The sequence below is a fragment of the Tetranychus urticae genome, chromosome 1 (genome assembly GCF_039701765.1).
Source record: "Tetranychus urticae isolate SD_2017Ah chromosome 1, NJAU_TeUrti_SD_1.0, whole genome shotgun sequence".
In the NCBI taxonomy this organism is placed as follows: Eukaryota; Metazoa; Arthropoda; class Arachnida; order Trombidiformes; family Tetranychidae; genus Tetranychus; species Tetranychus urticae.
The window spans coordinates 10,404,718-10,649,546 of record NC_142958.1 but is presented as its reverse complement, the minus strand read 5'-3'; the positions used below and the strand labels follow the sequence as shown (position 1 = coordinate 10,649,546).

General features: G+C 32.1%; 29 protein-coding genes, 7 long non-coding RNA genes and 2 other non-coding genes across 46 annotated transcripts; 14 read left to right on the top strand and 24 right to left on the bottom strand.

Annotated features, from left to right (window-relative positions):
• The first annotated feature begins 12,427 nt into the window (after positions 1–12,427).
• On the top strand, positions 12,428–15,311 carry LOC107360964 (uncharacterized). Its single transcript, XR_001568422.3, has 4 exons — positions 12,428–12,567; positions 12,708–13,355; positions 13,573–14,199; positions 14,441–15,311. It is a non-coding gene; the product is annotated as an uncharacterized LOC107360964 (long non-coding RNA).
• Positions 15,312–17,529: 2,218 nt separating this feature from the next.
• Positions 17,530–28,660, top strand: AstA (allatostatin A). Its single transcript, XM_089267813.1, has 2 exons — positions 17,530–17,831; positions 27,299–28,660. Exon 2 carries the CDS (start codon positions 27,421–27,423, stop codon positions 28,138–28,140), a length of 720 nt encoding a protein of 239 aa, XP_089123939.1. The 5' UTR covers positions 17,530–17,831; positions 27,299–27,420; the 3' UTR covers positions 28,141–28,660.
• A 301-nt stretch (positions 28,661–28,961) lies between these two features.
• Positions 28,962–34,758, bottom strand: Amph (amphiphysin). 4 transcript variants are annotated; one of them, XM_015928089.3, is made up of 6 exons: positions 34,557–34,758; positions 34,250–34,385; positions 33,840–34,030; positions 31,385–31,934; positions 30,885–30,931; positions 28,962–29,402 (listed from the first exon to the last, which is right to left on the bottom strand). In XM_015928089.3, exons 1-6 carry the CDS (start codon positions 34,623–34,625, stop codon positions 29,211–29,213), a joined length of 1,185 nt encoding a protein of 394 aa, XP_015783575.1. In that variant the 5' UTR covers positions 34,626–34,758; the 3' UTR covers positions 28,962–29,210. The 4 variants fall into 4 exon arrangements, with proteins under 4 accessions (XP_015783575.1, XP_015783576.1, XP_015783577.1 ...); XM_015928090.3 differs by having other exon boundaries at positions 28,962–29,399; XM_015928091.3 differs by having other exon boundaries at positions 31,607–31,934.
• Positions 34,759–35,267: 509 nt separating this feature from the next.
• LOC107361303 (kinesin-like protein KIF28) lies at positions 35,268–43,795 on the bottom strand. Its single transcript, XM_015928097.3, has 14 exons — positions 43,499–43,795; positions 42,792–42,924; positions 42,473–42,676; positions 42,192–42,411; positions 40,100–40,230; positions 39,877–40,008; positions 39,312–39,470; positions 38,788–39,226; positions 38,412–38,715; positions 37,979–38,116; positions 37,467–37,760; positions 36,937–37,311; positions 35,720–35,852; positions 35,268–35,460 (listed from the first exon to the last, which is right to left on the bottom strand). Exons 1-14 carry the CDS (start codon positions 43,664–43,666, stop codon positions 35,408–35,410), a joined length of 2,883 nt encoding a protein of 960 aa, XP_015783583.2. The 5' UTR covers positions 43,667–43,795; the 3' UTR covers positions 35,268–35,407.
• LOC149094563 (uncharacterized) lies at positions 40,361–42,084 on the top strand. The gene has a single exon (XM_089267801.1). The coding sequence runs from the start codon at positions 40,624–40,626 to the stop codon at positions 41,920–41,922; it is 1,299 nt and encodes a 432-aa protein (XP_089123927.1). The 5' UTR covers positions 40,361–40,623; the 3' UTR covers positions 41,923–42,084.
• Positions 43,796–46,682: 2,887 nt separating the features above from the next.
• On the bottom strand, positions 46,683–50,786 carry LOC149094562 (uncharacterized). Its single transcript, XR_016198872.1, has 4 exons — positions 50,473–50,786; positions 49,848–50,053; positions 47,174–47,266; positions 46,683–47,061 (listed from the first exon to the last, which is right to left on the bottom strand). It is a non-coding gene; the product is annotated as an uncharacterized LOC149094562 (long non-coding RNA).
• A 959-nt stretch (positions 50,787–51,745) lies between these two features.
• On the bottom strand, positions 51,746–62,691 carry LOC107361420 (uncharacterized). Of its 2 annotated transcripts, none has more exons than XM_015928250.3 (10): positions 62,161–62,691; positions 60,210–60,357; positions 60,016–60,123; positions 59,835–59,916; positions 57,903–58,058; positions 57,314–57,481; positions 57,016–57,248; positions 53,492–53,696; positions 53,068–53,336; positions 51,746–52,636 (listed from the first exon to the last, which is right to left on the bottom strand). In XM_015928250.3, exons 1-10 carry the CDS (start codon positions 62,221–62,223, stop codon positions 52,527–52,529), a joined length of 1,542 nt encoding a protein of 513 aa, XP_015783736.1. In that variant the 5' UTR covers positions 62,224–62,691; the 3' UTR covers positions 51,746–52,526. The 2 variants fall into 2 exon arrangements, with proteins under 2 accessions (XP_015783736.1, XP_015783737.1); XM_015928251.3 differs by having other exon boundaries at positions 60,210–60,306; positions 62,161–62,367.
• Positions 62,692–67,068: 4,377 nt separating this feature from the next.
• Positions 67,069–68,894, top strand: LOC107361377 (filamin-B). Its single transcript, XM_015928196.3, has 3 exons — positions 67,069–67,318; positions 67,580–68,020; positions 68,116–68,894. Exons 2-3 carry the CDS (start codon positions 68,005–68,007, stop codon positions 68,736–68,738), a joined length of 639 nt encoding a protein of 212 aa, XP_015783682.1. The 5' UTR covers positions 67,069–67,318; positions 67,580–68,004; the 3' UTR covers positions 68,739–68,894.
• A 7,568-nt stretch (positions 68,895–76,462) lies between these two features.
• Positions 76,463–76,966, bottom strand: LOC149094561 (uncharacterized). The gene is made up of 2 exons (XR_016198864.1): positions 76,831–76,966; positions 76,463–76,764 (listed from the first exon to the last, which is right to left on the bottom strand). It is a non-coding gene; the product is annotated as an uncharacterized LOC149094561 (long non-coding RNA).
• A 161-nt stretch (positions 76,967–77,127) lies between these two features.
• On the bottom strand, positions 77,128–86,669 carry LOC107361197 (eukaryotic translation initiation factor 4 gamma 3). 2 transcript variants are annotated; one of them, XM_015927959.3, is made up of 14 exons: positions 86,241–86,669; positions 85,696–86,169; positions 85,160–85,586; positions 81,221–81,807; positions 79,893–81,149; positions 79,581–79,729; positions 79,224–79,519; positions 78,779–79,052; positions 78,479–78,689; positions 78,302–78,409; positions 78,092–78,190; positions 77,930–78,014; positions 77,711–77,860; positions 77,128–77,644 (listed from the first exon to the last, which is right to left on the bottom strand). In XM_015927959.3, the coding sequence occupies exons 1-14, from the start codon at positions 86,475–86,477 to the stop codon at positions 77,472–77,474; spliced, it is 4,527 nt and encodes a 1,508-aa protein (XP_015783445.1). In that variant the 5' UTR covers positions 86,478–86,669; the 3' UTR covers positions 77,128–77,471. The 2 variants fall into 2 exon arrangements, with proteins under 2 accessions (XP_015783445.1, XP_015783446.1); XM_015927960.3 differs by lacking the exons at positions 85,160–85,586; positions 85,696–86,169; positions 86,241–86,669 and adding an exon at positions 84,109–84,819.
• Positions 79,790–79,861, bottom strand: LOC149094560 (small nucleolar RNA R38). Its single transcript, XR_016198216.1, has one exon. It is a non-coding gene; the product is annotated as a small nucleolar RNA R38 (small nucleolar RNA).
• A 1,654-nt stretch (positions 86,670–88,323) lies between the features above and the next one.
• On the top strand, positions 88,324–89,871 carry Arl1 (ADP ribosylation factor-like 1). The gene is made up of 5 exons (XM_015928035.3): positions 88,324–88,546; positions 88,669–88,803; positions 88,880–89,073; positions 89,256–89,434; positions 89,738–89,871. The coding sequence occupies exons 1-5, from the start codon at positions 88,543–88,545 to the stop codon at positions 89,766–89,768; spliced, it is 543 nt and encodes a 180-aa protein (XP_015783521.1). The 5' UTR covers positions 88,324–88,542; the 3' UTR covers positions 89,769–89,871.
• Positions 89,872–90,138: 267 nt separating this feature from the next.
• On the bottom strand, positions 90,139–92,022 carry LOC107361251 (mannose-6-phosphate isomerase). The gene is made up of 4 exons (XM_015928033.3): positions 91,917–92,022; positions 91,595–91,716; positions 90,847–91,528; positions 90,139–90,786 (listed from the first exon to the last, which is right to left on the bottom strand). Coding segments are annotated over exons 1-4 (1,221 nt in total). The 5' UTR covers positions 91,918–92,022; the 3' UTR covers positions 90,139–90,370.
• A 260-nt stretch (positions 92,023–92,282) lies between these two features.
• LOC107361253 (uncharacterized) lies at positions 92,283–92,989 on the top strand. The gene is made up of 3 exons (XR_001568486.3): positions 92,283–92,351; positions 92,530–92,601; positions 92,782–92,989. It is a non-coding gene; the product is annotated as an uncharacterized LOC107361253 (long non-coding RNA).
• On the top strand, positions 92,388–92,461 carry LOC112538758 (small nucleolar RNA snR61/Z1/Z11). Its single transcript, XR_003082104.1, has one exon. It is a non-coding gene; the product is annotated as a small nucleolar RNA snR61/Z1/Z11 (small nucleolar RNA).
• lace (serine palmitoyltransferase long chain base subunit) lies at positions 92,925–96,299 on the bottom strand. Of its 2 annotated transcripts, XM_015928032.3 has the most exons (8): positions 96,163–96,299; positions 95,598–95,996; positions 95,361–95,515; positions 95,104–95,249; positions 94,522–94,740; positions 93,982–94,434; positions 93,707–93,842; positions 92,925–93,547 (listed from the first exon to the last, which is right to left on the bottom strand). In XM_015928032.3, exons 2-8 carry the CDS (start codon positions 95,994–95,996, stop codon positions 93,331–93,333), a joined length of 1,725 nt encoding a protein of 574 aa, XP_015783518.1. In that variant the 5' UTR covers positions 96,163–96,299; the 3' UTR covers positions 92,925–93,330. The 2 variants fall into 2 exon arrangements, with proteins under 2 accessions (XP_015783518.1, XP_089123916.1); XM_089267790.1 differs by lacking the exon at positions 96,163–96,299 and having other exon boundaries at positions 95,598–96,017.
• A 1,062-nt stretch (positions 96,300–97,361) lies between these two features.
• Positions 97,362–100,810, bottom strand: sstn (stepping stone). The gene is made up of 2 exons (XM_015927853.3): positions 100,669–100,810; positions 97,362–100,336 (listed from the first exon to the last, which is right to left on the bottom strand). Exon 2 carries the CDS (start codon positions 100,207–100,209, stop codon positions 97,666–97,668), a length of 2,544 nt encoding a protein of 847 aa, XP_015783339.2. The 5' UTR covers positions 100,210–100,336; positions 100,669–100,810; the 3' UTR covers positions 97,362–97,665.
• A 59-nt stretch (positions 100,811–100,869) lies between these two features.
• Positions 100,870–109,583, top strand: LOC107361105 (uncharacterized). 2 transcript variants are annotated; one of them, XM_015927852.3, is made up of 10 exons: positions 100,870–101,009; positions 102,705–102,765; positions 103,543–103,855; positions 103,960–104,126; positions 104,273–104,457; positions 104,657–104,893; positions 104,964–108,172; positions 108,237–108,421; positions 108,524–108,648; positions 108,721–109,583. In XM_015927852.3, the coding sequence occupies exons 4-10, from the start codon at positions 104,065–104,067 to the stop codon at positions 108,942–108,944; spliced, it is 4,227 nt and encodes a 1,408-aa protein (XP_015783338.1). In that variant the 5' UTR covers positions 100,870–101,009; positions 102,705–102,765; positions 103,543–103,855; positions 103,960–104,064; the 3' UTR covers positions 108,945–109,583. The 2 variants fall into 2 exon arrangements, with proteins under 2 accessions (XP_015783338.1, XP_015783337.1); XM_015927851.3 differs by lacking the exon at positions 100,870–101,009 and adding an exon at positions 101,096–101,759.
• A 371-nt stretch (positions 109,584–109,954) lies between these two features.
• On the top strand, positions 109,955–111,112 carry LOC107360915 (uncharacterized). The gene has a single exon (XM_015927639.2). It carries the CDS (start codon positions 110,124–110,126, stop codon positions 111,000–111,002), a length of 879 nt encoding a protein of 292 aa, XP_015783125.1. The 5' UTR covers positions 109,955–110,123; the 3' UTR covers positions 111,003–111,112.
• On the bottom strand, positions 111,020–113,296 carry LOC107361108 (uncharacterized). The gene is made up of 7 exons (XM_015927854.3): positions 113,010–113,296; positions 112,800–112,936; positions 112,600–112,705; positions 112,442–112,536; positions 112,080–112,176; positions 111,927–112,025; positions 111,020–111,860 (listed from the first exon to the last, which is right to left on the bottom strand). Exons 1-7 carry the CDS (start codon positions 113,059–113,061, stop codon positions 111,559–111,561), a joined length of 888 nt encoding a protein of 295 aa, XP_015783340.1. The 5' UTR covers positions 113,062–113,296; the 3' UTR covers positions 111,020–111,558.
• A 91-nt stretch (positions 113,297–113,387) lies between these two features.
• LOC107361318 (DNA replication ATP-dependent helicase/nuclease DNA2-like) lies at positions 113,388–116,879 on the bottom strand. The gene has a single exon (XM_015928133.3). The coding sequence runs from the start codon at positions 116,877–116,879 to the stop codon at positions 113,841–113,843; it is 3,039 nt and encodes a 1,012-aa protein (XP_015783619.1). The 3' UTR covers positions 113,388–113,840.
• A 281-nt stretch (positions 116,880–117,160) lies between these two features.
• Positions 117,161–126,453, bottom strand: LOC107361319 (arrestin domain-containing protein 2). Of its 2 annotated transcripts, none has more exons than XM_015928134.3 (7): positions 126,185–126,453; positions 125,257–125,379; positions 124,243–124,469; positions 119,120–119,299; positions 118,204–118,401; positions 117,980–118,094; positions 117,161–117,716 (listed from the first exon to the last, which is right to left on the bottom strand). In XM_015928134.3, exons 1-7 carry the CDS (start codon positions 126,294–126,296, stop codon positions 117,493–117,495), a joined length of 1,179 nt encoding a protein of 392 aa, XP_015783620.1. In that variant the 5' UTR covers positions 126,297–126,453; the 3' UTR covers positions 117,161–117,492. The 2 variants fall into 2 exon arrangements, 1 of the variants encoding a protein (XP_015783620.1); XR_016198849.1 differs by having other exon boundaries at positions 117,367–117,716; positions 117,878–118,094; positions 126,185–126,387.
• Positions 126,454–129,347: 2,894 nt separating this feature from the next.
• Positions 129,348–134,168, bottom strand: LOC107361481 (uncharacterized). The gene is made up of 4 exons (XM_015928317.3): positions 133,263–134,168; positions 132,755–133,027; positions 130,891–131,214; positions 129,348–130,605 (listed from the first exon to the last, which is right to left on the bottom strand). Exons 1-4 carry the CDS (start codon positions 133,567–133,569, stop codon positions 130,433–130,435), a joined length of 1,077 nt encoding a protein of 358 aa, XP_015783803.1. The 5' UTR covers positions 133,570–134,168; the 3' UTR covers positions 129,348–130,432.
• A 2,950-nt stretch (positions 134,169–137,118) lies between these two features.
• LOC107361228 (dual specificity protein phosphatase 12) lies at positions 137,119–138,144 on the top strand. Its single transcript, XM_089266299.1, has 2 exons — positions 137,119–137,204; positions 137,397–138,144. The coding sequence occupies exon 2, from the start codon at positions 137,486–137,488 to the stop codon at positions 137,840–137,842; it is 357 nt and encodes a 118-aa protein (XP_089122425.1). The 5' UTR covers positions 137,119–137,204; positions 137,397–137,485; the 3' UTR covers positions 137,843–138,144.
• didum (dilute class unconventional myosin) lies at positions 138,125–146,339 on the bottom strand. The gene is made up of 14 exons (XM_015928001.3): positions 146,125–146,339; positions 145,644–146,007; positions 144,693–145,445; positions 144,442–144,593; positions 144,225–144,366; positions 143,966–144,100; positions 143,652–143,797; positions 143,125–143,443; positions 142,948–143,043; positions 140,737–142,616; positions 140,518–140,647; positions 140,244–140,454; positions 139,699–140,094; positions 138,125–139,604 (listed from the first exon to the last, which is right to left on the bottom strand). Exons 1-14 carry the CDS (start codon positions 146,269–146,271, stop codon positions 139,346–139,348), a joined length of 5,130 nt encoding a protein of 1,709 aa, XP_015783487.1. The 5' UTR covers positions 146,272–146,339; the 3' UTR covers positions 138,125–139,345.
• A 1,991-nt stretch (positions 146,340–148,330) lies between these two features.
• On the bottom strand, positions 148,331–167,892 carry LOC107361471 (rho GTPase-activating protein 45-like). The gene is made up of 7 exons (XM_015928305.3): positions 167,424–167,892; positions 167,111–167,272; positions 156,735–156,938; positions 155,289–155,416; positions 149,244–149,561; positions 148,897–149,162; positions 148,331–148,547 (listed from the first exon to the last, which is right to left on the bottom strand). The coding sequence occupies exons 1-7, from the start codon at positions 167,464–167,466 to the stop codon at positions 148,385–148,387; spliced, it is 1,284 nt and encodes a 427-aa protein (XP_015783791.1). The 5' UTR covers positions 167,467–167,892; the 3' UTR covers positions 148,331–148,384.
• Positions 167,893–171,332: 3,440 nt separating this feature from the next.
• LOC149094559 (uncharacterized) lies at positions 171,333–172,111 on the bottom strand. Its single transcript, XR_016198212.1, has 2 exons — positions 171,804–172,111; positions 171,333–171,719 (listed from the first exon to the last, which is right to left on the bottom strand). It is a non-coding gene; the product is annotated as an uncharacterized LOC149094559 (long non-coding RNA).
• Positions 172,112–173,290: 1,179 nt separating this feature from the next.
• LOC107361366 (uncharacterized) lies at positions 173,291–176,503 on the bottom strand. Its single transcript, XM_015928185.3, has 3 exons — positions 176,134–176,503; positions 175,237–175,524; positions 173,291–174,519 (listed from the first exon to the last, which is right to left on the bottom strand). Exons 1-3 carry the CDS (start codon positions 176,231–176,233, stop codon positions 174,089–174,091), a joined length of 819 nt encoding a protein of 272 aa, XP_015783671.1. The 5' UTR covers positions 176,234–176,503; the 3' UTR covers positions 173,291–174,088.
• A 183-nt stretch (positions 176,504–176,686) lies between these two features.
• Positions 176,687–179,122, bottom strand: LOC149094558 (crustacean hyperglycemic hormones-like). The gene is made up of 3 exons (XM_089266832.1): positions 178,960–179,122; positions 177,130–177,416; positions 176,687–177,044 (listed from the first exon to the last, which is right to left on the bottom strand). The coding sequence occupies exons 2-3, from the start codon at positions 177,342–177,344 to the stop codon at positions 176,933–176,935; spliced, it is 327 nt and encodes a 108-aa protein (XP_089122958.1). The 5' UTR covers positions 177,345–177,416; positions 178,960–179,122; the 3' UTR covers positions 176,687–176,932.
• A 1,645-nt stretch (positions 179,123–180,767) lies between these two features.
• LOC107361109 (uncharacterized) lies at positions 180,768–187,190 on the bottom strand. The gene is made up of 7 exons (XM_015927855.3): positions 187,011–187,190; positions 183,531–186,916; positions 182,631–182,955; positions 182,379–182,545; positions 181,884–182,081; positions 181,658–181,744; positions 180,768–181,547 (listed from the first exon to the last, which is right to left on the bottom strand). Exons 1-7 carry the CDS (start codon positions 187,054–187,056, stop codon positions 181,497–181,499), a joined length of 4,260 nt encoding a protein of 1,419 aa, XP_015783341.1. The 5' UTR covers positions 187,057–187,190; the 3' UTR covers positions 180,768–181,496.
• Positions 187,191–196,268: 9,078 nt separating this feature from the next.
• On the top strand, positions 196,269–197,650 carry LOC107361110 (gem-associated protein 5). The gene is made up of 2 exons (XM_015927857.3): positions 196,269–196,657; positions 196,729–197,650. Exons 1-2 carry the CDS (start codon positions 196,439–196,441, stop codon positions 197,584–197,586), a joined length of 1,077 nt encoding a protein of 358 aa, XP_015783343.1. The 5' UTR covers positions 196,269–196,438; the 3' UTR covers positions 197,587–197,650.
• Positions 197,651–197,908: 258 nt separating this feature from the next.
• On the top strand, positions 197,909–200,147 carry LOC149094557 (uncharacterized). The gene is made up of 3 exons (XR_016198210.1): positions 197,909–198,253; positions 198,769–199,090; positions 199,194–200,147. It is a non-coding gene; the product is annotated as an uncharacterized LOC149094557 (long non-coding RNA).
• Positions 200,148–201,368: 1,221 nt separating this feature from the next.
• Positions 201,369–204,379, bottom strand: LOC107361419 (uncharacterized). Its single transcript, XM_015928249.3, has 2 exons — positions 202,942–204,379; positions 201,369–202,479 (listed from the first exon to the last, which is right to left on the bottom strand). The coding sequence occupies exons 1-2, from the start codon at positions 203,904–203,906 to the stop codon at positions 202,101–202,103; spliced, it is 1,344 nt and encodes a 447-aa protein (XP_015783735.2). The 5' UTR covers positions 203,907–204,379; the 3' UTR covers positions 201,369–202,100.
• Positions 204,380–206,290: 1,911 nt separating this feature from the next.
• On the bottom strand, positions 206,291–207,402 carry LOC149094556 (uncharacterized). Its single transcript, XR_016198211.1, has 3 exons — positions 207,194–207,402; positions 206,562–207,112; positions 206,291–206,471 (listed from the first exon to the last, which is right to left on the bottom strand). It is a non-coding gene; the product is annotated as an uncharacterized LOC149094556 (long non-coding RNA).
• Positions 207,403–208,149: 747 nt separating this feature from the next.
• Positions 208,150–209,197, bottom strand: LOC149094555 (uncharacterized). Its single transcript, XM_089266831.1, has one exon. The coding sequence runs from the start codon at positions 209,119–209,121 to the stop codon at positions 208,204–208,206; it is 918 nt and encodes a 305-aa protein (XP_089122957.1). The 5' UTR covers positions 209,122–209,197; the 3' UTR covers positions 208,150–208,203.
• Positions 209,198–212,239: 3,042 nt separating this feature from the next.
• Positions 212,240–213,810, top strand: LOC107361376 (uncharacterized). The gene is made up of 2 exons (XM_015928194.3): positions 212,240–212,327; positions 212,396–213,810. Exons 1-2 carry the CDS (start codon positions 212,276–212,278, stop codon positions 213,277–213,279), a joined length of 936 nt encoding a protein of 311 aa, XP_015783680.1. The 5' UTR covers positions 212,240–212,275; the 3' UTR covers positions 213,280–213,810.
• A 2,335-nt stretch (positions 213,811–216,145) lies between these two features.
• LOC107361402 (uncharacterized) lies at positions 216,146–219,110 on the top strand. Its single transcript, XM_015928225.3, has 5 exons — positions 216,146–216,469; positions 216,670–217,033; positions 217,245–217,552; positions 217,617–217,866; positions 217,981–219,110. The coding sequence occupies exons 1-5, from the start codon at positions 216,385–216,387 to the stop codon at positions 218,180–218,182; spliced, it is 1,209 nt and encodes a 402-aa protein (XP_015783711.1). The 5' UTR covers positions 216,146–216,384; the 3' UTR covers positions 218,183–219,110.
• A 1,633-nt stretch (positions 219,111–220,743) lies between these two features.
• tyn (trynity) lies at positions 220,744–241,534 on the bottom strand. The gene is made up of 12 exons (XM_015928205.3): positions 241,099–241,534; positions 235,079–235,390; positions 234,426–234,547; positions 230,626–230,773; positions 227,699–227,811; positions 226,578–226,809; positions 225,435–225,805; positions 223,188–223,321; positions 222,832–223,053; positions 222,562–222,706; positions 222,137–222,302; positions 220,744–222,069 (listed from the first exon to the last, which is right to left on the bottom strand). The coding sequence occupies exons 1-12, from the start codon at positions 241,208–241,210 to the stop codon at positions 221,900–221,902; spliced, it is 2,247 nt and encodes a 748-aa protein (XP_015783691.1). The 5' UTR covers positions 241,211–241,534; the 3' UTR covers positions 220,744–221,899.
• Between the last annotated feature and the right edge of the window lie 3,295 nt (positions 241,535–244,829).

Sequence of the window (244,829 nt, the reverse complement as noted above, 5' to 3'; positions counted from 1 at the left end):
CTATCTCTTAGACAACAGTAAACAATCTTATGATGTCATTGTTAGGGATAATTACAAAATTACAAAACCAAAATTTATGTTTTAAACAAAGATAAGCTTACAAGCTAAACAAAATGAAATCAAAGATTAAATGAAAGAATGATTATTATCAAATGATTATGATTGGGATTGATTTTGGGCAACTCTACCCTTCACATCCCCTCCTCGATGATTAAGAACCCAAAATTATTTCCATTCATCATCAGTTGGAATTGCTTGCATAGTTGAATCTGCGAAGGTGACAGTCTTTTTCGAGGCACCAGAAGTTTGAAAACTTTGAATAACTTTTAGATCAGCAGAGTCATTTGGATTCATTGAACCAGTCGAGTTCCTTCTGAAACTTTTAGTTGAATTGGGATTATTATCCTCCTCAGCGATTCTTTTTCTTTCGGCTTTCTTCTTCTCTTCGTATTCTTTATCAGCTTCAGCGATAGTTTCAGCGATAGACTTTCGGGCACTTTTTCTGCAATATTCAATTGCTGCAGCTTGTCGCTTCGCGCGAGCCATTGGTGATTGTGAGGGCAACTTGACAGACTTTTGTCTTTTCAAAACTTCCAAGTTTATCTTGCATAAGTTGGCAGTTTCAACCAACATTCCTTGATCAGGTAAAACACAATTGTCATTGAAAACCGGGATTGGAATCCTCTTTCTTCGATTAGGTTGATTACTCCAATCAACAGGCCAATTGCAAACTCCTTTTTGACAACCTTGATCAAATTCGTATAATAGAGCTGCAGTAACTCGGTTTCCACAAGTATTCTGAACATTTTCATTATGAATACCATTGCAATTATGTGCCATTCGCTCGATTTCATCAAATTGTAAATAATATAATCTTAAGACTGTAGTCGTTTCAACAGCAGGCGAATGAGCAGTAACCGGAAGCGTATATCCAGTGAACCAAAGAAATGCTATCGCATTCAAATGCATAGGATGCTCGATGTAAGGAGAGTAAAAATTGTTTACATCTCTCAATTTAGGATGAAATGAACGAATTTCATCAGCAGTGAACCCAAGATTGTTCAAATGGTTTATCAACCCGTATCCAACAATCTTACTAGCGCAAGCCAAATATTTCAAGACTTGGTCTCGAACAATCCAAAGATTTCGGGCATATTTTAAATCTGCGGGACTTAGTCCATGCCAAGTTGAGTCTATGTACTCAATCTCTCGATACCTTACGAATGTTTCATAGATTACCTCCATGTTTCCATCCATTATTAATACCCAACAAGGTCGAGGTCGCATCCTTCCATTTTCCCAAACAGAAATATTCATTGTTGAAATTGAAAAGATCAAATGCTTATCAGCAACTTTCGCAGAACATTCGTTGATGACTTTGAGTTGGTCATCCAACATCGCAGGAAGATTAGGCTTTGGCCTATTAATAAAACTTTGAGCAAGCATATTTCTTCGCACCTTCGTATGATAAATCGTATTCTCCTTCGTCGAAGTGTTAGGCGCCTTGTAAATAGATCTCGGATTCATACATGAGGGAAAAGCTTCCATCAACCATTCCTGAATTACTTCAGCATCAGCAGGGGCAAGACGTTCGTAAGGATCAATCCTAATAAAAGGCGTTTGAGTATCCTCAACATCAATTGCATACAAAACATTTGAAGAAGTTGTAGACAATGAATCGTCATCCCTTGGCTCAACGTATCGTGACCATCTTTTCCAGTTGAGCGAGTAATCAATTAAATAATTAGGAACTCGAGGACATCGAGTGGTTGGCCATCGTCTTTTGACGTCTGGAATCGGCACTTTGGAGCAGCTTGGAAAGCCAATTGCCAAAGCAAATTGTTCACCCTCATCGATTGGTTCAGTTGGATCCTTCTGTCTAGCGACATTGTTCCAGTAATTGGATTGGAATCCAGCTTGAGCTCTGATTAGCTCTGGGTGAAACTCTTGAGGCTTCAATTTGAAATTCTTAGAAAAGAAAGCATAACCCAATGCTTTTCGATGCCATCGTTGTTCATGAGTTAGAACAGGTTCCTTAATTTTAAGGTGAGCAGGCAAAATGCTTTTCAATGTAACAGCCTTTCGATTCAGTTCTTCACGAACAGGACCAGATACGAAATTTAACTGCAGAGTTTTGTCAAACTCATAGACGATTGGACCTCTCTTGCATCTTGTTAGATGATACAGAATATGATCAACTTTTAACTGGGCTTCACAGAATTGTCTGTGGCATGTAAAGGTGGCTTCAGAGTATAACTTTCTGATTTCTGCATCTTCAACCTCGCCATAGGTTTGGTAACCATTTACTTCGATAGCGATTAAACATCTTGAATTGATACACATAAATTGATTTGCTGCATTGACTTTAGTCAAACCAATATCACCAGGCAAAGATTGGAGCCATCGAATGCATCCAATGCAATAGAGTTTAGTGCAACTCTTACAAATTTTAGGGTTTAGTGCAATCTGTTCACATAACTGACAAGTAACCAATTCTTTCAATCTTGTCAAATCAGGATGAATTACCTGACTAGCTGCAAACCCTTTCCTGAGTGATTCGAAACGTATACCATCCAGATTAGTATCTGCGACGTTGAATTGAATCTTTTCTTTGATAAAAGACTCGAACCAGGCTTTATCGTTTTCAGACTTCTTTATGTCTTCTTCTACCCAATCTTGAGCTTTGATAAAGTAATCAACTCTATTGTAATGAGGTAACTCACTTTCATCAATGGGCTTAGGAGCCGGAAAATTACAATTGAAGCGCATCTGATTAGCATCAGGCGGAGGATATGGACTGTTGTCCTTCGATCTTGTATCAATTGTACAGAGGCCAAATGCAGTAGTTTCAGGAAGTGGATCCTTGATACCTCTTTTATCATAACTGTTACCACCAAAAGTAAAATATGGATGAACTTTCTTAGCACCAGAATCAACATCCATCGGTTCATCTCCCCATCCAGAAGATAACATGGAAAGCAAATGTTTCCTAACATTAGGGTCAGAATTTCGACCATCAGAGGTTGAGGGTTGATTATTATCAACTTTACCATCACTTTTACCATCTTGTTTATCATCAGTTTGATTATCATCATCATTGATTGTAATTACCGGAGCCTTCTTTGGAATGTCCTTAAGTTTTTCAGCATAAATGCGAGACAGAACCTCACTTGAAACAATTGAACCTTCATCACACAAGAAGGAATCATTGGAATTGTCATTACCAGAGTGATCAACAAACTCAGACATGATTATAATCACAAAATTATCACTTCCAAAATTTAAAGTTGAATCAAAGTTAAGTTTATAAACTGGATTGGAAAGAACAGCACAAGTCGACAGACTTACAAAGAGAACACCAAAAAGTTCGATTTCCAAAATTGACCAAAGTTCAAAAAGATGATTACCACAGTTGAATGATTCAACAAAGTTAAACACAATTAGCTTAACAAAGCTTGATGAACAGTTCACAATTAGCTTAAAAAAGCTCGATGAGTCTACAGACTTGATGGGAAATCCAAAATTTCCAAATTCTAAAGAGAATTTACCACTTTGATTATAATCAAAATCACACAAGTTTAAACAATTTGAACTTAATTTAACTGAATTAAGTGGAACTGATGAAGATTCACAAGAATAAATCAAGAAAAATTCAGAATTGAATTGAACTAGTTTATAAACTGAAGAAAAATTTGAAATAGAATTTCCAAAAGACAATTGGACTAATTTGTCAACTGAAGACAATGGAGGCACAATTGGAAGTGAATGTCCTTCTTCCCCAAACAGTAACTCCCTCTCAACTGTATTAACACTTTGAGCGCGAATTAATTGCAAAGACTTATCAGCGCTAATTTTAAAATTTTCAGAGTTTACAAACTCACTTAAGATAATTAAATTCACAGAAATTATCTTTCTTTTTCGAGTTGTTGGACCAACTAAATCAGCATTTTTGCTACTTATAACTTGATTATCCATTATCTCGCGATTAGCAGTCTTGTATTTTCGTCTTTTCTTCTTCTTTTTACTTAATTGTTTAAATTGGCTTAAGTCCACAGACTGATTATCATCAGCAATAGTTGATTTTTCCGATTCTGATTCCACTTCATTTGAATTATCAGCAACATTTGCACTTGTATCGGCTTCATTATCTTGATTATAATCATTTACTTCACTTGAATTGTTCAAATCACTTGAAACTAAACTTAATTGTTCATCAAAGGCAGCACTTAAAGTTTCATTATTGTCATCTGCATCACTCATGACTTTTTCTCGTAAAGTTTTTAAACTCTCAGGGATTATCCCTACATGTGGTTTGGTAAGCTCCAAATTGAAAGTAAATCTCTCTTCGTTTGAAGGATTAAGCAGCAGCAGTGAACCATTCTTTTCACCTAAAACCAAATAAGGTCCATAAAATTTCGGAACTAATTTCTTAGTTGTACCAATTGAAGGAGCACAATTTTTCACATAACAAAGATCACCAATTTGATAGGGATTTCTCTTTGTTACAGACTTTAGTCTTTCTTTATAATAAGTTGATTGCTTTAATAATCGATCTCGAGCAATTTCTCTGCATTTCTCAATTGTTTGATTAATTACCGGAGTTTCTAAACTCAACTGCAAATCTATCGGCTTCATCAGGAATTTACCAAATACCAAATAATAAGGGGAAAACCTATGAATTTTATGCACTGAAGCATTAATAGCTATGATTGCATCTTCCAAAGATTGTTTCAAATCAAGCTTATCAGCTTCACCAATTGAAGTTCGTAATCGTTCAGCAATTGTCCGATTGACTCTTTCAACAGTTCCTTGACTTTGAGGATGATAACTGTTGCTAACTTCATGTTTAATTCCAATAGATTTAAGAAAATCATTAACTTCGCCTGAAAGGAAGTTTCTCCCTCGATCAGTTTGTATAACTGCAGGGAAACCAAACAAACTGAAAAACTCGTTTAAAAACGTAATTACTGTTGAAGCATGTTGATTGCTATAAACTCGAGCGTAAACAAATCTGGTCAGCGAATCAATTAAAACCAAAATTACTTTCTTTGCACCTTGTTTATAAGTAATTGGTCCTTGTGCATCCATCTCAAGTCTTTCAAAAATCATTTTAGGGATAGGCTTACAAGCCGGTTCAGCATAAGTAACATTACTTGATTTACTTACGTAACATTTGTTACAATTTTGACAAAGTTTTTTAACTTCTTCGTAGAGCTTAGGCATCCAAAACCTTCTAGCTATCTGCAAGTATGTCTTCTCGACACCAAAATGTCCACCAATTGAAGAACTGTGTTCTTCCTCGAAAACTTTTTGCAACACTTTGTCATTTATGACAACTCGATTTAAATCATGTCCAATAGTTGGCTTGTGGTACAATAAATTGTTTATAAACAAAAAACTTTCATTTAACTTAGAATCAGGTTTGATTGCTAATTCATCGATGATGTGCTTAATTTCCTTATCAGCTTGTTGAGCTTCCACCAATTTGATCTTCCATTGATCATCCGTTTGATAATGATAACAATGTTCAAAACTTTTCATTAACAATGAATCAATTGCTTTAGCATCGTTGATAAACATTTCACTATTTAAATCACAAAGTTCACTTGAGTTTACAAACTCCACAAAATACAAATTTTCAATGTATTCTTGTTCAGGATCAATTGTCTTTCGGTGGTCCCATTCGTTTTGATAACGTGACAAACAATCAGGGCCATGTTGATCTCCTTTTGTGTAGATAACTTTAAATTTATAACTTGACAAAATAATTGCCCATCGATTCAAACGTTGATTTTTAAATTGAAGCTTAGGTAGCTGACACAGGGCATGGTGATCGGTTTCGACCAAAAATTCATCACCATCCAAATAATGATCAAATTTTTTAACAGCAACCAAAATCGCAAGACACTCTTTCTCGCTTACCGAGTAGCTTAATTGATGCTTCGCCAACTTTTGACTAAAGAAATACAAAGGTTTCCAACACTTAACCTTTTCGATCGGAATTCGTTCCTCACCATCAGGAACTTCTAGATTAGCATCTTCTTGAAGCAGTATTCCTCCAACTGCAACATCACTAGCGTCTACGCTTAATTTCTTTCTTAATTTCGGATTGAAATGAACCAACATTGTAGTTTCAATTAGAGAGTTTTTTAACTCATCCAAAGCTTGATGGTCTTGTCTTAACATCTTAAACTTTCTTTCTTTCGATATCAATCGATACAATGGAGCAGCAAGATTTGAATAATTCTTAATATACCTTGAGAAGTAATTGTAGCACCCTAATTGCGATTGCAATTGTCGAACAGTGTTAGGGTACGGTAATCGCTTTAAAGCGGCAACTTTGTCAGGATCAGGACGTATTCCATCGCCATTAACCAAATGTCCCAACAAGATTAATTCACTGCATCCAAATTTGCATTTATCAGTCTTGATTTTGAGATTCCAATCTCGTAAACGTTCAAGAACTAAACTCGTGTTTATTAACAACTCAGACCATGATTTACCAATAACAGGGATGTCATCAAAATATCCCAAACACTCAGTGTAATTCAATCCTTTTAACACTGTATTCATGAGTCTCTGAAACTCGAAAGGAGCACAGGCTAACCCCATCGGAAGCCTCTTGTATTGGTATTTGCCATCAGGCGTTACAAATACTGTTTTACCTCGCTCACTTGGAGGTATCTCAATCTGGAAATAACCTTGATAAAGGTCGAACATGTTGAAAAACTTAGCACCACGTATTGCTTCTAAGCAATCATCTATTCTCGGCATTGGATGATAAATAACTTTAGTTAGTCTATTGACTGCACGAAGATCGTTTAACAAACGAAAAGTACCATCAGGTTTACCAATTAACATTGCAGGCGAACCTCCCTCGGATTGTGATCCATCTTCAATAATGTCATTCTTTAACAGATCAGCAATAATTTTCTCATATTCTTGACGTTTCTCAATTGTACAAGGATATGGTTTCTGAAAAGGTACATGATTATCTCCAATATCGATTTTAATCGGCCATCTTTCCCAGGGAACTAGTCCTAGGTCTGATTTGCATTGGCTAAATACCTCAGGAAACTGCATTAAAACGCTCAGCAATTCCTCTTTCTTTTCAGCATCCAGATTATCATCCATTCGCTTCATTAGTCTCTCTTCTAGACTTAATTCAGCTTTTTGCTCTTGACAAAACATAACAGGAAAAATGTTGTCAAACTCCTTTGTTTCAGCTAACTCTCGCATAAAATTTTGCCTTTCATCTAATTGCACAGGAATATTTTCCTCTTCTTCGTACGGCGAGTAAGGCATAACAGGAAGAAAGTTATCTGGCGGCTTTGCTTCCTTCGGAATACTAGATATCATAGGCATCTCAGGTTTTCCAATTAAACTCATTGATTCGTCTGCCGTACAAAATCGAAACATTAACTCAGGCGTGAGCCATTCAGCACCAACTTCTTCTCTTAAATTAACTTGGTATCGGCCACCATAATTCACCATTCCGGCAAAATATACATCCGCAAATCGATTTCCAAGAACCATCACAGGTTCCAAATTCCGCATCACTTGAAACTTAATCACTCTTGATTGTTTCATTTTGGGATGTTTGAATACTGCAAAAGCAGCACCTTCAACAGCTTGCACTGTATTAGCAATTATACCTCTAACAGCTACGTTGGATTGCAAAGTAAAAACTTTTAAACTCATTGCCAGATTAAGATCTATGCACGCAGTACAGCATCCCGTATCTAATAAGACGTCGCCAACTTTAATAACTTCTTTATCAGGGTGACAAAATGTCAGTCTCACTGTAGGAAAATTTCTGAATTCGTCATCAATGTTAGTTATTAACTCGACTTTCTCCGTTTCATTGACTTCATTCATCATGAAACAAACGGAACCATTCGGTGCTTTAGATAATTCACCATTAGCTTTCACTGGCTTATTCTCGCCAACAAAATTAGCTGTTTCTTGCTTATTAGCATTCGTATTGGTATTTGCTTGACCTTGACCAAACGTTGGTTGCACATTAGCCATTCTCAAATTAGCAGGTTGAAAACGGTTCGACTGATTACTACCACCACTATGATTAGAATCAGATTTTTCAGCATGAGATTTCCTTGGTTTCCGACAATCTCTCGAAGAATGTCCCAAAATTCCGCAATTATAACACCTGAAAGGAGGCTTTCGTGCAGAAGCACTGAAGGAGTTGGAATTATTATTCCTCTTTTCATCCTTCTTCTCATTATCTTTATTATCTCTACGATTATTATCGTGTCGAAAAGATTCGCGTTTATGCTCTCCTTTTTCATTGCGTTTTCGCATCTCAATGTTGTATTCATTTACTAACGCAGCAGTTAGTTCTTGAATATCATGAACAGACTTTGACCGGATCAAAGTGTCCTTTACCTCAGTAGGCAATCGTATCAAGACATCTTGAATAAACTCGCTAGGTGACGGTTCACCTTTAACTTTGATAACCATAGTTTCTAACTTACGAATGAATTCGTCCGGTTTCATATCGAAGTTCCATTTCAAATTATGGAAATCAGCAGTAGCTTGAGAAATAACAGCAGGATTCCTCAGCTTCTTTTCTAGTGCAGCGATATAAGTTTTGCATGTATGCTTCTCCTTATCCAATTCCTTAGCGTAAGGCAGAAATTCGTATGCCATAGCTTTTTGAAGCACATACAATTTATCATCGTCGTGACATCTCTCCAAGCTCAATATACGCTTAATAGTTTGCAACCACATCCATGAATCGACAGTACCAGGAACATATTCAGGTAACTTCGGGAGTTTAGGCTTGCATCTATTGTAAGCATTGACGGTTGGTTGTCGTCGTTGACTTCTAGGTCTGTTGACCTCTTCATCGCTATCACTTCGATCTCTTGATCTGTCTCTATCAGCATATCTGCTTTCATCTACTTGATCAGCTTGTCTCGAAGTACCAGGCTGATAAGCCAAAGTTTCTCGTTCTTCAAAAACTTCATCTCGGGTACGTTCACTACCAATAAGGTCACTTATGTTGACACCAGGATCAACTGTTGTTTTAATTCCAGCAGAGCTTGTTAGCTCAGTACGTTGCCATCTCTGAAGCATTTCTTCCAAAATGCGTTTAGCAGGAGAACCAATTGACATCTTTTTAATCGTACTGACTGGCGTCATTCTCATTGTTTTAGGTTTATCACCACACTTAAGAATTATCTCCCGTATATCAGCTTCAGAAACAGAGTTTTCACGTAATTCAGTAACCCATGAAGGTATATCAAGGTGTATAATTTGATTAGAATCAGTAGCTTCCATGATTTCTTGAGTAACTTCAGTATCACCATTCAAAGCGAACATAGTTTTAATTGCATCATAAAACTTTCTCTTAATGATAACGTCGTTTTGAACAAATTTAATTTTCCAATTTCGCAATTGACTTCTCATTTGTACCATATCGTAAGCTTTTAAGCTCAGGTCAATATCTCGAGGTTGACTACCTTTATTTCTTTTACCTTTATCTTTATCTTTATTTTTATCTGGTTGATTAACAGGATTATCATCACCGTCCTCAGAATTCACAGAACCAGCCATGAAACAATAGTCATATTTAATAGTTGAATTTAACAGCAATCCTGCCGTGGTCGCCATTTGAAAGGTTATAATTTCAGTTCGTTTGCAAACGCAGAGCACAATTTAAACACAATTAAATTTAATCACAATTAAAGTTGAATTCAAATAGACTCAGAAGATTTATTCAGCCTTTCAAATCCTGAATATCAGGTTCTTTTAGGATCACTGAGTTTTCAAACTCTTAAATAAAACCAAAGTCAAACAAAAGGTACAATTACTAAGCAAGGATTAGTAAAGGGTAAAACCACAACTGGTCAACAGGAATGTCTCTGGACAAGAATTAGAAATAGTCTAAACTGGTTTTGAACAGTAACTCAGCTTATAAGCTTGACCTCTTATCTCGTTGATTAGCTTTAGAAAGCGATGAAACTAGAGTTGAAATGAGTTTCCAAACTCTAACCAAAAGAGACTAAAACACGAGAAGTTGAATTCAATGATTATTATCAGCACTATCAGGAACAGTTCAAGAGCTGTGATTTCGAGCATCACTTGAAGAACTCATTTAGATGAATTAGACTATAGTCTTAGGCACAAATTCAAGAAGATTGGAAGCACAATTTAGAAAACTTAAAGATATTTTATTACACCAAAAGTAAACCCAAATTTTAGAGAAAATTAAGATGAAGATGAAAGTGGTTTATAAACCAATATTTGAAAACACTTATATTTTTTAGATTCAGTTCGATTCTGTTGATTGACAATATTTAAAAGAACTAGGATATTTTCACTGTAGAACATAAAAGAGACTTATTAAAGACATAAATCAAAAGACAATTAAACTCAAATTAGAGAACCCATTATATACGTTAATAAACGGAAGGAAAAGAACAAAAGAAAAAGGAAAAGGAATGATGTTGTAAGCTTAGAAGCTATGGACAACTATCTCTTAGACAACAGTAAACAATCTTATGATGTCATTGTTAGGGATAATTACAAAATTACAAAACCAAAATTTATGTTTTAAACAAAGATAAGCTTACAAGCTAAACAAAATGAAATCAAAGATTAAATGAAAGAATGATTATTATCAAATGATTATGATTGGGATTGATTTTGGGCAACTCTACCCTTCAGCATTCTCAATTAACTTGAAGATATAAATCAAACTCATTGGTTAAGGTTTAATGGAAGAAGCACAATTTTCATTTTGATTTTCCTAAATGATAACTTGGATTCAATATTTGTCTAATAGTTAATTTATCTGAAGCCAAAATCTGATTGAATCTGAATAAATCTTGTAAATCCAAAGTGATCCAAACACTGTCCATTGATTTTTGCATAAACGTTCAGTAATTACTTCAAATAATCAATCCAAATGAATGTACATTTGTAAATAACCTCAAGGGAATTAATCACTCAGTAACAATTAAAAACGTTAAACAATTGAAAAAAGGCAAACAATTGAGAAAATTAATTTCAATTAATAGCGAGATTAAATGAGCTTTTCTAGTTAACCAGCTGAATGAAATACAAATAACCAATGATTGCAGTTAATCACACAATTGGAGGCAGCTTTAGAGCCAGTCTTTCAATTAAACAGATTTACCTTAATTTAGATGAAACTTATCAAATCTCTTTAAATCTCATGAAATCTCATTGAACCAGATTAAATCTTTTACTTCCATTAAACAATTAGAATGATTTTACTCGATAAGCTAATAAAATATCGTTGAAGTCAAACACTTGGAAATCCTGAAAAGTCTATTATCCATTGTCTTGTAATACGTATATTTTTTTGATTTGATTCAACATCATTTTTTTGTTTTCTTACACAATTTAATTTAACCAATTGTCAAACTTAATTTACCCATGTATATAAACATGTTAACTGTCATCTAGGAAGCCAAAGAAAAATCAGAAATGAGAAATAAATTGAATCAAGAAAAATCAATTGAATAAAAGCGAACCTTTTTCAATTTTATTTTATATCTTTTGTTTCCTTATTTTCATGTTATCATCAAATAATATGGCATTTATCAGTGAAAATATTGAAGCCAATCCCAGTTTAAATTGTCGTTAAACCTGTAAATCTTTAGCAAACAAATCATTTTGTATTTACAGATCACTATTCAATCCGACAAAATCTTTATCCTTTCACATTCAATCCAGATTTGTGACATTCAAATAAACACTTGTTTAATAGATAGACTAATAGTTATAGACGATCAACAATTGATGCTTAAGGTTGATCCATTTGATAATCTTAGGTTGATTGTTTTACTTACGTGATAACATTGTTTTGATTAACCTTTTGTTTTTTTTGTTGCTGAGTTTTTGGGTTCATCTTTTCATCTGTCTTTCTGGTTATCATGCAACAAGTTTCAACTACAGATGGTTCAATCTTAATCAGATTCTAATTTAACAGCTTTGGGCTTTTGGATTATTTTTAGCTTAGATTCAAGTCAAAGGTATTCTGATTCAAAATCATTTCATCGTTTTATTTAAAGGTTAACCATGTGTGGCTCAATCTCATCAGAGTGAAGCACTCACAAGTGGGAGTAACTTTGCTGAAATTTCATCACAAGAAAAGCAACAAAAAAACATTGCTTTTCAATGAAGCACAATTGAATCAAGAAAATGAACTGAAAACATGAAAAACAAAATTTTTCATTTATCTTTCTATAAGCCACAAAGGTCAAGCCCAAAAGACCACATTTTAATTAGCCATTGATTCGGTAGTTTAAATTGTGTTCATCAGTTTAATTAAAATTCAGAAACAGATTTTATTTTGTCTCCAACATTTTTCATAAAACGCGCTTCTTGTGTAACTCAGTAACTAAGCTATATTTTCCCTCAATTTTAGTCTTGCAATTGTTGTTCGTTTTCCCATTCCGTCTTAATTTGTGACAATTACTTTAGTCCAATTAATAAGATTGTATGGTGAGTAAACAATTAATTTAACTGATCTATTTGTGCTCACCTGTATTGGGTTTCATTAAATTAACCTTCATGGTAAGTTGTAAATTAACTGTTTCTTAATTGACTAGCTTTATTTGGTAGTGTAAGAATTGACCACGTTTTTTCTCAACATTTTGATTTCTTGTCAACAATAGTGTTAACCTAAATTACTAATTATTTTTTTCTGTTTACAGTTTTTGTTTCCTTCGAACTTATCCATCCTGGTTTGTGCTATCAAGTTTTACACTGTTACTGATGACTCTACTTTTATGTCTGATGGTTACCCTTAAAGAGTTAATCGCCGACAGGAGTAAGCTCACAGATATTTATAACATCTTAACGTGATATATTATGCGGTTGAATTATTGATGATGCTTTAGGCTCATCTACTTTGAAAACGTTTTGCCAAAAACCTTGAGATTGTAATTTGAAATAGACCCAGACGAAGATGGAAACGAGAAATGATGAATTGTTACTGGTGCTCATTAAAGATTGCTATTTCAAGTGATTTAAAGGTCAACATAAATTAGCTTGAGTTTGACAAAATATTCAATTCTCATAAATGGTAATCCAATGTAAAAGTTTCTGAAAATGTCATTCAAAAACCTAATGATACTTGGAGTTGCGATGATCTCTCTAAAGAAAAATTGAAGCAAACTAACTTAATAACTTTTATTAGATTATCTTTCAACAATTCCTTTTATTGACTTTATTTATGAAAGGAACATGATTGAAACATAATTTGATAACAGGGTTACAATGAAACAAAAACCTAATGACATCAATGAAACATTGAAAATGCTCAGCAACACACAATATCATGTAAATAATAAGTAAAATAGGTAAGAAAGCAAAATACCAAATTCTTTGTATATTATATCCGGTGAAACCTTTCTTCTTGGCTTTTCCAGTTTTTCCTTTTGTGTTACCTTTCAACATGATGATAAAATGAACAAATAGGCCACTTCAGAATCATTCAACTTTTCCAGAATCAGTTGACCCAAGAAAAGCTCAAAAAATGAAATTTCTCATAATTTTCTTCTCTTTTCCTTCCTACAGATCAGAACCACCTACAGGTCATCAGCAATATTGTAACGAAATTTGTAACCATATTTCCAGACAGAAAGTAACAAAAAAAATGACAGACAAATTGAATCTGTCATCTACAAGACAAGCTTTGATGACTGTCTATCAACGGATCTTGGCCAACTTTTGGACATTAAATTCAAAGAGGCGAAACAAGAAATGAAGGAAATGGCAACAAAAGGAATAAAATTCCAAGAGAAAACTTTTCAACCTGAATAATGAAAACCTGTGTTGATTATCTTTATGAACAATTGGAAAGTTGGTAAAGGAAATAGTTTCAATAATGTTACCTGTTGAAAAAAACATTTCTCGTTTTCTTCTTCTTTCCCTGATAATGATCGATTCTGACCAATTTCCAGGATAACTTGTTGAAATAATAAGAATGAAAGTTCACAACTTCAAAGAAGAAAAATAAACCACAAATAAACAGTAAAGTCTCTAAAGGAAGGAAAGTTGAAAAAAGCAATTCTCATCTGGGAGTTTTTCCATCCATTTCAAGTAAAAGGTGAAAAATAAGGCAAAATTGAATTGAATTTGATGGAGAGGAGAAACAGAAGAGTTAAAGTGAAAACGAAAGTTTCATGATGAACCATGATAATTGTAAGTTGTTTTTGGTAAGCATTATTTAAATTGCATTCCAATGGATATTTAAATGACTGAATAGTTCTGTAAACATGATGATTATTGGGATTGAAGAAATGATTTCCAAGAAATCTTTCTTTCTCCTTTTCTTCTCCTAAATTGTTTCAATCTGTTTAAGAGCAACTGAGACATGAAATGAGGTTGATAAAACTCAGAATAGAACAAAAAACTGATATATTTTCTTTCTATTTCTTTCCAGGTTAATTTGGTACAATTAGTGGATGAACAAAAAACAGAAACCTTTGGAAGTTGATCTTGGATGTTAATGCAGAATCGCAAAGTTTATATTGATTTCTCATTCTACTCTGAATAATCTTTCAACTATATTGAAGCTTTCCTGTTTTTTTACATGATAATTAGTTTTCTTCTAATAACACTTCTTGGAATGGTAAAGTTGGTGAACAATGTCAAATTGGAAGAGCTTTTGAAAATCATTTCCTGATGTAAATTACACTTGACTGTCTGAATTTCACCATTTTCATGTTGAAAACTTGAGCTTTTAAAATGATTTAACTCCAGTCAATCATAGGAATTGTTTTCAAACTGAAAAGTCTATTCAAGTTTACCAATTTTGATTTATTCATTTAAATGTTTGAAATAATTCAACTGTTTCTTGTTGTTATTGTATTGAGATGAATTCTTGTTTTTATTCAGGTAAATTCATTAGCCATGAAACGTATAATGAAATTTATTTAAAAAGCTTTCACCAAAACCTTCTTTTATTAACAAACTTTCCAATCTTTTGCTTCTTCATAACACAAGGATATGCATGAAATTGATGAAGGAAGTCAAGTTTAATCAAATTAATAACTCACCATTGACGTAAATTGATATTGAAAAAGTTGATTTGAAATTATTTGATAACGATTCAAATAATCTTGAATAACTTGAAGTTTAAACTTGAACAACATTTCTATCAATTTGATTAAAACTGGAAATTTGTGTCTGAAAATCATGTCTGATATAGAAAAGGTTTGAAATTTTGGAAAATTTGGAAAATACATTTTCCATTTTCTATATTATTTGAAAGTAACATTTTTAAAATAAAATTGATCATTTTGTTCATTCAATTTTCATCTCATCAAGTTTATTCCTAAGTTGATCTAATCCATCAGATCAGGATGAGATGACACTGAATTGGAGAAAAGAAATGAGAAAATATTGAAGAGCAAAAATGATATTGAAAGACAATTCTTTAAATTATCAACATTCAACAGGAAAACTAATAATGAAAGTAAGCGAGTTTATTATATTGAAATGGATTCAGGCCATTTCCATGTTACATGTAAACACTAACAATCTCATCACGTCAAGCATCACTCAAAATTTGTCTCATGTTCAATTGTAAGAATGTCAGGATTACATAAAAAGTAACAAAAAAAGTTCTCAAAAATATGAGATAAAATTCAACATATTTTGATGAGAAATTGCATGAAAAATTTGGTCAAAAAATTGAAAGGATTTTTTCTGGAAAAGAATTTTCAACAATGAAAATTTAGTTCGATTCTAATGAACATGAATGGGAAAATTAGATTGAAAGTTCAAAGAGGATTGTGAAAGTTTTATATAAAAAGAGGAAAAAAAGTTTCAAAATGTTCATTCAAAAGAATAGTTGGAAAATCAAAAAGAAAATTAATGAAAATTAAACACGAATCGCCTGAAAAGTTCGCAGAAGAAATGATGAGTTTGCTCCAAAAGTTCATTCAATGAAAAATGGAAATGGAAATTTGCAAATTCGAGCTTTAATCTTTGCTCAAAAGATAAAAGTTCACAAATGTTTCATTGAAAATCTTCAAAAGCTCACAAAAGATGGGATTTTTTAACAAAAGAAATGCAAGAACTTTGACTTTCGATTTGGAGACTTGAGTTAGTAGCGAAAGTTCATTCGAATAAAGAAAATTCAAAATCGATAGTTTTAGCTAAAATCGAGTTCAAAGCTCTAACATTCGATGGCTCTTAGTACAGTTATAGGATTTTCCACAGACTTTTTTCTTCGAACTGATTCTTTAATGCAACTCTAACTCTAACTGAAGATAAACTCACTTCGAGGAATAAAACATTCTGTTGCTGTACTACAGCTTCGATTCTCGGTTAAAACTCTTTTTTCGAGCGACGGTAACAGCTATTAGGGTGGCTCACGCTATCGCGGATGATTTTTATTTTGAATAACTTCTTTATTTCTGAGCGGATTTTCTTCAAATGTCATAAATCGAAATTATTCTCCTTCAGAATTAATATAACGTTGCCAGCGATTCGGTAGATCGGCAATTCCGTGTATTAGACCATCATCGTATTTTGCCCTGCGGCAATTTTCCAGACTCAAGCTATTTTCTCCCCTCGTTATGAATTTTTTCTCAATTTTCGGTTCAATTTGGCAAACATTTGAAGTTACGAGGACTCAGGTCAGTCGAAAAAAGTCAGCGTTACACTGGTAGACCACTTTTCACCAATGCTGCAAATTTGAGAAATGGTTTTTTTCTTGCTCTCTGATAGATTAAATCGGACCCTGAAATTTTGCCATGGTTGGATTTATCAGAGAATGATTTCATGCAATTTTTGCTTCTCTAAGCTACAAAACAAGCCTAAATATGTCACTTTTTTTCGACTAGAAGAAAAGTTATTAAGCTAAAAAGTTATCCACGATAGCGTGAGCCAACCTAATAAATAGTTGAATTAATTCAACTGGGGAACATCAACGATCGAACAATACTTTAAATCCATCTCACAAGGAAAGTGTTCCGAGTCATCCAAATCCTCTGTTAAAATTGGAATTTTGTCGAACATTTAAAGGTCACTTTCCGAAATCGCAAACTTCTGTTTTCTAGTTGTTGCTGTTTCCAATTCGCTAACACTTACTGTTGCGAAAAGCCGATTTCCTCATCAACGAAAAATGTCTATAACTTTTATACGTGAGCGAATATTATAAATTAAATTGAAACTCGGAAGCAAATTTGTAACGATAATTGATATCGTTTCATAGTTTCTTGAAATTCTAACGAAAAAAACTCCCAGTCTAATGCTTATCGCCTACGAATTGAATGTCATGAAATAATGATTATGTTAATAATTTTTATGACAATATTGATGATACATTTGAATGTTATTTTGGTTAATAGTAGGTTGGCTTTGAGGTATTTTACCTCGAAATGTGTACTTTTATATTTTGTGATGAAAATGGGTTGGATCTAGTTGAGTGTGACTAAAGGAGTTTTGGGTGTAAAAGGAGGAGTCTTCAGTTTCGTTTTTTTGGACAGTTCAGTTTTTTGTTTCAACTTATCAGAATATTTTATTTGCAACTAGAAGAAGAAGAAAACTTTTTTACTCAATTATTACAGGTAAAAACTGGAGTGTTAATTGGTTGAACCCACAGTTTAAAAACAAAGCTTATTATAAAGTTTATTTTACATTCAACATTTCATCGTTAACCATTAGTAAAACTATTATTATTGTTATCAACTGTTCAACTCCCAGTGATTGTTGTGTTTCCAGTTTGCATTTGGTTTAACTTTAATTGTGATATTGAATTGGAATCTTTATTTTCATGAAAAACCTTCAAATGTTTTCTTGATTCTACATCAGTCACATTTCAGGTAAGCCTTCATCTAATGTTTAAAAGCATTTTCATCTTAAAATTGAAGTTTCCAATTTTGTTTAATTTGCTAATTTACTAATCATAAATAATCATCAATTTCACTCCAACTCTGAATCTCAGTTTATTCTTGATTTTCTAGACTTTCATTTACATTTGGCATTTGTATATCGATTGACCTTTAAAAGTTTATATTAATCAAGATTATGAAAGTTGATTTGAATCTAGAAATGAATTCATTTGTAACTTGAAAAGATTGAGTAAAGTCCGAAGGTGATCATCGATTTATTGTTGCATTGTAAATGTATAACATTATGATTGATGTTGGAAAGGTAAATATATAATTGTGAGAATGTTGAATCTTGATTAAGTTCAACTTGAAAAATATTGATTGGGTTCTGTTGGTGTTTTAGTTGATTTGATTGTGATAAACATTTCTCTTGGTTGAACCTTATTCAACGGTCATTCAATATTGCTCAGTTGAAGGTGTGACAAGATGTTGAGGAAGTAAAATGTCGACATTTTGACATTTTTAATCAAGTTAAATTTGATCATTTAATTTGTTTCAACTTTTTAGGTCAACAGTGGCATCAATAGTCACAAATTGTTGTCCCAGTTAATCTTGTTAACTGTGTTACTCAATGTATGGATAAATGTCTCAAAGTAGATTAACAGTTATTCCGTGTTTTAATCAACAGAACAGTTCATTGAAATTGTCAAATAGCTAATTATAAACTGTATTATTTCCGATTACATTTACACTAATCTCATTATTCCAATGGTTTTATAACAGAATCAGGCAAATCTTATTAAATGTTACTCAAGTCTAACCAGACAGTATTTCATAGTTGAAGGCAGTTTTGCAAAGCAAACAAACTTTGAGTTTCCCTTGATTAACAACAATATCAAGTTTAAACTGTATCAATTTACCAATTTTAAACTCGATTTAAAGCGATCGTTTTCAACACTTGTTTGCTGATTTGTTCAAAAATCAGTTAATTTTTGGTGAATTCAGATCAATCATTGATTGCATTATAAAGTATTTTTCAGTTTAAAAGTTGAAAGAAAAGTTGATTTATCATTCCAAATGTAACTTTATTACCTTTACCGATAGTCTGGATATTGAAGGTGTTTTCCTGTTTCATCTTGATTCTTGTTCTTATTCACCTAAGATTGTTATCCAATGTGAGCCTGTTAAGCTGTAAGTGAAACAATCTGATTAATTCTGAAATGAACTGAAAAACTGAATAATCTAATAATAAAGACGATAAAGGCCAAATAGGTAACTTAACCATATTTTAAACTTAAATTTGTGGGTTTATATCATGAATCCCTTGAGCCATTAAACTGTATCACCTTTAATGGTTCATTTAAATTCATAAATTGAAATAAATCTTAATCTTATTTCGTGTGTTTCATGGAATCCTAAAATCTGTTGATTTCACAAGGAAAAGGAATAATTTTGGAAACTAAACCATTGAATTTATTGGTCTCAATTGGTCAATTTTCACTTAAAACTGCCCACATTTTGTTTAAAATGTCATTAAATGCATTTTTAAATAGAGAAAAATAAATTATGAAATTTTTCAGGTAACTCTGAATTGATTTAAGATACTCCATGTTCCAGCAGAAGTATAATTGAATGCTTATAAAGTTCCATCTTTTTTGTCCTTAAATCATGAATAATGACGTTAATGTTAAAAACAACACTAAATGTCGACATATTTTATGGCAGCAAAATGTGCAACAAAATATGATTAGTAAATGTTGGAACACAACTTTTGACTTAAATCACGAAACGAATGAAGGTGAAAGGTTCGAGTTTACATTTGATGATAAAAAGCATTTCCTAGTTTCTTATTGACAAACCCTTCATTTAAATGCAACCGACTTTTCAATCAGTTCATTCCAATTACATTAGCATAACATTTGGTAGAAACACCATAAACATTAGCCATTTAATTGAATTTTTTGGTCTAACTAAAATTTCTTTCAACTTGTTTACAATCTTCAGTAAATGTTGCCAATGAAGTAACCTTTGAAAGTAGAAAGGTCTATCCAAAGTCGACATGATTCAATGCGACTGCGAAAGAATCGTAGGTTCATTCCAGTTTTCATTGATGTCATCATTCAAAAAGATAAAACTCGAAAAAATCAATGTCCATATTCAATCAATTGACCTTTATTCGTTTCCAGTTTCTGCTTCAGACAAAACTGGAAATTTTTGAGTTTATCTGGAAATCGGATTAAAATTTAGTCGCAAATAAAAACATTTATTAATGATAAATTTTGTTTCTCTGTTTGCATTTAAAGGTTGAGCAAAAACTCGAATGCAATTGAAACAAAGAATTTCTAATTTTATTCAATTCCAAAAGTAGTTCCCTGAAGCCGAACTCTGAATTTCCAATTTCGATCTCATTTTAAGTTATCTTCCTTCATAAAGATAATTAACTCTGAAGTAGAAAATTGCTGCTTCGAAAAATGACATTCAATTCCTGCAAGAATTTGATATTTACATGAATTTGCTTTTTCAACTGTTTTCGCATGTTAATCGTGCTTGAATGAAGTCACCTCTGACTTATCGAGCTGAATGCAAAGTCTATTAATATCAATATCAAACTCAGCACGTGAGCTACTTGGTGATCTTTAAATAGATTGATCAGCAATTAAGAATAACTGAGTTACATTGTAATTGATAACTTAATTACAAAGTTTTTGGTTGTTTACTTATTATAATTGTCATCTTCTTGTTATCGTATTATAATATAAATGAAAGCATTTGAAAGTTATTAGATTATTTGATATAATGAAACAAATCTCTTGAGTTATTATCTTCTTAACGTTGATTAACCTGATCTAATGATTATTATTATGACTATTAGATGAGATGAAACTAAATATTTAACTGTTATCAACACGAAAAATGTGTAAACATTATTATTCATTAATAATTAAAGTTATCACATTTTTTTCACTCCAACATCACTATTTAATGATATTAATGATCGTTTTAATACCGTTATAGATAAAGTAAGTTGAAAGTTTATCCAGTCGAGTTTAACTTTTCCAATTGTCTATCAACTATCAACAGTCAGATCACATTTTTCAATCATTTTAATCATCATTTGTTTTCATTTTCAACTTAACCTTAAAGCTCAAGTACAACATGTGAATATTAATTGGTTTAAATTCAATTGAATTATAAACATTCCATGCAATTTATCCTCAAGAAACAATATTTAAACTTCAACTTCAAAAAAACTATTAAACTTGAATCGATTTCGAAATTATTCAGTTCGTAACAAACAATCAATAGTTATCGATTGCAAGTACAAATTGAAAGTTAATGCTTTTTAATTGTTCTGAAGCAACAGATACGTATGAAAAGATGAATGAGACTGTCGTTATAAATCCATTTAAGTTCGAGTAATGCAACAAATAAAAGTTGAGGTAAAATCATCATCTTTTGGTTTCTTATTTTAAATCGTACATTTGAGGTTTTTCAGAATGTATTCAATAACGAATGGAACTTGAAATTTTGCTTCTTGGCGTCAACCGCTTTATACCGATTTCTTGTATCAATTCGCGGTCCCACACACTCCGCTTTGCACAAGCAGAGCTCAATACATATACTGCAAGATATGAGCTCTGATAGTATTACAAGTTGTAAAGCTCAACTCTCATAGATATTGTCAATCGTACCAAGGAAGACCTTAGGTCTTGCAGGTTAGACATTTGATTAAACCAAACAATCGCTAAGAAAGTTAGTTGTTTCAGTAAGCTAATAACTTTTAGTCCAATTAGAAGCGAAAGAATCGACCTTACGATGTTAGAAAATCGAATATCACATTTCTTTTGATCTGAACTCTTTTGAAATTCAAGACAATTGAGACTCTTGGTGCATATTGTAATTCACATTTAAATTTCAAGAAATTTTACATCAAATCTTTCAGCTTCATCAATCAATTTGTTGACTTTGTAAGCGATTCTCTATTCCTTACAGTTTTAAGATACATTTTAAATTCGTCTCCACATTCACTTATCACTCACCGATCGTGCTTAAACTTACATAATAAATACATTTTCATGAGTGTTTCTCAATTGTTCATTATTTATTAAACTCTCTATTAAACTGGATTGTAAAATGTAAAGCATTTTGATCATCCAATTGACCTTTCAACTTGAATGTATTACTTTTCACCCGTTAATCTAATAAAAGAATCACATTGCATTATAAAATTTTGATCATTTCATGATAACAAGACAAACATGAAAATATCAAAATTAAGTAACATCGCGTTTCTCGTCAACTATTATAATTATTTGGTAATGGATGAAAAAATTGATGAAAGAAAACGATAATAAAAGTTTTCAACAAATCAATCAATCTGATTTTTCACGTCAAAATTTGTCACAAAATTTTTTGCTTGACATTTTCAAGAAAATCGTAAACTTTAAATGAAATTGCAAGGTGTTCATGTCAAACTGAAAATTGTCACCAAAAATCATTAGATTTCCTTTCAAACTGAATGGAAGTAAAAGGACTGATTAAAATACAAATAATGATATTGTCCAGTGGGAGTTGATTCCTTTATTTGTTTCTCCCATCCATTCATCTTTCATTTGCTTTGCCTCTTCAAAACCCATTAACCTCAACTTGCATAATTAGACTGATTAGACTAATCAAACGAAATTACTTTTAACCAAAGTTCCATTGAAAATCACGTTTTCCTTCATTTCCCTTCCCTTCAACTATTCAAATACTTTTACCCTAAAATCGGATATTACATGATACTTTTGAAACAATCAAAGATGAACCTTTTGATCGATAAACACATTTCCTCCTGAAATCTCATTTACTACTTGCATTACTTGAAGAGACAAAAATTATTCAAATTATTACCTGAAGGTAATTAAATAGATAATAACTATTGAAAGCATTTTCTAATTGAAAATGAACTGATTAATAAATAATGATTATTAATTGCATTGGAATAATGCTGTTACTCTGATTAGTCGACACTTGAGTTATGCTTTTTATTCAAACATCATTCTTCTGTCAACATTAGTCTTTAAACATTTTACCCTTTTCCTGATTGTTCAAGTTTCCATCTTTTTTCATCGTTTTATTGCTCAGAATTGAAAACTATTTTCTCTTATTATCTTCATTTTGCACTTTATTATATTATTCTTGTTCAATTCCTTATCCTTTTATCCTTTCATGAATATCAATAAGAATTTACTGTTTTTCCTTTTCTTTTCTTTTATCTAAATTCTGATAATTTTGAGGAAACTTTCTTCCATGGAAATTGTGATTTCAGGTTTGCATGTTCATTGGGATGAAACAACAATATCAGGTTTCAGTGTTGCTTCAGGTTAAAGATGATACAAGACTAAGAATTGATTCTGTTTAATAAATGATGTTCACTGAAACAAATTGACTGGAAATTTTGGTGAAAGATTAGCAAATAGAAAATACATTTTTTCTTATTTTTGTTCATTTTTTATTTCAGTTAAATTTCATTCTTTCATGACTATTGAATGTCAAATAATTTCATTGATCAGTATCGCTTTTACCTTCGCTATTATAGTGTCAGTTCCATGAGAACAATAGTTAACTCGATTTACTGGTTTATTCAGGGAGGCAAAGATTCCCTGAACATTTTCATTCTCTCTTTCATCTCTCAAAAATTCCAAATGAAATTATCTTATTAATCATTTATCCATTCAGTACACAACATTAGTGTTACAGTTTCAGCATTTATCCAATTGTTTGTCCAACAATTAGTTGAATAAGCCATCCAATTATCGCTTAAAAAGAAGCTCATCTGATCAACATTTCAACTTCAAATATTTGGCGATGATTTTTTCATGATATTTCCATGTCAACCTTTACTTGATGAACTGCTTTAAACCAAGTTCTGTATTGATTCTTGAAAGTTTGAAATTCTGTGAGCAAAAGAGTTTTCTTTCAACTGAAAAACATTGAAATCTAATCAAATCAATTAAAGCGTTAATTATATTGTCATGAACATGATTCTTCCATCAGTTTACACCTTAAAAGGAAAGTGTCTCAAGCTAAGGATATTCAATCATTTCTTGGATAATCTACAAAATCAGTTCAGTTCTGATTTTAAATCATAAATTGTCATTCATTTACATTTGATCGATAAAACCTAAACATTGTAACTCTTCACGATCAGCAACTTGTCTCAATTTGATACATTAAAATGACTTTTCTTGTTCAGTTGACATTCAACTTTATTTACCTTTGAATATAAAAATAAATTTGCATATTAATTGGAGGAAAGCAGACAATTGAAGGAATCGTAATTGCAATTGAAACTTTTAAAACAGTTAACTTAATGGGCATAAAAGGTTGAGATTTTAATCAGTCAACCAGTTGTTATGGATCATTTAATCAACCAAAGTAAACATTTAATGTTTTTGTATATCATCATTGATTAAGGTTAAATGTTTGTTTGAGAATCGAAAACCGATAATCGATTTGAATGGAAGTTGAAAGTTTTAAAGGAATAACTGTTCGATAATAATACATGTTATCATTATCTGAAATGGACTTTAAAACAGGAAGAAAAATATTATTTTCTTGCTTCTTCTCAATTCTCTGGTGGATCGGGTGAAACAAGTTTCTTTATTCATTCACTTCATTGAATGAAAACTGAAAATTTTCATCCAACTTTACCTTTAGCTGAATCTTGTTCAATTCAATTGTTAACTTACTTGGCAGTCTAATGCATTTGCTAAATGAAATTTTGCCTCTCAAATATTATTACTCTGGTTATACTTTGCTCTGCCATTTCTGTCTTTTATCAATCTCTGATTCTTTCAATTTTCAAGAACAAATTATTCTACTCAATTCAATCTGACCAAAAATACATTTTCACAGCTTTAACGGCTTTTCAACATTGTATATTTAATATATAGATCAACCTGTTGCAATGAGAAAATGTTGTAAATATTGAAAGATTCAATTCAATAATGATAATAGATTTCATCTCTTGCTTTCATTTTTATTGAAAAACAAAACCAGAAAATGCTTTACAATCTCAATCAATTTAATAATGAAAATTTTTAATCTTCTAATCATTTAAATGCAACCATTCGAAGTGAATCAGTGATCGAAGTAGTTGATGGCTAGTAACTTGGGTTCAGTGCTGTTCTGCTAAGAATCGCGAATCTAATAAAACATTTGTAAGATTAAACTTTAAGAATTATTTATTCGTTCTGTTAGGGAAAAGTTATTCATAATTCAGTAAGGACTAAGGAAACAGACAGAACGAATTGTGTTGATCCTGATTCATAACTTATTGTTTGAACAAGTATTGTTACGTCTTCACTTCCATGAAAATTACATTGTAATATAACTGCTCTTATGGAAAACGCTTTTTAAATATTTGCTGTTTGTTCACGAAACAGAAGTAAATAAGATTTCAGCTTTCCAATGAAATCCTGAAAAACATTTTCTCCACAAATCAATCGATACTGGTTGATTGATAGGAAAAAGTATTAAATGATGATAACGATAATCAAAGTTAATAACAAAAGACGCTGGAGACTATCCTTTGCATTTCGAGTACTTTAAATGTCAATTGAACCGTTTCTCATCTTGTTCTCAGGATCAATATGCAAAGACTCTATTACTAATCCTGATAGTTTGAAATACTTCTCTGAATTTCAAGTTCATCCGTTCATTTATTTGAAAATTAAAAACATTTTGCATTCAAATTCATCCATCAAGGATAACTATTTGTACTGCGAGCTTCATGTTGAAAGCGTGACTTCAAACTTCAAATTATAAAGATCATTGAAATAGCAATAATTATGTCACATTGTACTTCGAAGACTGACGAACAACTTCAACGAAAAAGTCATTTGGATTCCCATTTAGATTTAGGATGACAAAAAAGTTCACATTTCCCAATCACAATAAGATATAAAAGCTTTCTCTTTTCATTTGAATTTATTGTTTCATTGCTACACAAAGATGCAATATTGATTACATTTCCAGTTAATTTTGGCAAAAATCTTGTTGGAACAATTCGATCGAATCAGGAGAACTATTTATTAAATGTTCAGATTCTCAATAAACATGCTAAATTAATTCAGGAAATAGGAATGACGATATGAAAATCGAAGAAAACAAGAAATGTAGCTAAAAATAATGTTCAAATAACAATTGGTCAAGAAGCAAAAATAAGACACAATTCCCCCAAAATTTGCATATTATCACAAATTTAATAGTTCAATTAAATCGACTTCGTTGTGTAACCTTTAATTTGACTCGTGTTACTGTCATGAGCAAACCCAAAGCTGAAAATCTTTTGGCACAAAGCAATTTGCTTTGAAAGGGCCGAGTTAATTAGCTGATAAACCATGAAACGGTTTCTTATTACATTGTCATATTTTCATAGTTTTTTAAGCTGATGAACAGAGATGAAGACATAAAACCCAAAACCTTTTAACTATGAAAGCAACACAAGAAAATAATGACTGAGAAAAAAGTTTGTCTTGTCATCAATTTATAACATAATAGCAACTGATAATGATATTCATCATCACTTTTTTCATCCCTTAATCATTTCTATGATAATCCAGAAAATAAATTGTCATTTCTGACAAAATTAACTCAACCAAATGCATAGATAAATGATAAACAGTTGTTTGATTGTTTGGTGAACAAAAAAAGCGCATTATTCAACTTAAAGTTGACAGTTTGATTCAGCTTTAAAAAACCATTAATACCTATCAACAGTCGACTTTGAAAATATGGAAATAATAAGTTGAAACTGTCATCAATCCATAATTCACCAGAAAAAAAACTGTTGCTTCGTTCAACATTAAACAATCATCAAATCTAATTTAAATGTCTTGATTGAAAAACATTGATTTACTTATTGTCAACATTAATTTCACTTGTGACTTACAATACAAAGAAAGCAGACTTTGGGTAAAACTTATTGTTTTGTCCCTACAAAATGAAGACCAATCAAGTTTACAATTAAGATTACCATTAAAGCATCATTAACCTTTTCTAATCGCAATCAATAATTCAATAACTGTTTCTTAACCATTTAATTTCTTGTTATCCAATTAATGAGAGACTAAATTGATTGACAAGAAAAGTTCATTTTTTTCAGTTTAATTTCAAAGTTGAAATTGATTGACAAATCAAATCGATTAATTGATTTTTGCCTTTCATCGCTAAATTGTCTAAATGTAGTTCTTGTTTGATGATGATTATAATGATTGCGGTGTTGCTTTCATTTTCCTGGCAAAGAAATAAGAAAATGTAATTTACCATTGATTCAATGATCATTAGAATGCAAATTAATAGTTGATTGTGAGTTACAACAGACATCAGATGATAAATGCTGTTAATCATTGTTTAACCGTCTTTAATCAATTTACTGGTTTCTAATATTGTTTTGCTTCTTTTCATTTCAGTTTTTGATTTGTTGCCGTTACACTGAACATCTGCATTTCTGGTGGTTCCTTGAAATTCATCTTTTTTACTTTTAAGTTTACCATTTCAATTATTGCAACTTTTGGTCAACACCAACAATTCAATGGTTTATCCAAAGATCAGTGAAACCTTTTTAAAACGTTTCACTTCACTTTTAATTTTGGTTAACATTATTTTCACCTCAACATGGTTACAAGTAGCTTCAGCTCATCTGGCTTCAGTCAATCAGGATGAAACATTGTTATTACCTAACACATATCATGGCAATATTAACATTCAATCTTTAGCATCACCATCTAATCGAGTAGAGAAACGATCCCTTCCTTATACAGATGAGGCTTTAACTCGATCCTGGAATATCGTCAATCCTTCGGCTTCCTCTTTTGTTGGACAGACAAGTTTGACAGACACTTCAGCCTCTTCTTCATCGCCCTCATCATCATCTTCATCATTGTTACCTCATTCTTCATCCTTAACTTCATTAAATGACGAATACGAGACTGATTTAGATTCATCCTCTGAACCATTTGTTGGTGACTCTGAATATAAACGAGATGGTTCCCGATACGCTTTCGGTCTGGGCAAACGAGCTTCACCCGAATCAAGATATTCATTCGGAATTGGCAAAAGGTTACCAGAAATGTCTCGTTATCTTGCTGGAAGCAAACGACTTCCAAATAGATTTCAATTTGGTTTGGGTAAAAAGTCAAGATATGCATTTGGTTTGGGCAAACGCGATCTCTATGAGTACATTAAACGAAGGTACAACTTTGGTATTGGTAAACGGGCTCCATCTCAAAGATATACCTTTGGATTGGGATAAGATTTAAATTGATCATTGCCATCATTATATTAATCCGTTAAGAAAAGTTGGAAAAAAAAGATTTTTTTGTTCGTTGAAAACTGAAAACACAAAAACCCAAAATGAAAACTCTTATGTCAAATTATTCAATGCATAATCAATAAAACAACCAAAGGCAAACTCACAAGTTGATGTTGAAACAAATCTAGAGACTAACCATTGAAATTAACAATGGTAATTATTTATTAACAGTGGCTATTGAGCTTAAGTGAGATTGATTGATGGACAGCATAATTGTGATGTGATGTTTTACTGTAAATATGGAAGTGAGTTATTAGTTTACAGTTAAATAATGTTTTTGTTTTTCCTGGTTATTCCTCTTTTCAATTACATTTTGATTGTATCCTGATTTGGCTCTTAAAATTATTTCATTAACTAATTGGTATTACTTAAGAGTATTTCAATTCTAATGTTATACAAATTAATGTTGTTCACAATACAAAACAAAAAACAATAAATATTGTATTTCTCACTCTTTTAATTTAGACTTTTCAAACCATTTTTTGCGCTTTCACTGTAATCTTTTCATTAAATTGATTAGAAATAGAAACATCAAGTTGATCATTTTGATTAAAAAACAACTAAACCGTAATTATGCTTCTAAACAGTTAATCCTTTTCTTTTGCCATTAATACATGACATTATGAAAGGCAAATATATTTTGTAAATTCAGCTTTGATTCAAATCAATTAATCATGGCGAGTTAATACTTTTGTTTTCTGCTTGTTTTTCCGTCAGTTTACTTTAACTGTGATATAAATTGAATGAATAAAAAACACAAATTAAAAGACAGAAATTTATCAATGTCTGTATAATTGTATAATTTTACACATACAACAGAGTCTAACAGGAATAAAAGAGGAGACTTTTATTGTTGCTGTTGCTGTTTTGTCAACAATCGATTAATAAAACGTGATCATCATCACCATCAGCAGCAGCAGTAGAAGTGAAGATTGTTCATTCTGGTGATTGTTGAAGAAGTTGTTCTTTACTGATTGCTTTGTGAATTAACATAAATATCTTTAATAATATTAGATGGGTTTGGTGAAATTGGCAGGAAACAATCCTTTCTCTCCGGTCGATTCTTTTACTCCAACTAGCCAGCCTTCTTCTTGCTCTTCTGGATCTTCGTATTCAACAACTCGAATTATTTCTCCGGCTTCAAACGATAATTCATCTGAATCTTCAGCGACATATTTGTAAGTGGCACGCACCTTTAACTGCTGAAAAGAGGGAGAAACAAACAAATTAGTAAAATTGATTCAACAGAAAAATTTATAAATTTAAAGTCGATGGCCTACACATGTTGATGATAATCAACAAATTGTTCACAATATTTGTGATTGTTCCTGTTGCCTTTTTTTATTAACCTAAACATCATGTTCACAATATTTGGGCTTTCAACCTGTATTTCAAATCTTATTACTTGTACCTGAATCTACCTTGCACACATAGACTGGTTTGCATAATCAGCATACCTGAGAACAGGTTTAATCTTTGCTTTGTCAAAACAAAATGAAAGTTATTAATATTTTAAACTATTGATAAATATATATTAGATGAGGATGAAAACTGATTGAGACTTATTTAAATGGTAAGGACAATTAGCATTGATGATGACTACATTATTAATGGACAAAGACGAACAGATTAGCCGAAAAGTGAACAAGGTTGAATACATTAGAGGAAGTAGGATTGAAGCATCTGAAATTAATTGTCCAACAATTGATTGCTCAAATAATGGTTAATCTTTCAAGTGATGATGCTGTGAACTTTGCTATTAGGAAATGAAAACCGGATTTAATCAAGAAACGATGAATCAATTCATTATAATTTAATGTGACCTTAACATGATTAAAGAAACTGATAATTCAATGGAGACTGGAATGGGTAGAAAACCCGATGAAAGGTAAATATTAAAAGCTTAACCCTTTTCCAAGTTTTCAAGATAAATAAAAATGTAACAATAATATGAGGATTAAATGAAGAAGAGGTTTAACCAAGTTGATGATGAAGAGCATAAAATTGGTTGAAAAGCTTAATTCACTGGTTAAAATCAAAGGTGACTAATAATTGCTAAAGACAATCACGATCTAATTAAGTGGAAACAAAAGCAACAAAATATAATAACAAGGTTGAAAGATTGATTGAAAGGTTAAGAAAGGTAAGAAAATATAAGCAAATATTAATTTGACTCATTACTTAAGGCCTAACAAATTGGGAAGAGATTTTGTCAAGGTCATCAGGTTAATTCGCTTTTACCTGATTAAGATTATCTAAGAGCTAAAAAAATGACTAAGACTTTACTTGTTATTTGGTTTGTTGTGAGTTAAATTAATAACAACATGAGATAATGACAGTTGAACAGAATTGAAAACAAGTTTTTTGGTTAATAACCCGCAATACTTGGTGAATAGCATTAACAACAAGATATTAAGATAACATGTTGGCTATTTTTCAAGCTGGTCAAGCATGTTGTTAATTTTTATCAGAATAAGGATGGAGGCTAACGATGATCATCAGTTGATATGATATACTAAGACAAAATGGTGTTTATAACTGTTAAAGTGGAAAATAGTTGCTAACCAAGATGTAATTTGAAGTGCTATAAAAAACTATGACAAAATGATATGAAAAATCTATAAAAAAAATGAAACACAATACAATTAACAATATTCTGTCAAATTAAAGCTGTTTTTACTTACCGTATTCAAACCATCAGATATAACTTCACTCTTTTCTTGTGTTAATCCTGTTAAATGGCAAGGTTATAAGAACATGAAAAAGAGTAAAAATGGGAGTTAATTGTTAGTCCAATAATAATAAAATAAAACATAATTGAGAACCATATCATCATCTCAGTCCGTTGATATAAAATTATTACCATAATTACGATCAGACAAGTGGGACAAACCACTTTGTAATTCACTATCTAGACTAATGAGAATCAAAATTGCTTATTTTGATAATTTGTAGCAAACTGAAAATAACATTATAATAGCTTTTGACAATCTTAAGATGATTAGTCATTTATTGCTTAGCTATATAATGTATCCTGAATTTACTATTAATTCAGGATGCAGCTATTTTCCGGGGAAGAGGGGGTAAATGGAAGAAGAAAGAGTAAAAAGTATGATCAGTTATCAGCAGTTTATCAGCGGACATTAAAGAAGATGATGAAGTGGAAACTCCTATTCTAACTAACCATCACCGACAGGATGATGAGTTGAATCACCATTTGACTGGTTGTTGGTTGTAACTACACTTTTGGTCACCGACATATTAGATTTTTGCCTTTCTAAGCTCTTATTTTTATATTCAATTTCTTCATAAGGCCTGGAAATATTGGTTTCCGATTTATTGTGTCCGGTTATTGTATTACCGGGTGAAGGAAAATTAACATGTCGGGCACTAGTGTGATATGAACCTTTCTGGGCTTCCATGGCGAAACAATCAATGATTTCTCTGAGTTGAGCATGAGTCTTGGAATACTCAGAGTGAAAAGTGGTCTCCGCTTCGAATAGGGTTTGCAAGGTTGATATAAGGAAGGGAATCCGACTATCATAGAGGGCAGGTAATTCATCGTGAAGCTCTCGGTTTAACACCTCGTACAATCTTTTTGCTTCCTCCATTTGTTCCCTAGCCTTTGCAATCTTAATTTCGTCCTTTTTACCGGCTCCACGCGCAAATGATTCCATTGTGTGTCGAGTACAATCATAGTCAACCAGTTTTCGTCCCCGTTTATCAATTTTAGCCTGATGACACAGTGAGAAAGTAGAGAGAAAAACAAGAATTAATAAAAGAGAAATTAATTGTGTGATATAAATAAGGGGAAAATAGACAAAGAGCAAGGCCAAATCATAGAGAGATGACAAAAGAAATTTTCAGATTCAATTTTACAACAGCGAAAAAATCAATCAGAATGATTAAAGACATGGAAACTTCATATTTCTCTTTCTACCTGTGAGAGAGGGCCAGTGAAAATAATGAGAGAGCAAGAAGGAGGATGAAGATTAGACACAGCTTTCCCTGTTCTCCTTGATCTATTTTGTATTTCATGAGACAAACAACTAACTCCACCTTTTGTTGTAAGATATACTGAAACTGAAAAATATATGCATGATTCACCTGTCAAGTAAGTTATTTAGCATCCTCAAATGATGCATTTTTGTTTTTGTTACAAAAATACATTATGAGGACGTAAAATGTAACATATGATAACAAGAACGAAATCACTTTTGAAGGCTAATGAAAACTACTTTAAAAGTTGTGTACTTTAAAAAAGATGGATAAATTGAGAAAACCTCAACTACTTAATGTTTATGAATCTATCTGATGCATTAAGTTTAAATGGCTGAGTTAATTTAATGCAAAATAAAGCTTGGTCAACGGTTGATGTGAATCGTTGGCTGTCAAATAGCATTTTGCCAAGGGCAAATAACTGCAAAGAGTTGACTTCTTCTCACTATTAGGGCCACAAGACTGCGTTGCTTGGGTTAGTTTTAACAGGTTTTTGGATATATTAACAAAATTAAAGGTATTCAAAGCTAACATTAATTTAAGTTCATTTCTCAGCGGATTGAAAGGTTGAGATTCAACTTTTTTGCTACTCTTCTCTCTCTCTCTTACATACACCGGATTTGGTCAGCAACTCTTTTTTTGGTGGTATCGTTACGATAGGTCACGAGTAGTAATCCAAAACAAATTGTTAATTGCTCTGATCTTTTCATCTTCAACTATAAGTCTTTTAAGATGGCAACAGGTACTCATGAATGTAAGCAAAGATTATGAGCAATATATGTTAGGCGATGCACCAAAATCACGAAATTGTTTACTTTGAACAATATTGATGATAAACTGGAATGAAGTGGTGATGGCAAACAAGAGATAGCTTTTCATTAAAAGGGAATAAGAACTATTCTTCTAATGAAGACAGCTATTATAATATCAACTTTCTGTCTCTGTCTTTTTTCTCATCCTTTGATGAAATTTTTGTCTCTCTGTAGGCTGAAAGTACAATTGTGCCAAATTTTTGAGCTATTTAGATTAATTCGTTGGCTTCCAAGTCTCGGATTAAATTTGGAAGAGGCTCACAAAATTTTACTGTGGCTTCCTTAAAGTTATTCTCATGTTATTCCTTTTCTCTTGACAAACTCAATAAATATCGATGCCAAAAACTTGTTCCATGCATTTCACATAATCATTCTTCCAAAGGAGCAGGAAGAGAGGAAAAAGGAAGAATTTGATTGAGCACATTATACTATGAGGATGGACAAAAAGTCCTTGCAAATTACACTCAGGGATCAATAATCCGATTGATAGTGGTTTCGATGCGGCAAGTAAGATGATGATGATCTTGAAGAGAAACATGCACATACGATTGGGTGAATCAAATTATTGTTTAATCCAATTGGAGCATTAGTGATGTTGGTTTTATATCCGATGCAGTAGTAGCAATAAAAGTTGAATCCAATAAATTTGGAACTAGGTTGCTTGGTGCTGATTTATCGTAAAGTCATTTTACAATGTAACACTCTTGAGAATATTCTCAATTGAAAATATCCAAGCACAAAGAGAAATATAGCGAGATAACGAAGGTATAGAAAAAAGTAAGGTGGAAATACTCCAAGTCTATCTAGTTCATGATTAAAAATACCTACCCTAATCTCTGAAAATTGACTCAGATATGTGCTCAAAGGTATAGTGACTTGATCATTTAATTTGTGGCATAAATCCTCCCAAAGTAAATCCATAGTTGCTGCTTTGACAGGTATTTGCTCCTGGTCAGGCCATTCAGGTTCATATATCTCTGTCAAACAATCCATGAGACCTTTGTTTGCTGCTTGTAATGCTGAGTTTTCAATATCAAAAGCGTCACAGAAATAATTGAGGCAGTAAACGAATGAGAAAGAAGACGATGAAGTAGAGAAGAAAGGAGAAAGGGAAGAAGTTATTAGAAAAAGGTATAAATTGATGGATAGGAAATTGAAATTTTTCAATAGGCAAAGGAGAAGAAAAGTGATTGCAGAGGAGCATGAAAGTCAACAAAAGATTATAAACATTGACTTACCTCTGATGCATGTTATGTAATTTTTAATCTCCTTTTGTAGCCTTGTTGCTGAATTTTGTTGCCGGTTGAAGTTGACTTGAGAAGACTCGAAAAGTTCATCGGTTGTCCTATCAGCTTTACCCAAGTTTTGTAAAAACTGTAGAGTTCAAGAGAAACAGAAATACCGAAAAAGATTAGATGGAAATACCGAAAGAAGAGAGAGTACAGGCAAACAAAATTAACAGAGAAGAAAAAGGAAAAAATAAGATGAATGATGAATCACACAGAGACAATTAAAGTTGTGAAGTGAACAAAAAGTCAAACTTACCCGTTCCTTGGCCCTGCCAGCTTTTTTCCGGACAACTTTTGCGAAAGAATCAGTTTTAATATCGGCCATAATCCGTCTTAATTTAATTTTACTTTTCTCACACGAAAGCCTAAAATGTTTTTATTAAGGAACACCATTCAAAAAATTCAGAAAACTGTTCAACATTTGACAGAGTTTTCACAAAACCTAATGTAAGGCTTTTGCTTTTCAGGTTTCAGACAGCCCCACAGGTGTGGCTTAAGGAATATACGTTACGCCATCTTGTTGACTTGATCAAAGCTATTATATTTTCAGTTTTTGAAAAATTTTCAGAACCCAATTCAATGTTGGAATAATTTATATCAACCTAAACCAGATTTTATTTCATTGATTATCAATAAAATCTTGAGTTATATTTTCAATATTTGATTTGAGAAGATTTTGGTCGTAAACGAATCTTTGTCTACAAATATCAAAGAAAACGAGAATAAAAATTTGGCAGCTTTCGATAATCAGTTTAATTGAGTTGAAATATTAATAGAAATGAAGTGAATAAATATAATCAGTGGTTTCTATTATTTTTAGAAATACAAATTCATGAAAATCACTCGTGATTTGAACTTGGATTTTATTGTATTTGAAACTAACTTGATCTGATAAATAATTGCAAATGCATGTAATCTTTACCCTTTTAGTTATCATATTTTAGGTTCAATAAACGAGGCAATGAAATATAAAACACAGATACCGAATAATCAGTATTTTAATTTGTCAAAGGAATGCTGATTAAAATAAATGGCACAATTTAAGATTACAATGTTACAGCGTTAACAATGGATTTTAACGTTAATATCAACAAATGTAAATTATCGCTATAAAATCGTACAAGTAGTTGATCGAGGTGTCTCTTCTCCATAATCAATATCTGAATTTACAGTGAAATCATCCCATGATACGGTGTTTGAAAAGTAATCAGAATATGTAAAAAAATAAGAAAAGATTAAACAATTAATAACGAGTTAAACTGTTAAAAGTGGGTTCATGAGCAAAGTGTAAATTATTTTAACACTGTTGATTAAGACTAGACAGATTAGAGTCTTATACAGTTGGCATGAGAACAGATCATAAGTATTAATTGCTTGTTTAATCCACTGGCCTGGATTGAACAATTGAATCTTACATACCTAAGCCAACTTTGGTGATTATATGCTGAGCTGAGTCTGTTGTTGTGGCTGAGATCAATTCCTTAACCAGTTGAACCGGGATTTTGGGTCGACCATAACGTTCATATATTTCAACCAATTTGTGAATGTTTTCCTGTTTTTTGAATAACAATATATTTAATAATAAAAATTAACTGACAATAGTAATAATAATAGTATAATGATGAGAAGAAAAATCATAACAACAATATAAACGTGATAGTAATCAATTCCCACTCACAACAAAAGTGAAACTTCATTTTTCTCTATTCCTTTTATCAACCTACTTTGATTTTATTCACAATTAATCGAAATTAAGTTATCCGTTTTTGTATAAATTTGAATTAAGACCGGTTAATAAAATTGAATTTAAGTTACCATAATATAATAAAGCAAATAAAAAAGAGTAAACATGAAAAAAAGGAAAACCTCAAATTTTGGAAAGAAGCTTGAAGTAGAAAAAATTGAACCATATTAAACTTGGCGTGAGTAGATTGAAATAAGGAAACAGAAGAGCATGATGATGCTGATGTTGATCAAGGCAGATCAAATAATTCATCTAATGAAAATTTTCTTTCCATTTCCTAGTTCATCTTCAACATGGGACTAAAATAGCGAGTAAAAATGTTCCCATTAAATTCACAAATCTGTGTCAATGCTCATTCAGATAGACTTTGGTGAAGACAAAAAGACAGAAGAAAGAATAAAGAAATCAGATTTTGCTGAAACCAAAATATCAATTTAATAGTGATGACACAATGAACTAATGGCAATTTGGTGACTCTTTGTTCGTTGTATTAACATGTTCAATATCAAACGTTCGCTAGTCTTCTATCAATTCATCAAAATGAGTGGACTTTAAAGTATTTCAAGAGTTACTGAATCATCCTCACTAACATACTTGAAACATATTTCAGATGTCAAGAAATCTGAAAATAAAATTGCAAAATTTCAGAATCCAAATTATTTGAAATATTTCAGGTTGTTGCGATAAATAATCAATATCTATTGATAAAGCTCAATGAAACTAGAAAATAAAATATTGACTAGAACTGTTGGACATGGAAGACATCAGGCTGAAACAAATTGAACCAGAAAATTATTCATGGAATAATTAAACCATTCAATTGTAATGTGCATAAAATCGGTGTCAACGTTCATCTCGTTTGGCCAAATTAGCTTTAAATGAGTAAACTCACAATTCTTTGCTGTTGACGAGCTTGTTGTTTTTTCATGAGCAACAATTCAACGATGATACTTTGCTTATTGGGATCAACATTTCGTCCATTCATTTTAAATCCTTGCATCAGATTATTTGCTTGATTGAGTAAATCATCTTGCATCATTTGTTTGGTTAAGCGACCTGATTGATTACTAACTGATCGTTTAACCATTTGGCGACCCCAAATTTGAATAAGTACAAAGCCTTCCTTTAGATAATCAATAAGTGCTTTGGTTGCTGGTTGATAGGTAAACATTTTACGATGATTAAAGTCTGGATTAGAAGTATCTGAGATAATCTCGGTTGTTGAATCCTCTTCATCGAGAAAAATTCTGTATCTACAATAAATATCCTGTTGAGAAGAAGAGAAGAAATAATAAGACAACAAAAATAAGAACAAAATCAAACAATTGAGTGAATGGATGAATAATGGATTGAGAGAGTAATAGAAGTAGAAAAAAAATGTAGTAAAATGAGGTGTAGTTTAGGTTAACTTATTGTTATTACCGTGAATCGAGGAGGAAGACCGCGACAACCATGAATCTTGAAGACAAAGCAAACATCTTTACCAATTAACTCTGATGGAGTATCAACATAAGCATCATCCAATTCACTTAATTCTCGTCCATCTGATGTACAAGGAACAATTTCAATATTAATTATACCAATCTCGGTTCCCTTGTAATCAAGAACTTCCAATTGTTCTTTCAATTCAACCAGAAAAGCTAATGGTTGAAGGTAAACTTGAACAATCCCAATCAAAACTTCCGTTTTCTGGTCTTCCAAAAATGGGTCCTTGTCCTGTTAAAGAAATCACAACAATAATATGAAGAAAAAAATGAATAAAAATATACAATAATAACAGTAATGAGTGAAAAGAGAATGAGAATAATGAAAAATTGATATTCCTTTTCAATGTGTCAAGGTCAATTGGCATGTTGATAAGCTACAATAGAGTCTGATGTTAATGATAATTTATGAGATATTGATACAAAAAAAGTTATTGCCAATAATATTACCGGTGATGGATTCCAGTTTTCATCGCCTTGAGCATAGTTTTGATAAATCTCTTTCATCATGAACAATCGATTTACAAATTTATCTTTTGGCCACAAGAATTCTTGGCCAAATTCATCATTGATTAATTTTACCATCACCTGAATGAGACGGAGTGAAGAGGAAGAAGATGACAAATGTTAAAAGATGCAAGATTAATGATAACAAAAATGTAAAGACATAATGAAGAGAGACATGAGAGGAAGAAAAGGTGACGTGTTGAAGTTATTAAGACATAAAGTTAATCTGGTCAACGTGGGATAACCACTCAACTTTATCAGCCTAATTATGATCAAAATTAAGATTGGCCATTCTTCTTCTTCTCAAATCAGATGGTTCTGGTGTTGGTGTCAATGATGGTGGGTTTGAGTTTTATTAGCTTTAGAATGACCTTACCTCAGTTCGGTCACTGTTTTTGGCAAGGAATGCTGAAGAAACCAGAATTATCTCGAATCGTACATTCTTTCCTAAATCATTGCTAATTGCATTGGCTTCATCAACTTGAGGTAACAATTCAAGTAGATCTTTATTTAATAAAGCAGTCTCCATTGATTGATCATCATTGGACATGTCAAATCCAGCTTTAGATGCAATCTCTTCTTGAGCTAAGTCAAAAGTGACCTCAGAAAATGATAATTTGGATTTCTTTTGTTGACCTGGATGGATAAATACGAATAATTGAGTTGTACCAAAGAGTAACCTAAGAAATGGAAAAAATAAAGTGTGAATTAAAAGAAAAGCTTGACAAAGCTACTTGATTTGATTGTCAAACCTGTCATTATGATTAAGATGAACTTTATTAATCACTGGATCACCATTTAATAAAATACGACAATCATCAGCAACTCTCTCTAGGATTACAACATCGTTGTCTTTTCGGTAAATGCGTCCGTGATGATTTTGAATGCTTGGACCATAGAGAATGATTGAACAATCGTCATTTTTCCCTAAAATATTGACCCCTTTCTTAATTATATGGATAATTTTTCCACATAATTGTTCATCAAAATTAAGATTAGATAAATATGGATTTTCTCGTTTTTCCGTTTCCAATTTTTCCCGGTCAGCATCAACGTACACATTTGCTTCCAAGGCTTGTTTCTCAGCTAATTTGTCCTCGTATGTTTGCTTAATTTCGTTGATTTGTCGTTCATTTTCAGCCATTAAAGCCTTCATTTCTTCTTCATACTTCTGTCTCATCTCGGTCATATCTTCGATAGCAAATAATCGGGATAAAGTTAAGCATTAGTAAAAGCGATTAACTAATGAAATTAACCTTAATGATTCTTTATTTACCTTTTTCAGACAAAGAAGAACCCGTTCCACTTAAATCAACAACACCTCTTTCCATTGCTTTTGTTAGTCGTTCATTTTCATCTTTCAATTGTCGTATTAACTTGTCCGTTGAATTTTCATTGATTGTTGCATGAACTTTGATTCGTTTGGCTCGATCAGCTGGAATAGTGGAAACAATTACATTGAAAAATGAGTATAGATGGATGAGATTTGATGCATTATTAAAAATAAGAATTGAAATATAAATATATTACTCAAATCAAGAGCTAGACAAGTCATTCAATTGTGAGAAATGAGATTTTATCATTTCCTTGTTCCTAATCAAAATTGAGATGAGTTTCAAGTTTCTAAGAACTGATTGATTACTGATTTAGCTGTCAGGATTGATAATATAAATAATGATACAAAAAAGAGTTATCATTGAATTCTATTATGTTCCAATAAACTTGATAAAGTAAATTAATTTAAACAATGTAACATAATGTAGTCTCAATTTACATTGAATGACGTGCTCTTCAATTTTGCTGATTCAATCTAAATTTAACACAGTCTGGTGAAAGCTTACCATAACGAAGAGTGGATAATGTTTCATCGTAACTTATATCAGCTGGACTAATTGTTGCAATCATCACTGTTTTGCTGTTACCCGATAAGACGTTCATCAAAAGACGAGTTAAAACTGAATCTCGATAAGGTACTGATGGAATGAAAAAAAGGATGATTAGTTGTTGACTAATGACAAAAGTTATAATTGCCGCAATTGTGTCAAATGAATCGTAAAGGCTTACCTCTAATGTTTTTTTCAGAGGATTTCTCAGCTAAAGCTGAAATACAATTGCCTAAACATGCTAATGATTGGTTAATTGATACACCTTCTTTCAATCTATCACCGACCGCCATTGTTCCAGATAATCTTTCGCTGTAATGAAAAAAGAAAGAACCGAGAAACGAGAAATTAATCATGCAGAATAGATAAGCTATTATTACAAATGTGTCAAAATCAATTGAAAATCTGATCATCTGCTAGAGACCTTACATCACTTTTCCCCTTCAGCTAAACACCATTGGCTAATGATAATATTCCTTAGAGATAGTTAAAAGTATAAAAGGACAATCAACATTAAAATTAAGACAGTCGTCAGATTAAGTATAAAGTGTTTTGTCTGTAAATGTTTTTCTTCTCTGCATTGTGAAAATTACTCAAACCTGCTTTTAACTGAAGCAGTCAACGTCTTGAAGAGCAAAATAGCTCTGTAATAGGAAATTACCAATTGAAAGGCAATAATTTCACTAGTCAAACCTTCTATGTCCCATGAAACGAATATTGCAAGAGAGGGTTAGAGGAGTCACATGGATACCGCCGTGTCAAATGCCTGATACACAAACTCAAGTTAGGGTGGCCAGTGAGCTCGAAAGAGCAAATGGCAGGACTACTTCTAAAGCCAATGAACCGATCCCATCGACATCAAAACAAAACCAAGACAATTCACCTAAAATAGTATTGGAAGCAATGTCAGATAATGATTCTGAAGATGACTCAGATGAACTAATCATCGATGAAGACCAAGACCAACAAGCTAACCCGGCACAAGCTATTGAGCCACCAAAAAAGAAAACAAAACAAGATAATGAATCAGGATTACCACAGAAAGCTAAAAGAAAAAGAGCGAAAAGGAAACGGAAGAATATACAAAGACAAGAGACGCTTTTACGACCACTAAAGCCAAAAGACGATCTCTTGGCTACTTCAGCACGTACAGATCAAGAAATGATTGGTATTTTTGAAGAAAGAATCTTTAATGCGATAAGGAGTCTGAATCAACAGGGTAAACGTGCTTGTGGTTTTGACATTAAAAAGATTCACATTGAAACCACTGATGGGATAGTGTTTTTACCGTTATGGCTTGCAATTATTGACGGAGTGAATGAACCTCGATTTAATCAGATTATCTGGTATCCGCAAAGTGCAATTGAAAACATTCAAGAGGCTGGATTAACTGTGCAACATATGGAAAAGGCTAGAAAATTTGACGATGTACGAAGAGACGCAATCGACACTCTATTGCAATATGACATGATTTGTGTTGCTAATGGTCTGGATGATTTTAAAGCAATGAGTTTCACCAACCAAGACTGGAAATTGATTCGTCCTCGAATTCGTGATGTCAATTATTATTATAATCCGAGACCAAATCCTTTCTTGCAATTTGATATGAGACTTTCAAGATTTCTATTCTTCCAAAAAATTATTCAAAACAATGTTCATTCAGCTCTAATTGATGCAATGTATAAACTATTCTTGTACCTCATCGACTACGAAAATTTCGAGGCAACTTTCGATGAAATATCAAGCAACCTTAGTGACCCACCCTACGCAATTCATCTTTATCCACAAAATCATCAGATGGCCGGTTTACTAAGAAAAATTATGGATCATATTGGAGGATGGCCTGCAAGCTTAATAATCGAACAAAATCCACTCTGTGTAACACAGCCACAATATTCAAGAGATGAATTTATTCATGCGCCTGATGTCCTTCGTCCTCCCTATGAGAACGTGACACCGATTTTATTTAAAGATTTCATCCATCCACAGATTACTCATCAATAGTGTTTTTAGTTGTCTGGATGTATAAATATAATAAGACTTTTTTGCTACTTTCATCAAAAATATTTCTTTAAAACTTGTCCATTTTTTCCTCTGCTCTCCACGTTTTTAATTAATCCCTACTATTGTAAATCTATAGTCAATTAAAATATTTTAGTAAATGAACTTCATTAATCAAAAAGTAGCCACTGAAATTTAAAGTAAAGAAACAAATCATCAAGGAAAAACCAAAAACCTGAAAAATTAGAATCTAGTGATGATTTAATAAGTACCTTCCAGCTAAATCAACCAAATGAATAATTGATTTTTTAGCAGTCTCTTGGCCAGATGAGGTGCGATTCCGTTGAACAATTTGAATTTGTACTATTGTATGAGCTCGAGAACTTGTTTCATTCATATTTGTTGCGGCAATCGAACGGTTTGTGGTCCCTTCCTCAATTTTATCTTCGATGTCTTTATGCGATGTTACCAAAAAGCTTTTCAATCCTTCAGCTGTGATCAATACAAAAGATTGTAAGTTAACCAAAGTTTTTACTGATTTGGCTTTAATTACCGTAAAATCCTTTTGATGGATGTTCTCTCACTTTAAGTCCTTTCTTTTTTGAATTGTTTGCTAAGCTGGGACCATTCAATAGATCACGAACAATCTCATTATAAATTTCAATCATCGACAGAGTCACTTCAGTTATGGTTCCACTATCATTAGATCTATGAGCAATCGTATCAAACAGTTCTGAGCACAATCTTGGCACAATACCTTAATTGAGAGAGTGAAAATGGAAGTAAGATTTATAAAAAGCAACAAGTAAATATTATTATAATACATGTACATGTACATGGTAAAGTCTTTCGTTTGGTAAAAATAGTCTTACCTTTATTGGCACCATAACCTATTACTGTATATGATTTTCCTGATCCAGTTTGACCATAGGCAAATATGGCTGCATTATAGCCATGCATAGCATTTGTGAGAACCGATCGACCCAATTCATTGTAAACTTTTTCCTAGTTAAACAAAAACAATTAAATTCATTAATTGAGATGCCACAACATTCTATGAATAAGCGATCATAAGACACACATTTTCACAAAATGACACAACCAGAACGTCGCCATCTTACGCAAAAATAAGTTAATTAAAAGAAAGAGTTAGCTTTTCCCTTTCAACTTTAATCTCAACGGTTAAAATGGTGCTGCAAGTCTTTTAGTATCTCTATCAGTAAGTTAACAGTTTAATTTTAGTTAATGATTTCATTGGACCTTTAATAACTCAAACATGGAAAATCCTGTGAATTATCAGAAACAATGGCAAAAAAATTGGTTAAGGTGACCCAAAGATGAGAAATAATGAAAACCAATCAAGCAGGTAAGCCAAATTGAAAATTTGTGTTGTTTACATTTGTTGTATAGTGAGCATACTGGTCTATTTCTGATGTGATTGATATCAATGAACATTTAATGATTCAATTATATTCTATTTCAATTTCAGATGAAAGGGGTTCATAATTTTTGGTACAATTTTGGCCCACGACAAAGGATTGCCTGTTTCCTATTCAACAATACATTTATGCTAATTTACCTGATCTGCGTATTTATGTCCATTGGGGTGTGAAGAATCAGCTCGACTTATGCTTCCATCAATGTCAATGAAACCATCATGAGACCAATAACTGTGATCATATGTAAATTTTTTAGGTGCATCTCGATGATTATTTGGATTATACAGGACGGTTGTATTGGACTCCATATCCACAATACATTTGGCATTTCGTTGTTTCTCTCGTTGATTGTGTAAAAGTGAGTTAAGGAACGTTTGGTTGTAATTTGAATTTCTTAAAACTACTGTTAACTCTTGACATGAACATGCAGTTATAATTAAGGTGTTGCATTTCGATATAACATGGTGCAGTTAGATGATATTGCATGGATATGTGCATAAACAATGGGTGATGTTAAACATAGCTGGCCAAACATTGTAATCAGTAATTGACTGTCAGTAATTTGTTATTGGCGTGAAAAGTAATCAATATATTGAAACTTGGCTACTGGAAAGGGTGAAAACAATCAACCAGGCTGACAACAATCAAGACTCGTTAATAATAACATGTAAAAATAATTAAGTAGATTCCATCAAAAAAGCTTAGGTAATATCTAGCCATAGTTTAAATGATAATACAAATGACAATAAAAAGTAGAAGCAAGAATATGAAAAGCTAATCAGATTAACATGAAACATTAGTGTTTTAAAGATTCTCACGCAATCACGATAGAATCAGAATCATTATGGTTTGCTTGTTATCATGCTGAAATCAATTTATCAACAAAGTTTCACTTTTACTGAATAAAATTTTCAACTACATTAATTCATTTCACAATTGAGAACAGATCTAACATTTTTATTGTCAATGCAAGGTTAAAAACTGACAAAATTTGTATCATTGCCATTATAGTTAGTCATGAAACATCATGAGTTTCCATGAAACAACGAAACTGTTAACATTGAACGTTATAAGAATAAATTCAATGTTATTTACACCATTAAGATGATGTTAAAACAGCTGATCACTATGATAACCAGTTTAGATTGATAGTGTGACGTTGACCTGAGGTTAAATACATGAAATGATTGTTGTTTATTTATCTATGGATTTTAATTGTAATCTGAATAAATTATTTGCAATAAATGTCTTGAGCAATCAGAGCATAACCATTAGTATTAGGATCCATTAATTTTTGGACTCAACAAGCAAACATAACAACTAAACCAGGTTAAATCTGTTTTGTTGATCAATCATTTCCACCTTTAACTGATCAGCTTTGTTTTACCTGAAAAATAAACCATCTAATTAATGAGCTAAATATGTTTCCCAATCAAGATCCTAACTGATGAAATCACATTTAACCATTAAATGATTAACCCATTTCAACTGATCAACAATAAGTTTATTGATATCTTTCGACTTTTATTATTTTAATGATTAATCTTGCTCAACTACAATAATGAACAACTCAGATATTCATATCAAATCCTTGTAAAGATCGTAAATGAAGCTGTTAAAATTAAACTGTTATCGTTAATGTTCATTCATCTAAATGTCAATGTATTCATGAATAATAGACAAACATGGAATTGTGTTGTAGCTAAAGGCAACAAATTGCATCTCAATCAATAAAATTTGATATTTACTATTAAAAATGTCCTCGAAATGATTTCAATTGAAAGTGTGAGAAGCATTGAAAATATTTGTCCATTTACCTATTTTTAAGGCTAACAAAGAGGCTGACCAATATTGATCATCAATTGAATTTGACAGTAATAGAAATCGATCAATCAACATTCTAATTCCAACTCGATTGTATTCCCTTTTCTTACATTTAATAATCACTTTAATCTAGACACTATTATAGCCATTAATAGAGTAACAATTTTAGTATTCACTGGTTGCAGGTTAATCAGAATTGAGTTGATCTGTTGGACGATTCAACCTATTTCATGCGAGTCTAAACTCCGATAGTCAACTGTTGTAGACAAAGATAGATAATTTTAAAGATAGTCGTTAATTTTCAATCAATTAAGAAGCTTTCACTCATCTTCTAATTAGAGATTTCAATGCAATGTTGATGTTCATTTTCAATAATCTAGCATAATATTTCATGATCTTACCTTGATGAAACCTCTTGTCAGCTGGTTGTGTAAGTTGATTGCGTGATTCTTGTTTTGCCTTTTATTTCACTTTTAACATTCCGTTATTTCTGAACCTTGATTAAATTTGGTTTTTCATAATCAATTTGATTACACACACATAAATATATTGATGACAGCCTAAAAATATACACAATCAAATTAAAGAGATGGCAAAGCTGACCGTAGACAACACGATGATGTAAAAATGGAGGGAACCGGCAAGAGGAAGCTCTTGTTTTCGTGATTAATTTAAATCTGATTAACCAGAGATTAGATAGTGAAAATATCCAGGAACCATTAGAGACTAAATGGGTTGAGTAAATTTGGGTTGACGACATTTGAACAAGCATCAATGTAAAGGTTAGAAGCACCAGTAAAAATGTCAACAAATAAAGCTGTAGCTTTGGGCTTTAGGTTTTAGGTTTTAGGTTTTGGGTTGCAACTAATGATTATTTAGGTATTAGATAAATTGAAATGATTGCATGAAAAGGATATGAATGGTCTGACTCGGACGGCCACCACGACATGATCTGATCCAGCGGACATTGTGAGGTTGGTTAGTTGATGGTAAAAAAGTCCAGTGTACGGAAGATATTTGTTGCACTATTAGATTTAGTTTCACTTGATTTGTATAAAATTAGATAATTTAGAGTTTAACAGATGATTTTAAGGTCTGGCAATCCTGTCAACCTTATTAGTTGATTTGGTGGCGAGTACTTGAATCTGGTAAGTATGAGTGAGATTGAGAGTTGGCCATTGTCCAGGCAACCCACAATGAAAACAAAAAAATGGTTTAAGTGTTTATTTTTTGCTGTTGTTTTGTATTTCATGGGTCATTTAATTACGCTCGTTATCATATGGTTTAATCAGCTTGCTACACCAAATTGAAATACAATCACGATTAGATTTTTGAATTGATTCAGACTAAAAAGCTTATTTAAATAATGTGTGTTCATTGGATGCATAAACTGTCCAACATGACAACTTGTATTAGGATTGCTTAAACTTGAATTTGTATATTTATTGGTAATGTTTCAATTTTAATTGCGTTGAAATGGGAATAAAATGATAAAATGTATCACTTTTCAAACATTATTGTGTTTATTACAGTTATAAGTGCCAAATTAAAATTACAGCGAAAATATTGCTCACAAATAAGTACTAAGTGTAACCTAAACACATGACACACATTAAACTGATACAAACATTGCTATATTTCTGGTTTCTTCAGTTCCATTTTTATGATTTTGCTTTTCAAGTTTACATTTGGTTGGATTTACATTAAGATTTTAAATTGTAGCGATTGTTGATGGTAACTTTAATTTTCTTCATTTTAATTGAAGATAGTGATTGCTTTGGAATTTTATTTTTTGATTCTGGTATTTCACCTTTAGGTTTTAGTCCGTGTTCAAGGCATTGTCAGCATGTTTCTCTTTAATTATGAATACCAATCAAACCTGTGAAGATGGGGAAATAAATCAGTGAGTTAACCTAAAACATGTGAATATGGTTTTTAATTTATCAAACTGCAACTACAACTGTAATTTATCTATGATTTCAACCTCTTACCGTCACACGAAAATGTTTGTCCGTCTGAATTCAATTTACATTTGTATTGGAGCTTCCCTGAGATTGAATCGAGTTTATTGTTTAAAATAAAATCTGTAATTAAAAGAAACAAAATTAAAAAATAACTTAAGTAACCCATAAGCAAATATGCGCCATCTTGTGTTAATGAAACTTATCTTTAACCCAAAAAAATTAATCCAAAAAATGAATGAAAGGTTATTTTGACACTCAGAAGATGGCGTAAACTAAACTCTTGAGCTCAATTAATTAATGTCAACAATTTACTGATTGTTTCCTAAGTGCCTGCTTTTAATGGTAGATCTTAAACCATTTAATCAACAGACTATGGCCTTTACTAACCAATGGGAAAATATTAGACAAAATGTTTGTTCGATAACTTCTTTACTAACTTAATTACTTAGTTAGTTAGTTAATCACTTTAGTTTGGATGACATAAAATCTCACAACTAGTCCTTTTTTGGTTCATGATAATCTCTGATCACTAACATCGTTAATTTTGAATTTCTTGCTTTTCTTGGACCTATCAGAATGATTGGAGTACTTCTTGGTTGATTTTTGGACTCGTGTACCACTAAATCATTGATGTCTTTAGCAATCAAATCATTAGCTTTTGGATTCTACTAGTAAATGTTTACAAAAATCTCTCGATTGGTTTAAGGTTAATGATTTGGAGGTTTGGAAGGTTCGATAGCTTGAAAATGAAAGTAATCGAAGTTCATTGAATTAATTGCTGAATAATGGAAATATCAGTTCAAAACGATCCAAGAAACTATTATACTTCGCGTCAAACTTGTTTGCTCATGGAAAAGGTTGAAGGCATTAAGCATTATAAATTATCTGAATCAAAATGGGAAAATTTCATTGTTGGCCATCTTAATATCTGGTTGACGAATCACTTTAGCCAAGGTTAAGCAGACTTTTTTAAGAAATTTTGTGATTATTCATCAAATTTATGAGTTATCTATTCGTCTTCTCGAGAAAACTACATTCACCAAGAACATTTAAACAGCTTTAGTATGAAAATTGTTCACTACTTACTATTATTAATAGAAATTTTCACAAGTTAATTTAAGTAACCAGAAGCCACGATGAATTAAAAATGACTTGAATGTGCTCTACTCTAGAAACTTATACTGACAATAAATTAAAGCTAATCCTCGATTCCTGTGAGATTTCATTGCTCTAATTATCAAATTCTGAGAAAAAAGGATTTATTTGATACATATTCTATTCTCATATAACTTCTGAGTTTTTGTTACAATTTGTTTCTATCATTCCTATCTGACATACTAAAGCCATTTCATTACCGAGTTACATTTTTAGTAAATCTTTAACAAAGTTAGGATTAGGTTAGGTTAGGGTGAGATCATGCATTATTGAAAAGTCAACCATTTTGAACATTATTATCAAATAGAGTTCAGTCAATTTGAAAACTGGAATCAACGGCACATGATATTGATAACAAGTCTAAAAAATGGATCTCAAATGTTAACTGGATTTTAAGTGAACGAATGACTTTAAATGAATTTGTCTGAACTATGGCTGCAAAGAGTGTACCATTTATCATATGGGGATATCACATCAAAACACCTTTCGATCTTTTCAAATCGATTTTCAAACTTGATTTAAACGAGATTAGATTGAATTCATTTTGCATTAGATTATCAATATCATGGTTAAACAATGCCAGACGAGTTCATAGCCCGAGATAAGTTTCACTAGCAATTCACATCCATTATAAATAATACGATATTTGATATTCAATTAATTCATCAACTCTAATTTACGTTCATGAATTTTACTTGAGACAAATCTAAAAAAGACTGATTCCGTTAATTGCCTATCATCTCATGTATCTTTTATTAATAAAATACCTTTAATGAATCTTTTGATTCATCTTAAATGTCCCTTTCAATGGATCAATTCACAGACGTATTTTGTCTCGTCGAATCCCATATCAAATCGTCTTATTAATTACTTATGCAAAATTAATCAATTGTTATGTCATCTATTGAACACCATTTTGAGATATTCCATGTAATCATTTTAATTAGTTCTCACAAAATTTAATATCTGATTCTTTTCTAATTATTGTTCAGGGTATTAATAGTGGTTATTGCAATGGACATTAACTTACAATTTTTTAATGTCTCGATCTTTAGGGCTTATATCGTAGAGGAAGAAAATTTGAGAGACATTTTGGCTTTTGTTTCGCTAGTGGTTAACGATATTCAATAATTTTTAAATAAGGATATTGTATTGTAATCTGTTGCAGTCCTGAAAAGTGATTTACGGTTTTCATTATGAATTGTTTTCACTTTCCTGATTGTTTATGTACTTTTCAGTTACTGCAATACATTACTATCTTTAATTAAAAATAAAGACAAGGTGAGATGATTTAAGACTGAAATCGGCTGTTAAATTAAGAAAATTATGTCTAAACGAAAGATTATTCTAGCCGTTAACGTTTTTTGAGACACAACTTTGAAGCTAAATGCTGATTCTTCAACAGAGAAGAACAAGAGTTTTTCTGAAATTCCTGTCAACATTAAATCTCTGAACTGAAGATGGAAATATAAACACAATGATTTGATGGCAAATCCCACTGTTAATTATAAACAAGTGAATTGATTGCTATAATAAATCAACTTACTTTGTTTTTCTTTCCTCAGAGAGTTTACAAGAAGTCGCCTTACAACTGGATCCGATCTTCCGTATCTTCCATTCATGAAAAACATTCGCTCCTTTGCCTGTGAACTTTCCCAAAGTGTGAATAAAACAACCAACGATAATAACTGAACCAATGCAAATAATTTCCTTTGCAACATTATGCTTCTGATGTAACAGCACCAAGAATGGCTATGGAAGCACAAAAAGATGACCAAAAAAGCTCATGAAATGCAGACAATCCATAAAATTGGTGATAAAATTCATCCTTCAACAACTTCGATCAGTAAAAACATTCCTGAATCTTTTATATCAACAAGTATTGAGTCCTATCAACAGCAAAAAAGCAGCTCAACTCAACAAAATGATCATTAACTTATCCAATCCCATGAAAAAATTAATCCTTCAAATCGCAATGGAATCGACTGATTGACTCAATATTATTTTGAATTAAACTGATTAAAATGAGAAACCACTCGTTGATTAACCTGAATCGATTTCCAGTTTAGAAATAATTTTCTCACAATTAATCCAATTCCACATGAAAAGGGTCAAACAGTTACAATCAAGGATCACATTGAAGTCAAATTTGAGTTTTGTAATTAACTTACCTAAAGTTATCTTAATGCTGAATGATTAGTTCTTTAAACTAGAATTAACAAATTTTGCTGATTTCCAGGTGACACAATTGAAACTAAGAAACTGTTATCAACTTTGGGAATGTTCAAAGGTTATCAGAGAAGTGAATAAGATGTATTTTTTATTCATTTTATTCAAGTCAACACCAAAAGTGATAAAGCAAATGTCATGCGTTATAAGTTATTAGCTCTGAATTTCCTCAAAATTTTCTTCAATAACATGATAATTCTTGTGACATTATTCAGCTAATATAGAAGCAATTGAGTTAATTGGTTGAAACATATAATTGAAAAGATGAAGAGACACTTTAAATTACAAGTGAACATTAAATATTGAAAATAATACAACAATTATGTTACCATTGAGTTGATTAACCAATCCAATTAGACTAATTACTAACTGTCATTAACAATCATTAGTCAACCCGATTGAAAAGAATCGGAAATAAATTAAATTGATTTGATGCCGAGTTTTGTTCAATTAAAGGATTTCAATTCAATTTCATTGTGTAATTACATTCAAACATTGAGCCGACTCTGAGAAATACATTGAAATTTAAAGGAAACTTTGAGGGCGAAAACGTTATTGATTGTTGATATTAAGATTGAGTAAATTTTGAGATTCATTCAGATGAAAGTTAATTTCCGTTTTCATCTCAACTAAATTGTGAACGATTTTCAGTTTTGGTGAAGAGAAGGCATTAAAAATAGCAAATCTAATGCATTTTTTATTAGTTACATTTTGTGAAAATATTTTCACATCTTGATATTAAAATGTTTATCAAGAATCTAAATGATAATTTCACATTTATATTCACAATAATATCATTCATTAAAGAATTTTTTATCGCTCAAAATGCATGGAATGTTCATAACAATTATTGTTAATATCATTAACTGTTTCTTTCTTATTGTGACTTCTAATTGTTTCTACTCGTCTTGTTGACATTTAAATTGTTGTTTTCAAGAAAAATCTGATTCTTCCTTTTCATCTCAGATTTTTTCTTCAGAATTCTTGGTCAAATTATGAAATTTTCATATATTTCAATCAATCATTTCCACACTCTTTTAAGGTAAAAATGCCTGAATCTCTCAGACTGAACATTAATTAGCATTTTCTTGATTAATATTTAGTTTCATTTATTTTTCTTCATTTTGAAAGTAATTCTGAAAAGTTCAATTACTCTTATTGCACCTGAGTTTCACACCTTTCTTATTTGATCTTAAATGAAATTAACTCAATTGATTTAAATTAGATTTACTTTTAATTTGTATTGTTACATTAAGAATTATTATTAGAAAGTCAATGTCTTTTGACTCTCACATCTTGAGCATGTAGTAATACATTTAATTAGAGGATTACTCTTCTCGATTTAAACGTAATCAACTAATTTTACTGTTCAGTATTGGTTAACAGTTTTAAGTGTTTAGTTTGATTACAATTAATCTGTTTGTTTTATTTGCGGATTATTTAAGCGTCTGTTTGTTTGCTTGTTAGTGCAAAAGGGATTGAAAAATGTGAATTAAAATATTGTTAGTAATGGTAAATTAACCATTGAAATTTGCTTCCATTAATCAATCAACATGTTTTAATAACATGAATCAACTGTTTTCCAATAGACTATTTAGTCATAACAAATCACTAATTACAATTAATAAAAGGCAGCTTTGTTAACAGGATGACCAATGTAATGTAAATGATTAAAAATCTAATTGTAACAAGTAAAAAGCAAGCAGCTGACTACAAACAAACAAACAAATGAGTGAATGAATGAAATGAAATTTTGTAGGAACAATTGTATTAACAATCCTTTTGATTGCTTAACAAAATGTCAATCCTGTTAACAGGTCTGTACAACAATTGTCAACTCTTATTAGTGAAATGCAATTGATTAACAAAGGTGTATCCTTGAGTACTCCTCTATTCTTGAGTCTTTAGTAACAATATGTAAACGGATCCATGTACATTCAAGTAATATGTATGCATCCAAGGTGTATCATCAAAGGCCGATATAATTATACTCTAATTAATAATAGTAATAAAGTTCATTGAATTCGATTCCAGTTGCTTTGAAAAATATCCATGAGTGTGCTTCACCATCAACAATTTCACATTGTGATACTTTACCACGATGTCCTAAGGGAAAAGTCAGATAATTAGAATAAAACAATTATTATTAATATTAACATTATTCAACGGTCGTAAGCGCATAAATATTAGATATTTGCTGAGTGGAAACTTCAGAAGTGGAAAGAAATATAGAGAAAGTTGAAGTAAAGTGAAGTATAGCACAAAAACTGTCAAAAGAGGTTAAAAGATGGCCAATTAATTCGTTTTCAACTCATTATTTAATTTCAAATCCTCCGCCAGGTTTGACTTGTCCGATAAATCCGGGTCGACATCATTAAGTGATATCGGTATTTATTTATGTGGTCGTATTGATTGGACTTGAAACAGCGGTTGAAGTCCTTTAAAGGCCATATTTTTACACTTTGATAGTTTTTTTATCTTGACTGTATTAAACCGTTCAATGTACTTATTATGATAAAAAGAGGATTACTACGCACCTTTTATGACAATTATATCGTCGTTAAGCGAAGTTGTTTGAAAGGTTAACAACAATTCGTTTAGGTTACCGCGCTTAATTGCGATAGGCTTCTTGAGCTTAACATGGCAATCCTTATCCTTAGAGATGACAACGTTAATAGAATCATCAATGGTATCAAGTAAAATTGAATCATCAGCTCGAGCGCCCATCGCAGGCTCACTTGCCACTCCAGCCTTGGAACTAAATTTTAATTGACAATCAAGCTTTGGAGTTCGTACAGAATAATAACTAAACCATGATAGAAAACAATAGCCAAAACGATCAATAATTGATGAAGAAATAAAGAAAACCAGAAAACCAGAAAAAACCAGAGACAATGAAAAACAAAAGAAAAATTAACGGTTAGATTGTGAAAGTGTTAACCAATGAGAAGCTATCCTTACCCAGGATCCAAACGAATGGGAATTGAAGCGCCCAATATGAATATATCAGCATTCATTACTTGAAATTTAATTGAAATCATTCGTATTGATTTATTATTACCCGATGCGACCAGACTAGCTGCTGTAGCATAATTAACAGGTTTATAACGTTTAACAATGAAAAACTCTGGTGGTGCGGCTCGAGGTGTAGTTTCATGACATAAACCTAAAAATGAAAAACAAAACCAGTCAAACTGAATTATCTGTGTTATTACTTGAATTTATTGAGCTGCAACCAAACTTGAATACCATTTAAACATAGAATACCTATGATCAAGTATTGTTCAATAAGTGATTAGAGTATAATAATTATTGTCCAACTTGTATTGTAATGTATTGCTCGTACAGTTCAATAATATGGGTTTCAGGGTTGGGTTTGATACAGTATAATAACAATACCAATGAAAAAATAATGAGATTGAAGGAAAAACGGAAAAATAATCATAATAATGATTATATTGTTATATAAGGACAGTAACAAAATGCTTCCTATCATCATTAAATGGAGGCAACAAAAGAGTTGCTTGATTCCTTTACATATTTTAACTGTTACTATTGATAATTGTGATGAACCATTATTACCACAGTACAATACAGATTAACTTTAATCAAGTTAACATATTAACTGTTTACATATCATTAAACTGTTCAACTTGGTCATTAACTTATTCGATGATCAATTTCCGTTCATTCAAGTTTCATTAAACATGCATCTTTAAGATTAATTGTCAAGCTTGATCAAACTTTAAATTTTTCAAGTTATTTTGCTGTCTAAAATAGAGAAGTTGTTACTAAAAAGACACAAATAAACACAATTGTCACATTCATACACAAATTGACACAAATGGGAAAAAAGGCAAAAATTAATTTCTTTAAAATTTAGAATCTGTTGGGTTGTGAGGACATAAGAACTGAGTACATTTTGTGCGATTCAAAAATTTCTAGCATCGCCAGTTCTCGAGAGAATCGCGGTCAAAGTTGAAACTTCGATCGCCTTTTGTACAATTATGGAAGAAGATTTTCTCATGAAACTCATTTTAACGATGTAAATTTTGATGACCAACCATGGTCTTATTTTTTAAATAAAACTTTAAAACTTTAGAACTTATCCTTTAAAATCGATAAGTTCGATTTTCAGTTAAACCGATCGTTTTCTATAACCGTTCGAGTTAGCGAGCTGAAACATATTATTTGCCCATAAAAATTGTTTGTGAACACCATGGAATAAATAATATTTTGGATTTATTAATAGTTCTCTTGATTTTGACCATTACCCTTAAAACTTTAAGTCTTGATATTTCGAGGATGGCATCGCCTACTATCATCATTCTTTAACCAAATATTAGATTTCATCATGGACTATAACATTATAGCACTGAATGCCAAATAAAATCTAAGCTAATTCATGCAAACGTGATTTGTGTTTGAGTAACCGTCTAACTTTATCAACCAAATCTCAATTCTGCAACTTAAGTAACACAATGATTTAACTTTTTTGGCAGAACCTTGGATAATTTAATATTTTGATACATTGTAGCCCACAATGAAAACTAATATTAGGTCAAAGAATGATGATTGCAGGTGATTCCGTTCTCAACATATTTATGTTCAAAGTTTTTAGGTCAATGGTCAAAATCAAGAGAACTATTGATAAATCCAAAAAAGTATTTGAACCATGATGTGCACAAACAATTTTTATGATCAAATAATAAGTTTCAGTTAGCTAACTCGAACGGTTATAGAAAACGATCGGTTTAACTGAAAATCGAACTTATCGGTTTTAAAGGAAACAGAAAATGTTATTTCTTAAAGTAAGACCATTTTATGATTGTTCATCAAAAGATACATCAGCAAAATGAGTTGCACGAGAAAATCTACTTCCATAGCTACACAAAAAGCGATCGAAGTTAAAATTTTGACCTCGATTTTCTCGAGAACTGTTAATCTGATGAATCGTTCAATAGTACCAATAGATCAAGTTTTTTTATGTCTCCACAAATCCACCAAGTCTCAACTTTTTGCTCAAATATTCCAGCCTTTGACATCACTATTTGCATTACATTTGCAAGTTTAACCAGGAAATGGTTTATTTACCTAGATATGCATTGTTATGAGTTTGCTTTGTTGCATAAGTTGTTACTCGTGCATTTAAAGCCCAATTATCATAATTCAAATGCACTAATGGCGATTTAGTAAACTGAATCAGATTTTCAGTTAGTAAAGACTTAAATTGGTTGAAGAATTATGGCTGTAAATGCCACCATTCTCGAAATATCGAAGCTCAAAGTTTTCAGATTAATGGACAAAATCAATAGGACTGTTGTTAAATTGTGTAAAAAATTTAATGCATGGTTTGAAGCAATAATTTTTATGGGCAAATAATAAGTTTGAGGTCTCTAAGTCTAAAGGTAACAAAAAGCGATCGGTTTAATTAAAAATCGAACTAATTTGTTTTACAGAAAAGCGAAAATTTTATTTCACAAAATAAGACCATTTTCTGGTTGTTCATCAAAAGTTATATAAGGAAAATGAGTTTCACGAGAAAATCTGCTTTCATAACTGAACAAAAGCCGATCGAAATTTCAACTTTGACCTCGATTTTCTCGAGAACTGTTCATCGGATAAAATATATAATGGTACCAATGGACTCAGTTTTTGTCTTTCTCTACAAACCCATCAAGTCTCAACTCTTAATTCAAATACTCGAGTCTTTGGGATCACTCTTTGCATTCATTTGTAAGATTAACCAGGAAATTGGTTTATTTACCAAGAAAAGCTGTTTAGATGAGTTTTGTTTGTTAAATAAGTTGTTTTTTGAACATTTAAAGCCCGAAAATCATAATTAAAATGCACTGATGGAAAGTTATTAAATGGAATTGAACTTTTAACTAGTAAAGGATCAAATTGGTGAAAGAATGATGACTGTAGGGGCCACCATTCTCGAAATATCGAGTCTAAAAGTTTTCAAATCAATGGCCAAAATTAAGAAAACTGTTGATAAATTGACAAGAAGTGTTCGCTCATTGATGTGTATCAACAATTTTTATGGACAAATAATAAGTTTTAGCTCGGTAACTCAAACGGTCACAGAATGCAGTCGGTTTAACTGAAAATTCAACTGATCTGTTTTACAGAAAAAGCAAAAGTTTATTTCGCGAAATAAGTACATTCTATGATTGATCCTCAAAACTTCTATCAGTAAAATGAAGTTACATTAAAAAATCTCTTTCCGTAATTGTACAGAAAGCGATCGAAGTTTCAACTTCGACCACGATTTTCACGGACATGGTTCATCAGAGAAACTTTTAAATCACACAAATGGACTCAGTTTTTATTTCTCTGCAGACTACTTGAGTCTAAATTTTCAAGAAATTATTTTTTACCCGTTTTTAACAATTTGTTTTGCAGTATTTGTAAAAATTTGTGCATAAATGTGATGTTTGTGCTAATCGTGTCAACAACCAAATAAAGATGAATAGTCTTACCTTTAGGAACTGGAGTGATTCCTGGAATTGCGAGATTCATGAAGATTGATATCTTCTCTTCTTTACTGAGTATTGAGTTGTTACCATCATTCGATTGATTATTGGATTGATTTGCTTGTTGACCTTCATCATTATCACCAGCAATTGTGTTCGTATTTGAAGTTGTGTGTGCGATTACACGACAAAACTCTTCATTCGACATCGTTAATAGTCGAGCATTTCTCATGATTGTACTTAACATGAATAAGAAAACATTAGAATTAAAAATCATTTAATTGTTGATCAGTTCAATTCTTACCTGTCTTCAAGAACACCTCGAACAATTGTCCAATCATTTGAATTAATTGAACGTCTTTTACATTCAGCTAAGGCCCATTGAATGATTGCATTGAACAATGAATATTCAGAGTATAAATTGAGATATCGACGTCCAACAATGAATTCCAGAGTTGATAGTTGTATTGTACTAAAAGAGTTAAACATGACAAGTTATCGATTTCATTCTTTAATATTTACATTGGAAAATGAAGCGAACAGAAAATGAATTTTTGATTTTTATGGTCAATTTGATGATTGTCAGTATTATTCAGCTGAAATGCTAATTTTGCGATTGTTTAATCGGTAATCAAGAAAATTAACCGATGATCATTATAAATGATTCACTCCAATAACTCTGACCCTAATCAGGTAAATTTATGACATCATCATTATTGACCAAATCTGCCATTGATTAACATCTCAAATTGGTTAAACTAATTAACCTGAAATGGAATCGTTTGAAAAGATTAAAAAATTTCAATGTTTAGTCTGTTCTTTCATTTTCACTCGTTTTCTTGGTTTTTGGGTTTCCATTGCTTTCAACACTTTTGTTGTTGTTGGTGACTTACTTGAAAGATTTGTGAGTTATTACATGGTAAGTTTGCCTGTCAATTATCTGAATTGATTGGAAAATTAATTGCTGTGAATTAAGTACATTTGCAAATTCATAAACAGCACAAGCGCACGATGGAGTTATATTTTTCTCGATGTAAGCCAAGCATTCCCTGTAAGGAAGGGTTAAAAGATAAAAATGTATAAATAAATATCACTTTAGTTTAGGTTGCATGGAAATGAAAGGTTCAATTCATGATAGAATGGAATTATAAAAAGTCCAAATCAAAATGGAATTAAGCCATTTTCTATTCATCTTTTCACCTTTGACTTTTTCTTTCTTTTTTTCTGGTAAATCGAAAAAGAATCCAATAAATGTAATTTAATCGCAGAAACACCGAAAAGAACTAATATTTTTAAAGCAACAATATCGATCGTGATTTATCAAATAATATCAATGTCTGGATTTCACAGTTGGACTGTTATAAGTTTCAACAATCTATTTATCCTACACAATATTAGGTTGTTATACATGAAATGAGACAAATTCAACGACTAAGTCAGACCTTGAGCTTATTGGGAAAGCTCAGTTAATCACATTTGCACAATCGATGAATCAAATGCAGGACAATAAAATTTGATTGAGAACTGTAGGTTAAACTGTACTCTTGATTCTTTGTGGCTTCCATCTAAAAGTCTCTTCATTTATAACGTTAATAGAAGTTCGCTTTGACCATCCATTTGTCTCATTGACTTCTGCCATTTCATATACAGCAACCCGATAGAACATTTAGTCTCTGTATGCATGATTGTAAGATTTTACTGAGAAAAATCTGTCAATAGAATTTTTGACATCAAATAAATGCATTGATATTTCAACGAAACCATCTCAAAATAAGAACAAAATCCGTGCATAATTGTCCTAACCGAAGAGTCTAAAATCATTTCGAAATCCATGATTGGTATACACTGATTCTTCGATTGAGAAATGAAGTTTTGAATGAACTGTACTTTTTGATTAAACAGTATCTAACATGGTTTTGATGGATTGTTCGAGCTTTGAATGGTTGTAATTTTACTAAAGAAATCTTTTCAAGGAAAAATAACTTGCATTGTTTGGTTTAGCTTCGGTTTTGAAATTTGGAAGTAACTATTGTTTCTGAATTGATCAGACAATTTGAGTTTTTGGCTGATTTCCCAGTTAAATTGCCAGGATATTTACATTGAACTATTGTTATGCTAACATGATTAAATGATTATAGCTTATGATTATTAATCTGCAGTCATTATATTATAATATTAATCAAGTACAATGACTTTCTACCCGAAATTGATTTCCAATTCAGAGTCTATTTTTAAGTTGAACACAGTTGATCAAGTTATTGATCACTTTTAGTCTTTAAATCTCAATCAAACTCCAATAAACTAAATTGGATTCTAAAAGTTCTGTTGGCTGTAAAAATGCTGATTCCATTTTAATTGTTTTCCCTTTCAACAATTGAAATTAGTCAAAACACTGTTGACACCATTTTTGTTGTATTTTTAAAGCTAATCTTGACTTAAATGAACCACAAAGTTTCAAAAAATACGCTTATTCAGCTCAATAAATAGATTAATGTTAAGCAAAAGCTAACATCGCCAGTTGAAGCTAATCTGATTCAACGAAAGTTTACTTTCACTTTACTCATTCTATGTCTTAATTTGGTTTCAATTGAAAATCAACAATGATAGATGAAAATGGAAACCAGAAATTAACCAGTAAATGATTTGTTTACCAACGTTCAATCAGTTCTGTTGCTTATGTTTTCACATTCGTTTCTGGTTAACATTAACATTGAACAATTTACAAAATTATGTTCAATTTAGTTGATCGATTTGCCTTTTTCGCTGTTAGTTTAGCATAGTTTACCAATAATGATGATTGAGATGAATGAAAATGAATGGATTACCTTAAAAGATGAGGAAGGAGATATTTTTTAGCTGCATAAGCAGTTAACATTGCATCTTCAACTGAATTCAAGTTCAATGAATCTGAATGGAAGAGAAAAAAGTCAATTAGAATAAACAATTTAAGAATAAACATTTACAAATTACATTAAAAGAGTGAAATAATATGAAGCAAATAGTCACCTGTATAAGCATAACGTAATAAATTTTCAAATCCAATTGGTGCTAAATCAGGAATACGAATCACTTTACTCTTGTCAGCCATATCGCCATAAAACATTGCCTCGAAAACTGTTAACAGAACATTTTTTGGTTACTTTAATGATACCTTTCTGGACAATCGCGTGATCACTTTAATTGCCTTTCTAATTGCTTACCAGGAGAAGTCATTGCCAAAAGAACTCGATGACCAACATATTTTTTTGAATGTTGAGGTGGTCCGACAATGAATGTGACATCGGTAAAAGATTTATTCTGAAGGAGATTTGAAGCTCGTGACACTAAACGATCGGATTCACCATTAATCTGTAAACACACAATTAAAGCGATGAGGATGCAACATGCAGCAATTAACCAGGCAACAGCAATAATTGAATAACATAAATTTAAAATTATAATATGAAATGAAACATCTTTGGAAGAATCAATTCCATTAACAAACCATTACAACTAAAGTCTTCAAAACTACCAGAAAATCCATCAATAAGTGCTATTACATCTTAAGAATCAACAAATTGCTAACTCAATCGACTAAATAAATTGTTTGACCGTCTATACAAAACACATCGAACCAAATGACCGCCAAAAAGACAAATATTCATCGATAAAATCCTGGTAATGCTATTCATTGCTAACAAATTGTCAACTATGGCTGAGAAATGGCTGTGTTTAGAATCTGGTTTATTTTCTGGTTTAATGTTGAAAAGGCTGCTTATGATCATAAATTAATTGTTTTTTGACTGTTGCTGTGCATTTTGATAGTTTATTTGGTCGAGTTTGTTATTGTTACAACTTTTTAGACATTTTGAAAACAGCAAATCGATAATTGTATTATCCGTTTATTAGCTGCAATCAACTAATTGCTTCTCTGTTTTCTGTACGGAATTGTTCCTCTCATTTTGGCTTTGCATGCCAAATTGAAATAAATTTTGGCAAACAATTGATTCCAATGATAATATCAAGTTAGCTCTTGACTTTCATCATCTCTACCTAAAAATATTCAACTTGTATTGTTGGATGGTTTCGCTTGAGACTAACATTTTTCATTTTACATCATCATGATCATCGCCTTCATCTCATCCATCTTAACCAGCCTACTCAAAATGCAGAAAACTAAAGTAAAGGGTTTACTTTGATGTATCCAGACAATTACTTAACCCATTTGATACTTTATTTGCTAATCTGCTCATCATTTTCAAGTATAATCGCACTCCTAACCAACAATGGTAATTAGTTCATTATCACCGTTAAATTAAACTAACCTTCAACAGTTTTTGAGTCGGAAATGAAATTCAATTTTAAGATTTCATCTGATAAAACCTTACGAACTTCACCAAGAAATTGTTGTAGCTTATCACTATCGAAATACTACTCAGGTAATTATAACAAATTATTGGGTTAAAAATGACAATCAAGAATTGTCCTGAATTAGTAAAGTGCAAGTAAAGATGTTTCAAGCAGCAAATGTCATAATGCAAGAAAGCAAAAGCACATTCATAACTAATTAGATCGAGCAATGACTAGTCCGTTTTAAGTATCACACAATCCAAATAAGAGATTTATTGGGATTTTAATTTAAGGATTATTTGAATAAGTTTAAAGAGTCTTTAAATAATAAAAACTTCTATCATAAAGCTACTCCATTTAACTCACAAGGGAAGTTACCCAAGTGTCACTCCTGGATTTTTATGTTTGATAGCTCATTCGATAGGGCTAAGGGCGTAGATAAATACCCTGTTGGGTTTCGTCTGCGAGTTAAGTGGTTCCTAAGATATTTGGGTTTAAAATTTGGGCATTTTCATTAAATCATTTCTAAATGTCAGTCAATGCAGTTGCATATCGAGATGAGCAAAGTTTTAAAATTCCCGATGAATTTGAGCAAAACTAAAGGTTGAGGTTAAATCAAATTCAATCACCTAAAAGACTGTTAGTCAATAAGAATGCATTTTTATGCTAACTAGACTATTAAGAGCTTAACACAATCCTTAACAGTCGGGTTTTCGTTCAGTATTATGAGACTAAATGAACGGACATTTTGCTGAATCTAATGAAAAGCGATTCGCCGTTTAATAACATGCTTTATCAACACTCTTAAATGATTGTACTTACCAGACGCTGAAAATCAACTTCCGATTTAATGAATGAACCTCCGTTTGGCTGATGATTTGACATTACACAAGTAAATCAAAATAAAATGAACGTTTTTGCTTCGCTTTCGTTTATTGGCCAAAACAAATATCCAACTTGATCAATGAAACTCCGAATGCATTAAAGAATCGATTAGAACTTTAAAACGGTGAAAACATGATAGTTTCTAACAAAAGTCGTAATCAATAAAGAATCGCAACTTCTGCGAATCCGATAAACTCAGCAAACAAACAATGAAACCAAGTTAATTGAACAATCACTTGTAACGATATTAATCATATCTAATTAGCTTTGAATGGCGAGAAGCGAGAATCTGATTGAAAGGAAACAAATGCAGATGAAATGGTGAAATGAACTGGACAAAATCTGGGTCAATTAAACAGACAAAAGGCAACAATTAAGTCAGCACTTAAAGGTAAAGGCTGATTCAGCCTGGGAATGAAAGTGAACTCTAAAAGGAGTGGCTTTAAGATATAAAATTTTAACTCCCAATCCCAATGAATAACGAATTATCCTGAATATTGTGAATTATCAAACGGGTGATGATTGAAGAAGAGTGAAAAGTGAAAGAAAAGTCGACAGAGAAGATGATCCAATGTCATGGATCGCTTATTGTTGCCTTAAAAGGTGGGTTTTAACTCCCATTGACCACTAGTCTATAACTTATACCTTTGGTTACTAACAACAAACTTTTAACAGCTTCGATGAACAATGTAAGGCTCCAATTATTGCCTCAATTAACCTTACAGAATCAACCATGAATATCAAGTTTGAGAAGTTTCTTCTTCTCTTCTTCTTTTTTTCTGGTTACATTCAAATGTACTTTTTGGGTTCTGATTGACTGATTTTCAGGTGGTTACATTGAAAGGTAATTCACTAGAATCGGGTTCATCATTATTTTAATTTATTCACAATCCTATTTGATTTAATAACAATAACAAACAGATCGCCCTCTAAACTGACCTCTTTTAACTTTCCATTTAACTATCAAAACTGACCTGATTTAGGCTCAAATCAAAATTACACTCAAATTATCGGGTAAATTATTTAGACTTTTAATGTTCAATGGTTCAGTTACAGTCTTTTAATTACTGGCTTTTCAATCAAACCATTTCATTTGATCTAAATACAATTGAATTTAGCAACAAATCTAACATCTTTTTTTGGTTATCAACATTTCAATGTTGCTCGATTCAGTTTCATCTCATAATTTATATCAATTGAACTCATTTTTCATTATTTTTATTTTCTGTTATCAATAATTTTCATACAAAATATACATTTGTTTGGAGCAAGAAATGAAGGAAATACAAATACTTTTAATGTTATAAATGAAAATGAATTTATTGATAAACTCTGTAAATTGGTGCTTTACATTGAATCCAAATTCTGATATTTTCTTCACGTTTCAGGGTAACTTGTCTCTTCTGTAATATATACTTTTGATGATTCCAATAATGTTCAATGAAGTTTATCAAATCAACAAATTGCGTGATTAAATGACCAAATAACCAGAATCACGTTTCCCTTTACAAGGTTTTCCTATTGATCAACTTTCATCTCTTTGATTTTATCAGCCGAGTTTACGTTAACTCTTTTGATTAATCATTGCAATAACAATTTAGGTTTTTTTAGATTCTTTCCCATTCTCACACTTGACCACAATCTTTGGCCAATTCACTGGTCTAGATGCATGATTAACCTTCTCAATTGCAATTAATAATTGTGGCTTCATTGGGAGAAACAAATTTCCTCATTCAATTCAATGAACTCAAATTGAAACACACTTCAATTATAATGTTAATTAATACTTTTCATTTGACTCGTGATTAGAACTGAGCTTAACAAAAACTAAAAGTAAGCTTCCAACAATTAAATTGATTAACATTTCCCCTGTAAATGATTTATAGTGAATCTCATTGAACATGCAATTCCACCGAGAAAATTATTACATTGAACAATTGAATGAATCAATTGGGCCAATCAATTGAGTCAATTTTAAGCGAAACCCAAAATCACAATTAACATTGGCAATTTATTGTTATAATTAATTATTGAAGGTGAACACTGAATGGGGAAACAGATTTGACGTATAAATTGTTAATAAATTAAGTTGGTTAGCAAAACGTAATTCAAAAGCATCTTGGATTTAAACCAAAAGTTTAAAATTATACTTTTCACGATTTGAACAGTTTATGTACATTTATTGGGTTAATAATGAACTCGTAACTATTTTAACAAACTTAATTTGGCTTTCATTGTTTAATTATTTAAGCTAACCCTAAACTTGAATTTTGTCATCCAAACTAAACCATCTGTAATAGCTTATGATAATGGGTTTCATGAAAACCTAAAAGATGAACCAGATTCTGGTAAAGATAAAATGCTTTTTTCTAGTCAAATTGTCATTCTATTATTAGCATTTTATTATTGTTTTTACATTAAACTAATCGAATTGTGTCTTTTTTGTTGAAGTTTGTCTGTTCAATGATCAGATTGATTATGGAATCAAATGGATGTTTTGGTGATTTGTTTTAATCTAATTTTCATGTCGTTCTTGATTTCACAGGTAGATTGAATTGTCTCTTGATCATAATAAATCTAAATATAAATCTCTTTGTGAACATTTTAAAGTCTTTAAAGGTCGTTTTACGGTTAAAAAATAAAATTCAGTCATTTTTGACAGTCAACAGTTTTGTATTAACATTTGGAAGAAACAATTTTACGCTTTTAAATAATGAAAGACACATTTTCTGCTCTTCTGAGTATCATGGGCCAAGAAATCAAAAAATGAGACTTTTTGGGGACAAAATAACAATGAAAAATGGTTTCTTCAAGTTGTCATGTGAATGTTGAAGCAATGTTTAGTTGTAGGAGTTTAAAGTTGATTTGGTTTTAAAGCCTCAATCAATCAATCTAAATTGTCAACTAAATAAAATGAAGGTTGTTGTGTATGAAGGAGAGATACCAGGAAAAGGGTTATAAGAATATTCATTGGAAAATAAAAGCTAAGAAATTGATCCATTTTTAAGGCTTTTTGCTTGTGCTGGTGTTTTCCCGTACTTTTGGCTGGTAAACATGTCAAGGATGAGACAGGACAGGAGATGAACTGAAAGTAGTTGGTTTAGGATAACTATTAACAGTAATGAGGATTTTGAAAGGAAAGAGTAACAGAGCGTTGAGTTATTACTCAGAGTAAGTTTGATGTTTAATGATTTGATTATGGATAAAATTTGGGATGAACGGACTTGGTTAGGTAAATGTGACTTTTGACTGGTTAAGTTACATTGACTTTAAATGGTGATCCGGTTACATGGAGACCAGTGAACATTATATTTAATGTATAAATACCAGGGATTTTGGTTCGGTAGATTAGGCTTAATGTGTTGTCAGAGTTTTTCATGAATCTCATCTCAGGTTGACCAGGTCCTTCCATTGAGACACTTAATCCTCCAATGACTCCAGCCACTTCGGCAATAGTCACTTCATTGTCTCTATTGACTCGACCGTCAGTTAATCCTCGGCCTGTGCAATGGATTTTCCGTAAATGTCCCCGACCCACTGAAAGTCCACCATCAATTTTACACAGAAACGGGCTTCCTGGAATCTCTTCGCCTAAATAACGAACGAAAACCTTGTAGACTCCGGGTAATGAGGGACACCATGAACACTCAACATGAGTTGGAGATGAACAAAATTTAATATCTGGCTTAGAGGGTCCTTCAAAGGCTACTGAACATGAGGTGGGGGCAAATGTTGCTTTAGAAGGTGCATAAATGCTGAATGAACAAGGTTCACCAACAGTACCTGAAGATAAGCCACTTCCATTGACTGTAACTTGGGCTGCTGAAGCTTCCTTTATTTGTGGTCTCCAGAAAAGCATGATTAACAATTTATCAAGTGAACACAATCAGGTGAACACTAACAGGTGCCGATTGAACCTTTAGTTAAAATTACGTCCAAATTTAGTGTTGAATTGGTTCGTTTATTGCTTATCACAGAATAAAAATAGACTTGTAGTAATTTGACACTTAATCAATTCAAAATAAATTGTCTTTTTTCTCGCACAACAAGCTGTAAGATTGGTGTGATTATTGAAATGGAGTTGTGTGTTATTAAATAGATGTAAATACATTAACAGAGACTAAACAGCAGTGAATTTGGCAGATGAAATAATTAAATCAAGATTGGTCAACAGCTGGAAAACAGCTTGATAGTTGAGGCTACTAATCAAAATATTGGTGTCTTTGTAAAAACCGAAGTTGTTCAATTTTGGCAAGAGTTGAGCTATGTTGTTGTTTTACGATGATTAAGTTGATTAGCGTAAAAGAATGTGTTCAACTTAAATCAACAAAATGGCAACTTGGGGTTGCAAGTTTAGTCCCGTTATTGTTGAAATTTATTTTCACTTTTTTTTACTGGTTGATTTGGTTGGAAGATGAACAAAACAATGATTAAAAGCAGGGAAAAACGATGGAAGCAATGATGGTGTAGACTGATGAAGATAAACTGGGAAGATGGCAGTAAAAAGAACGAACACGAAAAAATAAAGACTGAATAAATCAGCAAAAACTTAAACTTAACAAGATGTTTGTTAACACAAACAGCTACTCTAAGCCTTTCAGGCCAATGAGATCACGTGGTTTTTTTCCAGTTTGAAAATGACGTTGTAAGACAGTTGAAATGATTTTACCGCTGTTATTGCTTTTATAAATATTATTATTAGTGTACTTATCATGATTATTAGATTATTGAAACTACAGTGAAATCTTGAAGATCATTCAACGGTATATTTCAAATGGAATAGGATGAGAACATAAATCCAAACGATCTAAAGATTTAAATTCATCTTTATCTTCTGATCTTCAACGTATCTGTATCTTCTGATTCTTGTTGTTTTTTTGTGTGTGCTTGTGATCATCTCCATCTTAATCAATGTTAATTTTCAGGTTGCCAATGGTAATTGCTATTAACAAATTTACAGTTGATCATCATCTCTCATTGCTAATGTTTGCAAGTTTTGTAACAGCAACAGCAATAAACATATGCAAACAGCTTATTGGAGACGCCTTCAGAAACAGTGAACACACAATTATTTCCTGGCAAGCCCAATATTCCGGTAAAGATTTAGACTTTCTATCTTTAGATTATCTCTTTTTTTCTCATTCTTTCTATCCTTATACTTTTCTCTTCATCAGCATCTTCTCACATTCCTATGAAAGTTACTGAAACAAGTATCATGAGCAAATTTACTGTCAGTTTGTCAGATCTCTTCGTATTCTTTACTTTTCTCTGCTTTTTTGCTCATCATCTACTTTAACTACATCATCTTTTATCAATACTTACTTTTTGTCTTTCTTTCTCTTCCTTTCGTCACCAGTATCATCATTAGCATCATCGTCATCATCACCACAGCCACAATCGAACATCGTCAACTCGAAAACCAAAGGAAACTTTCCATGTTAACTGCCATTGATCTGCCTTATCCTTGAAACTTTTTTGCATTCGACTCACTTATTTTTCGTCTTCATCATCACCATTATTAAAATCTTCCGGCTCTCATTAACAAGTTAATTTGATCAACCTATTCCTGACATCAAGTGCTGTCTTATTCGGTTTGTCAAAACAAAAACAGTTAATTCAGTTGAAATAGTCGCCAATTTTTTGCTAAAAAACATTGATTGATACTAACATATTGATTAATAGCTCAACGATTTTTTCTGCTGATCAAAGTTAGAGCCACTGAAGTTACTGCCAACACTCACGAAAGCATCTGAATTTCATCTGCTATATAAAGTCTTTATAATGGCCTCAAAAGAGGGTAAAGTATAAATCTTTAATTTATATAGAAATATTTTATAATTGATTTCATTGAATTTTAAAACTCCCTGATTTCCTTGACATTTGTTTTTGCAGATGATAAGCTTTCAGCATCCAAGATAACAGCAAGTGGTCCTGGACTTGTCATGGGTGAGACAGGAGGAATATGCCAATTCAACGTTTATACTCATTATATACCTAAATTCAAAGGAGATTTTGATCCTCGAAGTGAACTGGCCTTTTCAATGGATGGACCTTCACTCCCGGTTCCCTTGAAAGTTGATGCTGTGGACGAGACTCGGGGTGTGATGGATGTGACCTACACACCACTCTTACCAGGAAATTATTCAATCAACATTAAATATCATGGTGAACATATCAGTGGAAGTCCGTTTAAGGTTAAGATTGAAGGAGAAAGTATTAAACAGTTCACTCTAACCTCCAAAGTCAAAGTTTACGGACCTAATTTGAAAAATGGCAAAGCTAATGAACTGAACACTGTTTATATTGATATTGATGATCCTTCAATTAAAGGTGGTTTAGCTGCTTCAATGGCTGGTCCTAAAACAGCAAAAGTTAATCTTAAAATGGTCGAAGAAAAGGAAACAGTTTTTAAGGTTACTTATTCACCGACAATTAAGGGAAATTATCTGTTGTATGTTAAAATTGCAGAAACAAATGTTCCAGGGTCACCATTTAGTATTATTGTTTCACCCTAATGGTATTATTGGTCAGATAATCACAATTCAATGTGTCATGTCAATTGTGTGATTGTATTTCTGTCCAACTGATTCAAAATTGTTGCTTTTGGTAATGTTCTAGTCGTTATATTGTTGGTTTGCTCATAATAAAGATATTAAATATTTTGTAAAAGACATACAATACAATTGCCTTTTGTTATATAAACTAAGAATCGGATTAACAAATGAATAATCAAGCCATGATAAGGAATGCAAGGGAATGCTGAATTGCAATTGTAAGAAAGTATATTGCTGTAATTCAAGTTTGTTCCAGACATGTCTTGGTGGTGAACCAGTGCTTTTGAATCTCATTCATTATATAAAGAAACTAGAGATGTTTGTTACTAAAAAACACAGTCCTCAAATTAATGCACAAATTGACACAAATGGGCATAAACGGGTAAAAATCAATTTCTTTCCCATTTATAGACTCCGTTGGTTTGTAGAGGGAAAACTGGATCCATTTGTGCGATTTTAAAAATTTCTCTGATCCACAGTTTTCGAGACAAGCAAGGTCTAAGTTGAAACTTCTATCGGCTTTTGTTCAGCTATGGAAGCAGATTTTCTCAAGAAACTCATTTCACTAAGTTAACTTGTGATGAACAACAAAGAAATGTTGTTATTTTAAGAAATATAACTTTTCTTTTTCTGTAAAACAGATTAGTTCGATTTGGAGAAAAGCCGGTCAGTTTCTTTGACATATAGCGAGCTTGTAAGATTTAGCGAGCTGAAACTTATTGTACTTGCGTAAATAATGTTGGTGCACAACAATGACCGAAAACTTTTCTCAATTTATTGACAATCCTCTTGATTTTGTCCATCGATCTGAAAACTTTGAGCTTCGATATTTCGAGAATGGTGGCCACTACAATCATCATTCTTTAACCAATTTAAGTCTTTACTAACTAATAATCTAATTTCGTTTAATAAATTTCCATTAGTGCATTTGTATTATGAAGTTTGGGCTTTCAATGCACGAGAAACAACTTATTCAACAAACAAAACTCATCTAAATAGCTTTTCTTGGTAAAGAAACCAATTTTCTGGTTAATCTTACAAATGAAATGAAAAGAGTGATCCCAAAGACTCGAATATTTGAATTAAGAGTTGAAACTCGGTTGGTTTCTAACGACAGACAAAAGCTGAGTCCATTGGTACTATTATGTATTTCATCCGATGGACAGTTCTCGAGAAAATCGAGGTCAAAGTTGCAACTTCGATCGACTTTTGTTCAGCTATGGAAGCAGATATTATCGTATATTTACCAAAAAACTTTCTACATAAATATGTCGAGAACGGAATCACCTGCAATCATCATTCTTTGATCTAATATTAGTTTTCATTATGGACTATAACATTATATGACTGAATGCCAAATAAAATCTGAGCTGGTTCATGCAATCGTGATTTGTGTTTGAGTAACCGTCTAACTTTATCAACAAATCTCAATTATGCAACATAAGTAATACAATGCTTTAACTTCTTCGGCAGACTCTTGGATAATTTAATATTTTGATACATTGTAGCCCACAATGAAAACTAATATTAGGTCAAAAAATGATGATTGCAGGTGATTCCGTTCTCGACATATTTATGTTCAAAGTTTTTGAGTCAATCGTGGAAATCAAGAGAACTATTGATAAATCAAAAAAATTATTTATTCCATGATGTGCACAAACAAATTTTATGGACAAATAATAAGTTTTAGCTCGCTAACTTGAACGGTTATAGAAAACGATCAATTTAAATGAAAATCGAACTTATCGGTTTTAAAGGAAACAGAAAATGTTATTTTTCAAAATAAGACCATTTTATGATTGTTGATGAAAAGATACATCAGCAAAATGAGTTTCACGATAATACCTGCTTCCATAGCTGAACAAAAGTCGATCGAAGTTTAAACTTTGACCTCGATTTTCTCGAGAACTGTTCATCGGATGAAATATATAATAGTACCAATGGACTCAGCTTTTGTTTGTCGTTACAAATTCACCAAGTCGCAACTCTTTGCTCGAATGTTCGAGTCTTTGGCATCACTCTTTTCATTTCATTTGTAAGTTTAACCTGAAAATTGGTTTATTTACCAAGAAAAGCTGGTTAGATGAGTTTTGTTTGTTAAATAAGTTGTTTCTCGTACATTTAAAGCCCGAAAATCATAATTCAAATGCACTAATGGAAATTTATTAAATATAATTGATTATTAATTAGTAAAGAATCTAAATGATGAAAGTATGATGACTGTAGGGGCCACCATTCTCGAAATATCGAAGCTAAATGTTTTCAGATCAATGCCCAAAATTAAGAGGACTGTTGTTATATCGTCTAAAGTATTTAATGCATGGTTTGAAGCAGCAATTTTGATGGGGAAATAATAAGTTTGAGGTCTTAAGGTCACGGAAAACGATCGGTTTAATTAAAAATCGAACTAATTTGTTTTACAAAAAAGCGCAAATTTTATACATCGAAATAAGTGCATTTCCTGGTTGCTCATCAAAATTTACATCAGGAAATTGGGTTTCATAAGAAAATCTGCTTCCATAATTGTACAAATGGTGATCGAAATTTCCACTTAGACCTTGATTATCTCGAAAACTGTGGATCAGAGAAATTTTTAAATCGCACAAAGGGCCTCAGTCTTCAGAAAAAGATTTTTACCCGTTTTTATGTTCATTTTTGTCTATTTGTGCATCAATGTGATAATTGTCTCTTTTTAGTAACAACCGCTAGATATGCATAAGCTAAATGAAGATTGATACATTTATTTTCTCATACATTGTGACTCAGATGAGGATAGCTCAAAGCTTGGAGTCGATATTAATGGTCACCTGAGCTTAATAACACATAGATAACACGCAGATAAGACTATCTTGCTAGACACTAGAACCGTAAGACTATGCACTTCATAAACAATGTGAAAATATCGAAATATATGAACGTATGAACGTTGTTATGGATTTCGAGATGAATCCATCCAAACTTAGTGACTAGCAAGAGAAATTTGAAAGCAATTTCAAGCGATTGTAAATGTATTTGATTGCTTCTCATTGATACTTTAGTTGATTGCTAGTCATTTTAGAGTTGCATATCCTTTGGAAGCAAAATATAAACAAATCAATGGTCGGATTAAAAGCAAAAGGTATGCTTAATTTCATTTAATTGGTAGATTGAACAATTAATTTAAAGAAGTTTAATAAATTCAATAATTTTGAACAAAATGAATAAATATTATTTTATTTGGTTATTTCAATTTAGTTATTCAATTTTATTATTTATCAATTGAGTTGATTAATGTTGATGTTGTAGGTCTTTGATCCATTTTTACTTGAAATCAGGAGTAACATCAATGTTGACAGTTCAAGGAGCAACTGTTGAGAAGAAATTTAATTAATATCGAATATTTTGATTAATTTTATTTGACGCACCCGAATCATAAGCATGTAATTGTACTGAAACATGCCATAACAGGTAAAACATTGGTTGTTAATAATATCGTCTAAAATTACGGTTAATCCTAGCTTCATGCCAATGGATAAATCAAGCCTCATTAGTCTGTGCATTGGATGAGATAACCTCTGCAACTGAAAGTAAAATTAAGAAATGATCGTCATTATTATCAACATATTAACTTATATAACAAATAAAATCTGTGATCCTACATCCGTCATCCAACAATCATAATGCGTATAAAATATTTACATTGATTAAATACTCAGCTATTTTCAACATATTCATGCAATCAATTGAGTTAAGTTAATCGAGACGACCAACAAGACTGAGAGCAAGATTAAGCGTATGAGTGTCAACCTAAAGACTGAAAATAAAACATTCCGGATAAACACTTAATTAATTTTACTTTTCTTAATTTGATAAAACCGCCAACAATTTGTGATGAAGTGGCCTTGGAAGTTTTTGATTAAAATTAGCAGGGAAGGATTTTCAAAAACTAACATTTTCTTTACTCTTCCTAATCAAACTGCAAATATACAAGCAATCTGGTTATGCGATTACATCGCTAAATCAAATCAGAGTTTTTTGCGATTGAAAAGCCAACAATTTGAATGAAATGGTTATAATTAGCAAGAATTACTTACATTGTGACGGAAGTTAGCTGGAGCAAGAACGTTAATCAAACAGCCATTAAAGAAAGTACATAAACCAAATATTGTGATTGCAATTGCTGTTGATGGCTCCATATCAACAAAAAAATATAAATAAACAACGAGAACAGATGAAGCTGAACACCCCAAGAATAAGCCAGAAATTGAACGATTCCAAAATTTGGTTGCATGAAGTAAATCATTGTGAAAACAACAATATTCACGAATGATAAATTGGTAAAAATGAAGATGATTAACTGTTGATTGTGAAGTTGCAATCCTTCTGATATTTCTTTTTTCATAATTAACTAAATTTTGTTTGATTAATCGGCACCAAAGGCGATACTGGTTACAAACTAAACTAAATATGATAGAAATCAAACCAACAAAGACTGTTGTAATGTAACAATTGGATAAACTGAGCAACGTTTGAATAAATCCAATGGTAATTAGATACACAAAGCCAAATCTGAGTAAGACCAGTGAAGCCAAGATCATTCCTGAGGTTGTTACAATCAACATGTACCATCCAATCCTACAAATTTTAACCATCTTGGGATAAATTTGAGTGAAAACGTTTTTCTGTAGACTGGACTTGAAGATTCTCGGCGGTGGTTGATTGAAGAGACGGAAAATGGTCAGCCAATATAAGTTGTTTTTCAGGTATGAGCTAACAAAGCAGATCTGGGATGTAATTGTCGATAAAGCCCAAATGGCGAAACATAAGTCACAGTAATCCTTCGCATTGCCAAAGTCAACTGTAATGTCTCCCAACCAATAGACCCAAAAGTCATCGTATCCGACAAACAAGAGAATCATATATTTAACGAGACCAAGAAACTGAATGATGATTGATCCAATGGGCAAAATTAGTCTTTTTGCTGGTTGATTAGGGGTCAATGAAGGAATTATTGTCCAGTAATATAAATGTTCTTCAATATCAAACATATCCAAATCAACTCGTCTGCGGTTTCTGTTTTCTAGAGAGTTGGTGTAATGATTTATTAACTGTTCTTGGATTAATTGCTGCCTTTTCACTTTTTTGGGCATTTTTGATAATTTAATCAATTGTAGGATAAAATTTGAAGGCTGAAAACTGTTAGACTTAGGGAACACTATTCAACGATATTTGTTTTGATGCTTCGAATTTAAGTTTTGCGTAAGATTTCAAGTCAATAAATAAAAATTTGAAAAACATCAGTTTTTGCATGCAAAAACAAATTTCATGAACATGAAACGCATCTTAACAAAAAAAAATTAATATTAAATGCCCAATCTCACAATTTGACTTTCATATTGCACTACAATAGAACCATTTATTGAAATTATCCGAAGTATACTGGAGATATTCAGTCATCAAAAACAAAAACTGGAATTGTTCAAGACACGTAATTTAATTGATTGATAGTTCTGAATAATAAGATAATTTAATTTCGATCGATAAGTTTATAGTCAAAAGTTTAAAGTTCATAATTTCATCCATTTTCGAAGCATATCAAACTTGATTAAAGAGGGTTAATAAGTTATAAATCTTTATCAATTAGATTACATCTGTGAATCTGAAAATGAGCAAAAAACTTTAATGTAACCAATCCCAGTCATTCGCGTCAGTTCGCACAAATTTATGGCCGCTGATCAAGTAACTCGTGATTTCCTCTCCATAAGATTTTTCCTTTTGGATTTCGTCAGTAAATTATCCAGGCTTGTGACAAATGTCCAACGTTTGATTCTTTCGCCATCTAAATACATGTATTATGACATTATACCAGGCTTTTCAACCAATTTAGATCTACCAATCTATTCGTGCTTATATCTTAGGAACCGTTTGAGATAGAGACTTCATATTGCAACTCTGATCTACTCATAACTTAATTATCTTAAATCCCAACTTTCAAGGTAATCTATGAACATTTTCGAACTTCGACCCATTTTGTCCTTTCGAGATTGTTTTTTAATGCAGATATTTTTCATGATTTGAATGCACCATTTGTCACCACACTATCACAATTAGTACTCAAGTTATTCAATCAAAACAGATTTTTGTCATTTTTTTGTAATTCGTTGCTTGGCTGGAATGTCAATAACCATATTGATCTTGAAAAAAATCGGTTTCCATCGTAAGTCAATCCGAATGAAATAAGTTGGTGAGAATTCCCGAAATGCATAAGTTTCCACATGTTAATTATCAGTACGATATCCCGATAGTTGGCTTGACCTTTAAGATTGTCAATTGGCGAAACTTGAGATTAAAAATTTTATCATTGAGTAACAATTTCAGTCTTTTCTTCTGCATATAACTCTGATGACTCGAAGTTCAAAAACGCTTGGCTTCTAATTTCGACTCATTAATTGATGCAGAACGAGTACCACGGATGTTCCACTGTAGATTCGAAAATAAAATGAAATCGCTTTGATCTGGCTAATGCTGTCCATCCAATTTTCAGGTTCATCCAATAATATCTTATTGCTAATTTTAAAGATCGTCAATTCTTCGACAGCCATTCTAAATTAACGCAAATGAGAAAGCAACAAATAAAAGACGAATTAACAAACTATCCAGAGATTGCGAGAGATGTCCAAAGACCAGAAAAACCAGACTTGTTTTTATCCGTTATCCTTAACCAATTAAAATCAGCAGTCGCTCGATTACCCAGAACACAGTTGATCTTCACTCTTACAAGTTTTGATTGTCCTCTGACCAAATAACTTGTCCTTTGTGAGAGGTTGCCCAAAAATTTTGATAACTGATGACAACCCTTCGTGAGAAAAGATCATTTTCATGGATTATTTAAACTTTGGCCGAGAGTATTTGAAAAAGGATAAAAATATAAAAGACTTCAATTCATTGGAATTTGCTGTAAGATGAACAAGAATATTGTTTTAGGGATTTTTACCTAGGCTTGTTGGCTTTTAAGCTCTGACTTGCAATCAATATTAACTAACTAATCCTGAACTAAAAGCACCATAAATTAAATTGATGATTTGAATGAAGTTCAAGAAAATTTGATTATCGTGTCTATTACTCTTGTGCAAGACAATTGACTTGAATAGATATTGTAAGAGCCTATTTACCTTTAAAAAGGTTTTCAAAAACTATAGTAACTTGATGTCAATAGATTGGAAGTTATCACGATAAATATGAATAACTGACTAAATTTTGACCAGTCAATCCTTTAATTTGATTCAGATAAACGCAACTACAGACTATTTCATTCACAGGTTTTATTTCTATTCTCTTCAACTGTGATTACAAATGGCACACAAAAAATTAGTCCCATCTCAATGAATGTCAAACACATGACAATCATATCTGATACTCTATATCAATATTAATGAATCATCAATAAACTTAACTACTGGAAATTGAAAATTGTGTAGTCGAAACAATCATTGATTTTGGTGATTGTTGTTATAGAAGTGATAAAGATTGTTTACTCAAAAGAAGCGAAGAAACATGAAGAGAAACTAAATTACAAAAGCTAACCAAGACAATCATGAGCTTTCAATGAGCACAATGTGTACGAGTAAAATTGAAAGATCAGGATCATCAGGTAACCGTGACAAGAATGATTTGTTTATCAATTGAATAATGGAAGAGTGGAAACCTTGATTGGTATAACTTTGAATATAAATTGACGTAAATTGAAGTAAAAATATCTACACTTCTTAAGTAGTTGTAGTCATACATAAATACTAAACAGGATTAAACTTGCTTCCAAGTGAATAATCATTTCCTGAATAACGGGAATAACGACTTTTCTTGATTTGTTATTGTAAATTCCTGGCATACCAGACTATCTTTGAACGTTTGCAGCATTTTAATCATCAGATATTAATAGGTTACACAACATGTTGCTGTCTGTGATTTGTTGATCAACAGTTAATTGATTAACCTCTACCAAAGCTACCTGGTGAGAAAGGAATGAGAATTAATAAACATAACAACGAATTGAAAAGATTAGATTGAAATTTACCTGTCATAATTAAAATTTGATCCACCGAATGTTCATTACATCAAATTTCTTATACTTATTAACCATAGGATGCTTGAAACAATTGATGATAGCAATAACACACACGAATTATGAGCTAATATTGAATCAAGTCTAGTATTGAATTTAGACTAACCAATTATTGTTTTACTTTAAATTTTAATAAGTTAATGATCAAAGATATGCCATAATCAATTGATACATTTGAAGAGAAAGCCGATTCAATGTACACTTTGAATACTGTTGACAATATCAAAAATAAATCGCAATAAACGTTGGTAATTTTTTTAAATATAAGTTATGTTAATAGTAATCATATAAATTTCACAGAAAAAATATTCCAGTATTTTTTATACAAATCAACCTTCACGTATTCCAATTATCAATTAAAGGGAGGGATGATTGTATTGAGGGATAGGGGGATAGAGGGATAGGTATTGGGGGAAGAAAGTGAAAACGAAGACGGTTAAGCGAAAGAGATGGTGAGGGAGAGAAAAGGATATGAGAGAAAAGAGGGAGAGAGAAAGAAAGATTGAGAAGATGAATTGAAAAAGCATCAACCGTATAACAAGATTTGAAGGAGTAAAGGATCATCAATCATCCTATCGGTCTCAGTTTTGGCTTCAACTGTCTGATCCACTTCCTCCTTCTTTAACTCTTGTTAAGAATTCCTTAACCATGTGAACTGCACTACCCTTATTTTTTACACGAAGTGAGTCGGCTTCCCAATCAATAAATGCCTCGTCGGATATTTTGGCTTTCCTATGGAGACATTCAAATATATCCGTAAGCAATCCTGTGAATAGCAAAAGAAAATATTAGAAATTAAAAAATTCAATTAAAAATGACTTCAAAACAATACCTTTAGGATTTTCATAATCTGATAGAAGCTCTTGAACTGTAAAGATAATTTCTAATTCTAATTTTTTAAGACCATTATGGAATTTGGCCAAAACTGCACAAAATTCACTAAATTTTTTCCCGTTCAATTTATGAGAAACATTATTGGATCCTAGAAAAGAAATAAATATTGCATTATTAATAGGAACACTTTCAAGTAAAGGCGAGATAAAGAAATTACCTGTGACAATGCATTTCATCGCCACTGCTTGGGTCAAGGCACGCAAAAATTTAGGCTCTGTAATTTCTTCGGGTGTGAATTGTTTCTAAATGTCGTAAATAAAAGAATTAATATTGAAGTTCAGCATTTTTGAATAAAACATTGATTGGACAATTTACTTACCAATAAATACTCTCCAAGTTGAGCTGGACTAAATTTATTAACAATATTGCTCATTTGGTCGAGTTTCAATTGTAACTCAAATCGAGGCAAGGTTAAGTTCTGAAATAGATTAAACATTTATTAGGATAAAGAAAAAAATAACCATATTATGTTTCGATTTGGTTATCGAATAAACATAGGATTTACGAAAAATATTACACTTGAGCTTACATGTTTCTTGAAAAACTCATCCGGGCTTTTATTTTTATCTTCAGGAGGCAAAAAGGAAGACCATTCTAGCCCTCCGGTGACCCATGCAGAGGCACAATCATAAGGGAACTGTACAGAAGGAAATTAGAGTTATGGTTAAATATCATAGACTAGATCTTATTGAACGTGGAAACTTACTTTAGAAGTTTTCTTAAAATTTAAAAGATGAAACATAGTTAATGCGGCGCCCTCGCCTTGTTTAATTGGTTCTAAGATTTTATTAAATAATTTTTTCCTAATAGAGTCTTCTATACTGCAAAACAGGGGAACTAAATTGTCAGCTAAATTATTCCAAAGTTTTGGGATATCGATTAGAAGTTCCTCAGAAATTGTGAGAAAACTGTGTAACCTGTTTGAAACGAAATAAGGTTAAGAATTAAAAAGTTGTAAATATCATAACAATCCAACATTCCATTTAATCAGGTTATATCTACTTACCCTTTAACTAATTGTTCTTGTTTGATGACTTTTTCTTTCAAAAAGAAAGCCAAAACCTCACCAGCAGCGAGTTTTTTATCAAGACTAGAGAATTCTAAAGAAATACCGAGCGCAACCTCGACGAACACACCGACATTGGATTCCGTGCAAATAAGAAGAACGTCGTCACGACAGGCATCTTTAAGACCATTCACCAAATACTGATTGAACGCGCCTTGCAGCCTCTCTTCAAGTTTAGAATGATTTATGGCCGGGTCACCCTCAAATTTGATACCTGAAAAAGACAAAAACGTTAATAAATTGCATCCAACAAAGAAATGTGATTCACGAAGATTTTTTCAGCTAAAATACTAGTTTCGTCATAGTTTTATAAGACAGGGATAACTAATTGATTCATCATAAAGATATTGATAAAGATGCAAATTAAATAGCAATGTGTACATACCTGAAACGGCTTCTTTTTTAGGAGATTCACGTGCAACATTACTACTACTACTAGATCTAGACTCCACGAGACGACTCTTTTCCATACTATTGCTACGACTTGAATTATCTCTTTTAACAGAGTCTGAGGAACTAGAAAATGGAGCCACTGTGGATGGCATTCTACTTCCAGTGGAAGCTCTACCGGGATAATCGGAGTGGGATTGTCCTTCCAACGAGGAGAATGGTCGGAAGGAGTGACCAGATGATTGTACACGTCCTTCCATTGAATCCCGTCCCATGGTATTGCCACTAGTCCTAAGGATAAACATAAAATGATTAATATTTGACTGTTGTCAGAAATATTACACGAATTTACCTTGTATTTCTATCTCTTTCATTGAGTGAATTTCGACCGAAAATACTGTCAGAATTTTGTGATCGTTGAGATGATCCAGCTCCTTGGCCCGAAGAAGCTCCTGAGCCCCAAGTTGGTGGGCGAAGAGAAACATTCTCTGTTTGTGGAGCCTAAAATAGAAAAATTGATTAGTTTCATCTGCTTCATGACCCAGATATTGTAAAGAGAGATTTTATATCAGAAATTACATTATCTTCAACAATCTTAAGACAGGGATAACTAAAAATTCATCATTTAAGATATAAATTAGCATTCACAAAGAAATTTACTTACATTGGCAGATACTTTTTTCAACGTTTCAATCATCAGAGCCATGTTAGGGGCATTGGATCTGTTATTTCTTTGACTATTCCATTCCTCTTGTTTTGTAGGAATTTTTCTGGTTTCTCCAGTTTTGATGATGTGTTGCTGGATTTCGTGTTTTTTAGTCTGTTCTTCTTGTTGAATTTCAGCATGTAATTGCTCGATGGTTTTTGGCTTGTTGTCTGCTTGTATTTTTCTTACTTTCCAGCCAGCTTGCTTCATATCCAATACATCTTGAATCATAAAACGGACTCTGGATGATGTTAAACGATTTTGGACGATTCCTTGAAGAACACTGATGCAATATGTGATTTGAGAAACGCCATCTGGCTGTTTGGGTCTTTTAGCATTATCTTGCTCCCATTTAGCACCCACAGTTCTTAATAGAGTACACAAGCATTCAAGTGCCTCGTCATCTTTTTGCTCAATAAGTCGAAGAATACAGCTATCCATGATAACAACGCTGAGCATATTAAACATGTACAATTCACCGATAAATTTGATGATTCCAAGACTACGTTTTCGAGCTTTTCTTTTATCCTCATCGAGTTCAAGTTCAGCTATTCTTTTCTTTTCTGGATCGTTAATTGATGCAATTTCTTTCAGACGACCTTCAATGTCGATGTCCTTGTAAATTCCGCTTTCAAATTCTTTTTGACATCTTGAAAGCAATGCTTGACGAAATTGTTTCTCTTTAACTTTTTCGTCCTTTTCACTAGTATCGTCTTTTTTATCATTAGATTTCTTCGATTTTTCTGCCGTTGAAATATGCTTACACAATTTAGCATAATCTGTACAAAAAGCCGGTTCATCGACAGCTTTATCGAAAATGAGCTCTAAAACCTTAGTAAGCCTATGTTCAGTATCGATAACTAAAGCATCAACCTGTTTAATAAGGTCGTCATATTTTTGGGGTGTCAACTTGTTCAGAATACCTCTGAATCGTTTGACCAATTCAACCGTCTTCTTTTCTTCTTCATCTGCACTATCGGTTGGCTTAAGAGCTGGGATAGCAGGTTTCCATGCATTTTCGACGGTATGTAGAGAAATATCTTGATTAAGTGAAGGAGAGGGAATAATTTTTATTGGTGGCTTGGATGGCCTGAGTTCTCTACTATTTCTACCACCAATACGAGGTGGTAATGAGCGATTATTACGAGACGGCGCCATGTAAGAGGGAAGGAAATCATTGATCCGATTTGTTTGCTTCTCTCTGTGGGGTATTGGCTATAAAAAGTAAAGATATGATTAAGTATGTGATATGCAAACCGAAAGTATTCACCAAAAAATACACTTACCACTTGTTGAACAATGTCGAGATCTGGGAGGTCGGGTTTTTTCAAAGACAATGGGTGACTTTGTAGAGATCGTAAGAATTCGGCCTCATATTCATACTTTCCTTTAGAATTAACTTTAGGATAATCTAAGGCTGGTTTTTCGGTTTCTGAAGCATCACCGGCAACTTCATTTGTTGAAACTGAATCAGCTGAGGCTTCAGATACATCTTTTGGAGAAGAAAGTTCGTCTTGAGGAGAGACCGAGTCTTCTCTAACCATCACAGCTACATGATCAGCGTCGCTCGGGACAATTGATCGAATTTCCTCGGATGGAGTGTCTTTAGCTTCGGATACCGGAGAGGAGTCGACTGATTTTGGAATATCTTTATTAGCGGAAGATATTTGAGTTGGCTCAGCAGCTTTGAGCTCTGGTTTATTCTCAATCACAGTTTTGTTAAAGGGTAGAGTGGTCGAGCCATTAGTGGGTTTAATTGAGTCTTTTTTGGGCTCTGGTAGTACATCAGTGGCAATCGTCACTTGGTCATTATCTATTCGAACATCTAGATTACTAATTTGTTCTTTAACTTTTTTCTCTGGACCAGCTTTGGCTGATAAAATGAAAAAAGAATACATTAAAACAAGTACGAGATAACACAATTAATTATGTATTAAGAGCTAGGGGAAAAGTATACAAGAGTTGATTGAGAGAATTATGTTTCAACGGTAATCGAGCACAACAAAGTAATGAGACAAAAATAAATCATCCTATCAGTATTTTATTTCAAACAAAGTACGCTTCAATTGACATGTATAAAACAAACCAGATTGAGTCTGAAAAATGAAGTCTTGTGGGGCAAGTCTCAATCAAAATAAAAACCATAAAACAAGCTAAGTAAATATCTGGATAGAAAATCTTTTAAATACCATAGAATGATAATTAATTCAGCTAGAGATCATGCACAAAGCAAAACACACATACTATTGATGAATAATTTAAGTTAAATGTGACATTTGAGATTTTAAAGATAATTGGATGTTTACACGTTGACAATAATCAGTGCAATTTCAATGTGGAAGCTGAATTTTGATGGTGCAATAATTAAAGAAAAATAAACAGAGACGCAAAATGAAAAACAATTGATAAACTGAAACCGTTCAACATGAAAAACGATTAGCAGCTCGACATGTGACCCAATTAATGTTCAATTTAATCTCAATTTACTACTTCTATCTTCTACTAAAAATTGTAAGCGCAACTAAATTTCCGGATGATCAACTTCTCTCAAAAATCAGTCTGGAAAATGCATGAAATTTTACATCACTCTATCAAAGATGAATTCAGCATTTAAGTTCATCGGAATAGTTAGATAAAATCATTTATCAACTGTTTCAAAGCATAGTCTAGTATAAATTACCCTTGTAGTTTTGTCTTAGACTTAGAACATTGCTTAATGATGTAACACAAAAATACACTTGGAGCTACCAAAAAAAACGTTGAAAAGATACGGAAATTGCAAGATGAGAGAGATAGGAATAAGGAGATTGCGTGTAAAGAGAAACAAGCGTGAAAGAGAGAGAAACAGTTTTCAATAGGAAAGAAATGAGAAGTAACATGAAATTGAGAACCACCGGTAATCTAAATAACTCAAGCCAAGAATTTCACAGAGTTGTGTCAACCAAAGCCGGTGAGAGTTATTTGCTTTTTAATATTAGAAGTCAAATTCTTAATGACTGTTCGCCAAATTAATCAATAAAGTTAACTGTTTGAGTTTTTATCAAATGAATGAGATTTAAAATGTTGATGTAAAGACAGGCAAAAAGAGGAAATGGAAACAAAACAGACTGTAAAATGTGATGACTCAATCTCTTGGTTGGTGAAAAGGGTATTCAAAGAAATTGGAATCGGAAAATAACCCGGAATCGATCAAAATCAGTGTTCAATACTAAGAACCTAGGAATCATTCTAGAAATTCCATGATTGAACGCTTAATGAACTAGATATGCAACAGTTTAGATGATTAGAAATTAAATACTAAACCATGAAGTGGTCAGCAAATAATTTGAACGTGAAAAGATAAAACTGAAAAGGAACGAGTTAAAATAGCATAAATTCACGGAAATAAGAGTGGAGAACGAGCCTATTAATCGAAACCAGATTGAATGAATTATGAATAAGGAAAATCAGAAGCAAAATATAGCAGTAGCGTTGTTGGCAATAATTAGCTCTGAAGGTTAATAGTTAATTCAAAGAGACTTAGAGGTGAGAGCAAAGGAGATAACAATCAAATAAAAGTAGGAAAGGTAGATTTGCCGAAGAGGTACGAATAGACAGAAATATTTCAATGATAACCTAAAATAATCAATTTGAATTCTCAAAAAATCTGCATTAGGAAACAAATAAACTGATGAAATAAAAAGATCCATGTTGAAGCTTTTAAAAGCCATGTTGCACCTATGACCTTAACTTTGAAGGGCAAGGTTTAAATGAGTATACGATAGTTAGAGATAGTGACTCATGACGATTGATTGATTGTAAGAGATAATACAATGAAAGATGGGTCAAGTAGAAATATGAAGAAGTTGAATAGTTAAGTTGCCTCTCTGAAACCAAGGCGACATTTAAGGAGACATTGCTAAACTATAAATGCATTCAGTGACTTCAGCCAAATACCAAAATAATCAAGACACCAAATATAGAAATGAGGAGTGAAAATAGACGAGTGTGAAAATCTAAAACGGTAAATCTATCAAACATCAAGATATACACAAAACACAGAACTTGAAAATAGAAGAACATGAAATAGAAGATGTAAGGTAAAATCTGAACACAAATAATTGTTAACAATTAATGATGAGGTAAATCGATGCTGATGTAGCTGAACAGTTAAAACACAATTGTAAATACTTACTAGATTGTTTTCTATTCTTTTTTTTCGAGCCCATACTATTATGAGTTAAATCTCCAGATTCTTTGGATTGATGATGATTATAATTAGTACAATTGTATAAATCTCGATGATGAAGAAAACGATTACTGTTATGGTAGACTGTTGAAGATATACGTAAAGTAGTAGTAGAATGAGAAGAAGCACTTTTTAATCTATGTGAGACATTGTTTGATCTACTGATACTATGACCAGTTTCACTGGGCAACAATGTAACAATTGTTTCACGATTCTTAGCCATCTAAAGGAAAAAACTCTTTGCAACAAATTTTATCGATAAAATAATCATAATAGATTACTATTGGATATTTTATCAGTGAGATAAACTTTCAAATTGGTGATAAAAACACAATTATTGGGGAGATAGAAAATGAGTAAATAAAAAATGGTATGAGAAATAATCAAAAGAGAAAAAACGATGGCAAAGACACTCTGAAGTAAAAAAAACTTGTCTCACAACAATCAAGCACAGAAAAAAATGATAGGGAAACAAAAACAAAATTAAACACTGCTAGCATCCATGTAAAAAAGTATCCAAAGGGGACAAGCTAAAGTGTGATTTACAAAAAGGAGGTAATTCAAGTTAGGGGGTTGAAAACCAGAGATAGATAGAGAATATAAAATTGTGATACTGACGAGATGGAGTGAGAACTAGGTGGAGAGAGCGAGTTACATAGGAGGAAATGAAGTTAATACACAGAGTGGAAAAGTGGAAGAGAGCAAGTTAAAGGAGAGTGGAGCCACGTGATTGATACTAGGGCAAAATAATGTAAATTTTTTAAAGATCCAAATTTAGAGCATGCTAACATCACATAACGAGGTGAGTAAGATACAAATAGAGTGTGCAATCTATTATCGTGGCGAAAATACGACTACACCACTGACTGCAATTTTCTTGAAACAATGGCTAGTCTGAAGAAATCTTCAGAGTTACGATTAACCATCAACCAACTCTTATTTTTTGGATATAGAAGATTTGAAGAAGGAATAGCTCTTAGAATGCAATCAGACATACCTGATTCGGTACCAGATGGTTTAGCAGCCTTATCAGCGGTGGATTCACCCGATTTAGTCGGCTTCACAGATTTTTTAGATTCTGAGTTATCTGGAACACTATCATCTTGAGATGATTTAATCGGAACATCTTTTTCTGTGGTAGATTCCTTCTTTTTAGGAATATTTGAATCACTAGACTGCTCCGCTATTTCAATAGATTCTGCACTTTCATCAGAAGTCTCGGTTTGAATAATCAAAGTAGGTTCTTTACTTAATGACTGAGGGTAAGTATCATTTGGGAGCGTAGCTTCTTTTCGATTAGTCTCTGAGGCAGATTTATTAGTTTTATCATAAATATTCGTTTTGTCCTTTAAAAATGTTGCTGTTGCAGCCTTAGTTATACCGTCCATAAACTCCTGTGTCTTTTGAGAACGATCATCCGTTGCCTAAGATTAATTGTAAAAAAAATCGTAAAAAAGAAAATGGAAACTGAGTCAGAAAAGTGCCAGATATACAAAGAAACTGCTTTAAATGAAAATATGCAAACAAACTTACAGATGCTGCATTCTCACGCGTTGTTGATGTGGCATTGCTTGTGGAAGATTTTGAAGGCTTAGTCTCGGGCTTTAAAGGAACTGGTGATCTGAGATCATCATCAGTTAATACTCTATCAGTGTTGGGATCCCGAATCTCTGCTTTCTTACGAGCTTTGGGTTCATTGGTACCCTTAGGAGGCACCACCGGTGCAGCCATGTGTTGCATCCCTGGGTTCACAGAATTCACATCTTGTGCTGGAGGTTGTGTCATATATTGGTCATTATAATATGAAAGATTCTCATTGCTTGTTACCATTCCCTGACCAACATTGTAAGGTTGATTTGATGTTGCTCCCGGTACAGTTCTAGCAATAGCAGCAAATTGAGGACTGTGTAAAAGGGCATGGTTGGGATAGAATATAGTCGGTATTTGCGTCATGTACTGAAAAGGTATTTGTTGATGTTGGTTAGGCGTAGGGTACCTCTGTGGCATCTAATGAAAATATAGAAATTTAAATTAATAAAAGCACAAGGATTTAAAAACCAATAATTCCAATTAAATACCTGAGGCGGCATTTGATGATGCATCAGACCAGGTTGACTGTGACTCATATATTGATGATGAAAAGGTATTCCAGCGTTAGATACGGCTTGAGAGATATTTGCTGAATTAGGTTGCATTATGTGTCTTGTCTGATGGTTCATGGTTTGTGGCCTATTGGCTCCAAAAGTACGCTGTGAATTGTGGTTAGGTTGGACACCACTATGTGAAAACCCACCATTTCCTCCTCTGTTTGACATTTCGTAGTGTATGTGGATACTATATTCACTACACTTTTTTCTATTTTACACTTAATCAGATGTAAGAATAATTAACAGGGGAAACATTAATAATGACAGAGTTAATTAAAAAAAATTAGATTGAGGGACAAAGAGTAAGGAGTTACTTTACTCTTTGGTAAGGGACCTCTTTTGCGATGCTCTTGTCAATGTGTTCAAGCAACACAGCAGCTCCCGGAAGTTCAGCTTAAACTGCACAAAATGGCGACCGGTTGGTTCGTTTGGTTTGTTCCATCCTCACTAGATGGCTCTAATTCGATTCACATTTTTTTCGCCCAAACTGTTTAAAACCCAAAAAACAACACGAAAGTTACCTTTCCCGATACATTCATTGATTCTTAATGGGCAATTAATTGTTAACGAACTCCAAATTTGCACTTTCAATCTCGTCCCATGTTAGTGGCTAGCACTCAGAGCGACCAGACAAACCTTTTGTCATCACCTTAACCATTTCCTTTGAACATCGAGAAGATCCGAAGGCGAAATCACGAAAATCTTAAAATTGATTATCTTCACTAATTTTGTGAGTAAATTCAAAATGGTAAAAATTAAAATTGTTTGGCTTTGTTTTACATGAAGACTGATTCTCGTTCGAGTTATCGATATGCTCGACACTGTAACAAGTTGAAACAGAAACAAGTTGCAAGTAGAAGACACTTGATTAAACTAAACTAAATTAAACTGAAATAAAATGAAATGGAAGCAATAGTTCAATTAGTATTAAGACGATTATTCATAAATCTTTCGACATTAAAAGCAAAATTAGTCAAATTTGTCATCAAACTTCGAGTTAAACTTTTAGCTTGCTTACATTAAAAATATAACTTTCTGATAAACTGAGAACAGAAAGTCCGTTCTTGATTTAAATGAGACTAATTAGTGTCTGGTTAGAAGTAATAAATACAAAATTATGGCAAATTAGTCCCATAATTAACTGAAAGATGTAAATTTGTCATAATTTAATCTTTTAAACAAGCAAAATCAGAAAAACATTAGACCTTAAAACCTTAAGACAATTATTAAATCGATTGATAATCATATTAATTGCTGGTTTAAAAGTGTTGGTCAGATAAAAACAGTTTACTCAATTTGCCAAAATATGTAAATGTCCAGCAAATAGTCAGAGGTTTAGTTATAACTCTCAAATAATTTCTCATCAACTGTGCATAATTGTTCAAAATTTTGTCCTCAATTCGCTTCAATCTTCACAATTGCTGTCAACGTTCAACTGATTTTTTAACTCAAATAACACGTTCTATTTCTCAATCTTGCAACGTTGATCGATCAAATTTCAGGTTACAATCAAGTTTAAGGCAAGTTTATAATTGATTGGTGAAAGTGTTTTATCCTCTTATTAGATGTAAAAACTGAATTTTCAATGAGACTCACCCAGCTTAGATTTTTATTTTTATTGGAAATATTCAATAAAAATTTAAATGGATTATATTTTGATTTGACAATACAATTAAAATTGGAACAAAAATTTTCCAATTTACCTCTCCGTTGCTCGATAAATAAGCAGTGGAAATAAGCTATTTTAAGATATTCACATTTATTGGTTAGTTTGCTTTTAATAACAACAGTTTGGTTTATTAATAAAATATCAAGATTTTAGCTCAGAATTTTTGTTCAAAAAATTGATGTTCCAACAGATAAAGTGGACTTGGTTGCAAAAATCTGATTCATGTTCATTTGGGATTATAATAATAGACATTTATTAATTATTGCTATTGTTTGTTTGGTTTCTAAGCGATACTAGACTGTAAATCAGATTTTTTACTTAAGCTTTTCACTTCTATTCTCAAACATCTGAATCTTTGCTGAGCTGGTTTTAAAAACCTCTACAATTAACACCATGAATTAGATGTTATTTTTTTTTCTTTGTATGCTTATTTAAATTATCGCTGCCTGATTTTTTGACTCGTTGTTTAATGACCTCTATTTGTAAAACTTCACCGTGTTGAAGAAGTTATTCCATTTTTTTTTGTTCAAAGACCAATATTTTTTGCTGCCTCTTCAATCAAATATGGGTGAGTTTTACATTAGAATTGATTGAAAATTGAACTATTTATATTGACTTTAATCGCTGATAGAATGTTAATCCCTGTAAACATGTTCTTACCCATGAATTCTTTATTTTTATCTATTTCAGGGGGCCTTATTAGCTATTTCAAATCTCTCATTGGTTCCCGTGAGATGAGGATTTTGATTCTTGGTTTAGATGGTGCCGGTAAAACAACCATACTTTACAGGTTACAAGTTGGTGAAGTTGTAACAACAATTCCAAGTAATGAAACAATTTTCTTGACCCTTGAATATTATTTTTCGGGATAACTCAATCTATTTTGTTTTTTATTCAACAGCAATTGGTTTTAACGTGGAACAGGTTACTTACAAAAACCTTAAATTTCAAGTGTGGGATCTCGGAGGACAAACTAGCATAAGGCCATATTGGCGATGTTATTATTCAAATACTGATGCAATCATTTATGTGGTTGACAGTTGTGATAGAGATCGTTTGGGTATATCAAAGCAAGAATTAGTTTCCATGTTAGAGGTTGGTTCTATATCTTCAATGTCTTCTGTTCTATGATTTAATTGTGATGTGTCTTTATTTTCTTTCATTATCGCATTCAATTCTATTATATCCTCCATGGCCTTGAATATTTTGCTATCTAAACTTGGATTATCTTGCAATAATCTTGATCGTGGGGCCACCATATGGTTACTATCAATTAGGAAGAAGAATTAAAAAAAGCCGTTCTAATGGTTTTGGCAAATAAACAGGATCTCCCTCAAGCAATGAGTGTAGCTGAGATTCACCAGGCCCTTGGCTTGGATGCCTTAAAGAATAGAACTTTCCAAATTTTCAAGACATCGGCCTTGAAAGGCGAAGGACTCGATGAAGCTATGGAATGGTATGTTGATGTAACTGTCAGTCGAAGTAGATTTGTCTTCGAAATCTCACTGACTATTATGCGTTATTTGAATGTTCAATATTAACTACAAAGTGCAAAAAGATTTTTTCTCAGAGATTAATCAACATCTTATTCATGCAATTCCCGCTTGCATTAATCCAACTCATGTGAAAATCTCCTTGTGTTTTGATATTCAAATAACGCATAGTTTAGTTATGTTGCTTATGTGTTACATGCAATATCTAATTTTTCATCGATACGTGATTTATTTTATCTAATTGTTTTATTTCTCTTCCTTTTTAGGTTATCCAACGCTTTAAGTATGAATAAATAGATTTCGCATACTTTTGTCATCAAATCCATAAAATTATTGAAATTAATAAAATCCTCTTTAAGCCATTTTCTTTTCGCGAGAAGAAAAATTATCTGATTTTCAATCTTAACTTTATAAATTATTTTATGTCTTTTGTAATTCAATGTTAACTTAAACCTTAAAATCTCTTAGAATGATTTAATATTGAAAATACATCTGTGAAAATGGAGTTAGACCTCGATATCTTAATGAGTCTGGGATATTTTTTTGATTGAAATCACTTAAAATGATTTCTAGTCAGCTACAGCCTCTTTCCATATCGAGAACTAAATCAATTGTCTATGAATGGAGTATAAGTAATCAATTGTTTCTTTTAATAAACATATAAAAGCAACTTGCGAAAAAAATTTAATAATTAAAGATGAAATGAAATCTAATCTAACAATACCATTGAATTGTTCACAGAAAATAAACAAAATACAACAAAGATTGCAAGAGATTGAAAGAGATTTTTGAGTAAAATTCATAAAAAATTTATCATTATATATTAGAAAGCTCTGAATGAATCTTGACTTGAAGAAGATAATTTAATTCCAATGCTCTGCGTTGAACTTATTGGGTTTTCATTGTCTAATAAAAGCCCGAAAAGCAAGAAACTTTCCTTCAATTTCCGTCACTACATAATTTAATCCTGGAGGTATAAAGTAAATATTGCTTTTCTTTAATTTAACCGTCGGGTTGATTCTGGCTGATCCACATTCGATTATGATCAATAATGATGCGCTATGTAAGCCTTCGAATCGATATTCCAATGTTTTTGATTGATTTCCATCGATTTCTATTTTTTCGATAGCAAATTCGTCAACAGAAGGGGAATATAAACATGTGAAAGGATCCTTCAAAGTCGGCTTTAAAATAATTTCATCGATAGATTTAGGTTTGTAAGTCATTGTTTCACAAAGCAAATCGACGTCTTTATATTTAGGTGTCAATCCAGCTCTAATTACATTGTCAGAGCAAGCCATTATCTCAACGCAATCTGAGGAGAAATAAAATTGTGATTAAAAAATAATAAAACAATGGATAATTCAAAGCTTACCTCCTGATAAATAACAATGAGGTTGATTGACATCGATAAATAAAGCTTGACCAGGCTCTAGTTTAACGTGATTAAGGAAAAAATAAGCAAAACTTCCAACATCACCAGGGTATTCACTTGCGATCTCGGAGAAGATTTTCAAATCATTGTCACCATTATCATTAGCGGCCATTTCCAGCAAACTTTTGATTTTATCAGCAATTATTTCTTGTGGTTCTTTTAGCAACTTAACAAAACATTTCTTCAAACATTCAGCTCGATCATTTTCATTTGCGCTTTCATACTCGGCAAGCAAATCAATTCCAATCAAGTCTCCTAACTGCTGGTACCGTTTTGCGAAATTGATAATCTCATCATGAGGACGAAAGTAAGCAAGACCCGTGAAAGGAGTCAAGGCAATTGCCATCTCTGGTTTATGATTAGAATCAGGATAATGTTCAGGGCGAGTCTTAAAAAGTTGACCAGCCAAGGATTTATCTGGGTGCACTTGAATGGATAAGGGTTTATTGACAGATAACACTTTGAATAGGAAAGGTAATTGATGACCATATTTTTTGTATATATCCATGTTTCCAATAAATTCAGGAAAAACAGAAAATAAATCAGCTAACGGTCGATTGTCCAGGTCAGGGCCAAGATCACGAATGCATGATGAGCCCGATTTATGCGTGCCCATCCAAAGCTAAAAAGAGTTGTGAGAAATAATGACATTAAATGACTGATCGGTGAAACAAAAATATCTTTTTACCTCTGCATACGGCAAATTTTCATCAATCGGTATCCCTTGATCAATTAATATCTGACCAACAAATGAATTGCTTCCAATTTTTCCCCAATCGTAATTTTTGACTGGACATTTGAGAGAAATCACTGAAATATCAAGATCAAAGTAAGATGAATTGAAATTTTACCATTTATTAGAAAATGAAAGCAAATAGTTAAATTTTAAATCCTAAATTGGTAGAATCTTCCAATTTAATTGTGGATTGTACATTCAACAAGATAAATAAAGACTGAACCACTATTTAATCAGAAACATAAAAATTATATCAAATATTGAATTAACTCACTTTTGTTTGGATTTGATGATTTGTTTTGATGACAATTGTTTCAATTCTCAATGATGAAGATTTGAATTAAACAGTATTTCTGAAGGCCCTAAGCTGCTGAACGACAAAACAAAAATAAAACAAACAGCAGCGAGTAAGCTTATTATGCTCATGATCAAAAGCTTGATTGACTTAAATAGTTCTGACTATAACAGTAACAATAGCAATTCGACTTTTAATTTTACCTCGCTTATTTTGAAAATTCAATTTTCTACAACAGATGGCGATAAAGTACCATTTACATCCATCCAAGATCCATTTCCGTCGGAACTTTCAAAACTGTATTTAAAGCACGAGTGAACCCACATTGTCCCTTGTCCCTTGTCCCACGTTGTTAGTAACTTGACTCTGGTTTGAATTATGCGTATCTCTGGGCCAACGCCATTATTATCCACGGTAAGTCACCATTTCCAATTGTACTCTGATTATTTTAACCAATGATTAAATAATATCCAGTTCTGCTACTGAATTTACACTGAAGACATCTATACCAAACTTTATGAGAATAGAATTGAGTTATCCATATAAATTTATTGGAATACAAGTTACTAATTGGTCTTTTATTTTCTTACAGATACCTTATGGTTTTACATGAATCGAATTGATATTTCAAGCTGTGAAATGGTCTCTTGAACTTTACAATGGGGTAAGTTTTCAATGCTTTCTTTAACTCACCACTACTAGTTCTAAATGATGGAAAACTATGTTTCATTGTATGACACATGATTACACACCCAGCTCTCTGAAAACGTTAATTGGTACAAGCCATTGACCCAATTTCTAAAACTTTTATTAATTAAGGTTTTATTTTTGATTCTTTCAACAGGTTCCATACCCCTTAGCCCTTGAATGGATTCTTCGGGCTTGGTCTTCTTACAAGATCTAATTGCTAACTGCTGATCTTACCACCGAATCTGGTTTTGAAGTGATGTTGGTGAATGATTCAATGAAATTAATCTTGAAAATGTATTGTGAATTTGAATTTACATTTTAATTGAAGAAACTGTTAATAAATAAATAATCTATTGATATAATTGCAGGTGGTAATTTTTTTTCTCGGAAAGAAAACAATTTTTATATTTGTTTGAATAATCTGAATAAACAGGCAAGTTCAGTTTGGGCGGATTTTAATTTTCCCTCCGAGTTTGGCAAATTTTTCAACATCCAAGTTGATTAAATAATGAAAGTTCTCATCGGGTTAGAATGTAAATTGTAGCGAACGTAATCGTTTAGTCATTTTTGATTTTCGAGTTCAAAATCCAGTGAAGGAGTTTGCCCTCAGTTTGATTGTTTTTTTGATTCAAGTTATAAATTTTATAAATTTGTAAAGTAGTTGGTAATGATAGAATAAATTTTCCTAGTTGATAAATAACATTCAATATTCTATATTGCACGTGTTTCGTGTCCGACGTGAGTATTTAAGAGCAAATTTATCTCCAAGGATACTTGTTACTTCAAGAGCTTTGTCAAGCATTTCTTTGGTATGAGAGGCTGAGAGGCAGAATCTAACCCTTGATTCAATTAATGGTGTTGCAGGATAACCTGCTCCAACTGTAGCTACACCTAATTTTTTAGCTCCAGCAACGAAAGCACTGAAAAAAGAGAGAACAAGAGTGATAAACAAAAGATAAATTAAATCTGTTTGATTGGTTGGAAAGGTGATAAGGGTGGAACTGTCAACAAGAAATTAACAAAGACTGAGGATAAAGAAAATTGCATTGAGATGATCAATACTAGGTACTTCAACTTACACAATTTTTCCTGGAAAATAAATTAGTAATGGAACAACTGGTGAGTCATCGTTACCATAAACAATAAAACCCAGTTGTTTAAGTTTCTGGCGAAAATATCGTGAGTTTCTGGCAAGTCTTGATATCCTTCGTTGTCCTAAATTGCATGCAAAGAAGAAAAGATCATGAATAAGTTATAACTCAGGATGATTATACCAAAAAACCTGCTCTATTAAACTGCAACTTTTGTGAATTAATAATGACATTGCATGGAATAAATAAAATAGCTTATTTACCTTCTCCATCACCCACAGTTCCCATTATGGTCTTGAGTACACCTAATATTTGTTGGGCAACTGGAGCTGCCATACTACTAGCATAGCCAAAACTATGAGAATGTAAACGAATGTGATTCATCAATTGTTTTGAACCAGCAATATAACCACCGGCTGAGCCAAAACTTTTAGTGAATGTTCCCATCAAAAGGTCAACATCTTTTGTGTCAAGACCAAAATAATCGCACACTCCTCTTCCGTGTTCTCCAATAGCTCCGATACTATGAGCTTCATCCAAATAAAGATATACTCTATACTTTTTCTTGAGTCTAATTATCTCAGGTAAGTTGACGATTGAACCTTCCATGCTATATACACCTTCAGCAACAATAATAATTTTTTTCCATGGACGAGAAGTTCTTGGTTCACCCTCGACGATAGCTTGACGAAGTTTGGCTTCCAAGTCAGTCATGTCTAAAAGTGCAATAAGAAAACATAAAAGTCATGATAATGTAAGATCCAATGTTCAAAGATAAATATATAAAAGGAGTGAGAGCATACCGTTGTGCTTGAAAACCTTGATTGTTGCACCAGATAATTTACATCCAAGAATGAGAGAAGCATGATTTAATTCATCACTCAAGAGGAGACAACCTTTTCCAGCAAGTGCGGGGATGTTAGTAGAGTTTGTCGCAAAACCCATTCCAAATACAACAGCATCTTCAACTTGCAAAAACTCAGCTAAAAGTTTCTCAAGCTTATGATGAATATCCAATGTACCTAAAAATACATATAAAAATTAGATGAGTAATGCTCACATAGAAATAAGTTTTATAAGTTTTGAGTCATTGATTTGTAGATAAAATTACTTTTCATCTATTGTTAGCAACTTTCGAAACAATTTTTTACAAATAACTGTGAAAAGTAACAAAGTCTCAATAAAATCAAAGAAAAATATCTAACGCTCATGCAGCAATATATTCCAAGTTTCAAGTGTTGCAATATGGTTTGATTCAATCAAAATCAACTGAGAAACAAAATGAAACTCAGAATATGACGTAACAAAAATCGATAAGATCCATATTATATTTAAACTAGAAAGACAATAATCAATTGCAACTCATAACTATGAGTAATACATACCGAATTCATGCCTTGGAGATCCAACATTTGTTCCATATTTTAAAATACTTTCTTGAACTTCATCTGCTCTAGGACCAACATTTTCAGCAAATCCTAAGTAATTATACGATCCCATGTTGATACACTTGCTTGTTGTTCCCGGGAATCTAAAGTTGAGTTTAGAAAGAATGAAAAACACCACTTTAATTATCCAATTTCACAAAATGCTTGTCAGTAAATTTTTTATCATTGAAGTTTTGCTATGAAATAATTCTTACCTGAAAGTCCAATTGTAGTCGTCAGTATCCCGATCCATAATATCAATGGTTGTACCAGGCAAACTACAGATTGGTTGATTCCAACCATGGCAAATACGGCGATAAATATTTCTTGTATAAAAGCTTTCATAATTACTGTATAACGGCACATAACCCTAAAGTAGGGAAAAAGGGAAAAGATGAAATGACAAAAACAAACATCACTGAAAGGTAGGGATTCTAGAGCGCATAACTTACCGGTCGGTTACGTTCAACGGCACATTTGTTCTTCTCTATACCAGTGTTCCGAAGAAAATCACGTAAATGTCCAAAAAAATTCAAAATAACATAGGAAATATAGCAAAGAACGATTATTATGAATGGAGTCGCTTCATATTCTTCAATCAATTTAACCGATGAACTCTCTTCACCAGGAGAAGTCTTTTTCAATCCATTTGACAAACCATTGGAACAGCCATTAGATAAACCTTTGGGTAATCCATTAGCTTTACCATTTGATGAACCATTTGACAAACCATTTGATAAACCATTTGATGAACCATTAGATGTACCATTCGATATACCATTCGATTTACCGGTAATAGAATTACCATTGGCATAGCCGTTAAGCTTACAAACCATTGTTCCGTTTGACATCTAATAGTTGTCACCAGAGCAGAAAATATATGATGAACGGAAAATGGAGAGAGAGAGCGAGAGAGTTGAAATGAGAAGGGGAAGAATCGGTTAAGAGTAAAAAGGAGGAGGAAGAGGAGGGAAGATAGGAATGATAAAGAGTTACAGAGGAATGTTTTGAGTTTACCTCTAAGTACGTCAGACCAACTTATTGGAAACCTAAAATATACAGGTGTACAGTATATGGCTTATAAGGCGCCAGAGCAAGGAATGATGATCAGTTACCAAAGTAACCGGTTATTAAGTTAATAATAATAAATAGTAGATGCTCTTGGAACCGGTTACTTCAAATTTAGTATACGTTACTATTTTTGCTCATCATTGCTATTTGTTTAAAACTTGTTAGTAAATCATCTTAAATTTAATCAAATTTAAACTATTATAGAGATTATGAGCGGTACTTAAAAATTTTGAAACATTCTCAGTATGTTGTGAGACTGATCAAAACTTTGACATAACCTATTTTATGATCTATCAGGCATCAACCAGAAAGTTTCTATCAACTACTAATATATTAATAGCAAAATTTACTGTTAACCTTCTGAAACCAATTAACCGTGAAAAATAATTAATGAGCTAATTTTAATAATACAGTTACAACGAAACATGAAAAATGTTATAGACTGTTGAACAAATTTGTTTTGATTTGTTTCGCCGAAACACATCTACATTATTAATGACAATTTTGTTTAATACACTTTATAAAATTGTTTGATAAAATTATAAGTCTTTCGATTGTTTAACGGTTTCATATTACGCTGTATCATTAATTAATTTGAAGAGTCTTAATGATAATTTAGATTTGAATATAAGATAATACAAATAATGGTGCGATTTACATTTAACTTGAACAAATGTAACTATTTAATCTGAATCAGATTAACATTGGATTGATTCACCGTTGCTCAATGCAATTGAATGAAAGATAATTAAACTGATTGAGTTAAATTATGAAAATCGATATGAATAAGTGAATATATCTGAAGTAAATGATTGATTCATTGGTTTTATACATTAATCAGTTTTCTATTTATTCAGCTGTCAATGAATCTAATTACATTATGATATTATGAATTTACCTTTTTGTTTCTTTATTTGTTTTGAAAGCAAACAAATAATTTTTTAAAATTAACAAACCGATCATTATATTTTAACTAAATACTGTAGTTAATTAGTGTAATTATTTGAGATCGTCATTGCATTGCAATGAAAATAGTCTGTTATTGTCTACAAATAATCTATAATGAAACGTTAAAGGGTTTTACAACCAATTTGATCTTTGAGATCGACATTTAAACTTGAAATAAACCATGATTTAAAAATTAATTGTTGTCTAGAAGAATAGTTTAATAGTCTTTGCATAATATCAAAATATCAAATAGGTAATCGTACATATAAATATGAGATGACAATTAATTTTGTATTCTTTGAAGCAAGATCTTTAACATATCGCTCAATAACGAGTTTCAGTTCAATTTTTAACTAGAGTTCGATAAAGAGTAACAAACGAGAATTGTTGAGGCATAGACATGCGAGATTAGGTTTCACAATAAGAATTAAATAGAAACACAAATTAATTTTAAATTAACATAGAGACCAATAAGACACAATAGGAATCATAAGATAGAAATTAGACGATGGTTGGGTTTTTGATGATATCATTTTCATACCAATTAACATCATCTTTGTAAAGATCCTTTTTGTTAATTGAGCTATCTTTAGTTATTGATTTACTGTTTGAAATGGGTCCATTTGACTTTAATGGGACTTGGTCTCTATAAGGCGTTACATGGCTGGCACTGGAAACTCCTTGAATTTTTGGATTCGAACTGATAAGCTTGTTATTTGAAACTTTCGGTGTTGTTGTGGTTACAGGAATTGAAGATGATGTTTGTTGAGATGCTATTGATGTTGTAGATGTACTATTGGTACTTATTAACGAGCTACGACTATTTCCCGATTCAGTCAAGGTTTTTTTACGATGTTTCGCACTGTACTTAAAGAAATCAGATAGCTCATAAGGTTTGGTTTCTTCCCAATATGGTTGAAAATGGCCCACGCTGACAACGTTAACTTCAACACCATTTGTCGCTGTCGGTATTGTTGGTGATAATGGAATCGACGGTGGTCGAGGAGAAACTTTACATGAACTAGTAGATGAACTACTATACTTGATGTTCCTCATATGTGAATCCATTTGTTCAGAAGGTTCAATATTCTCATAATCATGAGAATTTGCACTGACCACATCAATCTCTGGTGGATCATTGTAATAGATATTATAAGAGCTATCGTACTTTGGATCATGTTTACGTTCAATCTTACTGGGGTGTGAATCTAAATCAGTTTCAGACCAAACCTTAGGAGGAGGCATATTTGAATGACTTTGTTCAAGACTATCAGGGTTAAAGGTTGTTGCTTTAGTCGCAAAGAAAATATTATCATCATTATGAATGGTCGATGCTGAGCTGGGAATGGAGGAAGGTGTTCGTGGTGGTAGATTAGGAGCAGGAGTTGATGGTTGACGGTTATTTATCAATTGAGAAGCATCAGTAGAGCTGGTCGAGATAGTGATTGCAATAGGTGTTCGAATGATAGAGCTTCGAACAGCTTTTGCACTTATATCGAGATGATCATCAGGTATTGATGACCCTTTACTAAATTCACAAACATTTTGATACAATTTAGATTCATCTAATTTAGAATTGTATGAGCAGGAATCAGTATTATGAATTGATGGTGAGGCTCGAGACGAAGATGATGAACAAGAGGGTGATGGAGGTGGTGGTAAGGGTCTCGAAGCCATGTTTATTGACGGAGGAGCAGGTACACATAATGGTTGAGTCTGTCGATGGCCTTTAGTGATCAGCTCGGGTTGTGCGAATTCTTCACAATCTTCTGTTAATACACTATTATTCAAGCAATGATAATGATGCTGAGGTTGATGGTGCAAAGCTCCCGAAATGTGAGGTGATTGAATAGCTGAAACGTAGCTTTTTCTTCTGGTATTTTCAAGACTATCATTCCTGGTCAACAGGTTTAGCTCACTAGAGTTTTGTGCAATATTGGATAGCTTAGGTTCACCAATATTAGCCATACGTTGAGTTGATCCAACAGATTCAACAGTCACTTCTCGTTTGGGTAAACTGTAAAGATGAGATGAAACGGCATCCAAAGACTCACTTGAATTACGCGTCTGTAATAAAGATAAAATATTTCTTCTTTTGGTGTCATTTGTTACTCGGAAAATGCTGCTTTCACAGCTACTAGCACTTCCAAGCGAACATGAATCGTAATCATGAGAAAAATGTTCAGCCGTCTTACATCTTTCGGGTTGGTGGCTGTCAACTTCACATGTACCCTTTTCAAAAGGAAAATGGACAGAGGATGGACGAATATCATATCTGTTTGATCCGGGTGTGATGGTGTTAGGTGGTGAGATGGGCCTTATATGCCTCTCGGGTTCACGAAATTTTGCAGGGGTTGAAGGAGCTGAGGTAGACAGATAACTTTCATTGTGTTCAGCTGATTCTTCATCATCGTCAAACTGATTAATATCTGATACCAAAGCCAGACTACTTTTAGGTCTAATATTAATTGAAGCAGAGTCAGAACTGGAAAAATTAATCTCACTACGGGCACGCTGATTTTCATATTGACTTCCATCTTCCATGTTCTTCTTCATATCTAATAATTTTTTCTCTAACTCTTTCAATTTGAGAACAGCGTCTTGATAACTTTGAAATCTTTTCTTTTTAACATTCTTTTTGAGGTTAACTTCATTGGTTAATTTAAGGTTGGCTTTGACAATTTTCCTTTGAAGTTCCAATTCAAGTTCTAATTTAACCAGATTCTCTTCTTCAAAACACCGGGCCTTGAGAAGCAAATTTTGATTTAAAATAAACTCAGCACCAATTCGTTTACGAATCTGTGGCGCAGGTTCATTTGGATCTAAAGGAGTCTCTGGTGGAAGTTCCCCAATTATGTCTGCTTCTTTAAGACATAAAGATTTCAATTGTTGAAGCTTAAGTTGCAACTTTTCCTCCAAGGCCTGTCTCTTTTTCCTAAGCACTTCATAGGTGTCAGATTCTCTCATCAACAGGTTCCCATCATTATCACAAGGTATAGCTGGCAAACTTTGCGAGCTTACAGTTTTATAAACTGTGGTGGTCATTTTGATGATAAAGGAAAGTTAAAATCAGCCAATAAGATTATCAATATCCAGAATGGATAACTTTGATTGACCAAGATTATTACTGTTGGTAATGATAATGGTTAAAATTTTGATGAAGCCAAGAAGCCTGAACAAGGAATACGTATGAGAAATAAAATAAGAAAAACAAGAAGATAAAGTTAGATGATGATACAATTAGAGGGTGAGTTAAGTAGAAAAGGAAACAATTAGCAAATTACATGATGTAAACAAAACACTAATTAGGGTTATCACAGAAAGAAAACCAAAATGTAAGAGATAAAGAGAGGAAGAGATAAATAGCGAAAGATAGAGTGAGAGAGAGAGAGAGAGGGTCCTAAAAGAAAGTATGTTATAAAGAAAGAGACATAAGCACAATAAAAGAAACTTTGAGGCCCCTTGTCTTTCCTTTTCTGTTGAGTATAACTTAAACTTACTTACCTTTTTTTAAAATAAGTTCACTTAATTTTTGTCACTTGGTAAATGAAAGTTGAATTAATTACATAATAAAATCACAGGTGATATTTATAATAAAGTTGTCATCAAGTTAAACAAGTGGTTTTGGTGAGAAGAAACGTTCAAAAGAAACTTTTGGGATCCGGATATTTTAAAGAAACCACCTTAAAAACATTAATGTTTAGTTTGTCCAACTGATTGTAAAAATTTACCATATTTACTTGACACTGTTCAATTTTGATAAAGTCATCAGACTATGGTTACAATTATCCAACCTTTACCTGGTCCGATAATGCAAATTAATTGGAGATTAAATTTTCAAACAGGTTGGTACTCTTTAACTGAAGTATCTGTTGTTGTTTAAGCGTCGGGATCAAATCAGATGGGATCGATACTTGGTTGCTTGGTTACCTTTAAAATTGTAAACAGTGTTTCAAAAACAACCGATTGTTGCCTTTGTTTAAGCACAATATTTCAATATAAAACTGTTTCCTTATTAATCAAAACATCCCTATGAACACCCCTTGAATCACATATCCTACGACTCGTTAAATCTCTTCCAAATATGGCGCTTCTAACAGTCATAAGTCAACTACTCCCATGTCGTTGACTGATCCTCACTTTTTTTCAGAATAACAAACATTTGCATTTCGCCTGTAAAAGTCATGAGTTTCTGTCGGTGAATTTAACTGAGACCGAATCTCTTACTAAGAAACATTTTAATAACAGTTTTAGTTGCCACTGTCATCAAACTGATTATTAAGTTTCCTGACCATTATGGTTAGACTGATGGCTTAAGCTCCACCTCGCTTAATGTCTGCCAATTTTAACTATTTGAACGAACCACCTTTGATTAAATTCGTTGCCCATCTTAGCTGAATACTCGATCAACATGATGCCCAGGAAGTTGTATGTGAATTCAATTTAGCCTAATCAATCTTAGGAAGAGTGGCTCTTCGCTTTTATTAAGTTATGGTGTTGAATGGACTGACCAACTGCTAACCCAGAAATTGTTTATTTGACATGACAAAACTGTTCTCTCGATTGACCAGCAATAAGTGTTTGGGTAAAATGGTGTAAGATTTTAATTATCTTGTCCAATCCCTTATTGGCTTAGGATTAATCCACACTTTTACAATTGAAAATGAACTTCTGAAAGGTTGACTTCAACTGGCTAGAAATTGAGAGTTGAGAAACAAAGATTGAAAAATTGGAGAAGTCAATTTTCATCTCATCCTCTTTTCAGTTTTTGCTATCCAATAATAATTACTTTTCATATATTGACTGTTTTGTAATGAAAGAAGCTACCATGAAATCCATTTAATGGCACTTTTCAAATGATTACAACCATGAAAGTTTCCATTTCTACGCTTCTATTGTTAAAGGTTAAACAGCAGTTTAACAGTGAAATAGGAGTAAAGAAGAGAGAGAGACCAATGAAAGTGAGAAAAAAGAATGATTTTCTTTTCCATCAAATTAGGTCAAAACAGAATGAAATGATCATTTGAATAAACTTGTAAACACACAAAGTCACACATTTACGCACCTCAAGAACGATATAAAAGCCCAATCAGGCAACGGTTCCTGGTTTGATATTTCAATAGCAATTGATTGACTCTCGAATATTGATTGAACTAAAATTGCCTGAGGAAGAGGGGGCATTCAGAATCTCTCTCCTTCTTCTTCCTCTATATTCATGTTTAGATTCGAACAGGAAACTGAAACATCTTCCAATGCGCAACCTTATTCATCTCCCTCACTCTACCTCATCTAGTACATCACTGAGATTGTCTTCATCATCAACATCATCCTCATAACCATCACCATCTCTCATCATTCTTACCCGAGTCATATCTCATTATTATTATTATTACCAATATTATTATCAATAATATTGTCCCACTAATAATACATTTGTTTTAATGTTAACATTTCCATTAATATTATCGTTATCACTTTAAACTGGATTTGCTGTTGTGAACAAATTAATGGCCAATTAAAACGGGATCAACCAAACTCAGATATTTATACCAATATTGAACACACAACAAACTCCCAGCTGTATAGTCAACTACATTCAAGGTATGTTTTTCATCATCCATCTGATCAATTTACTCACAATACTTAGAATCATTTCCTTACCTTATCTCAATCCACACCTAAAAGCAAGTTAACCTTTCCATGTTTACCGACCTTTTTCCATGAATCGACTTAATATCATTTTACCAGCTTCTATCGTTAATTTGCACCTAGAAACCTCTTCGAATCGCTTACTCCTTCGTATATCCATTTTGTCAGAGCAACAACCAGTCTAATCTCATTTACATTGTTCAATCGTAAGAATATCATTTCAACAAATTAACTCAATTGATTTCTCGAATCAATCATTTACAATATCTTATTGTTGTCACTCAAGTAAACAAATAAATATAATTATGTGAATAAAATGGCAATAATGAGCGGTTCTCAAATGGGATGATCATCTCTTTGAGAGGCTCTCGAAAACAATCTCATCAATTGTAAGCAGTCTAACAAAAAAACTGTAACCTATTAATTATTATCATTATTTCATGATTACCTCAGCTTTATCTCCATTCAATTTAATTATATCATGGTTTTAATTGAAATAATTTTATTAAGTTAACCTTCTTTCATGTATCTGCTGTTTTAAATAATAACTTAGGCATAAGCAAAAAGAAAAATTATCTTCATTGAATTTTCCTTGGAAAACCACCAAAAGCTTCATTTTTAGTTCACATTCTAACCATGATTCTTGATTTATCTTCTTAAATATAACATTCTTAAATATTTATATATTTCAAAATTTTAATTTCATCTTTTCTCTTTCCATTTCCACAGTTAATTGGAATCATCAAAATTTGAATCTTAATTGAGAAAAAATTGGCGCACTCAGGAGTAAACATTACATTTGGCTGGAAAAGGTTTGACCCAAAGATTGCCAATTGTTTATGGTGGATGTTAAATGATTGAAACAATCAACCTGATCGCCATTATAAATAATAATCAAGATTCAAAGTATCCCCGGTCGTTCACGGGAGATAAATTGAGTACAGTGAAAAAGGTGAGAGATAGTGGGAGAGGAAGAGGGAGCTTGGAATAAAAATCCAGTTATTAGAGAGACAATCCGATTTAATTGTTCGCTGAATTCAAGGTAAATTTTATTGCAATATTTTCATAGCCACTTGAGCTATCTTTTCAACTAGACTTTTACTTCCAACCAAAACAAAATCTAATTCTTGTTTTTTCTTCGCTTAGCCACTATTTTCAGGCCTACCATATCTTCCTACTCTCTCCCCCTAACCTCTCTTTCCCTCTCTCTCTCACTCTATCTCTTCTCCCTTCTTATATTTTGCTCTCTTAATGGGAACTAGTTGTAGTTCATTAAAAAAAGAAGATAGACACAAATCATCAGTTGATTCTGGGTAAGTTATTAGAAATAGTCAATTTCTTCATTTTTAGTTTACTTGACCATTCATAGGTAATAAATACTCAAAGCAATCAATGTTCTAATTCAAGTTTCTACAATAGATGAAAAATTTCACTGTTATCTTTCTTCTCTTTCTTACAGGCCTCCAACAATCGAAGAGAGAAGATGCTCAAATAAAATAAGCGAAAACTGTCCAAATAATGGTTACGATCTACTAAAAGAGTCATCAGCAGGATCTTCAAGTAAAGATGATGACAAGAGAGGTCAATCATCATCTGTTGCCTCATCAGAATTGCATCCTGCCAAACAATCTTCTAATTTCAACCGTAAGTAATCTTTTTTGTGTCATCCACTGTTTTGTTTCTATTGATAAACATCTTCATTTCATGTATTGAATCTTCTCTAATACTGATAATTTATTTATACGTATTAAAGAAACGATTTGGCACTTTTCTCATTTTACTGTTTTGTTTATTGTTCATCTTGTACTAATCAAAATTTGGTTTTATTTTTTCCCTCTACCAGATGATAATCATCTTTGCGCTCCATCAGTCACACCATCACCATTACCATCATCTCAAACACCATCTCCTTACACAACTCCATCAGCCAACAAACAATTATCCATAACTTCTTCAGGATTACCGAATTTGGGAATTTTCTCCAATGTAATAAGAAATTTGCTAATCGGACAGAAAGTCACTTCACCAAGACTACCTCTCAACAAACAGCTGACTATTTATCTAGTGACCAATAATCTTGGTAAGTTTCTGCATCATTTAAGCAAATCAAGTTTTAATTTAATTTGATTTTATCTTTCTTGTTTGAACAGATAGATATGATCCAGTTGTCAATAAACTAGTGGAATCGCTTAAAAGCCAACTACTCTTCAAAAGCTATGAAATAAATTATTTCAACTTCAATCTCGATCATCTTAGTATTTACGATGATGAGCACCAATACAAAGAGATCTGTCTCAACAGTTTTAAATACCTCCAGGAAAGAGGTAAATTAATACCTCTAATCATTTTGGATGAGACGCCCGAAAGACGGTTACTTCCAAGGATTATCGACGATTCTTCATATAACCAAATAATCTCGCAGAGCAATGAAGAGGTTAAAAATTTGATAGAGAAATGGTATTTCAAAGATCTAAATCAGGAGCCACCTAGTTATATTCTACACTCAATTAGTGATCATTTACCTTCCTTTAAAAGTCATTCCGCTGACGAAAGGAAAAAATGTCTCGAAACCTGGTATAGTGAATCCAAAACAATAATCGACTTTTTGTTAAATTCAACAAATCAAAAGACATTTGACGATCTCATATCATCAGTACTTAGCGAAGAGGTTAAATTTCTAGCTTCCGACTCAGATGAAATTAATAAAAATACTTTACTGGTTCGTTTAGTACAATTGGAACAATTTTCATCGCATGTACAGAATGCCATTAATTTAATCGAGGAAAAAATAATGACAACAAGAAAGCTGTTAGCTCCAAATGCAAGTGTGGATCTCGATAAAGCCACTGTTGATAAGGAAATTTTCAATTTTTTCAATGAAAATTTCAAAAAATTAGCTGAATTAGCTGTTGAGGAGGAATTTGCTGCTGATTCAATCAAAAAGTACTGTGAAATTGACAATAATTTATTCTGTGAGTTAGTTTATCAAAATTCACACCGCATTTTTTTGGATCAACCTTTCATTGGTAGGGAATCTATTCTTCAGCAAATACAATTTTACATTTGCTCAGCTTCAAGATACCCATTGATTGTCCATGGACCTAGAGGATCAGGGAAATCATCTTTACTTGCCCGAGCATCTTTTGAATGTAGCTATTGGTCTCCCACTACTGTAATTGTCTATCGTTCTGTGGGTTTAACTAGTGAATCTCTTACTATTGAACAAACTCTTCGCAGTATTTGCGAACAATGTTGTACACTTTACGGAGAACACATTAGTTTTGCTTCTTCAATTTCAATAAAGCCCTTGGAAACGCTAGGTAAGCTTTTGAACAAAGCAAATGAGGAAAGACCTCTAACAATAATCATTGACGGTGTTGATCAATTTGCCGATTACAACTGGATTGAGTTTGATGTCTGGCTGCATGAAGAGCTTCCTGCTTTCGTCAAAGTTATCCTTGCCATGACGGATGATGATTGTTTGGATAAATTTAAGTCTATTGGGAAATGTGAATACTTAGATATTAGCAATATCACTTTAAATGAGATGGAACGCATCTTAGACGTCACCTTGCAGAATAAATCAAGGCGAATTACTGACACGCAAAGAGAATTTGTTTGTAAGCAAATGAAAGAGTCACGTACACCTTTTTACGCACAAGTTTTCTCTCTCAAAATGTCAGAGATAGCATCAACTACTCAACCAGAGGAAATAAATGAAACTTGTAACATTGAAACCATCATACTCTCTTTCATAAATCAACTCGGTAACATCATTGAACCAGCTCTGATGGCAGCTATCATAACAGTTCTTTCCTCAACTAAGTACGGTATCTCTGACACCGAAGTAATGGATATAATTTTTAAAAATCAATCGTTACGAGATTTATTTTACATTGCTCATCTATCTAACTTTCCATATTCATTTTGGTCTCTCATTCGTTTTAAATTATCACCTTTTATTGCTACAAAAGCAGATGATTCATTGATTAACTTTAAAACTCATCAAGTTAAAACAATCAGTGTTAAATATACACAAAAATGGAAAGATGTAACGAAATTAAGTCAAGAAGAGATGATTAATTATTTCGATATATCTCCCAAAGACTTGCTGTCTGATCAAATTTTCTCAGGTTCAGAGACTTTAACAAACCAATGGCCTAATCGAAGGAAAGCTCAAGAATTGTGTTATCTGAAAATGAAGCTCACTGATGATTTATCTTCATTTGTTGAACAATATTGTCTCAATTTGAGATGGATTTGTTTCAAGTTGTTGGTATGTGATCCTTTTCAATTTTTGGAAGACTTGGTGCTTGTCAAATCAATCTGGAAAAAAAGATCTCATTTAGTAAAGACAAATAGTGGTGATCAAGAAAGCGAAAAATATTCAAGTGATCTCTCAATTCTCAATTATACCATCATGATCTCAGCTTATCCTCTTCGATACCATGGCTTACAAGTCATCAGTCAAATCTATTCTCGGTTGTACTCATTTCTGGGTCTCTCGATCAACAGTCAACATTCTTCCTTATCACTATCATCATCAACAACCACCTCCGCCGTCTCCTCCATGAAAGTTAATGATTTGGCTAAAAAATATCCAAAAGCTGCCAATATTGTTGCAGAATGTAGAAAACCATTTATACCAAGTTTATTACCCCTAAATACTCAATTTATGTCAGTTAATGGTAATATTTTTGATGAAGGATCTGATGAATCAAACACCTTGACTACTGGACAATCAGGATTAGATTGTGTTGTTATTGAAGAAAATCATTATCAATATGATCAAATATTTCTCATTAAAGGAAACGATGCTCATGTAATCGCCCTTTCAACTGGTCGTGGCGAAATTAGTGTTTGGAACATTGGCAAACAAAAACCTGTTCGTTTATTGAAAGGAATCAACCAACCCAAAGATTTACGAATGATTGATCAATATCGAGCTGTGGTTCTTTGTAATCGTGATTTGCGAATCTACAATTTAGATGAAGGCTCTTTGGTTATGAAATTAAAAGGAGTTATGAATCAAAAGATGCCATTCTTTGGGCTACATAATGAAAATTATCTTGTTGCTCTTTCTCGTAATAGAATGTATGTCAATATGCAAAGCTTGAAAACTGGAGATTTAGAAACAACTTTTAAAGTTGGAGAAGATAGATTCCTTAATAGTCTTCTTGTCAGTGCCAATGGAAATATCTGTGTATGTGGTGATGAAACTCAAAAGCCTTTCCCTCTTCTTGTTTGGGATTTGATTAATCGAAAATTGATTTACGATTTACGTATCCCACACCATGAATTCATCACAAAGTTGTCTGCAATTAGTGATGATGGGCATTATGTTGTCTGTGTTAGCAAAGTAAGACAATTTGCTTCAAAGCTTTCAATTTTGCCAACTTATTAATTGTTTCTCTTCTTCTTAGGAACTTAATTCAACATCTCCCAATTTCATCATAGTCTATGATCTTCAAAGTGGAACATTATTTAAAAAATGGAAACCTGATTGTAATACTGTTAGTATCACTATATCATCCAGTGCTTCTTGTGTAATTAATTGCACAGAAACAGCGCTCATCTTGGTTTGGGATCTTTCAACTGGAGCTAAAAGGTACCAATTTGTTTATTTTCCACACATGCCAATTTAAACAGCTTTTAGATCCCTCATTAATCGAATCATTAATAAACTGATAAATTAAATTCAACTTTTCAGACTCACCCTACATGGACACATTGCTTCTGTGGATATATTACAAGTTGATGAGAGAGGTCAAACCTTACTTTCTTACGACTCTACTGGCAAAGACTTAAGTATTAGACTATGGAATCTTGATAATGGTAGGTTATAAATTTATGAGTTTGACTAACTAAGAATAAATTGACTGACGAAAATTTTTCTTTTTTTATTAGGTTCCTGTCTAGCTGTTTTCACACCAGATCAGCCGTTAAGCTGCTGTCAACTATCTCGTAATGGGAAAAGTGTTGTAGCTTGCCTCACTGATTCACCGCAGCTTCATACCTTAGTTCTTTGTCAAAATTCAACACCTGAAGAGGAAATTTCAGAATTAAAATCATCAATTTATGGCTCTCCTGAGAACGAATTTAAAGAATTTGACTTGTCGAAAGATGTATAGACAGGAAATAATGAAAGCTTTTAATCCATCCCAATATACTTTCAAAACTGTATTATATTCATGCGTTCACTTCAATTAACTTCTCTCAAGAAATCATTTGAACTTTAAACGCACCTTATCTCTCACACACTCAATTATCACAACAATACACACTAACACAAACTCGAGATATTTGCATTTGATAAGAAAACGCGGAGGCATTTGCCAGCTATTTGTTCAGTTCTGATTCTTGACCAACTTCTTCCTCAAAAAGGAGATTAGTTCAGGCTCTAGAATTTCGACCCTCTGTTTCTTCTATTAACTTTGAGCATCTATGTATTCATAATCATTTTCATCCTAATTTAATGACGTGCTTTTCATAGTCTTTTTTGCGCTAAGTGAGTTATCAATGATTGCTTTAAGACAGCATAATCATCATCATCATTTGAAGCTATAAGGGTGATGCTTAACTTTTCACCACAATCATATCCATCAGTTGAATTCCTGGAAAGTAAAACAATAATCATACCGCCATCATGCAACTTACACTTTTAATTTCTTCAATTGTATGTATATTTATATGACTTATAATGTAATATCGCTTAACAAACAAAGCTAAAAATAAAGTGAAAACAAAATTAAAACAATTTAAAACAATCATCATCATCACCATTACCAGTATTGAGTGATTATAATGGTTCAAATTTCAATTTGAAGCTGCTTTTTACAGAAAGTTTATCAAGAATCAAAATCATACTATAATATGATCACACATCAGGAGATTCATTTAAAGACAAGCCCCTCTGAAAGAACTCAACTCATTTATTAGCATTCAAAGGTCAACCAAAGGTGTAACTCCCAGTCGCAAGTTAATTTCAACATTAACTCGTTACTAAGATTACTAGCAGATATGATTAAAGTTAATGGACTAGGACGAGTTTGTGTAATGATCAACGATGACGCAAGTCACAAATTTCACTCAGACTCACTTGGAACAGGATATTTTTTTTATCTCAATCTCACTCTCTTTTACCACCGTTATTGCATCTTCTGATGGACTTTATTCAGTTGAATGATGAAACTTGACCTTATCAGTGAATATAAATAAAAAAGCAATCAGTTTGTAAACAATGTATTTTTGATTCTCACTGTTTGTTCAAATTTCAAACCAAACAGTCTTGCTCTCGTCCTAGCTCGATAATGTTGGTTGTCAGTCAAGAAACCGAGTTGGAACAAGCTTTAAGTGTACATCGACGATTGGGTAAAGTTATTGGTTTGGTGCCAACAATGGGTTCACTTCATGAAGGACACCTAAAGCTGGTTAAAGTCGCCCAAGCTGAATGTGACATTGTTGTCGTTACTATATTTGTGAACCCAACGCAATTTGCTCCAAATGAAGATTTTGATAAATATCCTCGAAATTTCGTTAGTGATTGTGATAAGCTGGAATCTATTGGCGCTGATATACTTTTTGCTCCTAGTGTTGATCTTATCTATCCCAATGGCAAGGACAGTTGCACCAAAGTTATTTTACCCGATTCATATACTAAAATATTGTGTGGACGTTCAAGGCCTCATTTTTTTGATGGAGTAGCTCAAGTTTGTACTATACTGTTCAATATTGTTAAACCTGATATTGCTGTTTTTGGTGAAAAGGATCGTCAACAAATTACCATTGTTCGTAAAATGGTAAAGGATCTTCACATTAACATTGAAATAATTGGTGTACCAACAGTAAGGGAAGCGAATGGACTGGCCATGTCTTCAAGAAATAACTATTTACCTGTTGAAAAATTGTCACTTGCTTCAAATTTGTTTAAAATGATGGAAAAAACTGCTTCTGCCATCAAAACCGGTAACCATGATTATGAGAAACTCTGTTCATCCGCTTGTCAACAATTAACAGCTGATGGTTTTCAAGTTGACTATTTTGAGATCCGCAATCTTCATGACTTATCGTCTAATCTCTCTAATGACATTTGTATTTTCACTGCAGCTTGGTTAGATGGAACTCGTTTAATTGACAATTATCCACTTCCTAGTTTTAATAACCATGAAGGTTGTGGAAATGGCAGTTGAAAATATAAAATATTAAATTTATTGCTTTAGTGATGAATTTATTCTTTTTAAATTTGATTTGAATTACATTTTATAATCGACCAATAAAATTATGAATCAAACTACTTAAACATGCTTCGGTGATAAAAATTAAAGCAAAATGACAGTTATTATTAATGTAATCCTTATAAGTTAATTACAGTCAGTTCAGATTGAAAGCATTCAAACTCAAAATGAAATTATCCAACTTCAAGATGAAAAAATCTCGTGCCACTGATTAGGATTTTTTTTATTACACCATTTAATTATCAATAAGTTCATTCCAGATACAACAGCGAAGTTAAGTTACATGTGATAATTGAAATAATAGTCACTTGATTATTTCATTACCGTCTTCAAAAGCAGAAAATAACAGTCCATCAATACTGGTTCAACACTAACAATTAAGTTACTTTCATTTCTATATTAGTCATTCTAACAAAGTTTTTCAGTGTCATTTGATTTTGAATTTTACCACTTTGAATCTGAATCAACTGTGAGAAACATTAGGTTTCAGTAAAATCACAATCATCCAGGATCAAGGGTGAAAAACACGAAAAACATTACTTATTGGTCGACGGCAAATAGGACAAGCATCTTGTCTTTTGAGCAGTAATTTACCGCAGTTGATACAAGTACACAGATGATGACAAGGATGGAGAACACAATCGCGATCTGTATCCATACAAACGACACACTCTTTCTCCTTGCGAGAGTTCATGGCCTCGGTGGTTGTGTCTTTAAGAGTATCCATATCAATTGAATTTGACTGTAAATCCGGAACAGGCAATGTTAATCTTCTTCCGATTCCTTTTTGTTCATTCATTTGACGGATAAAAGCTGCAGGAAAATGAAAATGAAAATCATTAATTGGCAATAAGTAACAATCATTAGTAAATTTTTTACCATTTTTTCTCGATTCTCTCTGTTCTTCACTCAGAACAATTGGTTCAGGTCCTGAACGAAAGAAAGCAACTCTACCCATTCGTTCGAGAAATTTACGCACTAAAATTAGAAGAATAATATATTAATGGAATCCACGTTAGTTTGAATTGTTACCTTTTTCCAATGTTGAAACTGAAGTATACTTTGTCGTCAAAAGCTCAACTTCTGGAATAAAGTAAACTGGATACAAGAATCTAATACCAAGGCATCGCTGGAACAGAAAATTATCGTAGAAAATTAATGATAAATCAAATTGTAAACTTCATCTGGATAAAAAAGTAAACATCGAAAATCGCCTTCTTCACTTGATGTGAACTGTGCTATTGAGATCAATAGATGAACAAAGAGTGTTTATGAATTCATTTTGTTTATGATTTCTGTCAGCTACCAAGTGGAGCCATATTGTATACTGAGCACTTTTCAATGATTCAGGATAGTTTCAACCTATTCATAATTTCAAACAGATTTTGGTTTACCTCACGGTTTTTGAGATCCTCAAATATTTCATTAACTGGAAGCCTCATGGTCCCAGTTGAAAGGATGGTATCTTCTGAACAAATGGAAATAATCTCTGATAGATAGACAACAATTAGTATATTCTTATATTGTTTTTCTTAAAACAATCAACATTTACTCTTGAAAATGCTTTTCTTTACTTGTAGGTCTTCAGAAACAGATTCAAACACGAACTGGACTCCCCGGACAGTATCTTCCAATGAACTGAAGCAAAATACTTCGCCCTGTAAATATAATAACGAAATTTGAGATCTATTATTATGATGAATTGAATCTAAAATGATTTGATCACAAGTATATATGGATCATTATACAGACCACAAAATCATTCCCCAACAAGAAGCCATCTTCGCGAAGAATCCTCCTGTCTTCGCTCAAGCGCAAGTATACTTTATTCAAGACACTGGCATCATTGTCGTAAACACGCACTTCATGTCCATTATACGCTAATGCACCTAAATCAAGAGATAAACAAATGGGCTTGAAGATTAATAAAATATAATTGAGCTCATATTATAAAGGACTTACCAATGATTTTAATACCAAGTACACCACATCCAATAACAGCAACTCTAACCATACTTGATGTAAAATTGAATCATAATTTACAAAATATTTAACACTCTAATATTGTTTATGACAAGTCATACCAATTCAATCGATTGCATTGATATTTTGTTCTGTTGATATGTTATCTTTTTTTATTCATACGTTTCCTTGGTAATCAATAGCATAATATATAAATTGAAGTTTTAGTCTTCGATCATTCATTCATTTCTCATTAAAATTGGTGTAACTTGAAGCAATCTTTCTTCTTTCTTCTTTTCATCCTGGATTCTTTTATTATTAGTAAAGGTAATATTCTTTCAGGTTTTCCCGAATTAAAAGAAAACTACTTCAATGTTATTTATATTACCAAAACAACACGTTTAATAAACGCAGGCAATATACAAGTTGATATAAAATTTACTACATTCATTGAGATAAAATTATAATATGCAAAGGTAAAAGACCTTTCAATGAGGTAGCATCGAGTGTTGGCAAAACATAGTTCCAGTTAGTTGATGTAACAAATGTAAATGATTTTAAGATGGCAGTGAAACTTATGGCTAGATTACATTTTCCTATCATAAAAATCCGGAAAAAAGTACCAAAAATGTGGACAATGAATTAGCGATGAATAAAGTAAGCTCGATGTAAATTGAAGTTTCTATTGTTTAAAAATCATGCGTTTTCATGCAAAAAACGTAAGTACAACAAATAAAACTACAGTAAAAGTATGAATATGATCTAGAAGGTGAATATGAAATATTTAGCACGATGAAATTGTAACTTGTGCATGAATCGTTCAGACAAACCTTAGACAGCTACCGTGTTTGAATATACTTTGTTAGGCAGGTCGATAATTTGATCTGGTCGAAGTAAACTAAACAATCTTGAGAAAGTTTCATAAAGCTGAAGAGTTGATTTGCTACCAATGAGGATTAGTTTCTTTGATGCTCGGGTAATTGCAACATTAATTCTTCGTTCATCGGATAAGATTTCTTCTTTAGTGACCATCATATTTGGATCTTGACTCTGTTTAACAAATGATACCAAAATACAGTCTTTCTCTTTTCCTTGATATTGGTCAACCGAGTTCACGAAAATATTGCTGGCTCCGAGTTTTTGCTTGATTAGAGAAACTTGTCTCTGATATGGGCTTATAACACCGATTTGATCATGCAGTAAGCCAAGATGTTTTACCAATTGTTGGATAATGAACGAAACTAGATCTGCTTCTACAGAATTTTCAATTAAACCATTGTATTCATTTGTATCTAAATCGATTTGATCAGTGTTAAGGAAAAGAAAAGATTTAGAGATATGACAGCTCAGCACTTGGTCTAACCAAGGTGTTCCGGTATTTATATCCACAGCTCCATTTAAAGTAGCTTGGGCAACTTGCTGATTACCATATTTAAGAGCGTCATCATAGAATAATTTACTTGGAATATTTTGTATTTCGGCATTCATTCGATATTGTATAGAAAGTTGAAGTGAAGAAGATTCTTTGGACAATAGTTGAGAGAATAAACTCATCTCCAATCCTTTTTCCTTTGCGGCTCGACTTCTTACTACTGGTGGTAATTGTTTTTCATCGCCCACCAAAATGAATTTAATGCTAGCAAAAAGTGGTCCAAGTGTAGTAGGTAGAAGAACTTGAGATGCTTCATCGATTAAACAATAATCAAATTTTTTGAATTCAAACAATGGCTCAGAAGCAACACCGAGACAGGTCACAGCAGCCACTTTTACAGAAGAATAAAATTTTTTCAATTCGGCAGGATTATCTATTGTTTTCGTTCGATTAGATATTAAATAATCTTTCAATGCAGGATTTATTTTAAACTCTGAACCAGCACGCACAAAATCAACATTATGTTCCTTTAATTTACACATGATATTATCCACAGCAGCATGAGTATGACTTGTAATTAAAATTGATCTACCCATTGCAATTAACATTCTGACTATCGCAACAATAACAGTTGTTTTACCAGATCCCGGAGTCCCCCGAATTAACAGATAATCTTCGGTATTTATCACTTTCAATACAGCTCTTTGTTGTTGTTCATTCAGTGGTTTAATTATTCTTTTTGCTATTTCGACGATGGATTTACTGAATTTGTTTTTGAATTGAGCCCCAGAACCGTGTATAACCAGATTTCGTAGTCTTATGCTTTGATCATCATCTGTCATCAACCTCAAAATATTATCGTAATTGATTGAATAAATTTGAGAGTATTTTAGTAAATCAACTCGAAGCTGCATGAGATCATCCATCTTATGATTAGGTTGTTCTAAAGAAATTTCAATTTCTTTAATATCCATCCGTAAAACGAAACCAATGCAAATCGCAACTTTTGACGGTACACCTGATTTTACATTTTCATCCAAGCTGATAGCGACCCTCTCGCCTGTCAAATCGCCACAATGGTTCATTAACGAAGTGGGTTCAGTCTTTTGTTTTTGTGAACGACACAAAATAATACTTTTGCCACTCGTATCTAGGATTTGCAAATTACTTAACCCCAAACCTTTGGTTTCACGAAACTCTGAGGGCTCGCTCCAAAAGGCGAAGTCATTTCCTGTTCCTTTATTTCCTTCCAATTCCAATTGGATCAAACTGATCCAATGTTTGAAAAAATCAATGTCTTGTACAGATAAATGAATCAAAGCATTAGGGACTAATTCTTCTTTCATTACTCGGGTGGATGAAAGAAGTTCTGGCTGGAAAGATTTCATCATGAGGCTGCAATCGAGTAGATGTTCACATTTACTACATGAATGAAGAGAATCCTTAGGTTGAGGACCTGAAAGTGGTCGGTTCAAATAAACAGCGAGTTCGTTACGTTTTTGTAATAAAGATGAGCTAACTAATCTCGAAACTTGGTTCAGTTTCATCCTAGGAGAATCTTTGAGATATAATAAAAGACCATCATCGTATTCCTTAAGATCCCGATTAGACATCATCATGGAATATAAACTGATTTGACCAAGATGCTCGAACGAAAAACTTGGGCGACCCGTTTTCAATTCAAGAGGAAGTATACCTTTCCTTATAGATTTTGAGTGAATTTCAACCTCGAGAGTGGTATCGATTTTACCTTTGGTACCTAAGGCTGGACACCATATGTTTTCTTCAATGTCCACTACAGAGACGACTTTGATTTTATGTTGAGGATCGTCCTCTAATGGTCCAGGTCCTTTAAAAATGTATTTTTCAAGCCACTCAACTATGCTAGGAATATAAGCTTGGACATCAGAGATCAGCTGATCAACAGTAATGTTGGACAAAAAACAATCCATAATACAATCATTTTGAGTTGTGATCTGCAAGAGTAAACTATTAAGATCTTCCGCAGTTTTTAGATTTGAACTACATGCTTTTTGAAAAAGAGTATGCACCGTTGTACCAATCAACATATATTTATTGCCGAATCCCCATCCTTTGAACTTTTCGCTTAACCATGTTTTGCGCATACAAAACACAGAACTGGACAGCATAGTTGAGTTTATCATTAAATCTGGATTTACAGTGATGAAACCTTGCTGATTATCAATAAAATAAGTTCCATTTTCAAACTTTTTACTTTGCATGTGCACAATATCGGCAGGGAAAATTTCACTGTGTATCCATTGACCAGACAATGCACAAAAATATTGTTGATTTGTAGCAATATGAGTAAGTTTTAGGTGCAATATTTTTTGTTGTTTTTCCACTGCTAACACTGCAAATCTATGGAAATGATTTAAGTCCAAAGGTTGACAGGGAGATTCACTATAAATTTTATCCAACTCTCTGAAAACTGCATCTGCACTAGTTGACAGCTTTCGTTTTTTTTCGCCCAGCATTTTCTGATGAAGAGATAAATAAAAAAAAAGTATAAAAAACACAAAAATAGGATAAACAACAAACAAATAAAAAACAAAACAACGAAACACGAAAAAATAAACAAACAAGCGAAATGAAAGCAAGAAACGGGATCTGATCTGTGATCTGCAGCAACACCAAACAGCATTGATAATGTAAATTTAATTGGATCTAGTTGATATCTGATATTTACTAGATACTGTTTGCCAAAATTTTCCCGGGCAAGTTTTGGCGCGTAAGGGCGGTTAATATGAATTATGAATAATGATTTGTTACTATTCTTTATTTAGATATTGAGTTAATTTTAATTTGTGTACAAAAGGTTGAAAATGTGAGGTACCTTAATCGGTTAAAATCGATTACTTTTACAGAAAAAATGTCAATTAATGAAAATGAAGGTAACAAGAAAAGTGTGGTAAACTGATGCCGATGAACTTGTTGAACAGGATGGTTTTGAAGATGATTTCATTATTTGTACAAATTACTTTAATATATTTGGACACGATACATACAATAATATAAGTAATCACCAATAAAAGATTTTGTATATTGACCATTAAAAGACAATAAAAGATGAGTAGAGAGATATAAATGTTATGAGGATGTTTCCTTTTTTGACATTGAACCTGAGCCAGAACCAGATTTTTGATCCTCTGAAGATATTTTTGGCGATGATTTATCAGATTTTTTAACGCAAACATAAACAGGTCGGTAAAGTACAATAGATTCTCCTTCACCCAGAGTTCCGTCATAGACTTGACCCAGTTGAAACTCTGGACCAATATATAACCCGCCTTCAACATGATCACAACATGGCTCTGCAACAAAAATACTAAAATGTTAGACGAAACAATAAACTAAAAATGAACAAAAATCGAATAGGTCATGCATGGAAGGGTGAAATTTCACAAGGAATGTCGCAATTTCAAGTGAATATCTCCATAAATCTTTGTGTTGGCCAATTCTTCTGATTCCTTACTAGTTTAGCCATAGACCTTTGATTCAGACTTTTATTTCGTAACTCGAAAAAGGTTTATCTCCAATCATAAAGAAATTTATTAATACCAGTCACCATACTAACCATATTTAATTATTGGCTGCTGAGCTGAATTAGGAATTCGGAACGGACAAGTTGCTATGGTTATGGGAAAATCGATATGTAAATCGTCTCCAGACTTTTCCATTTCAATCCAAATCTGATTAATGATATAAGAAATATAATATTAGATGCAAAAACAGTTTTGGCTTACAGTGGAATGTTGAAAAATATTAATCCAAGAAATGATAATTAATGATTAATCTTACTTTAAGAACATAATAAATTGATAAAAGACGGCAAACTCCATTAAGTGTTGGTGGCATAACAGGAACAATTAAACTCTGCGAACTATCAAATTTAGATTTACTCATGGGTTGGATAGGATCACCATGATATTCAAGAACAACATGATTTGACTCTTTATTCAGACCAAGTACACCTCGTTCAATGAAAAATTCTGTATACTTTAAAAATAAGAGGGCATTGAGAGTTAAACATTTTTATGTAAACTCACATTTTGTTGACAAATTATCACAAATTAAAATAAAGCCAAAATAACAGCTGGACTCTTGAAGTACAGTTTGATATCGATACTTTTTTATCGATACAAGTTGCAATACCATTGATCAAAGACTTGAATTATCTCAAGTTATTATTTATAAGGCATCAAAAGAGTCAATTTAAGTGTTAATATTTAATTTTTCTGATCGATATAAATCGTATTTCCAAGTTTGATTATATCTTGAATGGCTGAACATCAATACTTTTTGAAACTCCTTATTTCTATTGTAGACTACACGAAACTCATAATCTTAAAATTATCTTTGGTGGTGGTTAAGATATAATAAAAATTTATATTAGGCTAATCTAAATGATATTACAGTAAATATCACAGTATTTTCACTAAACTGTTCAAAGCTGTAGCTTAGATGATGCTAAATATTGCATTGCTGAAATAATAACAATTGTATCTTTTATTCAATTAAAGCGATAGTTAGATGATAATATTTTTCGTTGATTAAATCATTTTCTGATTCGCTAATAATGAATACAGAATAATATTTTGCATGCGAAACGTTTTCCTCAATCCATTTAATTAGCCATCATTGACTTGCAATCAATGCACTTTTCTTGTTAATTGACTAATCTAATTATGAATGGTTTATGGCAATTAATACTTACTTGGGTTAATTTTAATCTAAGACGAACATTTTCCTCACTTTGATTGTCAATAATTGCTTTGAATTTGATTGATTCACCACAACAATAAGCTGATCTTTCTAATGATGATTTTAAGTTGACGATTCCTCGTTTACAGCACAAACAACAAATCTGTCGTTTATCTTGGCCAACCAACGGTTTCTGTTAATTAGAAGCAAGATTAAAATTTAAATTGTCCAATTAAACAGTCAGGTTATAATTTACTTTGTAAGTTAATAAAAAATTGACACTAAAATAAGCTTTTCTGAGTCTTTTTATCTGCTCCATCATTTTAATTAAAGTGAGACAAACAACATTGTAATGAATAATTAATGAATAACAGGAAAGTAGACAATTATGTTGATAATTAACCAGATGACAAACTGTTTAATCACTTTAAAATTAGCTTAAATATGAAACCTTAATCTGACGATTACTAATTGACAATTTGAAGGTTTAAGTACAACATTGAACATCACTTGAACCTTTGATGTTTTAAACAAAAGCAAACTGAGATTTGGTGAAGATTAAAATGAGCGACTGAAGAGTTGGGCCAATTAATGTCAATTGTTGGACTAATAGAATGAAAAATGGTGAATCATCAGCTTTGGGATTTGTCAGGGAAGAAATGAAATAAATCCTGAAATTGAAACTTTGAATTCGCTTCATGTCTATATTACAAATTGAGATATAACATGATATCAGCATTTTTATTTGAGCAAAATGTTTGACCAATAAAAAAGATTCACTTGAGATTCAATTGTAATTTTTAGCTTGTTTCATGACCATTTTACCTTAAACTCAATCAAATTGGCAATCAAAATAATGATGAAAAAGAAGGGAAAAAATGTTCATTATCATTATCATCACATTTCTCAGTCTTTTTTGTTTTTATTTTCAATCAAAGGAATGAAGAATAATCTTGAGCAAACTTACATGAGAAGAAAACATTTTCTTGTTATTTTTACATCAATCAACAAATAATACAAAAGACAAATAAAGAGTAGACAAGACTACATCATCATCATCACCATCATCATCATCATTATCATCATCTTCATAATGAAGAGAAAAGAAGAAAAGAAGAAAAAGTGAAAGCTAAATCATGAGAGTAATCAGTTAACAGGGTAAAGTAACAACAGAATGATGTATTGTGAATTAGCTAATTATTTACAAAGGCAGCTTTTTTCATTGTGGAAACTAAACTTAATTACAAATGATAATTATCCCCAAACTGAAACAATGTTTAATCTTGATTTTAATGGTGAAACAAATTCATTTATCACTATTAATAATTCATTTTGTTCAACGTTAAGGTTGTGATTAACGATTGAATTGAAAGAGTTAAATGAAAAATCAGAGTTTTTATTGATTTCACTGTTTAAGTTAATTTGTTTTCATGTTTCTAAATGAAAAAAAAACTTCACTTTCATCTCTTGAGTAACTACAAAATGTTAGACAATATTGCATTGTAAGATTCAATTTAACAATTGATTTAATCCTCATCTTTATGAAACAACTTCAATTGAAGGAGAAGATGAAAAAAAGAGAGAAAAGATTAAAAGTTCAATGAAATCGAATGAACAAGATTCTGATTCTGATTTCCTTCATTTTCTCGTTACTATCAATTTTATCAGTGAAGATGAAGGAAAAATGTTATATCGAAAGAAATCAATCAGATTATTGGTGGTAAATATTAATGATGGACTCACACTGAATAAGAAAGTTGATATTGTCTAAGTAAATACTCGGTGGTTCAGTCAACTATCCACTCTTGAAAGTCTATTGAATGTGATGAAAATCAGGACTTCACAGCATTCGATTAATGTTAAAGATTCGATGGTTTCGTAAAAAAAACTAAATATTCATCTGTGTGGAGACAGGTCATGACCTGTTTCTGGTTGCTGTGTAAACCTGGTGGACATGAGTAGCACAAGCGTTTCAAGATCAGTAGGTTAAGGTGTACCTTTTAGGGCCTTGGATCTTGTTAGAGAGTGTGCAATACAGTTGCAGTTTTGAGCCATTCACTCGAAGATGTGCCATCGTAAAAGGAGTTGACAAAATTATCATTCTTTCACTGCACATAAGCTGATTGGGACTAACTAATAGAATGACGCTTTTTGCAGCTTTTGGTAGATTTGAATGCATTTGCATGAGGAAAGCATCTCAACTCTCGTGCTCAAATTACGACCAATGTGAAGGAGAGTGCAAAACGCTTGTTCAAGTGACAACAGCAAGGTGTACTAAACAGACACCTAAGCATTTAGTTTTCAAAGCTACTAATATTCCTTGCGTTATTAGACTTAGCCTGTGAGCTAGTGCTTGCGACTGTGACAGCAGTCACATTGGAAGTGAATCTCTGCTTGTCATGAACTCTAACGAATCAGACTAGTCTTTCGTTGATGCCTGTTTCTTCACCTGGTGTTGAAACAACTCATGGATTCTGTGGCCAGTAGATCGGAGCCTGACATGTCTATCATGCCTATCATGTAACTTAAGCAATTTAATGGCGAAACGAGTTTACACAATTTCATTAAATTTATTTGATTCAGTTGAGTCTCCTCAAGGTAGATGATAATCTGACAGGCTGTTACTTTCATGGGAATGATGAGAGTGAAGATTGAATTGAGTAACGATTTTTTGTTTACAAGTTACATGAGTCTTCATCTCAATCGTGAGAGTAATATAGATGAGAAGCGAATTTATCGACTCTTCAGGCTATAATGAGCAACATGAAACTCCCTCTGAAATAAACAGATAATAATATACTGTATCTAATGTTAAATTGTTTTTCTTCATTCTTTTCACTTTTGTTTTCATGCTTTGTCTGTTTTTGTCCAATTAGTTGTTCAATTGATGATGATGATGAAAATAAAGATATATATATAAATGATTTATCGATTTATTTGAGGAAAAAAATCTATTATTTGATTGCTACTGGGAGTGAAAAAGAAGTCTTTAGAATTGAATAAGAGGATGGAAAAGTGAAAATGAAGGTTTATGTTTGGGTTTAAGATGAAAGACAATGTTCAATGTTACATGATTGATACTCATGGAAACAAATCATCGCCATTATCAATATCATTAGAATAATAAACATCATTGTTATCTCTTGATTCGGGCTGATTGATCAATAAATCAAATGAAAAGAGCTAAAAGATTATTAATTGATATCATTTTAAAACATTATTCAAATTAATGGATCAATTTGTTAGATATTTGGTTAGAGTTTCGTGCAATGTTCAATAAGTTCACACTTATTTCCCTGTTTTTCATACATTTTTCAACAGTTTATCATTTCAATGACTTGCAAGTTGAGTTTGATTGAGTTTAAATTGAATTACCATGTGAAGGGAAGCAATGAAAAGTGAAGAATGAGCAATGAAAAAACAACAAAATTAATTTGGTTAAGAGTTGAGTTACTGAATCTTCGGGTTCGCTATTGAACAATGCAAACAAAAACATATTAACTAAACAGATTATATCATCAACTTGGTGTGTAACTTGAAATGTAAGGTAATCGAGTTTGGGAAAGAAATGAAAATTGGACCAAAGAAGAAGAGAGAAGATGGAAGAATATGAAAATTATAAAAAAAAGAAGCTCAAAATTCTGACGTGTCTTCACTTTACTCAAAAAATCCTCAAGTCTTCAGTGAGTGAAATGAGTTTTGAAAGGGCTCTTCAGCTACCTTTATCATTATCATCATCATTATCATCGTCTTCTTCTTCTTCCTCTTTTCTTTATTTTTTACGCCAACAACAAACTTTTTGTGTATAAAATCAATAAACTGACAGACAATTTAAATTTCATCTTCTGCTTTCTCCAACTCATGGAGACAGAGGAATGGAAAGAGGAATGAAAATGATTATCAGAACAGGATAGTTCAAGGGTTGAGGAAACAACAATATAATGATTAGAATGGAATAGACTTGTTTGGCTGTTTAGTTCAGGTAAAAATGGTTCAGTTTTGGACGATGAAAGTGATCAACTAAATAAGTTAACTTGCTCTTAAGTTTGCTTCAACAAAGAAACCATTTCTAAAGAAAATGCAAAAAACCAGAAAAGATGAACATCTTTCAGAAACAAAAGATGGGAACATTTGAAGCAACTTTAAGGTTGAAAATTATTGATGTTTCAACTGAATTTCAAAAGACAAGTTGAATTATTTCCATTGCTATTGAATGAGTAATTCAGAAGTTGTAAAAGCTTTTATTTTGGATATTTTAATGGAATAAATCATTTGAATGTAAAGATTAAAATACGATTATGGGATTTAAAAACAAAGGCTGACTAAGAATTGAACTGATCATAATTAATGTTATCAGGCAAGTCTGTCGATACAAAAATCGCACTTAATTATTTCAATGAATAAAGTCACTGAAACAATATTTAGTTCAAGTTGAAAAGAGCAAAATAAAGACATTAATTTTTGAATAAAATTGGAAAGAAACTGATTCAATTGATAAATTTGAAGATTCATTGAAAGAGATTTGCTCTGAAAATTGAGTTTCAGAGGATAAATATCAAGTTAACTTATCTTCTAACAATGTAATGAAAGGTTCAAGATTTCAATTTATTTAAAAATAAAGATTCGAATGAAGATTCATGCTTAATCAGCATTTATATAAATAGTAAAATGAAGATTCGTTTTATTTGATCTTCTTTATCAAATCATTGAAAGAGAAACTTGTTGACGTTTCATCATTTTCATTGGGAATATTCAATGAGACAAGAAGATCATTCATCATGTTATAACATTTTCAGTGTTGAACAGTTCAATTAAGAAGCAAATCTATTATCACTTATTGATCAAATTTCAAGTTGAAAGACCAAAAAACACTTTAAATTACAATTTAAGTCTCAATATTATTAGTGAATAAAGTAATGAAGAAAAGGGTGAAAAATATTTCATTTCTAGGTTTTCCAACTTATCGACTTTTCCTGAAATCTCAAAAGTTGAACATTCTCACAGACTTGATACCCAAATGGAAACTCTATCAATGGTTAGATGAAGCTTAAAGTCTCATGATTTTAGTTGAATGTGAATGTTGTTTGTTGAAACTGGTTGGATTGATGGCCATGAATGTTATTGAAATAAACTCACCAAATATTGTTCATCCATACAATCAATGTGAGGTCCAATAACAGTAAAATACTTCATTCCCTGAGGCGGCGATGCATATGGAATGTCAATGGTAACTTTAACATAATAACGGATGGTACATGGTCTCGCCTCAAAACTACATGGTAATGAGGTTTCCGGAAGTTGAAAATTGAACGGAAATGAATGATGTCCTCGAGGAAGAATAGGCACAGTTCCTTCATTTTTTTCTGAGAAATCAGTTGAAAGAGTTTGCATCAGTTAAAAGTGATTCAACAAGTTGATTAAACAGTGGATATTTATTGATTAGTAATATGGAAAAGAGGATAAACAGGAGAAACAGAAACTAATAGCAAACTGAACAAACAAAATGTCTCTATGAATGTGTCTGTAAACAGCTTTTCCTTTTCCACATCAATTAGATTTTGTTTTTGCATCAACAATAATCTGGTAAATCATCAACTTTCAACCAATCAATCAACCATTAACTTTCAACTGAACCTTTGCTCGAGTGAAATACGATATTTACATTTTGGACGCAAACATAATTTACATTAAATTCAATGTTGACATTTTTCCATGGCTCATTGTTTTCTGGTTTGTTTGGACATACAAGTGTTTACCTTTTTTCATTTTACAAATTGGTTCCATTAAACGATCTTTTTGATTACCTTTTCAACTAACAGTCTGATTTAATCAACGATGAGGGTTATTATTGATATTATCAAATGGAGACAAATTGAATTGGTAAAATAATAAACTGTTAAGTATCAGCATTTCAGTTTCTCGGTTTTCCTCTTCTTCTCTTTCTAATCCTGAATGTATTTATGAATAAAACTCTTATCTTTTTTTCCTCATGAATTAAATATCAAGACTGACCAAAACTTGGAGACCATTTTGATCAATTGATGATAAATTTTGACAAATTTAATCGCAACTCTCATTAATAACATGGCAACAACTGTTAATCTGTTTTATTTAAAAGAAGAGGATTATTAATGAAATTAATCAACTTACCTTTACCCCAAATCACAACTCGATCATCAATGAATATTTGATCATCTTTTACGGTTCGACGTTCACCACTAACTACAACCTTCCATTCTGAATGAGCTTTCCCTCTAAGCTGAACTTTAATTGCTGCAGAATAATCACAATTGTTGAAATTCAAAGTATTAATATTAAGTAAAAGTACAAGGAATGAGGAGAGAAGAGAAGAAATGAAATGACAATTTATTATTCAATCCTTTCGTTTCTCCTTTTGTTACTTTGTTTTATTTTATTCTCTTGATAATTCATTTCATTTCAATTATTAATTCCCATTTTTATCTCATTCTCTTCGTGGATTATCAAGCAACTATTGCCACACTTCAACCAGATTGACTATTCATTTGAATTCCCTGAATAAGATTAACATTGATTTTCGATTGAGAAAATGGTGCTTCAACTGAAAGCTTATTTTGCATTCAATTGATAGTGAATTTTGTTTGAAGAAAGAGAGGAAATCCTGACTCATAATTTTTCTGTTTTCTGTTTCAATCTTCATTCTTTCATGGGAATCTTTAATTCTTGTAAGTTATCTTTTCTTCTCTTTTTATGTGCAAATCATTTTCATGTTAGGAGAAAAAATGGAAAGCAAAAGAAAGAAAATTTGGACAAAATGAATTTCAATGGAAGCCTTAAACCAAAATGAAAGAATGAATATTTTGTTTGGAAAGTGATTTCTTTTCTTGACTCAAGGAAAAGTGTCGTGATTCTGGAACAAGGTTCATCATGCAAAATGAAATTACCTGAAACAGCAAAGGTATTTTGAGAAATGGCTTTCAATTGTGATAAATTAATGCTGGGATTGTAAATGAATATGCAAAGGAATGTATAAAATTACAATAAAAGAGGAAAGACAGGGAATAATGGAGTTGAAATGAAATGATGAAACGAAACTAACCTTTGAGCTTGAAATTTTCAACTGTTTGAAGGATTACCTGTCCATTGAGTGTTTCACCGGCATAATACATTTCCTTTTCCAATCTTATATCAAATTCACTGATGTAATCCATCTTTATCACTGATGTAAATAATTGATATTTGGCACAATAATAATGATAAGAATAATAATCAAGATTGAAAGATTTAGTTTTCTAGTACGCAACTCATGTTCATTCTGAGTTCATGTTACTTTGAATCACTCAAAACCATGTGATGCTAAAGAAGGGAAAAAGAAGAATGAGAAGAAGAGAAAAAAAGAGAGAAACATTCTCTTCTTTCTACTTTACTCTTCTCTTTCGCCTTTTCATTTTCATCTTCTTCTTCATCTTCTTTTCCCATCTTCTTTGTTCAAAAGCAACAAATCTTTTGGAATCACAGAATCTATTCACATTTCATTCGTTTCTTCATCTTTTCATCTCTTTCTCACTTTCTTTTTCTCTTTCTTTTCCCTTTTCCATGATTATCATCTTTCCATATTTATGCATCTTTGCTCTCAATCTTATCTGCTTCAAAAAGTTCTGGTTCAACTTGAAAAGGTTGAAAGGTAAGATCTTTGGGTTAAAATATGAATACAAATGTAACTTTAAACAGTTACATTGTCTAACAAATTAGGAACCTTCTGGATTTGATGGAAAACAGAATATCAGTTTATTCTGGAAATATTCAGACCAACATTTAACTACATTTAATTGAAAATTATTAAGATGTTTGCTCTTTAATCGCTAGAAGAGACATTGTTTTGTATTGTTATTATTATAGTTTTTGAAACAGTTATGATAATTATCATTATCAATATAAAAGTGTAATTAAAAATCGAAAACATCATTCCCTCGGAACAAAATTTCATGCAATACTGAGCTCTTTATTGAACTTAATCTTGCATTCAAATCCAACATGTAATAAGTTAGATATTTACATGCATTCATTGCAAGATCAGAGTAAAATTGAAAATATATTTTAAAATCATATACAGGGTGTGAATGTCAAATACGCGGTTTTGAATCGCTAATAACTTTTTTGTTCTTTGTCCGATTTCGTAATTTTTTTCGATTATATGTAGCCAAATAGTGCGAGTTTTGTTCACAGTAGTTCGAAAATTTATGTGATTGCATTCAGTGCGAGAAATTTCGCCTCAAAGTCTAAAAAGTTGATTTCTGCCGCAAATCACCTCAAAAATAGTCAAATTTTCGCAATTTCATGAATATTTTTTGCCTGAAAATTCAACAAAAAATTATCTATCGAATGATGTCCACTTTGTGGTTGTATGATTTTGCATTCGAAAAATATCGGATCTTGAAGGTAGGCAAAACGCGCATTGAACATTGACATTTTATTTTGGATTGGTCTACTTTTCTTATCATGATATTTTCACTCGAAAAATTTAATCATTCAATATTTTCAGGATTAGAATTACCTGATTTTTCAATTTTCCAATCTTGAATCCTGGCAAAAAAAAATTCTGGATTCGACTATTTCCGAAGCAAAAATCAACTTTTTTGACTTTGAGGCGAAATTTCTCGCACTAAATGTAATCACAAAAATTTTCGAACTATTGTGAACAAAACTCGCACTATCTGACTACATATAATCGAAAAAAATTACGAAATGGTACAAAGAACAAAAAAGTTATTAGCGATTCAAAACCGCGTATTTGACATTTACACCCTGTACATGGAGTCCATTTTTAACGGTCCTTTATTTTCACAAATGAAGTCATTATTAAAAGCCAAATTTTTAAAATGTGATAAGTTTCAGTTATTCAAATTTTATTTGAACTAATAAATATGACTAGTTAAATATGTGTCAATTTTTGGTTGCACCACCTTACATTTATTAATGATATCACATATAATTTCAAATTTAATTTGAATAGAAATATTAATATTTGTGTAATATTTTTTTTCTTGTTTATATGATCTATGGACAATACACTTTAAACCTTCCTTCTGTGAGTCGAGTCTTTCATCAAATCATTGTGTCGTGTAATTTTAATTATATCTCTAATTGATCAACTCTATTTCCTTGCTATTATCATCTGTACTACACTTTAAACCTTGCTTTACTCTTTCGCTCTTTTACTCTGTCGTCTTTTGTTACTCTTTGGTGATACCTCTTCTTTTAAGTCTTGAAGATTACAAAGAAGCTATACGGAAAGCACCTTACGTCGAAGGAAAAGTCATTCTTACACTTTGAAATGTGATGAAATAAAGTATTCTGAATTATGCTACCATCTAGGTGAACTAAAGGGGGCAACAACTAGAAATGAAGGGGTAAAGTGTGAAAAAGTAAACAAAATTTTTACTGAGTAAACCACAATTTTTCCAACAGTTAACAATGACTTTTTGATCTAATGAATTGTAGCTTTCGTTGACTAGTTTTATTGCTTTGTATAAATCCATTTTTGTATTAATTTCTTCACGAATATTTGCTTGTTTGTAACAAGCTATCAAATGCCTGGAAACAAGGCTTTTATATTTTGATTTAAAGGCTGCAATGATGCCTGCATCGAGAGACTGAGTGACAGCAGTTGTATCTGGAGGAAGATAAATTGGTACGATATTTTTACTGACATAATCACTTCTGTGACCACTAAAATTATCAAGGAAAAGTAAAGCTTTTGTATTTTTTCAATCATTAATCTGTCCATATATTGGACCCAGTCGGTGGAAATATCTGCCTTTATCCAGGCATTTTTGTTACTCCGATGGATAACCATTTCTTCAACATCATTTTTATCTTTGAAGTACCTCGGTTTGCGTGAAGATCCAATTATTAAAGGTTTGAATTTATTGCCATCACTTGCTACACAAAATAGAATAGTAATTCTTTCTTTTTCACTTTAATATTATTTGTTACTCCAAGTAGATGAATGTACGATCTTCGAGCCTGATTTTGGTACTCCAAACCATCAACTTTCATAAGCGTTAAGGAGTAAATAATTTTTATATTTAGCTAAAAGTTATGGTAAATTTTCAAACCAATTAAATGTTAGATCTTGATTCACTAGACCTCCTTCACCACACAGTCTTTAAGAAGAGATATTATCCATTATATTATTATTATGGGATAGATTATACATTGTATTGCTACCCACCCAAATCTCAAATCAGAAAAAGTGACCATTTATTTAAATGAGATTTTTTATTACAAGATTCGATTAGATTGAGTTCCTACAAAACTATCCAGAATGAAATTGCACATCATTTAGTTTTGTCCTCCGCAACCCTCCCAGGCATGATATGTGATAACCGAGTTTACTCAACTTATAAAGAATAATGAATCATCTATCATATACACTGTTTAATTGCTTGAAATGAGATAAAAAATTAACGAAGGAAAAGCTTAACACATATGATAAAACAAAAACATGCTATAACGTCTACTGCGATCTGATTATTTGAATGATAGTCATGAAAATAAACTGTTAAACGAGCACGAATTGCTAGTGCTCAAATCCAACTATATCGGGTTAAATCCAAAATCTGGTGGGAGTGAAATACAGATGCATGTAGTTGAACCTACAAAAACCCTTCTAATCAACCAGCATCAAAAATGACAATCACAGTGTTGACTCCATCTATTGATGGCTGATCCCACCTTTTCAAGTTCCCTGAATGAGCAAATGCAAAAAGATTCGAGTTACAGCTGTACGAGTTGTGACTTGGTGATCTTATTATGGCCATGAAAATATAAGTTCATTTGTACGTTCATTTCTCTGTTACACAATACGTTATAAAATCAGATCACAGTTCAATCTTTAGTGCTTTCTGTACAGTTATGGAACCAGATTTTTATCAAATCCATTGTCTGATTTGACTTTTATAATCTAACAGAAAATAAACTAACTTTGAAATAAAATTTTCTGTGGCTGTACACTAGGTTACATCGATTTTCGGTTAAAGCACTTGCTTCGAGCTACAAATTATCTTTCACTGAGTCGCTTTTCGATTTATCGGTATTCATTGAAAAAGTTTAGTTAAAAACAATAAATTATTTGATTAAGATCACTTTTCCTCAATCGAATGCTATTGAACAAAAATATTTGATCGTGTTTGGCGTCCATTCAAATTTACAAATTGAGTTGATTAAGTCACAGGTTCCGTTTGGAGGGAAACATAAGAATCGTTGTTGAGTTTTCTGTTCATCTCGGATTGACTTTCAATCAGTTACGATGAAAATGTACTTCAATATCTTTTTTTGTTTCTTTTCATATTCCGAGTCCTTCTTCTTCCTCTTCCTGTTCCATTGCATATCTTGATCGGTATCCAAGACTCATGATGATGTAGAAGAAGAGCATTATCGATGGAATCATTCCAACAATGAAGCCAGTTATATTGGGTCGTTTGAATTTGTATTCAGCGTATTCTCGAGATGAAGTTGCTGCAATAAATGAGATAAAAAACATTCAAAATCAATATCTTATTGATCTTCATTGCTAATGAAAATGCAATTTCTTGACTTTCAATGTCAACTCGACTAACGACTGTATTCCCTACTAGATTATCCTTGACTTAATTTGTGTCTTATTCTGTGTAATAATAAAGCGGAATATTGATTTTCAATAATTTATGATAATTAATATAATTACTTAAATGAGAAGCAAAAATTTATGGACTAATAATCATTCGTTTAGTCAATTGCGCAAATTAGTAAAGGTGATATTACCGATAACTTGAAAAGACATGGATTCGCCTTGTTCGGTTGATGAGTTGCTTTTAATAGCACAAGTGTAAAGGCCACTTGCATTGGCGCTGTTGATCGTTATTTTGAGTACATTTAAGATTATAAATGAATTTATTGAGTTGTGAAAAATTTGATATTCAGTATCACTGACTAATTCAGCTGATGGTTGTGATGATATTGTAAGATTGTCCTTCATCCAGATAACTTCATTCGAGTCTCTGGATTCCAGTAAACAGGCAAGTTTCACTTCTTCTCCAATGACATATTCAACTTTGATATCTTGATTCGAAGATGAATCGGGTTCATCTGAATAATCAAACAAAAAACAAAAAAGTTAATTTCACAATTGAAATAACTCAAGAATTGGTTGAAGGATATTTCTAGCTCTTTGATTCAGTGAAATGTCACGCATTTTCATTTAGTTTATTTTCAATCAATTTTTGATGTTACATCTCAAGAAATAATTATTGTAAGATCAAGAAGAAAAAGTTTTGTCTTTCATTCGAAAACTTTGATGCAGGTCGAAAGAGCATGAAGATCAATTAAACTTGTGAAATTGAAGTTTGACAATTTTGTTCTTAAGTTCTTTGTATCATGATATTTTCAAGTTTCAAGCTATCAAGTCGAGTGATTAAAATTTAAATTATTAATGATTTCAGTTGAGATAAAAATAGACTGACATTGAAAATGGACGCTTTATTTAATAGTTTAATCAATGATGCCATGAAATTGTTTCAAGTATGTCAAGGTTACAACAAAGCTGTGCAAAGAAATGAATGATTTATTACAGAACTGAATAAAAGCATTTTATAGATCGTATAATTGTTCAATGTTTCTGGTCTCGATTTAGTCCATTTCTTGCTATTAATAAGCAACTTTATACTGTTAGCTGTTATTTATTTATTGTATTCATTGGTGTAATATTTCGCTGTTTGAGTTTTTTCATGAAATCAGTGAATCTTCTGCAATTGGTCACTCTTATTATGCTTATTGAGAAGCCGAGGTATTGAATATTGATTGATTGTTGGAATGACGAACGAACTGATGAACTTTGGTGATTGCATATTGATCAATATTTTAATGTCAATCTAGATATAGATTTTCGGCTTTCTTGGAGTGGTTGTGACCATAAGAAAAGTGATATTTTATAGAACCTAACCTTGATAAGTTGAACGATGACAATTTGATTGATCTAACTAAAAGGTGAGATTGGTAGATCGATGGACAGGATAAAAATAATAATTGTGTATTCTTTTAGAACTGAACGTGATTATGCTTTTCCTTATCTTCAGCTAATTCAATCGAAACTCAAGGAAAAATTTCGTCTAGAATTATCTATTGATATTTCCCCTTCAATCGAAATAATTTTTGCTTCATTGACGATATTGATCAACTATTAAAATAATATTAACTCCAGCACAATTTTCAAGGCTCTAATCAATAGTAATCAATCTGAATTTGAATTGTCGCTTTTGAAGGTTAAAAGCTAGTTTAGTGAATTAAAATATAAAATAGTTATTAAGAAATTAATAATTAACTGTTAAAACAATCGATCTTCTGTTGACAAAATTTGTTTTGTTTTATTAATGGAAAGAGTCATGACAATTAGTCAAAACTGATCCTAAATGTGTGATCGTTGTTGATTCAAGATCAATCAATATTCGTGTTTTAAGCTTGTAAAAGGACTTTTGCTGAGTTTGATGAAAGTCGATGCGTTTGGTGCTGGGAAAAGTTGAAAGTACTGTTATGCATATCGATTGAAACTATTTTGACTTTTAAATGAAAAGGTCGAGCTTCTTCTTCTGATTCAAGGGCTGAACTATTAATGAAACGGATTGAGACTTACTTGGAGCAACTATAATTATTTCTTGATGATTTTGAGGATTAACGTCATTGCTCTTTTCATTATTCACATCATTATCACCACTATTGTCATCACTATTATTCTCATCGAATAATGTTTTCCTTCGGTGTTTATTAGCTTTTGATAATGATAGATCATCTGGAAAAGTGTCTTTTTTGGAGAGTTGAGTACAAAAAACAATTTCGCCTTTCATGCAAATAGCATTCACAGGAGAAGAATCAGATTCCTTTGAAGAGGGATAAAATTTACCTGAAACTAGAAACAAGAAATTGAATAAAAATTTTGAAATATTAATGTTACATAAAAGGATTTAAAAAATATCTAAATAGTTGAATACATATTGAAACATTCTTGCCATTTTGTTTCAATCAAATGAGTTTTTCAATTTCATTTCATTTGTATTAATATAACCAAAAGATTATGTGTTGCATGAATATTTCAGGGTAAAACTATTTAATAATTATTATATGAAATTGTCCAAGAAACTCACCTTTAATCAAAGTCCTCGATTTGCTCCTCTCTTCAATTGAATCAAAGTTAATGTTATCACCGTTGGCTGATTCAGTAAAACACAATTTATTTTTTTCCTCACTGGATTCAGATGAAATATCAGTTAATTTGATTCGACAACAAGTAGAATTACTTTGACTTTCAATATCAAAAATATTGAGCACTTGAGGTGAAGTCGATTCATTTTCATTGAGAATACAAACCAAGGAGTGAATTTGGCTCGGAGTGAAGTAAATCAAACCCAATGAAAGTTTAACCATGAAACACAAATGGCTAATCAAATTCATGGCAAATGTTGAAAAACAGTGACAAGGAAAAGAATCAAAAATGACGAGTAATCTGATCCGTTGCAAAGATGAAGTCACATTATAAAGTGAATCTAAATCGTTGACCAAATGAGCGTCAGACAAATGGGACAAAATATGATCATGAATGTAAAAAGTTTTTTCAAGTTGACCATTTGAAAGACCATTGAATGTGATGATGAACAGCAAACAATTTTGTAAAAAGTAGAAAAGTATAATTGAAAAGATTAACTAAAATAAAGCTGAATCAAGATTGTAATTTAAATTATTGGACTGAAAATAGTTTTGAAAAATGTTTGAATTTCATGTGTTCAGTTATGATGTTGGTACACATTGGCAAGCATGAAAGGTGAAACGACAATAACAACAACAATAGAAACCGTGAAAATTATTATGATAATGATAATAATTTACTGTTGACCAAGACCTTGATAATAGTAATTCAGTCCAATTTGAAAATTCCATTGAGCATATACAGTAAAAAAGAGAGAAGAGACGATTGGCGACTTTTTCATTTCATTTTTTTTCCTCTTTCCTTTCATGTATACAATGCGTTCCAGTCTTTACCTCTTTCATTGTACATAAATAATAATTCAGTCTCCCATTTGAACATTAACTCCCTGTTCATGATGATAATGGTGAGAGAAAAGATCGAAAGTTAAGAGGAAAATAAAAAATTGGTAAACAAGAGAAACAATTGAATGTTTCTATGGAGATTTTGTATCAAAATATGCTTAAACAGTCGGATTTATCATGGAAATGTATTGATAGTGTTCAACTAATTTACCAATAGAAATGATTCCAACAATTTAATCGTTGTAATCCAACTTGCTATCGATTGCGATGGCTTAAGATGAAGCTTGAATGAGCGTCAATCTAAAGTTGCTTACCTGTTAATCCAATAGTTGAAGGGAATTGAACAAATCAATAAAAACAATTATCATTATGAGCGTTATTGTTATTGTTATTTATACCAATTATTAACCTTGACTGTTGGTATCACGGTCATGGTCATTGTTACGTCTGTTTAAAGGATTTTTGTTTAGTTTTCATTCAATTTGGGACAAATTTTGTTTCTATTTAATAATCAATTGTTTAATGTTTAAATTGTTCATTATTAGATTTTATTAGTTTCTCAGCAATTAAATATGATGCAAGAAAAGGCTGTCAAGTTTACAATTAACTTTTCATTGGCAACATTTACATGAGTTGAATGGCTTTTTAATGGATTTCAGTTGCATTATCAATTTAATTTTGCGATTCCTTTGATTCTTTTAATTTACATTAAATTGTGTTCTGAATTGATTTTTTCATTAGTGATTCTGATACCGTTTTAATTAAATTAAATGAACAATTGATAGATTGTTTCAGTTTCCAGTTTGCTGTGAATTGTTGGACTCTGTTACAGATTCTAATGAATTTAGGTTATAATTTATTGGCTCATCTCACAGCATCTATAGATGGTTCCAATGGCTCGTTGGTTGCTCATCATTTGTCTAATTAATTTTCAAGTCTTTCATTTCATCAAGCTTGACCAGATCAAAAGGAAACGATGAATTTCAATGTTAACTTACGTGACTTGATTTTAAATTCAAGTGCAGAATATTCTTGTTCATTTATAAATTGATGGCTTTATTCGGATTAAATCAACTGATCGTTAAAATCTGTAAATCGATTATTGAATCAATCATTTCTTGCAGAATATTTTATTTGCAAATCAATTCTTTGCATTTTTCAAGGTAAACTCAATAAAAAATATATTAATACATATCGTCATTATGATCAATATCGTTGGATGCTGGAATGAAATTGTGTTATTTCGATCTGGAATCTTGAAGTTCATGATAACTGTTCACTTGAAATCCAGGGTTAATGATGGGAAAGGACAGAACCTGAAAAAAGTATTTAATCGAAGAATGGTGCTTAATTTTTCACTGTTAATTGAATTCGAAGCTCTAAAGGCTAATCAATTATACAAGCAAAGTATAAATCGTAACATCAATTGAATTTAATAATTCAATTGATCGTATCACGATACTGTTCAATAATATTTTTTGCTCGTCAAATAACGATTAACCTTGCCAGAACTTGAAATGACTCGTAACATTATTAATTTATTGATATGAGAAGACAAAATTCGCTTTGGAACTGGATTAAATATTATTTATTAAATAAAATGATTTATCAATAAAACTGATTTTCAGTACTAAACTCTGTGGTAATCACAATGTTTACCCGGTAATAGATGATTGTTCAGTGAATAAACAAAGGTAAAAATATCGAGACAAAAAGCTATCAGAAAGTTCTTGCTTATTAAGCGAGTTAAGCGAGAGAATTTGAAATCAGGTGTTTTATTGTTCATGAAATATGAAAGTTCCAAATTTTAAATTATTATAGAACGATGATTAACAGTGCAATTTAGAGCTATATTTACATCAGTATCTCTCTTTGGTTTCTGATGTAATTTCTTGCACATTTCCTCATGGAATGGACTCTTTAAAACTCTTGAAACTTGACTTATGATTGTTCAATTTGTTCAAAAGTTATCAGTAAATTTCTAATACGTTTCTAGTTCTTAATACGGTCTCTTTGCAACTTATCAGAGGTTTAAATGTAATTGGATGGAACTGCTGTTCAGAATCATTGGAAGTACATTAAAGCATTAAGATAATTAAGTTATTGTTGATCGGTAGACTTAATGAGTTGATACTTTATTGCACAAAATCAATACATTTTAATGATTTTGGCAAACTAACCATTATGCTGTTCATATTTAATTATCTGATTTAAATAAAGATTATCCCATTTGCATTTTAGGATAAAATAAGCCCATTAAAGGCACATCTTCTTATTAAAACTTATTTATAATAGTAGTTGGATTTAATTGTAAAATAATTATTTTTATTGAAATCAAAATACAAATTTTTTATCGTATTGTTAGTTTTAGCTTGAAGAATTGATTTCATTACTGCGATCACACTAATGAAATGAATTTTAAGATTTTTCAGTTTTTAGAAACATTGGTCTCTTATTAGGCGCAGGCTGTATATTTTTGACGCGGAGTATCAATTCTGGTCTTTCTTGTCTCACATTCCTCTAATGTATTGCAGTTGAAAAGCACTCGGCTTCTCATTTCACCTCAATAATTGCTCCAAACGAGTGCTACAGATATTCCACTGCAGATTATAAAATGAAAAAAAGTCACAGTAGGCTGGATCAGGCTGATTCTATCCCCTCAATATTTTCAATTTTACAGTCCGTCAAATCTACTTTGCAGACTTCTGCGTCAAATATTTTGAATGAAAAATAACTATACATGACAAATTAACCAGAGATAAAGAGAGATGACCAATGAACAGACGAAGCTGGCCTTATCTTTAGTCTTTATTCCTAATCTATCCAGGGCAACTCCTGCATGATCACCTAATAGCAGCTAATTTGAGCTTTTAGCTTTTAAACATGGCGCCTTCTGTGACAGCTCTTGCCTTTGAGTATTTTATTGGTGTTAAGCAAATGGTGTTATTTGTAAACAAAGAGTCTCTCGTTATTACATTGATTTTTGGGAACTAACAGACTTTATGGATTAGTTGTGCAGTCTTGTTTTGGCAATGTTTAAGGTAAAGTTAATTCAGTTATTCATTAATTCATGTGTTCTTGAATTAATCAATCCACATTTTTGTTTCAACCTGAACATATTAGTTAAATGATATGTTAGACCGAACGACAACTAATTTTGTTGGTGAAATGATTGGATTCCATTGATTTACGATTTCAAGTTTCTAATGTTTAATCATTAATTTATCTTCAAGGTTGGAACAACTTTCATTGCCGGTTTTGATGGTTCTTCAGAAGTTCACGCAGTTCATGTTAAAGTTTAAAAACCTTTTGTTTCTCAAAAATGATTAAATGTAAAAAGTGTCGAAAAAACTTAATCAGATTTGACAAGATAGTCAACAGCCACGGTGATCAACCAACGAGTTTCAATCAATCATGCAATGTGGACAATTGGTATGTGAAAGACGATTTTCTCGACTCTGTTCCATGGATAAAAACTCAAATAGACTCATCTGGTTGGACAAAAGGTAAACTCATTTGTCCACATAAATGTGGAGCGAGATTAGGTTCTTTCAACTTCATTGAAGGTCTTCGATGCAATTGTACAAAATTCATCGTACCATCTGCTCATTTCATCAAAAAACGTGTTGATTGGGATAAAAACTATTTCTCAAAATTTCATCCTGATCGATCAAATTGAAAAGGTTGACTCCAAAAGAAAGCAAAATTAGCTGTTCATGATTCACGGCTTCTTTCAATTCAACATATAATCCGTCAGAAATAAGTGATCTTTGGTGCTCTTTTGTAGTGTAATATTGGATATCTTTTTGTAAAACATTCACATTTATGGTCAATCTTGGAACAAATCATTTTGATCATCCTTAAAAGAGGAAACAAAAAATAAGGACAAAGAAAAATTGAGATGAAGTGTCGATATTATTTTATTATGTTATAAAAAATAGAAATAAAGTTGACAATAAAATGAACATTGCGAATCTGGAATGCTTTATTTGTCCATATTGTTACATTATTTTGCATTAAGTATAATGAAAATAACTAAAACGCAATAATTAACTTCATCATTACATGAAATAAATTGGATTTTTGTATTTCTTTCAACAATTTTGTTACCTAAACAAAGTAAAATTCAATATGCAAAATAACCAACATCAACAGATCTTTAAATTAAGTATAATCATTATCACTGCATTTCATTACTTAAATCATGTTGATTGAACAAGCTATTACAATTATTTGTTTTGTTTGAAATAATTCAAAGCGATGAAGAGATACTTATTCATCACAATTACATGATTACAATACAATTAAATAAGTTTTGTTGTCCCCGTTAAGAGAGTTATGAATATGTCTTTGGTGTTAATGTTGATATTAGATAATTGTCTATGTTAGTAACAGATTAAGTAAGTGTCTATAATTGAATCATCAAGTTTATTCTAATTTTTCTGTAAGAGACAATTTTGATTTGATACAATCTAAAATTGAAGGAAATTGCACTTTCAACATTCTGATGACATTATTAAATTATATGTCGAGTCAAACTTATTAATCTTGAAATGATCACAATTATGTTTCCACTTGTTGTAAAGAAAAAAAATCAACTTTGCTCTTTTCTCATTTCTTTCAAAAAACAAAACACATATTCATGTATAATCTAGAGTTACTAACAAAATAAGAGTTAGTTATTGGTTAGTTGTGACCTCAAATAAGTCAAGACAATCGAAAAATGAAGGCTTAACTCGATATTGTCTGATAGATAAAACAACATTGCATGTGCCTTGAGGCCCTGAGTGAAAAAATAAACTAAATTGGAATAGATCAACGTTGATTACTGATTTAAATTAAATAATAAAACCGGTAATCATAAATATTCGAAGGAATAGAAAAGGAATAAGAAATATAAAGGAAGAAAACCTGGAATGAAGATTGCTAAGCAAGAGAAAATAAATTAAAATTAGGATAGAAAAGGAGTGTAATTAACTTAATTAACTTAACTTGAGGAAAATAGGGTTAAATAAATAGTAGAGAAATATTAAGTCACAGATAACAAGAGAACGGATCACATTCGAATTTGGAATGTAATAGAGAAGATTAAACCAGATTCTTAATTGCTTATCGCCTAGTTTTAGCTTTCTAGCGATGATTACTCTTAATTTACGATTGATTGCACATCTTAATTTCCCATTTAAATTCGAATAAGAACAGTTCCAAGACCTTTCTTCACTAAGTCATTTGGAATGGATATTGTTTGGAATCGCACGATCGACGGGTTGTATGGAATGGTCATAGTGAATGAAAACTTAGTATCCATTAATAGATTAGATGATTTTGCATCACCACGTGTCTTTTGGAGATGAAGTTGAACTTGTTTAATAAATTGAGGTGAAATGGGTCCTTCTTCACCGGCAGTGTAAAGAGTAAGAATCTTCATAATTTGTGATGAGCTAAGATTAAAATAAATAAAAGAGTAGATGGTAAATTTACTATTATGATCTTGAAGTAAAGCGAATAATCAAATGAAGATGAAATAAAACTTACCTTAATTTATTACAAACTTCAACAATAGTTTCAATTGAACTTTCGGTCTTTTTAGCTTGAAGAAGTTTTGTTGCCTGAATAATTGGCTCTAATTTTTCAACTACCTCATTACAGTTAGGTATTTGTTGTTCTCGAGCCCATTGTTCCAATGCAGATAAATTAAATCTTATTTGCATGGCTTTGGTCCAGTGGCAAAGGTCTTTCCTCAAAAGTAGATTATTGAGAGCACTTGCACAAATAAAGTAAAACAACTGTTTAAAAATTTGGTGGATTAAATCAGGTTCAATAACGTGAAGCAGCACAATTTTATGTAGGGTTGACAATTCACGAATCAATGCCTCGGTATGCTTTTCGGTTGGTGAATTGGGAAGACTGTCTTGCTCCGAAACACTAGGCCTGTAAAATATATAATAACAGAAAATAAACAAAAATGATTTCAATTAAAATTAGTAGACCGTTTGGGTAAAAGTTGGCAAGCAAATTGATGATAAATCAAAGATGATTTGAAAGTTAAAAAATCAGAAAAGCATAAGAAAAATACTGACCTTTGTGTGTTCGCAGGTTGTGAGTAGATCCCTGAAGAAGCCAATGCTTCGTGTTCTAATATTGCAGGAACTATTAGTGATTGGATCAGTTCTTCTGAGTGTTTAACTACACCACTGTAGAGCCAATGTGAAAAATCAGCGAACATTTGACGATATTCACTTAAATCAAAGTTTTTAAGAGACTCGTCAAAAACACCGTAAGTTTCATCTCCTATGAAAATAGATTAAAGTTAAATTGATATAATAATACGATTGCATTTGCAATATTAAATACCTGAATATTGGCGAATAAAAGTAACCATTTTGCAACAGTTTGCTAACCACAAAACATAATGATCAAGATTATTTTGCTTCTTAACTGTGCGTTTAATAGAGATCATAAAATTATTGAGGAGGCTTCGTACCTAATGAATGAAAAATAATGAATTGGTTAAACTGAAATTTTAAACGAAATGTATTGAAACGATAAATAATTATTCAAAAATAATCTTACCATTAACTCATTATTAATGTGATCAGTATATCGAACACACATAAAAATGATAAATGCTGGCAAATGAGGAGGGAATTTAAGAGCATGGTTAGGATCTAAGTTGATTACAACCATCCTAAGAATGAGAGACTCATCTTGACGGCTGTATTTGAACATCCCTAATGTGTTTTTAACGTCTTCGGGAGGAGCATTAGTTTCGTTGTTAGCTTCATTCTCTTCATTCTGGTCACCCAAAACTTTGTGCCGCAAAAGTTTAAGCTTTAGAGCTTTAACTTCGTCCGTTAGTTGGTTACATTTTTGTTCGAGTAAAATTTTTTCTTGGAAAATTCTACTGCTATCGTTTGACGATGCAACTGAGTCCAAGCTATTTTTCATTGATTTGTAACCTAGACTACTGTTTGATCGTATAGAATCTACTTCCTCTTTTAACTCTTCCTTGGCTCGTTTTTCGATTTCAACTTCTTTTTCGAGTTGCTTAATAATTGATTTGAAGGCAGAGAAAACTTCATTTTCAGCAATCGGTTCTCGAATACTAGATTCTTGTCCAAGCACGATAGTTTTCAAGTTGGTTCGTTCTTCTCGAACTCGATCCAATTCAGATTGAAGGGTTGCACATTGCTGTGAAAGCAAAGCAGCAGCAGTTGATGATTCACTGCTGTTTGAAAAGCTTGCGAATGCTTCTCTCATTTCTTGATTTTCATGTTTCAATTTGGCATTTTCTTGTTCGAGTTCCGATAGTCTCATCATAAGAGAAACTGTAGATATATCAGGACCTTTTTCTTCGTAATCATTAATCACATCACCAGATTGCATTTTTTCCTCCAAAGCAGCATATTTGCGAAGTAATTGTTGATGAGCAGATTTTTCTGATTCTCTCTCGTCCAGTAAAATCTTTCGTTCCCGTTCAAATTTAGCAACCAAAATTTTCTCCTTTTCGGCCAATGCTTTTTCAAGAGCTTGAGCATCGAATTTCTTCTCTACCAGTTCTTGATTGACTCTTAGATCAGCAATTTCTTTTTCTTTACGTTTAACCAATTCCTCGAGTTCATGAATACGTTTACTATTGATTTCCAGTTCGTTTGTCAGCTTCTCATAATCTGTTTCATTAGCTGTTAGCTTGTTGTGAAGGTTTTTAATCTCGATTTCCATTTTAATTTTGTCACTCCTCAATTCTTCTATCTCGTTATCCTTTTGATTGAATTTGATTCTTTCCATAGTTAATGCCTGAATCTTTTGCTGCAACTCGATAATTTTGATTTCTAATCCTTTGTTGAGCGCTTTAACATGTTCAACACTACGCGCTTCTACTTTGAGTCGTTTAAGTTCACGCCGAGCTAACCACCGACGTACTTGAGATTGTGCAATTATAATCTTTTGTCGAGTAGCAAGATATTTTCGTCGAGCGATGAACATACGCACATTCTTTTGTATCACGATTGCAGCCAAATTTTGCTTAATGAGCAAGAATTTGCGACGAGCGAGTAAACCACGACCATATTTCTGTAGTCCATAAGCTAATTGTTTGAGTTTGAGATACTTTTTACGAGCAATATAGGCTCGCCAATTCGTTTGAATCATGACAGCAGCCTTGGTACATCTTAAATGTTGATAGAGACGACGAGCAAGCAAACCTCTAGCCAAACATTGCAAACGTAAAACTGATGCTTTGATTTTCAAGAAACGTCTACGAGCCATCCATCCTTTAATGTTTCGTTGTAAAATAGTAGCACATTCTCGTAACCTTTCAGTTCTTATACGTTCAAGGAGAGCAACTTGCCCTGATCGGAAAAATATTTTAGTTTTACCACATTGGTAAAGAGTTTGTTGCACGCGACTGGCCGTTTCATGGCCGATTCTATACTGAGAATAATATTGTTGCTCTGTTTAGTAGAAATGGAAAGTACAAGTTGTTATTAAATTGAAAATTGTATTTTAAAAATATGTAATGTAGAAATATTAAAAGATCAGTCGCTTTTTAGCCAATGACTCTACTTCGATTTGTGATAATAATTATATTTCAATTTACCGGTAATTTCAAAGAAACGAGACATTTAAAATATAAATGTTCGTAAGTCATTTCTCTTGCAATCGGAGTTAATCAAGTGGAATTGATTGGTTAATTAATTTTAAGGGATTAATAAACGATAAGAAAGCGACAGAACTTGATTGATACTTCTAATAACAAAAATTTATCAGCATAAATTGGCTTACCATATACGAGTTTAATGATTTCCAAACAAAGAGCTTTAACTTCAGGCGATGCTGTTGATCCAGCTCGAACCAATTTTCTCGGACATGAAGCAGGCTCTGAAATTGAAGAAGGCGAATGAATATTGGTGGAGGAGGAAATTAATATCCGATTTGTTACAATTCACAATTTACTGATACCTGTTTCAGATTGTTTCTTTGATTTGTTAACTCCAAACAACAACACTCTATATCGAGCAGCAAAATCAGAGTAAGTCCATCTCGATGGAAATCCATTAGAACTTATTTTGATTGTTTCAAGGACACCACAGGCTCGAAGTTGTTGAATCGCACGAATATTATGAAACTCAAAAGCTCCTTTGTTGTCATTTGGCTTTATACATCTTATATAGTGAGGTGTAGTGGCATTTAAAGTTTTCATAAGAGCAGCTAAAGATTCACGGAATTGTGAACCAACTGTAGCTTTGGCAATTTTCTGTTGTCGTTGCTGTTGTTGATTCTAAAAAGAGAGAAAAGAAAAGTTGAAAATGCAAAAAAGAGAGAAAAATGAATGAAAAAGGAGTGAAAAAAAGTTAAAAAGGAGAAAAGAGCAAAAAGTGAGAAAAATTGATGATAATGATGGTGTTGATAGTGGGTCTAAAGATGCTATTGAAAAGTTCAAGCTAATCTTGATTTAATTTATTCAAAAAAAGTTTCACAAAACATACTGCAGTAATTTTAAGTTTTTGTCCTGGTTTTTGAGGAGCAGAATCAATACCCGATTCCTCCATGAACAGAGGTCCAATAATACTTGAGCGTTTAAGTAAATCGATTTGCTCTTCCCAAACAGTGTCACGATTTTTTTCGAGAAATCCTATCAAAAGTGAGATAAATAAAAAAACCATATCGATCATTAAATTCTTGAATAAAACAGGAATGAGCTAATTGGATTTAATAATTTTCATGCATTTTTTCTAAATTGATCATATTAGCTGTCTAATAACACATCAAACAAATAATCATAATGATTATCTCATCATACCATCAGCGTGATAGACAACTTTATCGGCAAAATGTTGTATTATGAAGGTGTTTCTGGATCCAAATTTAGGTTTTTGGAATATGGGTCCAACCGTAAGTTGAGCATAAAGCTTAGATACCCAAGTTTCATCCGTTCCTACGCAAATGGGAGGAGACAGGAAAGAAAAAAAAGAGAGGGGAAAAGAACAATTGAGATGAAAAGAAAAAGAAATCACGATTAAGATGTGTAAACACGGAGATTCCTTCTTTTAAGGGTATACCTTTTGGCATTTTACATTCTTCATCCAAAAGGTTAAGAATTCCGATCGGTTTAGCTTCAATGAGATCAATTACAGGTTGATTGTCAGTGAATGTTATGAATTGCCAATCGATTCCCTCTCTAATATATTCTTCTTGTTCCAGCTGAAATAAATTGTTTTTTCAATTAAAATCGCCAAGAACAATAAATTTTAATGAATTGAGAATTGAGACAATTACCTTGAAAACATGCTGATTGAATTGCTGTTGTAGAGCCTCGTTCGCGTAGTTGATACAAAACTGTTCGAAACTGTTTATATCGAAGTGCTCGAAGCCATAAATATCTAAAACACCAATGAACACATTGGAAGACGAATTTTTCTCAGAAGGACCTGATGTAACAAAGTACAAAGTAAGTACAAAGGATAACCAAAGTCAGTTTCATAGAATTTTTGATGTCAATACACTCATTAAATAAGTTTGATTCATACCCAAAGCTTTGTTAATAAGTGAGACAATCCATAGGAACATCTTTTCATAAATATATTTGGCCAATGCATCTCTGCCATATTGCGCGGAATTTTTACTAACTGGAGTCACAATAACCTCTGATCTGCCCATTCTAATAACTTTATTGGTCAGCCACTTGACAGCTGCTGAATCATCCAAATCGAGTAATTCACAAAAACTAATTAAATGTGGATCTTGCAGATCAATTGTACAGGATTCATCATCAACCAGACGAAATTGGATATTTCCAGCGTGCAGAACGGCAGCTATAATTTGAAATATTGTTGATTGTTGCTTTTCGGTGAATCCTAAGCATTGCATTGCCTCATAAAATCGACTAATATCATCACTAGGATTAGGTTGCTCATTGCCCAGATAAGAAAATGAATATTCTTCGGATAATTTAAGATACTTGAAATCACCCGTTTTAAAATGATTGCACAATTGATAAAATACGTGAAAATTTCGTTCTCCCTCATTTTGCCAAGAGACTCGAGATTTTTCCAATAAATATGTTCTCATATTACCACCAATAATGGATCTTGTTTGAGGATCCATCATGATTTGAATATATTTACCAAACCGTGAGGAGTTGTCATTTCGAGTAGTTTTGGCGTTACCGATGGCTTCCATGATTGGATTACTAGCAAGAACTTTGTTTTCAATGTTTGATGAATGACTACCAGCAATGGAAGCAAAGTATCGCATAGCAAATTTGGCGGAAACTGTTTTACCTATGAATGAGAAAAGGTAAAAAGATAAAGAGATGGGTGAAAGCAAAGGAAGAGAATGAGAAAAAAAATATTAAAATGCAGTCGGAAACAATAAAAAAGAATATAAAGTTAGAGCGGATGCAAATCATTCTTCCCATAATTGAAAAGTGTTGCAAACGGACTGTGAATTATTTCTAATGAATTAAATCAATGAATTACCAGCGCCACTTTCTCCACTAACAATGATTGATTGATTGCAATTTTCCCTTTCCAATTTGGAATAAGCATCTTCAGCGACCGCGTAAACATGAGGATCTAATTGACTGGTTCCCAATGACCTATGATATGTTTTTATTGTTTCTTCTCCGTATATGTCTAACTCGGCAAAAGGATTAATAGCAACAAGCACGATACCACACCAAGTGTAGATTGATTGTTGATCGAGAAATCGAACTCTAAGATTATGTAGAACAGCAGGTTCATGGAGATAAGACAGACTGGTCAAATCATTAGCACCAATCAATACATCTGGATTGCGAAGAGGGGGTAACTTATCGATACTTTCAATTTTCAAGGTTACTTCCTGCAGTCAGGTTGTAGTAAAGGTAATAATTACAAATTGGTCAGCGTTAAAACAAAAAAATTGAAAAATTACATAGAGAAGAGAAATAAACAAATAGTAAAAGTAAGAAAAACAAACCTGCTGATCTTCATCAGTGACAACAAGAACTTGAGTATCTGGAACAAAGTTGTCCTTAATATGAAATAATTTCCAGACTTCAGCGGCGTCAGGTACCCACACTCGAGATCCTGATGTGTAAAGATCAGGAAAAACCGCCGAGGCCATAATTAAAGAGACGTTTATTAACTACTAAATGTCTTGAGATTTTCACTCTTTCCTCTCAAAAAAAGAGTGAAGAAAAAGTATGTAGGCGTTTCTCAATTTTAGTTTTTTTACTTAGTACCCTCTAGAAATCATAGATGGCATTATTAAAAATGATTAGTTGAACAATGTAATCGTCTAATTTAGACGATTTATTATAATTATCTAACTATCCTTTTGTCTATTTAATCTTTGCACTGATTAGTAATCAATTTTATTGGTGGTTGATAGAACGAAAATATCAACTGACAGACTCTGAACTATCCAACAATAATTTCTTATTGAATTCATCAAAATTTTCTGATTTGACTTGTTAAACTTATTTTGCAGCAACAAATAACGACTAAATCTAATCAAAAGTGATTATTTAACATTAAATTAAATTTTCATGTTGAAGACATGCCTAATGAATAATTTTTTCATATAAAGGACTGAGTAACACTGAGTAAATCAAAAAATTCTGCAAGATTGCACATGGAGTACAGGGTGTAGCGAAAGTTCGTGTAGGTAGGAGGGCTTAAGAGATGAAATCAGTTTCTCGATTGAGAAATAAAAGAAAATTAAAATTGGTTTCTACGCAGGGGGAAATATTTTTTTGCCTCCTACACGAACTTTCGCTACACCCTGTATGAACAAAGTAAAAACAATCAACAACACAAGTCACCACTTTAACCATCAACAAGATTGTAATATTTTGTAAAATAATTCTGTAATAATCTGAATGGATTATAAGAAAGATTCAGTTAATAAGTTGATTCAATGTTTCTAGATGAGTGAGTGATGGGTGAGAAACGGTAATAATCTCTCATGATACGCCTATTTATTCGAGCCCAAGTGCATTTACTGACAATTGTTGAGGGCAGGTTGCTCAATCAACAGGTAATCAAATGGTTAATTAAACAAGGAAACAAAAGGATCGAAGACACCAAAATCAAATGGACACTTAGTTCAGATTTCAGGACATCTTATTGCTAAAAGCTTCTCTTTCTAGTTTTCCCTTTTTTCTGTAATTTATCACTTTTTGCTTTTTATTATTATCGCCCTTGTAACCTTTTCCCCAAGTTACTCTCAACTAACATTTAACCTCACAGAATGTTTGAATTGAAAGAAATGAGAAAAATTGTAACTCAGATAATAATGTAAAAGTGAAACAGAAGAACATCTCTCTAAGAGCGTCGAGTAAATGCGATTTTCTCGTAGAACGCCCTGCTGGTACGAACGACAAACCTTTCAATAAACGCGAAGAGGCCAACGATTCTGTGTGTCCATTTTTACGCTCTTTCTAGTTGCCATACGGTACAATACTTGGGTTGACTGGGTTGTTATCTTATTATTTTCAACTATCTTATTGGTAAAATGGTCACAATAAATTTTCCTCTCTTGAGTCCAACACTATTATAACTTTAATTTTTACTTAATGGATGGACTCCTTTTCTGAGTGAATTGGATGATAGTTGAGCAATGAAACTCTTACCGTTAACCCCGTTAATCCGGACTAAACAAGCAGTCAATGATTCATGGTTGACTATGATTCAAACGACTCATTACCAAGGAAGAGACTGAAAATCGAAGTAATCTCGAAAGGTACATAAGGACAAAAACGCAAAATCTTTACGAAATCAAGATTCTTTGTGCTCTCTTTTATCCAGTTAATCTCACACAGAATACGTATGTACCACTTGCAAAGTCAAGAACAATTACCAGCATCAACCTTTCCAATATCAATGGGCACGGATTATTGATATCCCATTCTAATCTTAAGACTTATGTACCGAGCCAAACTTACAATTATATAGTTAGCAATGGGACACAATAATTAATAAAAAATCAAGTTTTGTGTACAAAAAACTCATTAATTTCCTTATTCTTATTAGCAGTTCGGGAGCACATTTATTAAAACGGTTTCGTGCAAAGCTCGTTCCTGGTAAGAATATCATTATTCATATACCTTTAGAAAATGTTACAAATGCTGAAATGAAACAAAAGCTTTTAAGTATTACGAATAAATTTGAATAATAATGGGTCAAGTAACACTAATGATATATTTTTAATATCAAACATGAATCATTTTGCTTTTTTATTGAAATGAGTTGTCAGTATTTACAAGTAAATCATCATAATAAACTGGGATTGGAGGCGCTGGTCCAAAAATTTCAAAGCAATTGTCAATCAAATATTCAATGACAAGAGTTTGAAGTGAATTGTCAAACAACATCGAAAAAACGTTACCATCAATATCCCTGTGAAGTAAACACAAAAATGAATGGAAAAAGAATCAGTTAGATAATCTTAACACTTGGAAAGTATTTTTCAATATTTCTAAAATTTCACCAAGAAAAACTATCAAATTCATTTAATAGTCTTTAATATTCAGTTTAATCTTTCGTGATGATTTTTTTCGCAAATGATCTGTCATAAACTGCATTACCTGACCAATAAAATTACCCTACTATATTAACTATCATTATAAACGAAGAATTAGCATAAATGGAAAAGAGTGATTCTTAACCAATTTACATTGGAAGTTAATGACAGATCATTTGCGAACAAAACAAAGTATGAAAGTGACCACTAGCTACTGGTACTTACTTCATTCGGAAAAGAGTTGGAGCAAAAACCAAACCAAGATTTTTGGTGGACATCTGATTGAGTTCCTGGTTGTTAGCAATGAATTTAAGGTGATGCATTAGATAGGCTAAAGTAGCTTTATGATTGGTCGGTAGCTTTTCAACTGTCTCCTTCAAATTGTTGATTATCTCCGCTCGTTTCTCGCTACTTTCTTCGGCAGTTCGATTTTTTTTGGCAACATTCATAAATTGTGAATATAAGTCACTTGTGAATATTGGTTCTGGAAGCTGAGGAAAGGACCGATGAAAGAGATGTCATCTTTTAGATTTAATGACTATAAGTGGAAAACAATTGGAAATAATTATTACCATACGGAAATATTCCTTTAGAACATGACCAATGTCATTTGGATTCGTATCACTGAAATCGATCAAATAAGGACTGTTCTCTAAACTGCGGACAAATTTTTGGACTCGAGAGATAACACCATTAACTCGATATATGCCTTTTATACTATAACCACGTTTTTCAATCTCCAAGCAACATTTGACGACTATGAATGGGATTGGCTCCTTGCTATTGGTTAAGTGGACTCCGAAAATCGGGTTAACCCGTTTAGGTATTGGATTGCGTGCACAACGTATTATCATTGATCGAAGGCATTTATTATGAGAAAATAGAAGGCACTAGAAAAGAAAAAAGAAAAAATGGATTAAGGATGTTATTAAATTATTATATTGTAATATTCAAAGACAGTAAATACTAAAGTCAATTTTAAATTGAGTCAACATTGACTTTCTTGGTTACCTTTTCGATACAAAACAAAACATTTGTTTGTTAACGCATTAACGGCGTTTCACTTTTTTATCTTAACCATACTCAATAGCTAACCACATTTCCAGCTGTTAACTTGTGGGTTATCATAAAGATTACATGAGACATCTTAAATGAAGTGACAACAAAGAGTAAAGTAGAGATTTCTGCTGCAATTCGGGCGAGGCAATGAACCACCTCTCTTAAGCTATGACAAGAAGATCATCTCGTTCGAGTAGAATATCACTTTCTACTGAAGATTTCTTAGTTTAGCGATCACTTGAACTTTGAAGCACTGAGCGCTGGAACACTGGTACATTATTTCAATATCAAACACAAAAGTAATCAAAAATTAAACAAATCGGTGAGTCCACTGATACTCATAGCATTTAACGATGATCGTCTAATCATTACTGACCGACAGTTGAACAATAAATGAAAATTATTGCTTCTTAAGCAATTGTAAGATAACTGAAAGATTAGTTACAATCTTCAGCCCCATCTATTGATCAAAAAGAAACACAATATTTCTCTAAAATAATTAAATTGCTCTTCAATTGCGGCAACAATTTTATCCATTTTTTGGTTATTTTTAACAAATGATTCTCATTTAACACTTTGGTCAATAATAGCCAGACACTTTTTAGATGGATAAAACAGTTGATTAATTGGAATTAAATGGTCATAAAGAAAAAGGTTCATCTAATTGTTCATAAAATGAGGATAAATTGAAATTTCATTTTCTTCCCTTAAATGTTGTCTCTTTTGCCCTACTCTTTGAGTGACAATCGGCTTGATTGAAACTAATTGTCATCTTCGATGTTATTAAAAAAGGTAATCATTGAAGTGGACCATGAAAATGATGTCCATTCATTTTAATCATAATTGTCACCTTTAATCACTTTCAAATCTCTTTACTCTTCACAGTCACTGCTATCATCACAGCCATTATTGTTATTGCTATGACCATCATCATCAATTTATCTGTCCAATTTAAGCCCAATCAGAGGGAACAATTTATCAGCTGATGAAAAGGTGAAAATAAATAAACATTAAAAATGAAACAAATGTTTTCTTCTTTGCTTTCTAATTTTAGATACAATCAGTGATGACAATTGTCCCATTGTTTGTTACCTGATCATCAGCAGTCAGTGAAACAAGTAACATGTTTGGCAACAATCAACCATCAAAGATGACCCTTTACCTTTTCAGCAACTTTTGTTCACCAACAAAACTAGAAATGAACAAGACAGATGATAATATTGATGAGATTCGTGTTTATCGTCCAGATAAACACAGGAAAAATAGTACAAAGAAATAGCATTGGAATGAAAAAAAACATGAAATCAGAAACAAAGACGTCAATTGAATTGGATCACAATAGACTAACAATTGTAAGTTTGGTAATATTGAGTTTGATGGGTTCATGTCAACCTCATCTCATTTGTTACAAAAGGATAACACTTTTACCCTGAGCATGAAGCAAGAAGCACAAAAAGCCATGGATTGTTCAATTAAAAGATAATTGATTAAACCAATAATTCCATCATCAATGCAATGAAAAATTATTGATGTATACAATATTCTTGAGCTAATATACAATAATTTGTTTACTGATGCCTCATCAGTGATCCTAATTATAATCCAAATAAAATAAATGAATGAATAAAAATTGTTAAATTAATAGCAAACTTGTTGATTCGGAAAGATATTGATTGAATTCAACTCCTGCTTTTCTTCATCAACTTATGAACAAAATTCTGACTTTGATGAAAAACAGAAAGGAGAGTTTTTTAACCTTCAGATACAAAAAAAGTGTCACTAAAATGTTTGTTGGTCCAAAATATCAAGTCTTTTATAATTACACCTTAACATTGTATTCGTTGAGTTGAGTCAATCGCCATAATCCACTCATCAAATCGAGCGATTAATCTGAAACTTATCCAGTTTCGTTTGTTTATTACAGTAAAGCTCGTTTGTTTGAAACAGTCAGAGCGATTCAATGAGACACTTTATTTTTGTTTAAAACTTTACATCAGCTCATTTCATTTCATTCACTAACGATGAATGTTATCATTGTGAAGCTGGTGATTCCAATATCAGGTTGACTTGTTAATCCTACTAACCTTCATTTTCATCTTTGATAACCTTTATTTGTGGCTCTAATCCATAGTCTTTGCCTTAAACGATCTAAAGGCTCTTATTCATTTCATATTAACATGTAAAAAGCATCAACCAATCTGAAAAGCTACACTCTCAGAAAATGAGCCTCAAATGTCATTAAGAGGTCAACTAACTGAATAACCTTGAAACTCTGTGGTCCTTCAATTTCATGAACTCTACTGACCGAATATCAGAAAGATTTGACTTCTGATTCGAAAGTTATCTGCACAAACGAGTGTCAAGTCAGGTCTAATTGATGAAAAAATTTCGTTGGCTTACATCATTGATCGTCAAACAGATTCACCGCAAATGCTGGTTAATTACTGAAGTGTTTTCATGCTGATGATAAAAGTGAATAAAATATTGAAAAGTAATTTAAAATTTATGCTCATCTGAACTGATGAAGAAAACAGTTACTTTGCAAGTTTAATTGCAATTTAAATAGATTATGACAATTCGTTGATATAATTGATTTATCGAACAGAAAACATCAATTCTCATGAGTTTTTAGTCTAGAAATTTAAATTTTTTAGTTTTCTTCGATTGATTGCAATGATTGAATTTTCTGTCTGATAGATTCATCATCTTGTCTAGAATGAAATACTTAAGAGATAAAAAATGATACTTATTTCGATATCAAACGTTTTCATGATCGAAATTGAATTATTACCTTCAAAATGAATGGAAAAGACATTTGATGATAATTTATTTTCCTGATTCACGGTTAAATGCAATCAAAGATAATCAGTTAATATGAGAATCCAAAATATCTTGTAATGATGAAATGAGGGAAAAGCATTGAACTTTCATTGGAATATTAATTCGATATGATGATGAGAAATGAAAAGATTGGAGTTGATCAGTAAAGCGTTTGATTAAACCTTATTCATTGTTCATCAATCGTTGTTTAAATAATTGATAAACAGATTGAGATTGGGAACGGTGTGATATTTGGTTGGCAAACTATTCGTGAATCAACTCGTAAATGGGAAAATATGAAGACAATTATCGCAGAATCATTGGCTTTGGAACCATTTGCTTTCAGATTGTTTATTTACATCATTTGCTTACAAAATTAAATCAGGTTACTCTTCATTTTGGCTCATCTTTTCAATTTTTTTCCCTTCTTCTCTTTGTAAATATTCAATTACATAAATATACAAAGAAACTGTATTAGGTTTGCCTTCATTCAATTTCAATCTTTGAAGCTCATTCAATATAATCAGTTCTCATTTGATTATTGAATAAATCAAGTCTGATAAAGACAAACATCTGTTCAGTTGATATTTTGTTTTTACTTTGAGCTGATAAGCTTGGAAGAAGCTCAGTAATTTTCAGCAGTAATTTATTTATTTCTCAATGACCTGATTCTGTAAGACATGACAATCAATTATCAATTAAAGCTGTAAGAAAATAATCAAAGAAAAATAAGCTTAAAGGTGCAACATTTATTGATTCAGTAACATGTTCAATCCAACAGAATTGAGGTTGAAAAGATTTAGATTCATCTTCTCTTGACCCAAACTAATAGATAAATGAAAACTGTTGTATCATCAAATGAACTTCACATGCAAAACAATCCAAAAAGAATCACAAGTCGATCACAAGTCAACGTAAACTGAATGAAAACTTGAAATAAGTTGCTCAAGTTGATCATTAACGTTTGTAAATCCTTTGATAGTATCACTTGCTAACTCATAGATTCGACTGATGGTTTGATTTTAGTGTAAAATTTCTGAGAATTGAGAGGTTGAATGAAATTCCAATTATGAAATCTCTTTTATCATTTTTCCCTTGCTCAGCATTCTGCATTGAGTTTGCACAAACTAAGGTGAAGTTTCATAAATGAGCGAGCATTTGTTCATTTGAATAACCATTTGAGGCTTTAATCAATTAATATTGATAAACACAGTATTAATGATTGGAATGAGTTGCATTTATTAAAGTGTATGCATTCATATTACACATGTGATTATACTTGATTGAACTTGATACTTTACAAATTGAATGAATACAAAGTAACATAGAATATGATTAATTAAATGAATAAGGTAATGAGTTTCCTGATTACAATAACTAATCATTCCGTGAACAATTAGAATATTAAGAATAATAATCTCAACGAAAAAAGTAAATTTGAATACAATGTTGCAAAAGGTGGAGATTATATGAAATTGGGGCAACAAAGGTCATTCGGTATCTTCATTCATCTGGCCTTTCATATGCGCCATTTGCAAAGCATTTCCTAGAAGCACTTCGCATAAACTTGAGAAACTTGCTTTTATATGCAATAAAGAGATGTGAGTTTAGTCTAACAAGTCCTACTGGGTAAGCTTTACTTGGTTTGAATGATAAATGCCTGAATCAGGGTAATAAGCTTCATTGATACATGATATGAATATAAGAGAAACGTAATCCAGTCGATGAGTGTTCACACACTCAACTTTATACCCTAGAATGCCACATTGCAACATTAAAATCCACATTTATGGCACTTTAATCTATTTAGCTTGACTGGTTCTCGAGTTACGAAATATTTCTACATTTCCGTTGGAATATTGGCATTAGTGGCTTTTTGATGAATGATAACCAGTAAAAATGTCTCTCGTTATATCAAACAAACTCCTTGAGCTTTTCAGTGGTATATGCTATCGATTTTGAAGAAAGTGCAAATGTAACTCAAATGAATGTGTTGGTGCACATTTGCAATAGCATTCTGTATCGCAATTCGTTAGATAAAGCGATCAGTTTTGTTAATAAACAACTAATACTCCAACAAAATATGTTTATGAGTCTCTTCAGGTTAAATTAGCAATTAAACTCGCAAAATCTGACAAAGTTAATACTCTCTAAATGTTAGTCATTTTAATTATGGTCCAAACAATTACTAACAGATGAACATTGAAAATAAGTTGATCCCAGTTGACAGTGGTTTCGGTATCTTTTTGCATAAAAAATCAATTCCAAGTTTAAACTACAGTCAAATTATTAAAGACAATTGAACACAATACGAAGCAAATGGACTTGAAACGATTAGATTGCTAATTTGTTGAATTGTTTTCAATCCCAGCTAACAATAATCATCCTTGGCTTCAACCAAGTTTCTTATGCAAAAAGATACAAAAACGGAACAACTTTACTAGTTATTTTTATGGCAAACGATGAGAATTGATCAAAAAGATTTCAACAAAATTCTCTTGCATTTCAATGATAATTTAATAATCCTTGGATTCTATTGATCTTAAATGAAATAAACTAAATTAAGTTTACATCTGCATTGCATTCATGCTGACAGTCTTGCAGTTTTGTACATCTTTGCAAATCATTAAAATATGATAAACTTTTAATGAAATAATGTGCATTTCTTGATGATCTAATCAAGTTTCCCAAACAAACTCAAGATGAATTTTGGCCATTTATCATTTCAATGAGCTTACCTTTTCACATTTGTAACCTCCTAAGTAAATGTATGTATCACAAGTGCGGCATTTTTCAAAAACGTAGCTGAATATTCGAGTAAAACAATGAGTTCGAGCTGCTTTTGACCAACGACGTTTCTTACGATCTGTCAAGAAGAAAAGCATTTATTAAATTGTGTTGAGAGAAGCGATGATTCGGAAGAAATGAATAATAAAGCAAACACAATCTGATGGTCATTTCCAATAGCAGATTTCAAGCTGAAGCAAAATGAATAAAATTATCATAAAAGGAACAGAAAATAATGATAATATTGTAATATCAAGTAATAAGGAAGGAAAACCTTCCAATATTTATTTACTTTGTTCAATTCCATTTCATTGTTGGAAACAGAAATGAAAATTTTTTACTTTTATTCTGATTTCAAGTTTTTCGCTCTTCAACTTTTTCCTTTTGTATTTATATATCTGTTATAAAAATAACACAAATATTATTTTCCTAAATCGATATTTAATATATTTAACATAACATTTAATAAAATGATTTGAAAAACGACTTTTGTTTTTTTCTGTAAAAAAGTTATTCTTTTCCAGGTCAAATATCTTTTGATAATCAAATGAGACAGAACTTTTCTTGCAACATTTTTTCATGTTTGACTCAAGCATGCTGATTAAGTTTAATAACAATGTTCTGAAGGTTTCATGCATTTAAATGAATTTTTCAATCGAAAACCAAAAACAGAGAAAATGACAAAATGAATGTTGCTATTGATTCACTTTCAACTGGAATCTTTTCTATTCTAGTGTTTCCTTTCGAATCAGTTACGATCAGAATTTTGAATATAAGGTGACTTTGAAAGGTTATTTGTGCTTTGATATTTAACCTCAATTCAATAGTATGCTTTGAATGTTTGATTTAACGCTAAAAGAATAAGTATGAACATGAAATGCCCTGAATTTGTTACAACTGAACATTTGCGTCTTTTTTAATTCTTTGACAAAGATTGAGTTTCTTTGAAATTCAAGTGCAATAATTCATCTTAATCGTTAATCATGTCTATAATGGAAGAAAATCGAGTCTAGAAAATGAATGTTTTCTGGTCATTCAATTGTTATCCTTTTATATCGAGAGTTTGATTCGTCTGCTTTCAATTTTATCTAAAGCATTTCCCCATCATCAGACATTTAAATTAATGACTTGTGTTATATTCATGGGAATATTCAATATTACAGGGTAAACATGATTATTTATACATTAATAGTAGTTGATGTTTGTGGTGAAGACTAATGAATAAATTGTTTTCTCTGGGTCATTATACAATATTAAAAGATTGTTGCGCTTTCAATGATTAATCAAGTTAATAGTAGCATTTAGATAAACAATAAACGCACAAGCAATTTAAATATAATCATGAAGAGAGAAAAGAAGAAAAGAAAGAGATTGATTAATGATTTAATTGTGATTACCTCTAACTGGTTGCTCCTCTCCTGTTGTGATTGTTACATCGCTTACCTCTAAGGGAGTGATTTCACCGGAAAGAGATTCAACGCCGGAACTTCGACTGGTACATGAGCTACTTGATGTTTCAGATTCAAGGTAATAACTTGAAGTCGGTAATGGAAGTGATAATTTCTTTGATTTTTCATTGAATGATCCAGTTCGATGAAGGCCTAGAGAAGACAGAAGATAGCAATTAGAGAACAATTTATCCAATCATTAATGTGATAGCAATTTTAAGGTTTAGATGAGCATTATGTTGAACTAGGTCGATGAAAGTTATCCTGTCAAGCAAATGCTGGTCCTTTTAAGAAAGCAAATCAAACTTTTCCATTTAATGAATGTTGAAAAAACCCAAATGCTACGCCTACAGGTAACCTAATTTTTTGATTTAACCAAAGGTTTGAGAAGAAAAGATTTGATAGCAATTGCAATTGTTTTCACCTTCTCATTTTACTGACAAAAAATAAACATTAACAGTTAATGATGATGATGATGGACGGTGATATTAAGGCTCGTTTATTATCGTTATTATTAAAGATGATGAGGATGATAATCGATGATGCTTTCATCATCAACATTATCGAATCAATTGCTTATCCTTAAGTAATAACATTTTCCTTTTCATTCAAGTTTTGTTTTTCTTTCCCTTCCAAGCGATCTGATTATTTCACTGGAAAATTGTTTCTTTCGAAATCAGTTAATTTTATTGTTTGAGTTTCAATCAGTTTAGTGTTTATTATCTCTTCATGTTACATTCAAAATTCAGTCAATTCATGTTGCAAAATATTTAAGATTCTGTTTGGAGTAACTTTGTTTTTTGTCTTTGAACACAGAGACAAACGTAAATAGAAAAGTCGAAAATTTAAAGTTTAAATCGTTAAATGGTTTGCAGAACCGGAATCGCTTTTAATAGAAGCAGAAAGAAGCTGAGATTTTGTTCACAAGTTAATGGTAAATTGTTCAATTGGAAAAATTATTGTCATTATTATTGCAACTGGCATCATTAATGGATAAAATGTTAATGAGGAAAAGACAAAAAATAGCAAAAGCATATTCAGTTTAAGGGCAAGAATAAGGAAAAATAGTTCACAGGCTTCATCATGATCAACAGTTCAATAGTTTTTCCATTTTTTATCTTCTTGTTTCAGGAAATTAAAAGACAATGAGCAAAATTAGAAGAAAAAAGTTTGTCCTGATACTTCAGGAAATTCATTTTTCTAGGCGTAATTAGGAAAGATAAACCAAGGCAATTCAGAATTCAATTGAAAGGGTAAAAAAACCTCAAAAGTTGTGACCTTTTTTTCTGTTCATCCAAGGGTTAAACAGAAAAGATTGTGAGTTTTCTCATTCTGTGTTGATGTGCCTAAAAGGTATTCATCTTTTCCAATTAATGACATTAAAGTAAATCATTAGTAATGAAACAGATTTAATCACTTATTCGGTCTCTGCCTTTTCCTCCACTTTTCATCACCTGAATAATGTTGACTCAAACATCAACCATCAATATGATCAATATTTTGATAACTTCAATTGTTGACAGTTCTCTTCATTTTTTCCGATTCTCTTTTCACAACTTGTTTCTTTACTTTAAATTTGGATTGACAATTGCAAGCCATTTTAGGTAATTGTCTTTGGCAATGTCGAAGGTTAAACAATGTCCAATCTTTTTTTATTGCATCCATTGATTGATTATTTTCCATTTTTCTGGATCATTGGTTTGTTTCTCCCTGTTATCATGATCATCCTCGTGATGAGTGAATCAGCAAAAATGTGACCAACTTTCAGGATATTTTTAGATTTACATTTATTCCTTTTCCTTCGACTCTACTCTTCCTCATTTTAATCACATCGATATAAAGAGGCTGGTTCTTGGTATCAGAACAGTAATGGGATGAACTTTTCAAGTGACAAACCAACACACTGCCAATCAATGATAATCAAAAAGCTCAACATTTGATTCATGAGAACAAACTGGATTCAACGAAATAGGTTAATTGGGTGATGAAGAGGAATTTATCATTTTAATAAAATGCTGATAATGAAAGGTTAATCAAAAAAGTGGCTCAGTTATTATCATTTTGATTGCAAGTTTAACAGTTTGCTTTAAATTTAAATTTACTTTATTCTTCCCTTGATTCCTTCTTTTCATGGATCAACTTGGCTGGTTGGGACTTTTGCACTCCCAGGATTGGGAGTGTAAATGTCAAGGTAAGTAAAGTGCAGAATATAATTGGTGAGATGATTGAGTTGAATGAATTACTCTACTTTTAAAGGCAAAAAAACATCTAAACACTTTTTTAATGAGCAAAAGATTGAAGTTGATGAGAAACTTCAATGCTCTGGATTTATCTGAAAATGGACTAAATCTTTTCATTTCGTGTTCAACACCGATTTCAAACCATTTATCATATTCAGGGTTGTTAATGAAAAGTAAGGAAAGTCAGAATGTTATCAAGTTGTTAACCTACAGAGAAAAGAGAAGCGATTAACTTGACTATTGATGCAGAATTAGAGTGGTTTTTATGCAAAATGGAATGCATGATGATGATGATGATGGTGATGATAGTGAGAATCATCAGTTGACAGAAAACAGTGAATGTTGAAAGGAAAAGATGAAAATGTTCATCTTATTATTTCGCCTTTCATCGTTTTTCTTCGTTTTGCTTCAACAGAAAATGAGAATAATGTTGACATTTATGATAATAGGTTTTACCTTTCATTGTGAGTCATTTCTAGTCTTCACTCTGGTTTCAATATTTGTTACCTTGACAAAGAAGATGAAGCAAAAAGTGAAAGACTTTCTGCATTCCTTTCATAATCACATATCTTATTGAGTTGAAATGCTATTATATCTACTGATATTTCCAATTGTGTTATGAGTTAACCAACTCAATCGACAAGGTTAAAGGATGACATAAGCTTCCATTGAAACTGATGGAAATGAGGAAAGGAGAAACAATCACAACTGTGAATGGACACTAAAATAAGAATGATTGAAATAATGGAAATAATAGTTAATAGTTTTCATTGGAGCAAAAAAACAAATAACGATAAAAGTTTATTTACAGGATTCTTTAATCATTCACTCAGTAATCCATGATAAATTGTCAATTTGGATTAAATAGTTCCTTGTTTGTTTCCTTAGATAGCTTTACCTCATCTCGTTTCAACCTTTTTGTACCAATAAACCAAGAAAATCATCAACTGTCAAAAACTTTTGTGTTTCTTCAAGTAGGAAACCTGGAACAGACTTCTCTCATAGAATACAACTTTTCAAAAGAATGGAAATTTTTTAATTCTAAATACTTTTGCATGGACTTTATATGAAGATCTTGAAAAGACCATTTCGAGCGAATTCAATATCTAATTGCTTTACATTGAATTAAGAAGTTATTCAAACTCCGTTAGCACAATTCCAATCAGATGCTTACTTTTGCTTTTAAAATTCATTCATTTAAGAACAATCTTCATTTATTAATAGCAAAGACTCGTTTCAATTTACATTAAAAATGGATTTTAAATCGATTTGAAGTCATTGAGCTCTAAATGCTGAAGTTGCAGGGATTTATCAAACTCTTAATGCATAGCATTTGGTGTGACAAAATGTTATTGTGAATGAATTGATAAACTCGATACTCCATTTTAGGCTTTAACAATAAAATGAAGCGACTTTTGAATCAATTTTTTGTTGCGCTTTGTTGTAAGCAGACTGAACTCATGTTTGAAATATAATCCTTTGCTTGAATCGGAAATGATTCTGGTTTCATTCAATGTTATCTGTTTTATCAACTTTCAATTGACAATGCATTCGTGTTTAGACAAATTTTCTGAGGTTACTTTACTTTGTAAGTTTATATTTAAAATCATTTTAAGGTGAAATTCAAGCAAATCACATATTGATTTGTAAAATGCAAGCAAGTTGAAGCTTGAAACATGAGAATTAGCTCGAACAATTACGCCTTTTACTTCCGTTTAGTTGTGCAAAAACCTGATACAGGCCATGAACCAAGCCAAGTTGAGCTTAACCTTCATAAGCAAGTTTAGTTGAACTGAATAAAGTTGAAGCTGTGAGATTTTCTTGCTCAACACTTTTCGTTATTAAAATTATTTCTATGGAACAACGATCAAATGTATTCGAAAATCGATTTACTCTCTCCAACAGAACTTTTCCAATTCAATTTGGATTCAATATTTCACCAAAATACTTTGCTGATTACACATTTACAATCGAGTAACCTGAGCTAATTTAAAATGGATCGATAGATTCATTAAACTGATTAAACTGGTTGACTTTACATTTTAATGTGCATTATCACACTGAAAGATCACTCTTGATCAGTTATCTTATGCTACGAATTCAATGGTGAACCCTTCAAACACAATCAGTTTCAATCTCCTCAAGGCTGCATCATCTCTTTTGTCAACCATTCATCTTTTTTCATCATCTTATTCAATCTGATAAAACTATTTTCATCATAACCCATCACCATCAAAGCTCTCACCCATTTCGCCTTCAGCCTTCTTCATCACCCAAAAAATGGAAAAACAAAAGAAACAATAAAAAGTTTGTTTTTCGTTGAAGACACATCAAGAAATATCAAGCAAATTGATCATCATGGAAACGATTCAAGAAACATTTCATAAGTTGATCATATAAACATATCAAGATGTGTGATTATAAAGCTAACTCACAGCAAGTTTAGAAGCCTTTGGAAACGCAATTGTGTCTTATAAAGGACATAATGCATTGGATAATACAGTAGTTTGCAACTTCTTATGTGATAATGAATAAAACAACTTAATTCAAGGACTTTATCCATGATACAGAAAATAATGGAAAAGCAAAAATCTAATAATGAAATGAAATGGTTACATCTTGAGGCATAGTTTATAGCAACTCTATTCATTACCAAACTGTCTTCACTTTTTTCGCTATTAACATCAAGATTGAACAAAAAACAACGAAAAATGAAGATCTCTTGGATTCTCTCATTTCTTTTGAATTATCTTCAAATTAATGAGCTAGTATTTAGTCAAACACAGTTGAGTTTCTTGTTTAAGTTACATGAGCATGTTGATCTTTCCAATTCACATTCTGACTTAAGAATTCATTGTCATTCTCAAAGAGAGTAAACTTTTTTATCCACTTAATGTCAAACCTTCAATTTCAAGCATCAAGTTAATGATGATCAAGATTGAAATGTTGGATTAGGATGAGGAATCAGCTATGGAATTGTAAATCAACGTTGAGTTCACTTTAATTTTATCTTTTCCATCATTTGACTTGTTCATTAAAATATTAATTGTAGTTCAACTCACATTTAGATGGCATTTCATCTTATATTAATATACTTTTCCATTATTTGCAAATCATCTCAGAAGTTTATCAATTTATCTCATTAATTAAAATCCAATAGAGCATGAGATGTGCATAAACGAGCAAAAAATTTGATTTAATGTGCAAAGGTTTATATTCTGGCTTGCAGAATAGTTTGAAATGTGATTGATTGAATGGAAGGAAGAAATGTTGTTGAAATAAATTCATCTAACTTTGATTCGATTGCTCACTTTGAGTAAATCAATATTGAACTATCATGTCTCAATGGTAAATGTATTTTTTCGTTATTAAATACAAGAGAAGAACTCATATTCGTTAATTTAAAACATATTATTCTTCTGATGTTCAGTTGGAAACAGTAAAACTGGAATTTTTTGTAAACTCCTTTGAAAGATTCTTTGATTTTTGTTGCACAAAAATTTGAGCCTTTTTCATTCTTGTAACGAAACATTGGAAATGAAAAGATATTTTGTAATGTTGATGAAAATTTGATTAGTAAAATATGTTTCATTCAATTTGAATGAATGCAGTTAATGAAATTGTGATCTTCGCAGTGTAGGAGTTTTTCTTTGCTTCAAGATAATCTTTCCTTTCCTAACCAAGTTATTAAGCATGTAAATCTTTTGAAAATATTAGGAAAGATTAAATTGACGTTTACATGGATCAATAGATGGTGAAATGTGTGATTGTCTGACAAGGAAATGTGATACTCGATAAATATTGGTTTGTTTACAGAAATGAAATATTCCTTGGGAATGATATCGATAATTATTTTACTTTCCAGCGAATAGTTTGCATCTGATCCTGAGCATTAATCTGTTCATCCAAGTGATAATCACGACTATTGAGTGATGGAAATGGCAATGAAGAAAGATTGTTTAGTTATTATTAGAATTGCCTGTTTTGCTCTTACGAATTGTTCATTCAACTGAATACCTTCACCATTTATCATATGAATTATGATTAAAACTTGTAAATTGATGAATATTCAGCTCTGGCAACAATTGCAATATCAATACAAGTAAATGCAATTTAGTCTCGACTTCAGGTCAAGCTTAGTTGGATCAATCTTTCCAGTTTATTGCTCCATTCATTAAGGTAAATCATTTAGCATAAACTACGAGTTTAACATAATAATGCAGTTTTGCTGCAAACTAATGTGTCCATCAATGCAGATGAAACTGTTTAAATCAGGTTAGTCTATTCAAAGTTTAGCTAAAGTTGAAACAATTCTGACCATAAACTTTGGCTATTGTTATGAGCCCTGCATAACGTTATGCTTTCATTCCGATGAAACCTTGTATGCGACACTATAATGCACTTGACTTGCAAGGATGATTTAGGTTCACTTTGTTAATCAATTATTGGTATGGATTCGAGATCGGTTAACTCTGCATTTACTTCGCTTGTCAATTTCATCTTGTTTGCAAGATATTCAGTTTCGATACAATTTCTGTTATTAATTTTGACTCTCATGAATAACATTTTAGACTCTTATTGGTTTGTTATATGCAAGTAAAGTAAAACGATTTTAATTAATGTTAACTCATTTTGATGAGCTCAAGTGCAATAGTTTGTGATGTAGTAATAACTGTTGCAAAAAATGTCGAAGTTTAACATCAATGAATTACTTGGAAACAAACAAAAAACCAAAGGAAACTAAATTCATTATGATAATTTACTAACAATGAAGCTGAAATTGAAACAACAAAAGAAGTTAAAGAAAAGGATAAAAAGCCAACTTTGTAAATTATTCAAATTAGTCAGGAAAACTAAAAGAACTCTGAAAATCTCTAATTTTGCAATTTCACCCAACTTCCAATGGATTCAAAGTCGATTCTTACAGACAGTCTAATCAAGTTAAATAATCGCATTGTCACAAATAGTCAATCAGAACGAAAAGTAAAAGAAGGTAAAAACAAAGTTCACTTGTTATTGAATGATCACGAGATTTGCAATGATTCTTCAAGCAGAACAAACTTGAGTTAGAAAAATAAAAAATTCAGATATAAATTCAATTGCAAAGATGGAAATTAAATGAAGGAAGAGAAGTAGGATTGTACTTTTAACATTTAAACTCACGGCTTGAGGCTATCGATTGAAATGGAGACTGAAATAGTTGACCATTCAAAGTCAATAGTGAACAATAAACATTTATCAAGGTATTGCTTTTGAACATTCAGTTTCGTCCTTTGCAATAGCCAGTTGATCCTAAACTATCAATCCTTTGCAATCGGAAAGCGAGATTCGATGAATCGGTTCTGTATTAGTTCAGTGGGAACATCATAAGTTCAACTTTACTCTCTTTGGATGTAGCTTTAAGTGAAACTTATTTTGAGTTGCAATTATATCGAGATTTGAATGGACTGATCCAATGTGAAATTAATACAATGTATATTCATATTGATTTTTTGTCCCAAAATTTGAGTTACTCGACATTCAGATAGATTATAATTGTAATAGTATAATAATGGTAAACCAATTTGGATTCAAATTGAATGACACACTTTTATCCATTTGAGTAACAAATAGAATCAACTATTTTATTAGTAATTCCTATTCCTATTAATTGTGAAAGATAACCTGATTTGTCTTCGTTCAAGTTACAAGGATTATCATGATATTTCTCTATTCTATCTATTAATAGAAATTTATTCAATGGGAAAATTTGCTTTTTTATTGAATATCAATTTAAGTGTGTTTTCAAGCGATCAAGCAACGTTCAATATAATTATTGGAGTAAAAACTGTGGGATGACAAAATTGGAACATTTTATTTGTTTGTTTGCTTATTTTTTTATCGTTTTTCCTGTTTTGTTTCAAGGGACTTCAGTTCAGGGATTTTGTTCAAGTTGTTGGATAAACTGTTGCACTCAACTTTTTATTGAGACATTAATCTATTACACATTGACCAGTTATAATGGTTTATAATAAAAAAGAAACTCATGACAAACTCATGAATCACATACATATTACATGAAGCTGCGAAATCCGGAAAAGTGGAAAAGGTTTCAATAATAAGTTTCATCGAATCTTCGCTTAGATTATTTTCCATGTAAGAATGATATTGATATAAACTTTCAAGTTGATTCTCGAGATTTATTTTTCACTCTCAACAAATCCCGTTCAATCAAATATTATCAAAAATATTAAGCCTTGAAATTCAACAGTTGATGCTGAAACAGGATAATCCATAATGGAAGCGGTTAAGTTCAACTGCAAGATATCAACGTATAATAAAATTAAAGTGAACTAATAACATGCTAACGAGTAGCTTTACTGTTGAATAATTTAAAGTATAAAATGCATTTAAATGTCATCTTTTATTCAATCGCTTTCCATTAAACATTTAATATAACACATTATCTCAGCCTTGCCAGAGTAAATGTATTTATATTGTAATAATGTATGAAACAATTGAGGTTATTTAGTTTGAATGAGTTTAAATTTGAAACAAAAGATGATTCAGTTATTTCAATATTAATGGTGACCAACGGGATCAATGATATTTGCCAATGAATTCACAACTTACAAAATAAACTAAACCTGTTAGACTAAACTATAAGTTGAGCGTCTAACTGTCAGAATTATTATCGAAAAATCTTAAAAGTTTCAAATGTTCCTTTGTAATCCTTTGGAGTTAACCTTCAATGTCTGTAGATAAAGAGTTGAACTTAAGTTAGGTGAGATCATTGGACTTGTCATACATTCGTCAAATGATAACGAAAAGTCAATGAATTGCTGTTCATTTCAAAAATGAGTGAATCCGGTGAAAAGAATGAAATTGAAAGTAATTCATTTTTTGGATATGAAAAGTGAAGAATCAATAAAGGATACTAAATATTAATTATCCAGAAAAGATAAGAATTCAATTTGATGACATGTTGATAATTGTTATTACATTTCAAATTGTCTTGGAATAGATGATCATTATTACAGTATTTACTGAAAGGCTATTAGTTGATTCGATTTTAATGACAGTTTGATTATCTAATTGTTATGATTTGTATTCCACAACAAATGTTTTATTAATAAAGGTTATAACAGTGATATTTACATAATTTCTAGGAGTGTTTTCATATAAAATAATGAAACACTCGATGATAATCGAGAAATAACAATGTAAACCAATAATCTGAAAACTATTTTTAGTTTCATTTTTTGACAGGAAAAGTAAGAAAAAGAAAACATTTTTGTTTGTTTTTAGTTTTTTTTCACCATTGAATCAATTCATTTTCAAAGGTGAAACAATCAACAATTGAAGTGAATGTAAAATTGATTCAATTGATTTATCAAAGTTAAAGTGAAACTATCGATTTTCAGTTTCATTTACCTTTTTCAATGTTTATATTGAAAGAGAAGAGGAAAAAAACAATTGAAAGTAATTGAAATGAATAACAATTAACATTATAACTAAAGGGATGTTGAAGCAAAATTAATGGTGAAAGGGCAAACAAATGACAAATTCATTGATAGCAAAGATAATATTGAGTTTATCATATATCATGATTGAGATAATAATTCAGTTGAGGGAGGATTTACCATGACTTAAGGGAAGAAGAGAAACAAAACTTGACCTAATTTGTTTTCATGTCCATTTCCTTGTTAATTTGTTTTCTTTACAAGCAAACCAATCAAGATTCCTCTGGGCTAAACCTTACGCTTAATAATAACATTAATGATATTTAGTTATCTTTACTTTTCTTGCTGAAAGACAATTTTTGTTGACCAATTATTGATCAGACATTCATAATCCATTGAAACAGTGACAAACTATTGACTTGATGTCTACTCAATTGAATGTTTTTATAATGTTCTTGGTGGTGAAAGGCTTACGCTTGTTAAAATATTGATTAATTGATTGATTGATTCGTTCATTCATTGATTACATTCTGTTTACATTAATGTCAACAATATTATGATAAATTATTGATGTAAGTATCACAAGGAACGGCATAACAATGCTAATGATATACTCTGATATTCAATATCATTTATTGCTTACCTTCTTTGTCTGAAGTTGAGTCTTCATAGGATGGACATTCGGCTAGATGAAGACTTCGACGTCGACGACGACGAAAGAAACCAGCTTCGGGTGGAACCTCAAGTCCAGGAGTTTTCTTGAGCAAACTATCTAACTTTTCCTTGACAGTTTTTCCTAATTCACCTGAAAACAGAAAACATTTACAAGTGAAAACAAATTCATTGATTGTTATGCAAATTTTTGTGTTTTTTGGTGAATCGGGTGAAGAATGTAATTTGCAATTGTAAATGGTACAAAGTGTGAGATGATTAAAATGGTAATTAAAATTGCAAACCTTTACTTGTGATTGAGATTGTTGTAACTCCGTCAATGGACATTGTATAACACACTAATAATGGCAGAAAGTTGAACAGTTAAACTCGACTGTTAATCACAATTGGACTGTTTGGGCTTAGTGTTTCGAGATCAACTCGAAGTGAGTGTTTGTCAAGAGAGGATTAACAGGTTCAAGTATTAAAAGATTAATGGTATTGATGGAACTGAATGAGACACAAAAACACAGTGAAATGGATTTAATCAAAAATACAGGGAACAATGAAGTTGTTGATTGATTCTGATCCAATGTTGTTATTCAATGTAACTATCAATTTTAATTGGATCGCTTTTTTTGGCCGATTATAATTATGTCTAAAGGTGACTGTCTTTTGATACTTTTCATGCAACAAGGTTTAATTGGTTAATCCACATTCAACAAGAATATAATAGAAATAGAAAAAATTTGAAGCTTCTTTGATCAACAGATTTTATCATATAACTTTCACTCTGCTGTTCAAGATTCTCACCGATTCTATTTCAATCATTCGAATCTGCTCATGTCTGATAACCTTTCTCACTTTATTACTATTATTATTCGTTTACTCATTTTTTCCTCTTTTTTATTCATCATAGAATTTCATTTTATTCTCTGTTAATCCTTTCTTCTTCAGTTTCCTTCAAATTCATCTGCTTCCTTATTTGCTTCTCAATGAATGTGAGTAATGACGAAAGCTGCACTGGGAATCAACATTCCCAAAGCATTATATTAATATTTCGCCAAATCTAAACTTGAAAGGATAATTTGAGTAAAGTTCACACATTCATTACAACCTTTGACCATGAATCCAAGTACAATCTAAAAATGAATGTAACACTTGAAAAATGACACCAATTTTCTGATTCAAATTTCAATTTCTCAATTTGACGATCAAGATGGTGATCTCTCAAGATCTCAATCTCAGAGCGATATTTGTCATAAATCGTATCCAAGGAACTTGTGGAATGTTAATGTGAGTTTGATCTAGTTGGCTTTTGATAACTCCGAGAATCATTCATGAGAATTTGTTCAGTAAAGTTTATTTGTGAAATATTTTATGTGAAAATATCTTCATATCGAATTATGTACATCTTTTCTAAATCTACTTCATTCTTAAAAACAAATATTCAAAAAGTTATCTAAAAATCCCTGCAACTGACTCTTCAATGAATTTGAATTTATAATGTTGATAATGTGCTGCGGTAATGCAAGAAAAACTCATTTCCCTTACTCTATTTTTCAGCTTCATGTTCATTTTTCATGCTTAAACTATTGCTTTTCCTTAATAACGCAAAGCAATTTTCGGAATAAGCACCACTTTATCGCTATCATATTATGAATTTACTATTGGATGGCCTGAGAATTTTTTTCGTGATTGCATGTTTGTTGTTTGTTGAAAATTCATCAAAATTTGAAATAACGGACCTCCAACTTCAGGGTATTCACCATTTCCTGAGTTCTCGACGCAAGAGCGTTGCCCAGTCATACATTGATCGTATTGAAATAAAATTTTAAAAGAAATAAGGAATGCCAACTGAACAGAAGCAACATAAAAAAGACTTGACTTTGAAGGTTGTAGAATTTAACTAAAGATATTGAAATTATCATAGATGATGAAAGCTATTTTGATCTGGAAGGATACAATTTTCATGGAACAGATCGTTTTGCATTTCAGAGCCTTTGTGCATCACTCCTTTTGGACTAGATTTTTTTTTCAGTCCAGCTGTTATACAATCTTACACAGCAACAGGCAATGCAGGGCAATAATCAGAACTTATGTTTTGGGAAAACTCCCTGATTGATCCATAATCAAATACTGCATTCTCTATTGACGTAAAATTTCATCCTCTTGCATATTTTGGCCGATTTTCATGGATGGAAATATCAATAGACAGCGTTTTGCAGAGGTTATAATGGTCCCATTCCTGTTGGCTTAGTTGGTGATGTACCACGTGAAACTGCAGGACTCGAATAAGCTGTATTCTGAGGTGCACTTTTCGGTATGTTACAAACGCTCACAAACTTTTGTGTCTCAAGCACTTCGTTAGAACACCATCTATGGTCACTTTTACTCCAAATACAGAAAACACTACCAATTTTGACTTTCTTTATTGGGCTTTTCGTTTTTTCTTCCTGCTTTTGATCCCAACCTATTCAAAAATTTATAAAATTCTAAATTATCTTTTATTCTTCTCCAAATTCAATAATTATATAGATATTGATAATCCGCCTGTTGAACAAGAATTTCTCAATAACCTGAATTCTGATTGAGCTCAGGCTATTTTCCTAATTGCAGTTTAATCATGAATTTCATGCAATATGAAAAGCTTACTTTAGCATACTTTAGAGCTTGCTTAGTTTGGGCACAGCATTCCCGCCAAAATTTGATTTTTGCCTTACCATAAATATTGATTGACAAGATTCAATCGAAACTTACGAACAACTACAATAAATGAAATGAGATTATCTTACAATCCTTTTCGCAATTATATTAATCTTCTTAATTCTATCCATTCTTCAATACAACATTCATCTTTTTCTTGATTTCTACATAAATAATTTATAATAAATGTTCTCTTTGATCAGCTAAATTCATATGATGTCGTATTAATTGATAACTAATGGATGGTCATAACTATCAATACATTCATTTGTGCAACGCATGATATACAAACAATTTGTCTTTAATCCTTTCACATTTAATTTTGTTGAGACACTGATTTGTATTAAGGAATATAAAAGCTTTCGTCGAACAAACTGTCATTTAAATCAATTGCGTATAGCATTTGAATGATCATCCACCTTGATTGCTCAAAAGTGATTAAAGCAAATTTTCACTCTATTTATTTCAAAGTGATTTTACATACATCATCTTGAGTGGTTTGTAATCAAACTAATACTCAATCTTAATGTTGGTTTCGAGTCATTTCGACCACTCTTCTTGTGTAGAAAAGGCAAAGAGTACCAATCGTTCAGTTAAAGATTGAGAAGGCTAGAGAATTCACACAAAAAAGTTAACATATAAGAATACTAAGAATTGAAAACAGAATCAATGACAAAAGTATAATTAAATTGAATGTTAATTGAATTGCAATCGAATCTAATGGCTGGACAGAGGTCAAATGACAGATTGGCCTTGAATGACTGGGTACAAATGAATGTCACTCAAAATGGATGGTCTTGTAACTATGTCAATATGTCACTCACTTGTGTCAAGTACTGTACTTAAATTCAAAGTCAATACTTCCTCTGTCCGTGAAGTTATTCTAGATTAACATCTTACATCTGTACATATTGGCTGAATAGTCATGTAGATCTTGTCTGATCAAGATGCAATTATCGAGAGGAAAATGAACTGTTAATTCTCAAAGAGATTCAACTGAAGCACCTTCAACAGACATTATTGGAATCGTTCATGGAGATTTATAGTGATTCAGAGAGATTGTCGCTGATTTTTGGAATGGCATTCGAGATCAAGTTATTGTTTGGTCTCATCTCGGTTACATCATATTTTGATGTTTTCATCACTAATCCTGAAAAATATTCTTGATCACTTGCATCATCTTCCAAGCTGGAACAAATCATTTTCTTGTAATCAAATTTTCCTGATGTCAATTCGAATGTGAGAATCAAGCAGCAATTTAACGATAACTTTCATTCATCAACGATAGCATTCATGAAATACTTGATTGTCTAAGATTTCAATCAATTCATCTTATTACTTTTCTTGTTTTGATTGTTCTTCATTAATCATTTCCGACTTTACGCTTTATTACAGTGCAATAATTTATTCTTGCTATAAATCATTGCTTTTAGTTGATGAGCAAATTAGCAGGTCACTTGCCGGAAAACCTGAATAATTGAACTATTTATTGAACAATAAACGAATCATTGAACACAGTTAATACTAACTTTAATGATGTTTAAAATTTGTGTTAACATCGCTAATTGAAGTCAAATTACACTTGGGTTAAGACGGAAACAATGAAGTTTAATTGATCTCGAACCATTCATCGATTGTGTAAACATGAACATTGAATATTTGAGTTTAATTATTCGCTAAAAGAAGCTGCGATTAAAAAATTACAAATTGTCTAAATGGTTTAAATTAGGCTTGGATTGATTGGAATTGAAGTGAATCCAACAAATGCTAATGTATCTTCTGTTAATTGTTGACATCAGTAAACAGCAAAACTATTCAGTGAAGCTTTAAATTCGACTCTTCCTTTTATTTGTTTGCCGCTTACATGATGAAGGATCAGTCATTGAATTAACAAACTGTGAATGGATAAAGTGAAAGTGAAAGTGAAATGATAAATACTGAGTTTATTTTTAGTATTTACATACAATCTAATTACTTACCCCTGATCCATCATCATCACACTCTTAATCGTAAATGATGTATAAATTGTGAATGAATAACAATTGAAATCAACTTTCAATTGAAACCCATAATAACCAACTAATTGAGATTAGGAAACAAGCTCAATCGTCGTCCATGTTTTGCTTTATTAACACCATTATTAATCTGTATCATCAGTTCTTGTGTTCACCAATCAACAATTGAAAGCTTGAAATACATGAAATCTTTTCATGTTTCTAACCATCGACATTTACTGTTTCATGAAACACACAAACCATTGAGTAAAGACTTGATGCCAAAATGGCAATCATTTGATTATAATCAGTATCATAAGGAACAAGATTAGACAGTTTACTGATAATCTGGATTACGAGCTTCTTCAAATGCGCAAACCAATTGTGTGTAAAATGATTGATAATTGAGCATATAATTAAATCAATGTTGTGTTATCTGAAAACAGTTTTCAAGTGAAACATGACTAATGTTGATGAAAAGCGTGAGTCACTCAAGAGCACAAATCAGTGGAAAGATGAGCACTAAATTAAATTGATTAAGAAAATTGTCCGTCAATAAGAATCGAAATGGATTTAATTTTTTCTGGCTTATTGATCTTTACCTACTTTAGGTGTCAACCATTATCACTTTTTTTCATCATTTAGCTTCTTCTTTTTAACTAAATGTTTATTGACAAGTGTTGAGTAAAAACTGTCAATCAAGTCATTAATTGTTATTTAACCGTCACTTTATCTCATTAATCACCAGAAAAGTAACCAACATAAATAATTATCATCACCATGAAAACTGATACCAGATGCAATTGCCTTTTTATTATCATTGCCTTTATTCACTGATGTCTAAATAATGATGATAAACAATTTAATAACATTCATTTATGTGATTTGTAAAAAAGTTTGATAATTAAGATCATGTTGATGCTCAACTCATTTTTTCCTGTGAAAATGAATCTCGAATTAATCATAAGGTTCACCTTCCATAAATGATCAATTTTCATGATGAATCCGTTGTTATGGTTATATCTAATAATGATCGTTCTAATTAGTGTAACATTCAATTTGTGAATCACACAATAATGTTTACACAATTAGTGTTTATCCTATCTTCCAATGCTTTCCAATCTTCATTCGGCTCTTCATTGGGTGAATATTTACTCAATCTTATTCCTTTTGTTATTCCTTTTCTTCTGGAAACTTTCATCTGGTGATGTTCATCTAATGACCTTCATCATTTATGATTCAAAGTCATCTTTAATGATATACTTTCTTTGGCTCATTTTGCTTATTTAAACTTTCAACATGAAAATATTCAACATCTTTTTTATATCAAAATATTTTATTCCTTTTCCAACAATGAATCTTTTATGTAATGACTATCAGCTCATAACGTTTCTGGTTATTAAGTCAGTCAACGAGTTTCCTATTAAAAAGCCAACGACGATTGTCAATGTTGTTTAACATCAAGTTGCATCTTTTACAGAGTAAAGGCTTTGTTTGCCTTCGTTTATTAAATTGTTGGTAGAAATTCTGACAAAATTGAGAAACATTCTCCTCTTTTTTGCTTTTACAAGAAAAAAGTCAATTTTAAAAATGAATTATAAAATTAAAATTGGTAACAAAGATTATTTTGTGACGCTGAAACAATGAAAGGAAATATTCTTTGATTCAAATTGAATTGGCATTTTCCTCATTTTGTCGAGAAGAATCTTGTTTTTGTTGTGTTGGTGTAAATTTATGCAAGTCCTTTGACACTGGAAAAAAGATTCTGGAATAGACTTTGAATAGAAGAACGATTTATTCATTACGTTTGTGTTTCGTCTTTGTCTTTACTAGAACAGTTAATGTTTGTTTTGTTGTAATCAGCTTTTGTATTGGGCGTCTAGTGAAAGTCGAATGTGTGTTTTTAGGTGTTAAAACTTTGAAAAACAATATCCTTGAGATGTACTCATTAGCAGATGATGAGCCATATTTTTTAATGAAACATCACTTTTAACACGATGATGATGGAAACAATGATGATTTGCAAGAGAGTTGTGACTAGAATACTTCTCATCATTTTAATATTCCAAGGTTCATCATTGATACTCTAGTGTTGATATCATTATCGAGGATTAAACCAATAATCCTTTTCTGGTTAAAGTAATTTAGGTAGAGAAGAGAAATGTTTTACTCTTTTCCTTTTGACGAGATTTTTTTAAAGCAGATAACAGCATGAGAACACATCTTGATCCATTATTTTACATGGTTTTATTCAAATAAATGGCCAGTTTTTATTTTAAAGAATCATCAGCCACATCTGTGTCATTACTCAATATTGGCGAAGTCTGATATCTTTTACAAGCTTCGTCATACGATGGTGGAGGCTCATCAAAACTACTCAACTCATAGGACTGGCGTGTTGAGTTATCATCATTTCGCAATGAAATTCGAGCATCATTTTCTCCATCTGTAATTGCACCGTTTGAAGTATTAGTTGTATCTGAATTACTAAATCCCGTCTCTGATAATCTCAATCGAATACTTGATTCTTGGCATAGTGATGATTCTGTATTTGCGTTATCATAGCAAACACAATGGTACATGAAGGCTAAGCAGCAAGGTATGCTGATGAGTAAGGCAATTAAAACCAGGACGACCCAAAGAGCCGCTGATGACAGCATTGTGAAAAATGCACCAAAAGATGATCTTTGTTGAAATGAGGCTTTTGAATGATGAGCATGGCGCAAACATGAAAAGAAAGGAAACAAGGAAAATTAAATTAATAAATAAGCTTAAATAAATGATGATTAGTAAAATGATCAACTGGTTCAATCAACCTTTCAAGAGTACAATTACTTTTATCAATATTTTCTTCCTTTTTTCTCTAACGATTGTTCAATTGGAGTGCAATTGTGAAAACTAGTTTGGCTACTTATTTAGAAACAATTGACTCTCCCGCCCTTTTTATATCAAATCATTTTGTATAAATGAAGTAACAAATTTGCAAATTTGTATCCCTCAAATTACAAATAAGGTTGAAATTATTAAAATTTATAGCTGTCTCAATACAGGATATAGGCATGGGTTGACTACTAAACTGTAACGATCAAAGCTTGTTGATTCTTTTCCTTAATCCATATCAATATTCGCTCTATTGATAACTCAGCTTGTTACATAACATGAAAACTGAAAGGGAATAATGAAAGGTCAAACAATATATGGAAAATTTAAACAATACTGCTGAATTGTAAGCTGGAAATTTTGATTGTTTGCTAACAAGTTTCAAATGTACCGGTTGATCTATCCTCTAAAACAGGTATTTTGTTGATCAATTCAATAGGAAATGGAAAATTAACAGCTTCACAACTCTATCACTCTTTCATGATTGAACCAGTATGCGTAAGGTTAGTTGAGAGATATTGAAGAAAATTTTACTCACCATGAATGCACTTCATAATGTATGGATCATACGTGAAATTAGATTTACAATTACACTGATTGGAATCACAGATAGAATTGGTGTCCGAAAATCCGCATTCTCCGTCGGATGAACACTTATCACCATGAGATTTGTTACGTTTACATTGATGTGGACCAACAACTACAGGAGTCTCAGGTCTACATTGACAAATCTTGTTATCATCACAGTATATATGTAAATTAGGAGGCCAACATATTCCCAATAAATTACACGGTTGACCAATATGAGCCAAACTTGAAGGAACATCTAACATAACGAGAAACAAAATGTGATGACTAAATAGAAGAGCCATTTTGATGAACATTAACACATGATCAACTTGAACAAGATTAACTTTGATTTTACACGGAAAAAAGACTTGTTTCAATAATCTCCTTTCATTTGCAAAAAATGCACCTGTTTAAAACATTCACGGTCTAAATTGATAAAAACAAGTTCTATTAGATTTCTCAAGTCATATGTCAAAGATTGAAAATAACTGTAGATCTCTAACCCAAGGATAACTAAATATACAGGTAAATGTCGATAATCTATTGAACGAAACTTCGTAAACCTTCAAGCGATGAAATTAGTAAGCTAAATTTGCTAAAGTTTATTACAAAAGCTTTTACAAGCTTAATTTACTAGAAATCAAAATACTTTTTTGACAAAATAGACCAACGCCATCTCTTGGTTCTATCATTTTGTCATCTTGAAACAAACTAGAATTCATAAACTCTTTTCTATTCAAAATGATTTATTCAACGGAAAAATCAAAAAATATCTTGTCAAGCTACTTAAAACCAGAAAGAATTAAGTGAACAGTTTTGATTGGCAACAGAAAATGAATAAATAAGAAACAACTTAATATTTTACCTGTTAATAATAATGTTAAGATGATAGGTAGTTGAAGGAGCAGATTCTGACACAATTGGTAGAAACTGAGATTAAAATAAAGTGAACTTATCTTAACCATTGTATAACAAAATTTATCAAATTTAAAAAAATGGAAACCAATAAAAGTAGATCAATAAAGTATTTGGACGAATTAAAAACAAGAAAGCTAATTTTCAAACATTAATCAATCGTGTCACAGTTGAAGCTTGGTTGAATTGCTCGATACATTCTGGACAATCAAACTAAATATTTACAGGAAAAATATTAAACATGGGAATTAGAATAATTAGTTAAACTGAAGAAAAGTATGGACGATTAAGTGTTTAAAGCTCGATGCAACTATTGTATCATTCATAGTGAATTGAAAAATACCAAAGCTTTCATCAGTTTTCTGTAACTGTGTTTCAGTTTACATGTGGCTCCCTCAATCGAAAGCGCCTTTTTTGAATTTCATAATTTTATTAAACATTTTAATTGCACGATCAAGATTTTTGATGATACAATCAAATCAAAAAAAATAAATAAACTACAGTTTTCTTTTTCCTTTTAGATTTTTATTAAGATGAACATGAAATAATTTAAATGATATCGATGTTGGTGGGATTATAAGAAGTCTGGACATTAAATAATACATTGAGATGTTGTTGATGTTTAATCAAAAACAAACAATCAATTTTGTTAGGAAGCTCGCCAAAATGTAAGTTTGTAAGTAAGTAGAGATGATGAAGACAAAAAGTGTCTTTTATCGATTTACCCGAATGCGTCTCATGGCAGCCATTTACTTCGCTTTGAAAAGATCCTTCACCTTTTGTATTAGGCTATTGGCATCGGACTCTGGTAACACAGCAATCGCACATTTTTCAAATATTGAATTATTGAAACAATTGGATCTGAAGATGAAATAACAAAGTAAAGATTTAATACACATTTTGAATCTAGAAGACTCGACCAAATTAGGAATAAACGATAACTTACTTGCATTCAGCGTGTAAATGAACGTCTTTGTACATTTCCAAGCAGACTTCACAGACACGGTCACAACGAGCATAAAGGGATAAATCAAATTTACCATCACAATGATCTTTGAAGCTTCTTTTATGCAAATGAATATTCATACTCGATGAAAGCGTTTGGATTACAAACATTGAGATTATGATGAAGATGGTTGCTTTGACTTTTAATGCGGACATTTTTCGAGTTTACTTCAATATCGATTCCTCCGACGATTTTGGTTTTAGTTGATTTCTGATGATAATATTGATCTAAGTAAAGAACAAGATAAATTTGGGAAAATTGAATATTGCCATGAAATACACAATTAAAAGACAACTTGTCCACTCGAAGATTGTAAGTGAAAGTTTGAACTGGATGAAAAGGTGCTAAGAAGCTATTATCAATATTTTATTTCAAGAGATGAAGGTGGATTTGTGTGGCTTAATCTGGTTAATTCAACATTCAAAACACTCCTCCCTCTTTGTATTCGCAATAACTGATTGGAAACCGTTGGAATTAGAACGAGGTAATCACCCGCTGAGATACTCGCACATTATCAGAGGAAATGCAGTCTTGACTAGAAGTTTCAAGCTAATTTATCAGCCAAAAGAGGGACCTAAGAATTGTTAATCAATTTCAATGATCGATGAATAATGCTTTTGTATTTTCAATTGTATTGAGCAAGTGAACGATGTAATGCTTAAAAATCGAGTGAAGCTAAAGGAAGAAAACACTCATTGAACTATCCTGAAGGGATAACAAAACTGTAAGGAATCTCAGGATGACCTTAGTGACAATCGTTAGTCAAGGATAATTATCGGCTTTTAATTCAAATATCATTTACAACTTTTAATTGATTGCCTTGGATAGCAAAATGAAAGAATCACAATTTTTACAAGAAACATGCAAAAATGAACTATCCAGTGATTAAATGAAATAACAATCAAAGACGAAAAATTAGACTCAATAAATAGTGAAAATAAGACAAATTGTCAACTTTTTATTGTGGCAATAATGGATGAATGAATTGAATAACGACTTGTTCCTGATAATATAAAATGTATCCGATTATGGATTCGCTTCAAGTGTAAAGGTAAAAATAGATGAAATTGTCGTTTCACAAGTTCAAATGAAATCTAATTACTACAATTATATAGAGTGTTTGCTTAATCAATCAGTTTCTGATCATCTTATCTTGCTATCAATTAAGGCATTAAAATAAATGAAAGATTAACCCAGAAATTGAGTAAAATATGATTCAAGGTGGATGAACCAGTGATAAGTCACAAGATCTCGAACTTGATTTATATTGAAGAGTCAATAACGTTCATCTTTAGCCTAATCAATGGTTCATCTTCATCGTCTTCTCAATCAATTCTTGATTCACATTTAACCCAAGGTTTACTATTTAAGGACAATTTAACCCTTGAGTTAATTTTTATCGTTTTATCATCTTTTCTTTCTAATTATCTAATTAATTTGCTTCCGGATTACCCTGAATTGAGACTTCCTTGAAACAATAACATCATGGAGTAATATCTTACAGCATTTCTCAGGCAATCACATAATCACAAGAACCTTCAGTTTCATCATTATTATTAGAAGCGTTAACAATTCACAAAAGCTAATTCATTGTGGTTAACCTTTTTCTTTTAATTGCTATTAATATTAAATTAACTTTACTCAATTTTAAGTCAACCTTGTCAGATAATAAGCTTAACCAAAAGGTAAAAATGTTAAGCAATTGGAAAATCAGAAAAAAATTGAGCGAAGTTGTTAATTTATTTAAATGTAAAAATCAATATGACTTACCAATCAAGGTTGGTTCGATGGTTGTGTCAAGCTAAAGACGATTCAATTGATTACTGAATGAAGGATTTAAGTAACTGATGGTTTAATCACAAGTTAAATTGTTTAACATTTACCAAAGTTGGTTTGTCGTTGATCAATGGCAAGTTATCTAGAGCAGTGTTGGTTCCAATGGTCATCTGTTTGGACAAACTGTCCTTTTATACCTGAATTTTGACTATACTGCGGGCATATCAGAGTTACTTATAATATATGTTTTAAATAAGCTGAATTTATTTCCACGAGCAAATGGCCTACGCTGATATTTATTGACAAAAATACTAAATTATAATTCATCTGGCAATTGTCAGATCAGTGTGATGTCTTCCTGTTAACAGTAATCATAAAGATGAAAATAATGTTCAAAATACTCTTAATAATAGCCATAATTATACATATGTAACGATGATAAACATATTTATAAACTAATCTAATAGCCTAATGATTACTTTGAATGGACAATTTTGTTTATAAAAGCAAACATTAACGATATATAATTAAACATCGTTCTTTGGTATGAATCTATGAAAAATGTTCATTACGATTGAAAATTGGAAAATCAAATGTTAATATTTCGAAGCAACTCTATCAATCGACTATTCAATAGATTTGCATTTGATCAAGTCAATGGTTTTCAATGGTAATATTGAGATTGAATGAATTTGCTGAGACGCCCGATAAACGGCTTTTGTATAAATTGGTAATCATTTGTAATGGTCAGGTTATTTGTCTTAAGATTGTCTTCGATAGCCTCAAGTTGGGGGAGTTTAATTGGTGATCTTAGTTGATTTTTATTGTAATTACTTGTTTCTCATATGAATACATCCATTAATTGCAATAAAATACAAATGTGGAGGCATTACTAAATATCAAGTACTAAGCCATTTAACTTCCCAGGAGTTGGCTCGTGTAAAATTTAACATCTAACACTGAATTATGTGATACAAAGGTTTGAGTTAATTAAGGTTAATAATTTGATAATTGAACAGTGATGGCCAATAGTAGGCGAAAAATTGAAATGTCAACCTAAATTATTTTTAATGTTTTTGATTATTAGTTTGGGCAAATGAATGATGTTAATTTATCTCTTTTCATTCATTTCAATTCCTAACAAATTAGACATTTTAACTGTGAGATTATTCATCCCAGTAATATTAGTATTATTTACCCAAAGTGGTCATTATTTTTGCCTTTGGTTTTTCATTCATTTTAAAATGATGTTTATTTGTTTGATAAGTTGTGCGTGTGTGTAAGCCACAGGAATTAGATTCACAACAAATTAGATCACCTTTTATAAATTCAAATTGTTTGACGGATTTTTGACAAATTAAAGCTAATCTTTGACTGATTATCACCCACTGTAACCTGATTAAAGTTACTAGAGTTTGAAGGTTTTATTGATTGAATATATGGTCAAATCCAAGTCCATGTTAATAATTTATTTTTGCAATAGTTTAATGTCGTTTGTTATAGATCAATATGATCACATTACGAATTTTAATTCGATTAAATCATGTATATACACTCAATGAAAAAGAATCAAAAATAATACATATATTTCCATCAATTAGATACAATTAAACTTTGTTTGATTGCTATTACAGGCTAAATAAAGAGTATTATTTTGTCTTATTGGATTCAAGGGTAACTCGATAATAACATGTGTTGATGCACATTCATGAGTTTCATTGAATAGATTTCATGTGCATACAGTTGTAGATTAAGACTTTTAAGATTAGGCCGTATTTAGAAAAAAACAAAGAAGATTGGAATAAGTGCAATCGTGATTCGTTATTATTTGACAAAAAAAAACAATGGTCCAAGAGAGAACATAAGTTCTGAAATTAAAGCAATTTTTACATCCTTTACATGGGTTAACATTCGTCATCTCCAAAAAAACAAAAAAAAGGAAATTGATTAAAATCAAAAACATAGCAAAACGATAAATCTCTCTTTTGCATCTTAAAGTTTAGTTGATTTTTTGTTACTTGAGATTTTAAATAGATTTTACAAGCTGAAAGATGAATCGAAGTTATGATAAAAAATGAAGATGACGATTACGATGAATGGTGATGCTTTTCAGCAGATGAAATCTTTTCAGAACCTTGTTTTTTTAGATGTGCGCTTTACATGAGATCAATTAACAAGATTTTATGCCCAAGCTTATGTAGTATAACATAAGCTTCGTCTAAACTTTGAATGTTTCATATTCCATTCTTTTCTTCACATGATTTACGAGGTTGATTAATGAAGAAAACGAAGTATTCGATAAATAAACAGGCCATTTCATGAATTTGGATCATTTTTATCTGACTTGTTTCGAAAGCAATCTCGAAAGGGCATCCAAAATGGTTTCAAAATAAGATTTGAAAAAGTGAAAACAGAAATTGATGTTTTTGCCAACTTTTGCGTATAAAACACTTTACAATATTTGCTTTTCTTTCTATGGTACATTAAAATCATTTTTTGACTGTATTTTAATTACGAGGTTGAAATTCAAATCATCTTATTCGATCACATGATTGACATATTTCCTCAAATTGCTTGAATAGCTGTATGGAAAAAATAAGATGGATTAATAAGCAATATTCAAATTTAGATCAGTAATAAATGATGATATAAGAAAAATTCATCATCAGAGTTTAAAGAAGGGTTAACTTACAGATTGCATCCATTCTGTGTCCTTCAAACATTCTTCTAAAATCATGGGAGAGTCTTTGTCTTCCACTCCACCCCTCACTTCCTCAACCTGGTTTACATAAATAATAAAGATACAAATTGTCAATATAATTTAAATACAATGGGAGTGATCGGCTTAGAAAAAAAACAATTGTTTAATTTTCTACCTAGCATCAAGAAAATAATATTCAACCATTAAATCAACTCACCTTTTCACGGCACTTTGTAAAAAAGTTGTATTTCTGATGATGAAGATTAGAAAATAGAGCGACTTTTTCTTTACATTCATCACAAGCTGCATATTTTGTTTGTTTGATATCTACTGGCTCCTTTGTTTCAAGGGTAACCTGGTCATACATCTTACCAGTAAAATTCAAAATTTGAGTGCTCCAGTTATCGTGGCAAAGCTGCAAGAGTAATGAAAGCATTGGATTAGTAAATACATAAATGTAAGAAATTATTCACTTTTGCAAGTGTATTCAAACAAATAAACAGATTCAGATTTTTCTGGATAAGTTACAGTAAAGAAGCAAATAATATCAATAAATTAATCAATAGCCTTTCAATCTCTTTGCTTTTGATAGTTATTTTCATTCATTTTATCATTTTGCTCAACAAGTAGCACTCGCTGTGTACATAGGCTATTTCAAGTTACTGAGATTATCTGGTACTTTACTGCAATTGTAAATTGATGATTAACTTACTCGACATCTCAAGTCACCAATTTGAGATTGAGGGATAACATTAAAGCTTGAGAAGATTTCAACACATTTCACAATGTGAGCGTCCCATTTAACTTTGGTAAAGAAACGTGATTTCTTTTTAATACAATAATCATCGATGGCTTGAATATGCGAAAGAAAATATTCGTCTGTAAATTAAAAGAAAAAAATATAGATATTAATATCATCGTCAATTCAGTATCAATATAAGATAAATAAGGGAAAAGAGCTCACCATTTTCTTTAATTATTTCGGAAATAAAATTAGCATCTAAGGCTTGACTTATTAATGTTTGAATGAAAACTTCAAAATCGGCTTGATGTTGGAAATTGTTTGCTGGCTTATCTTCGGGTGCTTTCAATTTTTCAACAATAATTTCTCCATTGGAGATAATATTTGGACCATTAACAGATCTCCTCTCTGAGTCAAGTTTCTCATAATTAATATTATTGCGAGTTAAACCAAGTTTTTCAACAACAATTTTTGTACGATTACAGCCAACTATTCTTACATCGACACCAGTGTAACGTTGTTTAACAGTTGGATTCCACGCAGAATACTATAAAAAAAGAATTAACGTATTAAAAAGTGTGCTTAAACAGGTTAATGTGCTCAATTAAAAATTCACTATCAAATAATTAAAATTATTTGCATTGCAATGATAATCAATGATTAAGTGAAAGAAAGTAAAAATTATTCAACTACCGAAGTGCACAATTTATCGAAAATTAAACTTCAAGAACGAGTAAAAAAGCTAAATACTAGTTCATCTTACAATTCATAGGTAAATAACTAATTTGTCGTCTTAGAGGTGATGAAGTTAGCTGGAAAATCAGAATATCAGAAACACTTGAGATAGTATTAAGTGAAACTAGAGTAGTATTTAAACAAGCATATGAATCTTGAAACACTATATAAGAGTAAATCAAGAATATTACATCAACTTAAAGGGTGCACAATGTCACCCAAAGGTTGAAATGAAATAAAAATTAATAAAATCAAGCTAGTTAAACTAATTAAGCTACTGCTTAAATTTCTCCATATTTTTTGACTAGTCGTTTCTAAATCTTAAGCCTATGGTCATTTCATGATTAGTGAATTTTAAATCGTCAATTTGAATGAAATTAAATTTACCGAGGATGTGTTTGTGTAAACAATTTGACCATCTTGTTCACTTGGCTCGAAGCGTTGTAACAAGCTTTTGCCCTCAATCCTCCAGATCATTGGAAGTTCAGATTCAGTCTCGTCCAGCGAAACAACAAAATCTCCAGTTCTCATCAAACCTTCTCTGATGGTAAGTGCTTTCTTGTCTTGTGATCGTCTTCTAGGTGTATTAGTTGCAGTGCTTTGCATTAAAACGTTTTGATTAGTTAAATTTTTAATTAAACTGGCATGATGAGCATGCTGGTTTTGAATTGCAGTTGTTTGTTGTAAGTGAGTTTGTGGCGGTTGAGTTATGGCGGTTGATGTTATATTTGCTGTAGTTGGTGGATTAGCTATGATGATTGAAGCATTTAAGGTATTAGTCTGAATTGGAACAATGGTTGTCAATGTATTTGTTGGGGCCGAGTTATTAATTACACACGATCGCACAGATAACTCTTTTTTACTTTGATTAGATACTGGTGTTGATTTTTTACTAATACTAACTATATTAATGGTATTAGTAATGGTTTTGTTGGAGGATTGAGATAATGACGATGAAGAAGGATTAGATGAAGGTAAAATTTCTTGAACAATTATAGATGGTACTTTGGAGGAATCTTTGTGTATTTTTTGAGATTGGTGATTGGATGTATTTGGATGAAAATTTGAATTATTCATATTACTATTGTTAAACTGCTTTTTGTCCATTGAGCCAGATATTTTCATTACTTTCTCTTCTATTTTTATCTTATTACATTCTAATTGTTGGTTAACGGCACTAAGACGTGGACTAATAATGTTGATTATTTCTGTTTTATCACTAATATTTAGTTTAGTCGAGGCAGTATTTCCAGTAAAACTTTGATTAACCTTCATTTTTGATTTAAGTGTAACTTTTTTGTTTATAGTAACTGAACAGCTGTTGTTGCTTGCAAATTTTTCCGATACTTTTTTCTTCGAATTTTCCAAGTTGATTTTTTTCACTTTTTTCGTAGAAGGGTGAGTTGGACTATCAGGAAACTCGTATTCATCTAGAATTGATTTCTGATCTTTCGAATCTTCCAGTTTACGCTTCTTCGTTCCTTTAAAATTGGTTTTTATTTCAGAGTCAGGGATATTATTCAAAGTCGTAATTGTAGTATTAGTGGTAGGTCGCATCTTGAAAAATTTCCCTTCATGATCCTTTAAATCTCCCGACTTTTTAAGGCTTGTCACTTCAACAGATTTACAAGTTGTATGAGACAATAATGACTTGTTTGATATTTTGTTTAGATCGTCAGTATGGATAGGAACAATATTAATCATTGAGTTGTATTTCTTATTACACGTCGATTGCTGTCCTTGCATCATTTTTTGTTGACAAAATATTTTTGATTTAGACTCTTTTGATTTTTTCTTCTTTTTCGCCAGACCACTTTCATTATTCAACTTATTTTCAACATTATTTATATCATTGCCAATATCAGATGTCATTGGAGGAGTTAATCGTTGTTGATTGTTAGGTATGAAATCGGTTTGATACCCTTTCGAGTTAGAGACCGTTGCTGACTTGATTGTAATTTGGTCATCTGAAATGGCACAAGTACTTGTTAAAATAGATTCATTAACACAAGGAACATTGACAACGGCCACAGATTCCGATTGAACCATACAACTTGATACTGATGAAGTTGTCATAGTTGGTTGGGTTGCTGAAGATGTCGAAGATAGAGGTACTTGTGGTTGTTGAGGTCTATCCAGAAGAATTTCATTAGATTCATTAGAATTAACCATTTGTGGACAAGAGTTAGAGTGATCGGAATTATTTGAATGACTTGAATGGCGGGATCCAGTATTAAACAATTGATCACCGAGAGCTCCATTTAGAATATCAGATTGAAGATTATTGAAAGCGAACTCAATTTCTCCAGGAAACTCGATTTCTGGCCCATTGAAAACTGAGTTCAATGTGGGTTCATTAGTAATCAAAGGATCAATGTTATTATTCAGTTGAACCTTATTAATTTCGTTACTATTGGAAATAGCATCTGAGATCGTTGGTGCTAAATTTGGAAGGCAACTTTCACCATCCCCACTTCCAATTGGTTTTAAATTATGCTGTAGATAATTGACGGACACATTAGCAGCATTCGAATTTGCTGCTGCAGCAGCTGCAGCTACCATGCAGGAACTATTAGAGATTACATGACCTGAAGAATTATTTCCACTTGAAACTTTTGGAGGATGATAAGGAGAGTTATTAAAATTAGTTTGATGAGATTTTGCATTATTTTGAGAGTTAACATGAAAATGTCTCATTGAATCATCCTGTGTGTTTCCTGGTTGTGGCGGCAATTGTTGATTACCGCTAGATGGAGGAGTAGGATACGCAGATAAGCCATAGCTACATGAAGATGACTCACTTCCATGGTAAATTGCATGACTGCTTGCAACAGAAGAAGAACGAGATGGACTATTAAGGTTTGCATTCGGACAGTAGTTGTTAGTTGTTAAATTAGACATCATCATACTACAACTACTTAAATGGTTGTTACTCGTGATTGATGAATTACCACGAGTCTGATTAGAGCAGGAATTTGAATGACTATATTTAAAAGAGTGAGAATTATTCCCAAAACTGATGAAATCACGAGCCAAAGAATTAGGAAAATTCATAGATGAATACTGTGAAGTTGAATCGGACATTAAGAAATTGTTAAAATATGGATCAGATGCTTGATGATTTGCATGGGCAAGTTGCTTTGAAAATTGATGGTCAAATGAAGATCGCGTTGTGTTTCTTGCAGCTGCAGCAGCTGCTCCTGAATAAACATTCTGAGACATAGCTTGCATCATACCACCAAAGGAACAGGAACTATTGCTCTTATGAAGATGGTGTTGATGATGATAATAGTTATTATCCTCGATGGAACAGAACTTATTATTGTAGTTGTTGGAAGAATTAAGATGAGAGGACATATTTTGCGAGGATGCATGAGGATGCCCATGTGGATGTGAATGAGGGTGAGGATGACCATGTGAATGTGAGTGAAGATGAGAATGTGAGGAAGGATGAGAATGTGAGGAAGGATGAGAATGAGGATGAGAATGATGGTTAATAGTGGATCCTGAAGTCGAGTTCATCAAATTCACAGATTCATGTGGTAAAATACCAAAAGGACCAGCATCTCCTGATTGATGATTATGATTTAATGAGCCAGGATTCAAATGGTGTGTAAACAATGAACCAGCCCCAGTAACTGAAGCTGCAACAGCACTCATATCAGATGATTCAGGATGATGTCCCATGGCTGAAGGTCCATGTGGAGCTCCTGGCATACCACTATAATAACCCGGCGGTGGAGGAAATCCAGCAGTCCGCAGATTATCATTGGCTGTAGTTAAAAAAGTTGAGAAATAACATTTATTAAAAAAAATAAATAAAAAATTATCGAATTTGGGCTGGGATGAAAATACATGCATACATACCAAAGGCGGACCTTAATTCCACCATTCCAAGACCAATTGGAAACATTAGTAGGCCCCAATTTTGATCAATTTTAATAAAATTAAACACAAAATTTAATTAATTAATTTGTTAATTAGAGATAATCACAGAGCAAATTTTAAAGCTGTTTTATTATAAGTCTTGCGTAGTGACGGTTACAATGGTTAGGGTTGCTTAGTTGCGCAAACCCGTTGATGTTTGTACGGGAAAATTGAAAATATGAAGGTTTTACAATATTGGGGTTATATTTAAGTATTGTTTCATGGATATTTGCTATAATTTGAGGTTTTGATTTTGGGTTGAAGCTATTTTAGCTTTTGTTCTTTTGTTTTCATTGAAGGTATTGATTTTTGGAAGTATATGTGATGTAAAGGTAGCTTCAAAGAGGTCACGGAGGAGATAGGATTTGTAGGGTTCGAGGAAGAGGGGAATTATTTTAGATTCGTCTATTTCAAGGGTATTAAGTGTTGTGGTTCGGATGTTTTCATTTATGGGACATTGGGTGATCCAGTGGATCGGGTCATTGATGAGAGCTCCACAGATACACTTTTTGTCAGTAAGACCATTGAATTTACCGAAAAGCATAGAGGTATGTTTATCAAGTTTGTTTCTGATCTTGAGTGGTTTCCATTTTCCAAGTATTATTCTACCATTTGGGTCTTCTTTGATCCATTGGTCATCAATCATGTTGTTGATGGTGTTGGAAATCATTTGATTGATTCCCCACCAAACCTGTTTACTATTGATTGAGGGGGCTAGGTGAGGGTAGGAGTTGAAAATTTCAAGGCATTCTGTTACATTATGTTTACTGAACATGTTTTTATATACTCGTTTGAGGTTAATCTCAATCATTCTGGCCCAGATCGGTATTCTTCCGATCAAAGCACAGACAGTCAAAGAGTTTAAGCTCCAATCATATTTTACTGATTTTCTGATTAGCCTGCTACAGGCATACTCAAGTCTATTTCTTTCGGAGTTGGATCTAATTAATTGAGGAAAAAGTACTTGACAGTAGGTTATTGGAAGGGATTCAATTTTTGATGAGTTAATGAGATTAAGGGTTTTGAGGGGAAGGTAAGTAAGTTTTGGGTGATTTGTTAGTAGTTTGTTAGATTTTGCATTTATATTGTCAATTAAGGAATCAATGCAGAATCTATTGTTAGTTGTTAGTTTGTAGGTTATACCAAGTATTTTGGCATATGAGTTAGTGTTAATTTTGAATGATCCAATGCTTCTAATTTTGGATATTCGGGAGCATTCAACAACAAGCTGAGTTTTTTGAGGTAGAATGGAAAGGTTTAGTGGTCGAAGCAGTTCTAGTAATCTCTTCATGATTACCGAGGTACACATAGCAGAGTGTTCAGGTGCATCAATGAGTCTAGGGGTTATTATGAATATCAGATCGTCAGCATAGGCAGTGACTTTTAAGTTTAGGTAAGAAGTGTCCAGAGTTTTCCTCTTGTTGCGGTAAATTGGAGGTTGAGATAGCAGATCGTTGTTTAGCGAGTCAATTACTGGTTGGACACCAATAATAAAAAGGAAAGGTCCTAAGATGGAGCCCTGAGGTACTCCGTCGATAACTGGTTTGAGTTTGGTTGATTCTCTTGTTTGGACAGCCATGAATCTTGTTGAGAGATAGTTTTGAATTAAAGATGTTGTGTTATTGTTTAGTCCAAGTCGTGAGATCTCTTTCAAGATGTGAGCATGGGAAATTTTGTCAAAAGCTGACTCAATGTCCACCAAGAAAAGAGAGGGGATGTTAGGACGAAAGCTGTCAACAGTGGCTGATATTTCAGTCAAGGCTGTATTGATGCTCTTTGACTCCTGAAAAGCATGTTGTCCAGTGAAGGTAGATGGATGAATGGAGTCTCTAAGGTCTTGGATTATGATGGATTCGAGTAATTTGGCAAAATTGGATTGGATAGAGATTGGTCGAGGTCTTTTACCATCGCTTTTGGGGATAAATACTGTCCTAGATATTTTCCATGCATCCGGGAAAAAATTGTGTTGGAGAAGAAGGGTGTAGATTCTAGTAATTTTATCTGGGATTTCATTGACCAGTTCGTTTATGATGGTTAGAGAGATTCCGTCAAGTCCATTTGCGGCTGATTTGTTTAGTTTTTTGAGGTGTTGCTTGATTGTTATTGTGTCTATTTCAATGTTGTTTTGTTTGACAGGCAGAGATAGAGGTGGAGTTAGGGAGAAATTTTCAAAATTGATTGTAAATTCATTTTGAAGGTTAGCCAGGTTGTCCGAATAAATATCTTCTGGTAGTTGATCATGATCTTGAATAAAGTATGTGATTTTTTTCCAGATTTCTTTCGTTTCCTTGGACTCATCAAAAAAATCATGAATGTTTTTATACATTCTGTTAATCAGAATGTGTTTGAGTTTGGAGTATTCTTTATCGTCAATAGAGTTTGGTTCTTTTTTCTTTTGATTGGCCAAGTTTTTAAGACTGGCAGTGATATGATGGTCAATGATTTCATTTCTCCAGTTGAAAGCTTTTTTTGGTTTCCAAAATTCAGGATTCATTAGGGAGTCGACTCTTATTTTGATGATTTTCCAGAAAAGTTCATTGATGTCACAAAGTTCGTCAATTTTAGCATTATGAATTAGGTGTTTAATGATGTTGTTGTAGATTTTTTGTTGGAAGATCTTGGTTGGAGGTTCATTTTGTTTCTTGTTATCAATATGAATTTCGGAGATAAGTATGTTATGGTCTGAATTGTATTTGTTAATAACTGAGGTCACATGGTTGAAAGTGTTGTATGATGAGGGCAGATTTGTTGATAGTATATCAATCCATTGAGGCATTGAGTTAACCTTGGGATTGAGAGTCCAGTTTGATGATGATGGTTGGTTGAGGATAATTAGGTTCTTGGAACTAAGTAGGTTATGAATTAAAGTTCCTTTGGAGATACTTCTTTCATAAGTTTGAAAGGACCATGAAGGGTGGACTGAGTTGACATCACCTCCAAGGATGATAGGTAGGTTGGTATTGCTGGTAATGATTTTCTGAATAGAGATGGTGATTTTTTCCAGTTCAATGTATGTGATTGGAGGGGCAAAGTAGATTGAAATAGCAAGAAGTTTGTGGCCTTTAATGTTAACGATAGCAGCAACTGAGTCGGGAGGTATTTTGTAGGTTTTAATGACAGATTTTCTGAGGGTTATTATTGATGAACGGTTGAGTTGAACTGCTTGGAGGAGAGGATTGTTGATGGAGGAGATGGCAAGGTCATTTGTTTCTTGAAGTAAGGCAATGTTGTATTTGTTAGGAATTTCATTTAAAACTTCACATGTTTTAGTTAAGTTTTTACCACAGTTAAAATTGATAACTTTAAAGATCATAATCCCAGTCAGTGATTTGCTTTAGGTTCTTGATGGCTTGTTGGTAGGCTCGGCACTCTTTGGATTTTGGACGGTGGTCTAAATTCTGGGTTTCACCAATGTGTTTACAATAGAGACAGCATGTTTGAGGTTCAGCTTCACATGGAATTGGGTCATGCTCTTTCTCACACTTATGACAACATGCGCTGTTGGTGCAGAAATTTGAGGTATGGCCGATGTTGATACAATTTGAACAAGTTTTGATGTAAAAATTGTCTCTAATTTTAACACTTTCGCTGCCAATATACATTCTTCCTTTGTCCTCTATGATTTGTCTAGCATTTCTGCTCAGTCTTAAAATTAATTTCTTCTTGGCTGGTTGATTTCTCTGAGGGATATCGAAAGATGTAATAATCTTAAGTTCTTCTTCCATGGGTATATTATTTCTTTTCTTGATGGTTTCTACATCTTCGAGTGAGTGTTGATGAATAACAGCTGAAATTTGTGGTTGGAGAAGATTAATGTCTTTGATTTCCACTTTTGAGCCAATTTCCATAGAGTTAAGTTGGTTGGTAATCTTGTTCTTGGTGGTTTTATGCATTGATGATACCTTAACAGCTGTGAGACCCTTTTTAATCTCATCAATTTGGATGGAGGAATCTTTTTTGGCAATGTTTGACAATTCATTGAAAATGGAGTCAGGATTGATTGAGGGGTCCTTAGGCTTAATTAGGAATTTAATGGGTTTCTTGTTTGTTGTTGAGGGAACACGTGTTTGGGTGTTAGTTATTTTTTTGGCGAGGCAATCAGCAATTTTAGAGATATCTACTTCTTTCATTGAACCAACACTATTATCTTTTGCAGCATAGTCAATCATTGTTAGCATACAATTAATAAAGTTCTGTGTTTGGTTGCTGATTTTGTTCCTGTTCGTTTGGCTCATGTGAGCAAGCATGTCATCCGAAAATTTTACTAGGTTGTCTCGTATATGATAGAGGGTTGAAGGTGTTTCCAAGCCTTTCAGGGTAGGTAGAATATCGGCAGTGTTTTTACATGTTTTTAAAGTTGTATAGTCCAGTGTCTCAATGGTTGAAGCCATGCTGGTTTGATGTTGGTGTTGTTGATATGGGTGGAAAAATTTCCGATAAGTTGGTCAAGAAGGTTGATTTAGGGGTAACTGATACTAAAGAACACGATTTTAAAGAGATTAAACACAAATTTTAATTAAGTAATTAGTTAATTAGAGATAATCACAGAGCAAATTTTAAAGCTGTCACTTCGTGTTGTTTTATTATAAGTCTTGCGTAGTGACGGTTACAATGGTTAGGGTTGCTTAGTTGCGCAAACCCGTTGATGTTTGTACGGGAAAATTGAAAATATGAAGGTTTTACAATATTGGGGTTATATTTAAGTATTGTTTCATGGATATTTGCTATAATTTGAGGTTTTGATTTTGGGTTGAAGCTGTTTTAGCTTTTGTTCTTTTGTTTTCATTGAAGGTATTGATTTTTGGAAGTATATGTGATGTAAAGGTAGCTTCAAAGAGGTCACGGAGGAGATAGGATTTGTAGGGTTCGAGGAAGAGGGGAATTATTTTAGATTCGTCTATTTCAAGGGTATTAAGTGTTGTGGTTCGGATGTTTTCATTTATGGGACATTGGGTGATCCAGTGGATCGGGTCATTGATGAGAGCTCCACAGATACACTTTTTGTCAGTAAGACCATTGAATTTACCGAAAAGCATAGAGGTATGTTTATCAAGTTTGCTTCTGATCTTGAGTGGTTTCCATTTTCCAAGTATTATTCTACCATTTGGGTCTTCTTTGATCCATTGGTCATCAATAGTGTTGAAGATGGTGTTGGAAATCATTTGATTGATTCCCCACCAAACCTGTTTACTATTGATTGAGGGGGCTAGGTGAGGGTAGGAGTTGAAAATTTCAAGGCATTCTGTTACATTATGTTTACTGAACATGTTTTTATATACTCGTTTGAGGTTAATCTCAATCATTCTGGCCCAGATCGGTATTCTTCCGATCAAAGCACAGACAGTCAAGGAGTTTAAGCTCCGATCATATTTTACTGATTTTCTGATTAGCCTGCTACAGGCATACTCAAGTCTATTTCTTTCGGAGTTGGATCTAATTAATTGAGGAAAAAGTACTTGACAGTAGGTTATTGGAAGGGATTCAATTTTTGATGAGTTAATGAGATTAAGGGTTTTGAGGGGAAGGTAAGTAAGTTTTGGGTGATTTGTTAGTAGTTTGTTAGATTTTGCATTTATATTGTCAATTAAGGAATCAATGCAGAATCTATTGTTAGTTGTTAGTTTGTAGGTTATACCAAGTATTTTGGCATATGAGTTAGTGTTAATTTTGAATGATCCAATGCTTCTAATTTTGGATATTCGGGAGCATTCAACAACAAGCTGAGTTTTTTGAGGTAGAATGGAAAGGTTTAGTGGTCGAAGCAGTTCTAGTAATCTCTTCATGATTACCGAGGTACACATAGCAGAGTGTTCAGGTGCATCAATGAGTCTAGGGGTTATTATGAATATCAGATCGTCAGCATAGGCAGTGACTTTTAAGTTTAGGTAAGAAGTGTCCAGAGTTTTCCTCTTGTTGCGGTAAATTGGAGGTTGAGATAGCAGATCGTTGTTTAGCGAGTCAATTACTGGTTGGACACCAATAATAAAAAGGAAAGGTCCTAAGATGGAGCCCTGAGGTACTCCGTCGATAACTGGTTTGAGTTTGGTTGATTCTCTTGTTTGGACAGCCATGAATCTTGTTGAGAGATAGTTTTGAATTAAAGATGTTGTGTTATTGTTTAGTCCAAGTCGTGAGATCTCTTTCAAGATGTGAGCATGGGAAATTTTGTCAAAAGCTGACTCAATGTCCACCAAGAAAAGAGAGGGGATGTTAGGACGAAAGCTGTCAACAGTGGCTGATATTTCAGTCAAGGCTGTATTGATGCTCTTTGACTCCTGAAAAGCATGTTGTCCAGTGAAGGTAGATGGATGAATGGAGTCTCTAAGGTCTTGGATTATGATGGATTCGAGTAATTTGGCAAAATTGGATTGGATAGAGATTGGTCGAGGTCTTTTACCATCGCTTTTGGGGATAAATACTGTCCTAGATATTTTCCATGCATCCGGGAAAAAATTGTGTTGGAGAAGAAGGGTGTAGATTCTAGTAATTTTATCTGGGATTTCATTGACCAGTTCGTTTATGATGGTTAGAGAGATTCCGTCGAGTCAATTTGCGGCTGATTTGTTTAGTTTTTTGAGGTGTTGCTTGATTGTTATTGTGTCTATTTCAATGTTGTTTTGTTTGACAGGTAGAGATAGAGGTGGAGTTAGGGAGAAATTTTCAAAATTGATTGTAAATTCATTTTGAAGGTTAGCCAGGTTGTCCGAATAAATATCTTCTGGTAGTTGATCATGATCTTGAATAAAGTATGTGATTTTTTTCCAGATTTCTTTCGTTTCCTTGGACTCATCAAAGAAATCATGAATGTTTTTATACATTCTGTTAATCAGAATGTGTTTGAGTTTGGAGTATTCTTTATCGTCAATAGAGTTTGGTTCTTTTTTCTTTTGATTGGCCAAGTTTTTAAGACTGGCAGTGATATGATGGTCAATGATTTCATTTCTCCAGTTGAAAGCTTTTTTTGGTTTCCAAAATTCAGGATTCATTAGGGAGTCGACTCTTATTTTGATGATTTTCCAGAAAAGTTCATTGATGTCACAAAGTTCGTCAGTTTTAGCATTATGAATTAGGTGTTTAATGATGTTGTTGTAGATTTTTTGTTGGAAGATCTTGGTTGGAGGTTCATTTTGTTTCTTGTTATCAATATGAATTTCGGAGATAAGTATGTTATGGTCTGAATTGTATTTGTTAATAACTGAGGTCACATGGTTGAAAGTGTTGTATGATGAGGGCAGATTTGTTGATAGTATATCAATCCATTGAGGCATTGAGTTAACCTTGGGATTGAGAGTCCAGTTTGATGATGATGGTTGGTTGAGGATAATTAGGTTCTTGGAATTAAGTAGGTTATGAATTAAAGTTCCTTTGGAGATACTTCTTTCATAAGTTTGAAAGGACCATGAAGGGTGGACTGAGTTGACATCACCTCCAAGGATGATAGGTAGGTTGGTATTGCTGGTAATGATTTTCTGAATAGAGATGATGATTTTTTCCAGTTCAATATATGTGATTGGAGGGGCAAAGTAGATTGAAATAGCAAGAAGTTTGTGGCCTTTAATGTTAACGATAGCAGCAACTGAGTCGGGAGGTATTTTGTAGGTTTTAATGACAGATTTTCTGAGGGTTATTATTGATGAACGGTTGAGTTGAACTGCTTGGAGGAGATGATTGTTGATGGAGGAGATGGCAAGGTCATTTGTTTCTTGAAGTAAGGCAATGTTGTATTTGTTAGGAATTTCATTTAAAACTTCACATGTTTTAGTTAGGTTTTTACCACAGTTAAAATTGATAACTTTAAAGATCATAATCCCAGTCAGTAATTTGCTTTAGGTTCTTGATGGCTTGTTGGTAGGCTCGGCACTCTTTGGATTTTGGACGGTGGTCTAAATTCTGGGTTTCACCAATGTGTTTACAATAGAGACAGCATGTTTGAGGTTCAGCTTCACATGGAATTGGGTCATGCTCTTTCTCACACTTATGACAACATGCGCTGTTTGTGCAGAAATTTGAGGTATGGCCGATGTTGATACAATTTGAACAAGTTTTGATGTAAAAATTGTCTCTAATTTTAACACTTTCGCTGCCAATATACATTCTTCCTTTGTCCTCTATGATTTGTCTAGCATTTCTGCTCAGTCTTAAAATTAATTTCTTCTTGGCTGGTTGATTTCTCTGAGGGATATCGAAAGATGTAATAATCTTAAGTTCTTCTTCCATGGGTATATTATTTCTTTTCTTGATGGTTTCTACATCTTCGAGTGAGTGTTGATGAATAACAGCTGAAATTTGTGGTTGGAGAAGATTAATGTCTTTGATTTCCACTTTTGAGCCAATTTCCATAGAGTTAAGTTGGTTGGTAATCTTGTTCTTGGTGGTTTTATGCATTGATGATACCTTGACAGCTGTGAGACCCTTTTTAATCTCATCAATTTGGATGGAGGAATCTTTTTTGGCAATGTTTGACAATTCATTGAAAATGGAGTCAGGGTTGATTGAGGGGTCCTTAGGCTTAATTAGGAATTTAATGGGTTTCTTGTTTGTTGTTGAGGGAACACGTGTTTGGGTGTTAGTTATTTTTTTGGCGAGGCAATCAGCAATTTTAGAGATATCTACTTCTTTCATTGAACCAACACTATTATCTTTTGCAGCATAGTCAATCATTGTTAGCATACAATTAATAAAGTTCTGTGTTTGGTTGCTGATTTTGTTCCTGTTCGTTTGGCTCATGTGAGCAAGCATGTCATCCGAAAATTTTACTAGGTTGTCTCGTATATGATAGAGGGTTGAAGGTGTTTCCAAGCCTTTCAGGGTAGGTAGAATATCGGCAGTGTTTTTACATGTTTTTAAAGTTGTATAGTCCAGTGTCTCAATAGTTGAAGCCATGCTGGTTTGATGTTGGTGTTGTTGATATGGGTGGAAAAATTTCCGATAAGTTGGTCAAGAAGGTTGATTTAGGGGTAACTGATACTAAAGAACACGATTTTAAAGAGATTAAACACAAATTTTAATTAAGTAATTAGTTAATTAGAGATAATCACAGAGCAAATTTTGTTTTTTGTTGTTTGGGATCCTCCAGTAACGCTATCTAGTGCTTCTAAAATAACTTGATTTTAGTTACTTATAGAGGCGGGCGGAGTTTACTCGGATTCGCCCAACTCTGAAATCAAGTTTTTTTAGAACCACTAGATAGCGTTACTGGAGGATCCCAAACAAGTTGTTTGAAACAACAGCTTTAAAATTTGGTCTGTGATTATCTCTAATTAACAAATTAATTAATTAATAATAAGTTCTGTTCCATCGAGGAAAATAACTATTATCATCATCAACACCATCGTCATAAGAGCAATAGTTCCTGTTCCTTTGGTGGTATGATGCAAGCTATGTCTCAGAATGTTTATTCAGGAGCAGCTGCTGCAGCTGCAAGAAACACACCGCGATCTTCATTTGACCATCAATTATCAGATTATTCTAAAGTTAATTCTAAAAGAAAGTACCAATATGATGTCAAAATCTTACGATCTCTACAAAGTCACCCATTATCTTTGAAAAAACCCGACCTCCCAGATCTCGATATTGTTCAACAAGTGGTAAGTGTATTTTTGGCTACATAGTTTCCATTTACGTATCATATACTTAATCATGTCTTTATTTTTTGTAGGCAATACCGCACAGAGAGAAAAAAACAAATCGGATCAATGATTCTCTTGATCAATCCCTTATAATCCGCCCAAAAATCTCGTCTAAACTTAAAAATTCATCAAAAACTTTGAATGAACACATCATCAAAGAAAAGAAAAAATCTTTGCTGCCTTTAGCAAATATAAGTGAAAATTGCTCAACGAAGCTTCAAACCATTCAAGATATTGAATATTTAATTGAAAGAAAATATACGATTCCCGGCACCAATAATGACGATGAAGCACGGAAAAGATGTTTATTATTTCTCGATAAGGACGATATTGCAGAACTCGTCCAAGAAGAAATCTGCAATCATAAAACAAACAGTAATTTTTCACTCGCTTACCAAGTTTCTGCATTGAAAGGAAATTTAAAAGAAACTATCATCGAAGCTTCCCGAGCTAAGCAACTAAATGATTGGATGGTTGCAATGTCAGCATCGATTTCAAGAGAATTTTGGTCCAAAATTACACTTCTTTATGCTGTGCAACTGGAAAACTCCAATGAATTCACTCAAGCTGCTATGTATTATTCATCTTTGCATCGTATCACTGATGCAGTCAGTGTATTATTGAAAGCTGGTTTGTACAAAGAATCGCTCATTCTAGTAAAGAATTGTGCACCTCATAATTCTCAACTAATCGGGGATATTCTCAATGCATGGGCAAAGACTAAAGAGAGTCAAGATAACTTGGAATTTGCTGCGAAAATATATGCTGCAAATTTAGAGCCTGAGGAAGCAGCTCGATGTTTAGCTGGACGTAGAGATGATCCAAAATGTCAATCATTATCTAGAATACTTAATTCAACTAAACCAATGGTTATAAATCATAATTAATTTATATTTGTTTATTACTGCGTCTCTATTTGTCTTGAAAATTAAAGATATTTTTCTTGTTCCATTTTACTGGCATCTTTTATTTCGTTTTTGCGGGAATGCGTTTTTAGTGATAATGTTTTCAAAATATAAATTAGGATTGAAAGATCAGCCTGTCATTTCAATTAGTTTTTTCAAAATAAATACTCAAATTTAATTGAAAATCACGTTGGTTGGTTCAAAGCTGTCTATTTAACACAGGTACGAGGAAAGACTCGACAAATTAACCAAAAATTATTTGTTGCGATTTTTATCGATTATCAATCAATCGATGATAGAGTTGTGATCAATGATCATCAGAACAACATTAGTGTGAATTATTTGAAAGTTAAAGCTATGTGTTGGTCGGTAATTTGAGCTTGTATGGAGAAAATAAAGAAAAGATGAAGACGAAAAGAAGCTGACGACGAAAGGAAAGGAAAAAGAGGGACCAAAGACCTTCTCTTGTTTTTCTTTCTTCATAATTTCCTTCTTCCATTGGTGATGATGGCTGTAGATTGATGCGCACCACCACTACTATTCAAAATGTATATGAAACACCAACATCAACATGAACAAACAACAACAACATATTACTACCACCACTGCTTCCAGTACAACCAACTACTCCAGCAACTTCAATATTTCAGTAAGTCTCCTGTAATTTGAAACCACATAATCTTCTTTTTCTTTTTCTCATTGCAACTCACTTCTCTTCGCTCTTTCATTTCTAACTTTTTCTTCTTCATCACCATTATCATCTTGAATGAAAAGAAGCTGAAGAAAGGCTCAACAGTAAATGAGAAAAAGAAAGAGAAATAGGAAGAAATATGTTCACACCATTGAATTTGAGTGAAGAGAAAGACTTTGTCAACTCCCAATCTCTTTCTATCTATTCATTTGGTACAGCAGAGGACATTATCAAACTGTAATCTGAAACTTTATTCTAATAAATGTTACCAAAACTCGAGCAACTCCTATAATAATAATTATTATTACGATCATTATTATTAGTATTAAATTAACCTCTTCGCATAATTTATTTTGCTTCTTCTTCAACTTGGTCTCTCAACTTCATCCCGATTCTTCATTTTTTTGTCTTCATTTCTTAATTTCTTTCCATTTCTTCTTTTATATGTTAACCCTTTTCTTTCATTCAACAAGATCAACTCGTTTGGCTTCCAGGAGTCGATTAGGATCAATGGATATTTTGGTTACTATCACGGGTTTCTCGATTAATTTAGCTAATGACATCAAGCGGAAGTTGGCTTTTCAATTTTCAAACTGCCTTCGATTTAAATAAGGTCAATGTGGACTATTGCAAGAACCTAAAGCGATGCCTAAATGAGGATCCATTTGGCTCTCTTTTACCTTTACTTTCTGCTTGTTTGGTTTCATTGTAATTACTTATAATGGGAATCATATTTTCGTTTCATTGGTCATCACCAAGCAACTAAATTAAACACAGGTAGACACCAAAATAGACGTAAGTATTGTTATCAAGCAAACAGAATCTGTAAGCCAAGAAATGAAGCTAAATTTATTTGTATCATTAAAATAATGAGAATACAATTTTTCATTTTTTTCAGGTTCAACTAGCAATCGACCGGTGATGTTACTTTAACAATGCTCAATGAAGCCAATTGTCTTCAATTAGCGAAACATGATCAATATTATTACAAATAACTGATTTTGATGGAGAGTGATGAAAGCCCAAGAGAAGTGAATTTTATTCCGTTTTCTTAGGGATAACCTAAAATAAACCACATGAAAGACAAAAAGAAGTAGTTGATATCAAAAATGGATTCATGGTTTTAACATGGACAACGGCATCAAGATTGATAAATCCCAACGGGATCAATTATATTCAATTGACTGACGTCAAGTAGTGATGAAGAGAGCAGCCAAAATGAGCATGATTATGATCCCCGAGGAAGATGAAAGGACCACTTTTACAGTTTAACTGATTCATATTTAGTCTCCCATTGAAAAGACCTTAATGTTACAATTTACGGAAGGAGAAGTGAAGAGATGATAAACTGAAGACCAAGTTTACCGTTAATCTGAAAAGCAAAGAGAGACTTTGATTGTTGCATAATGTCCAATCCATAATAATTTTATCAACAATCAAAATCATTTGACAGTCAATTAACTGATGTTAATGAAACACTTTGAGTCGTTTTTCATCGACACATTTCATGAAAATGATAATCACGATAATGAAGACACAAATCATGTGTTTTTCATTGTTAGCTTAAAATAATAGTCTTCACTTGAAAGTAAATTTCAATATTATTATAAAGCAAAAGTCAAAAGGGAATATTGATATTGATGAAAATCAAATCAATTGACTAGTGAGTGATGCAGATGAAGATGAAAGGAAGATGAAGATGATGACCTTTAAATTGGGGTAAGTTGATGCCAAGATCCTATAAGTTTCCTTATAGGTAAATGAAGAGAAAGAAGATAATTTAATCAAATTGTGTCCATTTACTGATCACTTTTACAAAGGCAAATAAATTTAATTTCATTTACATGGTCAACCCTCGTAATCTTAATGACAATAGTTGACAATTTTCAGTTAATCCATTCATCTGCTTATTGTTGATCATTTAACCTGAATCACATTTATTCAATTTCTTTATATAATTTGAAATGTGAATCTTTCAATCTAAAAGGATGAAACTTTAAGGTTAATCTTTGGTTTAATCATCATCTTACTGGAGCAATTGTGAGGTGAGATTACAATTAACAAGTTGATTCCAATGGCTCTTTAATCATTTTAAAATGACCTTAAAGCCTTTTCTGAACCTATAAGATAATAATAATAATAATAATAATAATGTTCGTCTCAATTGTAATTTGATCTTGTTTTATTTGTCGATATTCATTGTATAGGTTCTCCCATGAAGATGATGAACAAGTTTCCATTTTGCTGCTTCAACCAGTATTCAGTAATCTTGCTTTATTCACCCAATAATAATCAATATCAACCTTTAATTGTCGTTGATAACTGATGAAACATTAAATCTAATTAAATGAATGTTTCAAGTGAAAGTGAATAGCTGATAATTGGAGCAAAACAAATGAATGTTTAATAATTGTTTCACTACAAATTAATATGTTGATATTGGTTTAAATAATAATTGATGTTGCTTCTCATTACTTATTGATCACTTTTCAGTTTGCTGATCAAATTTCAAGAAATGTGAAGCAAAATTGATTTGAAACATTTCCGGCCAAACAGATCACCATCACTGTAAACATTAGCATCATCTGCAACTTCATTTTGAGATGAAAGTCCAATCCTTAACCTTTCTTCAAAGCTTAATCAACAATTCAAATTGCTTTTCGTTTACTTGTTTCAAATGTTGTTAATCAAATACAATCAAAACAAATAGTTTCATCTCAAATCTCACAATTATTGATAATCAATTGAACAATTACAATTTACTGCAAAATGGCAATAACCTTATTCATTTGATTGTTATATGTATCATTATGCCAAGTTAATCATGTTCATTTCCATATTCACTTGATAACCTTAATCATGATCAGAAGATGAATAACATCAACAACATGATCATCTTTTAATCATGATCAATATCATTATCTCATCTCATTTACTTGAGATCAAATGACTTGTAATTGAAAACGCTTCTTTAATTGCACCTTTGCTTTCCGTTTCTAATTAAACACTGATTGACATCAACAGTCTTCTTGTCAAAATGATTATTAGCCGTTAATTAACTTTCATAGTTTCATTACAATATAAAGTTTTGATTTTAATTTTAATTTATCAATTTATCAATTTTTTTATAAATTGTTTCATCCACTTTTTCGAGTGATTTGTATTGGCAGAAGAGGAAAACGAGAAATCAAAGACAATTTAGAAATGAAAAATTACAGAAAAACAAAGAAAAGGATTGTAATTAAAATAATATGCAATGTAAAAAATTGTTGATCAAAATTAACATGAAAAGTTGTGAGCAATGGTATTATGCTGATGAAACAGCTGAGAAGATATAATAAGGTGGAAACATAACGATTTAGTTGCGTCTTTTGTTTTGGCCTTTTGTTTAGTTCAATCATTTTCTAGTTGCAATGATTGTCCATTCAATTGCAGGTAATTGTTCATCATTCTCATTCCTTTCATTGGAATGAGTTTGTTGAATTTATCCAAAGGAAGCGAAAGAGAATGCGAAAGAGAAGAAGAAGAGAGGAAAAATGATAATAATTTTAAAGCCATGTTTGGTTGATTGGTTGAAGGTTTTCCTTCAAATTCAGTGGAATGAGAAAATGTTGATTCTAACTTTGATCAGTTAAAACCTGAGATATGAATGATTCATTGCTCATTCCAATGAAAAACGATAAGTAAATCCTAAGTGATTAATACTGAATGAATGAGGCAACAGATTGAAGATAAACAGATGAACATGAAAAAATTTCAACATTTTTTTCTCTTCTTTTCGCTTCCCTTTGAATGGTCAGTAAAATCACAGGTAACCAACGGCATAATTATGGACCAGCTTTGATGGCGATGGTGAGACAATTTGAGGAAGGGACAGTTTGTTTGGACTGGGCTTTGGATGTTTCCCATCACGTTGACGACGATTCTTGAACCAATTGCTGACTTGAGTAGTTGTGAGTTCCGTCTTTTCGGCCAGTTTCTTCTTGTCGTCTGGATTCGGATAAGGATTGCTTTTGTAGCTTTCCTTCAACAATTTACGCGATCTCTCCTTAAAACAGTAAATCATTTCTTCTCCGTCCCAAATGGTCGCTGGAAGTGGATACTTTTTCCTTAGACGATATTTATCGACTGGACAAAGGTTTCGACCTCGCATCTTTTCAGCTTCTTTGTAATGAGCTTTGTACCTTTATATAAAGCATAATTGAAGAAATGGATGAAATTATAAATTAGTTTATGTTAAACTCAATTTTCATTTTTGCTTGTCTTTACGAAAATTATGGCTCAGACTTACAATTATATCATTTATGTTTATGTTATTCATGAAAATACAACCTACATCGAAATTCACTGAACCTAATCAACTTATTTGGACCTTATCAGACCATTTGTAAAGTAAAACGAAACAAGCAAATGCAATAAATAAAAGAGGTTCATTAAAAAATTAAAACAATGTTAAATTTACATTGCTGTCATGGAAAGGCGATTAATACGAGGAAAATTAACCGTAATCAGGATAATTTATGACAATGGCCTTTATTGTGAAAAACCCTAATTTTCATTTGCTTTTTTCATCCCTTTAAAAGATACTCATCAACAAATCTCACCAGAAATTGAATCAAGAGGAAATAATTTTCATTTAAACTTACCATAAAGATTGAAGTTCTTGATGGTATCTTTTATCGAAATGGTGTGTTTCAAGAATGTTATAAAGTTCCTTGTAATTACCACGGTTGAAGGCGACTTGAGCACTTGATCGAAGGACAGTTTCATTGTAATGAATTTGAGGTGAATCTTGAATGGACCAAAGGAAATGCGTAAGTTTATCAATCTTTTTGGCTTGAAGTAAAGCTTCACAGACACAAGTTATCTGGTCATTGGTAAGTGAACTCCAAGCAAATGGATTTGATTTACCAATGAAATCACCAGATGCATCATCAAGTGCTAATCGACTGACATTATTAATGGGTAACATTGGCACATTAGAGACGAGAGAAGGATTCTGATGATGAAGTTGCTGTTGGTGAATGTGGTGTTGGTCTTGTTGGTGGGAATCGTGTGAATGTTGAAGTTGGTGGTGAAGTTGCTGTTGCTGTGGATGCTGAAGTAATTGGTGGTGTTGATGTTGGTATTGATGATGATGGTGGTGGTGTTGTGGTTGTTGTTGTTGGTGACTTTGTAGGTTCCCTGAACCATGGCGAAAGTGAGAGTTATGATGAGAGATTAACGGTGGAGGTGAAGATGGAGATGGCGAAGGATGTCCTGTTAAATTGCAAATCGTCGTTTCTGTCGAAGAACTGTAACATTCTTCATCCATTTTATGTTTGATTGTTGGAATATCTAAGGTGCCTTGGTTCATGGTCGACGAAGAGGTGGATAGTTTGCATGCATGAGTAGACACATTAGAACAAGAAGCAGACACAGAAGTTGTCACCGAAGGAATCGTTGAAGATGAATGTAAAGGTAAAATGTTGGATGAAGATGGTGGAGATGAAGATGAGGATAACCTGTAACTTGACGAAGAATCACTTCCAGGACTTGGAATAATTGACGAGTCCAAAGATGAACCAAAAGTTGTGTAAGCAAAGTCTCTTGGTGCAAAAGATGTATTCATAACGTGTAACACCAACAATAACAGTGCGTCTGTGGACCAAATGAGAATGAAATTGTACCATAAAGGAGTGAGGAGTGTAAATGAGAGAGATGAACAAGAGTGAGAAGAGAGAAGATGAAGAGGAGAGAGAAAGGATGAAAGGGAGAAAAGAAGATAAAGAAAGGAAGAGAGAGAAGAAAAGACAATTTTCACATTCAAAGAAGCAAAAGATGAAGATTAAAACATAAAAGTTGACAGAAGACAATAGCAAGGTAAAAGTTGGTCCGAATGTCAAAAGTATTTGTTCAACTTGAATCGGCAGTAACCATGAAAATTGATTAAACTTAAAGAGTTGGTCTAATTGTGATAGTCTATGTAAGAGAATGTGATTGAAAATGTTGATCAAGAAAAATTAAACAATTGTTGGATTAGACATAAACTCATCTAACTCGGTTTGCTTTTAAACTGTTGGTTTTACTTGAAATGTTAACTGATTATTAACATTGGTCTGTCTGCGAATGCTCAGTAGCTGAAGATTTATAGAGAAATCATTTCAACCTTCAATTGCTTGTGTTCAGTGTTTGTCAATATTTGACAAAAAATTAAAGTAAATTGTCTTTTCATTGATTCCTTGTTCACCATAAAGTGCCATTTCGGACCAATTCAAGACTCAGCATGAATACCAAATGTAAATCGCGAATTGATAGCAATTGTTGTAGTTGCAATGTTATGTTGTTGATGAGCCTTTTCAGGTTGTCATCATTTTATTGGCACTTCATTTTCGCCCAATTGTTCCCTTCGCTAATTCACACACTCAAGTACATATTGGTGTCAATAAAGTCAAGCATTCAGCAAAATGGGCAACATGAAAGTCTCTTTCCTATTATTACAAAGTCTTGTACATTTTATATCGACAAAGATATACTTTCGTGTTTTTTGGTCATTTTTTGACAACAAAAGAGGCAAGCGGATTACTAGCGTGTTTATCCCTCTTCCGTCTTTATAACAACACTTTTCTTTTTTTTCCTTTTCTTCTTTTCATCTTTTCTTTAGCCTTAAAATGGCCCTTAAATAGACGATCAGACGATATTTTGTCACTCTTAAGGCGAGACTTGCATGTCCTTTGGCCTCCCGCTAATAAACCTTTCATTGCATTTATTTTACAAAAGACAAGTCTTCAGATTGAAAGCAATGTTGAGATAAACTTATATCATTAAATAGTTATGCTTTGAACGGTAAATCAAGAACCAAGTGAAACCTTAATTTGCTGTAGAATTCTTTCTTAATCAATCTTTAATTCTGTTTATTGACTTGATAACTGAATCAGACGATCACAGATTTCAGTTGACCGAAAGTTAGCTTCAAGTTGATTCGTCCTTTTATTGTGACAGTAAGCAGATCACAAAAACTTTGTCAACCTAAAAATTCGCTTTTCTTGACAAAAATGTTTTTCTTTTTTTTCTCTTCTTTCATCTTCTTTCCAGTCCATCTTCATCGTCTTCATCTTCATTGACCCTTTAACTGACCCTTCTTTTCCTGTAGTTTTTCCTTCTTCCAGTGGTCAAGTGTTGAGTCTTGTATTCAGAAGTAAGATTTGAATGATAAGCTTTGTCTTGCTGATTGATCGTTTTGTTCACATTAATTGTTAAAAATGGTCAAGAGAATGAGAAAAACTCTGTAAAGTTTCTTGAATAGCAAATGTTAATTATTGAAAAAAGATGGCAAATGAACGAGAAAAAATTAATGAATTATGTTAATTGTATTATCATTTCATTTATAATTGTTGCCATTCAATGGCAAGGTTAAAGTTAACTTTGCGATAACAATCAATTTGATTTTATGATAACTGATTTATCATACTTGTTCAATAGGAAAGCCAAGTAAAGTCAAAAAAGTTGCAGTTACTCAAGTTACTCTTGATGATTGAAGTTGAGATAACTTTTGAATGGGCCAACATGAAAGGGATCTTTACACTCTTTAATAGACTGACGATTTGTGTTACAATAGACAAATCAACACGAAAATTTGATACTGATTAACTCAATTGATAAACTTTTATTAAGCTTTTACATTTTCTATTAGATTATCGGTACATTTACATGAGCTATTAACACCTCAAATCACTTTAGACGCGACTTGAAAATTGATGCTGATATTAATATTGTTTGACTAACATTTAAATAATTAATTGAATTATTGAAGTAGTCAATTAAATGGCAACCAATATTTAGCTCCAACAAACTTCGTAACAACTAACAAACTAATAGCAAGTCCAAATATTTCGAGATCTGTTATTTGAACTCATTTTCCCAGCTGCTCAAACAATAACGACTAATAAAGCTCAATTAAAATACAAAGGATAACAATCAAATGTAAATTAAGAGTTAATGAAATTTCAAATGCTGTAAATTTTTATCAAATTTTAATCATGTTGTTGTTTAGCTGATATTTTTTCATTACAGACATGACCCTTGACCTTACTAGATTGAAATTTGAAAGCCTTTTCTTAGCCAATAAACACTCACTTTCACTTAAAGGCACCAGAAATTAGTTAACGAGTTTATTTATATTTTTGTTGACCGATTCCTGGAATTAAGATTAGATTAGTGGAAATAAGAAATTAATCAATTTAGAAACACTTTTAACTTCTATTTATCTTATTCTTTAAATAATTACCTTTTTATTTCTGAAATGAACAGAAGTACTTATTGGAAAGCTGAGGTTTAAATTGGAAAACCATTAAAACGAGTCACTTTTGAATGCCAATAAGAACAGTATCATTAACAGAAATTTTTTTGAAAAAGCCGCTGACGGAATTGAAAAAATGATTGTTGCTTGTGTATTTGTTAGTAACAAGAATCATCAGCAATGGTTACTCTGAGATCATAATTTAAATGATAATTTTGAATCATCTTTGAGTTGCAGACAGTTTAAAGTTTTATCATCACCAGTTACCAGGGGCATTTACTGAATAAACTCCCGATTCTGTTTTGTAATCGGAGTGGTGATTATCAGGTATTGGGTTCCATTTTACTGATCAAATATTTTTAACTCTTGATAATTAGATGATAGTAGAAGAAGCAAGATCAATGCAAAATATCTCACCATCAGCTTAAACAGCAATAACATTTTCATCGAGTTTTTGCCAAACTAAACACATTTCTTGCTATCTGGTAGGTTCTCATTGATACTTGGTAATAAGACGATATACGTGTTTGAACTGAGATCTGTAAGAAAAGTTAACAAAAAAGAAAGAATGAGCAGAGAGAAATATATTTACTATTGAATTACAATCAAGATGAACTCACTTTTTTGGAACCCTTTCACATTTCCAAATTTTGATTTCATGTCCAGTTGTTATTGATTATTGGTTATTATCATGTAGACTGAACTCACATCATGAAATTTATGATCTAAAGGTTTTAATTGTTAAGTGGGAAAGATTTCAAAATAAGATTCGATAATCGGACAGTATTAATACATGGAGTCTTCATTGCAGACGATCCACAACTAAGCTTAGTAGCCCTAAGAGACATGCGGTTTATTTAAATAGAAAAATAAAATTTGTATTGCGCGCCAATGTGTGGACTAAACATTTTTCATTTTTAAAAAAAGTTTAGATAAACCGGCAACTTGCTGGTGAAATAAATTATTTTTACTGGAAACCTTTCATTGTTTTGGTGCTTTTTTGATGAGAAATTTGATGTGAGTTTAAGCTTTAATATAAAATAGTGCTGATTTTGAAATACCTTTAAAGGATAGTGTCTCAATTTTTCCTAGATCTTGGAATCATGCTCTTTGAGATTGGAAAACTTGCTTGTTTGTGCTCTCATACGATATCGTTTACATTATTGATGTCCCGATCCGATTTTAAAACCGGCCTTATCGTTTTTTCCGCTCAAAAATTGATCGATCTCTTTAAAACATGTGCTTTCAACTCTAGAAGACAATTTTGTAGATCTTTTGTTACTTAACCTGATCTGTTGTAAACCGGAAATACTAAAATCTGAAAAAGTAAGAACATCACTAATTTAAATATCTTTTTATTTCAAATTTAGAGTTGGAGCCCATCATTACAGTAAATCCTCTCTAATTGTCACAGTTTCATGGTAACCGAGTAAACAAATTCTTATGTATGCGAGTTAAAAAAGTTGACAGAACAAGATCAAGATCATGAAGGACATTATAAACATTTTATAAAAAAAGTGATCAAAGCTATGATTTAATCTCAATTTTGGAATGACTATAAAATAATGAACGCATATTGACAGAAAAAATAATTTGTTTATTTCACATTTTTATTTCGACAGCTAAAAGCTCATCGTCCAACTAGAAAGGAAGTGAAAGGATTACTTCTCAAAAGCGAATTCAATGGAGATGAAAATGGTCCTGAACTTCGTTCATTAGTTCTCCCTGCGTTTGATTGAGATGATGAAGAAGTTGTGAAAGGTGAAACTGAGCCACCTGGAATCATAGAAGAAAATCTATTAGACATTTGGCTAACAGTATTAGGAATACGACTAGCTAATCCCGAAGCCATATTAGCTCCAGTTGAAGCAAGATTTCCGAATCTATTAACTGAATCAGCTGCACCTCCAGCCATGGTCAAGAGAGCTGAAAGAGGTTCACCATTAGCTAAACTATTGGTAACTCCGGCAAAATTGGATAAACCTTGGCCTACCAAATCAGAGGCAATATTGGATGGATTAAAGGTTTGTCTGAATGATGGTGAGCTGGTTGATGAAGTGGCATCAGCTGAACTAGATGGAGTATAACCATTGGATGGTCGACTAAATAATCTGTTACCAAAAGAGTTTGAACCAAGTCCACCTGCGGATCGAGATGATGAACCAGCCATTGAAGTTAAAGCTCCGAGACCAGCACTTCCAAAAGAAGGAAGAAGACTTAAAAATGATGAAGCTCCAGGGAAAAATTGATTGATCAACTGTGGAATAGCGGTTGGATTGAAAGTCACAAGTGCGCCAAAAAGTTGACCCAAGTTTGTGACTTGATTGAGAACAGACATGGGAATGATTTCAAGAGCATTATGAAGAGCTTTATGTCCAGCTTCACCAAGAAATGGTCTTAATGGATGGAGAAACAAGTCAATCAGTCGCCCTGGGTTATTTGGAATTGAAATTCTTCCTTGGTCACCATCAACAGAGGTTTCAATTTGTGTTTGTTGGCACCATGACAACCCAACAAAAAAGGTCAAGATTATGATTGAAAGGCGCATTTTACGAAAGATTGTTTTCAGATTTACTTGTAACACTACTTGTTTCAATATGGAATGTAAACAAGATGAAGTTGGAACTGAAGACTAACTGCAATCACAATTAGCTTTCTTTTATAAACATTCAATTGCATGCTAAATAACATTAATCAATTGAGAAGTCACTTGTAAATAAATGTAATCATATCTCCTGATGAATTAATAGCTGTCAAAAAAGCATATTTTGGTTGGATAAGCCAAAATCAGATGATAATGATGAATTGGACATTGAAGATGATGTCAAATCACAATGAAAATCACCAAAAAATTAACTGTTCGATACCAAGGAATCGTAAATACATTTATTAATCATGAGCTCTGCTTGATTTTACTGGTTTCTGGCTTTTCCTGGTCTAAATTTTTACACCTTGTCTAACATCAGTTACAGACAGTATGAACTATCCGATTATTAAGAGTCGAGGTTCGAAAAGCTGTGGACAATCCGATGGATTCACTGAAAAAAGCATTTTCCATCAAAATTTTCACTTCTGTTGCCAATTTTTATTGTCCAAGCATCTCATAATATTTAAATATCAGTTGTATCAACAATTTCTGTTGTGTTTCTGTCTTACTGATAATTAATCTAATAAATACTACTTATCCATTATATATTATTCATGAAATGTAAATTCGTAAGCAAACAACTTCTCAATAGGATTGGATCCCGATTCAGAGATTTAATGATAGATATCGAAATTTGTTACTTTAAATGTTCAGCTATTAATATTAATACTTGAAACCTGGGTTAGTTTCATTGTGATCTTGATGTGTCTAAAATAATTAAATACAATTTGATTAATTTTCTGTTATTCTGTTATACTTCGACTTAAAGGTGCACTTTCTGTCAATAAATTTAATTTTGAGTAAAGTGACATCTAATCAGATTGTTACGTCAATTGATTGTTGAAGGACATGCTCAACATTTTGATCAAATCTTCTAAAATTATTCATTATCAGGATCATTTATTGGAACATTCATCAGAAAAGAGATTGTTTTTGGTGACTTGACGTGATTTAGCATAGGATTTGTAATATAATTGCTGACTTTTGTAATTACTAACCATTAGTCAAGTTAATTAATTGACTCCAGATAATTTCAGAACAAAGCTTAACAGTGAATCATTTTCAATTGTATTATAATGATTTGTTGAAGGAAAAATAGTTGATTTAATGTTTTTTAAGCTCAATTGGAATTAATTAACTCGAAATTATGCTTAAGTTAAGGTATTAGTCTTTTATTATTTAATTTTTATTTTCAATTTTAAATCGAGTTTGATTGGGCATTTAAATTACAATTATGATTTCGAGGATCTTAACATGTTAACCATTTAATGGGAAACTAAATAGGTTTGATAAAAAGTTTGAAGCTTGACCAAGTCCAGGAGCTGAAGAGGATGACAGGAATGAACCCAAACCAAATGGTGAAGAACCAGATGAACCAGATGATGTTGAGGCTGAGGCAGTCAAACCTCCAGCAGAAGCTTGAGCGGAACCAGAGGGTCTGTTAGATGCAGAAGCTGCTGATGAGGGTGACGATCCAATAGAAGCGCCATTAGCGTTGAAATTGGCCAAGTTAAAGCCGAAGCTTTGTAGAGCAGAGGCAACACTAGGGTCAATTGATAGTCTTGGTGAAGTTGAACCAGTGGAAGTTGAAGTTGGTGAACCAGTTGAAGCAGAAGCCGATATTGGTCCTAGACTGAGTGAGGGTAATTGAGATGAAGACGGGTTGCTAGTTGAGCTAGCGGGATAAGAAGGAAGACCAACAGGGTAAGATTGAGATCCGGGCATTGGTCGAAGAGACAGGTTAGGGTTATTGAATGAATTCTGAAGAGAACCAGAAGAGGAAGAGGCCGCAGCAGTACCAGTTGATCGACCACCATACTGACCAGGAGTAGGGATTGAGCTGGAAGCTGAACTTGAACTTGAACTGGAGCCTGAACCTGAGCCTGAGCCTGAGCCTGAGCCTGAGCCTGGAGGACGAGCATATTCAACAGGAGCCATAGGACCAAAGTTACCAGAAGCTCCAAATGAAGATGATGGTCGAGACATCATTGACCCAATAACTGGAACACCCCTGAAGAGGTTACCCATATTGGGCAGTCTACCACCTCGAGATGAGAAGTCATTACCTTTCCATGGAGCCAAAGCAATGTTACTAGCACCTTGAATAACTCTACTGGGTAAAGAGAGGGTACTTGCGAATGCTCGCATTGGATTAAGGCGATCAAAGATGTTACCTGTATCGACGTAGTTTGCACTTGAACAATAGTTTACTGTGCAAGCTAAAGTAATCAAGGAAACAATTACCAATGAACGAATCATCTTGATCTTTCAATTTCTTAATGGTTACTGGACTGATAACTGACAACAAGTAAACTGAATCAATTGATGATTCAAATGAAATTAATAACAAGACTGGAGAAGTCAATTATTATTGATCACATTTCCACTCAATCATGTTCACAATGGTCATGAATAACGTTGGAAACAAAAACTCATTAGATGAAACAATTTCATGTAATTTATCACTTATTGTCTAACAACTGTTTATATCATTTAAACCTTAGAGATTAATCAAGCGATATTTCGAATCAATGATCAAGATTGTTTTTCAAACAAGTGTTAGTCAGTATTGCAATTGCAGTGGTTGATTGAGATACATAATTGAATGCATCCATTAATACTTGTCCAGTTGTAATCAAAGTCTTCAAACCTAGACCCAAACTATTTGCAATCATGGCTTCAGGTGGGCTACAATTTTGCAAAACGGCCAACGATAATATTTTGATGACAGCGAATGGATGAGACCAGAATCGAGTTGGACTCAAATTAAGGTATTTGAGTCATCACTATAATTCAATTAACATCTGTTTTAGCCTTTTGATTTATCACTTGTTTGTTTTGATGGGATTATGAAACAATAATGTAATGCAAGATAAATAAGGCTATTGATATCATTTACAGTCATGTTTAGATTAATTGTTATTTCTATTTTGGACAATTTGACTTATGATTCTGTTAAGTGAGAACATTTTAGAATGTATAAAAGGAATTGCGTTTTATTGTTCGAGAAACAATTCACTCAATCAACAAGTTCTTAACAAAATTTTATTCCAAAATGAAGGTCGCTTTAGCTCTTTGTGTTTTTGCCTTGATTTCCTTATCTTCAGGTAAGTCAACAATTTTGTGACTAAGGTTTGAATAAATAATATAAAATAATTTAATTGAATTCTTTTAGCAACACTACGAAGAAGACAACGTCAAGCATATGAAAATGGTTTAGCTTCTGGTATCGGAATTAAAGCCATCCTGGGTCGACAAGGATGCAGAGGTAATCAAGGCTCATCTGGTATTGGAGGCCAATCTGGTGGTAATAGAGGATCTGGTTCAGCATCAGGCTCAGCATCAGGTTCAGCATCAGGTTCAGCATCAGGCTCTGGATCAGGCTCTGGATCAGGCTCATCAGGCTCCAGAAATCAAGGTGGCAGTGGAGCTGGCTTAGGCATTGGCGGTCAACTTAATGGTAATGGAGGATCTGGTTCACAAGCTGGTAATGGATTTGATGGCCAACAAGGATCTGGTTCACAAGGAGGATCAAATTCAGGACAAGGTCTTGGATTAGGTTTAGGTGGACGATCTGGCTCTGGATCTAACTCTGGCTCTGGTTCACAAGGCTCTAATGCTGGAGCTAATGTTGGTGGTGGTCAAGGAGGCAGAGTTGCTGTTGGATCTCGTTCTGGTTCAGAAGTAACCAACTCTGGTAATGTTAATGGTTACCAAAATAACCTTGATCGATCACGATCTTCATTGAATGGTTTCACTGATAATGCTCAAAACTCCAGAGGTTACGAGAATTCTGGTTCATCATTCTTGAATGAAGCAAACAGAGCTCAATCAAACCGTCAATTCAGTCCTAATGGAGGATTCTCAGATTCAAGCTTATCTGCCTCTGACCGATCAGCTGGATCCAATTACCGAAACATAGGATTCGATAACAGTGCTGCACAAAAAGCTGGTTTCAATTTCGATAACGACCAACTCAAAGCTTCACAATCAGGCTTCAATGCTGACTATTTCAACCAAGCCAGAAACAATGCTGAAGCTTTTGGAATCAGAATGTGAATCTAAAGTTTGATTTAAACTCACTTACTGAGGAATAGAAAAAACATTTGAAAGATTCCAACATGGAATCACACGTCAGGTTTCAACTAGATTTTTTTATAAAAAGAAAACTCAAACCAATATCTTTCATCTGATACTGTGATCATAGTTTTGGGACTCATAGATCGACTTTTAGATCGACATGAAAAGAAATAGTCAATTTTATGGGATAATTAACATTGAAAAAACAGAGCGTCAAATATCCCATAGACTTGGATGCTAAACGCATTAAACTTTTGTGTGAGAACTTTTTTCTAAAAATCGATCTACGCGGTAACTATAAATCCAAAAATACGATCATATTACCAAATGAAAGATACTGAATCGAATTTTCTCATTATAAAAAAATCAATCAAAAATCAAAACCTTACTTGTGATTCCATTTTGAAATGTTTTCTCTATCATTCTGTAAATCTCACGAGTTCTGTATACAAATAATTTAGAAAAGAAGAAAATAAATGCTTACCGCCAAAATTGATATAAAAGACATAATTCGAGCAATGATGTCCACTTTTGTTTAAACAGTTGGAAGCACCTTCGTGAGTCCAAATGGACTTAAGTAACTTTTAAATGAATGTATAATCTTTGTAATTATTGTAAGTAAAGAGTAAGAAAACGCATCGCTTAATCAGCTTGACTCAACACTTTTTATGTTTGCTTATTATTCATGATCCCACAATTAAGGTTAATCAATATAATCAAATCCAATTGTGTACAATATATTTATTCAAATGAAGTTCTCGTAGATGTGTAATAATGAACCAGAAACCAGAGTAACACACATATTTATTATGATTGCATTGGTCCACCTAAACAGAGTAACCACAAGAATCTTATTATAATCACTATTTTGTTATCTTTCATTCAACTGATTGTTTAATGAACGTCAATTACATGTAAATGAATTAATATGTTGATTGTGAAGCAATTTTAAACTCATCGTGACTAAATCTTCTCTTCACTTGTTCCCATGTTTGTCAATTGAGATATTAATGTAACTGTGAATTTGATGATGATCATGATGATGATGACGATTGTATATTTATCTTAATTTGCCTTGATATCTTTTAGACAATTAGCATTTCCAGGTCAAAATAAGTTTAGATTGTTGATGAGATGGACAACAGATAATCCTTGATGGTCAAAAGTCTTTAAATCTGTGAATCTATTTTAATAATGTTACAAGATGCGCTAGATTAATTCATTTGATAGGGAAACTGGGTCTTACTTGAGTCCAATGAATGCTTCGGACTGATCGAATCGAACTATTATTGCTGTTTCACCGTCTGTTGTAGGCCAGAGAGGTTGAGTAACATTCAGACGATGCATAGATGACTATATTTGAATAAAAGATTCAGTTGACAAGTTGATGCAATGCCATTAACCAAAGGATCTTTAGTAGACAAGTCAAAAAGTCAAACCCCCCTCTAATTGTCACAGAGTCATGGTAATCGGATAAACAATTTTTACAATTGATTTTTTAAATTTGGCAAATTTTGAGAGGATTCTTAATTGCTATTTAATTCTGTGCAATACATGAGTTATCAAATTAAAAATCAAAAACACCGAAATTAAATTAAAAAACTTTGAAAATTATTAACCAATATTAAATTGAGCCATTGCGATTTCAGAACTTTTCTTCACCGTCTTGTTGAAACCATCTGTGCATTATCCGTGCTTATTAAAGTAACAAATAAAAGATATTGGATTGACTTTTCTCATCATAAAAAATCTAATGAAAAAAACGAAAAGCTGATCTGTGATTCCATTTTAGAAACGTTTCATGTCATTATTGGCAGCACGGTGGATACTCAAGACGAGTTTATTTTGGAAATGGCGATGATCATGAAAGAACTCAATTCTGATTTCAAGCTTCGAGGAGGTTTCTGCTATTGAGTCTGTTCTAAGGGGTGATCAATAAAAAATGAGACTAACTTTAAACAATGATATTTAGGTAATTATTAGGTTTATTTTATTAAATTTAGTTTTAATTCAATTATTAAGAATTGGCAAAGGCCCATGTCTAGTTCGATCAAAATATTCGACCTCAGTCTCATTTAGTCAACGCTCAAAGTAAGCGCAAAAATTTTTGTCGGTTCAGGCTTTTAACATAAGATTAGGCATACAAGAGAAAATGGCACTAACTTTAAATCCTTTTAATTAACGAATTTATTTGAATTAAACATTGTTTTTGGGTGCGAATAAAAGAGAATCATATTTGAAGTTATGTGAGTGAGTTTCATTCCTTTCGGTTGAATTTTTCACCTAAAAAAGTGGCCTTTTTCACCGATGAAAATTTAATTTTTCAAGTTTTGCATCTTTGAGGTCACTTTTTCAGGGGAAAAATTCAATCGAAAGGAATGAAACTCACTCATATTATTTCGAATATCATTTTCTTGCATTCGCGCTCAAAAACAATGTTCAATTCAAATTAATTCGTTAATTAAAAGGATTTAAAGTTAGTGCCATTTTTATTGCGCACACATTTTATGCCTTGAAATTTACTGCTAAAAATTTACACCGCTCACTCTAAGCGTTTAATAAATAGGATTGAAATCAAATTTATGGGCTAGTTTGGCCTAATAGTAATTAATAATTCTCAATAATCAAATTAAAACTAAATTTTACAAATTAAACCTAATAATAACCTAAATATCATTGTTTAAAATTAGTCTCATTTTTTATTGATCACCCCTTAGTAACAGTAGCCTTTATTAGTCTCTTTCATTATTTTGTTTCCTTTCGTCAATAGTTTTGGTTCCTTTTGAGTCTGTTCACAAATTGCAACCAAGAATATGACGTCAATTGTATCTATTCAGTTCTAATGGAATATTAAGGAGAAAAGAAAAAAGAGTTTCATTTGATTCCAATATGGCCAACACTAATTATTGTCATCTATTTTTTTCTACTCAACAGTTCAAAACATTTATCTGATTATGTTTTAACTCGACTTTTTATATTGTTTAATCGTCAAAGGTTGAATCTGAATAAACACTTCAACGAGTTCATTGGACCCATTGATGAAAAAAAGGCCAAATCACCGAATTTTCATGTTGCTTATAAAACATGTTTAATTGGTTATACTTGTCGATATTTTTAATTATCTTGAGCAATTTCAATGTTGATGGAAGATTCAGACGATTGTCTTCAGGTAAATATTTTCATTTTTAATTTACACTTGAATTGGTTTCCTTAATTATCGGATGGCACCGTTTCGAACATTTTTGTAGATCGAACTACAATTTACCAGAGAAAATCTTTCAATTAAATTTTTCAATTAAATTTACCAAATTGACTCAGTAAACTTGTATCGATCTGACAGTAATCTAGATTTGTATTTATTCAATAAAGGTTTATCATCATTATCATCAGCTTCATCAGGTCGATGGCGTTTGATGACACCAAATGATATAATACGAAGCTATCCACTCTCCAAACTGGACAACTCAAAAAGGTATTACACATATTCTGACGACGAATATTCGACTGAAAAAAGGTTTTCAAATGGACAATTCAAAGGACCGTTCATTAGTCAAAGATACCAACCAATTAATCCAATTAAGTTTGTCAACCATCAAAGGTTACCAATTTATTTGAATCATCATCGCTACAGCTTTCTCAATAATCCAAACTCGTATGAAAACGATTCAGAGTCAAATAACAATCAACCTCAACACTATCAGAAAGACCAAAACACATCAGACGGACACTTGAGGTGAGCAGATGAACATTTAATGCATTTACATTTAAAAAACGTTTGAATTTCAAACTTTGAAAGAAATGTTTTTTTGTAATCAAGCTTAAGTAATAGATATCAACCTGAGAAATACCCTGGTTCATTGTGGCCGGTATCGATCTGATTCGCAACCTACTTCTTATGAAATGTGTTTCTAATTGATATTTTTTTGTCTTTTATGCCCTTTTAGGACAAATGACCAGCTTAAAGTATCTTCTAATTCCACCCAAAAAACTGGAAACGAAAAGCACGAAAATGCAAAAAGCTCCGATGAAATTGTTCCAACATACACTGAAAGTTCTAATGTTAAGTCATCAAAGTTGGAATCTGTTCAACCAAATTTATCTTCATTCAATTATCAACGAATTGCTTACATGAAGAAAGCTTCTGTCGAATCTGTTGATGAATCAAACTCATTATTCAGTCCTTATCGATCTACAAATCAACCTCATTCAAGTAAGCCAGGATCACCATCATTCAGTGACCTTTACTTTGTGGGTAAGTTCACTTTATATTTTATCCAATATTTTATTTAACTAATGACCAACTCTTTCTTTAACAGCAATTGTAGTTGGTTCGAGTGGAGCTGCGATATTCGCTGTAATTGGTGCAGGTTACTGTTTCTATCGATTCCAACAGCACAGCAAATCAGCTGCTGATGTTGATTACCCTGCATATGGCGTCGTTGGTCCAATAACAAAAGAATCAGCAAATTCTGGAAATATTTCGCCTGTTGGAGACCGAAAACTGGCTCAAAGTGCACAAATGTATCATTATCATCACCAAAAACAGCAAATGATTGCTTCTGAAAAGTGAGTCAACTTATGATATCAAAGCATGAGTAATATTAATATAAACTGTTGAATAGAACTTGAATCAGTTAAAATCAACTAATAACTTTAACATTTCATTTGTGTATGTATTAGGGTTGTGGCATCTCGTCATACTTCAGCATCTGATGTTGACTCGGAAGAAGAAAATGAAGAAGGCGATTACACTGTTTATGAATGTCCTGGATTAGCTTCAACTGGCGAAATGGAAGTGAAAAATCCTTTATTCCAAGATGATATAACTCCAGTTTCATCTCCATCAGTGGTGAATAATTCAGATTCAAAGGATAAAAAATGATGGACATTGGACATTATCTTGTCGATCAAAATAGCAGTAAAACCTATCATATTTTGTTCTCATTCAAAGAACCTCAAGTTGTGATTATAAAATAACGCTAAGATAATTTTTGTTAGACTTTTCTTTGTTGGCAGTTTATCAGTAATTGGCTTGAATGTAAAAGTCGACTCAATTGCTAACGAATCTTTGGTAATCGAAAAGCATTACTGATGATTATGCAAATAATAATGAAAATTATTTTACCGTCAATTATAATCACACAAATACCTTGAAATATTTTCTCCCAAATTGGAAAGTTAATTTTATAATTATCTGCTTAACTCGCTTCAATTGACAAACGCTAATATAAACGCAATTTGAATCAATTTTCACCCTCAAAAGCTAACAATTTCAAAGGAACTTATTTATCTTTTAAATGGGAACTCAATTAGAAAGCTATTGATTGACTGCCCTTACCTTGCAGTAATTGTACAGAAACACAAGCTATTCTGACTGTAAAATATTGACTCTTTGAATGCATGAACATGAGGATGAAAACGAGAAACGAATGAATCCTTTTCCATATTTGATTGCTATTCACAATTTTACATGTTATTAATGTTATTACTATTACAGTATATCGATGTCAATCATTATCATTTGTGTTAATCAATGGTGATCTTTAAATGGTTGTTATACTTATTCCTGTAATTTATCGTTAGAACACACAAATGAGACCAAATCGATTGTTATAACAAATGTAAATGCAAGTTATCCTGAAATGGACGCCTCTCCAACTCTTAATCAATATATCACTAATTATGTTTTCACAAGAATCTATTACTATGAAGCCAGAGAGACCAAATTAAAGTGATTAACTGTATGTAAACCCAATTTATTGTTGAATCATTCCAATGTCTATTAAAGTCATCTTGAATTTTGTTTGAAACACTGATTCATTAAAAATAATTTACTATGAAATTTGCCTGAAAAACAAATAAACTTTCATTAGTAAGTCGCTAAAACCAGGAAGTTCATGTAATAACAAAGAAATAATCAAACAGGAATAAACAGCTGAAAATACGATTTAAATAGTTAACAAGTGGTTAGTCTAATGGTTCATTGACACTTGGTATCATGCTGTGTTAATGCATTTAACAATAGAGAAATTAAATGGAAACAAAAAGTATATTAAAAATAGTTACATGAATATTCTGCTTCTATTGTGGTCCACATTAGAACTGTAGTGACCAATAGATTGAAGTATATCATTCAAAGTCGTCTGGATCACATTCAAACATTTATTCGTGAAACCCAAGTCAAACTTATCAATAGTTATTTTTATGTCGATATGGATCTCATTTGCAGCAAAAGACTTTAAGTGAAAGATTATCAGAAACGAATGATCGGTGATTGAAGTTCTGAATTTATGATACTTACGCCCATGAAAGTCACTGTTGAAATATGAAGTCTGTAGCTTGAAAGGGTTCATGAGCTATAAAAAAGTACAAAAAATAACAGAAAACCCAGTTTATTACATCAACTGAATCCATTTTTTTGTATTTGCCAAAAGGTTTTAAAGTACCTTGTCTTTGATTGTTGATTTTGCACAAAATATGTGTTTGATTGTGAGAATGATGATTATTCATCAATGTTTCCGCCATGTCCTGAGATTTTTCCGATTCAACTGGCAAATAACAATCAACCAGTAAACCATTCAATTGATTGTGAGAAAAAATCAGGTAAAGTGACAAACAAGCGACTCAAGATGTAGCAAAAGAGGTTAACTTATAAACTCGTTTTGATATCAATTGACCCGTGCCTTGATGGTCAAATGACTTTTGCTTCTCATCATCATCATCAACTATGCATTTTTGTGATCAGTATAATTTGCAATGAAACCCTCGTCTTTACCCTTGTCAAGGTATTATAATTTTCAAGCTTCTTATTCAAAAAATGAACATCTTATCTTGTATTTTGTTGTTTTTTCAACGGAACCAAGAATGCCATTCAAACGATGAATAAATTTATGTTTTGATGATTGGAAGCTTCCGTCAGGTTTACTCATTCGTATCGTTTTCAATGCTTACACATTTTCAATTTTGAACCATTTTATCTACACATTCATATAGAAATGAAAATAGAAAAGGGTTTATCAAAAATTTTCTGCTCCGAAATTTGCTTATCACTAACTTGGTAGACATTCAAAGAATGAGGCAAATTCAATAAGCAAACCCATGGTGCTAAATATTATGGGTATTGATTCATACTTTCATAATTAATTTTATTTAGATTGTGTGAAAATAAGTTAATCTTAATTCCTTTGAAATTACTCAAATTAAATTAGATCCAATGAAGTATTGCCTATTATTTTGAGTAAAAAATCCCATATAACCAGAGATTGCTCAGTATCCAACCGTAAGCAGCTATCAGATAACTATTTAGTTATAATTGATCAACTAGTCATTAACTTTGCCTAGGAAAACAGAGGTTGACAAAGAAGGCAATGTTTTAAGGTTTATAACTGATAATGGTAATAGTGGTCAAGACAGTTAATGAAGAAAACAAAACGAAAAGTTGAGTTCAATATGCATATACAATTTTATTTCAATAAATTAATTTTGATGAACAATAATGTTTTACAGCCAGTTGATTGGACAGTCATAAGTACCAATTCAATTAGATTTAATCAAGTATCAGGTCAAATCTGGATAATGATCATTTTCTGCTCATTCATTTGAAATAATAAAAATAAGCTTTACATTTTCTGTCTCGTTTTGCAAAACATTGCAAACTCATAGTTGTTTACATTGAGAAAATTTGAAAACAATTAGTTTTGTAATAAATGATCAAGATCAAGACTGACCAGACTTAGAACGAATTGAGGTTTAAAAGTTGCTAGGTCAAAAGTTAACTCAGAATGATTGGTCAAATTCCGATTGTTGCAAGAATATTGTTTTCTGGTTCTATTTGGTCAGATAAATAAGTTTAATATTTATTTTATATCGGAATAAGGCCAAAATATAAGTGCAAATAACGAATTGTTTGCAAGTCCAAGTCAACTTTTGAGAGAGAAACTAATTCATTTTTTGACCTCTGATGATGTGAAGTGAAAGAGATGAAAGAAGAAAAGAAAAGACAAGTTCAAGGGAAAGATAGCGAGACAAATTCCCAAAGTTGAATTATAAATTAGAGGAAGATAGAATTGAATAAGAAAACGGGAAGAAGGGATGACAAATGAAAACATCATCATATGAAGGATGAGAAAGGGAGAAAGCAATAAATCACAAAGACAATCATTTGTCTCTCGACACATGACCTGTCCATTTTAAACGGTGGGATCAGGTCATTCTCATCACCTCAAAATAGGAAGAAAAAAAGTCAAAATACAAACAAAAATTAAACACAGAATGTTAGGTTAGGTGGGTTTAGTTGAGTGTTTAAGAAACCAACACTAACAAGTGTATTTGATTTCATTAGTTGTCCTTTCTTCTTACTGTTTAATTTAATGTTTGTTCTTTAGTTTTGACGTTTTATAATTACTATGATAAAGGTGGGTTAGATTTTTTGGAGTGATGAAAATGATGAGCAAAAATAGTATGGAGAGGTATCAATGGAGAAGAGAGGAATTAAGAAGGTAGATTAGAAGATTAAGAAATTCACAGTTTGCAGGTTTTGTTTTCTTTCAGTTTACCCATCGGTAATTATGTAAATATTAATGTAAAAAAATTTAACTAATCAACGAAGAGTAACTTTTGTTGGTAATTTCATTCGTCGATGTGCGGTGAAATAAGCCACTGTACAGACATACATCACTAGAAGAAGAGCACTTATTACACTTAAAGCCATCAAGGAAGTTCGGGATGCACATCGATCCATATTAGCTATTGATTCCTTATAAAATGATTCTGTGATAAAAATAAAGCAAAAATATAAATTAGAATATAATCTAGAAGATAATCTCAATTAACATACCGTTGGCATTTAATTGGTCCATTGTTGATCTAGCAGCATCAGCATCATTAAAATCTAAAACAAGAATTTCACGGCTTAGGGTCATCTCATCGTCTGTTTCATAATGCGCTGACCGACGCTTCCTTCCCCAAGATGCCATTTCTTCCCGACCAGCAGTGCATATTACCTAAAAAATTGAAAAAAGTGACGATGATAATTTAAGTAATTGTTACCAAGAATGTTTTGCTTTTCAATAGATGACAAAACAAGTTAAATAGCGAATAAACAGTTACACAGCTGTTAATGTTGTTTTCTTTCTTTCAAAAGTGTCCTGATTATAATTGATTTCATAGAAGACTGTTCTCTACTCATTTCCCATGAATAATGGTTTATTAACAGACATGAATAACAAAAAAAAGAAACAAAATTACTGCAAATTAACTTACTGGTTCACATTTGCCAATACAATATTTAACGTTGCACTGAAAGATTACTCCGTATGACTCGGTGAAACGGAAGGCTTCGTAGTTGCTTTCCAAAGCATTTCCGTTCTCCATAAAGCTTGGGAAAATGGAATTATCAACAGGACATCTAAGGTGAACAGGAAAAGAATAGAATGTAATTCAAGTAACAATAACATAAATTATTTCAATAAATGCATCTTCCAATTTTAACAAGAGTCGTCCAATTATTGAAATAAACTCATGTATATTTACCCATGATCATCAATAATCTCAAAGGTACTTCTAGCATCCTTGGCCATAGCCACACAGCTTCGAGCAAATATACCATAAGGCGTACTTTCAGGAATTTGAATTCTGAATGTTAATCTGTCACCAATTCTAACAGTCGATGCTTCCCTTCCATCGGAGCCATAGATTAAGATTTTTGGTAATGGAGCTTCAGGTGACGAAGTAATTTGTAAGGTATCAGGATCTCTGTAAAATTTACAAATTTTAGATGATTAATTGATCAATATACTTTCTCTAAATGAGACACTAATTTATAGAGTCAAGAATCGGTTGTAGTTCAATGAATTGAGTTAAGGAAAAATAAATAAAATTGTATTTACCTGACTGGCATCATACCAAAAGATACATTTCTCGAGGTTGTTTCATAAGTGCATCTCACATGATACACTTTGTCAGCTTTGGTGAGAACTACATTGTGGTGTTGAAGGACTACTGTGTTGGTATATACACCAGACTAAAAGAACAAAAATTGAAAAGAAACAATTAAAATTGAGACTCTTGAAATCAATTTGACTTCCAGCTGTGAATTACTTTTTTGCATATCAAGTGTTTGATCAGCTGATTTACTCAACTCTGCAGTGGCGCAAAACTTGAAATGTTGACTCTCTTATCAACTAAAAAATCAACAATCAATAAAACTTTGAATCATGCTAAGCAAACGGATCAATGTTTCTGCCATTATTGGAATGAAATTTGAATTGTAATCCGATATGTTTGCTGTTGGCAGAGGGGGATTGTAATCATATGCCTTCTATAGTTGCAGTTTAAAAAGTAAAATCAATTGAATCCTTTAGTATTGACTGCACATGAAACTGGTTTTAAGAGTAATTGTCTGTCAATTTGAAAAATTTGGGACTACCATACTGATCCATTGGCATATCAGTAAAATATCACACATTTTCATTCTATGTAATTTAGTTTGGTTTATTACCGTAATTCGGGTTTCTAATTACTGGCAATGCTCTTTACCATTACTGAGAACAGAAGTTGATCAAGTGTACAACTATGTTCATTGGAAGAAACAAGTTTAATTACTAATCAAGAGTCACTCTACTGTTTCATTGTATATCATCCAAAAAACTAGAGATCATTGGCATTGCCTACATCACCGTTTTAAACCAAAATAACATCATTATACATTCAAACAAAACAAATCTAAATTAATTAGTCAAGAGTCAAGTGTTTTGTTGAAAAGATGACAATATGCTGTGAACAATCATAATCAAAATTGAAATCTTGATTAAATCTGGAATGAACTACTCAGTATCTCAGTGAAATTGATTCCCAAAAGACAAAAGAAAGAGGAAATAGCCCTTTAAAAAAAGATAACTGTCATGAAAAATTAATTATCTCAATTAGAGACAGTAATTATCCGGTAGTAGGTTAAGGTGTATGCATACAACAAAGACTGTTAATAGCAACAAGGAAGTCTCCAACATCTTAATCTTTGACTTAATAAAGGCCTGTTGACCTTAGTATATCATCAAATTAGGCCAATGCCAACTTTACTCATGAAAAAAGACGATTAACAATAGTTGAGTTATCACTAATTTATGCGGTTTAAGTTGAATTGAGCAAACTTGATAAATCTTGACAGAAATGTCCAAATGAAATAAAAAACAAAAATAGAAATGCATTTTTCAAAGGTAAAAGTCTAGTCTTGTTCAGAATAAATTCCTAGTGTTGATTTACTGTCAAGGTCTGAATTCGTTGGCTTAATTGTACTCTAACCCTTTACTGCTAGAAACTGGCCGCTCAAATAGACATTCAGATAAAAATGAACTGAATAGGAAGGTTAATCTACAATAAAGCAAATGTAATATTTGATTGAGTTCACTTCTCTTGCAATTACCGGATTTAAACTGATTCACAGAAGCATTAGATGATTACCGAGAATCAAGAAATCGGCCAACAACTGACTTAACCTAATCTAATCAATAAATGAGGAATGGCGATGAAAAAAAGGAGTAGAATCTTGAGATCAATATAACACCGAATCACTTAAATGAAGAAAACCGTTGTTTTGATTGGTTCGGTCTCAACTCTCCTGAAGTTATTCAAGCCTGATTAAAGCTGTTTTTATATGTTCATCATGTAACATCAAAGTGTTTGTAGGTAAAATGTATTGAGCTACAAACAAAACCGATACAAGCAAAAAATGAATCTTGCTCAGGTTAAGGAAGAGTTTTTGATGGCTAATCTCTAAACAATACGAATTGCTGTTAATTGCGGCAGGAAATTGTGGTATCAACCTGTACCTGAGAATCGGTATGAATGGCATTGGGTCAGCTTTAAAAGAATAAGAGAAATAAGATTAAGTGGTCATTCATCATGTTAGAAATGAATGATATTGGCAGCTTCTATTGAACACTTGTGACTATAACTTGGTAATAACAAAAGGATGCAGATGATGAAGAGAAGTGGGTGGAAGATGGAAATTGATTGAAGATTACATTTGATAGGAATGAAAGCTAATTGTCGCCCAATATACTGAATAATGAGTAAATTAACATTCTTTGATTATGCATTCTGATTATTGATTAACCAACATTGAAAAATGAACTTACCAATGACTGAGTATTACAATCTTGACCAATCAATGACATGTCCAATTGAAACTGTTGACTATTGCGAATATGAGCATTGCAAGTTTCACTTCGGCCCAATGCGTAGATTCGTCCATGGAAAGGCCTTGAAGTTCGAACATTGACAATTATTCTTGTATCGGTGCACTTGAGAGTAACATCATAACAAACTCCAAGAGCATCACAGGATGGATCCATTTTGGTTTCATCACGAACCGGAAGAGTAGATGAAATTGGTGGTTGTGTTGAGGCTGGAATGACGGAAGGTTTACCATTCAATGTTGTGGTTTGTTGATGCGATGGACCGGATGAAGAAGGTGGTGGAGGGGGTGGAGGAACCGGTACTGAATCATCTGGAGCAGTCAATATCAAAATATAAACATGAAGAGAAGAGAAAAAAAATGAAGAGGAACCAATTAGCAAAGAACTTTTCTCAGCCTTAAAGAGGAATAAAAGTTTCAACAAGGAAGTGCCAAGAGGAGCGACTCCATGCTGTAAGGTGCCAATCTCAATTTATCTCAACAAATAAACACATTGGTCCATTGAAATAGTGTTCACACAGACACAATCAACTATCAAAAAGGTTACTCTTTTAATCAATTTTTCACCATTTTCATCATTTCTCTTTTTATAAACTTTTCATTTTCCATTTAACTCACCTAACGGCTTCTCTCATCATTTTCAACCTTTTCAGCTTCGTTGGTCAAATGGAATTTGAAACAAAATTTTTTTCTAATTTCATCAATTTTCATAACAATTTCTTCTTCCTAGTGCGTGTTAAAAGGACATTCAGAATAATCTCCTTTTTTATTCAATGCATCATGGCTAATATACTAATTGTATGTTTTCTTATTTATCTCGCTCTGTCCTCCTCTTTTTTGCAGGTAACATGATGATGATAATGAATAAAATGAATAAAATGAAAGGTATCATCATAATAATGGAGTTTCCTGGCTATTCTCTTGCCATGTCTTGTAGATAAATAGACAAAATAAGGACAACATGATGAATCAACATCATTGACTAATAATAGTCTTCATCTTAATATTGGCTTCGAAGATGAAATATTAAATTCTGATTGACTCAATTGCGAGGCATAATTTAAAGAGAAATGAAGTAACTTACTTGTACATGAGGCTTCCAGATAAACTGAACTTGTGTCACCGGAATCAAATAATGGGAATGGACTATTGGCCGATGAAAAGGTTTCAGATCCGTCGGGAAAAGTTTTATGGTCAAGATGGTAAAGAGCACAATTGGGTTGACCTTGTTTGAAACTTGGACGATAAAGGATTGAACGACAAATGAATTCATTTTCAATGGCACAGGCTCGGATGCAGCCACTTTGAGATTTTACCTGTAAATGAACATGTTAAAGACAATTAGACAAATAATCAAATTTAAAGCAACTTTGCTCATTTAAATTCAAGTCGTGATTCAACTTGTTGTATCGCCATGATTAATCACACGAAGACGGAGAAAGTATCTGTTGATGAGTTGATTGGTTGCAATGAAAAATCAAAGTCAATTAGACCAAATAATCAAGTTGATCATACAAATTATTCATTAGTTTTCGGCAAATCTCAATTAATGCAATCCAATTCAATTTTTGCTAACAATAAACATTTTCAATGATAATGAAAAAAATGTAAACAAATTAAGTGCAAACTGAATCCCTTCCTTGTTATTTCAATCATCATCATCATTACTATCATGATTGCGATGCGGCCTTAAAGTAAAACATAAATGTTGCTCAGTTAAGCAACTAGTCTAAACTTGAAGTTACGATCACTGTTTTCATAAAATGTAATAAAAATAATAATGATGATAATAATAACGATAATGACGGCGACATAACAGCATTTATCAGATATTGATTATACAGAAGAAAAGGTTAGAAGAAGAAAAAAAAACGAGAAAAGACGTTTTTTTCTGGCTCACAATCCAACAAATAAACATTAATTGATCATCATCGTTATGAGGGAAGGTGAAGAAGGGTTACTTTAATAGGAAAATGCGGAAGCAAAGTAGAGCTTCTTTTTGTAATCACAAGGCCAATTTAGTAATGGCTATTATGTTCAATTTTGTGGCCTTTTCAATGGAATATGATATTATATAAAGGAAAATGCCGTTGATTATTATTGTTATTAAATTGTGTTGAAAGGCGATTTTACCATTAACCTAAACCTAATTGATCAACTGATTATTTGATTTAAAGTGATTCTTCAATTAACATGATTACTTACCAGTAACTCTTTGTCTGGATAATAATTTTGTTCAACAAAATAGGCAATCTTGTTCAATGGTAAACCCAATTTAGCATAATCATAAATCTGTTGGTCTTGACAGATATCATCAGCTGTTGAGAAAAGCATAAAATTATCATTAGTTTAATTCAATTTAATATCATTTCCTTGAGAATTATGTGTTAATCTCTTTCTTGTTGCTCAGTCATGATTAAAGTTAATTGTTTTGACCCAAAGATTAAATATGGAATAATGTTTACAAAAGCAAGTTAACCCGATTCTCAGGTAAACTTGATTATGCTTTACCAGAAATGAAACCAGATTAATTATGGTAATCATGGGAATGAGTAAACAAGCAAGATGGCTTATCATTTGCGGAATTGCTCTGTAACTGAACAATCAATTGGATAATCAATGGAGCAAGGTTAATGTTGAAAAATGAAAATCAAAGTAATAACAATTGAAAAGGAAAGATGCTTAATTAATATTAACATGATTCCGGAAGCACTAATCTGATCCATTATTAGTTTGAAATCAGTGAACCACGATCCTGTAACAAATTACTTTTCATTGATCAACAGCAATAAAATCCATCAAATCTTATTTAATTCATCAATCAAATATCAACTGTTGACTGTTGGGATGAGAAGCTTAACAATTAACAGAATAACCTAATTACAATGAAATTGTTTCAACTCATTGTTTTACATTCTGTGTTTATGGTCATTACAAGAATCAAATTTAATTGTTATCACTTTAAGGGCAATGTGAACCTGGACTAATTACACTTGAAACAATTGACTTCTCATTTGAATTACAATGGACAGTTAATTTTAAATTTAAAACAAATTGAAAGAAACAAAGTAATCAAATGTACAAGAATCATCATGATTAGATCAATCAGATGAATCAACAGAGATAATAGCTATTGAGGCAACTATGAAAAGCTCAGTCTTTTAATGTGAAAATAATACATGTTCAAGTTTATCATTTCACCATAATTATCACATTTATTAATCATTATCATCACCACAATGCAACATTAAACATGTAACATACCAATTAAAGGAACCATTTTTCATTGCAATCGCTTCTTCCGAGTTTACCTTTTTAGTTACATCAATAATATCAACAACCTGATATTATCCAAGTTGATGATAAAGTTGCCAGAATAAAGATCGTAATAACAAGTAAAAAAATGGTGAAAATAACTAAAAAATCATTCAACTGTACTTGACAAAGGTATAATATTGCTCAAAATTTTTTTGTTATTTTTGATGTTCCTTTAAAGAAACTCTTCTCTTGATGATCAATGGAATTGAATTTTGGCTGGTTAACAGTTAAATGGCTGATAAGTTGAGAATCAATGGGTTCAAAGGTTCTAATTATTTATTATCAACTATTATCAACAAGACAGGTAACGGTGTTTCTACTTGGGTCTATTGGTACCTCCGAGGGAACCGGATTAATAGACTATGAGAAATGAGGTTTAAATGGTTGTCTTCATTATTAGTCAATTGTTTTACGGTAAGAGTGATAATCATTATTATAATCATTATAAGATTGAAAAGGGAAAAAAAGTCAGGAAATTTTAAGGAAATTTCATTGGGAATGTTTTGCAAGTACAAAAATACAATTGAAAACAACTCTGTATGCTTATTATTTCCGCGCCTGGCAGCACTAAGTATAAGCACGATAAAAGATGAGATGATGATGATGATTGAAGAAGCAAGAAGATGTTGAGTATGTAAAGTTGTTTCATCTTTCAACGGTTCGTTTCATTCAGAATAATTCTTGTCTTCAAGGGTTACTAAAGTATCTACAAGCCTTGAAAAAAAGATATTCCTTAAAAAGCTACTTTAAAATGTTGACTTGTTGATAGTTTTTGTCTCTTCTTCATTCAAACAAAATGTATTAAGATGTTGATGTTGATGGTGATGATGATGATGATGATGGTTATTATTATCAAGATGAGTGAGCATGAATGGTTAATATTGTGTATATTAATGGATACATATGGCTGTGAAAAAACGAGAGTTGCTTTCTTTTAAAAGCTGCTCATTTTCATGGTAACAATCAACTGGACTTTAAGCTTCTTTTTCATCAAGACATGCTAAACTTGCTAGTGACCATTAAAATGGCCAGTCTAAAGTCATCAAAGTCAATTTTCAATGAAAATCTCTTTTAATACTTTTAATGATTATTCAAGTTAGTTGGCTACAACAGGCCACCTTTTTGACCCTTTTTCAGCGCCAAATAAATGCTTTGATTGTCTAAATCTTCTCTATTGATTTGATGATTCCTTAAAATGGTCAAAAATTTAATCAAAAGCTTCTTTCGCTCTTAAAAGTATCAGATAAACTAAATTGTAAAATGTTAATCAATTGGTTTGACTAAAGAGAAGGTTAAATCACTGTTATCATCAAATGTAATAAAAATAATTGTATGTTAAACTGCTCATCCCAATCTTGATCATGAATATACTCAATGCACTGACCCAACTAACAAAATTATGTAATACAATATTAATATGCTGAATAGTTCATTCACAGGAATAAAGACTTTTCTGTAAAATGATAACAACGATGTCGACGCATCAGAGTTTCCAAAAATCGCAAGGCTTTTGCATTTAATACAATTTGCTTCTTTAGTTCGATGTTTCTTTCAGACAATGTCTCGTTCTCTTCCTTAGTGAACACCTTTGTGGTCGACTGTCTAACTACGGGCTCTTATCACAAAAGTAAACTCAATTTGATTGGAAAATTTCAAGATTAGATTCTTAAAGTTGAGACGAATAGTTTAAAGCGAAGGCAATATTAATCCTTGATGAGCTCAATAGCATGGTAAGAATAAAAAGTTAGATAACTTGAACCAATTAACTGAACACAAGAGATGATTGAACATTTAAATTTTAGATGTGAACTTACCTTGAAGACAAGCATTTTCAAAATAATCAACTCCTTGAGCTTCAATAAGATCAACAGGAAAGGCACCAGGAGATCGACGATCATATTCAGATAAATGGCATGATAAGCTTTTATAATTGAATTCAACTGAACGGCAAAGGAAGCGAACCTACACAAGAAATAAAAAATTTAATTAATTTTCAGATTCAACAATTAATAATCAAATGTAAAACAAGGTTAAATTCAATTCAATAATAACAACAAACCTTTTCTTCATTAGTATTCAATGAAACAAAATAAGTTATAATCTATACAATATATTAGGGTGTCAAATAAGTTTTGCGGTTGGGTATGAAGTTTAGCTTAGAATTGACTGAAATTTCATTAGATCAAATTATGGACTCGAAGTATTAAAATATCGTTTCAATTTTCCAAATTGAATAATTGATGGCGTTTTTGTGAGCGTCCGAAAATTTATAGCGAAAAAATCGACAAAATTGATTTTGACCTCTGTTCCTGAATAGACCTAGTCTTCTTTGAATGAATTTTCTAAAAATTAAGATAGATTGAGGTCCATAGAGATGAGATCAGGTACTTAGGTTAGGTTCGCAAGTATTGAGAATCTGAGGTTAAAAATTTTGTGACGCGTCGCTAGAAAATTTGATGAAAAAAGTTGGTGAAAAAAAAAATTTTGGTCGATTTTTGTACCCTTTAAAAAGCTGTAAAAATGCAATAATTTTGTGAATATTTGTCCGATTTTGATTTTTTTTGTTTTATACTGATTAATTAAGGCTAAGTAATGTTTTAGCCAAAAAAGATCACAATCAAATCTTTTTTTCATAGTGAACCGCAAAATATATTTGACACCCTAATATAAAGTCAAACTATGAAATTTTTGCGGGAAGATTGTGACCAAACTAAAAGGGTTCTAAAGAAAATTTTCACATCGAATGAAAGCCCTGATTGAACTTCAATTACGAAAAATAGTCAGAGCTTTCTCGGAATTCAGGTTACTGAGAAATCAGCGTTTAAACAGGGTAGGGGAAAAATGCAGAATCCGTATCTTTTACTATTGACTTTGGGAGAAAAACTTTTTTTCATTCAGATTGATGGTTTATTGTTGGGCTAGGAGTTTATGTAAAACTGTCTTTCGAGCAAAGAGTAAGTTAAATATCTGGTGCTCTGTAACTGTGTAACTGTACAACTCTCAAAATCAACGAAAATTCTTTAGTTTTTCTCTTTGACAATGATTTTTCATCAACAGTTCGAGTCTTTAAATGTGGATTGAATTTATTGTATTCAGTGAAAAGAAATTTACGATCAGCCATGATCGGGGGCTCAGCTTGTAGCAATTAAACGAAACTCGATTCTTTGTCAATTTTATTGCAAAAATAATATCAAATCATTTTTGTGGACATTTCATGAAAGCTCTGAAAACTGTTGAATTATTTGATACAAAAGTCAACCTTTGCTTAATGATAATCTATGATAATCTGAATATCGTGTTAACCATTTATCCTTTAAGTGTCTTGTATTACGGTACAAGTGTAATAAATGACAGCAACAGGATTAGGAATTAATGGATGATTAAAGTTGCAAGATTTGTGTTTAAACATTTAATCGTTTAATGTTAATGTGCTTAACTTATTAACTCAAAAATAGGATTAACGATAAGCTTTGATTTTTGTTTCAACATGTTAATTGGTCAACTGACTCAATAACAAACAAGTTAATCATGAAACTGTAATTAATCATGTTAAGTTGTAAACATTGATTTCAACAAACTTTTCATGGTTTCTTCCGTTTCAGATGAATATTAATTGACTTGAAAGGAAATGAAAAATTAAGGTCAACTCTAATTTTAATCTCATGACGAGACCAGAATTCAATATTAATCTCTCACAGTTACCTTAACTGTTATACGGAATTTACTCGACAAGGTTATTTATGCTGATATAATGAATAAGTCTGATAATAATGGAAGCAATAACGATGATTGAGTTTAAACCAATGAATCGGTTCATTTTGAATCACAATGAAACGAATGAGAATAAAAAGCAAATTCAAAGTCATTTACTGTTTTTCAGATGAATTTCAATTTATGTTCATTTTATTGCGCATTTTTGGATAGCAAACTCATGTTATTGCTTTTTTATTATTTTCTTCATCAACACAGGAAAGCGGAACAATCAAGTTGAATAAACTTGAATGCACTTTGCTCAACATTTCAATATTTTCTTCGTTTGGTGAATGATAATTGTCAATTGATCTGCGATTATCTTTCAATGTCGATTCGTCAGTTAATTGAGCTTTTTGTAGCGACCTTAACCTTTCAATGATTTCACTCATTTTTTTGCATCTATTAATGAACTCCATTGAACTTGATTTCTTGCTTTAATAATCAACTTGATGATTAGTTAAAGAGTGACATTATTTCACAATAATTCAGTCTATTGATACTTTCATTGATTCGATAAATGGTTGACAATAAGCAAAATGAAATACAAAAGAAATTATTTTTAAACAATTTTTTTCTTCTTCTTTTCTTTTCCTTTTTCAGACAATCTTTCAGATTCATTGTTATGTCACACAGAACTGATAAATGGTGTTAGTTTGTTCCGATTATGAAACAAGGTTCATTCATTTACAAAGAACAACCAGAAGAATCAAAGCGATTCCTTGTTTTCCCATGTTTTCAACATGAAGAATCAGTCAGAACAAGGAAAGAGTGAGATAGAAAGACAAATAGCTTACATTATTTTGAGAGACAGAAGAAGGAAAAAAAAGTAACGACAAGGTAGACAGTAAGATGCTTGTGACTGTCAACTATTTCAAGTTAGGTAAAAGTTCAATTTCAGGGTGAATAGAGATGAAGAAGAAGGAATCAAAGGGAACAATTTAGTTCATTGTTTCCTATCAAAACTGTTTTTTTTATTTGTCTCCTAAAATGAACCACAAAACCGTTCTTGTTTTGTCCTTGTTAACATTACTTTGGTTTTTTTTAATTTTAATCAATAACAATTGCATTCAATTCAACTTGTCTGGCTCAATGTCTTGCACTGACGACTCAAAGATTGATCAACATTTTGATAATCATTAATAGTTGAGCTTTGAAATTACGGAAACAAAATTGTAATCAATTGGCATGCAGTGCTACAATTAGATGAAAAATGTTCAATTGGCATAACAAGCTAATCTGATGAGATGATATTTTTAGACTTTTGTGAATAATTGAAACTGAATCACTGGTTGTGCCTTTGAATCTCGTTTACCTTTTCCAATCTTCTTCAATCTTCTCATGAAGCTGTTAAAAATATCAATTTTCATGATGATTATTTGCTGATTATATGTAACGGTTGTTAGCTGAGAAACTTCATCTTTAGAAATTTTGAATCTGATTCTCATCTTTTTATCTCTTTTCCTGTCACATCAGCTGTAAGCTCAAGTCCATGAATAGGATTTGCTGAGCAACTATGAAATAGTGAAACAAGCTCATGTTTGAACTGAAAAGTTAACAAACAATTAGTTTAGCAATTAACTCTATTGTGAGTTAACCCGTTACGCTTGTATAATTATTCAATTAACAATCGGTTTAAAGCATGTTAAAAGTCTAGTGATGTGCAAAATTAAAGTTAAAATTACAGAGCAATAAACACACAATCCATTCAAGTGTTGAAATGGAAACATTTTTCATTATTATATTTAACTCATCATTAGTTAATGTAATCATTTCCATTTAAACACAATCAACTGTTATTTTGTTTCATTAAAACGTTAACATTATTGAATATCATTAGTTGATCAACTTGTGATTTACTTACCTCGTTGAGACAAGCAGCTAAACAGGCTTCTTTGTTGGAAGTGTAAATGATTGCATTATCTAAGCCTCGAAGTACTCGATTGGGATAACGTTCAAAAGTCCAAAGACGATTACAGACATTATCTGAGGACAAGAAAGGTGAAAGAGTTTAGTCTATTGAAGGGTAACACAATTCAATGCTCAATAGTTTTGCTCAGTTCATAATTAATATATTTTTGCATTATTTGCCTGATTAACTCTGAAAATGAAAATTTCTTGCGTTTTTTCCTACAAAACTTCAATTTTAATCTTGTTCAATGTGTTTTATTTTTATCGTCATGATTATCAGAATCATTTGTAACTATCATTTAAAGATAATAAAGAAATTGTTTTCAACTGCAATTTAGATTAACTTGTCACGCTATTTTGATCTTTTTTCATTGGCACTGAGAGCATAATAAAAGACTCGAGTTGAATGGAGATGATCAACAGTGAGGAAGACTAAAGAGCAAGACTTGAAGATGTTTAAATGATGATGATGTTGATGATGATGAGGAACAGGTTAGTCTGATGAAGCTTTCAGATAGACTCTCATTTAGAACATTTTTCCAACTCTGTTCTCACCCTTCAACACTTTTTTTACTTTTCTTGTGAATTTTTTCTTCTCTGACTTACCTGATCTTAAATGCAATTTAGAGAAGAAGTAAGCATTATTGGCTTTCTGTGGGTTACTTGATGAAGATGAGGCACCTTGTTGAGGTCCTATGGATGATTGAGCTACTTTGGTTGATAAAGTTTCATTCTGTAGTCGACATGAGGTTTCCTGATTCGATGCCAAGGGATTGACAACAAATGAAAATGAAGCTGAAGTACAATCAGCTTCTTCGCGACACCAACCCAAACATTCATATAAAGATGCATTTTTCATTGTGAAGTAAGTTGATCCAGCATAATCTCGATTGGTCATCTTTTCAAAGCTTATTTTACCTGGAAAATGGAGAGATGACAAGAAACAAAGTCAATCATTAATGAGGCGAATATGGTCAATCACTTTAAAGTGAAAGCAACAAGACAATAAAGGTCAATGTCAAATCAAAGTTCATTCAAATGGGAAAAGGACACAAAAGAAAGTGAAAAAACAAAGAAACAATAATTTTAGCGAAAAAAAGACATTCTTTTCATGTTTCAGTAAACAATTTATAAATATAAACTTGCCTTTGAAATCATTTAACTGTTCATTGAACATTTATTGAAGCAATTTCATCCGTATTTTAGTTGATTAAGAGTCCAACTTGCAATTAATTATTGGTGAAATTCAGTTTAAATGGCTATTCAAGTTGTTATTTCATTTCTTTAGACCATCTCTCAATCATCTTCATTATCACCCATTGATATTTTCAGTTTGATCACAATCACAACTTGCAAGGTTTACCTTTTCAAACAACGGTTCAAATGGTAAACTTGTTTTCAAGTTTTCTTTGATAACATGATAAACAAACATAAAGCACATGATAATTATCCATTTCATTGATATTATTCTTGATCCAGATAATCTGTTGAAACCTTGAACTTGATGGAGACAGGCACCAACATTTGTTCAAGTGTTATTATGCATTATCATTGCTCAAACCACCAAATTAATTCAACATTTTTACTCGGATTATCTTCTCAATAGGAGATTACCTATTTCCTCTCTCTCTAACCATTCCAACTATCATCATGTTCATAACATGTTTATGTTCACAACTCACGATCATCTCTCAAAGGGTTGCTTAAAGAGCGATTCAAAGTTGAGATTAATTCGGATTCATCGTGTGGGAGGCTTTAATTAAGGTAAATAAAGGTTGAAAATGAACTCAATAACTTTAATCAAATGTTCAATTTTCATCAATAGAATCATTGTAAAGAATAAAAAATATTCAATTTTTATCGATATTTCAAGTGATAATTGAAGAGATTGCCATTGATAGATAGAAATTGAAACTTTTGCAAATACAGAAAAGCGTTCAATTTTATGGGAATTTTGGTCAAAGATTTGGTCCTAAGAACAAGGAATAAGAACATTTCATTTATTTTGTTCTGCAAAAAGTTCCCATCATCATGAAGAAGATGGTGTTGATTTTTCTAGGATTGTCCTGATCCAGGAGAAAAAAATGTGTTCCAAAGCGACCTCAGGCCAATGACACCTGAAGAAAAGATGATCATTTTAACATTGGCCTTTTTGCTGCCTTTCTGTTTCTCCTCCTTCTGATCTTCTTCCATTAAGAAGCGCTTAAATGTCACCATTTTAGCAAATCTATTTTTTCGTATTCTTATTCTTGGAACAAGTTGAACCAAAAAAATAATTAACTTTCCACTCGGATAAACCAAGAGTAACTCTCTTTGATGGAAGCCCACCAAGAGAACAGGTTGACCGGTTTCTTGTTTTTCGCATTTCTTTCTTTCTCTTCACATTATCATCATTTTCGCATCTTACGACCATAAATACAATAGTTAAGAGTCCATTTGAATAAAGACTTTTCTTCTTCGCCACCTTTTCTCCTCATTTTGTATCTACAAAGATTTTCCTTTCATTTTATTATTACGACTCTCTTTCACCATTATCATCATCATCATCATCTTATTTATCCTCCTTTTTCTTGCCTTTCTGATTACTCAGCATACCATTGCTATTACTGAAGGTGTAAGATTTTAACGTGATTTTAAACTCTAGATTGGTGTCAATAATGTTAATGTTGGGAATTTGTGTTAATGTTGCCATTAGTTTAGTTTTGTTTTTTCACAAAGGCAAAGGTTCTGGCATTAACACTTAAATGACTTGAAACTGCTTCATTATCAAATTGCAATAACAATAAACACTGAATAACACACCAATAGCAATCATTTTGTCACCAATGACTATGCTAATAGCACATTGGGAATAACAATTAGCATTGCATCTAATAGTAAGTAGACTAATGGTGAGTAGTCATTGCAATTTGAATTCACTGTGTTACCAGTTTTGTAAGCAAAGGTTAACTTGAGAAACTTGATCAACAGCAGAAAAGTGATTTTAAGAATTGAATATTTTGCTTTACTTTACTCAAAGGGTTTGTTGCTTGGACTTGATTAGCTTAATAACTTGTAAAATGATTGATGCTTTTTGCTCTTCACTTTAATGGACTTGCATTAACAACATAACCCAACATTTGAATAGACTAATTGGATTTAATTGAAATTAACACATTTTTCAATCTTGATCAAACATCGTCCAGGCAAGTCCAGTGGGTTTATAATAATCATTTAATTGGCTAATTCAAACAAATTGTTGAGCTAATTTGGGTTGATTTATATGTTACACTTGACGAAGCTGCTATTATCATAATAAATCATTTGGTTTCTATTTGCACAACAAGTTGATATTTGATGAGAGCAAATTATCACCAAAATGAAAATTGATTATGAAAAATTGTTTCCTTTTCTCCAGCAAAAGAAAGAGAAACTTGAATAATTATGATGATTAAGGGTGAAACTAAGCAAGTGCAAATGATGAATAAAAGTCAGAATCATTTTCATTACAATAGATAAATGGTACAACGTGCTGAAGAGAATCACAAGATTTTAAAAGAGATAAGCAACGCTAATGAGACTTTTCACTCCTTTCAACCCTAAAAACAACCATCTATTATCAATTGATGGTTAAAAGACTCAACCTATTGGCCCTGTGTTGCATTCAAAATTTAAATTGTTTTTCTTCGCCATTTGCACTCAGCAAATCAAAGGCACGATTATTCAGTTTCTTTGCATTGAAGAATCACAGTTTGTTGTGACCAGAAATGAATAACTGGTGAAATTGATGATCAAATGAAGTAATCCTAATGAACGTCTAATGACTCAAATCTCAGCCAAAAACATGAACTTATTATCATTTAATATCTGACATTTTTAGGGAAATGTCACCATGATTATTGAAAAGATTACAAACTGAGTTCCCAAAGTGACTGAATGACTGAGTTTGTGCAATTGATTTGGCAAAACATTTATTATTGGAAATGATTCTTGTGTGAAAAAATAGACTTTTGCTGTTGTATTTTTAATAATCAACAATCTACCTGAGAATAACTAATTTATGGGAAAAGAGGAAAGATAGTTAATTATGATGATGAGATGGTTTGCCTGAGTCGCATGTTATGCCAAAGTTGTGTATTGACCGAGAAAAGGTCTCTCACCTTTCATTAGGCATAAAATGTTTTTTTTATTCACTTGCAACAAGTAAGTGAATAGTGAAAGCAAAAAATTGGTCACAACTTTTTTTTCAGTTCCAAGCATAATATACCAGTGATAATGGTGACAATGAACCATGATCAACTTGGAAACTTAGCATGGGATAATATTTTTATCGTCTAACTAAAAGTGCACTTTTATGAATCTATCCTAACCTAATCTAATCTAACCTAGGTGTAGTTGATTGCTTGTCAACTGTGAAAATAACAACATTGTCAACTTATAATCATCAACTTTTCTGCATTAGAATTTCATTTTTTATTTTGTTCATTTTCTCCTGAAAAAGAGGGTAACTGATACAAGATATATATTTATTTGCAATAACTTGAGGTAACTAGAGAAGCAGAACTAGAACTGTATCATTAAGTGTTATTCCTGATTGACCAGTCAACATTGGAGAAGCAATATTTTCTCTATTTTTTGAAGTCAAGTCAAGATTGGTGATGAAAATTATTGAAATTACGTTCAACAGTTACATTTACCGGATTTCTTGCAAGCAATCAATTCGCTTCTACCAGAATTCAATTAAGCAATCAGGTGAAAAGAAAGACTATTAAAAGAGGCATTTCAATGAAATTGTATTCTTATTGTTTAACCTGATCGAAGACAAGAAACAGTGAAAAACAACAAACAAATGGTAAACAGGAATTTGATCATTTTTTGTTTTTACCTGTTAAATGAAAAGAAAACAAAAAAGGAAATGAACAAGACGGAAGTTAAACAGTATTAACTTTTGTTGTTCATCATCATTTACATCATCATGTTCATCAAACAAAACAGTTCAACAAAAGCATATGCATTCACTCACACCTTCATTCACACACATTCACACTGAAAACTTACCTCATCACTAAGACAAAAAGGAAACCACCAAAAAATATTGGGGTTACCCGGGCCAAATAGTCTTGTTTTGTTGTAACATGTAAACAACAACGAGCAAATAATAAGCAAGTAAGGTAATAATTTTGACCTTTAATGCAAGGTAAGGTGAAGAGAAGGGGAGAGAGAGAGAGAGAAGAGCTGGACAGAACAGGATTGTTTTATTATCGCAGGTAAATTTCATAGCATATAAAGAGGTCACTTGGATGTGTCTACTTATTCACATTTGTTATTATTATGATTTATGCTCGGTTCAGGGTTTTCTTGTGCGTGTTTAATGCTTTACTTGTTTTCATCTTGTTTATCATCTTCATCGTTTTACTATTTCATAAGGCATGAAGAAAAGGAGTGTCATCGTTTAGTGGGAGAGAGATGAAGATGGTCAACAGATGATAACGTAAAGACAACAAAACTATCATTTAACTGTAAATTATGGCAAAAAAAGCATTCATTATGATTGACCGTGAAGATTAAAAGTTGACCAACATAAGACTTCACAAGATTACAATGGAAAAGCTATTATAAAACTTTACAATTTTACTCATCATTAAAGTTTATCAAAATTCCTACAAATGCTGGGAATCAGTAAAAGGACTGAACAATAAACAGCAACGAGACTCGCTTGACAAATGTTGACAAATTGAATATATTTGTTGCAAATATAATTATTCTGAGCAAATTCAATTGAATGTCTACTTTGTAGTCAAAATGAATATGATATTATCTGATAAGGAAGAAGAAAGGCTGAGAATGATGACAGGAAGTGAAACAAGATTAATCAATAAGAATCGACCTTTTGTTATCAAAATCAAATTCTGACAAAAGAGGATGAGACTGAAAATGATCAACATGATGATTATACTTGTTATCAAATTCAAATTCAAAATCAATTCAATATCAATGTAAACTTTACATTGTAAAGAGTTGTCAACGATTTTCATCAGTTCCTTAATTCAGTTTTCTCATCTCAATAACTATGTTGATTTGTCTACTGATGTGACAATTGCACAAAAGTAACTCAACTTCAGGTTCATCATTTTCTAACTGAAAGGTGAATTAAAATTCGAAGAGTTGAACAAGTTCGCTTTGAAAATAGTTGCTGAATAAATCAGTGATTATCGATTAGCTTTTGAATTGCAAAGTTTTTTTGTAAAGCTCACTGCGCTTCTCAAATGATAAAAAACTGAATGAAATCCCTTGTAACTCTCCAAGCCTGAAACTCAAATTTGAAGCAAATATTTACCTTTGGTTTGTTTATTTGTTAATCAATTGTCTAAAGTCAAGTAGCAGATTATGAGAATTGATGTATCATGACTCAATTATGCATGAGATAAATATTTAAATTGTATCATTGATTTGTTTGCAGATGAAAGCTTCGATATTATTCAATGGAAAGTTAATCCAAACTGAAATGCATTCTGAAACACTAATCACCAGATTACAAGCACAGCAAGAGTTTAATTTGAAAAGAATGTCTTTTTTTAAAATGAATATCAGTTGAATTTGATGAAAAGCAATTAATGATAAAATTTGAAATAAAAGGTTAAACTTACAATGAATTATTGGCAAAACTAAAGTTAATAACAATACAATGGACATTGATGATGGTCTAGTTAAGGACCAATGTTGATAATAAGATTTCCGATTAACTTTGCACTGGATCATTGTTGCTATTTTGGGCTTTACTAGGTATTAATTGTAATAATGTTTGTATCACGAGATAAACAAGAGACAAGAAATGCTCTTGTTTGAGTGGATGAAGGCGATGATGATGATTGTGATGCCGATGGAATGGATATGTTTGATAATATTAAATTGAAAGGACAAAGTGGTGATAAATGATGAGGATGATGAAGGTGAAGAGGAAGAAGAAGAAACTTTGCTTAATTTTATCACGTTATCCTTTGGTCTTCAAGTTGTACATAAACACTTATCACTTAACACAAATAAAATACCTACATAACTCCGTAAGAGTGAACTGGCAAACTGAACTTGAATTACCTTCTTAACAACCTACTTATCCTCTTTCCTTTCATTGACTCCCTCAGTCTTTATTTCATGCTCCCGGGGCTCTTCATCTTCATCTTCATCTTCAACCTTCACCATCAACTGTCTTATTCACCTTTCTTCATGTCATCCTGATCCTCCCCTCACCATTCTTCCTCCCTCATCACAATTATTAGTTCATCATCTTCTTGATTCTGTAACAATTTCATCCATTCATTTCTGATTCATCATTTCAATAATCACATTGCATTAGATTGCATGTTGTATGTACTGGATAAATAGTCAATAAAAACGACACAACTTGTTGATACACCTGATATTTAAATATTATTGGATGATTGCATTTTGACGATTTGCTTTTTTTGATGGCAAATGTTTTTTCAGTAGATCCATCGGATTGTCCACAGCTTTTCGAATCTCGGCTCTTAATTATCGGATAGTTTAAACTGTCTGCACCCGAAAATGGGTAGACAAGGTGTAAAAATTTAGACCAGGAAAAGCCAGAAACCAGTAAAGTCAAACAGGGCTCCTGATTAATAAATGTATTTGCAATTCCTCGGTATTCAAACAGTTGATTTTTTGTTGATTTTCATTGTGATTTGACATCATCTTCAATGTCCAATTCATCATTATCATCTGATTTTGGCTTAACCAACCAAAATATGCTTTTTTGACAGCTATTAATACATCAGAAGATATGATTACATTTATTTACAAGTGACTTCTCAATTGATTAATGTTATTTAGCATTCAATTGAATGTTTATAAGAGAGCTAATCGTGATTACAGTTAGTTTTCAGTTTCAAGTTGATATTGTTTACATTTTATTAATATTGGAACAATAAGTACAAGTAAATGTGAAACAATCTTTCGTAAAAGGCGCCTTTCAATCATAATCTTGACCTTTTTTGTTGGGTTGTCATGGTGCAAACAAACACAAATTGAAACCTCTGTTAATGATGCCCAAAGGAAGAATAATTTGTTAGAACAAAGATTCCACATAATTGTGGCTCCATATTGTGGATCTTATCTCTTTTTTCGTCTTCAACTTCTGTTTTAATCGTCATTTATCATCATCGTCTGATAAAACAGCCTTACTTAACAATAAGTTGTCGGTTAAAGTAAACTTGAAAAAAGCAAGTTACCCGATCTCGCCTCATATTACACTTGTAAATATCCTTTGGTATTTATAATGTGATATCAATCAAGAAGCGAAAAGCCGAGGACAAAAAAAGAGGCAAACAAATCATTAAGATTGTCATTGTCTTAATTAACCAAACGGGTTAAACAAACAAATGATTCAATTTTTAAGCAAATAAGGAATACTATTAGGCTCATCTTACTTAATTTGACCCTTAGGTTAATGGCAGTTATAGTTTTGTCCAATAACTGCAGACTTTTTTGTTTAAACATAAATTCGTTTAGATTTTGATCATATCGATTGTTAATCAAACAATAATCAATTATTTGGATTAAACTAGATGATTATCTTTTGGTTGATGCGAAACACATTGACTTGAAGGCAATTGTAAATAAAGATTACAATTGATTTTAATTTGGTAATGATATTCAAAGAAAGCGAGTCGTTTGCTGTTGATTGTTTCACTAAAGTAACCAAAATAGTCTGGGTTTGATGAAGCGAAAAACGAGTAAAACAATGAATATATTCAACTGTTAACAAGATTGCAATACATCTGGTTAGTTTGAAAGAGAATGTCAAAGAATCTGTTGATTCTTCCGAGTTAGATGACCTGTGTTTCAATCATAGTTTTGTTCATCTTCAAACTGTTGTTAAAATGGCTCAATTACATTAGTCCAAACAAAGACTAAATGGTCATTTCATAATAACAGAGGTCAACACAACTCACTTTACCAATCATTTAGATTGAGTTAAAGAGGTTCAGAACAATTGACTTTTTTCATTTTTCATCGACTCTACATATTGACTGGATCCAGTCAATTTGATAACAGTTTTTGATACAAAGTTTGGGTTAAGTTGTGTCCTCTCGATTAATTATAGAGTAAACGATGAATGGTTCATTTAGATGTTTGATTAACATAAAAAACAAATGTCAATCCACCGACTGTCCAATTCAGTGAACTTGAATAGGACGATGTGTCAAGATGATCGTCTCAATGTTGATACTAGATTGATATGAATATTGAAATTGTCAGTTGGTTGACAATAACCCATTGATTCGGAATGTTGGATGAAACATCCATTTGATTCTCTCATCATTATCATTCTTCTGTTCTTCAGTTGATACCATTTATAAAGAAATTTGACAAACATGAATGAACTTGAAACAATTTTACGATAGAAAAGCTTTGACAAGCAAGTAAAAATGCAACTTTTTTCATTCCTTTTCCTTCATCAATTCGCACTTTTTGCCATCTCAACTCATTCACTGTTCATGTTGAGCTCATTTTTTGCAACTCGTTAATGCTTTTAAATATTAGTTTGCAGTTAAACGGTGAGCAGAAAGAATGGTAAAGTTAATTTTTTTCTCCAACTTGTTATTCCTTCTCTTTGAGACTCATAATTTTTTCTTTTTTCTTAACTTTTTTCATTGCTTCTTGCAGATTCTTTGCTCACAATCTGACCTAACCAGTGAGTTTAATCAAGTGTATCACGGAAGTTGCGGTGAGAAGAAGTGAAAAAGAGAAGCAAAAGAAGCAGAAACAGAACAACTGACTGAATAAGCGAAAAGCTTTTTTTTACAATGAGATCAATTCTGAATAAAGCAAGTGCTCAACGCACAAAAGTAACATTATCATCATGTTATTAACACGTTATTATATTATGGTACAAAAAAGGTGAAAAGAGGCGAGATTAGATTGTGCCAGGTAAACCAGTAAATAAGTTAAATATTAACTTAACCAATGCTATTCCTGGAAAGGTAAAGGGAAAGTGTCTGTAACTCGATAATCCATTTAACTTTAAATCATAATCGATTCAAGTTTTTCTCGTTATTTTCATCTTCTTTTCTGATTCAACGGAAACAATCAGTAACCGTAAAGAGTCCGTTATTTGCCAATAATTATTGTTATTAACCATTTGTATTAATTGTGCAGCAATAATTGTTTCAATCCTTCCAACTGTAAACAACCATCAAACAGAATCTCCAATCTCTGTTCAACCTGAATGAAACACTAGAAACAAATGAAATATTTTTTACATTAAACAAGTTCTTACACAATTTTAATCATTGTTTCTATTCAATTGTTGATTTCAAGTCATTTGAGGTGTAAAACGATTGAAGTGAATGATCATTGA

Coding starts and splice junctions, on each gene's coding strand:
- AstA (XM_089267813.1), top strand. CDS start 27,421: ATGGTTTATCCAAAGATCAGTGAAACCTTTTTAAAACGTTTCACTTCA.
- Amph (XM_015928089.3), bottom strand. CDS start 34,625: ATGGCCGATATTAAAACTGATTCTTTCGCAAAAGTTGTCCGGAAAAAA. Junction 31,935..33,839: donor GTCAATTTTCAGAGATTAGG/GTAGGTATTTTT, acceptor CTGTGTCATCAG/GCTAAAATTGATAAACGGGG. Junction 29,403..30,884: donor TATCTGATGGTTTGAATACG/GTAAGTAAAAAC, acceptor CCCTCTTTTCAG/CAGTTAAAGGTGCGTGCCAC.
- LOC149094563 (XM_089267801.1), top strand. CDS start 40,624: ATGAAACGAATATTGCAAGAGAGGGTTAGAGGAGTCACATGGATACCG.
- LOC107361303 (XM_015928097.3), bottom strand. CDS start 43,666: ATGGAGTCCAATACAACCGTCCTGTATAATCCAAATAATCATCGAGAT. Junction 39,471..39,876: donor ATTATCCACTCTTCGTTATG/GTAAGCTTTCAC, acceptor CCACTATTCCAG/CTGATCGAGCCAAACGAATC. Junction 38,716..38,787: donor CATCTTAATCATAATGACAG/GTTTGACAATCA, acceptor TCCATTTCTTAG/GTTACTCTTTGGTACAACTC.
- LOC107361420 (XM_015928250.3), bottom strand. CDS start 62,223: ATGTCAAATCATCAGCCAAACGGAGGTTCATTCATTAAATCGGAAGTT. Junction 59,917..60,015: donor ATTACGTTATGCTTATACAG/GTGACTATTTGC, acceptor TCTTCCATTCAG/ATTCATTGAACTTGAATTCA. Junction 58,059..59,834: donor CTCCTTCCTCATCTTTTAAG/GTAATCCATTCA, acceptor CCTTCCTTACAG/GGAATGCTTGGCTTACATCG.
- LOC107361197 (XM_015927959.3), bottom strand. CDS start 86,477: ATGTCAAACAGAGGAGGAAATGGTGGGTTTTCACATAGTGGTGTCCAA. Junction 86,170..86,240: donor ATCATCAAATGCCGCCTCAG/GTATTTAATTGG, acceptor TATTTTCATTAG/ATGCCACAGAGGTACCCTAC. Junction 78,015..78,091: donor AACTTGGAGAGTATTTATTG/GTAAGTAAATTG, acceptor TACGACATTTAG/AAACAATTCACACCCGAAGA.
- Arl1 (XM_015928035.3), top strand. Junction 88,804..88,879: donor AGTTGTAACAACAATTCCAA/GTAATGAAACAA, acceptor TTTATTCAACAG/CAATTGGTTTTAACGTGGAA. Junction 89,435..89,737: donor CTCGATGAAGCTATGGAATG/GTATGTTGATGT, acceptor CTTCCTTTTTAG/GTTATCCAACGCTTTAAGTA.
- LOC107361251 (XM_015928033.3), bottom strand. Junction 91,529..91,594: donor AAAATTTGCCGTATGCAGAG/GTAAAAAGATAT, acceptor AACTCTTTTTAG/CTTTGGATGGGCACGCATAA. Junction 90,787..90,846: donor TCATTGTTATTTATCAGGAG/GTAAGCTTTGAA, acceptor ATTTCTCCTCAG/ATTGCGTTGAGATAATGGCT.
- lace (XM_015928032.3), bottom strand. CDS start 95,996: ATGTCAAACGGAACAATGGTTTGTAAGCTTAACGGCTATGCCAATGGT. Junction 94,741..95,103: donor ATCTCCAAGGCATGAATTCG/GTATGTATTACT, acceptor ATGTATTTTTAG/GTACATTGGATATTCATCAT. Junction 93,548..93,706: donor TATTTTCCAGGAAAAATTGT/GTAAGTTGAAGT, acceptor CTCTTTTTTCAG/TGCTTTCGTTGCTGGAGCTA.
- sstn (XM_015927853.3), bottom strand. CDS start 100,209: ATGACCACCACAGTTTATAAAACTGTAAGCTCGCAAAGTTTGCCAGCT.
- LOC107361105 (XM_015927852.3), top strand. CDS start 104,065: ATGGGAACTAGTTGTAGTTCATTAAAAAAAGAAGATAGACACAAATCA. Junction 104,127..104,272: donor AAATCATCAGTTGATTCTGG/GTAAGTTATTAG, acceptor TCTTTCTTACAG/GCCTCCAACAATCGAAGAGA. Junction 108,422..108,523: donor CTTTCAACTGGAGCTAAAAG/GTACCAATTTGT, acceptor TCAACTTTTCAG/ACTCACCCTACATGGACACA.
- LOC107360915 (XM_015927639.2), top strand. CDS start 110,124: ATGTTGGTTGTCAGTCAAGAAACCGAGTTGGAACAAGCTTTAAGTGTA.
- LOC107361108 (XM_015927854.3), bottom strand. CDS start 113,061: ATGGTTAGAGTTGCTGTTATTGGATGTGGTGTACTTGGTATTAAAATC. Junction 112,706..112,799: donor TGTTGGGGAATGATTTTGTG/GTCTGTATAATG, acceptor TTATATTTACAG/GGCGAAGTATTTTGCTTCAG. Junction 111,861..111,926: donor GAGAGAATCGAGAAAAAATG/GTAAAAAATTTA, acceptor ATTTTCCTGCAG/CTTTTATCCGTCAAATGAAT.
- LOC107361318 (XM_015928133.3), bottom strand. CDS start 116,879: ATGCTGGGCGAAAAAAAACGAAAGCTGTCAACTAGTGCAGATGCAGTT.
- LOC107361319 (XM_015928134.3), bottom strand. CDS start 126,296: ATGGATTACATCAGTGAATTTGATATAAGATTGGAAAAGGAAATGTAT. Junction 125,380..126,184: donor TGAAAATTTCAAGCTCAAAG/GTTAGTTTCGTT, acceptor ATTATTCTGCAG/CAATTAAAGTTCAGCTTAGA. Junction 124,470..125,256: donor AGTTGTGATTTGGGGTAAAG/GTAAGTTGATTA, acceptor CTGATTTCTCAG/AAAAAAATGAAGGAACTGTG.
- LOC107361481 (XM_015928317.3), bottom strand. CDS start 133,569: ATGAATTTGATTAGCCATTTGTGTTTCATGGTTAAACTTTCATTGGGT. Junction 133,028..133,262: donor ATCGAGGACTTTGATTAAAG/GTGAGTTTCTTG, acceptor TCTTGTTTCTAG/TTTCAGGTAAATTTTATCCC. Junction 130,606..130,890: donor CATGTCTTTTCAAGTTATCG/GTAATATCACCT, acceptor CATTTATTGCAG/CAACTTCATCTCGAGAATAC.
- LOC107361228 (XM_089266299.1), top strand. CDS start 137,486: ATGATTAAATGTAAAAAGTGTCGAAAAAACTTAATCAGATTTGACAAG.
- didum (XM_015928001.3), bottom strand. CDS start 146,271: ATGGCCTCGGCGGTTTTTCCTGATCTTTACACATCAGGATCTCGAGTG. Junction 144,101..144,224: donor AGAATGTAAAATGCCAAAAG/GTATACCCTTAA, acceptor CCATTTGCGTAG/GAACGGATGAAACTTGGGTA. Junction 139,605..139,698: donor GAAGTTTGTAATAAATTAAG/GTAAGTTTTATT, acceptor TTTTAATCTTAG/CTCATCACAAATTATGAAGA.
- LOC107361471 (XM_015928305.3), bottom strand. CDS start 167,466: ATGTCCATTGACGGAGTTACAACAATCTCAATCACAAGTAAAG. Junction 167,273..167,423: donor AATCTCAATCACAAGTAAAG/GTTTGCAATTTT, acceptor TTCTGTTTTCAG/GTGAATTAGGAAAAACTGTC. Junction 149,163..149,243: donor TAAAGGAATATTTCCGTATG/GTAATAATTATT, acceptor TCCTTTCCTCAG/CTTCCAGAACCAATATTCAC.
- LOC107361366 (XM_015928185.3), bottom strand. CDS start 176,233: ATGGTTAAGATAAGTTCACTTTATTTTAATCTCAGTTTCTACCAATTG. Junction 175,525..176,133: donor CTTAACATTATTATTAACAG/GTAAAATATTAA, acceptor TCGTTATGTTAG/ATGTTCCTTCAAGTTTGGCT. Junction 174,520..175,236: donor CATTATGAAGTGCATTCATG/GTGAGTAAAATT, acceptor ATCATTCAAAAG/CCTCATTTCAACAAAGATCA.
- LOC149094558 (XM_089266832.1), bottom strand. CDS start 177,344: ATGTCCGCATTAAAAGTCAAAGCAACCATCTTCATCATAATCTCAATG. Junction 177,045..177,129: donor CATTTACACGCTGAATGCAA/GTAAGTTATCGT, acceptor TTTCATCTTCAG/ATCCAATTGTTTCAATAATT.
- LOC107361109 (XM_015927855.3), bottom strand. CDS start 187,056: ATGTTTCCAATTGGTCTTGGAATGGTGGAATTAAGGTCCGCCTTTG. Junction 182,546..182,630: donor CGAAATAATTAAAGAAAATG/GTGAGCTCTTTT, acceptor TTTAATTTACAG/ACGAATATTTTCTTTCGCAT. Junction 181,745..181,883: donor TTACAAAGTGCCGTGAAAAG/GTGAGTTGATTT, acceptor TATGTAAACCAG/GTTGAGGAAGTGAGGGGTGG.
- LOC107361110 (XM_015927857.3), top strand. CDS start 196,439: ATGATGCAAGCTATGTCTCAGAATGTTTATTCAGGAGCAGCTGCTGCA. Junction 196,658..196,728: donor TCGATATTGTTCAACAAGTG/GTAAGTGTATTT, acceptor TATTTTTTGTAG/GCAATACCGCACAGAGAGAA.
- LOC107361419 (XM_015928249.3), bottom strand. CDS start 203,906: ATGAATACATCTTTTGCACCAAGAGACTTTGCTTACACAACTTTTGGT. Junction 202,480..202,941: donor CAAGAACTTCAATCTTTATG/GTAAGTTTAAAT, acceptor CTTTATATAAAG/GTACAAAGCTCATTACAAAG.
- LOC149094555 (XM_089266831.1), bottom strand. CDS start 209,121: ATGCGCCTTTCAATCATAATCTTGACCTTTTTTGTTGGGTTGTCATGG.
- LOC107361376 (XM_015928194.3), top strand. CDS start 212,276: ATGAAGGTCGCTTTAGCTCTTTGTGTTTTTGCCTTGATTTCCTTATCT. Junction 212,328..212,395: donor CTTGATTTCCTTATCTTCAG/GTAAGTCAACAA, acceptor GAATTCTTTTAG/CAACACTACGAAGAAGACAA.
- LOC107361402 (XM_015928225.3), top strand. CDS start 216,385: ATGTTTAATTGGTTATACTTGTCGATATTTTTAATTATCTTGAGCAAT. Junction 216,470..216,669: donor ATTCAGACGATTGTCTTCAG/GTAAATATTTTC, acceptor TATTCAATAAAG/GTTTATCATCATTATCATCA. Junction 217,553..217,616: donor CAGTGACCTTTACTTTGTGG/GTAAGTTCACTT, acceptor TTTCTTTAACAG/CAATTGTAGTTGGTTCGAGT.
- tyn (XM_015928205.3), bottom strand. CDS start 241,210: ATGATCCAGTGCAAAGTTAATCGGAAATCTTATTATCAACATTGGTCC. Junction 227,812..230,625: donor TGAAAATGCTTGTCTTCAAG/GTAAGTTCACAT, acceptor TTTTCTCAACAG/CTGATGATATCTGTCAAGAC. Junction 223,322..225,434: donor ATTGTAATACTCAGTCATTG/GTAAGTTCATTT, acceptor TTGTTCTTTTAG/TCTGGTGTATATACCAACAC.